This window comes from Mustela erminea, chromosome 15, assembly GCF_009829155.1.
Source record: "Mustela erminea isolate mMusErm1 chromosome 15, mMusErm1.Pri, whole genome shotgun sequence".
Lineage (NCBI taxonomy): Eukaryota > Metazoa > Chordata > Mammalia > Carnivora > Mustelidae > Mustela > Mustela erminea.
This window is the reverse complement of record NC_045628.1, coordinates 34,144,910-34,433,267: the sequence shown is the minus strand read 5'-3', so window position 1 is coordinate 34,433,267 and position 288,358 is coordinate 34,144,910. Positions and strand designations below refer to the sequence as shown.

Genomic DNA, 288,358 nt, shown 5'->3' with positions numbered 1-288,358 from the left:
CCAAAAATGCTAAATACTTATCAAGAGGTATAAATAGCTGTTTCTGTCCTCTAAGAAAAAATAATCAAGCAAGAAGTAATAAAAATGTTCATAAATACATTACTCAGCAGGTTGGATTTCCTGCCAAAGTTGTGTTAGACATATCACTAGAAGCTGGGTTAGTTAGAAAAGGCTTTCCAAAGGAAGGAAGATCTTTGTCAAGAACTGTGAAAAGGCTAAAACTGCACCCTATTTGCAAGCTGAAAGTTAGTCTATTACATTTTCTTAGATACTTAAAGAAGACCCAAAATCCTAGGTCAGAGACAATAGACTTTCTTCCTCAGAGTATAGCAGGCCACGGGAACTTTGTGTTCACCCTGATGAATGGGTCCTCCCAATCCCATAGGGCTGACACAGAGGAGCCCAGAGGAGCACTGCACACTCTGCAGGTTTGTATCACACTTGAGGAAACCTGAGTTAAGGAAACCTCAGTCTTCCAAAGGCGCTGTTGGCAAACCTGTCCAATATTTGCACTGGAAGGAGATATTATCCTTATTAACCTGGTCAGAAAACAAATCTGTCCTCTCCCAGAGGGAGATACAATCTCTCTGTTGAAGGCTGCATGCTCCACAAACATCCTTTGTAGTCCAGACCAAAGGTTGTCAATGCCTTTACTCAGAAGATGGACAGAAACACAAGACACCCATAGAGAATGTACTTCCAACAGTCTTAATTTGGTCCTCGAAGGTTGTGTGTGATTTGATTAAGCAATAGAAAGAGAAGAGATATTCTAGGAGAGGGAAGAATTTCATGGGCACATATTCATTTCCTGACAGATCCCTTTGTGCCTCAGTTTTTTATTTGTAAAATTGGAATACCTCTTTCAAAAGATTGCTATAAAAATTGCATGAAGTCATCTATATATGGCATCCAGCTGGGTGACTGACACACAGCAGGTACCAAACTGTTAGTTCTTTTCTATTTCCCCCAGAATGTATAGGATGTGACTCTGTAGCCTGCTCTGACTTTAAGAAAAGGGTAAATAGAAGAATTTAATCATTCCATTTGTAAACTTTTTAGTAAGCATCTATTTTGTTCCAGGTGCCAGGCTAGAGACCATGCCTGCTCTCTTGAACCTTACAGTCTGCTTTGAGGGGGAAATAGACAGAAGAGAGTAGAATTATTTTGCTTCCACCAAACAGGCTTGTATAAAATATACCTCCAAAGTTTTATGGTAATTCCATCTGACAATGAAGCCAGGGAATTAATTATTGAGACATAGAAGGAGCATAAACCTAAAATAAAAGCAATGAAAAGTCAAAGTTCAGTGATGCCACACACCATTCAACAGCAGGCTGTTTCAGGATCTTTTGGGAAAAAAGAATACTAATAGCTGTAGCAGGAAGATTTCATGTGGACATTATTGTCACCGAGGCACAATAGTTCATTCATTTGGTAATATGTACTGAGCATTCACCAAATGCTATAGTGATAGGTGCTAGAATTCAAGGATCAAGAACAGGAACTTTCTTGAGAGTGAGTTGGCCCCCAAGGGACAAGGGATTGATTTTTCATAAGTCGGCGTCAACATTTATCTATATATAGATGGAGAAAAGCATGATAATCTGAGAAATAGTATGAATACAGTATTCAACTTAACGATGATAGGATTATCAATTCATTGGACAATCCTAAATTAGACCTTGATTAGGAGAGAAGAAAGTTGTTAAAATGTCTTTCTGTGGAGAGCATACACAATTTTTGTTATAGACGACATGCATCAAATATTTAATGGTAATAAAATAATTTTTCTAAAGATAAAAGTTATAACAACCGTCCCTACTTTGGGGGTTGGGTCTGATAATTCAACCACTACACGAAGTCTGTTGGATGCATTAGAATAGTATGTGAAAGGACATCTCTGGTTGGTTTTGGTACTAGTGGTAATAGTACTTCTTTTCTACCTTGTTTCCAGGCTGCTTTCCACTTATTTGTTTAGAAGCTACCCACTACACTGGAGTATGAAAAATGCTCACGCTATCTGGGCGCTGAGTGTTGGGGGCTAACCGGGAGGAGAAGTAAATTACATTTGAGACGAGAAGACGAGGACAGGGTGTGAAAGGAAAGCCAAAGAGAGCCGTGCTCCATCTTCAGTCTTAATTACTCACGGGTCACGAGGCAAGCTTTAGCCAATGCTAAGAGTTGGCCTTATAGCCAATGCTGAGGGGAATGTTGGGTCCAGCAGTCAAATGAGTCAAAGGACCTTCAGAACTCTTCAGCTGCCTTCAGAACTCCTCTGCTGCCCTGTGCTGTCTAGCTGGCTACATTCCTTCAGATTAAATCATACTTCTAGGACCTGCTTTTCCCCAGAGAGGAGGGGACGCGTTATTAGCAACATCTCAGTATGGATTCCTTTGTCGTGACCTGAGTGTGTGAGAGAAACAAGAAAGACGGCCCCAAATCCTGCAAGTGAGAGAAGAAAAGACTGGAGAAACCCCAGGGGAGAAACATCTCTCCGCCACACGTTGTTTTCCTTCGGGGCTCCCTTGTTAACCAGATTTACAGCTAAATCCCAACATAGGTTCTCAAACCTTTCTGAACTGATGAAAGTGACAGTGTGGGAGTCGTAACAATCCATCACAACAGCCCTCTTCCTATCGGAGTCATGCTAGTGGCTGCTGCCTCGAAAGGTCAGGCCCACACCAGTCTTTCCTGAGCCTGCAGGGCCCCCGAGGTCCTTGTGCAGTAGCCTTTCAGCCTAAGAACAGGGAGGTAGGGAGAGTGAAATTAAATTTTTGCGAAATTAAAGCACTTTTGTCTTTGTTCCACTCAAAATGCTTTTCTGTAGGTGCCTGGGTGGCTCAGTTGTTAAGTGTCTGCCTTCCATTCAGGTCATGATCTCAGGATCCTGGGATCGAACCCCGCATCTGGCTCCCTGCTCAGCAGGAAGCCTGCTTCTCCCTCTCCCACTCCCCTTGCTTGTGTTCCCTCTGTCACTGTCTCTCTCTGTGTCAAATAAATAAATAAAATCATTTTTTTTTAAATGCGCTTTTTTGGTCTTTTTCTCTCCGATCTTGGCCCTCATTGATAAAGTCCCTTCCGCATCTATTAGGTGACACCAGACGAGGGCAGGCTGGAATTAAACCTTAGCAAGCTCTCGCTCCCTGGCTGCCCGTCCTCCCGCACAATGCCCTGTGAGCACACTTCAGGAAGGTTTCCTTTAGCCAGCTGTTTGCGCCGATTTCTCAGGAGGGTTCTCAGTGTTCGGCAGGAACAAACATCACTGATATTCCCATTAGGCTTATCAGAAGCAAGTGGGAACAATGAGCTCTTTTCATGTTGAAAATAGAGATTTTTTTTTTTTAAATATTTTATTTATTTGTCAGAGAGAGAGGGAGAGAGAGCGAGCACAGGCGGACAGAATGGCAGACAGAGGCAGAAGGAGAAGCAGGCTCCCTGCCAAGCAAGGAGCCCGATGTGGGACTCGATCCCAGGATGCTGGGATCATGACCTGAGATTTTTAGAATTATTCATAATCCTGCTTCTTCTCCCAACACATCCGCATCCCTGGTGGGTTCCGTTCACTAATTACCTATGCTAGTCTTTACACTAAAATTTAGCTACATATGAATCTTGTCTTTTTTTGGGAAGATGTCTTGATTTTCCTCTCTGTATAAATGTGAAAATAAAGAAAGAAAACATCATTTAAGGGGCGGCTACCTGGCTCACTCGGTAGAGTATGCGGCTCTTGATTGCGGGCTTGTGAGTTCGAGCCCCAAATTGTGTGTAGAGATTACTTAAAAATAAAGTCTTGGGGCGCCTGGGTGGCTCAGTGGGTTAAGCTGCTGCCTTCGGCTCAGGTCATGATGTCTGTGTCCTGGGATGGAGCACCGCATTGGGCTCCCTGCTCATCGGGGAGCCTGCTTCCCCCTCTCTCTCCCTGTTGTTCTGCCTACTTGTGATCTCTCTGTGTGTCAAATAAATAAATAAAATCTTAAAAAAAAAATAAAGTCTTAAAAAGAGAGAGAGGACATAATTTAAAATGGAGTCTGGAAATCCAAAAGGGGGAGATTTCTCACATTACCACTTGCCATAGGAAGCATACCTTGCATTCCCAAACGGGGACCTTACTTTATATACCCCAGGAGGAAGGAAGAATTTCTCCTTGCCCACAACAGAACAATGTAGTCTGGGAGAAACTGCCAACTTCAAGGAGAAGCCGCAAGTTTCCCTCCCAACTTCCTTTTTTTCCCCTACAAGCAAATAAATGCAAACTCCTCTCTCCTGTTCTCCAGACTTGCCTTGCCTATGGTTCACCATAGTTTGCTCATCCTGAATTCCAATTCCTGTTATTGCCGAAAACTCATTTTGCTAATAAACTGGCTCTTTTGTTCTTCTAGGGTCAACATGAACACAGTATAAGCTTCTATTTAAATACATTTTGTCAATGTTTCAAAAAAGAGTATATAAAAATAAGAATTTATGAATGTATAAGGTCTAATTCCATTGGTGAGAAAAAGTGCATTTTGAATTGAAGTCTTTTCAAAATCTTTGGACCATTCCTGAAAATAAGAGGTTGGATAAGTCCAATAATACAAAATATGAAGAGAAGATTAACATTTACGGAGCTCCTACTAGATACCAGGTGGTATGCTATGGATTTTACATATGTCCCCTTAATCTTGCTCCTACTAGATGCCAGGTGGTATGCTATGGATTTTACATATGTCCCCTTAATCTTCATATCACTGTGAGCTCTATCTTATATCTTACAGATAAGAAAACTGAGATTTGGAGAAGGCACACAAATTAAGCCTGCCTGATCCTAAAGCCTGAGCTTTCTATTAAACTATATGGATAGTAGAGCAGAAAGGAATCTTGGAAATGTTCTAGGATAGTGGTTTTCCAAAGTGTAAGATGGGTACCAGAGGGGGTGTGGTACATAGGACATTACCTTCAAAATGCAATAAATGCCATATTAAGGAAGTTCAGTTTCTTTTAGAAGCTTTTGTAATTCTTCTGGTAATTCAGTTCTATGTTGTAAAAACTTGCTCATCTATCAAGGCAAGAGCAGGTCTCAGAATCACAGATTTTATCTATTTTTTTAAGATTTTATTTATTTATTTGACAGAGATCACAAGTAGGCAGAGAGGCAGGCAGAGAGAGAGGAGAAAGCAGGCTTCCTGCTGAGCAGAGAGCCCGATGCGGGCTTAATCCCAGGACCCTGAGATCATGACCTGAGCCGAAGGCAGAGGCTTTAACCCACTGAGCCACCCAGGAGCCCCAGAATCATAGATTTTATTTTTATTTATTTATTTTTTAATTTTATTTATTTATTTGACAGACAAGAGATCACAAGTAGGCAGAGAGAGGAAGGGAAGCAGGCTCCCAGCCAAGCAGAGAGCCCGATGCAGGGCTCGATCCCAGGACCCCGGGATTATGACCTGAGCCGAAAGCAGAGGCTTTAACCCACTAAGCCACCCAGGCGCCCCAGAATCATAGATTTTAAAGACAATATTTAGCAAAGTGTAAGCCTATCTTTATTTTTCATTGTAATTATTTTTATAGATACCTTCTAGCTATGGCAAATGATGCTGTTTCCATGCTAGTAGCCATGTAGATTTTTATTTTGAAAATAAGTGTATTTGGATTTTAAGTAAGCCTATTTAAAGAAAGGGGTTTATAAATAATAGCTTGGTGGCATATACATGTGGTAAAAATCATGAAGATGTTATAGGAAATGCAAACTTCGGGGACACAGACCTGGAGATTCTAGACTGAAACTCACGTGACACAATTGAAGAAATGAACACCTAGAGAGACGTAGTTTAAGTGTCCTTGACCTACAAGTTTCCTGAATTGCTGAAACATGATCGTCTACCTCTTAAAACATGCCATGATCTTCCCACCAGCAGGTCAATTTCCATTGTTGTTCTCCTTGTTTTTCCTGATAGAGCATCAGGTATCTTCTGACTAGTAAATGCAAATTAGAATTAAAAAAAAAATAGAAATTCTGTTTTCTTCCAGAGCAGTTGTTTTTATGACTTAACATTAGTTTATTTATTTAGATATTTCCACACATAGCAGTCAGCAAATTCAAGTATAAAGTGTAGCTCTTAACAATAAAAAGGCCATGTGTTGGTGGCAGAGCAGATAAACTCTAAAAAATTTAACAAGTGAAACAAGTTTTCCAATATTTCTTGAAAGCATAATTATCAGAACAATCTTTTTTTAAAATTTGTGGTTCATCACTTACATACATATTAATACCCAGTGTTCACCCCCATGCCCTCCTTTACAGCCGTCACCCATTTAACTGATCCCCGCTCACCTCCCTCCATCAACCCTCAGCTTATCAGAACAATCTTTTTAAAGGCTTTTGATGTAACTCACCAAGTGTGTATCTGACAATTTATTGCTTTTAGGAACTAGAACTGATAATGAGACTGTTTCTGATAGAATTTGCCTGTATTTCCATTCAGCTATGGGAGACCCATAGACCCATAAGATACCCCAGGATTCTGCTCTACTGTAATGGACACGGTGTTATTTGTTAACGGATATACTTCTCGACTGCTAGTTAAGGCTGTCAGATGTACCAGCTTCTGGTATATAGAGCCCAACACTGAAATTCAAGTACAGTATTTCTGGAAAATGAATGGCTTTAATCTGTTTACTTTGTCTTAAATTATTATGTATATCTGCAGAGATGCCACAAAAATTCACCACCCACCACCATCAGCGGTAGCATGGTTAAGAAAAGAATGGGACAATCCTGGGCAAGGTAAGCAACTATCATTAGTCTTTTATTATACTTCCACAGTCTAGTTCCAGGGTGTCAACTACTACCTGTGGGCATCGGATTCCCAAGCTCTTTTGGTCCCTTCTCCCAGTTTGCCCCTTCACCCCATGAGATGGAGATATACAGTGAGAGACACTTTGGTACATGGGCTCTACAACCAGTTTATCTAGGGTTGAATCCTGACTCTACCACTCTCCTGATGATCTATTTCTTTAGCACTCTGTGCCTTAGTTTCCTGATCTGCAACGGGAGAATGCTATCTAATCCCCCATGGTAGCTGTAAGCAACCTGATATGTGTAGAACACCAAACACAGTGTCTTGCTTTGGTGCTTTACACATAGGACGTTTTCTTTCTTTTTTTTTTTTCACGCTTAAATATGTGCAGTTTATTGCATATCAATTACACCTCATAAACTGGTTAAATGTACATAAAAATAGCAAATAATGATTGGTGGAGGAAATAGCCTGAAGTGCTAAAATAAATCTTCCTGCCTATTTGTCCTATTCACCTTCAATCTAGGTTTTTCCCAAACTCTGCAAACTGGACTTTCTTTTGGGAAATATTGCTGGATTTACTACACAAGGAATTTATGCTTCCCCCAATGCAATTTTGGTGTACATGGGAAAAGGAATTCTTAACAGTCTCCATCTTTGCACTGCCTCTTCCCTATGAACCTGTCCTTTAAATAAAATTGCATTCACTGCTGACATAATATGCAAGGTACTTCTTTTTTTTTTTTTTTTAAAGATTTTATTTATTTATTTGACAGAGAGAGATGACAAGCAGGCAGAGAGGCAGGCACAGAGAGAGGAGGAAGCAGGCTCCCTGCTGAGCAGAGAGCCCGATGCGGGGCTCGATCCCAGGACCCTGAGATCATGACCTGAGCTGAAGGCAGCGGCTTAACCCACTGAGCCACCCAGGCGCCCCTATGCAAGGTACTTCTTTTTTTTTTTTCTTTTTTTTTTTACAAAGGACGTTTTCAATCTTGTTATTTTTCAGCCACACGGTAGATGTTGTCTTGGATGTCAACTCTGCCCTTGCATTCATCTAATGTATATTTATTGAGCCCTTATTATGTGCCAGAAACTGTTCAAGATCCTTGAGACACATTAATGAACAAAACCAAAAAATATCCCTGCCTTGTGCAGATTTTTCAGGCAGAGGGAGATAGACAATAGTCAATAAGTAGAAATAAATTGCATTAGAGTGTAACTGTTGTGAGGAAAAAAAAAATGAAGTTGGTAAGGGAATTAGAAGGGTAGGCAAGGGTGAAATTTAATATATATGCTCAATATAGTATGTCTAAAATAAAACTCACTTTTAGTCAAACTATGGAAAGAGCCTAGACGTCCATGAACAGAAGAATGGATAAAGAAGATGTGGTACACACACACACACACACACACAGTAATACTATGCAGCCATCAAAAATGAAATCTTGCCATTTGCGATGATGTGGATGGAACTAGAGGGTATTATGTTAAGTGAAATATGTCAGAGAAAGACAATTAACATACGATCTCACTGATATGGGGAATTTGAGAAACAAGAGAGAGGATCATAGGGGAAGGGAGGGAAAAATGAAACAAGATGAAACCAGAGAGGGAGACAAACCATAAGTGACTCTTAATCTCAGGATACTAAGGGTTGCTGGAGGGGAAGGGAGTGGGTGATGGACACTGGGGCGGGTATGCGCTATGTTGAGTGCTGTGACCTAAAACTGATGAATCACAGACCTGTACTCATGAAACAAATAATACATTACATGTTAATAAAAAAAAAATTCACTTTTCCAGTAAAACCAGATTTTTTTTTAAAGTCGGCTCCACACCCAGCCCAATGTGGGGATGGAATTCAGGACCTTGGGATCCAGACCTGAGCTGAATCAAGAGTTGGACACTTAACCGAGCTATTCAGATGACCCTAGATTCCCTTTTTGATTTCCATTTACTGATACTTAATCTTTGGTATCGAGGTTAAGAATTCAATCACCCAGGGTGCCTGGGTAGCTCAGTGGATTAAAGCCTCTGCCTTCAGCTCAGGTCATGATCCCAGGGTCCTGGGATGGAGCCGTGCATCGGATTCTGCTTGGCGGGGAGCCTGCTTGCCCCTCTCTCTCTGCCTGCCTCTTGTGATCTGTCAAATAAATAAATAAAATCTTTAAAAAAAAAAAAAAGGATTCAGTCACCCGATTTCTTCTCTATTTTCCCCATAAAAGTTACCATTATATCCCATGTGTTTTTCTTTTGTAATGTCTCTCGAATCTACCTGACTTGAGCACTTGGGTTTGGGTTACTGTGGTGGCCTCCTAGTCTGCTTTTAGTTTCTCCCTGCTACAATCCATCCTGCATTTATTAATTCGCTTGCAAAGCAAGGCCCAGACCAGAGCTTAATCATGTCTCTTCCTTTCTTTGCTATCTACAGAATAAAAAGACTTGTTCAGCGATGTTCATAATGTGGCCTCAGCCTGCCTTTCCAAGCCCTCTCCTACTCTTCCTTAAATAAAACTTTCCATTTCAGCCAGAATAAGCCACTGTGACTTCCTTCCTACACACCTACACAACGCACTGGCTTCTTTTCTAACACTGTATTGTCATGTTTCTCCTTCTCTTTGTAAAAGTGCTCAAAATTTCATTAAAATTCCCTGGAGAATTTATAAAATCCCATATAATGAGATATCCTCATGAGGGAAACCATGCAGACCTGATTTCAACAAAGTGGAGGTGCCGATGCAAGGACTCACTGCTTCCTGGAGAATCCACAAACCATGAAAATGGGTTTATTTGCTACTACCAAGCCTACTCAAAGACAGAATACCAACTAATTAGTTCACTGCCAAAAACGTGCAAACAAGATTTACTTTTTCTAGACTGCCTGCCTTCAGTCCTCACTTGCAAATCCTTTCTGTCCTTTGTTCCTTAATTCTGTCGAGGATTCCCTCTTGTGACAATAATTTATGTAAAAATAATTGAAGGCCCAGTTTTTAAAATAGGCACAGAGACAATTTTGTTTACATTTACAAATGTTTTATTGATTCATAATGCAAGTCCTTGGAAAAATAAATCCATTTTCTTCTTATATTAAAGAATCCAACTGTTCATTTTATGGAATTAATGTATAAGTACTCTTGCCATTGGTGAGTATCAGAGCACTTTTATATTAATCCATTTCCTTCTATGAGGTCCTAAGCCACAGTAGGCTATCATTTTGATTTCTCAGTGATACAATTCACTTCTGACTCTTCAACTCACTTGCATATAAATGACTCAACCAATTTCTACCACTTTATATGGGTTTCAATGCTAGTGAGACACACATTTCTGCCACATAAGATGGAGATTTTCCCAAAGGTTTCTACTAATTTAAATGGTAAACTTCAATGAGTCAGTCTCTAGAACCACAGGTCCATGTACCTCAAAAATAAGAAATACATTATTTCAGAAGGATCGCCAACCAAAATCATTATTTTTTTCAGATTTCTGGCTTCCCAAGTATCTGCCTGATCACCGGGTTATTTTCAGCTCAGTTCTGAGTAGGACTGAACACAGAACCTCTTTACTAATGACGAGTTAATGCAGCCCATCAAGTTCTTTAGAAACAAACAAAAACCTCTAGTTTATTTCATCCTCCCAAATTATTTAGTCTATAGGCATTATTAAGCCAAGTGCTAACTATATAATGTTATGTCTATAAGTACTTTATATCTATGTTTATATATTAGTTAGCTACAACTGCTATAACAAAATACCACAGACTGGTAGGCTTAATCAACAAATTTATTTTCTCACAGTCTGGAGGTCAGAAGTCCAAGATCGAGGTTTTTGGAGGTGTTTCCTTCTGAGGCCTCTCTCTTGGGCTTGCAGATGGCTGCGCTCTGCTCCTTCTTCAATCTCTCCTCCAAGCATATGCATCCCTCAGACCTCTGCGCATCTTAATTTCCTCTTATACAGTATAGCAGTCAGTTTGGATTAGGACTTACCCTAAAGGACTCATTTAATCACCTCTTTAAAGGCTCTCCAAAAGTAGACATATTCCAAAGTACTGGAGTTAGGGCTTCAACAAATGGATTTAGGGAAAAGAAAATCAGCTCTTTAACAGTTTCCTAACAAAGAGAGCCAAACTGGGTGCCTGAGTGGCTCAGTCGGTTAAGCGTTTGCCTTTGGCTCAGGTCATGACCCTGGGGTCCTGAGATGGAGCCCCACATTGGGCTCCCTGCTCAATGGGGAGTCTGTTTCTCCCTCTACCCCTCCCCACCATTTGTGCTCTCTCTCTGCTCTCATTCTCTTAAATAAATAAAATCTTAAGAAAAAAAAAAAAGACAGCCAAACTTGTCATTTATGATGTCTTAAAAGATTTTGGCTCTATCTTTGGAAAAGGTGTTCAAGTAGCTTTGTCAATAAGTGAGGCTCCTATAGATCAAATGAGGAAAAAGCATCCAAGTGCAAAGTTTGCCTAGAAATCAGACATTTGTTCATGAGCACCTAGTTTGCTTGACTATCCTAGTTTTATGCCTAATTCTTAAATAGCCCTTCACTCTTGGCCCAATGGAAGGTGTGGGCAAAAATAAGCATTTAATGTTTCAGGTCCTGGGTAAAGTATTTTCCATACATAGTCTGTGAAGCAGGGATGATTCCCCATCTTCCAGAGAAGGACAATGAATCTCAGTAGTAACTTGCCCCAAATCGTTGAGGCAGAACCAGAGCCTGGCTACTTAGCAGTGTGGTCTCCTGGCTCCTGTGCTTTTCTCAGGTGCAACCGTGAGAACCACAATTCCACTTCTGGGTACATACCAAAAGGCAGTAAAAGCAGGCACTTGAACAGGTATTTATACATCAATATTAAAAGCAGCATTATTCACAATAGCCAAAAGACAGAAACAACCCAAATATTCACTGGGTGAATGGATCAACAAAACGTGGAAAATACATGTTATGGAATATTATTCAGCTCTAAAAAGGAATAAAATTCTGATACATGTTATAATATGGACGAATCCTGAAGACATGTTAAGTGAAAAAAGAGGCACTAAAGCACAAGTACTGTATGATTCTACTTATATTAAGTACCTAGAACAGTAAAATTCTTAGAATAAGTACCTAGAACAGTAAAATTCTTAGAAACAGAAAGCAGAAAAACATTTACCTAGAAAAATGGGCTAAAGGAAGAGAGAGTGGGGAATCACTGCATAATGGCTAGTTTGTTTGGAGGATGTAAAGTTCTAGATAGTAGTGATGGTAGTTTAACAGTGTGAATGTTCTGTTACTCATCTGCACAACTTAAAAATGGTTAAGACGGCAAATTTTCTGTTGTATATATTTTACAATAAAAAAATGTGGCTAGTGTGAAGAACTGAATTTTTAAGTTTAATTAAAGTATGTTTAAAATCCAATATTTGGGGCGCCTGGGTGGCTCAGTGGGTTAAAGCCTCTGCCTTCGGCTCAGGTCATGATCCCAAGGTCCTGGGATCGAGCCCCACATTGGGCTCTCTGCTCTACAGGGAGCCTGCTTCCTCCTCTCTCTCTCTGCCTGCCCCTCGGCCTACTTGTGATCTCTGTCAAATAAATAAATAAAATATTAAAAAAAAAATTAAAAAAAAAATAAAAGCTAATACTTGATTCAGTTATTAGAAAACGTTTAAGTGGGGCGCCTGGGTGGCTCAGTGGGTTGGGGCCTCTGCCTTTGGCTCAGGTCATGATCCCAGGGTCCTGGGATCGAGCCCCATATCGGGCTCTCTGCTCCCTGGGGAGCCTGCTTCCTCCTCTCTCTCTCTGCCTGCCGCTCTGCCTACTTGTGATCTCTGCTGTCAAATAAATAAATAAAATCTTAAAAAAAAAACAAAAACACTAAAGTATGCTTGACACATGTATGAAATTTTGTAGTCTCCCACTATGTAAAGAATCTGTTACTTGAAGTAAAGAAAAATATAATCTCACATATATTTGAAATGCCAACTGTTTCCAAGACTGGGGCAATGTTAATATAGCGTTCTCCTTTCACTACCAGGAGAAAAGTATATTTTACACCTCAAGCCTAATTTTACATTGTAAATTATAGAGCCTTTAAATAATCCTAAGTATTTACCTAAATACAGAATACCTACAGAAACGAGTTGTGTTCATAAAGTATATATTAAATCAAAAGTACATGTCAATACTACCAAAATGGTTTTATTTTTGTCACTGACAACATGCATAATGGTATCATCAACTGCCAATTGTATCATCACAATTTGTTTTGATTTTTTTAAATAGTACTGAAGTATGCATTAAAAATATATGTTTACATTTAACACTTAAAGAAGCTCTCTGTAAACATAATGCCTTCTCAATATATTTTCCTGCTTTGTATCATACATAAATAACCTACAAAATAATAAATAAAACTATTAACTCTTGTGGCCTAAGAGTATATACCAATTCTGGAGCTTGACAAAAATGTTCTCTTTATGATTTTCTGGGTAACAACATACAGAACTTACAGTGTTTACTACCAAATAAATGACTTACCACAAGTCATTATTGTCTCCCAACTGAGTCTGCCAATAATACACCTTCCAGGGTCCTTCGTAAAGATGCTAGGTGCTTACAAAGTCTAAATAATCATGACTAGATTTTACAACAGAAGGCTGTCACTTAATTACTAATATTAAGCCTTACTTTGTCTGAAGTACAAAAATGCTGCTAAAGAGTAAAAACTTGTACTATCATTTAAATGGAAGCTAACAAAATCTAAAATAAAACCAGATTAAAATCCTATCACTCTTGGATAAAATATTCTACCGAGATTTTGCTACAGAACAGAATTAACACTATCCTTCATTTTCCAAATTTTGAACCATCGCTTTGATTATCTAAAACTTTCAGGGAAAAAATAATGACACAAAAAGTGACCTTGGAAAGGAATACTTATAATTCCTAATACACAACACTTGATTATATAGTTTTTGTTTAATGAACAGACTCTATTCCTTCAGAAAATATTATTTGTTGACAGATTCTTCCTATTTAGTGATTAGATAACCACTCAAGATATATTAGGTAACTACTCAAACTATTTTTATGTAATAAAATTAAAGAATTATGCATATTGGAAATATTTCATTATGCATTATTTTTAGGCCATCATTTACAGAGTACAGAACTTAGAAAGAAAAATATTACCAATTAATATTTTCATTAAATTTAAATGGTTCAAATGACAATAATGAGCACTATCATTACTTTTAAAATCTAAGTTTCTAAGTTTTATTTTTCAGTCAATACAAAAAATGATCTGGTTCTTATTGTTAAGGGCCAGGAAAACTTTCATGTTTAAAAAACTAAATATTCTTTAAGGAGAACAGGTTAAAACAAATGATTTCTGTGCTCTTATAAAAAAGATTCTGATATACGCTGTAAATCTAAATCAAATTTCACAAATGGTGGCTGAAATTCTGTCAACTTTTAGCCCAATACAACACAAATCCACAGTTATTTTGCATAAACAATTCAAAATTAAATTTTATAATGGAAATGTCAACAAGTCATAACTACTACATTACTTCTGATGGGTTCCACTATACTTTAACCAGGCACAGCAGATGTGCACATCTGATAGACAGACTGCTTAGAAAATTAAAGCTATCAGAGCTATAAATAAGGAATACATAAATATGAATACAGCGATGCCAACGCATTAGAGCTGTTAAAAAAAAGTAGGATGTGATATAAACACATCTGATAGTTCTCTCTGTAAGCCATTTTCCACTGATTTATAAAGCTATGGTTTTATAATTCTTTTAAAAAGGAAAATGTTTCTACAATGCTGCATGCAGTAATTTCATTGTACATTCCTGACTACAATGCAATCTTCAAATTCTCTTGAAGAGCTTGACGTATCTCATCAGGATTTCTCCAGAAAGTCAGCTTGTCATATTTTCAGCAGCCTAGAACAAGAAAGTAAGTTTCGTTATAATAAAACCACGAAAAAAGAGAAACCATGGAGATATATTTGTCAATACTGCATTGTCATTAACAAACGATGCCTCCTCCACATATCCACTTTTAGGAGGATAATGCAGTGAGGTTTTCACTTTTTGCAGTACATCAGAACTACCTCTTGAACTGACTGCTAGGCTAACAGTGGAAAACTGTTGCATCGTATTAAATAATAAAATTAATATAAAAATACACTGCTATCTGAAAAACTGACCCAAGCAGACCTTCTCCACACACTGTATCCACCTTATCCAGTCTTTATTGGCTTGTCTGTTTCCGCATGTTTCATTATAGCGTGAAAAGGGGATTAAGAATGAAAAAAACCTGTTAGAAAGTAGGGGAAAAAAGGGGAAAAGGGAATAATGGGCACAGGGCTAACCCTGGTTTACCTATACCATGAACTATTATACTTTCTCTGATTATTCTGCAGAAATTTTCAGACACCATGTAAGTCATCGGTAAATGATTTGAGACATTTCTTTTCCCTCTTAAAAGATTTATTTATTGATTTTAGAGAGACAAGAGTGACTGCACACACATGTGCTCAGGGAGGGACAGAGGGAGAGAAGCAGACTCCCTGCTGGCTTCGTTAGTCTGGTAAGGAGCCCAGTGGAGGCTTGATCTCACAACACTGAGATCATGAGCTGAGCTGAAATCAAGAGTCAGATGCTCAACTGACTAAGCCTACCCAGGCACCCCTTGATACATATTTCTAAAAGATAAGGATTTAAACAAGTAATTTCCTAATGCCAAATATGAATATGATGGTTTTAGCTAAGTTTAGAGATACACAGTAAACTTTTAATTCATTTACATTTCAACTTTTTTTTTTTTAAGATTTTATTTATTTATTTGACAGAGAGATTACAAGGAGGCAGAGAGGCAGGCAGAGAGGAGAAAGCAGGCTTCCTGCTGAGCAGGGAGCCCAATGCGGGGGCTCGATCCCAGGATACTGGGATCATGACCTGAGCCGAAGGCAGAGGCTTTAAGCCACTGAGCCACCCAGGCGCCCTACATTTCAACTTCTTAATTAAAACTTTTAAGTTTACTTTTAAGTTTAGCCTAAGTTCAGAGCCCTTTCATGAAAATCCCTTAACATGCTGGGAAAATTGTAGTTAACTCAATCTGAAACATTCTCTTTGCAATCAGCAGAACCTACCTTGTTTGCCCATAGAGTTGGCTATTCTAATTAGCCTTTTGCTTCTTTGGGTTTATTATTTACAAGGATTAGAAACTAGTTTGGAGAAAAATCTCCCTCTTTCCAAAGGCTTCTTATTTCTTTCTACCCTTAAAGGTTCTTACATTAGCTTTAGCTGCAAACCTTTAGTCTCCTTCCTAACCCCATTCTCAGTATTACTTACTTCAAAGAAGACTTGAAATAATATAAACAATTTTAGAATTTTTTAAAAATTAAAATACCTTAATTCTAATGCAATTTAATTTGTCTGGTCCCATTCCATTTTCATACTAATTTTAGAGATTCTCCTCCAAGAAACAGACAATGAAACAAGTATTTTCACCTAAACTAAGAAAGCCATCAACCTTGTACAGCATTCCTCTTATAGGAATATAGCACTCCTCTGTTTGAAAGGACAGCAATGGCTTCCTAAAGAGCTCCAGTTACCATTAGAGACTCCAAAATTTCATAAGCATTGGCCCTGGGAAAAACCAACTTTAGCAGTCTTCCCACACTTTGCTTTCCTGTGTAAGTTTATTCCCTCCTATGGGAGGATGGGTAGGGACACAAGACTTATTAAATCCCTTATTTCTCTCCCAACTCCCAAATTCCACAGCTCCAGTGTCCTCACACCATTCAAACCTTCCTACAGCGAGGAGATGCATCACTGCCCCTAGGAACAGTGATCATACAGGACAGCTCCAAGAGAAAGGGCAAGGCTTATTAGTGTAAAGTGCATCAATAATAGTCCATTTCAAGTAGAAGATACATGAAGAAGGTTTTGCCCAAAATTTCTGAAGCCACAATATGTAAATGATTGCCTATACATAAATATTAGCCTTGAGAAGGCAATACTAAAGTTCAGTGTTTGATAGAATCATTCATAAAAATAAAGCCTATTTTACCTGTAAATGCATTCATTAAAAGACACGGAAACCGAAAAAAAGATAGTCTATTTTTAAAAACTGTACCTCAATTAACAGTCCTACTTATGCTGTGGGAGATACATACAATGTGACACATCTACTGATGCAAAGAAACTGACGCCTGTGACACACAATCAGCTTCTTTTAGTATAAATGATTTAACAATATCAATATACAAACTGTGAGGAACAATTAATGAAAAACTGTTGCAATTTTCTACATAGTTAACAAAGGAAAAACTGGATATTTTAGACCAATAGCTCCTTGCAATATTTCAGGATGTCCTTGAATTATTCTATTTATTTGACAGACAGAGATCACAAGTAGGCAGAGAGGCAGGCAGAGAGAGGAGGAAGCAGACTCCCTGCTGAGCAGAGAGCCCGATGCGGGGCTCAATCCCAGGACTCTGGGATCATGACCTGAGCCGAAGGCAGAGGCTTTAACCCACTGAGCCACCCGGATGCCCCTATTTTACACCTTCTAAAAGAGAGGTTAAGTACCATGTAAGGAAATTCTAATCACTAGGATTTCTAGGCAAAGGCAGTAGAACACAACAGGGACAGTTTTTCCTTACTCTATTATTAGTTCTGAAAGAACCAGACAAAAAATAAAGTGAGAAATTAATTAGCAGCATACCCAAAAAGGAGAAAACCACCATCTGCTTTAAAAGTCTAAAGGGTGGCCAAGGAAAGCTAGGTATGGTTCACAGTGCAGCTCAGAGCTAACCAGCTCCCAATCCCAACCTACCAGCAGCAAGTAAGAGAAAATAAGCACATGTGAAAGGTTATTCCTTAATCCATGAAGTGTATTATTTTTTATTTTTAAAGTAGCATGACAGAATGGTGTTCACCAAATGTTGCTGATTATCTCTTGGGTGGTTCTGAATTATTTCCTTCTTTATATTTTGGTATTTAAATACTTTAAAATTATGAGCACTTTTAAATAAAAATTATAAACAGATTTCAAAAATTCCTTTAAAGAAAAAAGTTCTAATTAACAGATTTTTCTTCTTTGCTAGGCACTTTTCAGAATTCTCCTCCCCATCTAGTTTTAATGAGAAACTGGCATACTGGCTGTTGTTTATGGAGAAATAAGTTTGTGTGTGTCTGTGAGACTAATCTTCCATTCAACGGGTAATGCGTTCTGATTTTGTTTATCTTAATTATTGATTTTGCCTCCTGTATCTCACTACAGTCCACTATTCTCACTATGGTCCACTATTCTCACTATGGAGTAACTAGCATGTTCAAAGCTAAAAAAGCTATGTCAAGTAAGTAAATTCTGAATCTCCTATCCTAAAACCTTGAGTTTATTTTGAGGAAGGAAGTGCTATGCCAAAGCACTTGTCAGTTTCTCTTTTATCCCATCAGCTAGGTTATTTATCCCTGGTTCCTGTATGGCACTGAAAATGCATTATAATATGAAAACTTCATGCTCTTTTGCCTCCCTCTGCTCTGACAAATTCCAACATAAACAACAAAAATTCAAGCAGTTGTGTGAGATGTTTATTAAATAAATTATTTTCCAATAGCATTTCAGAAATTTACTGATCAAACACTATGATGTTGCATTTTATTTTGAATAGCAGGATTATGAGAGAATACTAAACCAGGGAGTGTTCCCATATATCAGTCCATTATTCTAATCACATTTTACCCTTTCTCAAAAAGCAGGCTTAGATATTTTTTTTAGAACTTATTGTAGGTAAAAACTTAGTAGTTAACAGCTCTGAAGTCAGAGTCCAAGTTCAAATCTCAGCTCAACTCCTTCTCAGTAAGTCCTTGGGAGAAGCTGGCCACCACAAGCTTCAGCTTCCTCAGCAGTAAACTACTAACAGCAGTAGCAGTACACTATCATTGCTGTGACTCAAAGTACCCAGAAACATTATTTATTCTTATAGTATTCAGCTATTTTTCTTTCTGTCATATGAAAGCACAGTTGAGTTTAAAAAGAAACAAAGTTTGAATAGTTCCTATAAAGATTTAAAAATATGACTAAAAGAAATCAGCAACCTATATGCACATTTAACAAAGGGTTCACATTCAGAATATTTAAGACTACCAATACAAAAGAAAAAACAGACAACTCAGAAAAAAATGGAAAAACTACTTGAAAAGTATCTCGTAAGAGAAAATGGCCAAAAAAACATGTAAAAAAACACATTCAACCTCATTGGTACTAGGAGAAATACAAACAAAACCACCTAAGAAACCCATACACACCCACCAAAATGACTAAAATTAAAAACACAATAAGTATTGGTGAGATTTGGGGCACGAAAGGGAAACTCACATGCTGCTCATGGAAACAGAAACACAACTACTTTAGAAAAGTTTGGCTTTATCTATTCAAGTTGAAGATAAAGATTACCTAAAACCCAAGCAACCTGCTTTGTAGATACACACCACTGAGCAGAAACGCACGCCCAGATGCATCAGAGACACGCACAACTAGGCTCATAGCTCATAGTCCTAACAGCCCCACACTGGAAGCAATCAAATATCCACTCACAGAAGAAAGGATAACTGAATAGTAGTATATTTGTACAACGAAGCACTATTTCAGTGAAAAGGACTGTATCACAGCCACACACAACATAAACGAATCTCCGGAGCGCCTGGGATCCGCACACAGAATCTGCTTGACATTCTCTCTCGTCCTCCTTTCTCTGTCCCTCCCCTGCTCCTGTGTGCACTTGCAGGCACTCTTACGCTCTCTCACATAAAGTCTTAAAAAAAAAAAAAAGAACCTTACATGACTCTACTCGGAAGTGGAATCTTAAAAAAAAAAAGGAATAAACAAAAAGCAGAATCAGACCTATAAAAACAGAAAAAACTGATGGCCCACAAAGGGGAGGAGAGAGGGGGATGGACAAAATGGGTGAAGGGGGGAGGAAGAGAGAGGGTTCCAGTTACAGAATAAGTCACAGGGATCGAAGTCACAGCATAAGGAACAGTCAGTAATATTTTAATAGTGAAGTTACAGGGCAGCCGGCAGCAAACCTGCTGGGGCAGCTGGTAGCTCAGTCAGTTAAGTTTATCTGCCTTCAGCTCAAGTCATGATCTCAGGGCCCTGGCATCCAGCCCTGTGTCAGGCTCCCTGCTCTGCCCCTCCTCTCCCTGGCTCTCTCTCTCTAATAAATAAATAAATAAATAATCTTTAAAAAAAATATATATAGGGTGCCTGGGTGGCTCAGTTGTTAAGCAGCTGCCTTCGGCTCAGGTCATGATCCCAGGGCCCTGGGATCAAGGCCCACATCAGACTTCCTGCTTGGTGGGAAGCCTTCTTCTCTCTCTCCCACCCCCCCTGCTTGTGTTCCCTCTCTCTCTCTCAGTCAAATAAATAAGTAAAATCTTTAAAAAATAAAAATAAAAAAAATATATAAACCTGTCAAGTCACTAAGTTGTACATTTAAAACTAATGTAAAACTCATGTGTCAACTATTCTCAAAAAAACGAGGAACAAAAAAATACCCTCTCAAACATAATGTTAAATGAAGAACCCAGTCAAGACTGGGCTGTAAGATTCTGGTTTATAACGGAGGACATTAGGAGAAGGAAAAATGAACTAGGGGAAATCAGAGGGGGAGACGAACCATGAGAGACTATGGACTCTGAGAAACAAACTGTGGGTTTTGCCGGGGGGGGGGGGGGGGGGGGTTGGGGGTTGGGTGAGCCTGGTGGTAGGTATTAAGGACAGCATATATTGCATGGAGCACTGGGTGTGGTGCATAAGCAATGAATCTTGGAACACTAAAAAAATAAAATTTTTTTAAAAAAATAGATTCTGGTTTATACCACATTCTAAAATTTTACAAATAAACCGCATCATTTAAAAACCCATGTTTAGTCAGTAAAACTGTTAAAAATACGAAAGCTTCTACCATGAAAATCAGGGTAGTAATTACTGGAAGGGGGAGCAGGAGAGGTTAGTGATACAGTGATAGGGGAGCTCAAGGGAACTTGTAGGGCTCTAGCAATGAAAATTGTACAGATATTCTCTTTATGATAGTTATGCTCTGTAAATGTCTTCTGTTTACCTTTCTGTGTTTCAAGTTTTAAAAATCTTGAGGCACCTGGGTGGCTCAGTTGTTAAGCATCTGCCTTCAGCTCAGGTCATGATCCCAGGGTCCTGGGTTTGAGCCCCACATTGGGCTCCCTGCTCTGTGGGAAGCCTGCTTTTCCCTCTCCCACTCCCCCTGCTTGTGTTCTCTCTCTTGTGTCTCTGTCAAATAAAAATCTTTAAAAAAAATAAAGTTTAAAAATTCTTCAAAACAATCCAAATCACTGGAATTTACTAGAGATTGACTAAATTTGAGATGGGTAAACTACATGTATTATAGTTTTGTTTTCTCAAAGGAAAAAAAAAAAAGCTGGAGAAAAGTCACTTTGTCCTTGGACAAGTTTTCAGAGGGACTAACTTGAATCAGTATCTGTAGTGAGTTACTGTTATATAAACATGAAAATAAAATCACCCAAGATTTTAAGTCATGTAAGCAGAGTAAGAGAGAGAATATACTTTTCCTGTTTCCAATGTGAGCAACTAAAAAGTGGTGAGTTTGTATTTGGAAAAAGGTGGTCCTCCGGGCCCACAGTGGCTGTGCAGCCAATTGGCCTCAGCAGTCCCTTCTTCTCAGAGCTACTATGTGTCATTCTTCCCTTTTCTTTTTCTTTTTTTTTTTTTTTTTAAAGATTTTATTTATTTGACAGACAGATCACAAGTAGGCAGAGAGGCAGGTGGAGAGAGGGGAGGAAGCAGGCTCCCTGCTGAGCAGAGAGCCCCATGTGGGGCTCGATCCCAGGACCCTGAGACCATGACCTGAGCCGAAGGTAGAGGCTTAACCCACTGAGCCAATCAGGCACCCCAATTCTTCCCTTTTCTTGAAGGAGAAACACATGATCACAGACATGTAGGCCTACTGGCCAGTTTCCTTCCTGCAGAATCCAGGTACAGAATCCCAGCTTTCCTTTATTTTGTCTGGGTTCCTTTCAGTCAAGTCCAAGACGGCTGACTACATTTATAAATCACACATCCAATCTCCGCACCAGAGCCACACCTCTGGGCTTTCTCTCTAGAGCATGCTCTCTAGGCAAGGCTGAGAATTTTCCAAATCAAGTGCTGGTTCCTTTTCGCTTACCAGTTCCTTCCTTGATTTCTCATTCATCTTCTATCTTAATTTAAGTAGTAGGGAGAAATTTTGCTCTTACACTTTCCGCACTTTGCTAGGAAATTTCCTCAGCTAAATGTCTAAGTTCATCATTTACAAGTTTTATTTTTCTTCCACTTGTAAAACATAATTCAGCCAGGTGCTGTCATTTTATAATAAGGACAACCTTCCTACCACTGTTGAATAATATGTTCCTTACGAGATCGCACCTGAAGCCCCTTTAATGTCCATTATTTCCAGCAACATTCTGCTCATCATGATATATGTACAAGACAATAAGACAATTAAAGCCTTCCCTACTGCTCTTCTCTCCTTTCTGAGCCCCTACCAGAATTGCCTTTAATGTCCAGAGTTCTACCAACACTTTCTTCAATGAAATCTGGGTCCTTTCTATTAAGTATGTAAAATTTTCCAACTTCTACCCAACACTTAACTCCAAAGCCACTTCCTGACTTGTAGATATCTGTTACAACAGCACCCCACTTGCTAATAGTGAAACCTGTACTAGCTTTCTAGGGCTGCCATTACCAACTGCCATAAACTGGGTGACTTAAAACAACAGAAATTTATTTTCTCGCAGTTCTAAAGGCCAGAAGTTCCAAATTACGGAGTCAGAAGGCTCTAGCAGAAGATCCTTGCCTCTTCGTAGCTTTTGATGGCTGTCAACAATCCTAGGCCACTACTGCAATCTCTGCCTCCACTGTCACGAGGCTGTGTCTGTGTCTGGGTCTCCACATGGTGCTCTCTTGGGTATATCTGTCCGAATTTCCCTTGTCGTATAAGGACATCCGTTATCCATTACGATCTTATCTTAACTTGATTATACTTGCTGATTAACAATTTCCAAATAAGGTCACATTCACAGGTACTGGCCTTGTACAAATCGTTTTGGGCACAGACACAATTTTACTCACAAGGAAAATTCTAAACATACCTGGAGACTTCTGTGAAGAGAAAATGTGGTCCATGATAGTAGCAATTTTTGTAACTGAACATCTGCTACTAAGTTCTGTTTTCAGAATTTCTGATGGTGACAAAAGCTAGTTTAATAGTATTTGAGTAGGATCTTTCACATAAACTCATTAACCATCTTCTAAACAAAAGAATCTTTCTTTAGAATGAACTAACACACAGACTCTAACCTTTAGTGCTTCAGTGGCCTTGCGAAGTTCCTTAATAACCGACGATAAAGCTTCTGGATTAATTCCTTGTTCACAAAGCCGTACACAAATAGACAGAGTTTCCATATCTAAGCCAGTATTCAAAATTCTTGAAATTTCCAGCAGAACTGAAAAAGACACAGAAGAAACTTCAAAAAAATTACAGTAAAAAAATGTATACAACAATACATTGGTTTTAGTTCATATAATACTGCACAGTACCAAAGAACTAGCACAACATCACTAGATTTTGAAATTGTCATGTAATACAGAAATACACTTATACCCTACCTCCACATAATTGCTCTTTTACACTTTGATTTATAGTCTACCATTTACTACTTAAATATATGCATCATAATCAGGATTATTCTGAACATTTCTCCATTTTTAGTACGCTTTTACAATGTAATTTAGTTTCATAACATCCCATTTTATGAAAACACATACATTACTTAACTATCCTATTTTAAGAGTTAAGTGGGTCTCATTTTTCCCCACTGAAATAATCCTATGATAAGCATCTGTACATGCTAACTTCATTTTATTTCATTAGGATAAATTCCTAAAAGTGGAACTGCTCAGTAATATACATATTTAAGCCTTTAAAAGTACTTAGAATCTTCTACAATTTGACAAAGTAATCATGTCCATTAAAATCTAATAGTAAAAAATGAAAGCTTATTTTTTAACTTCATTTTTTATAATACTTCATTTTACTATAGTTTATAAAAATAATTGACATAAGAAACACTAGCAAAGAGAAGCACAGAATATAAATACATCGGCTTCATTAAATTTTGTTTTATGGTGGTTGGTCCCCAGAGCATGTTTAGAATTTGTTAAAGTCAATGGTCAACATGTTATCTATGGCTTCCTGTAATATTTTCCCTTGGCATTATACTTAGAAAGTTATTCTCCATGCAAAGATTATATAATTATCCACCAGTATTCCCTTCCATCACTTCAAAGTTTATTTCCTGCCTGCCTATGAACATTTAACTCCCTGGAGTTTGGGTAGAAGATAGGATCTAACCTCACCTCCCAAAAATAAGCCCATTTCCTCAACATTATTTACTGAGTGATCTCTCCTTCTACTACTTGGTTAAGATGTCACTTTTATTACATAGTAAATTCCCATTTATCCATAGATCTGTTGCATCTCTATCCTATGTCAGAACCATGATTGTAATTACAAACATTTATCAACATACAGAAGGTTAAACATTCTTTGTTATCTTTCCTTTCACAAGCTTCTTTATTCTTTCAGCGAACTTAAAAGATCTTGATCAAGGGGCACCTGGGTGGCTCAGGTGGTTATGCATCAGACTCTTGATTTCAGTTTACGTTATGATCTCAGTGTTGTGAGATCCAGCCCGGCATTTCGGCATTTCCTCCCTGGGCGCGGAGCCTTCTTAAGATTCTCTTTCTCTCTCTCGCTCTCTGCCCCCCCCCCCCCCCGGCCTCTTTCCCTCTCTAAAAATCTTAATCAATTCCAAGCACGAAGTCCATTAGGATTCTGACTTGAATTGCATAAAAACTATGTTATTTTGGGGTGAATGGGAAAGTTAACAATTTTGAAGGATATATGAAGTCCAACTCCTTCAAAAAACTAACATCCAAGAAAAACAAAAAACATCCCATGATGTTTATGGGATGGGTCCTTCTCAGCTCTTCATATCAGACATTCATTTTCATCTCCAGAATCTCAAGGTTTTTTTTTTCCTTAAATGTCTTCTGTGCCTATACTTAACTTTTTGAATACATGGGAATACAGTTTTAATGCCCTTGTCCATCTAATTCTAATATCTGTGTCAGTTTCATGTCTGTTTCAACTGACTGGATTTTTCTATCATGGCTTGTATTTTCCAGCTTTGCATACTTAATAATTTTTAATTAGATGCTTGACATTGTAAATTTTACCTTGCTGGTTGCTACTTTTATATTTCTATATTCTTTTTTAGAATATTTTCAAACATATTCTTGAGCTTTGTAATGAGATGCAGTTATCTCATTATTTCATGACGTTTGATACTTTTGAGTCTCTTAAGATTTATATAGTCAGGATCAGAGCTCTGTTTAGCGTACTGCTAATTGTTTCTCATCACTGAGGCAACACCCTCCTGAGTGCTCTACTAAATGCCTCATGAATTACGAAGTCTTCCATTCTGGCTGGTAGATACAAGCAGTTTTCAGCCTTTGGTGAGCACTGTGTACTGTTCCCTCTAATTCTTCCAGATGCCTTTCCTAGCTTTGTAGGTACTTTCCTCACACACATGTGCTAATCAAATGCTCTGCTCAGTATTTGAGGGGGACCCTCCGACTGGTCTCCAGAATTCTCTCTCTGTAAGCTCTTTCCTCTCAGGTATTCTGTCCTACAAACTCTACCTGCTTTGGTCTTCCTGGATTCTGAACTCCTTCTGCTAACCTTGGGGGTCCACACCACTCCCCAACTGCGCTAAGGCCTGGAAACTTTCTGAAGGTACCAAGAGCAGGCAACGATTGGGCTCTCTTCATTTACTGTCTCTGGGATCACTGCCCTTTACCATCTGATGTCCAGTGCCCTGAAAATCATTATTCTGTCTGGGTTTTTGTTTTTTCCAGGTAGAAGTGTAAATCCAGTTTTGTTACTCCATCTTGGCTGGAAGCTGACAGTCCTTTCTGTTTCATTTCTTCAGTTTTGACATGCCGACATATCAATACTGCCCTTCAGCTATATGCAGGCGGTCGTTCATGTTATCTGCTGAATTTATTTCAATAACTCTATTTTAAGATTTCTAATCCTCCCCCATTAATTTCTTGTCCTTATTTCAGTTAAATGCTTTTTTATAACCACTTATTTTGTGGCTATTGTTTCTGCCTTTACTTACTGAAGCTATATTCTTATCTTTGGCCATTTCTGAGATCTGTGTTTTCTGTTTCTTCAAGTTTAAGCAGGCACCAAAAGAGTGGTAAGGGTCTGCTCTCTACAGCACCTGACTTCAAATTTCACCTTCATTACTTGGTAGGCAAGGCTACCTTTCTTTTATTTATTTTTTTAAAGCTTTATATAGGAAGAAAGAAAAAGAGCAGCCAGCAGAGGGAGAAGCAGACTCCTGGCTAAGCAAGGAGCCCGATTTGAGATTCAATCCCAGGACCCTGGGATCATGACCCGAACTGAAGGCAGACAGTTAGCCAACTGAGCCACCTGGGTGTCTCAAAAGGTAACCTTTCTGTGCCTTTACTTTATCACACTGTGAAATAGGGCTAATAGTACTTCTTTTACAGGATCATTGTGAGGATTATAAGACATACTCAGAATGCTGTGTCCACTGGCATCTAGTGCACAAAGAAAGAGCTATTATTACTACCTTCTCTTTTTTCAGTTCTCATGCAAGTTGTTTTTCAAGTACCTTAGGTACTTAGTGATTTCTGCCTGGAAGCTCATCTTCAACAGGAGATTTTTCTTGCTGTTCTGAACAGGTGAAGCATCCTTGGATGGGCAGTCTCACACTGGTCTCAGGCCTCCGGCACAGACCTAGCGGAAGCACACTGGCTCCAGAGCCACAGACATGCGGACGGTACTTCCCAATTCCTGGCCATGGCAGATGGTACATTTCTGGCCCCAGCTTCACTCAGGCAGGGCAATGTGGTTTGTCAGGTTCCATTCCCAGTCTCCTGCTGTGGTTCCCATCTGCTCCTCTTTGGGGGAAAACCTCTCCCCTTCTAACTAGGAGATTTCTCTTTCTTGTTTTTGAACATGGCTGTGACAATAACTGCATTTTTGTATTATTTCCTGTCATTTTTATATGCTTCGAGCAGAAGGTTTTAGCCAAGTACTCCATCATCATCAATTTTGGTAGTGAACCACCAATTTCTTTAATTTTGAGTTCTGTCTTCACAAATGCATTCTACCTTGCTTTGGTATATTCTAGGTGATTAGTGTAAATGTTCTAGAATATGACTTATTTTTATTTTGTAACTAGCCACCTTAACAAATTCTACTGAAGTTTTTCAGTTAATTCTCGTTTTCTAATTAGATAATCATTTTACCTATAAGTAATAGTTTCATACCCTTCCTAACAGTCTTTTCCTTTTCTTATCCTGCATTATTTGCTTAAACTTTCATATCAGTGGTTAGAAAAAAAAAATTCAGTGAAAGTAAGTATTTCTAATTTTATTTGGAATGCTTTCAACACTAACATTAAGGATGATGGTAATTTCATACAGCTATCCTCTGGCGTGTTAACAATGTACTATTGTCTTTTGCTAAGACTTTAAAATCAGAGAAAAAGTACCGAGTCTTATGAATACCTTTTCATCAAACACTGAAATAACCAGGTAGCTTTTTCCGTTTGACAGGAATGAAAGAACACATTACACTGACAGACTGTATTCACAGCTGAAGAATAGTGAGCCTGGGAAATCCCTACTTTTAAAGTCAGCAGTTAGCAAACTTGCTCTTTATATGGAAGTAGCTGTTACCTTATCCCTCAAGTTGTTCACTGTAAATAGACTGCTGAGAAAGAACAGGAAGAAAGAGAAGCCAGGGCCTTGCCTTTTTGGCCTGCTGAGCAAGAACGTACGGGTATGATCAGGGCTCAAGCTGCATCTCCCAATAGTGACATTGCAGGACTTCTGACACTTAAAGAGGTGATAGAGCTTCCCTTGAGGCACTCTCCCTTGCAACCCAGCCACCAAGTGGGAGGAAACCCACATGTACCAGACAACAGCCCCTGCTGCAGGCATGTCAACTAGAAGACTGTGAGGGAGGAAGCTTCAGCACTAACTGCAATGCATTAGAGGCCCTCTATGAGAATTACCCTGATAAGCCTAGTCAACCCAGAAACATGAGAGACAAGTAATTGTTGTTTTATGCAAGTCTGGGATGGTTTGTTATGCAGCAGCAAACGAAAACATGTACTCTCTGACCCTACTCCAGGTCTCCAACATTATCACCATCATCAGCATCACCATTATCTGTTGCTAAAATTCTCCTTTCCAGTTTTCTCTTCATGGTAGACCCCATCTATCAATGCTCTGCTTATTCCTGACTTCATGCCTTAGTTCATGCTTTTCTCCTGTGTCTTTTCTCTTTTCTCCATGTAACTCCATGCTCTCTTTCAGGTCCATCTCAGGACTAGTATTTCCTTCTTTAAGCTTTTTTGTAAAATGTATGTAGATCTTTGCCTCCTAACTTCATAAGCCATCTATAATAAGTACTTCTGCAGTGCCTACTGTATAATTGGCCCTTAGGTGTATTCTGTGTCTACTACACTACTGCTGGGAATATAGTTGTGGAAAAGACAGATACAGTCCCAATCAATCCTCATGGAATTACATTCTACGAAAGAGAGATACTAAATAATAACTGACCCTATTTAAATGGGAAAGAGGGATAAGAAAAGCACACCTCCAAAACAAATTAGAAGGGTGTCTTACATAGTTGTGAAAGATAGTGTTTAGGCAAGACTTGTGTGAAGAAGTGACAAGTAAGTTTACACTTCAAGAGTGACAAGAAATCAACCTACCTAATGCAGAGGTAGGAAGAAGTGCTAGAAGAGTGAGAGGGAAAAAAACAGTTTGTGCAAAAGTTCCCTAACTAAAAAGAACTTGGTAAAGAACCTTTCATAGATCCAAAAGGTTCTTCATGTAAAGGCAATGTAATTATAGGAGCAGCCTAAGTGTAAAATATGAGAAAAGACAGACACAAACACCCACTAAGGCTCTACTAAAGATTTTAGAACTTCAGGAAGCTATTAATGAACATAAAAATGGGAGTATGACTATCAGATTTTCATTTTTAAAAGACTCTGGTTGCATAATAGGGTATGGATCTTGAAAAGAGACAGAAAACCCACGGAGAGGGAGTCCAGTTAAGTTACTGCCATCTTGGGGACAGATAAGTAGATAGCATGGACAGGAGAGATTAGGACAAGTGGTCAGATCTGAGATGAAGCAAGAACTGAAAGGGCTTAGTGAGAAACAGAAGGTAGGGGAGGTAAAAGAAAGCAATAAAGATTCCTAGCTTTCCTTCCCCCATGAGTAACTAGACTGACAGCCTAGGGACCATACATTTGTTTCACCGACACCACCTAATACGCTGTGAACTCTCTTAACTCCTTCTTCTAGTTTACCACCTGATATATAATAAAGTAGCACTACACTGAAACCCTCTGGTAAGGAAGAGGTTCATTTTTATTACAATTATAAAGAACATAATTACTAGTAGTAATTGGAGGCATAAGGAAAATTTTAAAATATACGAAAATAACAAAGTATGAAACTATCAAGATAGTATCTAAAATTTCAAAACCTTGAAAAACAAAAGAGGCAAGTGAGTACACTGGAGAACAGAGAGAGAGGGAGTAGAAAAGACCAACATTTTAAAGAAGGAATCTGGAAGAGAATGTTGAGGGCTAAAAAATGAAAGCAGGGAATTGATACAAGAGCTTATACTAAATCAGGGCCAGGATGAGTCAGGTTCCTTTCAGACTGAGCCACACAGATATATTAAAAAGTCTACCTATTTTTGAAATATCATTATCAAAATGCTTTCATTTCACAACAAAAATATAAGTGTTTATAGCTGAGTTTTACAACCCTGAAATCATTCAGATCCATTAAAAGATTAAATTACTGGGGCACCTGGGTGGCTCAGTCAGTTAAGCATCTGCCTTCGGCTTTGGTCATGAATGGGATGGAGCCCTGCATCGAGTTCCCAGCTCAGCGGGCTGTCTGCTTCTCCCTCTGCCATTCACCCCACTTACGCTTGTGTTCACCCACTCTTTCTCTTCCTCTGAAATAAATAAAAATCTTTTAAAACCAAAAAGATTAAATTACTGTTAGCCGACTCTAGTACTGATGGGAGAGAAGTAGTGAGGAAGATGAGAATATACTAGATCTTGAAAGTGGATAGTCAGACTCAAACTTCTGACTCTCATGGCTAGATTTAAATAGAGTGAAACCCCGCACTGACAAAATTTCAAATAATAATGTTATTTGGGTAGTTCTGTCTAGCCCCTTGGCTGCGCTAAAGTTTTATTTCTGGGAATGAATGTGGAGGAACTTGGGACTATAAAATGATAACATGGGGACACCTGGGTGGCTCAGTCGGGTAAGCATCTGACTTAGGCTCAGGTCATGATCTCAGGATTCTGGGGTTCCCCAGAGAAGGGAATCCATTCCCAACAGAGAGTCTGCCTCTCCCTCTGAGCACCACTCCACTAGTGCATGGCTGTGCATGTGCTAATAAATAAATAAAATCTTCAAAAATAAAATAAAATGACAACATGTAGAATTTTTCCAGTTCAGTGTATGGTCAATTATTTACAGTGTGCTTCTGTGTTTACCTTTGGGCTTCAATTATTATAGACAACATGGAACATCCATTAACTTTGGCGTAATTCAACTTCTCATTTTATATGACTCTTCTGGACTTCAATTATGGCATGACAGCAGGGATTTTCTAGAAGTTCAGAATTCTAATGGACATGATAGTCCCTAGCTGCCACATTTAACAAATGATGATTCACTGCCAACTGGGGCCTTCCCATCTTGAGGTTTGTAGGTGAACTGTGTGTTACAGGAGGAGTGTTCTCTAAGAAACACAGCCTCTCATTGAATTTTGTTTTAAATCTGTTATTTCTTCACTTTGTCATGTTCTTACACTCAATAATCTTCATTTTACATATACTTCTCTCAGTAAAAATCCTGATCCAACCAATACAATCAGTCCTCATTTGTACATCAATAGTTCCACCAGAGATTAAAATGGGAGTTTCCATCCAAATGGGATCCTATGGCCGTATAATAAGGAAGCTGAGCATAGCTAACAAAACCTGACAGAAGTGAGGCCTCATACTCTCCATTCGTTTAAAACAAACACTGACTTCCAAGCAAAGGTGTAAATCAATACAACCATCACCCACTTTTTGAAAGTTTGTCTTACTCCACTCTGCTTGTACAGAAGATTTATATTAGTAGATATTTTTGCTCCAAAAGCAATCCGAGTTTTCACTTTTATGAAAAAAGGCAAAAATGAAAATAGTGTTCAGTGTTTATTTGTGGTAAGCCATCACAGGGCATGACCGTAGCACTTAGAGTGTCACTGCCAAGCTCCTTCCCCAGGAACTACATTGAACATCTCACCATCAAGCTGCCAGAGCTCTGAACTGTGTCTGGGAGCATCTGTGCTTTATCTGTACTTATTTTGTGCATCTGTTAACAAGATATGTCCTAAGATATCAGAAAAACCTAAGAAAGGTTATTTTTTTAGTCTGAGAACACTCAAAAATTTTTTTTCCATATGAATCAATACTAACTGCTTCACTCTACACCATTTTGGCTTTAGGAAAGATTTCATGGAAATGCTCTGCTTTCAGATACTGGGGAAACGTATAATGTGGTACATCAAGAAGGAAGAGAAACAGGATTAATATGGTGTTAAGAATAAAATCTGGGGCGCCTTGGTGGTTCAGTCAGTTGAGCGTCCAACTCCTGATTTCAGCTCAGGTCGTATCTCAGGGAGGTGGGATGAAGCTCCGCCCCCCAAGCGCGGAGTCCACTTGTACCTCTCCCTCTGTTCCTCACCCCTTCTAAAACTAATGAATAAAATAAACAATTAAATTCTACTTTTGGAGAAACAGCAAAATAGATATTTGGTATGTAAAAAATGAGATGCAAATGTTCCAATAATATAAGTAGGTCTGGAAAAAGAAAGCACCAACCCTTGCAGAAAAAGCCTAAAGTCTTACTGGAAGCCCCATAAGGAGTGGCTGAATCAGTAAGTGGAGCCTACAGTGAAACAGACCGGGAGACAGAGCGGGGAGGCCGACACTACCGAGTGAGAATTGCAGTTACGTTTCAATAGAGATGGAGACTAATGTCAATATCCCCTGGAAAATGAAAAAAAAAAAAAAAAGGCAGTATTTAACACCCATCAAAACCATCTAAGTGGATGTGAATAATATGGAGACAAAGGAGTCTGCAAGTGGGACGTACATATAATATAACACAAAGGTAATAATAACTATCTTTTGATTCATTATCTTCGATATGCCTTTACCTGGTCTGTGGGTATTTAATATCCACAAGAACCTTAGGAGGAAGTGACCTCATTTTATAGAAAAGAAAGACCCAGGCTCACTGGAGTAGTCGTAGTAGCTTGTCCAAACTCACCCCCAGGAGTAGAAAGTGGCGGAACCAGCATCAGAGAGTAGAGAGAAGGTAACTCCAAGACACTCCATCTTCTAGCACGTGTGCGCAGGCTTGACACCCGCGACCCTTGGGGCGCGACCACAAGTAAATACACCTACAGCCTCGGACACCGGCGTCGCGGGCTCCGAGACGAAACGGAGCAATTCCGCAGATGGGGCGACCTGCTCACTCGCTCCTTATTTAAGAAGAGCCTAGTTTAGGGCCAGAGACAAAGGACACAGCGGCGACGAAACACACGAGGCTACGGTCCGCACGAGGCTTACAGTCTTGAAGAGGGTTCCGGCTCGGGATAGAGAGAGACAAGGGCGCTCTTCGCACCCCGCGCCGCGCCGCACCTGAAGCCGAGCCGCCAGGAAAGCACGCCCGGCCTCCGCCGCGGCCGAGGGGCGTGGCGCGCGGGGAGCGGGAGACGCGCGAGTTCCGCGCGGGAGGCACGAGGCGCGCGCCCGGCTGACGTGAGGGCTGGAACGTCGTGCGCGCGACAAACTACGCAAGAGCGAAGAGACATCTCTCAAAGGATGGCATCATCCGCACTACGGTCCTGGCGGGTCCCTTGGGAGGACCCCCAAGGATGCCCCTTGGGGCAGGAAGTGTACCCCAAGTCATTCTTGGCTTACCGCCGCCTGGGCGCCCCGGCTGCGGGACACGGAGACAAGGTAAAGGGGGAGAAACAGGCACTCACCGTCCATGGTCTCCCTCACCGCGTTCAGATTCGCCGCCGCTGCCGCCGCCGCCCCGGCACAGCTGCTACTCGCCATGGCGGAGGCCGAGGGAGGCGGGAGAAGGGCCTGACCCGGAACTGGAGCGCCTTCCTTTCTCCTGGGCAATCACACCACGCGTCCCCCGCTCACGCCGGGCAGGCTCCGCCCCTCGCGCTCATCGCCGGCGTGAGGCTGCGTTGATTTAAATTTGGAGCCTCGTTACTCTGCGCGGAATGCGAAGCGAGGAGTTGCCATTCGAACTTACTACGCGGCCTCGATGCCATTGGTTGGTTTGCGGACAGCGGCTCGACGCGATTGGCCAGTTCCCCTCAGGGCCCGTGCCCTGGTTGGCCTAAGACAGCGCGGAAGCGGGGAGTTAAAGAGTCTATGCCTGTCGTGGGAGCTGGACTGGCCCCTCGGGAGCGCCCAGGAGTCGCCTGTTTGGGGGGCTTCCTTTTTATACACAACACTAGGTACGTTCTTTGTCGTCCCTGGCCTTTCCTCCTGTTTTGAACCGGAGAGCTCACTTTTCCTTTCTCCCGACCCACCTGCCCGCTGTCCCCGGGGTGAATGGGAGCAGCGAGGGAATAGGTGCGGAAGGGGATGGGGTGGGGGGCGCCAAGCAGTGATCGTGTGGGCTTGGGAGTGACACTGGCGTGAGTGTCCACCTCTTCTCTTCTCCCAAGGAAGCCAGCTGCTTCAGCCTTCCAAGAAGTAGATTCTTTCTCCCTAGTCTTGTCCCCCTTTGACTGAAAGTAAGTGCAGTCTCGCATGCTACCCTGCGTTTTTAGCGGAAAAGAGGATGTTTGAGGAGAGGCAACCAAAGGAGGCGGTTAATTTCCCTGCTCTAATCAGTCACACTTCTTGGAGCGGGGCTCAAGTGGAAGTGGAAGACACACACGCGTGCACAAGCTTCCTCGTCACATATTTGCTTGCTACCAGTCATTGTTGTTTAGCAACTGTAGTTTAATAGGTAATTGTTGGGATATCCGAAGGATGTTCAGTCTTTAGAGACTTGCAGTAATGAATAAAGAAACTATAGGTAGAAGTCTTTTCGTTGAAGAGTTTTGTGTCTGCTCCTTGAGTTGCCTCGAAAGCAGACCTGAGCTTATTCATATGTGGTTGACTGCTACCTGTGTGCCCCTTAACTTTCTGAGCCTAAGTCTTCTGCAAAATGATATCACAAATAGCGTACGTCTCTAGCTTTTAAGATTATTTCAAGGGTCACTTTAGAAAATGTATGTGATGCCTCTTTGTGAACTGTAAAAATAATAATAATAATAATAATAATACCCCCAAAGCGTTAGATTTTGAGGATTTTTTTTTTTTTGCGAAGTATGTTTCTTGAATACATTTTAGTTGTCAAAAATCAATGTGGAACTTTGTGGTTTTATTGTTCATAATTATTTCTTTTTAGTTTTCTCTCTCTGCTATGGGAGATGTCAAAGAATCAAGGATGCAGATAACACCAGAAACTCCAGGAAGGATCCCAGTTTTGAATCCTTTTGAAAGCCCTGGTGATTATTCTAATCTCCATGAACAAACTCTCTCCAGCCCTTCTGTTTTTAAATCAAGGAAATTACCAGTAAGTTATTCTTGACTAGTGTATACGAATTATTTTAAATGTAAACATCTTTCTTCAGAAGTTAAGGGAGAAACTTCCCCTGGAGCACATATGTTTGAAATGTGCTCTTTTAGCTGTAATGTTCACTATAGTGTGTGATTGGGCTAAATATAAGTTAGGTAGATTTTTTTTTTTTTTTGAGTTAGAATTTTTCTTTTTTTTTCTTTCAGTGGATAACGTGTTGACTTCCTGAAACTGGGTGTAGCTAGATACTATGGTTGGTGATATGTTTATTAATACTATATTTGAGAAGAAGCTGTGTCATCTAATTATCTATTCTCATTTATTCAGCAAATCTATTTGAATGCTGTTGTGTTAGATAAAGTACTAGGCATAGAGAAGTAGTGAGGGTCATTAGACACAAACTTTCAAGGAGCTTGTATTCTAATGCAGGAATCAGCAAGCTTCTTCTGTTAAGCGCCACAAAGTAAATATTTCAGGCTTCGCAGGTCATCTTGTTGCTGTTACAACTAGTCACCTCTGCCTTGTATCACAAAAGCAGCCATAGGCAATAGGAAAAGCATGAAACATGGCTGTGTTTCAATAAAGCTTTCTTTATGGACATTTGAATTTCATGTAATTTTCACATGTCATAAAATAATAATTTTTTAATTTTTCTTTTTTTTAAACTTTATTTTATTTTTTTTCAGTGTTCCAAAATTCATTGTTTATGCACCACACCCAGTGCTCCATGCAATATGTACCCTCCGTTATACCCACTACCAGGCTCACCCAACCCCCCACCCCCCTCTCCTCCAAAACCCTCAGTCCGTTTCTTAGAGTCCACAGTCTGTCATGGTTTGTCTCCCCCTCTGATTTCCCCCAACTCTAGCTTGCAGTTGTATAAAAAGAAGCCAACATATACTCTAAAGGAAAAGACATAACTAATCTAGCAACTTCAAAACAATGTATGTGGTATTAGTGGTTAGGGCGATCAAGGGTGATATGGAAAGGAAAGTGCTCTTTTGGAGATTAGGGAAGACTTTGTAGCTTTAGCTTATTTTTATTGTTATTTCCTACACTGGAGTTCTTTTGAAGCATGATCTTTTAACCTAGTAAATTACCTGGAAAAACTGCCAAGTGCATTGCTGTTTATGCTATGCTTTCATATCTGTTAAACTAAGAGCAAGTAAAGTTTTACAGTTACGGATTTTATATTGTCATAAATCTGACCTCATGATTTTTGATTGAACTGTATTAAATTTTAGTTATCTGGTAATCTAGAATAAATAGATTAGCTGCAACATAATCCTCAAAGCCAGAATGTGTGGAATGTTGGATTTTTAAGCCTGATTTTATTAAAAATGCATTAGGAATTACAGATTAGGATTTGAGTAAATTTTTGGTTCAGTTGGATAGTTGAATGCAGAAAAGCAGCTGTGATTACCATTTTCATAATTATTTTAAGTATCAACTGTTTTATGAGCTTTTGCAGGCACTTCTGTACTTAGGACTTCATTCAGTTCATTCTTAGTGAGAGTAAAGAACTTTGATACCTCTATAAGAGATTTTTACTTTTACTTTGGTATGTTGCGTCACTGATGAGCAATTTCTCATTAACTGATGAGGAATTTCTATACCTTTATACTCTCCTGTGATTTTTTTTTCCCCATTATTACATGATTTTAAAAATCACCCAATTGGGGAGTGCCTGGGTGGCTCAGTGGGTTAAGCCGCTGCCTTCGGCTCAGGTCATGATCCCAGGGTCCTTGGATCGAGCCCCGCATCGGGCTCTCTGCTCAGCAGGGAGCCTGCTTCCTCCTCTCTCTCTGCCTGCCTCTCTGCCTGCTTGTCATCTCTCTCTGTCAAAAAAAAAAAAAAAAAATCACCCAGTTGGGACACCTGGGTGGCTCAGTTGGTTAAACATCTGTCTTTGACTCAGATCAAGTCCCACACTGGGCTCCTTGCTCAGCAGGGAGCCTCCTTCTCCCTTTGCCTGCCACTCCCTGCTTGTGCACATGCGCTTGTGCGCGCACGCTCTCTGTCTCTCTGACAAATAAATCTTAAAAAAAATAGTTTAAAAAAAAAACAAAAATCACCCAGATGGAAGATTTGGATATTTTAAAATACAGTCCTGTAAGTTGATTTAGTGTGATTTGATTACCATTTACCATTTAATTTAGTGGTAAAGACAAATTTTAAAATACAAGGTTTGAAATACTTTTGCATTATAACCAGTCACATTATTTCCAAAGCTGACATCTGTTAGCATTTTGATGAACTATTTTAGTTTGCTTTTACTCATAAGTTCACTTTCTTTTGTTAAGACTCCAGGGAAATTTAGATGGTCTATTGATCAACTAGCTGTAATAAATCCTGTAGAAATAGACCCAGAAGACATTCATCGTCAAGCTTTATACTTAAGTCATTCTCGGTAAGTTTTCCTTTTTTGTATCTAAGTATAATAAGATATTCTTAAGTGAAGAGAGATGGGAAATTCCAAAGGTTGGATATATTTATATGTAAAGATATCAGGGAGGAAAAATTCTGAGATAGATTTATTGTATCTAAATGAAGAGTGAGTTCAAAGAGCACTATCCAGAAAGAGATTTCCTTGCAAACAGTTCTAAACCTTAGTAGGAATTTTTTTTTTTTTAAGAGATAACTTTCCTCTGCTACTTATGGGATTATGGGATAGCTGTGCTTTCCAGTACTTGGTAGAGTGAAGAATATTTTGAAATTTGTACCTTTCTACATGATTGTGGCTTCTCCCACTGAATTTTTTTATTTTTCTTTATGGTGGTATTGGGTAAAGCAAAATCCTCTTTCATTGCCATCTATGTTTGGGGAAGCCTAAAATCTCAAAAGCACATTGAATGAAAGGGTATTCATTAGCAACAGAGAGAGCTTTTCTAGATATCACCCAACTTTGATATAACACCCTTAGGAAATCTAAACTACATTGTATTGAAGTCAATCTATTAATCAGAGCAGCCTTAACTTTTTGATGTGTTACGTAGATTTCCAAGCACTGGTGTGCCTCAGACTGGTGGCAGTCTGCTTGATGATGTCCAGTGTAGGGAGAACTTGCACTTCTTCAGTGGAACAGACCTAGCTTTTGATTACATATTACTGTAATCTATAATTATAAGTAACAGTGTTTGTTAATGGTTTGGGGAATTCTTGTTGATGTCATTTGTATAGTCTGATGTTTTAAATATTTGAAATAATTGAACACTGGTGTGACCAGCTTTTAATTTTTATCCCAAGGTACATGTTGTCAGTCCAAAATAATGGGTGATTGGTGTATTTCAGTAGGTAGATTTGTAATACAAAAGAGGAGAAAAGAGTGAGAAAGATCCTACTTTTAATTAACTAATGTAATTCAGTAAATGATTACGGCTTCCCCAGTGGATAGTGAGTACATTCTCAACAAAGCATTCCGATTCATTCTTAGAAACAAGCAGTGACTTCTAGTGTCTCTTCCTATCTAATCCGAGTTTCCAATTTCAGTGCTTCCCACTCTTTATTACTGCTCCACATAAAAAAATGATAACTGTAAGGCAGATGGGTGTAAACAAATGAGTCCATCCATACGGAAGGTGAGCGATCCTGAAAAGGCCCTCCCCTACTCAGGATCCATTCAGGGTATTCCTGTAATGGGTATGCGTGATGCTGGTGTTCTTTGATGTAATGGTCAGGGTACTCTGTCCTCCTTGACTTCTGAGAACCCTCCATGATCAGGTTCTATAATATTTGTCTAAACTAATTTTCAGTGCTGCTAGCAATTGCCTGAATATTTCAGGTTCTTAAAGTCCCTCTGATGAAGCAGAAAATGTTTCTGAATGAGGTGATACTAAATCAGAGCTTAGTAAATATTATAGGCTATTATTATTATGCACTGTTATTTTGACCTGGCTTATGTACATGAGATACAACTGAGTTATTTGTCCCCAAAATGGCTGTTGTTCAAGCTGAGATATATGGATTATCATTGCAACGTATTTTCTCATCATTCCTTTACTTGAAAAATTCATTTGATTTTAATTTGTGAAACATACATTCTTAGATAAGGTTTGTTAAAGCCACAAATACATATGTGAAACATTTTGAGTGACAGTCATTTGAATTGTGAGAAGAAGTATTTTACCAATTTATTAACAGAAAGCAAATAATCTTCCTTGGGATAGATTGAAGTGGTTCTCCAAGGCTAGCTGCTTAGTCCTTGGCAAATCTATGCCTTGTGCTTGAGACCCAACATTTTATGTTAAATCTTGTAGCTGATAAGTTTGTGTTGTTATAATTGCAAATTGTATCAAAGTGGGAAAAAAATCATTTGGACAGAATTCTATATTGTCATTATTTCATAATTAATATTTTTACATCTTTATTCAGAACTGTAAGGGTGATAGTTTCTTTTCTTCTATTTCAGAGTAAGAGTTGATTCTAAAATTATAGCTATGATAAGCTTGCTATAACTGAAGAAAGAGAATCCGGACAATTTTTAGATTTCTGTGGAATGAAATACTTCTTAATTTACGATGGTTAAAGGACAAAGTTCATTCAAATTACTTTATGTTGTTAATAGTAATTTAAAAATTTTATCAATGTAAGCCTTTAACAGAAAATACTATTCCATTCAAACTGAATGGGAAAGAGGGAGGTAAGCCTAACAGCACAATGTCAAATACCTAAATACTGTCATTTACTGAATGTGATAAGATACCAATTTTGCTCTTAAAATAAGACTAACATTTGCCAGTTTTCAACAGAATGAAATTATTTCTTTGAAAGCTTATTATTTTAAATGTTCAATCAGCTGAAGTAATGGCATGGTTATGTTTCTTCTTTATCTCTGTATAGAATAGATAAAGATGTGGAAGACAAAAGACAAAAAGCCATTGAAGAGGTAACTTAAAACTGTTACTGATCATAAAGCCAGTTAAGCATCAATTCTGCGTGCACATCACCTCTTTTAGGAAGACTTCCTTCAAATCCTTTACTCTTCCGGATCGCCATCAGCCTGGCCTGTCCCCAGCTGTGTCTGGTGCCCTTCTGTGCTCCCATAAAACCGATGTTCAGCTCTGCCAGCGCCTGTCATAGTGCTCTTGTGATACTGTAATGATTTGGTTTAGTGCTTCTTTCCCCTAGGCTACATTCTTTTTTTTGGCCAGTGTTACGCTTTATTTATCTTTTCATTTTCAGGGTTTAGCCAGTTTGTCTCTTCCTTGTGCCTTCAGCATACAGATGAGCACAAACTTCTGTTTCATCTTGGAGTTTATATGTAGAGAAAGTTGAATCTTTTCAGACCTTGAAAATCGAGATTGGCTTTGGCAGCAATGTTGTTGTTAATGCTTTGAATTTTTAAGGCATAGAATATATTTCATGAAATAAAATACCTTACTAAAACATAGTAAAAAGTTTATTTCAAATGTAGGGGTTTTTTTAAAATAAAAATAATAAATTAAGTTTTTCACTTTTTGCTCCTTTGATAATCTCCTCTTAGAGTGCAAGCTAGGCTTATTTATCTAATTATTGCCCAGAAAATCTTTATGTCTTGGCAACATCTGTTTTTCCTTTTTCCCTTGCTAGCCCCCTCTACCCATCTCTATTCCTTAGCTATATTTGGCTCTTCTACATGCCAGAAGACTTCCACTATGGACTATGTAGAGATTAAATGATGCTCTGGCCCCTCCTGCACTTATTTTTCTAGTGTTGGCTTGGGTTGCAGATACAGCATATTTCTTCAAAAACCACTGCATGTGCTTTACTCCTCTCAAACATTGTACTTCTTTATATAGTAACTTCAGAATTTTCATTCTGATCTAATCACTTGTTTCCACCACAGTTGAATATTCTCAGACTGGATCGCATTTCCCAACATTTTAGAAAATATGCTTTCCCTTTAGAATCCTCAACTTTAAAGGGAAATTCAGCAGAAAATTTAAGAAAATGAAGTCAGAGGGAAAATTAGGGTCAGTCTCAGTGTATCAGAAACAAGTTAATGATCAGAAACAAATATTTTCAAATATATAAATTTTTGAAAGAATAATTATGTGCATAGTCAAAAGAAAACAAAATTTAGACTTCAAAGAAAAATTACAAAATGAAAATGAAGAACTTCTTGTTTCCCCTTACTTCCTAAAAGTAACTATGTGACTTTTATACTTTCAGATTAATTTTATGTGTATAACAATAAATGATCTTTAACAAATAGGATTATCATTCTCATATTGTTTTGCATCTCGCTTTTTTGCTTAATAACATTTCATAGGGTTTTTTTTATTATTATTAACACATACTGATTTTTAGTAACAGCATAGTATTCCTTTGAATGACTGTGTTATAACCTAACTCAGCCCCTACTGATAGATACATAGGTTGTGTTTGGTGTTTTGCTATCACAAATAATGCTTCAGTGAACACACTTGTGCTTATATCTTTGTGTAATGGCAACATACTTGCTAAGTCAGGAGGTTTGTGTTCTCAGTTTTGGTGAATTTTGCCATACCGCCCTCCCAAAAGGTTATAGCAGTTTTTACTCCTGGCTGTGTTCTGATACATGCTGTTTTTTCTTGCCTGCAATAATGGTTATTATTCAGCTTCTTAATTTATATTCTTATCACTTTAAAATTTTCATCTTGTTAATTTGGATTTATATGTTTTTCATTTTGAATGAACTAAACATATTGCTTTGTTAGTTGGTGGGTCCTTTATATTTTTTTCTGGAAATTGTACTTATCGTAATCTCTGCCGCTCCCCCCTTTTTCTTTTACATCTTTCCTTGTGTCAAGGAAATTGTTCTTTACCATATGTATAGCGAAATATAAAGAAAATGTTTTGGAGATGCCTGGCTGGTTCAGTCCTTAGAACAGATGACTCTTGATCTTGGAATTGTGTGTTCAAGCCCCACATTTCCAAAAAAAGGAAGGAAAGGGAAGAAAAATTGTTTTGAGTTCCTTCCAAAACAGAGAGAGGAAAGGGAAAAATACTGTGTTAGACTTTATTTTATACTGGAATGCAAAAAGGAAAGACCTGTATCCAAATGCTCTTATCTCCATTTGAGTATACTGGTGTACTGGTTTAACAGCTAGCCCTCTGCAGGAGGAGTATGATTTCTAGCGATTGCTGCTATCTCTAATGTAAATACCCAGCCATGGCCAGTTTCAAATGAGTGCTGGGACGTTACCCAATGGTAAAGGAAGTGCCACAGCCCACAGTATATGTGGGAGTCCCACCATGCTGTTGCAAAAGCCACTATGAATCTCAAGAGCATGGATACTGGGAAGTGTTCAGTAATTAGTGAATAATGAGTTAGGGCGTTTGTTACCTTTTTGTTTTATATATTTTAAGTTTACAAGTTTTTAGCATTGACTTTAACAAGTGATGCACAAAATTCCTGAAAATTTAATAATTAGATCTTGAGAGCCAGGATAAGCCTTTTCCAGCACACCATTCATACCTGCTTGTATACATCTATTTTCATTTATTGCTGCTTTCTTCATCCTCCCTTTTGTTATCTTCACCACCCTCCCCAAATTGGGAGGGATTAAAAATATTTCTCTATGATCAATGCCCTTAGATTAATTTGCAAGTTTTAAGTTCCAGTGGTTGAAGTATTAACAATTCTCTTTATCTATACTTTACATTTCTTCTATTTTACTTTTGGTCATTTGTGCTTTTAAGTATTAAAATTTTTAAATGTTACTATAAAGTCTATGTAACATGTTTAATGATTTTTTTGAAAATAACATGGGTACTTGTTTGTATTTGGGGGGAAATTATGCCTAATTGTATGACTTTAATTTTTCTAGTTTTTCACAAAAGATGTCATTGTACCCTCTCCTTGGACTGATCATGAAGGGAAACAGCTTTCAGAGTATCATTCCAGTAAATGTGAGTGTACTAAAAATCATATGAATAAAAATTGTAAAAATCATATAGTCGTAAAACTTAGTGAATGTAAAGCAATATATAGTGAAGTGTCAGCTTCTCTGCTTTGATAAGGATACATGCTAGATTTCTGGATACCAGAAGATTTAACCTTTTAAGGGTCTGGTTTTCAAGTATGAACAAGTCATGAGTATAAAAGGCACAGCATAGAGAATATAGTCAGTGATATTGTAATAGTGCTGTATGGTGACAGAGGGTAGCTACACTTGTAAGCAGAGCATAACATACAGAGTGGTATAGAGTCGTCAAATTACTATTTTGTACACATAAAATTAATATAACATTGTGCATCAACAACAAAAAACTGCTTAGAGGTTACAACTGAAAATGTGAATAAAATGTACAGAATTCTTACTTTTGGCTGTTTTATTCTGAATTTAATTTTTTCTTCATGACCTTTGTGAATATCAGTTATGATGGTGATAGAGGATCCACTGATGCAGAAATAGTTGGTACTGAATCAAGAACTGAGTTGTTGGTGATTTCTGCCTAATTTTCAAGGTTAATATTTAAAATGAAGTTCTTAAATTGCTTTTTGCTAATTTGCTGATTTCTTATAAAGGCAGAGGAAATGTGGACACTTGACCTCTAGGGCAGTATAATATAGCTGATTATATACAAAATTAATAAGGAAATTGAAGGACAAACCAGTAATCTTTATTTTTTTGACTTCAGGAAATAGTTATCTTTTATTTGCTCTCATTGTCCCTTGAGTTGTGAGCAGTGTTCAAGTATCACTTGTGTATTTCACTTGTACATTTCAGTGAAATTGCCCACTTTCCTATATAGTATACATTAATTATGCTCTCAGCATAAGAAGGACTGTTCCATTCTTATCAAAAATACAATTAATTGGTAAAATGGATTGAGCCCTTGCCATATGCCAGACTGTGCTAAGTGCTTTCAGTAATTCCTTATAATAGCTCACCTGAGGGAGGTACTCTTATGGGCCTCACCTGATGAGAAAATCTAGTTTTAGAAAGGTTGAAGCACTTGTTCAGGATGACGAAGAATAAAAGTGGTAGAACCTGGATTCACAGCTAGACGTTCTCAGCTGGAGTCTGTTCTCAGCCACAACAAACTGAAGGTAGCATGCAGTAGTGGATGGAGACCAGAACTGGAGACCTCCTGCTCCTCCCAATCTATCTCTCCCTCTCTCTCTCTATCTCTCTCTCTATATATATATGCTTTATATGTATACTTTATATATATCACCTATAGGGGTGATCTTGATCAAATTATTCAGTCTCTTTAGACCTCAGCTTGTAAAATAAAGGAGGTGAACTATGTAGTTGTCTCTCCTAGATCTAAAATTTCTATCCAGGGTGACATTTTCATTGACACTGGTTTTTTTTCCCCCAACTCCTTTCACGTTGATTTTTGAACAGGTGAATCTACCTTCTGATGTGGTCTTTTTACTGGTAGGCAAAGGCAGAAATGCTTTGGTTTATTCACAGTGGCTTATGCTGTTAACTTTTACTATTATTAATACTTGTGCAGCAAGGTGCTTCAGTGAATATCCTCACGTGTTTCTATTTATGGACATGAATGAGAATTGCTTTGGCATATACACATAGACTGAGAATTCCTAGCACACAGACTGTGTGTTTACCTGTTTTGACTATGCAGTGGCCCCCTTCTCCAGAATGACTGCACAGTCTACGTGACCACCAGCAGTGCCTAGGATTCCTACATCCCCACATCCCTGCCAGCACTTGGCATTATCCAGCTTTCAAATGCTTGCCTTTCCTTTTTTAAAATTAATTTTACTTACATTCAATTAATTAACATACAGTGTATTATTTAGTATCAGAAGTAGAGTTCAGTGATTCACCTGTTGTATATAACACCCAGTGCTCATTACGTCATGTGCCCTCTTTAATGCCCAACATCCAGTTACCTCATCCCCCTACCTACCTCCCCTCCAGTGACCCTCAATTTGTTTCTCAAGATTAAGAGTCTTTTTTAGTTTGTCTCCGCTGATATTGTCTTGTTTTATTTTTCTCTCCCTTCCTCTATGCTTCTATGTTTTGTTTCTTCAATTCCAAATATGAGTGATATCATATGATAATTGTCTTTCTCCGATTGACTTATTTCACTTAGCATAATACCCTCTAGTTCTATCCACATCGTTGCAAATGGCAAGATTTCATTTTTTGGTGACTGAGTAATATTCCATTGTGCATATATACCACATCTTCCTTATCCATTCATCTGTCATTGAACATTGGACCCTTTGCATAGTTTGGCTATTGTGGACGTTGCTGCTATGAACATTGTATGCTGGAATCACTGCATTTGTATCTTCAGGGTCAATACCTAGTAGTGCAATTGCTGGGTCATAGGGTAGCTCTGTTTTTAACTTTTTGAGGAATCCCCATGCTGTTTTCCAGAGTGGCTGCACCAGCTTGCATTCCCACCAGCAATGTAAGAGGGTTCCCCTTTCTCCACATCCTTACCAGCATCTGTTGTTTCCTGACTTGTTAATTTTAGCCATTCTGACTGGTGTGAGGTGGTATCTCATTGTGGTTTTGATGTTGAGCATTTTTGCATGTGTCTGTTGTACATTTGTATATCTTCTTTGGAGAAATGTCTGTTCATGTCTTCTGCCCATTTCTTGACTGGATTTACTGCTTTTTTAAGATCTTTAAGATTTTGGATACTAGCCCTTTATCTGATAAATTCCTGATGGGTTGTTTAACAATCTAAATGATTGTTGAAGTTTTCATTTCTTTATATACTAATGGTCTTTGAAATTTCCTTTCTTGTAAAATAGCTATTTATAATTTATCGGTTATATTTTTATTGGAGTTGCTGTCTTTTTTTTTTCTTGGTAATTTCTAAGATACCTTGTTTAACAAAGTTATATTGGTTCTAAACATTTCATATACCATCTCCCATTCTGTCATAGGTATGCCATTTTTGTTCTTGATGCTGTTGATTGCAAAGAAATTTTTATTTTGATGTAGTCAAGTGCATAAATTTTTTTTTCTTATTTGATTGTGTTTTAAGCTTATTTAAGTCCTTCCAGGAGGAAACAACCAAGGAAACACTTGCAATAGAGTTAAAAAGCATAGTAATGTTGCAGTTGGTGTCTTTCTGATCTAAGGAGGTGAGGGAAGGCATGCTGGTAGAAGATAATTTCAGCTGAGACCTAATTAACCAGACTAAGCAAATAAGGGAGAAAAGTCAAAATAGTATGAGAAATAGCTAAATGTGAGAGAGAACCTGGTTTCTTTATGCTGCTCAAATAAATAGTGTTTAGTTGGAGAACAACTGTACTAGAGACAGACAAGGTTTTGAAGGGCTTTCTGCGATGCTGAGGTGTTTGGACTCTAGCCTGAAGATCAAGGACATTGTAGGGTTTACTGCAGCAGAGTGCTTGGTTACATTTGCTTTATAGGTCACACTGCTTACAGCAAAGAAAGCATTCAAATGTAGGATTTTTATTTATTTATTTTTTTACTCATTCTGACATTATTTACTAGGATACTCTAATTTATTTACCCACCACCCACTTACTCATTCACCCATTTACTTATTTAAGTTTATTAGGTTACTAGACTTTATTCTATAATGTTCTTTAAGCCTTCTGGCATTTTTTTTTGTTTTTTGTCTCCTTGCCTTTTCCTTCCTTTAATTTTGTTTATATTAGTCATTTTAGTCATTGTGGTTTTTTTTAATCTCATGATTTTCAAGTTATAAAACTTAGTAGTCATTAATTTTCAATTAAAAAAAATATTTGCAGGGGCGCCTGGGTGGCTCAGTCATTAAGCTTCTGCCTTCAGCTCAGGTCATGATCCTAGGGTCCTTGGATCGAGCCCCGCATCAGCCCTCCCTGCTCTGTGGGAAGCCTCTCCCACTCCCCCTGCTTGTGTTCCCTCTCTCACTGTCTCTCTCTGTCAAATAAATAAAATCTTCAAAAAAATTATTAAAAAAAAATTTGCAGCCCAACCTTTGATTCCTGCTATGAAAATAAACTGAACATAGTTTTATCAAACTTTAGGTTTTGTTGAAATGATCTGGCATATTAATTCAGACAATTTATATAACCCATTTTGCAAAAGCATTAAGCAACAGAGATCTGTCTGAGGACTTTGAGGTTTGACTAACGTGCATCCTCAGTCTTTTAAGATTGACATAAATACAGAGTAACCATACTTTCCTTAAAAAGAGTTATTTGTTTCTCTTTATTTGCTGTGGTAGTTCTTCAAGTTTTATCTTTGTGCTTCTTCAAAATTTAAAAAACTAATAGAAGCATGCCAAATTATTATATGTTCAGATACTTATTTTAAAACTGTTATAAAATGAAAGTTTTCACCTTTTTTTTTGTTTTTTTACTCTGGAAAAGGTCACCCTTAAAGTATATGGAGAATATGAAATGTAAGATTTGACACTTAAAATGTTTTATAGGTATTAATATAACTAGTGAATCTCCAGTTGGACGAAAACTGACCATCCATTCTGAGAAAAACAATGGTGAGTGTGAATATAATCTGAAATGAAGAATGTTCCACATTAAGCTACATTTGATTTTAAATTCAGTTTTTGTGATAACACTTTACTCTGAAATCAAAATTATTTAATTATGAATGAGCTATAGGAGAGCTAATTTTTTTTTTAAAAATTAGAATACATATGTTCCTCCATGTTTTAGAAATAGCAGTAGTGTGTGTGTGTGTTGTTACTGTTATTTGAAGCATGTGAGTCGATTTCTGGTGTTGGAAAGCATTTTTCTGAATATTTGTGAATAATTAGGATATCTGTACCCAATACACTTGATCCTTGAACAACATGGGGGGCAAGGGTACCAGCCCCTATGCACTCAAAAATCCATATATAACTTTTTTACTCCCACAGAATTTAACTGCTAGTAGCCTACTGTTGACTGAAAGCCTTACTAATAACATAGTCAATTAACAGGTATTTTGTACGTCATGTATTATGTAGTGTATTCTTACAATAAAGTAAGTTAGAAGAAACCGTTAAGAAAATCGTCAGGAAGAGAAACTACATTTATATAGTACTGTATTTATTGAAAAACATGGACATTTCAGTAAACCCATGCAGTTTAAATCCATGTTCTTCGGGGGTCAGCTATGGAGATGGGCTTCTTTTCAGAGCCAGCAGTACAACCAGAAATTAACTCTTACCACTAACACGTTTATGTCAGAGCTTGAAGGGGTGGCAAACTGCTTATAGAAGGGTGGCATGTTTTTAATAGAATGCATAAATGAAATAATTCAATTTGGCTGGAACATCATGGGGAGATGGTTGATTGGGAAGCACATGGTAAATTGCATGTAATATGCTTGCATTGATTTATCCATGTTTGTATTTATTTATCTGCTTACTTCCAGCTGCTTGTCAGACATTGCTGTCTCTTCCTGTGGATTTTAATTTAGAAAATGTATTAGGTAAGTATTGTATTTGTTTAAACCTTTAATAACTTAGACAGAAGGTTTTGTTTTGATGGCTTTTTGTAAATGGAAGTAGGTGGCAGTGTCTCTTTCTAAAGAAGTGGGGATATAGTCCTAAACTTTCTTTTTCTTTAACTTGGCCTGATTAGCCTTTTTGTCATAATGAATTTTGCTGTAGACATAAACTATTCATTAGCACATCTTATTGGTTTACTTACACTAATAATGAAGTATTCAAAAAAGAAGGAGTAATTTCATATTTCAAATGTCACATATGCAATTAAACTTTGCCCTCTTTTTTGAACAAAATTCAAATAAATAGTACATGCTGGGTTTTTTGTTTTGTTTTCAAAGATTTTATTTATTTATTTGACAGAGATCCTAAGTAGGCAGAGAGGCAGGCAGAGACAGAGAGAGGGGAAGCAGGCCCCCCACCAAGCAGAGAACCCGATGTGGGGCTCAATCCCAGGACCCCGGGACCACGCCTGAGCCAAAGACGGAGACCCCAACCCACTGAACCACCCAGGCGCCCCTACATGTTGTTTTTTTAAAAAATCACGTAACTGAAGAATAATTGCTCTTTAAAATGACTACTTTTGTCTTTACTTCTGCTATTATTAAATATAGGTGACTATTTTAGAGCTGATGAATTTTCAGATCAGTCTCCTGGAAACCTCAGTTCTTCATCCCTCAGAAGAAAGCTGTTTTTAGATGGCAACGGAAGTATTTCTGACTCCTTAACTCCAGCTTCTCCCAGAAGTCCTTGTGGTGCTCAAGCCTCACTGGAGGTTTTTTATTCGATAGATTTATCTCCTGTACGGTGTAGGAGCCCTGTGCAGACACCAAGTTCGGTAAGACGTTGTGCTTGAAGTGTGCTGTGTAGTTGGCTATAGATGGACCTGGACACTCATTTTGTGCTCAGGGACCGAATGGTTGCCTTTGGACTTTATATCTCCTGAGGGTTAGCCTAGTTCACATTTTGTCATTAGTCAGGAATGTTTTGGTGAGACTCCATTTTTATATTTAGGTGTATACAGGATCAGATTAGTCATGAGTCTCAAGGAATTTCAGTGTAAGTTGTTTTCTGAACTAGGTAAGGTTTTCAGTACACCACAACTGGATTGACATTAATTGAGTAATCTAATTTAAAGGTGCTCATAAATAGCTGCTCCTATGAAATAGAATGGTTTGTTTAAAACATGGCATTTATATTTTATTTTAACCAACATACTCTATTTCAAAATGTTTCTAACAGTCTTCTTAATTGTTCTCATTATAAGATGCTTTGCCTTTTGGTGAATGACCAAAGTTTTTAATGACCTACTTTGTAAACGTGTTTTGAAGATGAAAGTAAATAGCATATGGTATAACAAATTGAGAAAGAGAATAGTATAATTTTATTTTTATCACAGGGGCAGTTTTCTTCCAGCCCTATTCAGGACAGTGCAAAAAAATACAGCTTGGGAAGTATAACCAGCCCTTCACCTCTTACTTCACCCACTTTCTCACCAATTGCATTTCAAATAGGAAAGACTCCACTCTCAGGTATGTCTCATAAGAAAATCCCTAATTTCAATTTTTACGTTTACCAACATTTGTTATTAAAGACACTCTTCTTTAACTTGTTCTAACTGTAGAGCTTCTAAATGATTACTAATCTTCAAAAATTTAAAAACTGGTGTTTGTTTGTTTTTTTGTTTTTTACAAAAGGAACAGTTTACCTTCAAAACCTGGATTCTCAACAAAGTTCTACTCTAGTATTAAACTAGAGTAGTTTAATACGGCCATCTGATTAGCAGTATTTATATCAAGTGTTCTTGTAAAGGGGATCAAAGAAAGATGGCAAATTTAGAGTTAAGTTGGTTTCTGTGTGCCTTCTGACCTGTACTTTCAGAATTTGGTAATCAGGTATTCATATTTTGTAATTTGTTTGAGTCAGACTTTTAAGGTAAATATAGTGTGTGGAAATTTACGTGTTTCTCTTTGCAATGTGTTAGTTTCTCAGAAAAAAAAATTGTAACTCCTTTTGAAAAAATTAAAAGAGTTATTCATAATAAAATTGGAAACCTGAAAACTACTTTTGTTAGTGTATGTATATATATATTTTTTTGCATAAATACATGTGTACCTTTATGAGGAGATAGACACACACACCATAGTTCTATGGTTTGTTTTTTATTTTGTTTTGTTTTTGTTTTGTTTTTAATTTATTTATTTGACAGAGATCACAAGTAGGCAGAGAGGCAGGCAGAGAGAGAGATGGGGGAAGCAGGCTCCCCATCAAGCGTAGAGCCCGATGCGGGGCCCGATCCCAGAATCCCAGGATCATGACCCGAGCGGAAGGCAGAGTCTTTAACCCCGTGAACCACCCAGGTGCCCCAAGTGGTCTGTTTTTTTCACAAAGAATTGTACTGTGAACATTTTCATAGGTCTTTCAAATCATTTATTATTGTATGAAACAGTGATTTTTAATCATTGATCATGGATATATCATTTGTTTTCAACCACTGATGAACCTTACTTCTAATTTTTTATTAAAATAATTATTTTTGTTTATACACTGTATTTAAATTCTCAGTAGAATTATTTGGTTAAAGGAGGTGAATGTTTTTAAGGATCTTGATGAATTTTGTCAAATTTTCTTCATAAAAGGTTGCATCAATTGAAATTTTTATCAATAGTATGTAAGAAAGCCAGTTTCTCCCATTTAGAAGTACTGGTATTACCATTCTTTGTGATGTTTCTTAATTTGTTGTATTACAAAAGAGTTTCTTACTGCTTTAATTTTTGTGCCTTTGATTATGATGCTTTTGAACTCTTTCCAAATACTTTCCTTTATTTGAGGGGAGGGATTCTTAGTTCATACTTCACAGTTCATTTGTTTTGTTAAACAAATGCTTTCTTATTGCTTTAACTTCTGTATTTTTTTATTGTTTGTGTGGCTGACCACTTCATGTTTATTTGCCATTGGGAGGATTGTTTCTGGGCCCTTGCCCTTTTTTTTAAACTTCTGTTTTTGTTAAGCCAGTGAAGTTATAAGAAGCATTATATTTTAAAGCACCTTTACCATTTTGATTATCATTGTTAAGCTCTTTCTTATTGCAAATATTATTTTATAATTCTTTGCATGCCTTTTAACATTGCTTATACTGTTTTTGCAAGGTATTTACCTGCTTCATTTACCAGGTATAGCTATTAACTTGTAGTTCTCTGCTGATTTGTCCAGTATCTTCTTTGTATATGAGCACTGTTACTATAGGAGCAATGTGTTTATGAGGAAATAATTCTCAGAGAATAAATTATTTTTTTTAATTAAATGGAAGTGCCAGAGGAATTCTTTTTGAAGAGTCTTATCCTACTTATTGAGACACAATCATTTGTGCTGTTCTTTTTTAACCCCAAAACTTCACTTCAGTAAACAGTACACTCTTCTAGAAATCCAGTTTTTCGGGCATTAAAACCTTAGTAATGTCTTTTCCATTTGCATGTTCTTATGATGGAATTTTTCCCTTTCAATCTTTTAGAACAAAGAAAGTTTACTTTTCATTCCCCTGATAATTCGTCTGGAACAACACATTCTAATGGAATTACTAATCCATGCATCAGAAGTCCTTATATAGATGGCTGCTCACCAATTAAGAATTGGTCTCCCATGAGACTTGAGATGTGCACAGGTGGTACACAGTGTCGGACGTCCCTGATTCGGATACCTTTTGCTCTTGAAGCTCATGGGGAAGACGAAGAAGATCAGCTGAATCTTCCTTGTGCAGATGCCTCGTCACCAGCCATGGACACAGGTGGAGTACCCCTGCGGCAGGTGAAGAGTGACACTGCTGCCCATGGCGCACATTTGGTAGTGACCGCCATGTCTATTACACAGAATCAGTCCAGCACTTCTGAGAAAGAATTAGCACTGTTGCAGGATATTGAAAGTGAGAAAGAGAACAACACTGTGGATATGGTTGATCCCATAGAAATAGCAGATGAGAACACTTGGATTAAGGAGCCAGTTGATAATGGGAGTATGCCCATCACTGATTTTGTGAATGGGATTGCCTTCAGTATTGAAAACTCTCATATATGCATGTCACCTCTTGCGGAGAGCAGTGTCATTCCTTGTGAAAACAGTAACATTCAGGTAAGAAATTTTAATACTCTGGAGTCCTTTACTTTCTCCCTTATTCTTTTTTTTCTGAGGTTATACTAAGAAAATGGGTTAAATGTAAGGACTAGAGTATTATACAACTTTTTAGAAGTATCAATACACGATGATACTAAGAGGGTTAGTTTCTTTTAATTGGGACTGATGGTGTATATTTAATAATCACATTCACTGGTATTTTTGTTGTTGTTCTTAAATATTTTATTTATTTGACAGAGAGATCATAAGTAGGCAGAGAGGCAGGCAGGTGGGGGGGAAAGCAGACTCCCTACTGAGCAGAGTGCACAATGTGGGGCTCGATCCCAGGACCCTGAGATCATGACCTGAACTGAAGGCAGAGGCTTAACCCACTGAGCCACCCAGGCGCCTCACATTCACTGTACTTTACATGTGTTAATTTATTGAATCTTCACAAGGCTCTTGTGAAATAGGTGGACAGTTATCCCCATTTTACAGATGAGGAAACTGAGGGTCAGAAAGATTAAGTAAATTACCTTCATTGGTAGCAAGTAGTGGTGCCAAGATTTGAATCCTGCAGTATGTATGGCTTTAGAGCTCAAGTTCCTGAATCTGAGTTTGTACTGACTCATGGTAATAGCTGACATGAACGTGGTGTTCAGTGTGTCAGGTGCTTTTCCGACCACATTATATGTAGTCAGTCATTTAATTTTCCCATCATAATTCTCCCACCTTTTCAGAATGCTAAAATTTGAAACTCACAGGAGGATTCTAAATGATCCAAAATTAAATATAATCATCTGCTCATGTTTTTATGTCTATATTGTCTCTCCTGACTTCCAAGATCGTTGCTCAGAAAAATACACTAGAATTGCTTTTATATCTGTTAGCTTCTAAATTTCGTTCCTAAGTGAAAGAGCACTTACATCAAACTTAGCCTTCAAGGTATTAACTTTTCCTCACTACCTTTTTTTTTTTTTTTTCAGAACATTTATAAAAGAATCCAAATGCTTTCATTGAAATACACTTTAATCATCTAACTCAACTACCCATCAGAAGCCTATATCACTACTGAATTGTCATCCTCTCTATGCTTGAGTGCCTGCAGGGGAATATAATCCATTTTTGGGCTTCTCTTATCATTTACAGGCTTCTGCCTTATATTGAGCTAAAATATGCTGTCTGGGATATCTACCAGTCAGTTTCAGTTTGACGCTTTGGGCCATATTGTAATAATATTTACCATTGGTAGAGCATTTGATAGTTTAGAAACTTCAGACATTCTTATTTTCCTACCACAAAGGCTACTTCTAACCACTTGAAGATAGCCATATTTTCTCAGGGCCTTTTGACTTGCTTTATTGTGGGCTGGTTAGCTTCCAACGCGGTACAAGCTGTCATCCCAGAATGTCCCTTCACAATGGGAATTCTCTTCACCTTTCCTATGTTCTGTCTTCTGTCTTCTGCATTCCATTCTTCTCTTTCCTGGTTTACCTCTTACTTTACTGGAACACATTTTCTGGAAGCTGTGTGAAAAGGAGTACATATTTTAGATATTGCATGTCTGATCATGTATTCTTCATTCTCTCACATGAGAGTTTGGAAATAATTGTCCTTCAGACTTTGAAGGCATTGTTTCATTGATTCTATTTCATTATTGCTGGTGAGGGATCTGAAACCATTTTAATACTTAATCTTTTGTATCTGGTCTCTTTTTACCCACCCCTGGACATGTATAAGATCTTCTCTTTGTCTACAGTGTTCAGAAATTTCAGCGATTCTTTGGTGTGGGTATCTTTTTGTCCATAGTACTGGGCATTTAGCAGAACCTAATGATCTGTAAACTCATGCCCTTCACCTCTTCGAACCTTTTTTTTTTTTTTAAATAATAGATTTCTCCTCTCTCACTTTCACTTTTCTTTCTGGAATTTCCTCGTACTTCTCCAATTTTTAAAAATCCTTCCGCTATATTTTTTATCTCATTTTTGTTTGTGCATCATTAACTTCTAAGGCCTTTTGTGGGTGGAGGGGGTTGTTTTGTTTTTGCTTTTGGTATTAATTTAAAAATTTGTAGCATGGCTGGCAAAGCATCCAATAGTCTGACCTTTACCTTACTCGTCAGCTTCATTTTGTTTCCTTTTATTCTCTTCGTTCAGTCACATTAGCTTTCCAGAGTTTTAAACAAAGAGCCTTTCCCCCCCCACAGCTTAGAATTCCTGTCTCTCCCACTTTACCTAGTTAACTCCTATTAGTTTTTTAGTTCACAACTTAATAATCACTTCCTCAAAGGAGCCCTCCGTGATCACACTAGCCAAGCTAGATCCCATTATATGCTTTCATAATTCCATGTACACTTTGCCTTCTTTCCATTCAGACCATTTATCGAGCAGTCATATATGTTTTTGTTTATCCCAGAACTTATGTGTAATAGCTATTTGTTAAATGTTTGGAATGAAAACAGAATAAATGTATAGGTAAGTTCAACCAGAAGGACGGTATAAAGTGAGAACACAAGCCATTTGATGTTTGGAACCCTGAGGAGACGTCAGGGGTTTGTTAAAGGAAGCAGAGCCCCCAAAGGAAACTGAGAGGGACCAGCCAGAGAGAGGGACATGAGGAAAGCCTAGTGTTAATATAACATCTTAACCAAAGAATGGTTATTGCTGTGAAAGTAAGAGCAAGGGATATGGGGCTTAAAAAGTGGCTGTTGAGTTAATAACGGAAGTAATTTGGTGAGTGGACGACGCCAGCGTAGAGTGATGAAAAGTGAGTGGAAGGAAGGAGGGTAAAGGAGGTGAAGTAGTGAAGAATTATGTGTAGAAAACTGAAGAAACTGTGTTGTGAGGGGAAGGGGTATCATAGTCAGAAAAGAACGTTCAAGTCCAAGATCTTTTTGTAGTTTTTAAACTTTGTTTTTACTTTAGATGGGAGAAACTAGCATATTTAAGTTGAGAGGGAGAAGAGTAAAAAGAACAAAGAAAACTAGAAATTGGGCAGGATAATTAATAATAATAGGTATCAACTATGTCTCCTTTTCATGTACCAGAGATCAGGGCAAGTATTTTAGTTAGAATCTTTTTTTTTTTAATTAACACATAATGTATTATTAGCCCCAGGGGTACAGGTCTGTGAATCGTCAGGCTTACACACTTCACAGCACCCATCATAGCACATAGCCTCCCCAGTGTCCATAACCCCACCACCCTCTCCCTACCCTCCTACCCCCGGCAACCCTCAGGTTTGTTTTGTGAGATTAAGAGTCTTTTATGGTTTTACAGTTAGAATCTAATCCTCATGATGCCTTACAGCAGATGGAATAAATATAATATATAAAATAGTAATGAATTTTATACATAGGGAACTGAGGTCTGTGAGATGGGATAGAATCTAGAGCTCTGGTAAGAGGTAAGAGGATTAACACAAGTAACCCTTCCACTTTTATAGGGGACCAAGAGGTGACAGATGGACATGGGTGTATATATTTGTAGCTGGGGTCTAGCGTGGTTTAGGGAGCTTGGGCTTGGGAAAGTGAAGTGGCAGATTTCCATTTATTTCCTAGCTCAGTTAGTTTTATCAGTTTCGGGAAGTGAGAGCTTCTTTGAGTTTTATTGTAATCTTCACTTTTATCTAACGGTTGTGACAATAACAGGAAAGCAAGTTCATAGTGGCTCGTTCACAGATTACAAAGGACACTACAAGATGTATTTTATCAAAAGGAGTAGTTTAATACAGTGACAACCTTGAAGAACAACCAGTTCTGTATAGAATTACCTTTTATAGTTCTATATTTTAAATTTCATTATAATCAATATTAAATAGTATTATTAAATATGACCAATATTAAATAGTACATTGTCTTGTTTACTTGCAAATGGTAGTATTCACTTAAATATTCACTTAAATATTTTATATATTTTTATCTATATTTTTATATATATAACTCTACTTATTTTATATATATAACTGTTAACTGGTATTTTATGTGAGTATATAATTTTAGAAATACATTTTATATAAATATTTTTAATTTTACTTAGACATAAGAGTTCCTCTAATTTTGTGGCTGAGTTAGTTTGCAGTGTTATCCTTAGTGTTTTTTCCTCTTCCCTGGCAGATGGATAGTGGCTATAACACACAGAATTGTGGGAGCAATATTATGGATACGGTTGGAGCAGATAGTGATGCACAAAGCTTGGAAGTTGAGAGTAAATCTCAAGTTTTTAATAAGGTATGGAAAAGACAGAGAAAGCTTGATATGGTTGTGTAAGTATTTATTATATATTACTTTTTTCAGGGGCACCAGTTGGTGGAGCATGTGACTTGATCTCAGAGTTGTGAGTTCGAGCTCCACCTTGGGTGTAAAGATTACTTAAAAATAAAATCTTTAAAATAAAAAATTATTTTCAGTGTATTTTCCACCCATTTTGCTTAAAACTTTGTTAATCATCATCTGTTTACGCCTCATCCTAGTTTGGTTCATTTAACAGGGTATGGTGTTTTGTTTTTTTTTTTAAAGATTTTATTTATTTATTTGACAGAGATCACAAGTAGGCAGAGAGGCAGGCAGAGGGAGAGAGGGGGAAGCAGGCTCCCCACCGAGCAGAGAGCCCGACGCAGGGCCCAATCCCATGACCCCCAGACCATGACCCGAGCCGAAGGCAGAGGCTTAACCCACTCAGCCACCCAGGTGCCCCAGTATGGTGGTTTTTAAATCAAAACAGTTCATTTTCCAAAATAACTCTTTGGCTATGGGAGAGGTTAAGAGGTTGGAGAGGGAGAGCTAGTCCTACTTTGGAGCAGGCACCTGAATTCCTTTTCTTAAAACTAAAGAGGAATGGGAATAAGGGGTGCCAAGACAGTTTTTTTGGCCTCTAACATTATTTCAAAGTTAAACATAAAGAATTTCCATCATTAAGAAAATGACACAACTGAGAGACCACACATCAAAATAAGAACTCTCAAAAGTAAGGGCTCTTTTCTTTAAAATCCAAAAGCCTTTCAAGACTATAAATAACATACCTTACCTACTAAGTATTTGTACAAAGGTATGCTTTTGATTAGGACATTTACTGTACCTTCTTGATACGATGGTTCTAACTATATTTGCATATTTGAGGAAAAGCCATCATAATTATAGGCACTGATCAGGAGAATCTTTCATTTTTATGTCAACTTGTTCATAAACACAATAAACACCAGCAACTTGCAACTGAACATAATTCTCTCCCAATGAATATTAAGATATAATATGGAGGCTATCTTAATTTCCTTTTCCTCCATTTTCTTGAGGTGTTTGGTTGTAGTTGTTCATTTAGAAGCAAGCAGGTAGGGTACAGGAAAAGGACTTTTTGATGCAGAACATTGATTTATAGAAATCCCTATCTTCACTGTGCTTTTAGAATTCATAAGGAAATCTGCATTTAGGTTTTAAAACATGGTAGTTGCGCCCTGCACCCTTGAATGGTCCTATTCAAGCAGCAAATAAGGTATTTTCTGCTTTTTCCCCACCCCACAGGAAGACCGTGTAACACAGAGGTGTTGAATGAACACAGAAACTTCCCATCAAGGCAGCAGTCCATAGAATACCTCTCAAAGCCGAGGTCCATCACTCAGTGGCTCCTCACATAATTTTTATGCAGAGGATCAATAATGGGATCGTGACTGGGAAAAAGGTGCTTCAACTAACATGCTTAGCTTTTTTTCTTTCCCCCCTTAATGTGAAAAATCAAGGGCTTAGTGACATGGGAACAGAAAAGCTCCTGGAACTTTCAACTCATCGAAGTACAACTGTATTTTTTTTAATAAATATTTTTGTACTTACCTTGATTGATGTGTTTAACAGTAAAAAAAAATTTGAGAACAAGGACTTTGCTCCTATCCCACAGGGTTAGTGAACTGCCTAATAGTAAACCTTACCAACAGGACAGAATTTAGCAGTAGTTTTAAGAACATGTAGAATTGTGAGGGTACGGTTTTATTTTACATAAAAATGTGACTATACAGATGAATTTACATTTATAACCTTTGTGAAAGAAATAAATCTTAGAGATAAAACAAACTTGAAGAGTACGAAGGAGATTAAGCATTTTCCCAGAATTTTTTAATTCTTGATTCGTTCATTTGTGTACAAATTCTGTTCTAGTTACTACTTCTTTTTTTTTTTTTTTAAAGATTTTTATTTATTTATTTGGCAGAGAGAGGGAGAGAGATCACAAGTAGGCAGAACAGCAGGCGGAGAGAGAGAGGGGAAGCAGGCTCCCTGCTGAGCAGAGAGCCTGATGCGGGGACCTCAGGGTCTCAGGACCCTGAGAGTAAGACCCAAACCAAAGGCAGTGGCTTAACCCACTGAACAACCCAGGCACCCCCCAACAGGGCTTTTTGAATGTAATATTCCATGTGCTGCTTAGCATAAAAACTGGCATTAGAAGCCTTTTAAATTACTGAAGACAAGGCTTTGGATGAAAATAATGATTCTGGTCATCTTGACCTATCCAATAAGAACTAATGCCTGATTAGGCTTTCCTCCTAAATGAAACCAAGAAAACAAACATGGAAAGACCAAAGATTAGCCATTGCCTTGTTTAACCAAGAAGCCTCCCTTTCCTTCTGTTGCAAGTAAACTATGGGCTGTCAGCAAAGGATTTTTAAATGGTGGAGAGGTGGAAGTCAAATGGGTTTTGTGACACATTCAAGTTAGGAAATGTAAATTTTTGTGGGAACATAGCTGCGCTTGCTTACATCCTGTCTGCGGCTGCTTTCACGCTGTTCGAGGAGAGTTGAGTGCGACGGTTGTAACCGAGAATGCATGGCTCGCGGAGTCTAACATGGCTGTCCTTCACAGAAAAGGTGTGCGGACACTCTTGCGCGTGAGCCCGCTACTTGGTACCGAGACCAAAGTCATCTTCGTTCAACTGAAACAAGTTCTGGCTCAACATGGGGGAAACTGGAACAGTCACTCAGCAATCACTGGGGGCCTAAATGACTGTACACTGGGTCATTATTCCCATTTAGTAGACTTGTTGATTCACTTGCTGGTCCTTCTCACTGGACTGCAAGCTCCTTCAAGGCAGAGACAGTTCACTTGACTCTGCGGAGCCTGGTATGTTTTAAGTACTTTAGAAATTGAATAAGCAAAGTAAAGAGTTTAAAGATAACTATCTCAAAACATTCTTAAAAAAACAAAATAATTACTAATCTTTGTGATGAACAAGGCACACCAAGTTGTAATATTTACTTAAGACTGTTCCCTTTAATATGTTCTTACACAATCCCCCCTTTTCCTATAGAACCTGATACATACACAGTTTAAAAGCCATTCATGACCTGTGTTTTATAAGTAACATGATGCAGATGTTCAAAGTGCCATCTCTATTTGCTCTTTGAGCCCTAATGCCTTATTTTGGGTGAGATGTGAGCTAACGGTTAAGGATGATGATCACCATACTTATTATCTGGTATTAAAAAAAAACTTATTCTAGGCAGCTCCAAATATCCTTCTTGCCTTCCTACAACATTCATCCCAAACACAGCTGTTCAGGACCACTAATAAAAATGCAGGAAGCTTTTACCAGTAAGGGAACACTTCATATAAATTAGGTACATTAAAGATGGCAAAGGACTGAATTCCTTGACAAATCTTGATGTCATTGTCTTGAAATCTAAAAACTACTATATCAAACATGGACATCTTTCAAGACTTAGAAAGAACAGATTGTTCCTGACTTCTGAAAATGTTCTATTTTCCTCCACAGGAAAATGATAGGTTTTTTTTCTCTATCAATATTAATCAAATTACTTATATAAAATTAATCTGTTCTTTAGTGAGCAGACGAATGCTCCATTTAAATGATCTTTACAGATCCCTGAGGTTGCTATCTTGTCACTATTTAAGTGATGGATATTCAATTGAATTTTTATGCATAAATAGTTCAGTTCAATCTAGAAATGAAGTAGCAAGCATGATGGGCCAGACACAGTCAACAAACAGTTCAATAAAAATGCAAATTTTTAAAACCATTACAATGTATTTAAAAGTAACAAACTTATCACACACTTCCAAGGTTTAAAAGTGTTCTCTCAAGGTTTTTTTTTTTTTTTTTTTTTTAAGAAAACCAGTCTTTGAAGTTTTTTTGTTGAGGGTAGCTATTTCTCACGTTTCTTCTTCTTTCTCTCTGGTTCATCAATGTCCACGTTTGGAGTATCAGCCGAAATGCTTATTCCTGGTATCTAAAGTAATGCAAAGAGAAAAAATAAGGTGAGAAAAAGCATAAAATAAGGAATAAATCTCATTCTCATCATCTCCTTCCCCACTGACACTTCAAGTTTAAAAGGATGTCTGAGAGAGGGCGAAAGGAGGTTAGTAGAGGTCTTCCACACCAGGTATACATATTTCACACACAAATAGTGGCTCAAAAATGTGAATGACAGACACCATCTCAATGGGGGGAGAACATGTTATGTGGAGAGTGGCTTAAAGAGAACACATCCAGTCTATCCTGGCTGAGCCACAATGGCAGGCAGTATCAGAGGCCTCTGGTGATACTGAACAAGGTTAAGAAGTAGTATCTCAGAGTGATACATACTTTATCCTCATCTTTAAAAGTGCAGATTTTAAAACTCATACAAATGAAAAGGGACCAGGCAGGCGATCTCAAACAGCTCTCTGCCTTTGGCACTGAGGACATTTTGGATCCCATAGCGTAAGGAAATCAGTGAGAAAACAGAATTTGCTACGTTAAGTATCTGGCTCCCACACTGCTTGTAAGATTTCTCTATTCTTGAACAGAAATAACTTAAAATTGTATCATTCTCTTTCACACAATATGTACCTTTTATACCATCACAACATAGACATTGAGGTTCGGTCTTACCTGCGGTTCTACTAGGGACATTCGGATTTTCTGATGCTGAAGATTGGATGAGTCTAGCATGATTTTCACTTTAACTTTATCAAATATATGGAACACTGTATCCTCTATTTTAAGGGAAGGTATCTAAACAAAACACATTTTATAATTTTAAATTGCTATCTTATACTTAACGTTTGTTTTAGTTTTTTACTATTCCCATTAATTTAAAAGTCTACATTTAAAAAATTATTTCCATATTTAATATACATCTAAGTGTGTATTAATATAACAATGCAATATAACAATATAACAATATAACAATATAACATATGACCTATTTATGGGTATACTTCCCCCTTTCAGTAAGATGGTCTGATATATGTGTTAATTAATCTCAGGATTCTCACCCCATTAATTAGCAAATTGTTGGTCTACCAGAGGAGAAGGAACTGTGGGCAAAGTTTGCTGTTTTGTAGTTCTATTAAAGTTAGGGAAGTAGACAGTTTATCAGAAAAGAGACACTGGAAATAAGTCTAAAAAATTCTGAGCTAAAAGCAGCCATGTATTCCTTTACTTTAATGCACCTGTCCAACTGTGCAAAGCATAATTTAAGTTTTCCTTAGGGGGGAAACTACATGGTATAAAACAAATCAAGGACAACATCTGTATGTGGGAAGATATACTGAAATGACAAATTACAAATAGAATAAGCTTATTAGATATATCTGCACATCTACAGGATACAAAAATAATTTTATCCTTTCTAGGTACCATTGAAGAAAAAGAACCCCCTCCAAAAGCCCAAAATTAAAACATTAGAAATACTATACCTCATCATCATAAATAAGCCTTGGCTTTGGTTTGTCCTTTTCTTCAAAAAAGACGGTACCTTCTAAACCATACTTTGGAATTAACACCACAATAGCATTCTTTCTTACAAACAGAATATAGGCTTCTTCACTTACTATTCCTTTGCTTTTGAAAAACAACTGTAAAATAACATACAGCCTTATTAAGGATTATCTTAAAATATTTTTGAAATTAACAAAAAGTATTCTGAAATTAAATTGAAAGTGAACAAAACTTCATCTCCCCTAATATTACTGACAGAAGGCAAATACCTGGGTATGAAAAGCCACTGATGCACGCTGGGCATACTGAGCCATTTTGTGCCGGAAATTGAGATTCTTACATAAATCTGCAAGTTTGTGTTTGTCTGTCAACTCTGGATAAGTACAGTCAGCCCCAATAGCCACAGCCAACAATCGATGGACGATGATGTCTGCATACCTAGAAACATGAAAGAGAAATAACAATCATAGTATGTTAACATTAAAATATCTTTACAATTCAAAATTAACTATTTTCTATCCCCTATAATTTTACAAGGAAAAAATACCTTCTGATGGGTGAAGTAAAATGTGTGTATATCGGCGATGCTAAGCCATAGTGATGAAAATCGTTATCCATTCCAGAGCAGAAGTACACAGCCTGCATCATACAGCGAGTGGCTAAGATCCTTAAGAGAGTGTTGAGATACGGAAAAGTCGGAGAATCCGCCCGGTCCAAAGAGTCAGCCAAAGACTTGGCTGTATCAGTTTTAATTTCCAAATTCTGAGAGTAAAGAAGAGGGGAAGTGCACCCTATTAAACGTTTTAAAATCAGTACCATCATGTCTTCAAAATACAAGTCAAACAGAACATTTATGATGTTTTTGACCAGATAATAAGTATTTATATCTTTTGTCCTTAATCTAGGAGAACCAAAAAGAGCTTGTAAAAAGTCATGATTGTTTTATGCAACATCAAAGCTTAAAAAATTTATGAATACATTTAAAGGTACTGAAGTATCAACATTCTGAAGAAGTTTCAAAGGGGAAAGGGACTGCGGTAGCAATAGCACCGATTCTCAGGGGGCGCCTGGGTGGCTCAGTGGGTTAAGCCTCTGCCTTCAGCCCAGGTCATGACCTTAGGGTCCTGGGATCAAGCTCGGCATTGGGCTCTCTGCTCAGCGGGGAGCCTGCTTCCTCCTCTCTCTCTGCCTGCCTCTCTGCCTACTTGTGATCTCTGTCAAACAAATAAATAAAATCTTTAAAAAAAAAAGCACTATTCTCAAAGCCCAATTTGTGCTTGCCTATTCTTTGGTGGGGTAGGAAAAAAAAACAAATCAAAGCAGATCTGGATTCTTTCTAGTATGCCTGGATTTCTTCTGTAGGTATTCTTTCCCTTCCATTCAAGACAGAAGTAAAGGCCAGAGGCAAATTAACACTGTACTAGTCACTACAGTTCAATATGCTGACACGTCAAAACTAACTGCGGTCTTCTGTCTTGGGAGAGGAGGCAAAAATACTTAGATCCTCCTTCCTTTATCCAGGTCTTAGAAAGAAATAAGATAGTAGGAAAAAATTGCCCAATTTACAGTGTAAGCTTAGAGAAGAAGTTGATTCTGTTCTGATGGATAGGGATAGTAGGCCCACCATAAAGATCTGAAAAATCAAAACCAACATCATTCTGTTAGAAAAATACCCTGAGATCCAACACTACTTCCAGCTGTCTTCTGGACAGGAGAGAAGGGAACCGAACAAGTGATCCAAAGAAACCAATGTAAGCCATAGTCACAGGGTAAAGACAATTTTGCCTAAATGAAGTCGAGGATATGGACCCCCTTCCTATGTTTTTCCTTTTCCTCTGTGTATGCAGTAAATGGATTTCTCTCTTAGGGACATGATACAAAGGGGGCCTAACTGAGTTGAAGATAAGAGAAGAGGGAAAACAATTATTTCTAAGTCTCTGAAGTTAGGCATCTCAGAGGAGGCATGAAATAATATAGGCATAAAGAACACGTATAAAGGCAAAGAGATATGGAAGAGCTTCATATGTTCGGGATATTGCAAATAACTTAGTCTGGAACTTCTGGCTATAGCACACAGTGCTCTTTAAAGACATTAAAGGATTTTATTCAGCAAATGATTTCAGTGTGAGAAAAGATGACTGTATCCAAGTTAGATGGTTTTTTTCCTTAATCAAAAGTACTACTAGACTATTTTTGCATCAAAAAACAACGCAACTTTCATGCAAATGCAAATACAGATTATTTAGTACAATGGACAGATCACAACTCAAATACTGATGATTTTGCAAACTATGTGACCTCACCTTGGATTTAGCTGCCTTAACAAGAATTTCATAATTTGATGGAGGAGGAGCTGGGTGTTTTCGAAGCAAGGCATGTTCTGAAAATTCTTCATGAATTTTTTTTGCAACAGAGATATTGGCCAGTAACATAAATTCTTCCACCATGGAATTTGTTTCCCTGCCAATGGAGAAATCATTAAACAATGAAAAAAGAATCTGAGGCTTTTATATATCACATTTATTCCCAGGCTACCTTTTCCACCACTGAGACAATAGAAGTATTTCCTACGTAAATATCTGTATGCCTGTGTGCACATGCGTATTTTTTATAACCTAACTCTTTCATTTCTCAGGTGCTACCCTGACAGTCTCTTACTCTGCATCTACTGCATGAGTAAATCTCACGCAAGAGACTTTTAAACTGCATTTAAATAACAGAAGCTTTACTCTTATATAAAATCTATACCATAAGCATTTTCTTCACCTTCTTTTACTAAGTCTAAAGAGATTTTTATTTAACTACAAATCCATAAAAATAAAGTTTACTAATATGAATTAAAAGCTATTTAGGTCATATAAATTTGGGCTAAAAATTAAAATTTTCACCAATAAATCACCAAGATGAAGAAATTATATTTGTAATAGCTCTTCTGGGTACTTATTATTGACTGGCATTGCACTATGTTGTTAAATATTGATCTATCTGTATCCATAGATAGAGAGAGATAGGTTAGTCTTGTTTTGCAGATGAGAAAACTAACGATCTGTAATATTCTCTTGCTAAGAGTCGAAGTTAGTAGTATCAAGACCCAAACTCATATAACTGAATTCAAACTCTTAACCAATTTGATATTGCTCTTCATTCTCTATAGTCTGTGTCTATTTAAAACTTAGGTTAGTAAATGATCTGTATTCTGTGTACGTTGTACTATTTTCTTACCCCCAAGTCACTGAATTGGTATCATATTAATCTTTTATTCATGTTTCCATTTTTAACATCTTATAAACTTCTTGACTAGATTCCTAAAGCATATTAATTTTTTAAATATTAGGAAGATCCCCAGTCATACCTTTAAGACAAAAGACAACGTCTTAGAAATGTGTTGTCTTCTTGGTAAGAAGGGGTAATGTTCTACTTTGGCAGAGTTAGATTTGATATTTTCCTCAAAAAACCTCTTCATATTAGGCTCATTGTTCACATTAGCATTAGTTTTAGTTGTACAAAGTTTTCCCAAAAGTATTTTTTAAATTTTATCTCTAATAGTATAAAGCACACACTTCCTAACAAAGAAATGAGTATATTTTCATTTTTAATCTTTGGTCATCTACTAGAAAAGTATAAATGCACATTCATTTCAGAATTACCTTATAGAAGGCATGGAAAAGAGGCCTGATTTAACCAAAAATAATCTTGCTTTCTAAATCTCAACCAAATCAATTACAATGGTACCAACAATAACATCTGAGCACTCTTCATAAAACCCAGTGAGGTAGGTACCATTATCAGCCCTGCTTCATCAACAAACAAAGGCATAAAAAGGTCAGATCACTTGTCTGGAGTTACTGGAAAGGGGATCCAAACCGAGGCAGTCTGGCTTTAAAGCACAAGGTCTAGTACATATTTGTACACCATGCTCTTCTTAATTAAATACTTAAGAAATTAACTAGGGCAATCTCTTACCACAACTATTACTAGTCACATTCCCACACACCACATATCAAAACCAATTTGAATTGGAAATTCTTCTATTATAATACTTACCTTAGTTTTATATAAGAAAAAAAAAAGCAAAATCACATTTACTTCTATCTATCTTAAGTCAAAAAGATCTAGAGAAATCATTATCCTACCAGAAATAGGTATTTGGGGTACAAATAAGTTTTGTTTATTAATACAGATACTAGATATTACATTTAAAATAAAAATCCTCTCTATTGCCCAGGAAAAATTTACATACCTAAGTTCCTTGGTCTGCAGATCTATAGGATCATGAGTTTCACTGTCCATGTGGAATCGAACTTCCGGAGAAGAAAGAGTCAAAGCCCTAAATAAAAATTACAGATGTAAATTTAGTAAAGTGAGCCAATAACATAAAATTCTGGAAGTGATGCTTTTAAATTAGAAAATGATCACAGCAAGTGAGTAATAGTTTTTCTTCTGAAGGCTTTAAGACCATCTGCTAAGCTTTATGCTCTATTTTCATTGACAGCTTCGCCTCTTACGGATCTAAAATGCATTTAAAAAGAGAGGACAACAGAGGCACCTGGGTGTCTCAGCTGGTTAAGCCTCTGTCTTGGGCTCAAGTCACAATCTCTGGCTCCTGAAATTGAGACCTACACCAAGTTCTCTGTTCAGTGCGGGGAGGCTGCTTGTCCCTCTCCTTCTGCCTCTTCCCTCCACTCGTGCTCTCTCTCACAAATAAATTTTAAAATCTTTAAAAAGGAGAGAGAGAGGACAACAGTAACACAACAAAATATGAGTCCTTGTGCTTCTGCAAATCTGCACCCAAACTGAGTCTTCACTAAGCTACATGGGTTTATAATTACTTTTATTTTTTATTTTTTTAAGATTTTGTTCATTCATTTGACAGACAGAGATCACAAGTAGGCAGAGAACCAGGCAGAGAGAGGAGGAAGCAGCCTCCCTGCTGAGCAGAGAGCCCGATGTGGGGCTCAATCCCAGGACTCTGGGATCATGACATGAGCCACTGAACCACCCAGGTACCCCATGTAATTACTTTTATAAATAAAGAAGGTAACTGGCAGTATTTTATTTATTACAGAAAACAATGTATTGGGGTGAGGGACGATGAAAAGGCAAAAGGGAAGCTGCCACACATAGATTAAGTACCATCAGAAGATCCACAGTTCAAAAGTATGCCCACATTCGCTGAGCCAATGTAGAGACTGATAAACTCCTACCCTGATATGTACACACACTGACAGCTGCTGATATGGAGGGCTGCGTACCAGCTAACACACTAGACCAAGGCTTTTACGGAACGGTTCACTTCATGAGGTGGAAAGTTCCCCTGTGAAAAGCAAATTCCAACAAGGCGAGTCTTATGTTTCCTCACACCCTTTTTTTTTTTTTTTAAAGATTTTATCCATTTATTTGACAGATGGCGATCACAAGTGGGCAGAGAAGCAGGCAGAGAGAGAGGAGGAAGCAGGCTCCCCGCTGAGCAGAGAGCCCGATGTGGGGCTTGATCCCAGGACCCTGGGATAATGACCTGAGCCGAAGGCAGAGGTTTTAACCCATTGAGCCACCCAGGCACCCTGTTTCCTCACACCTTGGTGCTATTTTCATCAGTTTAGCTTCAAACCAACTTAAAGAATTTCAGTGAAGTTGGGTAACCCTAAACAATCATGGAGGAGGCAGGAAAGTGGAAGAAAAATGATGAGACAGTACAAGCTAATTCTTCATCTTTTCCCTCAACTCTTCAGCTTTGTTAGAACTACCAAAGGAATACTAGACAGAGAATCTTGACAAATATTCTTTCTTGCCATGCAGTCTTTACAAGACTCTACACTAGACTTAGTCTGTTTATCAATACATCTGACCTAAAAAACAAGGTATAGTAATCACATTTTGATCATTTTTTTCTTCATAAAACACCTGAAATGTTATGTCTACCATGACTTAACACTTATCCTTTAAAAAAGACATAAAATAGGGGCGCCTGGGTGGCTCAGTGGGTTAAACCTCTGCCTTCAGCTCAGGTGACGATCCCAGGATCCTGGGATCAAGCCTCATGTCGGGCTCTCTGCTCAGCATGGAGCCTGCTTCCCCCTCTCTCTGCCTGCCTTTCTGCCTACTTGTGATCTCTCTCTGTCAAATAAATAAAATCTTAAAAGAAAAAAAACATAAAATATAAAACAGAACACAGTCTTTAGGAAGGTAAAAAATACCAAATTTTTACTGATTGTTTTCTCAATTTTCACCTAAGACTAAGAAGACTCAATGACCTGTTTTTACCAGTAGATGACTGTCTGGTTACAAAATTAAAGGTACAGTTTTTGAAGTTAAAAATCATCCTTCCTATACTAAATAGGAGAAGCTAGTTACTAATTCAATTTTCTCTTACTGTAAAACTACCAAAATGAATTTGGGTATTTTATTCATTTATTTTTGCATTTTATTCATTTATTTTTAAAACAAACTTTCTAGGGAAGCATGAGTGGCTCAGTTGGTTCAGCATCTGTTTTTGGCTCAGGTCATGATCTCAGGCTCCCGGGACTGAGTCCCACATGAGGCCTCCTGCTCAGCAGGGAACCTGCTTCTCCCTCTGCCTCTGCTGCTCCCCCTGCTTGTGCTCACTCTTTCTCTACCTCTCTAATAAATAAAATCTTAAAAAAAAAAAAATACAAATAAAACAAACTTTCTAAAAATTATCTTCAAACTTTCTTCTGATGTCTTGCATACTGTAAACCTTTGATGAACATGTGTTGTTTTGTGTCCTTTTAAGTTTCTTTGGGTTTAACATACCCAAATTATCCTTACATAGTTGCAAGTTTTACATTTAGGATCGCATTAAATATTCCAGAAAATTGACCCATGAGTAGAGATAAAGATGGCTCAGTGTAACTACATGGAAGGGCGCTGTCCAGTGGAACTTTCTGCAGCAATGGAAATGTTCTCTGTCTACACTGTCCAATATGGCAGTCACTAGCCTTAAGTGGCTACTAAACACTCGAAATGTGGCTGGTGTGACTCAGGAACTGAATTCTTAATTTTCTTTAATTTAAATAGGCATATCTTATGAAACAGCACAGATCTAGAGTTCATACTCCGCAACAAAAGCACTTTTAGTGACCATCTGTGACCCCTCCCTGGATGGGCGTGGGAACCCAAGCCCAACATCGGAAAGGTTCATGCACTTGCTTTACTCAGACAGTTGATTATGTCTTTTATAAAACAAATTTCTTTTAACTACTTTACTTCAACAAGTCTGGGGACTTGGGATACTCCTTTTTATCTTACACTATTGCAGTTAGGCAAATCCCATGATATAATAGCTGAAAGAGACACATCTGCTACTAGCTATCACATCTTTGGGAAGACTGCTTCTGTGTAACTTCGAATCATTTAAGAAATGAAGGTGTTGGATTAAACAATCTCTAAAATTGCTTCAAACTCTCAAGTGCAAGAAGTTCATCTATTTATTTAAATATGTGAAAACCAATGTTCAGTATGGAAACTCATTTCTAACTGCAATTAGAAACAACTGATAGAAAAGTCTTAAGGAGCTCTTCTTGCCTCTCTCGAAATTATCTCTAAGATCTTCGACTCTTTGGCATAATATATTACAAAGACAGAGCTAAAAGAAAAAGAATGTCTCTACCTGACTTTCTATTCAGCTCATTAAATAATGTCAATTGTCCACGATAAAACACTTTGAAGAGTTCACAGGTTATCTTATTACCAAGATAAATAAATTAAGACACTTCTTAATAAATATTTTTGAAATGTACCCTTTTTCAATTCTTCTTTTTTTCAAAATTTTAGCTAGTTTGTTTAGTCCACGGAGACTAGTGGTAATCTCATCATTCATGGCTGCAGAATCAATTCTCATCTGAGCTTCAGCATATGTAAGGGAAGCCTAAAAGGAAAACCATATGTTAATATAATTCTTATAAAAACTGGTTTCTAGGGCACCTGGGGGGCTCAGTTGGTTAAGTGACCCACTCTTAATTTCGGCTCAGGTCATTATCTTAGGATTGTGAGCTCAAGCCCCACATGGGGCTCCATGCCAGGTGTAGAGCCTGCCTAAGACTCTTTTTCCTTCTCTCTTTGTCCCTCCCTGCCCCCCAACTCTTGCACTCTCTAAAAAAAATTAAAAATCAAAAAATCTTTTTAAAATGTAAAAACAAAACAAACAACCAAAAAAATGGTTTACTATATTTGCATAGTTGTACTACATAAAATTTATTATTTTGGAAAATCTAAAATCAGTAACAAAAGAGATTCCTAGCTATAATATTTATACTGCAGACCTATGGTTTTTGGTTCATTAATTTGTATCTGATAAGTTACATAACATCAAAAAGCTTATGTTAAAACAAAACAAAATGGGGTGCCTGGGCGGCCGAGTCTGTTGAGCATCTAATTCTCGGTGGGCTCAGAGCATGATCTCAGGGTCATGGGATCCAGCTGTGCACTCAGCAGGAAGTCTACTTGGGATTCTCTTTCCATCTCCCTCTGTTTCTCCCCCACACTCACGCTCTCCCTCTAAAAATAAATCATTTAAAACAAAACAAAATGGCAATATTTATTGGTAAATTTGCTTAAACTTTACTTTCATAGTTAACAAAGAAATAGTTCAGTAACACTAAAACAAAGTAAAAAGGAAAGTTATTTTCCAACAATGACCGTAAAGTAAAATCCTCGCCAGATGATCATTACTTCCTTACTCAATGACAAATAAGAATACTATAATAGCCTAAACATCATGTCTTACAGAAAAACCTATGAAATATCCCAAATTAAGTATCTAAAAAAGAGACCAATCACAGTAAAAAAGATCTCAAGTAATTTCCAATTATAATCCAAACATACAAATAATGCTTCTGTTCCTATTTTGCACCTCATGGAAAACTACTATTTTTTTAGCTTATCAAATAAAAAAAAAAGAGAGGCGCCTAGGTGGTGCAGTTGGTTAAGCATCAGGAGTCAGCTCAGGTCATGATCTCTGGGTCATGGGATCAAGCTTCATGTCCAGCTCTAGGCTCAGCACTGACTCTGCTTGAGACTCACTCCCCCTCTCTCTGCCCTCCTCCTTGCTCTCTCTCTCAAATAAATAAATAAATAAATAAATAGCTTAACTAGTTAAAATCAGGAATAGCATAAGAGGCTTAGATGATGCAGGAGGCCAGGTCAGATTCTTAGGAGAGCTAAGTTATCCACTAGGGACTGAGAGTTCCCCTTCCAAAAATGTTTTCTGTTTTATGTTCACTGAATTCTTCTTCATATGACTTGGTTACACTGAACAAATGTGGGAGAAAAATAAACTCATCCTTGTTAAAAATACAAATGAAAGAAGGCTTAAGTCATTCATATATCGCTATACACCACGGTCGGTCCAACACTGCTGTCTTTTCCAAACACTAGTTCATCCGAAATTGCTGAAAGCCAACTAGATGATGCCAAACCTCAGAGAAAGACCAAGGGCAAAGTGAGAACATAAGGGGACCCAGGGAGCTTTCCAAAAGAGAGAAGGATGAGAAGTTAGCCTGGCTCCATGCTGTCTGATGTGAAACCTCAGGCTAGTTCTGCTGAAATCCAACGATAATTTATGACATCATTTCTCTGAAAACTCGTGAATATTACAAGATGGTATACATGCCAACTTTGAAAATACTGACCACCTTATATACTGGAATAATTTCAAATAGTAGTGTTTCTGTATTAGGGCAATAAGTCATCTATTGAGTCTTCTCAAGTATTCAGGCTTTGTGAGTTTCTGAATACAAGGCAACTACATCAAAAATTAAGCAGATAATGGAAAAAACTAGATCCTGCTACGACACTGGGGAAAAATTTAATTTAGTAAACCTGACTTTTTCAAAACCGTCTAGTAACACTGTTAAAACAGTACCAAAGATTTTAAGCATTTTATATTAACCATGAAACCAACCTTTGAATTAATGGCACTTTTGGTAAACCTCACTTTCAAGATTTCAGCATTGTGATTCATTTCCCAAATACACGAAAATGCCAACCTATGGGGGAAAACAGATAGTGTTTGTTAATGGGAATCTGTTAAAATAATAAATACTATGTCCTTATGACAAAACATGCATCAATACCTGTCAACGTTACATCTTAAGGAACATAAATTAGAGCTAAGCAACTCTGGAACCATGTCAATCCTCTGGAACAGAAAAAAAGAGAGTGACAGATTACTTAACTATATCCATACATTTATTTGACATTTCATTCTCAATAGCATTAATTTAATAAGGGAGGAAAGGTGTCTGTGAACAGAACTGGGAAAAGAAGAAACAAATCTATTTCTAGAAAAGTATTTCCACACAACCAACAACACCCAAGAGGAAACCAGACTTCATGTCAGTGGATCTAAGACTAAGTCCCCTCCACAGCCCCCGAGCTGTCCTCCAAGTCTGCAATCTCTGCTCAAGCCTCAACGGCTCTATGACTGGATCTTTCCCCAATGCCTAACACAAACTACATGGTGTTTTAGACATACTGAAAAAGACAGCCACGGTATTTTTACAGAAAAAAGCTACATGGAAGAACTCTGACAATGAATTCATAATAGACTAAGTTTAACTTTCTCTTCTACTGTCACAACTTTTCTCTTTAAGTTTATGGGAGATTCTAAAAGAAGAAATGGTACATCATGACAAAATGGACTCATGACTAAACTTTTGAAGCAACAGAAAATACAGTAGTTATCCAGAGCTAGTAAGTTAAATGCTACACAACAATTTATATCAACCAAATCTACTTGTTAATTGGGCCACTCAATAACCAAACACTCTGCATTATTTTCACTGATTTATTGCCACCTTCTTCTACCTATGTCTTTTGGCTAATTCATGTGCTATTCCAGACTGTGCAAGAATTCAAAAGTTCTCACGGTTTTTACAAACTAACAATGCACACTCACATGATACTTATTCCTCATATTTCACTAAATACTGAGGCTGAAAACACCTTTCTCAGAAAACACCTCAGATGATTTTATTATTAAAAATAAAACAGATGATGAAAAAGTTACAAGCACGTGTCAAAATTCCATTTTAAATATAACCCATTTACCTTTTCACAAAGATAAACAGTTGTTCCCCTTCTGGCTGACTCTTGATCCAAAGCATTTCCTGGCCTAATAAAATGGCTAACATCTGCAATATGAACACCAACCTGAAAAAGATAAAAATGAAAGGATGTCAACATGCTCAATTGGGTAAATGTCCTAACAGAGATCCGAGAAGAAACTGAGCAAAACTGAAAAAGGATGGCCACACTTCCCATTTCAATTTCTGTCACAATGTCCATTAGTCTCTGTACCTGCAACTGACTAGGCATGAATAATTCATGAATTCTAAAATGGGTCAAAAGAAAATAAACTCAAAAACAGAACTACATATTTGAATAAGAATGTCACTACACCAAGAATACCTCCAAATTTCCATTTTCCAGTTCTCTACAATGTAGAGCATCATCTATGTCAGTACATCCTGGAGGGTCCACACTACAAACACACAGATGTCGCAGGTCTTCTCGGTTTTTCATGTCCTAGAAAATGCCACATTGTTAAGAAATAAAAAACTATTTCGGTAGTTTAAATAAAATACAGCTCTTATGAAAATCAACAATTTCTCTCTATATATCTTAAAATAAACTTTGTTTTATTTGTTCATAGTAACCGCACGTTATGATTTGTAAATTGTGGTTTTTTTCACCTTTGAATAATTTGACATAAGCTAGTGTTGGTTCCCCAGAAAAAGTATCTTTCAGTAAAACAAAGGATTTTTGTAAGACCTAACAGTTCTGTAACAAACTTAAATGCAGAGGACAAAAGTGGGGACTATGGTTTCTACTTATTTAATTAATTATTTGTAGACTCCATGCCCAATGTGGAGCCCAGTGAGGAGTCCATGAACTCACATGAACTCACATGAAGGAGGGCATGAACTCCCAAACGGAGATCAAGACCTGAGCTACAGATCCAAGAGTCAGATGCTTAACTGACGGAGCCACCCAGGCGCCCCAGGTTCTACATATTTAAAAACACATACAGAAACCAAGTTAGCTCAGATACAGGAATTTCTACATTGTTTTCAAATTACCTTTTCAGTAATGCTCCAGGGCATCTTTGGAAGAAAGCTAAGAACAGCCTGTGAAAAAGGCTGATGGGGAACGTCGTGCTCAAGCAACAAAACTTCTGTTTCAGTCTCTTTATCTCCAACGTCACCTAAGTTTTTTACAAAATGTCCCTAAAACCGAAAGGTTTTATTAGAAAGGTGAATTCTATAGGTTTTTGTTTGGTGTATGTTATTATGACACTATATTCTTGAACATTTATATATCGCTTCAGTATTTGTAAATGCTTCCAATGCTGCTTCTTAAAAATAAGTCCATAAATCTTAAGTGATTTATGATGGAGACTTCCTGAGGGCTCAGTTCCTACACAGCAAAGTGTTGTCTATTTCCTATGATCTCTCAAATTTAAAATGTTACTTCAAACACAGTAGCTTCAGAACTTATTACAATCTATTTAGGTTTCAAACACTATTTTTGTTAACCACTATCGAAACTTATGTCTTAGGAAACGAGTAAAAATAAACAATTTGCACCGGAATTTCATAAGATTAATTTTCAAATAAGATATACTACTTATTAGGTAATTGTGAAACAGTCCTATATTTCAATATAAATTTTATTTCAAAAACAGATTCTGTTTTTACCAAAAGAAGAAATTTTATACTCAATTCTTAATTTAATATTCTAAAACAAAATAAATCATTCAAGCTTACATTTGGATATCTGGAATTTCTGGGCCAACCATCAATGGCAACAATAATCCTCCTTCCTTCCAATGCAGAAGCCTGTCTGGTTTCTATTCGAATTCTAGGGATTCTCCTATCAGCAGGGGTAAAGAGATGTCTTCTTGACTAAAGAAAATTAGGACAGAAGATTTTATACACAGACAACAAATCTGAGGTTGGGGTATGGGGAGGGCTCTAAGTTCTATTTAACGGCTATCATTTTTTAATTACATAGCAACATGTGCTTTACTTACCTCTTTAATATCAGACTTGGAAAGCATGCCACAGTATGGTCTCCAATTTCTTTTTATTATTCCTACAACTCTACCTGTGGGCTTTAACATTTTTTCATTTGCAGCAGTCTTAAGCTGAGATTTAAAAAGAAAAAGTCTTCAGTTATTCTTCCTTTAAGTATAATGAGACAATTTCTCTTTAAAATCAGAATATGAATATGGATACTAATATTTCCACATAGTTAATTATGACACAGTTACAGAATCTTGATGCTTTCAAAATTCTAGGTCAGAATATGCCAAAGCAAGCCATGGAAATAGTTCCATAGTAATACACTACAGAAACTTATAATCAAAAAACAGAAAAAATATAACTGAATAAATACGTCAGAATTCAACTGTTTAGTTTTAAGATGAGGATTTACACTCACACACACAGACACACGTGTGTGTCTGGGAATTAGTAGACTAGGATTTTAGCAGTAGCTTGCACTTAAATAGCCATGTGGCATTTATTAATTCACTAAAAAGACTTGTATCTTAGAAGTTATTCCTTATCCAAAATAAAAACCCTTATCCAAAATAAAAACCCATATAAAAAGAGTATTTATTAGAAATAGCTGAAAGACTTCATGCTATTTCACGTCAACACTCTCCTATGGCCTAGCCTCTGTAAGGATGATATGATAGTAAGACTCCAGAGCACTGAACAGAATTCTTATAAAAAGGAGAACTACTAATGTCTGAATTCCAACTATTTGTGTTATTCTCATAATCCTAAAATACAGAAATAAATGGGTCATATCAGACAGACTTTAGATTATAAGAAATAACTGAAAGGATAATAAATATGGTGGAAGAGAAGGAATTAAACAGACTTTTATGTAAGGGCCTCAAAGTATATCTATTATGCTGATGGGATTTTAGCATTACATAAAAACAATGCAGAAAATTTCCAATTTGTATTTACTTAAACCTCACTAATTCAGACAGACCTAATTCAGACAGATCATGTACCTGAACATCAGAATTCGAGTTTCATACTCAAGTTCCAGTCTTTTTATATTTAAACCTGTTTATTGAGCAAAATAAGATAATTCAAAAGAAAACTATTTAGATATTTAAGAGGGAAAATAATCAACTATGTATGAAATATATTAAACCCACAACTATAGTCTTATTCAGTAAACCTGAAAGCAGTGAAATTTGTTTAATTTTCTCTGAAGCCAAAACATTAATGAATTCTACAAAGCTACACAGACAAAAGATAAACCTGCTTGGTTTCATACAATGCGTTCTCTTTCCTCTTCTTTTTCCACATCATCTTCATTTTGACCTTCATCGTGTAAAACCACAGAAGATGGGGCCACCCACTGATTCTTGGGAAGAAGTTCTACAGCAACAATATCTTCATGAACAGCTCGATTTAAATTCTTAAGTCCCTGTAAGATTATCTGGGTACAACAGCAAACAGCAGGTGCTCAGATATTTTTAATGGTAATATAATAATGGGAAGGCTCCTAACAGAAGGAAAGCTATACTGAGAGTTTCTATGTATCTCTAGTTATCTTTTATATTTTTTCTTCTTCTCTAGTGTCCCGCCCTTTAATTTCTCAATAGCAAGTAGAGAAAACAAATTAGAAAATACGGGTTGTATACATGGCTCCACCACAACTCTTACATTAGCATCAAAAGACCTTGGGAAAACTTCTCTCTAAATCTCAGGATCCTGGGGCGCCTGGGTGGCTCAGTGAGTTAAGCCTCTGCCTTCGTCTCAGGCCATCTCAGGGTCCTGGGATCGAGCCCCGCCTCAGGCTCTCTGCTCAGCAGGGAGCCTGCTCCCTACCATCTCTGTCTGCCTCTCTGCCCACTTGTGATCTCTCTCTCTGTCAAATAAATAAATAAAATCTTTTAAAAAAAGTGGGAAAAGCTTTAAAAAAAAATAAAATAAAAAATAAATCTCAGGGTCCTGATTGGGTAGAATGAAAAAAAGAGTACCCGCTTTCACAGGCTGAAGATTAAATGAAATGCAGCATTCAAAGCAGTCAGAAGAGTATCTGGCAAACAGTGAGCACCCAAAAATGATTCCTATTTGCTAAAGTGTGTGAAGCCCTCTGGAGCATTTGTATGTTATGTAAACAGCATTTTTCATAACTAGGCATAATACAGAAAATAGAAGCATCCTATTATTTTTTTAATTGTTTGAGATTTTTATTCTCTTAAAAGTGGGGTAAATAAAAAGTTCTCTTCTTCCATCAGCAACTCTCAAAGAAAGTGAGTCATTCTATTATCTATGACCTCTCACATAACTGCCTTTAAGCTGGGGTAGAGTAAGTTCAAATTCTCCTACAAAATTTTAAATACTCGTGAAAGAAAATTATGAAAAGAAAATCCAGAAGAGAAAGTGTTTTACTGTACATGGAATTTATGTACACAAAACTTACCTCTTTATCGTCTTCTGTGTCTCCATGAACCCATACTGTAGCTTCTAAGTAATTTTCCCTGCTTGCTCTAAATGTTCCTTGAAGGTATGTCCCAGATTTTATGCCTTGCTGTAGCTTACTTAAAGGAAGATGCTCTGAAAATATTATTCTTCCACTTTCTATTTCATTCTGTGAAATGAGCAAACCACAAAATGTCATTAGTATGTAAATCTTCCATACACTCAATAAACAACTGTGATTATCTCTATCAGGTATTAAAAAAAACAAAAACAAAAAACAAAAAACAAAAAAAATCCATGGGACATCTGGAGTAACTGTTCAACTCTTGATTTCGGCCATGATCTTGGAGTCGTGGGATGGAGCTCCACATTGGGCTTTACACTCAGTGGGGAATCTGCTTGAGATTCTCTCTCCCTCTCCCTCTGTCCCTTCCCACCCCTGCGCACAAACATGCTCTCTCTCAAAAAAACAAAACAAGGGTGCCTGGGTGGCTCAGTGAGTTAAAGCCTCTGCCTTTGGCTCAGGTCATGATCCCAGAGTTCTGGGATCGAGTCCCACATCAGGCTCTCTGCTCAGCAGGGAGTCTGCTTCTCTGTCTCTCTCTGCCTGCCTCTCTGCCTACTTGTGATCTCTGTCTGTCAAATAAATAAAGGAAATCTTTAAAAAACAAAAGAAAACAAAACAAAACAAAAAACCCAAAAGACAAATACCGTATGATTATACTCATATGGAATTTAAGAAACAAAACAGATGAATATGGGGAAGGAAAGGAAAAATAAAGAAACTCTTCACTACAGGAAACACTGAAGGGGAGATGGGTCAGGGCATGCAGTAATTGGGTGATGGGCATTAAGGAGGGCACTTGAAGTAATGAGCACTGGGGGTTATACGCAACTGACGAAACACTAAATTCTACCTCTGAAACTAACAATATAGTATATGCTAATGAAATTGAATTTGAATTTAAAAAATTTTTAAAGACCATCCAAGTTATGATATATACAACTCTATGAGTTTGAGAATATGGCACAGTAAGAAAAAGCACTTTCTATTCTTAGGGCAACTTACACAAATATTTCAATTTCATTACATTTCAGCATTTAGCCATAGATATGTCCCTAATAAACTCTGCACACCCCCCTCTTCCCACCCTGGGCCTTTCATAATGAAGGTGTGTAGTTAAGGAGGTCAGGTGAGCAGGTGGGTAGGTAAGTGAAGGGTATTTTGGAATTTCAATTCCATGGAAAGAGTGTAGCTACTAAAGTACAAGAAAATCTATTTTCATTTTGGATATATTACACACTTCAGAGTATGAGATAGAAGTAGGAAAGGAATTGTTTTAGGTCTACCACAGGTCTTAGAGACCTCAACATCCAAAATCCTTACTGCTTGGCTCCTTTAATTGCCTTTTTCATTTCCCACAACCTTCCACAGAGATTAGTCCTTTTTTTCCTTAACTCTCCCATTTCCCTGTCCCTGCCTCCCTCTCAGATGAGTGACCGCAGTCTCCATACTGAGATGCAAAAGCAGTCACTGGAGACCTGCTTCATCTTCCTGACCCTGAATCTGCCCTCCTCCCCGCATCTGTATCAAAACCTCAGCCTGGGGCACCTAGATGGCTCATTGGGTTAAGCCTCTGCCTTTGGCTCAGGTCATGATCTCAGGATGCTGGGATCAAGCCCCACATCGGGCTCTCTGCTCAGCAGGGAGCCTGCCTCCCCCATCTCTGCCTGCCTCTCTGCCTATTTGTGATCTCTGTCTGTCAAATAAATAAATAAAATCTTAAAAAAAAATAAATAAAAAAACAAAAACACCTCAGCCTTCTGCTGAGCTCTCATGCAACAACGAAGACAATGTTTCTGCTCTTTCCAGTGGGCACTACCTACCATCTCTTCTCCTCCAATCAAGAACTTGTCCTATAATGATCTCCTCTCTCCAGATACAAACTTCCTACTTCCCCTTACTACAACATTCACACCATCATATAAATTTGCAATAACATGACCTATTAAAAGAAATAAATACAGTTAATTAACTTTGGGTCTCCTGGCTGATCCTCTGTTCTGCTTCACACCAACAGGCCACAAAAATAATATCTGTAATTGCTATGTGTCTACACACAGCACTACGCACTCTCTCAGGAATAGCTGTAAGCAAGTTTCATTGTCAGTCACCAAAGCCACTGTCGATGAAGTCGCTAATATTATCTCCGCTATTTCAGTGCTCCATTCTCTGTCTTATCAGGATTTTTTTTAATGACCTTTCCTTCCCTGAGACACTTTTGCATCCAAATCATCATCCCGTGGGTTTCTGTCCTACTTCACCGCAGCCCCTCCTTATGTTCCTCTGCCCATATTCCTTTTCCCGATCTCTAACTACTGGAGTATCCCAAGAGTGGTTATAGGCCCTTTTCTTTACCTACCACGGTTTCTTTACCTTACGACGTTTACTCGTGTCATTTTCTCCCACTTAAAACAACAAAACCTCTTGATCCATTCTTGCTTTCTGACAAACACCTCATTTCTCTCCTTTCCCACCACAGCCTCGGGAAATGTTACCATACTATACTTTTTCTCTTCCTATTTTTCACCCATTCTATTCAGATTTCTGCCTCCCTACCATCAAAACTACTCTGGATAGTACCCACCCCCTGCAAATGTCATAATGCTAAATCCAACGATCAGTTCTCATTACTCTGACTTAGCAACATTTGACCCGGATGATCGGCCCTTCCTCCCTGAAACATTTTCTGTACTTGGCTTCCAAGAACTTTACACCTGCTTTTCCTTTTACATTTCATTTGCCGGTTCCCCTCATGTTTCTGACATCTACTGGAGTATCCATGGGCTGAGCCCTTGGACCTTTACTCTTTTCTATCTATATTCAATTCCCTAAATCAGGGCTAGGCAAACTAAAGTCCATGCACCAAGTTCAACATGCTGCCTGTATTTGGAAAATTAAGTTTTATGTTCCATGCTCTTTCATTTATCTATTGTTGATGGTTGTTTTCATGCTACAACAGCAGAGGCGAGTACTTGTGTTAAGACTATAAAGCCTGCAGGGCCGCCTGGGTGGCTCAGTGGGTTATAGCCTCTGCCTTCGGCTCAGGTCATGATCCCAGGGTCCTAGGATCGGGCCTCCGCATCGGGCTCTCCGCTCAGCAGGGAGCCTGCTTCCTCCTCTCTCTCTGCCTGTCTCTCTGCCTACTTGTGATCTCTCTCTGTCAAATAAATAAATAAAATCTTAAAAAAAAAAAAAAAGACCATAAAGCCTGCACAACTTAAAAAAAAAAAAAATTACACTCTGATTCGTCACAAAGTTTGTTTAGGAGAAAATATTTGCAAATCATTTATCTGATAAGGAACTTGAATCCAGAATATAAAAAGAACTCTCATAACTCAATAATAAAAAGACAACCCAACTAGAAACCAGTCAAAGGATCTGAAAAGACATATGCACACATACGCACGTTACAATATACAGGTATATATTACATATAATATACACGTGGCCAATAAGCTCATGAAAAAAAGCTCAACACCATTAGCCGTTAGGGAAATGCAAATCACATCAAAACCACACTGAGGTATCACCTGACACTCATTAAAATGGTTACAATGAAAAAGACAGACAGCATGTACTAGTGAGAAACTGGGACCCTCATACATTGCTGGAAGGAATGTAAACTCCTGCACACACTTCGGGAAATAGTCTGGCAGTTCCTTAAAAAGTTAAATATAAAATTACCATATGATGGAGCAAGTCCTCTCACACATGACTAAGCATGTACCAAAGAAAAATGAAAGCAGTCAAAAAGACCACATATTACATGATCACATTTATATGAAACATGCAGAATAGGCAAGTTTACGAAGACAGAAAGATCAGTAGTTGCTTAGGGCTAAAGCAAGAGCATTGCAGGGACAGACTGGGATTGAGTGGTAATGGATATGGGTTTATTTTGAAAGGGAAGAAAATGTTCTAAAATTAGATTTGGTGATGACTGCATAATCCTGTGACTATACAAAAAACTGTATATTTTAAATGGCTCGGTTGTATGATATGTAAATTATACCTCAATAAAACTTAAAAAAAAAAAAGTCTATCAATCCCTGCCTCACATATTCTCATTTGGTCTTACGGCTTTACATACCACCTATATGTTAATGAGATCCAAATTCTTATCTCTAGTATACCTACATCTCTAGTCCTAAGCTCCCTCAGGAGCTACAGATTTGCATATCCAACTAACTGCTCATACCACAAAGCCACTGAGAGCTTTAACAGTTATCTCAAACTTAAATGTCTAAAATCATACTTGTGATTTCCACTCAGTCCTGCTCCCTGTCTTCATCCCGTGTAAATGAAGGGATACCACTCACATGGTCACTCAGGCAAGACATCGAAGGTCATCCATACTCCTCACAGCCCCTTCCAATCTATCACCATGCCTTAAAACATTGACACCCCCATGTCTGATTACTTCCGACTACCTTAACTGGTCCTACCATGGTCTGGTCCATTTTTCTGTCTTGTCTCCCATGGAGTTCTAAAATATCTTCCTAACTGGAGGACCCTGCTTCTAATCTATTCTCTTAGAGCAGCCAGATGGATATTATTGTCTTCCCACTCAACATCAACATTTCATTTGATCCTCATAACAATGCTATGAAGTCAATATTGTTAAATACATTTCACATGTAGGGAACAAATGCCCAAGGTTTATAGACTCACTTAGCAAGCCCTCTCTTCTCTACTACTGCATGGATCCCTTTACTCCTCCTTCTGCCTCTATCTCTGCCCTTGATAAAATGCATCAACTCACAAACTGACATAAAAGTGGTCTTTCAAATAAACATTTCTCATCATGCTCCCTCATTCCTCCCAGGCCCACTCTCATCCACCCTTTATTTCTTGTAGCGTGCCATTATAAGGTATGGAGCCCAGAATCCTACCTGCTACCTTCTCTTCATAGCATGCCTTTGGAATAAGATTAAAAATTACTGACCAACAGAGTAAATTCTAGATCTTCGTTAGCTGGCCCCTACCCTTCCTGCTCTACCTTTTATGACTCCCTCCTTTCTTCCTTCAGGATTAATGCTACAGCTTTATGCTATCTCCAATGCCCACCAAGACTTTTTTTGTCAAATACTTACACCTTATTCACAAACCAGCCACAGATTCCTTTATTCAGTCATCAAACAAATGGTGCCACCATGTGGCAGGCCCAACTCAGGCTGCTGAGGGTCTCTGAGTGAACACTTATTTTAGTCAAGTCTTTTAGGAATGGCATTTTGATAAGCCTATTACAGCCACTCTTGTTGCTTATAACCCAAGTCCTATTCAATTCCAGCTTACCTACCAATATTCCAATTTTTAAATTGTATTAACTATAAATAAGATCCCAATGCAGCAAGTTAATATTTTCAAGTTTCAAAAACAAAATAAAACAATTCAAACATACCCCTTCTTCAGACAAACAAGCAAGACGATCTATGAGCTCCGGGTTAGCAGTCAGGCTCTTTACATACTCTTCACCTGAAAAATAAGTTTTGTTCTTGATAAAGTTAAGTGTTTTCTTTTCTTTTTTCTTTTTTTTAAACCTGCATTTGTTGATATGGTCATATCAATGCAGAAGTATTGAAATTTAAAAATATTTTAAAAAAAAAGCAGAAGTATTGGATCAAGCATATCTATGAGTTGTTTTTTTTTAAAGATTTATTTGTTTAAGAGAGAGAGAGAGAGCACGCGAGCATGAGAATAAGCAGGGGAAGCAAGCAGGCAGAAGGAGAAGCAGACTCCCCACTCAGCAAGGAGCCCAATATAGGACTCAATCCCAGGACCTAGGATCATGACCTGACCTGAAGGCAGACACTTAACTGTCTGAGCCACCCAGGCTTCCCTCTATGAGTTTTTATTCCTCAGCCGATTTCAAAGGGTGATGAGGAAATTAAGAGCCATTGGGCACCACTTGGCTGAGAAATGCTAACATCAGATGGAATTACATAGGAATATGAAACTGTTAAATGTTCAAGTAAACATCTGATCAAGGACCTGATGGTAGTTCCTATTTGGAAATGCTTATAAAAATTAACAGCTTCTACATTTAGACTTACAGGTGAAAGCTGGTATTCCTTCTTCTATGGCTTTTTCTTTGTTTTTCTTGTCATTTGTTATAAAGATAACTTGTAGATGATTTTCTGCTGATATTTTCTTCAAATGTTCATTGTACCATTTTGCTGCTACTCGAATGGCTCTATCATTCCTGTCATTAGCATTTTCTCCCTGTTCTTGTTCTACATAAGTTTCTCTAAATATTGAAAAGAAAGTAATATGTAAAAAATCAATAGAAATAAGAATATATAAAAAGTCTTAGAACATAAATGCTTAATAACCACTGAACTATAATAAAGCTTCACAGATCTGATAAATTTTATTTGAACCGTAGATTAAGGTTAATTCCCAAAAGCTACAAATAGGATGATGCTTAATGATATGATTCTATAGTCATTAAATACACAATACATGTAAATCATGAGTGGTAAATGCTCAATAAATGGCAGAACTTATTTCGAGACTGAAAGACCAAAAACAAATAATGACTGCATATTCCTTCATAGTCTATCCACACTAAAGTCCTGAATATGTCAGCATACTTTACTTTCTTAAATCTATTTTTCCATAGCCAAATTTAAGTAAAATAACAGAATTCAGTACAAAAACTCTCAACACTTAAGAGATTCAACTTTAGAATCCTAAACTTATTAGAAGATTTTGAACAGCTTCATTCCTCGCCATGAAATGCCCCTGCTAAAGCTTTAAGCTTATCAGTCAGACACTTATCATTAAATTGTGAGTTAGTTGTGGCGTGACTTGAGTAATACAATCTGGGAGGAGATGTGCCCAAGTGTCCTTCAATACCAGTATTGATAAGCTCTATTCACTGCACTTAAGCAGAAAAATTGCTAACCTCTCATTAAGAATCTGATGGTAAGGCTCCACAAAAACTTGCGTCTTCCTGCACTGAAAAACAACTTTCTACTTCTGAATTTCATGAAGGTAAAGAAAAGATGACATGACCAATGATTTTTCTAAGAATAATATTTAAATTGGGGCTACAGAAATAATGAGAAAATCGAAAAATTAAATATTTTTAAATACGCATATTTCAATGAAATTTCATTACCAGAATTCTACTGTCTAATCCACTGATGGTGATTTGCTGCCCAGGTACATTTGACAATGACTGGAGACATTTTGGGTTGTTACAACTCTGTGGAAAGGGGAAGATGGGGTTGCTACGGGCATGTAGTGAGTAGAGAACCACAAGATGCTGCTAAACATCCTATGACATATAAGACAGTACATCATATGACGTATTTGTTGCCCACAACAAACAACTATTCAATCCAAAATGTCAACAGTACCAAAGTTGAGAAACCGTAATTTAATAAAAGTATATAGAACTCGTCACAGATCATTTACGTAACATAAGAAATAGCACTATATTTTCTAAGAACACACGTTATGTTCAAAGGGCACCAATCTGAAACACAACAAAGAAGTGTTTCTTAACCCTATCTTCTTCAACGTGATCAGTTAAAAAGTATTAGTTTAACTTTTGAAAGCCCATTAATAATAAATCTGCTTTACAGTTTTAAACCTCTCTTTTGTAAACTCTTACATTTTATCAATTTGTCGGTTATCAAATAATACGGTATTCCAGGAACCTAGGGAAATCTCACCTACCAAGCTTTTACTGCTTAACTCATGCTGAAACCAATTCAAAATGAAAACTTTTTTTTTTTTTTTTTTTCAAAATGAAAACATTTTGACATCTTCTGACAATGTCACAATTACTGCCAGGAACCCTTCCCCCAATTTAGCTAATTCTATGGTTTCTTGGTAATTAACATAATCTTCCCCCTACCTATGGTGCTCATTAGTGAACGTATAGAAATGCTTCTCCTGGTTATTAGTCACATCTCTGATTCGCTTATATACCGGAGCACTCCGATTTCGCACTTCCTGCAGAACTGTTTGTAGTACAATCACATTCCTGATGGCAGGGTCCTCAAGAACATCGATCTTAAAAAATAATAATAAAATAAAATAAGGAAAGAAAACTTAAGTTTTCCCATATTCACTGATAAACTGTCTCTGCCAAACATAAAACCCTGCCCATTTTTTTTTTTTTTAAATCAAAGCAGCACGTATACATTAAACTAAGGCGCTCTTATGCTACAGAACACGTTTCAGGTCTATTAGAGAATATTACATATAAACAGACTAGTTACATAACTTCGTAGAATTAAGCCCACTTATAATGAAGTATGTTGGCCCACAAAGTTTTCATTCGTAGGCACTTACAAGCTGCCTGGGAGTCGCAGGCTGGAGGCCACAGAAGCCCAGGTCCCCGGCCTCCAGACACTTAAAATCTAAGGCAGAAGAGACACCAGGAGTTAGAAAATTAATCTAAATTTCTTATGACTCCAATAACTCAAAAAAAAAAAATTTTTTTTTTTCCAAAGAAAATAAATTCGGCCTGGGAGACAGGAGGCAAGGGTCCCGAGATGGGGTCTGCCTCTCCCTAAGTACGTCCAAGACTCTCCTCCTTGGGCCTCAGTTTTCCTAGTCTGTCACACCTCCCCTTCTCCTGGTAACGCCGAGACCACCACAGACAGCCCGTCGGCCGACTCACCTGGTGCAGTAGCACGTTGGTGTCCGGAAGCAAGTAGTGTGGTCGGGGGCACAGGCTGCTCGCCGGATCCAGGGGCTGCGGCTCGAGGACTGGCCCCTCATGAGCACCGTCGCACGCCGCGCACCCGGGCGCGCCGCAGCCAATGTCGTCCCGCAGGTAATGCTCGCGCACGATCTTCATCACGCCGCCCGCCCGCGTCTTTTTTAAGAAAGTCTTGGACTTGAGCATCTTGCTTGTAGCTCGGAATCCTGACCCCGACGGCGCTCTTCCGGTGAAAAGTGCCAAGTAGAAGCCCTGCGGTACAACTATACTTTAACCCGAAGTTCAGCCCTTCCCGCTCCAGGGTATTAATAAATAGCTCTCGCGGGAAAACGTCGAGGCTGACGTTTGTTGGCTCTCTGAGGTCTCCGAGAATTGGGCGAAAAGGAGGAGGATGGGCGGAGCCCGGAGCTATTTCCAACAGGACCAGGGCGGGGCTGGCCTCTGGACTACAACTTCCAGCATGCACTGCTTCCCGCGTTGGGGTGGATCCAGGCTGAGTTCCGGCGGCGAGGGCGCTTGCGCGCAGCCTCTTCCTCTGTCCTCCTACGGGCGCGGGAGTGGTTGTCTTGGTTACGGGTCTTAACGGTCCCCAATCTGAAATTCCTTCTGGAGGAGCTGCAACCTGAGTGTCTGTGTGGGGGACACTTTCAGCTCCTTGAAGAGGCGGCGGTAGTGGCTGGTCCAGCCTTGGACGTGGAGTAGTTGAATCTTTCCAGGTAGCTCGCGCCTATCCCTTCCTTTCAACGCGGGGCAGGGAATCATCCTACACTGCCAAGTTTGGCTTTTCTTCTTCGCTCCGCACATATGGGCTTGCCCCAGCCCCCGATCCTTTATAACCAAGATGTTGCCTCTCTCAGATTTCACCTTTCTTTACCCTTTTTCCCTTTAGGAGGAATGCCGTTTGCCCTCCACACGCTTTTCTAATCATTTAGTTTAGAAAAGCTGATGTCTGCAATACCGTATCTAATTTATTATGTCACGTAGTGTTGAAACGAGAATTGCTAAAATTCTTGTCAAAGGGTAAGAAGTTCGATTTAGAATACTTGAGTTTATCTTTTCTACGTTCCTGTTTTCATTTTATCTGGAAGTCTATTAGAATGTTTTTGTCTCACAGTTTCCCTTTTTAAAACATCTTAAGTGACGCCTCATTGCCTGCAGAATAAATTGCGAACACATTTTGACATTCAAAGCTCTCGCGGTCTTGATTATTAAAGTTATATGGGTGTTTGGGTATGGGGGATAGGGCGAGCCCTACTCAGTATCACAAAGGCTTGGCCCTAGCAAGACTATCATTATCTTCTGCTATTGTGCATTTTCGCCACTTCTGTACCAACATTACTTCTTGCATGCTTTTCTCTTGTTGCTGCTCTAAATCCTTCAAGATTCTAAGTAGACATAACATTCTCCTGATCAACTCAGTAGTGATTTCCCTAACCGTGAACACATGCTGCTTTTATTAGTAGCTTTCCTGGATACTACTGACTGGAGCTTTTATCCTTAATCTCAAACATTTCTTTGTTTCTTACAAGTAAGATTCCTGTCCCCAGGAACCGAGCTTTTTATTCATCAAGAGCAAATTCGGGACGCCTGGGTGGCTCAGTTGGTTGGACGACTGCCTTCGGCTCGGGTCATGATCCTGGAGTCCGGGGATCGAGTCCCGCATCGGACTCCCAGCTCCATGGGGAGTCTGATTCTCTCTCTGACCTTCTCCTCGCTCATGTTCTCTCTCACTGTCTCTCTCTCAAGTAAATAAATAAAATCTTAAAAAAAAAAAAGAGCAAATTCATAGTAGGATTTAATGAGCTTGGCTTAATATGTTTGATTTGAGCAGTAATTTACTAATCTGTCCTAGATGAGGGGTCCTCCAGATTGTCTAATAACTACTGAGGCATTCATTAGTATCTCTTTAATATACTTAAGCTTTCCATAGAGAATGTTTGAATACATTTAATATTTTTAACCTGCAGAAAATTGAAATTGAATTGGAGAAGAAAACTGAGCCATAAAAAAAAAATATGTCTCGAAAAATTGCCAGGGCATCAAAAAAAGTGAACATCTCTAGCTCTCTGGAATCTGAAGATATTAGTTTAGAAACGACAGTTCCTACAGATGATATTTCATCATCAGAAGAGCGAGATGGTAAAATCAAAATCACCCAGCAACTAATCGAACGCAAGGAATTACTTCATAATATTCAGTTACTGAAAATAGAGCTGTCCCAGAAAAATATGATGATAGACAACTTGAAAGTGGATTATCTTACGAAGGTAAGATTAAGTGTAATTTTTGTTACCTTTATGCGTTATTGTCTACAAACTGAAGATAAATAATTAAAATTTTATGTATGTAATCTGAACTCGAAATGATACATTTATCATTTCAAAAAGAAAATTGTATTTTCTTGGATAGTTAAAAAAAAACTTTTTAGAAGGAGAGGGAGAGTGAATTATACTTCTGGGTATTAAATAAAATGTCTTGAAAGGGGATGATTTGAAGTTGAGACAGGGATGAATTGCTTCTGTAGGCCCAATTTTTAAAATATAGCATGGGTGAGGTATATCTTTTTAGGTGTCTTTTTCTAGCCAAGATGTTTTCTTCTTCATTGGGAATTACTCTTGTTATGACTAGTTTGATAGGGAGAATCAAGATCATAATTATATTATTGAGTTAGTGTAGGCCTCTGCCCTGGAGATTCAGTGTCTTTGGTATCTCTGCCAAAAAGGAAGGAATGTCCTGGTCCTTGGTTTTTTGTTTTGTTTTGTTTTGTTTGTTTTTGCCTTGTGTGGTTATACTTAAGAGTATTTTATATAAGATCTGGTAGAGTCACTAACTCTGAGAAATTTATAGTGATTTCAGAAAGACAGGAGACAAGGGGTGCTTGGGTGGCCGAGTCAGTTGAGTGGTTAAGTGTCTGCCTTAGGCTCAGGTCATGATCCCAGCATCCTTCCCTGCTCGGTGGGGAGCCTGCCTCTTCTCTGTCTGCCTGCCGCTCCTCCTGCTTGGGCACAACTCTCTCTGTCTGTGAAATAAACAAATAAAATCTTAAAAAAAAAGAGAGAGAGAGAACAGGAGACACTTCTTAACTCTTACTACTTCTGTCTCTGAGAAATTTTTTTCTTTCCAATAGTAGATTCTCCACTTTTGCTCTTGATCCCATCTCTTCCAACCCCTGCCTTTTGTTGTTTCAGTTATACTTTCTCTCTTAAGTCAGTCTCCTATTTTAGCTTTTGCCAGTCGTAGAAATATACTTTACTATTTTGCCACTAGAAGAAAATCATTGACCATGTCTCTCTAGGAAAATGAAGTGTCCTAAGTCCTAAGTGTTCAAGGTCTTAATGAAGTAAACAAATAATTTGGATAAAGTTATTAGAAATATTAATGGCTAACATTTATTGAATGCTTACGGCTAGACACTGTTCCATGAGCTTTTCATGTGTTCTCGCATTAAACTTCACAACAACTCTGTGAAGTATAAGTGCTTTTAGTGGGATTTTCTCTACCCTTTAACATTGAATGAATCAATAGAAGTAAGAGTAGTTCCTGACATTTAGTAAGCACACAATATGAATTATCGCTGCTGTTGTCTACTAAAATATTATCCTTATTTTTCATTCCTTTTATTCTTTGTGCCTTATATACGTGTTCATAGGACTACCTGACTTTGTTGTGGTATTTGTCTCTCTCAGCAGAGTGTGAGGTTCATGAGGGTTTCTTTGTGGTTATACTTCTTGTATCTCCAGCACTCAGGACAGTTCCTGGCACATTGTAAGTGCTCAAATACCTTAAATAAGGGACTGAACCGTATTTTGCTCTTGATGAAACAAAATCACAAATGGTTAATAGCATATACCAAGGCCATTTAGATGGGAGTGATGGAGCCAGGTAGGATTCAGACTGAGAGATCTAAAGCCCATACTCTACGCAAGTGAAATTGAAACGTTTGTGTAAGTTGCCCTAAGAATAGGAAGTGTTTTTTCTTACTGTGCCATATTCTCAAACTCTTAGAGGTATATATATCATAACGTAGATGGTTTTTTAAAAATTTTTATTTAAATTCAATTTAATTAACAAATATTATTAGTTTCAGAGGTAGAATTTAGTGATTCATCAGTTGCATACAACAGCCAGTGCTCATTACTTCAGTGCCCTCCTTAATGTCCATCACCCACTTACTCCATCCCCTACCTACCTTGCCTTAAGCAATGCTTAGTTTCCTATAGTTAGAGTCTCTTATGGTTTGCCTTCCTCTCTGTTTTTGTCTTATTTTATTTTTCTCTCCCTTCCCTTATGATCCTCTGTTTTGTTTCTTAAATTCCACATATGAGTGAAATCATTTGATAATTTTCTTCTCTGATGGACTTGTTTCACTTAGTATAATAATTACCCTGTAGTTCTATCCACATCATTGCAAATGACAAGATTTCATTTTTTGATGGCCCAGTAATATTCCATGGTATATATGTGCTACATCTGACATTATTAAAAATAAATTTCCCTCACTAGACTATAGATAATAAAAGTCACAGGAAGAGTAGATTTCTGCTGACTATAAACCTGTTCTTGCAATTAACATTTAAATGGCCTGATTTAAGTTAATGAGCTTCCTATCATTGAAAGCATTAAAGTCGTCCTGATTGATCAAGTGTCATGATTTAGGTATTTTTGCTGTGGAAAGTGGCTGAACCAGCTGTGCAGTGTTCTGGACATGAAGTTCAGCTGCTACGGCCAGAGGCTTAGAAGGTGGTGGCTGCTTGTGTAACACAGGAGAAGGATTTTGTTTCTCTGGTTTAATGGAAATCTGAAAGTAGGTAATTTAGATTTGGGGTGGTTACTCCTTGATATTGTTAGAAACCCAGGCTCCTTTTAACCTTCTGCACACAGCTGTTTTAAGCATGTGCTTTTCACCTCAAAGTCACAGATGGCTGATCTCCCTCCGGTATTGTATCCATGTTACAGGCAAAGATAAGGAGAACGGTAATGGGAAAATGGAGCACATGCCAAAGTATTCATTCTCTTTTATTTTTTTCTTAAAGACTTTATTTATTTATTTGTTTTAAGATATTACTTGTTTATTTATTTGAAGGAGAGAGTAAGCCTGCGCTACCAGGTGGAGGGCCAGAGGGGGAAGGAGCGCAAGACAGACAGAATCTGAAGCAGACTACCGGCTAAGCACACAGCTCCATACAGGGCTAGATCTCCCTATCACGAGATCCAGACCTGGGCCAAAACCAAGAGTCAGGCTCTTAACCAGAGGAGCCACCCAGAAGCCCCATGACTCATTCCCTTTTAAAAAGCTTTCCCAGAAGTTCAAGCCAGTGACCTCGATAAACTACAACTATATAGCATGAGCACTCTAGCTGCAAGGATTGGGAAGGGAAGCTGAGAAATGTATATATTTAACTGGATACATTATTGTCACTAATAAATATCAGAGTTACATTAGAAAGAAGAGAAGAGTTGGGTGTTGGCAGACAAGTAGCAGGTTTTTTTCCTATTCATCACGGTCTTTTTAAGTTAGGAAGTCTGTGAACCTATGAAATCTAAGGTCTTTTCCACAACAGCATGGTGGCAATACAATTTTCACATTTGTTAAAGTTTATTAGTAATGTTAGAGTTTTTTACTATGAATGTCTTGATCCATGTTGATTTGATTTCTCCATATTTAAAAATAAGAACACATTTCTCCAAGGGAACTCAAAAGCGTTGAGTCCCACTTCCCTCTTGCTCACTGAGAGAATTTAACAGGTTAACAGCGTAGGCCAAGCATCCTGATTGTAGAGAATTGTTAGCTTTCCATTTTTACCCCTGCCCATCGATGCCTAAATCTCCTTCCTTGCTTTACTTCTTCATTCCTTTCCTCTTCAGTCTTCATGCCTGTTAATTTTTAAATGCCAGAAAGTCTTTTTATCTTTCACTTGAGATCTATTGGTTCCTTATTACTTGGGAAGTAAATGGAGGGGTGCATCTTCCCAGCTTGATTATCTCTGAGTTAAGGAGCCTAAGTTAGAAGCCAGTTAAAATTGTGAAAGTTGTAACCCTGGAAAGAGTAGAAGTTTCTGTCCTTTTGGTAAGAGCATTCTTGAGATGCAAAATAATAATTATGAGGAATGTGGTTGTCTTTTGTTGATTTAAGACATTTATTGAAGCATGTTGCTGGGAATATAACTGGATATGGCAGGGTCCCTTTTTTATGTAGACGAACTTCAACTGATATTTATGATCCCAAAACAAATGGGAGATCTTCAAGGTCATGTGATACAGCATCACTTAGCAATGGGAGTTTTCTACTTTAGATAAGGAGTCAGCAATTTTTTTCTTTAAAGACCCAGACAGTAAAGATTTTATGCTTTGCAGGAAATATGTGGTCTATCACATATTCTTTGTTTTTTTAACCCTTTACAAACACAAAATCTATTCGCTTATTGCCTGTAGAGAAACAGGATGTAGGCTTGATTTGGCCCATTGCCATTGTTTATTATTCCTTGCTTTAGACTGTGTAATCAGAGAAGCCACTGGCAGATTTTAGGCAATTAGAGTTACATGTTCTAGTATTTGTATTCAAAATGGCACTGAAGTAATAGACCAAGGACAGATAAGGTAGAAGTAGAAGACAGTTAATTAGGTTATTGTCTTATGTAAGACTTAAGTTTTTGGCTTCACCTACTAGAGCCATTTATTGAGAAATGGAAGGCTGAGAGAAGACTGATCTGGGAGGTAAGATGTAAGTTCTGCTTTGAACATGTCAAATTTTAGATTCCTATTAGACTCCTAAATGGAATTGTCAGAGTTTAGGGGTGAGTCTATGACTCTGTGTGTGTGAGTGTGTCTGTGTGGTGTGGTGCATATAGATGGCACTAAAAGCAGTAAGATTAGATGACATTATCTAGTGAGAGCAGAAGGCCCCAAACCACATGAAGTGGAGTCCAACATTTATAAATAGTATAGAGGAAGAGCCTGAGAAGCCTACAAGTGGCCAGTGGGTTAGGAGGAAAACCGAAGAAAAATAACATGGAATCCAAAATAGGATAGAGTCGTCTACTGTGTCAAATCATGCTGTCAAGTTAGATAAATATGCTGAAATTACGAGTGGACTGAGTATTAAAAGAGGTGATGCAGAATACTTTTACTGGAATATTACGGGAAAAAATATTGAAGTTTTGCTCTGATGGTGAACAGAGAAATGGTACATTAGCAAAGGGAGTGGTGTGATCAAGGGAGTATTGTTTGTTATTCTTTTCAGTGGTTGATAGAAGTAGTTTGCTTAATGATAGGAATGATCCAGTAGAGACGGGGAATTTATTGATGTAAGAGGAATCCACTTGAATGTATTAAAGATTGGCTGTTAAATTAATCAATTTTTAAAAGATGAGTAAGAATTACCTGGGTTGAAAGGAAAAGAAAAGAATTTTTTAATTAGACTAAGAATAAAACCCAAGTCCATGGGGGCTTAAGAGAGACCACAGCAGGGGCACCTGGGTGGCTCAGTGGGTTAAGCCTCTGCCTTCGGCTCAGGTCATGATCCCAGGGTCCTGGGATCGAGCCCCACATCGGGCTCTCTGCTCTGCAGGGAGCCTGCTTCCTCCTCTCTCTCTGCCTGCCTCTCTGCCTACTTGTGATCTCTGTCAGATAAATAAAGAAAAAATCTTTAAAAAAAAAAGAGAGACCACAACATATTTGAAGAATAGCAAACACTTATTTTTCCTGGAACAGAGTATCCTTTTAAGCTAGCGACCAGAGAAGGAAGGAGCTGGCAAGGGCCAGATCAAGAAGTACTGGTACATTATGCCATGAAGTTCAAATTTATTTTGAAAACAGTGAAGATCCTCTGAAGGATTTAAAACTGGGGAAATAAATTTTTGATAACATTTTTTTAAAAGGAAATTAAGGAAGATAAATTTGGAGGTTGACAAAACTGTGCACAAGGAAACAACTCTGGTGAGAGATGGTAGGGGTCTAACTGAAGACTTATCAGTGGATCGCAAAGAGGATGGAGCCATTTATGAAGTGGACTTGACAACAAAACCACAACAAAATGGTCTCTGATCAGAATAAGCTCTGAGGGAGAAGCAGACATCAACCATGACTTAGGTATTTTTTGCGTCAGAAACTAGGGAGGTGCAAGGAGCATACAATTAGGTGAGGCTGAGGACTAGTTTTTCTTGGACATTTGTGACATCACTCATGGAGTAGTCATTTGGAGATGTACGGATCAAGAGGACAAACGCAGGGTCTAACAAGGAAGTAATTACCTGGGCAAGGCACCAAAATAAAATCCCAGTTGTTACTGGGCTTCTCAGTGAGTGGGTTAGGGGGAAAAAGTGGTCTTAATGACAGCCTGGCAAAAAACCCTTGTATGTGGCAGCAGTTTAAACCATTTGTATAAACAGACTGTAATTTGTTAATACAACCATTGCAGAGGAACCTATATCCATTTTTAGCCCGTTGTTTTTAAGCGCTTTTTTTTATTTAACGTTTAGTATTTTTCAGACATCTTGTAGTGATAAATTTGAAAGTTGACCATATAATTGACCTCATTCTCTTTATTAAGATTGAAGAATTAGAAGAGAAACTTAATGATGCACTTCACCAGAAGCAGCTACTAACATTGAGATTAGACAATCAATTGACTTTTCAACAAAAGGATGCCAGGTAAGAAAGTTTTATAAAAACAGCAATACCTATTTAGCCATTAAAAGTAATTTTGTTACCTATTTATGCATACAATTGTAAACTAAAATAGAGCAATTTTAAGTCAGCAATGGTAATAATTTTTATATCCAAACCAACAAAAAAGGTTATTTGATACAATATACAAAATATAAAAATTTGGGGCACCTGGTGGCTTAAAGGTGGGTTAAAGCCTCTGCCTTTGGCTCAGTTCATGATCCCAGGGTCCTGGGATCAAGCCCCATGTCGGGCTCTCTGCTCAGCAGGGAGCCTGCTTTCTACTCTCTCTGCCTGCCTCTCTGCCTACTTGTGATCTCTCTCTCTCTCTCAAATAAATAAATAAAATCCTTAAAATAAATAAATATATATATATATTATACATAATATATATATATATAAAGTCAAAATTCACATTCATTCAGGAAACATTGCTGATGTAAGTGATCCATAAATGACAATGGAAATTCTCTAAATTCACCACCACTTAACCTGTTGTCTGGATTTACCTTTTTTCATTTCCTTTGTAAAGCACACTAAATCTCATGGCCCGTTTTAACTCTGCATGTTTAAATTATCTTCTATTTTGCTTGCATTCTTTCTCCCAGCTCAGCTGATTATTTACAGAGACTTCATTTTGTTTACTGTCAAATGTGCCTATGATAGTCATCCTTACTGAACTATGTAAACAAAGAAATATGAGTGAAAAAAAAGATGTGCTCCTTCTATGAAATCTATAAGGAATTCTTTGAAACAGTGTAATAAAAGTGAGTGACTAAAAAAAAAAAACAAAAACCCATCAAATTAAGTTAAAGCAAGACAGATTTGAAAGTTGAGAACAAAAAAACAAACAAATCCATAGAAAAGCATCCTCTCAGATTTCTTTCCAAGTGTCTTTTAAGGTAAAGAAATTGAACTTGGCAGCCATGAACAATGATTTACACAAAAACAAAGCATACCTTTGTATTTAAAAAATCTGAACCCTGTGTAGAAAATCTGACAAGTGATTGCTTCTTTCTGTGTGCTAATTAGAAGTAAATGTGTGAAGTGCTTATCTTTTCTCTTTGTAAGATTTCACTATTTAACTGATACTTAAAAAAATTATCTAACCAGTGACCAGGAACTATAACATTAGACCGTCAGTTCTGAAACTTTAGTATGTATCAGAACCACGTGGAGGGCTTGTTAAAAAGGATTGTTGGGTCCCACCCTCTGATATTCTGATTTGGGGTGATCCCTAAGAATCTGTGTTTCTACCAGTTCTCAGGTGATGCTGATGCCAGTGGTCTGGGGACAATACTTTGGGAACCAGTGCATTCAGTGGTAGGGCTTCTACTGTAATTCTTAAGGCAGTTTTCAGATTAAATGATGCTGAGAAGGCAGTTGAGATGATATTGCAATAATACCCTTGATATCGATGTTAGTAAAAAGTGGTTGTTGGATTTTTAATATAATTTGAAGGTTGTGCTGATGTCTTATATGTGGGGTTCAAGAGGGAAAAAGGAGGGGTGCCTGGGTGGCTCAGTGGGTTAAAGCCTCTGCCTTCGGCTCAGGTCATGATCTCAGGGTCCTGGGATCGAGCCCTGCATCGGGCTCTCTGCTCGGCGGGGAGCCTGCTTCCCCCTCTCTCTCTGCCTGCCTCTCTGCCTATTTGTGATGTCTCTCTCTGTCAAATAAATAAATAAAATCTTTAAAAAAGAGAGAGAGAGAAAGGAATCAAGGATTGTGGCAACATTTTTGGTTCAAATAAATGGAAGGGTGGAATTGCTGTCAACTAAGATAAGGAAACCACAGAGGGAGAGGTGTGTGAGTGAAGAGCAAGAGTTCAGTTTCGGACACGTTCAGTTCAAGTTGTCATATTAGATATCTGCATGTAGGTGTTGGAAGAGTTTGGTCTAGAGATACAAGTCTGGGAGGCATTATATACAGGCATTATATAGGCATTATATACAGAGAGTATATATTTAAGTCATATGACTGGATGACTTGGCCAAGGTAGTAAATACAGAGAGAAAAGAGGGCCAAGTACTAATATTAAGACAAATCAGAAAAGGAGACTGAGAAAACACCACTGGAAAAATGGGAGAAGAATGACAAGAGTATAATGACTTGGAAGTCAGGTGAAGAAAGTGTGTAAAGGGAGAGATCAGTTGTGTTAAATAATCATAAGGTCAAGGATGAAAAGAACTGAGAATTGATCATTAGCAATCTGGATGTCATTGGCCATCTTGAGATTTCAGTAGAAATATAAAAACCTAATTGGCATGGGTTTAAGAGGAAGGGCATCAGATGGTAAGTCTAGACAACTTTTGAGAAGTTTTGCTGCGTGGAGGAGCAAGCAGAGGGGGCAGTGAAATAGGGTCAATTTTTTTTTTTTTTTAAGGTAGAAAAAGTAACATGTTCATATGTTGATGGATGTGATACAGTAGGAAGGGGAGAGAATCAGTTGTCCCTTCCTGCTCAAAATCTTCAAATAGGCAACTAATGATAGCAATGTCTGCTACATGTATTCATTAAGAATGATTATGTACAGATTACTCCTTTCATCACCTCATTGGTTGAATGAATACTTTTTACAGTGGTTCAGTGTTGCCGTCTTCAATCAGTATACCTTAAAGTATCTGGATAGAAAGAAATGAAAGTTATTTTGATGAGTAGGGTCCAAGATAGATGTATAAAATTTAAATCTTAAGAGGGGAAATGTATGATTTTATAATTTGATTGTTGGAAAAATTATTCTTTAAGAATATCAATTTTCTATTTAACAATTTATGTAGTTGCACATTTAGTAATGAGTATAGAATCATTTTGTGTTTAACTGCTTACATAAATAAGCATTTACCTGGAGCCAAAAACACTAGAGAGTTGCTTATTTCATGTTTTTATGTTAATATAAAAGGTAACTTTGAGAAAATAAATCTTAAAGATGTTTTTAAGCTTGCCATAAATTCTTTCCTAATGTAGAAAATATCAAGAACTAATGAAACAAGAAATGGAAACTATTTTATTGAGACAGAAGCAGCTAGAAGAGACAAATACTCAGCTAAGAGAGAAGGCGGGAGATATTCGCCGAAACTTGCGTGACCTTGAATTGACAGAAGAGCAATATGTGAAACTAAAAGATTTTCCTGAAGACCAGCTTTCTATTCCTGAATATGTATCTGTAAGTGTGTTGCATCATTTAAAAAACTGTGTGTATTTTCAAATTAGATTTGTTAATTATGTAATAGCCATAATCTTCAAAGTACCCAGTTAATAAATTATTTTGTTATTTTCTGGCCCTGATCTGGAAATGGTGAATGGTATTCAGATCACCAAATTTTAAAGGGTCTCAACCTTTGATCTCCAAAGTCAAGCAACAAATAGGGCTATGAAGTTAATGGCTACATAGTCCATAGAAATGAATCATTTTATCATAAGCTGATAGTTTACATTGTTTTCAAAATTAAATTATAGAGATAACAGGTAAGTGGTTGCCAAGGGGTGGGGATAGTAGAGGAGAGAGGAGTTGGTGTGATGGAAAAGGAGTTAATGAAGGAGATCTTTGTGGTCTACTTCAGGATCTGTCACGTGTTGGTTATACAGCTACACATAGGAGTTATCTATGGCCTTAGTCTCAAATTTTTTGATGTCAGCATCCCTTTACATTCACAAAATTACTGAGGACCCCAAGGAGCTTCTAAACAGAAGAAAAGTATATTTGGGCTATATCTATTAGTATTTACCGTATTAGAAATTAATACTGAGGGGCGCCTAGGTGGCTCAGTGGGTTAAAGCCTCTGCCTTCAGCTCAGGTCATGATCCCAGGGTCCTGGGATCAAGCCCCGCATTGGGCTCTTTGCTCAGCAGGGAGCCTGCTTCTCCCTCTCTCTCTCTGCCTGCCTCTCTGTCTACTTGTGATCTCTGTCAAATAAATAAATTAAAAATCTTAAAAAAAAAATTAGCACCGAGACATTTTTAAAACACACGAATATATAAGCACTCATTCCATTAGCCTTAAAGGCGATGATCTCATCACACATCAGATAGCCACTGGCAAACACCACTGAACAGGCATAAGAGAAGGAGAGCAAGACAGGCAAAAAAAAAATTCTTAGTTATTAGGAAAATAGTTTTAATCTTATGAATTCCCTCAGAGGGTCTCACATGAAAACTGCTGATTTGTGATATATAGATGTCATTTCCCCTTAAAGGCTTGAACTTTTTCATATGTAAAAGGATTGATAATAATAATAGTACCTCAAATAGCTCAAATATATTTTTTTCTGTCTAAAGTGCATTGTTCAAGACAAATCAGATGTCTCACATGCTGTCGTTGTGACTTTATCCATAGTAGGTACCAGGTAGCCTACAAATTACAGTTACACAGTTCTCTGGTTTGTTAAGGTTCTTTGTGACCTTTTGTTTTTACAGACGGTATTATCCTAACTAGTCAGTCATCTACAAATTCATTGTATTGAGGACTACCTCTTACCAGATGTGGTACTCTTGCTGCTCAGCAATGTATTAAGGAATTGCAGACTGCATACCTTTATAATAAATAGACATAATTACCCTCTCCTAATTTTGTTCATGGCTTCTTAATTTTATAGGAATTTGTCAGATGGAACACTTTACTAGATTAGGACAGACAGATTCCTCTGAGAGAATTATGAGTGAGAAGGAGAGATCTGAACTGAATGGAAGTAGTGAAATGAAAGATCCCTCCTGATTATCCCTTATACAGCAATGGTAGCCACAGGGCTTCAGCAGGAGCCCAGGATATAGGCTTATCATATGTTTCAGCAAAAGAGATAGAGCAGGGTACAAACCAGGCAAAAATTCTGGCCTTCGTGAGCTTACATTCAAGTGGAGCAAGACAGACAATAAATTAAAAGTAAATGCAGAATGTCATAAATCCTGTGGAGAAAATCCTATGGGAGTGAAACTGGGAACTGCCTTCAGGTGGGGGTGCTATTTCTAATCAGAGGAATTAGGCCTTTACTGATAGGGTGACATTTGATCAGAGACCTAAAGGGAGTGAAAACATGAGGCATTCATTTGTATTTGGGAAGAATTCTTCTGTCAGAGGAAATACAAGCAAAACTCAAGCACTTAATGTGTTCAGGAAGTAACAAGAAGCTAGGATGGAATGGGCAGTGGTGGAAGATGGGAAGTAAGTAGTAAATGGAGTATAGATGGGAAGAAAGAGACTGTGTCAAGGGTGAAGTATAGATAATCTGGGCTTTGAGCAAACTTAATTGAACATTAAGCCTTAATAAAGTATTAGTAGTCAGGGTCAGTTAATTACAAACCAAACTGATTATACAGGCATATAATGTAAAACTTAATGCTTTCCTTTTATTTCCTTAATATTTTTATTACTTATAATTGAAGGTACTGTAAATTAGTAAACTTGAATTGCAACTTGGGATTCTAAAACTGCTTATTAATTTGATTTTTGTTTTTAAAGATTAGGTTCTATGAACTAGTGAATCCATTAAGAAAGGAAATCTCTGAACTGCAAGTGAAAAAGCATGAACTATCAGAGGAATTAAGTGAAAACAAAGGCCACTTGAAACAACTAACAGAGGTTTGTATGATTTTGATTACTGGTGGGAAGAAGCTCCATGTTTTATTCTAGGGAGTTCCTCAAGATTTGTGAGCAGGAATATAAAAGTCATTGATAACAAAATGGGACTGGGGGATGCTGACTACACTATTATTCAGGCAGTGTGAAGGTTAAATTGGAAATAGTCATCTTAAAGATTGACACGGTAGGTCTGTGATATTGTCCTCTAACCCATGGTTGAGCATTTTGTTGTAACTCCTTCATTCTTGGTTCTTCATTACAGATTAGCCTTGTTTGTGATATGAACGGGGAGCTATTGTCCATTTGTCATTTTGCCTCTTCATTAAGTACATTAGTTTTCCTAATGTTTGTTTGAAGCATGAGTACTGATGTAAGTAAGCATCAGCCTCAGTGATGTGCATGGTGCCGTGCCCTGTGCTGGCAGCAGTGAGGGAGGGAGAGGGGGAGGGAGCGTCTGCCCTTCTAGAGTTCAAACTCCCATAGATTAGGCTCAGAACCTTAGATGATGTCTTGACACTCATTTTTCTGTGTGACATTGAACAAGTCATTTAATGTTTCCTGCTCTGTCAAATAGAGGAACTAATTATGCTTGTCTATTCATTTTATTGAATTGCTCATGTTTCTGTTTCAAAGTAAAAATGTCATTTGTAGCAAAGTTGCATGTAAATACTGTTATGTCATATTGCAAGGGCAGCTTTTACCGAAGATCTAATTTCCAAAAATAAATAATTATAATTTAATTACATTTCGATGCCCTAATTTGCTACCCTGTTAGTTGCTGGACAAAATCTATTTAGGTCATTAATGTAGAGCCAATATTAAAAGCAAATGAAGGCTCATCTTCCTTCCTCTCCTCATAGGAGTGATGAAATCACCAGGAGTGATGCCAAAGAGGCAGATGTGCCGATATGAACCCTTCTACAAAGTTCTGTTGTGGGTTTTTATTTCTTCTGCTAACCTGCCACATTGTGCAGGTAAAGTGTTTTGCATATTTTAGAAAGATAACTTTTAATTTTTATAAAATTTGCAAAAAAATGTAAGGGACAAACTTAGAAGGCCTCAGTGTAACTAGTAGCTAATTTTATAGCCTTGGCCAAATCATTTACTCTCTGATTCTGCAAAGTGCCCAGGATGGTGGTGGTCGTGGTGACGTGTTCATTGGGTTTATTGAGGACAAGGCAATTAAATGAGTTTTCAGACGTGGTTCTGTAGCATCTCATGGTACCTTAGCTTCCCTCAAGGATTTCTTATTTTTTAGGAGGAGGGCTGGAAAAGTTTCCTAACCTTGTTTATATCAAACTACCTCTTTTTTAATGACTTTAATAATTGGGAATTCTAAGACTCGTTTCTCTTAAACAAAGGATTCCTGGGGCCAAAGAGAAAAAAACTTTTGTAATTCTAGAATTACCATTAGTATGTGATATAGTTTTACTGTGCAGTAGAGCAAATCTCTCAACTCTGAAGGGTCAGTAATGACATTGAATCCCAGATTTTTGTTTGTTTCAGCCTTGCTCATAACATTTTTAGTATTTTATTGATAAGAAAACATAGATAGGTAACACTGGTTTGACTCACTGGGTTCCTGAGTATTTTTAGTGACTAATAACTTTTTTTTTTTTTTAACTAATTACTCTTGAACAAAGAAGCAGCTTTGTTTGTAAACTTGTACTAGGATTCTTCAGAGAAACAGAACCAATAGGATATCTGGAGAGAGAGAGAGATCTGTTTTAAGGAGTTGGCTCACAAGATTGTGGAGACTTGTTGAGTCCAAAATCTGATGGGATAGGCTGGAAGGCTGGAGATTCAGGGGAGAGTTGTAGTTGAAGTACAAAGACAGTCTGCTGACAGAATTCTTGCTCGGAGGAGGTCAGTCTTTGGTTTAGTATGGCTTTCAGCTGATTAGATGTGACCCTCACAATATGGAGGGTAATTGACTTTACTCAAAGTCTATTGATTTAAATGTTATTTGTTTTTTTGTTTGTTTCGAGTTTTTATTTCTAGTTAACATAACAGTGCAATATTGGTTTCAGGAGTAGAATTTAGTGACTCATTACCTCACGTGTAAGGCTTATACCCTGTGCTCATCACATATGCTCTCCTTAATGCCCCTTCTCCACCCATCACCCCTCCACTTTAGTTTCTGTCATTAATAATTTTCTGTCTCTTAAGGTTTGCCTCCCCCCTGACTTTTTTTAATTTAGTGTTAATCTCTGAATTAACTGGATGGCTCAGTTGGTTAAGAATCTGCCTTCTGCTCAGGTCATGATCCCAGGGTCCTGGGATTGAGTCCCACAGTGGGCTCCCTGCCCAGTAGGGCGTCTGCTTCTCCCTCTCCCCACTGCTTGTGTGCTCTCTCTCTCTCAAATAAATAAAATCTTCTTTAAAAGGTGTTAATCTCATCTAAAAAATACCTTTGCAGAAAGATCTAAATAGTTCTCAACCAAAATAAAAATAAAGTAAAATAGTATTTGACCAATATAGCCAGTTGACATATGAAGTTAACCAGCACAGGGGCACCTGGGTTTCTCAATTTTGGGTAAGCGTCTGACTCTTGATTTTGCCTCAGGTCATGATCTCAGGGTCATGAGATTGATCTCTGCCTTGGGCTCCGTGCTCTGCAGAGATTCTGCTTCTCTCCCTCCCCTCTCTACCTGCCCCTCCCGCAGCTCACCTGCATGTGCTCTGTCTCTCTCAAATAAATAAATCTTTTTTTTTTTTTTTAAAGATTGTATTTATTTATTTGACAGAGGGGGATCACAGGTAGGCAGAGCAGCAAGCAAGAGAGATCGGGGGAAGCAGGCTGCACGCCAAGCAGAGAGCCCGACGCAGGGCTCCATCCCAGGACCCTGAGATCATGACCAGAGCCAAAGGTAGAGGCTTAACTCACTGAGCTACCTGGGTACTCCTAAATAAATAAATATTTAAAAACAAAACTAAATTAACCATCACTGAACCCTTCCCATGTGCAAGTTTGTTTCTTAAAGGTTTATCACCTCTCAGCTGAAAATACAATTCTCTGTCTTAAACCTTTCCATAATTTATTAATAAACAGAGAATTGAACCACGATCAGGAAAAAAGAAATTAAGAAATTAAGCAGTGTGTTATCTACTTAATAATAGGTCTTAGAAATTCAGAGAATATGATATAGACAGAATAGAATTACTTTTATATTGAAGTCTCCCATAAAGTTTGATTCCTCTGGTCTGTCAAGGGCTAATTCAGGTCAGCTTGCCCAACACTGAGGAATATTTTTAAATTAAAAGACTTCCTTATAAGGATATAGTGAACAATAAGTATAATATTTAATAGTAAAAGAAATTTTGCTTAACTGTGTACTATGAGGATTTTTGTCGCGGGGATTTTTTTTTTTTAAAGATTTTATTTATTTATTTGACAGAGAGAAATCACAAGTAGTCAAAGAGGCAGGCAGAGAGAGAGGGAAGCAGGCTCCCCACTGAGCAGAGAGCCCGATGCGGGACTCGATCCCAGGACCCTGAGATCATGACCTGAGCCGAAGGCAGCGGCTTAACCCACTGAGCCACCCAGGCGCCCCGGGATTTTTTTTTTAAATGGTTTATTATTACTGCTCTGATATTTGGAAAATTCACCTATCATCAAGTTTTATCTGTGCATTTGACAGTGGCATGATGATATTGGATGGAAAACTTATTCTTTACCCACTCTGCCCCTAGTCTTCCCTACTTTCTCTGCCCCAACTCCTCCATCTACAAAATAGGATGAGAATATATAACACCCTCCTGATACGGTCATTATTAGAATGAAATTCATGGAGTAAATATTTGTTGTACATCTGTTATGTGGCAGGCATTGTTCTAGGTAACTTGGGATACTACAGCAAACAAAACAATGATCCCTGACCTCTTGGAGATTCTGTTTTTGAAAAGAGTACAGGGAGGGGCACCTGGGTAGCTCAGTTTTAAGTGTCCAATTCAGGATTTCAGCTTAGGCCGTGATCTCAGGATCTCATGGGCTCCACACTCGGGGGGAGTCTGCTTGAAAATTGTCTCTCCCTCTGCCTCTTCCCTACACTCGTGGACAAGCACTCTTTCTCTCTCTCTAGAATAAATAAATCTTTTTTAAAAAGAGTACAGGGAAACAAATAGTAAGCATTATAGATAAGTGTATCATAGAGAAAGAAGTTGATAACCGCAAAGGATAAAAGAGAAAATATCAGTGCTGCATGGAGAGCAGGGAAGAAATCATATTCAGAATTGTATAGGGTCAGCCAGTAGGCCTCACTGAGGAGGTTAGAATTTTAGAAAGACTTGGAGCTGAGGGAGACAATGAAGTTTTCAAGGAAGAACTTCCGGGCAGAGGAACGGTCAGTGCAAAGGTTAAGCGGGTTCCCTCTTTGTGGAGTGATGTTTGGGAGCGACGAGGAAGCCAAAATGACTGGAACGACTGAAGCGAGAGAATAGTTAGGTAAGATCAGAGAGGTAAAGTGTTTTTGAAGTCACTGTAAGGACTTTGATTTTTAACCCTAAGTGAAAGGAAGTATTGCAGGATTTAGGGAAGTGATGTGACATGATCTGACATACTGTAGAAGGATTATTCTGGCTGGTACATAGTAGACCCTTAAAGAGTATTAAAGAACTTTGTTAATGTCCCAGAACATGTTTTTTTCTTTTTTTTTTTTTTTTTTTGCTGAGAATAGGCTATAGAGCTATAAAGATGGAAGCAGAGGGACTTGTTACGCGTCTTGTAGTAATCTAGGTGAGAGCTGATAGTGCTTTGTATCAGGGTGATAGCAGTGTATGGGCTATGAACTAACTGGTTGGATCCTGGATTTATTTTAAAAGTAGAACCATTGGGGGCAACCTTCTAGGGTCCCCTCCCTCCTCGGGAGCTTTGTATTATCACTTAGCTCAAAAAACCTTGCTCTCCTTCCTACCAGTCTGTCTGGCCTACCTCTTTATTCTTTGAGGCACATGACCGAGAACCATGGGCACTAATGGAGAAAAAAATCCTGTAAGACCAGGGGATGGGCGTGAGAGGACAAGACTGATGTTGTTTAAGGGTACAACTTACAATGAGTAGTAAGTAAGTCATAGAGATCTAACTCACAGTATAATAAATATAAACAATACTGTACTACATTATCAGGCTTACTAAGAGACAAAAATGTAGTTATCCCAAAGACTTAAAGGAATGGGTAATTATGTAATGTGGTATAGGTGCTAAATATAGCTGCAAAAGCAATCATATTATAATACAAATATGTCAAGTTAGCACATTGTATATCTTAAATATACACAATGTTATATGTCAAATATATACAATTTTTAAAAATCAGGGCTTTTGATGATACCCTGTCTGTGCTCATCCTAAATTCATATGCTCTTCCTGATGCCAAACTTTGCCTTCATAAGAATGACAGAAAGGGGGCGCCTGGGTGGCTCAGTGGGTTAAGCCTCTGCCTTCGGCTCAGGTCATGATCCCAGGGTTCTGGGATTGAGCCCCACATCGGGCTCTCTGCTCTGCTGAGAGCCTGCTTCCTCCTCTCTCACTGTCTGCCTCTCTGCCTACTTGTGATCTCTGTCTGTCAAATAAATAAATAAGTTTAAAAAAAAAAAAAGAATGACAGGAGGGGTGCCTGGGTGGTTCAGTTGTTAAGCATCTACCTTCAGCTCAGGTCATGATCCCAGGGTCCTGTGATCCACTAAGATCAAACCTGCTCAGTGGAGAGCCTGCTTCTTCCTCTTCCTCTGCTTGTGTTCCCTCTCTGGTGCTCATGCGCGCGCTCTCTCTCTCTCTCTGTCAAGTAAATAAATGAAAATCTTTAAATAAATAAATAAATAAAATCATTGGATGGATGGATGGATGGATGAATATTGGGATTCCTGAACTGGATGGAGAACATGAAAGAAAGATAAGAGTCAAATTAACTCCAAGGTTTTGGGACTGAATAACTAGAAGGATGGATTTGCATTCAGTTGAAATGGGTAGGTTGTGGATGAGGCAGATTTAGGGTTAAAAGAGAGTTCAAATTTTAGTTAGCCACACTGAGTTTTAGAAATCTGTTGGATTTACATTTGGAAATACTTGGATATACAAGTCTGAACTTTAGAAGCTATATATTTGGAAGTTGTTAACATAAAGATAGTATTTAAAACCAGGATAAGATCACCAGAAGAGAGTGAATACAGAGAAGAGGGCCAAAGCCTGAGCTCCGGAGCACTTCAGTATTAAACCAGTGGGATGGGGGAGGGGGATTTATCACCGAGATGAGAAAACCAAGAGAATTTCATGTCCCAGAAGCCAAAAGAGAAAACTGTCAAGAAAGAGAGTCCAAAGTCATTTCAAATGCTATCCACAGGTATAGTAAGATGAAGTCTGAGAAATCACATATTTAACAGTCATTGATAACCTTGTCAGGAGTAGTTTTGTTGGAGTTGGTAAGATCAAAAGCTTGATTACAAGAGTGTGTTTAAGAGTAAATGGAAGAAAAGGATTTGGAAACAATTCTAGGCAGCTCTTTCTCTGGGATTTTGATTGAATAGGGAAACGAAGGGCTAGGGCTGAAGATGACAGGGAAAGCAGGGTGAAGGGAAGAGTTTTAGTTTTGTTTTAAAGATTTATTTATTTATTTGAGAGGAAGAGAAAGAGGGAGTGTGCACACAAAGGGAGAGGGAGAAGCAGACTTCCCACTGAGAGGGAGCCTGACGTGATGGGGGCTCCATCCCAGGACCCTGGGATCATGACCTGAGCCCAAGGCAGCCGCTTAACCCACTGAGCCACCCAAGCTGCCCCAGGGTTTGTTTTGTTTTTAAGGTGAGAGAAATCACAACTAATATACATAAAATTACATTGTAAACCACAGAAAGTTTTTCATTGTCAAGAACATTAGAAAGACATCTAATTGCTAACCAGCAGCATAAGCAGTGCTATTGGACACCAGATGTACTTGTGTTTTAAGGCTTACCGCTTCAGTGTGCTCCATATGATAAAAAGAGCCATCTGTGTTTGGGGCATAGCCCGTAATCTAGGCTTCTGTAATTATATATTTGAGAATAAGTATTAGAACACAGAGGTGTTTGTTGGTTTAATTACTCCTGGTGAGTTTTAAAGAACTTTATCTTCATATCGCACAAAATGGCTTTTAAAATAATAATTATTTTATCTGTAAGTGCGATCATTTATCTCTCAATGGTTTGAGTGGTTTATATGATCTTTTTACCAAAAGGCAGAACTCAGTTTAAAAAACAACTGAAGAACATGATTATAAACATGTATAAGGAAGAGAGAGAAAATTATGATTGTTAAAGGAAGGTTTATAAAAAAGAAGTTGATCAAAAATTTATTGCATTAGAAGGTGGGTTGTTGGTGGCCAGAGGCAGGCAATGAGAAACTCAAAAATGCCCATCACATACAAATGGAGTGGCGATTTTTTTTTTTTAACTTTTCTAATGGTGTCCTTAATTTAGATCAGTCCAAAAATATAAATATTCTTTTGGACTATTGTGAGAGAAAACTTGGATTCCTTCCTAAGGGAAATAAATATTTTGGTTTTTAGTGGATAGGTTGAAAACGCATCCAATGAAAGATGCCCATTGGTTCTAAGCTGTCCTAAATTTGACAAAGAAAGGCACTGTTACTTCATTCAATAAGCGTACGATACAGTGCCACAGTAAGCCTTGGGACAAGGTCATGGTATTAATGGCTGCAATCACTATGAAGTTACTGATATTCAATAAGTCATAATTCAGAATTTTTGTACTATTTGAATGATCTCTTCATATAGTAATTCAGCAAACATCTTAGTCTTTATATATTTAAGGTTGGATTTTTATGGGAGGTAACATGGGTCTTATATACAGTGCTATGTAATTTTGAAGAGGAATAAAATGTGAAAAAAAAAGAAAAAAACCTTACTAGGCAGTATTCACCCAAGAATTTTAAAAGACCTCAAGGATGCATTTCACAGTGCAGCAAATGTATACTCTTGTTATCCAAATAGAGCAGTTAGAGTAGATTTAATTGCTTGAGAGATGGTAACTTGTCTACCTGTCCTTAGAAACTAAGGACCTTGATAACTACAAACTGATCAACCACACTTCTCTTCTTACTGAGCTTGTAGAATGCATGAAGATTAGGATACTGAATATTTATGCAAGTGTAAACCTATAGGAGACGGTCAAAACAACAATTTTATAAATGAATATAAATGAACAAATTGTGTATTATAATATTTCACTTGGGTGATAACTGCAAATGTGTATAGGAGGAAATAGGAAATGGAATATGTAGACTTCTAAAAAGCCATTCGCAGACTTCCAAGTTTTAGTTTAAAAAAATTTTTTTAAGATTTTTTAAATTTATTTGACAGAGATCACAAGTAGGCAGAAAGGCAGGCAGAGAGAGAGGGGGAAGCAGGCTCCCTGTCGAGCCTCCCATGTGGGGCTCGATCCCAGGACCCTGAGATCATGACCTGAGCCAAAGGCAGAGGCTTAACCCACTCAGCCACCTAGATGCCCCAGTTTTAAAAATTTTGACAGACTTCTTAAGAATTATTATCATGAGCTCTTGGGGAATTGCTTTCTCTTCAGTGTTTGAAAGATGAAAGCCAGAAAGTAGGAATAAAAGAAACTTTCTGAAAAATGAAAATAGAAGTATTGTCCAGAGATAACTATTGAGTCCAATCTTATTCAGTACTTAAGATTTTAAGATTTTATTTGTTTATTTTAGAGAGAAAGAAAGCATGCATACAAGGGAGGGTTGGGCTGAGAGAGAGGGAGACGGAAGGGAAAAGAATCCCAAGCAGACTCCCTCACTGAGCACAGAGTCTGGCATGGGGTTTGATCTCACGACACTGGGATCATGACTGAGCCAAAACCAAGAGTTGAAGAACGGTTAACCAACTCTGCCACCCAGGTGCCCCTCAGTACTTAACCTTTTAAAACATATTAGAGGAGCACCTGAGTGGTTCAGTCTGTTGGGTGTCAGACTGTTGATTTCAGTTCAGGCCATAATCTCAGGGTTGTGGGGTCAGGCCCCATGTTGGACTCTGTGCTCAGCATGGAGTCTGCTTGATTCTCTCTCTCTAAAATAAATAAATAAAATCTTTAAAAAAACAACAACAACAATAAAAACTTACTCCTTAAACAAAACAAAACAAAAAAAACACGTTATATTAAAAAGGAAGCCTAGAGGAGAACCTTGAGCTTGGAGATAGTGAAGTTTTTCTTAGTAGTAGAATACAAAACTAAAAAAAAAAAGAAAAAGGAAAAAAGGAATACAAAACTAATAAGGCAAATCGGAGGATGATCTCAAAAAATAAGAAGACTAATTATAACCTATGTGTTTTCTATAACCTCCTAGCTTATATTTCCCAAATTAGCACATTCAGAATTGGTCACCAGCCCTAAAGAGTGTATTTCTAGTTCATTATAAAAATTTTCAAGCAAAGATAACGTCAAAGAATTTTACAATGAGCACCAGTATATCAATGACCTAATTTTACCATTAACATTTTATTATACTTGTTTTAATCACATATCTATCCATCCAGTCACCAGTCATACTTAAGTTTTACGAGAAATTGCCAGACCATTTTTTTCCATGTATCAATGGTTTGTTTCTTTTTATTGCTGAATAATATTCTGTTGTATGGATAAATTCATCAACCAGTTGGTGGGCATTTGAGTTATTTCCACCTTGCAAACATTATAAATAAAGCTGCTGCAAAAATTTAACATGGGTTTTTGTGTGGGCTTGTTTTCTTTCTCTTTGGTAAATGCTTAAAAGTGAAATTTTTCAGGGTGCCTGGGTGGCTCAGTCATTTAAGTGTCAGACTCGTGATTTCGGCTCAGGTCATAATCTCAGGGTCGTGGGATTGAGCCCCGAGTTGGGCGGGGGTGGAAAGTCTGCTTGGGATTCTCACTTCTTCTCCCTCTGCCCCTCCCCCCAACTTGTGTGTGTACATGTGCTCTTTTTCTCAAATAAATAAATAAATTTTAAAAAATGAAAGTGGAATTTTTCACTTCTAGATTTCCCTTCAGTTTATTATAGTTTTTATTTCTCTGCTATTTGTGTATTCAGTGTGAGGATATTTTCCTTTACACCATTGAGAATAGTTAAATTGCTGCTTCATTTGAAGCGTTGTTGCTAATTCCAAAATCTGGGTCATCTCAAAGTTGATCTCTGTTAGTTGCCTTTTATTTATTTTTTAATTTTTTTGAAGATTTTATTTATTTATTTGTCAGAGATAGAACAGAAACAAGGAGAGCAGCAGGCAGAGGGAGAAGCAGACTCCCCAACATGGGACTCAGTCCCAGGACCCTGGGATGGTGACCTGAGCTGAAGGCAGATGCTTAATTGATTGAGCCACCCAGGTGTCCCTCTGTTAGTTGTCTTTTAAAAATGGGTCACATTTTCCTGCTTCTTAAGATGTCAAGTAATTTTAAATTGTTTATTTAAAACATAGAGTAAACTTAGATTCTAACATTATGATTTTATGTTGTAGAGACTAGCTTTATGTTCCCCTAGACAGTTCCATTGTTTTTGCTTTAGCAGGAAATTAACTTGGTTGTACTCAAAGTGCATACTCTTTCTCTTGGGCAGCATTGCAAATTTCAGTTCAGTATTTTTGGCATTAGTATATGGCTTCTTGGGTCTCTCCTAACATGTGTGTTGTTTAGAGGTCAGCCAGAGATTGGCAGAGATTATCCATGGAAGTCAAGGTTACCTTCTCTACTTGTCTGGAATTCTCTTCTTACATTAGGTTGGCCCAATCTGTGTCTTCTGGCTCTTCAAGCTAAAAAGGCGAAGGATTTTCTGTTACATGTTTATACATCCAACTTGGCATAGAGTAGGCCTACCCTCAAGCTAAAAGCCATAAAAACAAAACAAACAAAAAGAAGTAAGATCAGGAGACTAATCCAGTGCTATTCCCTCCTTCCTTGTGCAAACGGGCTCCCACTCTAGAATCTGACTGACTTGGGTCACTCTCCTGTACTACTTGAGGAAGTAGTTGTTATAAATTTTGTCCAGAACTTATGGTTGTTCTATGTACTTAACAGAGCCATTACCAGAAGCGGAACCACCTTAATTTTTGTTTTAAGCATAAGTGAGGAAAGAGAAAATCTAGTTTGTGCATGTAAAATATTTGACTTCGAGATCCCCTTACTCTTTAAAAAAAGAAGTAGCTCCATGGGAGACTCTTTTTTTCACCATATTTGTCTGCGTACTGACATGGATGATGATGTGTCAGGCACTATTAAAATATTAAGAAAAATATTAAAAGCAGAATAAAACATATTGCTGGACCTTTAACAAAATGTGCAGTTTTGAACACTGTTACTTTGGTTGTTTGTACTTTTTATTTATTAGTAATTATTGAATTCCTGATAAAGTCACCAACAGTTAGGAAAAAATGTGACTGAAATTTATAAAATGACAATACAGATGAGGATTGAGTTGCAAGAATATAAACTTGAGACAAATGCAAGAAAGTATTATGTCATAGAACAAGTAGTAAATTAATGGAAACTTAAAAAAGAAAACAGCAGCCAACAAATATAGCTTCAAAAATTACTGCAATAATGACAGCTCCACTGTGGTTTTCTTTTAAGAGAAACTAAGATACTTGTTATGTCTCTGAATTGAGACTGATAGCTGAGAAGACGTTTTGTACTTAACTAAGAGTTTTCCTGGATTGGGTTAGTTTTTTCCAAAATGATCTTAATTTTTTTCACCACACGGTGGCAGCATATATCCATCTATGTCTTTAACCAGTTTTCCTCTGCTCAAAGTCTTGCCATTTTTGACCTGAAGGCCAAAGTGTTACATTGTTACCTTATTTTCATTTATATTCCTTACTTCATATACACTGCCTAAAACCAATCAAATACTATTTTAACTAATAAAATTCATATTTGTAACTGAAAGAAAGAATTTAAAAAACAAACCTTCCTGGCATAACCTGTATTCTTCAGATCAAATGTATCTCAATTATTACACTGATTTCATAATTATACCTAACAAAAATATTCAGAGATGTTAAAGCCCCATAAGTATGCAGTTAACTGTTTTTATTTATATAATCTATGCAGGCAGATATGATGTGAAAACTACTTTAGAAATTTAGTAGAAAGAGATTTTCTATCTTTAAAAAAGAAGTCACTCTTCCTGATATGCCAGGAAGTAGATTTCTGAGACCTTTTTTCATAATTTTTTTTCACATCTGCAATTAAATTTAGAAACAATATTGAGATACTAACATTAGAAAATAGGCCTTATCTTCTCCAAGTTTAGAGTTTGTTTATAAGTATAAATAATTAGTCTAATTTTAGCATATTTTCAGCTGTATTATATGTATAAACTTGTGTACAGTACTTAGTGTTTTCATATGTACTGTACTTTTACATTCTACTTATGAAATCTCTTCATAGCAGGTCAGAATTTTGGTCTAATGTATATAGCTAAACTGTGTGAGCTGTTTTGCTATTATAGAATTATTTCAATATGTTTCTTTAATTTCAAAAGAAAAAAAAATGTTAACAGTACTATGAGGTCATTAATGAGTTTGCCCTTAATGAAGCTATAAAGTTTCATGAGCAAATGGTGAAATATTTTTTTCTTATGAGAACTTTGGTAACTAGGAAGCAAGAAGAGTGTTTTGTTTAAGATAACTTCCTTGTTTAGAAACTTAGTTACTTTTGTTGAGAAAAATTCTGCAAGATTACCTTGAGGCTCATTTTAGGTATTCATGTGTGAGTAATTCGGTTGATTTTAGCTGTACGAAAATGAGGTATGACACATATTTGTTACTCAGGTTTTTACTCAGGGATGTTAATTATTTTCTGAAATTTCTTTTTTATCCTACTTAACTGGTGAGTTTTAAGTTCCTCTTAAAAGTACATGTTTATGATGATATTTATCAGTTATAATTATCCTAGAATATCTCACAAATTCATTAGTAAACAATAATTTTGTCTCTTTATATTAAATTTAAAGTATATAAGCACTTCTTAAAATTTAGATTTATGGATACTTCCATAGGTTATTTTGGTCCAAGACAGAACTAAGAAACTCAGTTTTAATAAACATCCTAAGATTCTAGTATTTGAGCTTCATGTATTTGAAATACAATTTTGAACCCAGTGGCCAAGATGGTGTATCATCATATCACGCATGAGAGACCTTACCTTAGCTTATTTCCAGATACAGTCACCAACTTTTGCACATCAAACAATGGTAGTTGTAAAGAAAAAAATTTTAGAAAAACAAGAAGAACTTAATGAATTTATAATGATCCTGGGGAAGTTTATAATCTAATTCCTTCAGAACTGGATGGATTTAATAGATAAAGAAAGTAAAGACTGGAAGAATTAACTCAGTAAATAATTTTGATTTAGTTTCCATATACAAAGTTTAACGTTCTTTAACCAGAGAATATTTTTATATGTCAATGGGAAGTTTCCAAAACAATCATGTATAAACTTGACCACTTAGTAAAATAGTAATTTATTTTATTTATTTATTTACTTATTTATTTTTGTGGGTGGCATGCAAGTTACGTAGGATGGGTAGAGGGAGAGAGAGAGAGAGACTCTTAAGTAGGCTCCATACTCCGCGCAAAGCCTGATGTGGGCTTGATCTCATGACGCTGAGATCATGACTTGAGCAGAAATCAAGACTCTGATTACTTCACCAACTGAGCCAACCAGATGCTCCATAATAAATTTTTAAGTACAGATTTTATAGTTACTTTTTTGTTATAATTTAGTAAATCTAGAGATAATTTAAAGTTAAGGGAAATAAACTTACTGAGAAATTAAGAAATACATCTTTTAGATCAAAGAGAGACAAAAATAAACAAGAAAGCAATGAACATAAGAGGATTTTATACCAAAATCCTTGAGACATTTAAAGCTGTGCCAGAGGAAAATCTATGGTCTTAAAAATGGCTTTACTAAAAAATCAAGACATGTAGTAATTATTTTAAGAAAGCAGGAAAAGAAACAATAAAAATGAGTATGGAATAATTAGATCTTAAGGAAATAGAGCTCTGTGGTAACAAGCTTGAAAACTGAAAGAAAAATGAAATGTCCTGACAAAGTGTAGATGAGTAAAATTGAGAGAAGTGGAGAACCTGAATAGAGTAATAACCATAGGGGTATTATAAAGTGAATAAAGATGTACTACTGATGAAGTTATTAGGTTCACAGACGGATTACCCAGATGAGTTCATAGCTGATTTCCACAAGGAGAGCTGATTACAGTTAATTAAACTGCACCAAACTATTGAAAAAGATGGAAAGCTGTGAAAAAGATAGCGCAAAACCAAAACAAAAGAAATTCTATGGGTCAGTTTTACTTATTACTACATATGCAAAAATTCTAACCAAAATGTTCAAAAATGAATTGTAGCATTGTAGCAAAAGAATACATTATGATTAAAGCATATTCTAGAATAGAGAAAATAATCTGTTATATCAGCAAGTTAAAGGAGAGAAACTTTATGTTTGTATCAGTAGATGATAAAAGATGATAAAATAATATTTGGCAACTCTTCCTATTAAAGACATTTAAATATTTACAAGTATAATATTAACCAAAATTATCCTAAATGGGAAAAAAATAAAACCTTTTTCTGTTAAAATAAGTAACCAGACACGGACTGGGTCACTCATTATTACCCAGCATGGTCTTGGAGGGTCTTAGCAGATACACTGAGAAAAAAACTGTCCATATAAAAATTTGAAAGATTTTTAAATTTTTTCTATGCAATTTTGAAAAGCAGCTAAAATTAATGCAATAATTTGATATTGTGCCTGAATACAAGATAAATACATAATGAGTAGCATTTCTCTAGGCTGAGAGAAATAACTGCTCACTATCTGCTGTAGATGGACTTTGGGATAAAAATATTTCATTCATAAGGAAGGTAATGGACTTCTGTGAAGAAAACTCTAAAATCTTAGTGTTGAACTTGGAAACACCATATTTTAGGAGGGAGACAAGAAAGAAAACTAGTGATTTTCTCTATATTAATATATTAATCAAATACAGTTATTTTATATCCCCATACTTTTCTTTTTTGTTTTTTGTTTTTTGGTGAAGAGGAGAAGTTGTATACAAGGATTGGGATTGGATAAATAAAGTTGAAAAAATAAATATCTCAGAATTGCCAAGAAAAATGTGGGGATAAAGAAAAGATATGAGGTGGGGAAAGTTGAGGTACTGGTCCAACCAAGATCCCATTGTATACTTCAAAATTAATAAATCAACTAATGTGATACTGGCATAGAAACAAACATCAATGGAACAGAATGTAAAACCAGATCTAATTATGTACCACAATAGTGGTAGTTCAGTTCAGGTGAAAAAGAATAGTTATTTACTGTAAGGGTCCTAGCACAATTGGATATTCCTCTGTTTAAAAAAAAAAAAAAAAATGTTTGTCCTCACATTTTATACCATACACAAATACTAATTCCATTGGATTAAAATTTTTAGAGGAAAATCTAGGCCATTATTTGAACAATAACACAGATTCTTAGGGTCAAGATATCTTTAGGTGGTATGGGAAAAAAATTACTTTCACTTCTAAATAATATTTAACACTTTCTTCAATAACAGATGTAAGGAAACACCACAGTAGGACTGCCACTACCTATGACTGCCTTGTCAACATTAGAATTGTGCCCATCACTACTTCCAAGGTCACTGTAGTTACTGGCCCCTTGCTGAGTTTATCTTTAGTGCATTCATAAAGAAGGACATGTATCGCTCTTTAAAATATTTTGATAGTTTTATTTCAGTATAATTTGTTTTTTTCATAATTCTGTATATTAAATTTTTGCTTTTAGAAATATTAGTTTCAGAAATGATTCATAGGCATCACTAGATTGCCAGTGGAGTCCATGGCACAAAAAAATTTACTAATTTAAATGATTATTAACAGTCTTTCTCAAACTTTAATGTGAATACAAATCACATGGGGACCTTGTTAAATTGAAATGACACAGTAGTTTGGTATAAGGCCTAAGACTGTTCACAGCACATTCCCAGGTGTCACTAGTGCTCTTTGGCCTGTGCCAGTTTATAGACTGAACTGGGAGTAGCTAAACTCCGGAAGTGACTTGTCCAGTTTAGTAGTCACAGTCACATGTGGCTATTTCAGTTTAAGTTAATTAAAATTTAGTTCCTCACTCTTAATAGTTATAGGTGTTAGTGACTACCATATTGGACAGTAGAGATATAGAAAATTTTCATCATTGCAGAGGAGTTCTATTGAATAGGACAGTGCTGGGTAATCTCAGCCAAGACAGGGAAAGAAAAAGACAAAAAAAAAAAAAAAAATCACAGGCAAAGTTTAAAAAGGGAAAAAATTGGAGTACAGATGATCAGAAGTTAATACTAGCACTGTTTGAATCTCTTATAAATTAACAGGAAAAAAGACAACCTCAAGGAAACATGGGCAAAGACTATATAAATAGGCATTTCACAAAAAATATAAATCCAAATAGCCAGATGCTCTAACTAACTAGCATTTGGGAAATACAGAGCAACAGTGAGAACTCAGGTTGACAAAAATAGAAAAGATCTAATAATGAATGATTTTCTAAAGAAAAAGATACTCATTGCTGATGGAAAAATGAACTGTGGCCTTTTGGAAAGAAATCTAGTGCAGCACCTGGGTGGCTCAGTCAGTTAAGCGTCTCACTTGGTTGGGCTCAGATCATGATCTCAGGGTCCTGGGATTGGGCCAAATCAAGGTCTGCACTCTGCAGGGAGTCTGCTTGCCTGTCCCCCTCTCCCTCTACTCCTCCCCTCTCATGCTCTCTCTCTCTCTCTCAAAAATAAACAAAATCTTTAGAAAGAAAGAAATCTGGCAACATCATTTAAAATGGAATGTATGCATCCTTCAATACAGCAACTTCACTACTGAGACTCTAAGCCAGTAGAGTAAAATCCTAGCACATCTGGTTATTTGTACAAGGTTTACAGCAGCAGTTTCTGGCAACAGGCTCTGAAAGGGGAAAGGGTGGACTGGAAACAAAGTAAATGCCCATCGGTACAAAGGCAGGGAAATGGTTGCATAAACCATGGTACAAGCTACACCATGGAATATTTTGGAGGCATTTATAAGGATGAATTGGATAATATCAGTTAATTTAGGATTTCCACAAGATAAATTGCTAAGTGAGTAAAACAATACAAGAAAGAATATTTAATATGACTTTTTTTTTTTGAGAGAGAGAGTGTGTGTGTGTGCATGTGTGTGCTTGCATGCCCATGCATGTGGTGGAGGAGGGGCCAGTGGGGGAGAGGTAGAGAATCTAAGCCGACTCTGAGCTGAGTGCAGGTTCTGACATGGGGCTTAGTCTCATCCCTGAAATCACAATCTGAGCAGAAACCAAAAGTCAGTTGCTTAATCAATTGAGCCACCCAGGTACCCTGAGTCATTTGAACAGGACTATAAATTGGGTGAATCTACTTTAATCTTTTATCCTTCTTATCCACATTTGTTCATACTTTTAAAGCATATCTATATCACCTGAAGGGCATGGGAAGCCATATTTTCTTACATTGATAAACTTAAATTCTTTGAATAGTAAGTGAGATTTTAAAGATAATTTAGCAACCTGGTCTCATTGAAAATGTTAGGATTTAAACTTGTTTATGTTCAGTTGTATTTGGGTCAATACCTATAGAAAGACCAATATTTCAAATTTATTTCAGTAGTTTTCTAAATAAAATGTAAGCTACAAAAATTGCTTCCCACCACAACATATTATTCAGCGGTAGAGGGTTCTGCTAGATCCATGAACTAGTTATCAATAATAGTAATATAAGGTATACTACAGTAGTAGGCACATAAAAATAAATGAGCCATTGAATGAGTTAGTGTACTCACTTTGCAGAGGCAACAGTTAAGATTCAGAGAAGCTGAATTGCTTTAAAAGTTCAGAGCAGAGACAGATTTGAACCAATATGTCTTTATCCCAGTCTGATGTCTTCCATACTTTTTTTTTAGATTTTATTTAAATTCAAGTTAGTTAACATATGGTACATTATTAGTTTCAGGGGCAGAATTCAGTTATTCATCAACTGCTTATAACAGCCAGGGCTCACTACATCAGGTGCCCAGCTTTAATGCCCATCACCCAGTTACCCCATACCCCCAATCATCTCCCCTCCAGCCATTCTCAGTTTGTTTCCTATAGTTAAGAGTTTCTTATGGTACGCCTTTCTCTCTCTCTCTCTCTGTTTTTATCTTATTTCATTTTTCCTTCCTTTTCTCTCTGTGTTCATGTTTTATTTCTTAGGTTCCACACATGAGTGAAATCGTATGTTATTTGTGTTTCTCTGACTTATTTCGCTTAGCATAATACACTCTAGTTCCATTCATATCATTGCAAATGGCCAGATTTCATTCTTTTTGTTGGCTGAGCAACCTATTGTATGCATATACCACATCTTCTTTATCCATCTGTCAGTGAACATCTGGGCTCTTTCTGTATTTTGACTATCATAGATATTGCTCCTATAAACATTGGTGTGCATGTGCCCCTTCAAATCACTCTTTTGTATCTTTTGGATAAGTATCTAGTAGTGCCATTGCTGGGTCATAGGGTGGTTCTATTTTTAACTTCTTGTGGAAACTTCATCATGTTTTCCAGAGTGGCTGCACCAGCTTGCAACTCCCACCAGCAATGTAAGAGGTTCTGCATTCTCTACATCCTCACCAACATCTGTTGATTCCTAACTTGTTAATTTTAGCCATCCTGACTGGTATGAGATGGTATCTTACTGTGGTTTTGATTTGTATTTTCCTGATAATAAGTGATGTTGAGCATTTTTTCATGTGTCTGTTGGCCCTTTGTATGTCTTCTTTGGGGAAGTGTCTGTTCACGTCTTCTGCCCATTTCTTGACTAGATTTATTCTTTTTTGGATATTGAGTTTGATAAGTTCTTTATAGATTTTGGATACTAGCCCTTTATCTGATGTCATTTGCAGATATCTTCTGCCATTCCTTTGGGTGCTTTTTAGTTTTGTTGATTGTTTCCTTTGCTGTGCAGAAGGTTTTTATCTTGATGAAGTCCCAATAGTTTGTTTTTGCTTTTGTGTTCTTTGCCTCTGGAGATGTGTCTAGTAAGAAATTGCTTTGGCCAAGGACAAAGAGGTTGCTGCCTGTGTTCTCTTCTAGGATTTTGTTGGATTCCTGTCTCACATTTAAGTCTTTGATCCATTTTGAATATATATTTTATGTATGGTATTAGAAAGTGGTCCAGTTTCATTCTTCTGCATGTGGCTCTCCACTTTTCCCAACACCATTTGTTGAAGAGACTCTTTTCCTTTGGATATTCTTCCCGGCTTTGTCAAAGATTAGTTGACCATATAGTTGAGGGCCCATTTCTGGGTTCTCCAATGTCGACCAAACTTAATGAAAAGTTCTTCATTACTCTAAATTTTTTTTTCATTCCTCTAAATTTTTTACTTTTTCCTTTTAGAAAAGGTTAAATTTTTATGTTTGAATTCACATTAACTAACTAGAATAGGTATTTTTGAAAATTATCATGTAATGCAAAAAATATAAATTTCCTTGTTTCTTTTTAACTAAGTAGACTTATAATACTTCAGTTTTATTAAGTCTTTAAAAGAAATTTTTATTAAAAATTTAATATTTCTTTTTTTTAAAGATTTTGTATTTATTTGAGAGCGAGAGCAGAACTAGTAAGAGAGAACATGAGGTAGGGAGGGGCAGAGGGAGAGGGAGAAGCAGACCCCCTACTGAGCAAGGAGCCTGATGGGGAGCTCTATCCCAGGACCCTGAGATCGTGACCTGAGCTGAAGGCAGACGCTCAACTGACTGAGCCACCCAGGCGCCCCTTAAATAATATTTCTTAAGGATCTTAACGATGAAGACTGGCCTTTGGCAGCAAAACAGACTCTCTTATTACTTAAAGGTCAGTCTGTAGCAATTAAAGGTTCATTAGGTTTCTTATTCTTTTCTGGATTTAGTTGCTTGCACTAGATTATAGATAAGGTGAAACTTGTGAGAATTCTGAGGAGTGGATTCTCACTTTCCCAGAATAGCTAACCATGCCATTTCTTATCATTCACTGAACTGCTATCCAATATAAACGGCTTCTGATTTGAACCATTGACCTTAGGTAAATGTCACTCTATCACCTTTCCAATTTCCTTAGCTGCTCTATCTCCCCACAGGCAGGAGATCGCCTCATTTATTAAAGATTTATTTTGACACATAGGTTACCACTCTCTTCTCAGTTTACATGGTGTGAGAGACGAAAGATTTAAATGATGCTTAGAAATTCATTATACCTAAAGTAATTGCCTTTTGGTTTACACAGCTGCTGACTGTTTAAAATGTGCCTATTTAATTGCATCTTTGAATACTTTTTAACTTTTTGTAGGAAACACTTAGATTTGATGTTATTTTCTCAAATTGTTTTTCTTATAATGTATTTAAGGAATAACTTTAGTAATTGTTTTAAAGGAAAGGAGTCCAAAATTAACTGTGATTTATGCTTGTGGCATATTTAAACCCATAAAATTTGTAATTAATATGCTTTTAACACGCTGGATTTGAGCAGTAAATAATATTACTAACTTCCAACAATGGTTTTATAATTTCCACAGAATTGATTCTTCAAAAAGGAGGAACTTGAAATTAAGAAAAGCAGGCACTATGTATGAATTCGAGAACCTAGATTCTGGTTCTATCTCTGCTAGCCCTGGAATCCTGGACACATCACTGAAACCCTCTAGGCTTTAAGGTTCTTATCTTAAAATAAGAAGATCATAGTCAATTATCTCCAGGATATCTTTCGTCTCTGAAATTCTATAAATCTAAAACATTTAGCTGCTATGTTTGGAAACAAGGAGCTTAGAGGAAAAAGGACAACTATAAATGTGAAAGTTCTAATAGTTGATAACTTTGCCAAAACAGTGTGTAATATGAAATTTCCAGTTTCTTATGTCAAACAGTCAAACTGTAGAGAAATATAGAGTAAAAAAGTGTCTCTTCACTACCCACTTTCATCCTGCTGTCCTTCCATTTTGATGTGATTATCACATCTCCCACTTTCTGTTCCTATTATAAGCATCCCTGCAGAACTTCTGCCCAGTTAGCATTTTCCTGGTTGAAACCTCTTGTTTCATTTTTTATAAGTGTGTAACATACATAAAGATGTCTTAACTGAATTTTCACGAAGTGAACACACCCATCACCCAAAACAAGAAGAATAAACAGCTTTCATGCTGTCTTTCTCAAAATCTTTGAGAAAATTATGTATGTATGTTACCCAAATATCACTGTTTCAGATTATATGTTTTATTTACAGATTTATGATAGTAATCTTTAATTTCAGTTGGAAAACTGATAATGTATAAAATACTTAATTTTTAAAGTCACTTTTTCTATACCTGGAGCTAGTTATAGTTTAAATGCTAGTGCTGCATGGTCGATTTATATTTCAACAGTAGTTCCTTTTGCAGACATTTCCAGTGCAACCACTGGATAAGGGTTACTGGGTATACAGAGATAAATCAAATCTTCAAGGAGTTCCAGGCCTCAAGTGGGTATGGGGAAAGATGAGGGTTATAGGCAAGACAAGAAAACATGAAATTACAATAACAGATTTACTTTTTTCAGACTGGAGATAGCCTTCTGTTATTCCCTGATGTGAATAATTTAGGAGATGGAAAAGATACCAGTAACACTGGCAGTCAGTCAAACTGGCGAATAGTTGAAATCTTCTCAATGACTTGTTTTCCCTATGTAATTTTTTTCTTTATTATAAAAGAATATTGAGACTTGCTGTGGACCTGTTTACTGTTAATGTAGAAATTTTCTGTTAGGGCTGGTGACTGGAAATTTTGTGTGTGTCCCTGTCTTTATGTTTGAAAAGATTATGTTTACTACTTTTGTTTTAGTCCATTTAATATCCTGTTTTGCTCCTCCTTTTCCACAGGCATTAACTGCAAACCTTCATATAATAGGCAGGGTACTAGCTAGGTCCTAGGGTTATAGAAAACCTTCTTAAGTTTTTTTCTTGTGGTGTAGGAGGCAAGTAATGGTTGCTCAAAGCACATGTATGATATGTTTTCTGACAGAAAGAACCAGGTGCTATGGCAAATTATAAGACAAATACCAAATTCAGATTTTGACCTTGAGTCTTCCCAGATAAGTTGATTTTGAGTTCAAAACAAAAGGATGTATAGGGATAATACAAATATAGGGATAATCTTTTCTATTCTCTTCAGCCTTAACCCAGTAGTTCTACACAGTCATGAGGTTTCAGTCATTTTGAAGGAAGATGCTACTTTTCCTGTTTTCCAGTACTATACCTCAACCTATTTTAGTTGTTAATCGTAAGGGAAGTATATTGTTTCAAAATATAAAGTATTAATTTTGGTTAAGGGGAAATTTTTCAATTGAAAAGTCCTAAGGAAAATGTTGGTAGAATATATACATTCCTATCCTGAACTTCTGCTTATTCTTGGTCATATGGTATTTATATTTAAACAAAGTTTTTTATTGCACCCATGGAATTGCTCTCTGGACCAGGAGTCTTTGCTCCGTATATATTTCAGGGCCAGTTGCTGATGTTCTCTAGAGCTTCAGATTTTAGATCTTAGCATTTCCACTCTCACAAAAACCCTTGCTTCTTTGGCCACCATGTTATCTGAGCACCACACCTCGTAACTTTCCTCATTTGCAAACCATTAAGGAGATTCTTCCTTTTTAGTGAAAACCTTGCTCCTGCCTGGGTTACTTCTGTGATTTATCCATAACCTTGGCCTTGACATTTTATTAATTTTCTCATCTTTAGTGATTAACTCTTTTCCACTTTAGCACTCACTCTCATAGCCCACATTCTGTTCCTTGTCACCCAGAACTCATTACTTCTGCAGTTATCAGTTCGGGTTGATCACTGAACATACTACTTCCTCTATTTCATGTTTCTTAATCCTCTGCTTCGGATTCATATAATTTATCAATCCCTTCCTAAATTTATTTTTTTGCCTCAACAGAATTTCCAATTCATATAATTTCTTTATCAATCCCTTCCTAAATTTATATTTTTGCATCTTCATCATGGTATCAGTCTTAAACATTTCTCTTGCCAAGATTCTCTTAATTCTTCCCAACTGTCTTTTTATCAAACCCACAGGACAAAATCTTAACTCGGCATTTTCTAAGCACTACTGGATATAAAAAAAAAAAAAAAAATCACATAGGCAGTAACAACTGTACAAGTTTATTGTTAACCAACCTCAAATGGACCCACACAGTTATGCTGTAATTCTATTTTTTCTGGTCCTCTCATTTTTTACACAGTTGTTTTAGACATTCTCCACTCCATGTCTCTAGCCTTCTACTCTTAGGAAATGAGTTGGTATTTCATTTCACAGAGATATTGGAAACCTCAAATGAGAACCCCACAATTCCTGCCACGAAACATACAAACTTATTTACATCTGCACTCACTCTGTTTTGTTTATTTGTTCTTACTGTTCATAGCAGGAGGAGTCTTGCTTTCAAGGAATGGAAAAAACACATTCCTTTAGAAATCAAGTGGATAATATATAAACATATGAAGCAGTAGGGTAAGGAGTAATTCTGTGGCTTGTAACAAATTCATCAGAGCTATCTAAGGACATCAAATTTAAGTTTTTAGTATAACTCTATCAGCTGGAGAAAAGCCTGCCACAATGAACGTGTCTGGTGACCCAAGACTAATCTCCACATTCGAGCTCTGGATCCTGTTCCCTGTGGCCTTTATAGGGCTTTCCCTGCCAGAATATGCCTGTTTTCTCTGGTGTCCATCCCTCTTTTGCTAGTCTTTCTTCCCCACCAACATTTGAACATTTTCAAGCTTGTCCTGTATTTTAAAACCTTCATTTATCCCTATTTTCTTTTCTAGCTACTATCCTTTCTCACTCTTACATTTGCCTGCAGGTTTGATGTTTGACAAAAGTTTGATCAGAGTCCTTACGCTAATGTTGATGAGCTTTGAAACTTCTGCCATCTGTCTCTAAGCCTCAGTTTCCTCCTCTGTAAAAATGTGGGTAACATTTATACCCAGTCATAAGAGTAAGTATTAAGGGAGAGAATGCATAAAAAACAGCACAAAACAAGAACATGCTTAGACGAGTATTCAGATATATTTGTTTCGGTCTGTGGCAGTCTTTTCTGTCCCTATCCCTGAATACTTAATGCATTTGTTTACTAGGTTTTTTTCTCAATGGTACTCAATACCACGGACTACTTAGTCTGCCCAGCGCACTCTCTTCAGCAGTTGTTTCTGACACACCCACTGCTTACCCTTGTTTCTGTGAGTGCTCCCTCCGGTGCCTTATGCACTTTGTCCTGTGGCCACGCTTTAAATATTTATATTCCTCAGGATTCTGTCTTGGTCTTTATGCAGTTATTAAAGTTGATCTATCAATTTGCCTCTAATCTCTCAAGAAGCCAAAGTAAAGAAGAAGTATTATGACACTAATTTACAGTTAATGATTATTTACAATGTCTTAGGCATTTTTTATATGCACTTTACAGATATTACTTGATACAGTCAACACTGTGAGGTAGATGAGTACTGAATACTGAGAGGTAAACCTGCCCAAAGTCTTACTGCAGACAATTTAATTCTAGACCATTGAATTCTGGAGCTTGCCTTCCTAACTATAACACTGTACACTGTTCCAAATCTGCTCTTGATTAGTAGTATTTAGAAGGGTAAAGCATTTTTTAGGGGAGGTCTTCTGGGACTTAGGCCTGAAATGATATATATGATGATCCTTTAGGGAGATGCTAGAGTATCCTGTTATGATCCTATAATAAATACCATAGTAACATTGCATTCTTAGGAGGAACTTCTCAGTAGGAGAGCATAACATTATACCAAAACAAGACACACTGTATCTGCGTATGTGTGTGTGTGTGTGTGTGTAATATGTATAGTTTTTCCATAATTGCATTTCTCAAACAACCCTTGGATAGAAATTTGGGAGCTAACATTTCAAAGTTATGTTTAATAGTTTAAAAAGGACAAAATCAGGATGCCTGGGTGGCTCAGTTGAGCAGCTGCCTTCGGTCAGGTCATGATCCCAGTGTCCTGGGATGGAGTCCCGCATCAGGCTCCTTGCTCGGCAGGGAGCCTGTTTCCCCCTCTGCCTCTGCTGCCACTCTGCCTGCCTGTGCTTGCTCTCTCTCTCTCTCTCTAACAAATAAATAAGTAAAATATTTTTTAAAATAAATAAATAAATAATAAAAAATAAAAAGGACAAAATCAGTATCTTACTCATGTTTGTATCTATAGTTTCTAATCCAGGGCCAGTCACTTAGAAATAATTCAGTCAGTATCTGTGGAATGAGTGTGGCCACACTTACCTGGTCTGTTACTAAAGAATGAACGACTTGGAACAAGATGTATTTAACATGACAGGTTCTGAGGGTGAAGTTGACAGTTGCTTGCAAAATCTGATGAGTTCAAAAGGCAAAAATAAGAGGAACTCTGTCCCTGTGTCCTGTTTTTCCTATTTCCATATTTACTTACTCCTTAATTTATGCAAAAGCATTTATTTGACTCTTCCTATGTATACCAAGTACTCCGCAAAGTGATAGAGATCCAATGGTGAATAAGACAAAGTCCCTGTCCTTAATATGTTTAGACTCTCGTGAGGTATATAGAAAACTAATCTGATGGTAAGCAAATATTCCGATAATACACAGCTATTCAGGCAGTGAGAACAAGATAGAGGAAGTATGTATGGTATGTTCAAGAACTTTAGATCTTGTTTAGGGTTGCAGGGTGTATGTGAATATGAGAAATGGTGAGAAATGAGGTTTGTGGTAAGCCAAGCTAGGTTGTGGTTTTTGACAGTTTTCCCTTCTACACCACCCCCCCGCCCATTATCTCTGTAATTCCTTTCTATTGGTCTGGTGAGTAGAAAGAAGATCAGTGGAGAAATATGTTCCAAGTGCCACAAAATTCCTTTATTTATTTATTCATTTATTTATGCTGAATACCATAACTGAAACTGCATGATTAATCTCTTCAGTAACTATTTTGTCACTGTGGATATTTGATATTCAGATGGCCCTTCATCTCTAAGTTGTGAATTCCTCAAGAACAGGGGCTGTGTTTTGTTCATCTCTGTGTCTTTAGCATCTAATAGTTTCTCAAACAAAAAAGCTGTTTAACATTGATAGTCATTTTATGTGTCATTCTAGTAACCAAAGCATAGTTGCCCTATTTTTTCTATGAAAAACAGAGCTCAAGTTTTAAACAAATAAACTTACAAACTACTGTCAGTTTAAGATCATCTGTCTTGGAGTAGGGAAAATTACTACCCAAAAGAGTTGAAGTTTTGTTTTGTTTGTTTTTTAATTACAAGGATATTCACAGCATAACAGAAGAACACAATAAAAAATTTGTTCAACTTTGTTTAGCTTGAAATGTTTATTATTGTTTTGATTTTAGACTTATGAGGAAGATCGAAGAAATTACTCCAACCTTCAAATTAGATGTCAACGTTTGGCTTTAGAATTAGCAGACACAAAACAGTTAGTTCAGCAAGGGGATTACCGTCAAGAAAACTATGATAGAGTCAAAAGGTAAGCTGTGAAGATGGCTGCTGTAGTTCTCCTTGTTCACATGCATCAAAGTCCTCTGATGACATCATTCATTTCACTTTGTGTCTTATTCTTTTCTGTGTCTGTAGTTTTAACTTTTCCAGAATGTCATATAGTTGGAATCACACAGTATGGGACCTTTTTAAGATTGGTGTCTTTGACTTAGCGATGTACATTTAAGCTTTCTTTATGTCTTTTCATGGCTTGATAGCTCATTTCTTTCTGTTGCTGAATACTATTTCATTGTCTTGGTGTACCACCATTCATGTATCCATTCACCTGATGAAGGACATCTTGGTTGCTTTCAAGTTTTGGTAATTCTGTGTAAGGCTGCTGAAAACATCCATGTGCAGATTTTTGTTGGACATAAGTTTTTAACTCCTTCGGGTAAATACTAAGGAGCACGATTGTTTATGATAAGAGTATTTTTAGTTTTGTAGGAAGCCACCAAACTTTCTGTCCCAAAGTAGCTATACCATTTTGTATTTCCACCGACAATGATTGAGAATTCCTTTTGTTCCATGTCTTTGCCAGTATTTGGCACTCTGGATTTTGGCCATTCTGATAGGTGTGTGGGGATATCTCATTCTTTTTTTTAATTTGCATTTTTCTGATGACATGATGTGGAACATCTTTTATGTGTTTATTTTCAGTTTGTATATCTTCTTTGGTCAGGGTCTGTTAAGTCTTTGGTCCATTTTTAATTGGGTTATTTGTTTTCTTATTGTTGAGTTATAAGATTCTTTGTATATTTTGGATAACAGTCCTTATCAGATATGTCTTTAGCAAATACTTTCTCCCAGTGTATGGCTTGTCTTTTCATTCTCTTGACATATACCTTAAACTGCATTGCACAAAAAGCATGTGGCTTTGGCAGTTTGTTGTGTTTAGATTGTATTTTTATATCGGCTTTTATTTTATTTGGAAGTTGCTGCTGTCTTTTAAAATGTAATATCTTAGAAGATAGAAACCCAATAAAGTCCCATGAGTGTAAATATTTTTTACATCACACTTGGTGATTATTTTTGTTTTATGGAATCAATTTAAATACTTATTTTATCTCAAGTATTTTTTAGCTATTCCTTTCTGACAAAGAGTGTACACACAGGGGCTCCTGGGTGGCTCAGTGGGTTAAAGCCTCTGCCTTTGGCTCAGGTCATGATCCCAGGGTGTTGGGATCAATCCCCACATCGGGCTCTCTGCTCAGCAGGGAACCTGCTTCCTCTTCTCTCTCTGCCTGCCTCTCTGCCTACTTGTGATCTCTGTCTGTCAAATAAATAAATAAAATCTTAAAAAAAAAAAAAAAAGAAAAAAAAAAATTTCTGAGAAGGTTTCCCATGGCTACTAAGTAGCTATTGCAAAGAATTTTCCTTTTACTGGAATATACTTTTCTCTTGTTTGTACATTACTTTTCTCTTGTTTGTCAAGGCACTGCTTGACTCTACAGCTCTTACTATCCTGAGCCAAAATTTTGTCAGCCATGAGAGGGCGCTGATACCAATAAATGTTCTATAAAAACAAACAAAAAAAAATCAAATAAAGGAATGTTTATGAAAGTATTTATAGATAGGACATTGTCCTAATTGTTCACTGCTGTCTCTACCTGCACCTGAAATAATTCTTGAAATATAGTAGTCACTTAATGAATATATATTAAATGAATGGGCATTTTCAAAATTACATAACAACATAAGTAAATTTCAAGAAGCAGATTGGTTCTTCTACTGCAGCATGACTGACATGCAGTGTATGTTATTTTGCATGTATTAATGTCAAACTATGGTAATTATTGGAGCTTGAAATCCGTGGCTCTTAAATAAAGCTAGATTTCAAAAGAATCATTTCAAAAGTAGACTGGGATAGTAAGATAATGTTTTGAATTGGTGTTTTGATGTCCTCTCTACCACTATAAATCTGTAGCAATAATAGCTAAAACTTGAAAAGAGAAAACTAAAAAGCCTAATCATCAGAATAACCAGCATGGCCATGAATGAAGGATAAATGAACCAAGATGAGTCATGAGTTGGTAGTTATTAAAGCTGGGTGATGAGAACAAAGGGTTCAGTATATCATCTCTATTTATATATATGTTTTATTTTCTATAATAAAAACCTTGGAAGGAAAAACATAGCCCTAATCAAAAACATGATAAACAACTTTATGTGCTAGATACAGAACAGAAAAACAAATAAGCAAGAGGGCTCAGACCCAACCTTTGGCTCACTCAATAGAATAGTTTTAAGAAATGTTCTGGTTACTAACATATAAGATAAATGGTTGGGGGGGGAATCACTTTTACATCCCTAATAAAGTCTTATAAATGTGCAAAAAGGAAACAGGTATGTGGACGTTAATCATACCATTATTAGAAAGATTTCAGATGCTTTTCAACAGCGGAATGGGAAATCAGTTAGAATTTATTTCTACAGAGTAATTCAATGTGGCAGTTAAAATCATTAAATTAGATCTGAATTGTATCTATATGAATAAGTCAGACATGTTATACTTTAAAAAAAAAGTGTGTCCAACTTTAAAATTTTTTTTTATTTTAGAAAGATGTGTCCATCTTTTTTTAAGCAGTTCATTAATTTCTGCTTACATAATTTTCTCAGGTTTATTTTCTATTTTCATTGCTTAGCCCCTTCTCTAGTGAGTCCTGCTCCCTTTTAGTGGGGAATACTATTTAGAAATTAATATTTGGATGCTGGTAATTGATACATTGGTCATCGTTTCTAGGCCCTTTCAGTAAAGAGAGATAATGGAGAGAGAATAGGAATGATGGCTTAACACACTATGGGTAAGATCATACTGTTACCTCTAATTCTAATTCAGTGCCATAGTAGCTGGTTGAAGGGGATTCCAACTGTCCAAATATGGTACAATTTGATTATCAAAATGAATATTAATAATAACGAGTTATAATCTGTTGACTAGAATGAGAACTCTGAATGCATGCTAATAATAAAGAGGATTTTTACTGAAGAATGCCAACCAATAAATATATATGCATAATACAGTTACCCTTTTATAACCTTTTAATATTATTTGATTCATAATTATTGATGGAAGCTAAAACCATTGGATAAAAGGATATTAGGGAACAACATACTTATATAGTCTCAAAGTATGTTTCCCATAGATTACTTTCTAATTGTGAAGGGCAAAAAGGTACTTTTGTATTTGAATTTTTGGAGATATCAGCTTAACCAGGTGACCAGGGTTATTTTCACCAGTCATGGGAGACAGTGACATTATGTGCCTTTTTGTGTACTGAGACTTTATATACTACTTTATGGGACGTACTAAGGACACATTATCACTTGATATCTCTGCCCCGAATGCTTAACCTCAATCCAATTACAAGAAGACATCAGACAAATGAAAATTGAGTGACATTCCATAAAAGAGTTGGCCAGTACTCTACAAAGAGACTCCCCCTCCCCCCGCCGCCCCACAAATAGCCTTTCTATATCTTTTACAGCGTGGACTAAGGAAGCGCTCTGAGTTAAAGAAGGCTAAAGATACATGATATCGAAATGCAATGCATGATAATACATTGGATCCTAAACCGGGTGGGAAAAATGACAACTGGAACAATTGACAAAATTGGAAAATGAATTATATGTTAGATACTGTATTAGGGCTAATAGTACTGTGATTATGTAAGAGAATACCTTTAATCTTAGAAAATTCACACCGAACTATTTAGGGATAAAGGGACTTAATGTCTGTATATATCTCTTAAATAATTAAGGAGAAAAACTGCACGTGTGTGTGTATGTGTGTGTGTATATATTCATTCATCTATATGAACAACAGAGAGGGAAGGAACAAATATGACACTGTCTTATTTACTAAATATTAAAGTAAATATGACAAAATGTTAAGACTTGGTGAATAAAATATTTTAAAAAGCAATATGGAAACACTAAATTCATCGTTATACCTAGAGGATGATACAGGAACAGTAAGGAAAATATTGGCAACTTTAAGTTTACCTGTAGTGTCTTATCTTTTTAAAAAGCAAAATAAAACTTTAATGTAAATATAGACCAGTGTTAACTCTTGTCAACTGTGGATAACAAGATCATGAATGTTTTGCTATATCGTGCTTTATATGGATTTCTTTTTACATAAGAAAAATCATAGCAAAAGTTGCATGATTATTACCATTTGAGAATACAAACATTTACATATAAACACACAAAACACTTAAAGTAATATGTACCAAAATATTGTTACTGTCAGTCATCTTTAGTTAGAGGGTTTATGGGTGATTGTTATTTTATAATTTGTGCTTTGCTCACATTTCTTCAATAAACATAACTTTGTTAACCAGAAGAAAAACATTTTTCTAAACCAGTTACTGAAAATCTAACTAAAAGATAAACAATTCTTAACAGCCATCAGCATGGAAACATCAGGCAGGTAGATGACATAAAGTACCAAGAAAAAGAAACTGATTCTGACTGGACAGGATAAATTTAGTTAGTACGTCTATTTCTCTGATCACTTTTTAAGATACCTGTTGTAGGTTTGTTCCAATTCTTGGTTTCACTGTTTTGGGTTTAAGAGCTTATCTGCAAATGGAAACTAGAATCTCTGGGTAATCATAAACAATTTGTGAATGAAATAGTCACAAGAATGCCTCCTTGTGTATCTGCTGTGCAATCTGAGTGATGAGTTAAGGGCTTTTTGACGCTAACTGAAAGCCTAGAGCCATATATAAATTCTTTAAAAGTTTTGGCTTCAAGATAAGATTGATGATGATTAGTGAAAAGATACCAGAGTGTACCTTGGAAGGTTTTATTAAGTATTTTACTGGCCAATGTAGTTTACATACTTATTTTTTAAAGATAATAAATTTATATTTATGTAGCTGAACAATCTTGAACAGAGAGTCTCCTAAATTTGAAAAGCAGATGCTTTATTGTTCGTAGAATGACACTAAAGCCCCACTGCTGGTTATCTCTGTTAAGTTTCCTGAAACATAGTCAGTGCATTTTAAATGTTCATTGTAAAATTGGATATAAAAAAATAAAATGGGATATAAAATATATATGTATTTGAATTTTATTTTAGTAAAAATAAACAAGTATATTTGAATTTTATAGTGAGCGTGATGCACTTGAACAGGAAGTAATTGAGTTACGGAGAAAACATGAAATACTTGAAGCCTCTCACATAACTCAAGCTAAAGAAAGAAGTGAATTATCAAAAGAGGTAAGCTTATGGAGTCACATGTATTTTATCTACAATGATTGTGGACATAGTCCAGGGCAGAATTGTGGGAGGAACAGTTTTCCTTTTTGATGTAGTTAACAAAAAAAGGGACTTGAGTAGGGGTTTGGATGGAAAATTGCAAAATAAGAATGAGCCCGTTTTATGTGCTAAGTAAGAGCCCAAGTGAAAGAAAATAATACAGTAAACCTTGAAGAGTCAGAGGAAGTTGCCTTGGACACTGTCTATCTCTGTACCTACGTAGGTAACCACCTTACAGCAGACTGTTACTTTGCTGCAAAAAGATAAAGACTATCTCAATCGCCAAAACATGGAGCTTAGTGTTCGCTGTGCCCATGAAGAAGGTCGCCTTGAAAGACTTCAGGTTCAACTTGAAGAAGCCAAAAAGGCTAGAGAAGAGATGTATGAAAAATATGTAACATCCAGGCAAGATTTATGTTATTTTTCACATAAAGATATAAGATATAAATTAGGTATAAATTAACACCAGCTTCTTTGAGGGAAAAACAGGTTTTTTTAAAGGTAAATAGGACTGTATTTTTTTTTAATAGGACTATAATATTAAGGTAATAGTTCATTTTGTTTCCTTGTAGTATATTCTTATCCTAGTTGATTTTTTTCTTAAGACAAAGTGGGTTTTTTTCCCAATAATGAAAAGCCTATTCCTTTTAGGTCAGCATATAAATGCTATAACTACTGTGTTTTCTTATGACGTAATCTTTTTAATTCCCTACAACTAAGGTCTCTATACAAATATATTTTGAAAGAAAGCACATAAGTATCTCTATAGAAGTATCTTTTTGAAAAAACCTGATTGTGCGGAGCCTAGCTAAGCTGACCTTTTCCTGACTGTGTAAAACATTAAGAGAAGAATGAGGAGACGGCGCTGCATACAAGCTCTGAAATGAGACTCCTGCATTTCAGTCCTGTCTTCTCTCTTCGACTAGGTGCTTAAGCTATTAGAGTTCTTTTATACCAATACCCCTTATAATCCTTGAGATACTCATTTTTATCAGCACGTCAGAAACTAAAATTTAAAATGTTATCCTTTAACCCTTCACACATTCGTAACTTTTTCCCTAGGCTATGGCATTTTTCATCAGTTTGTGCTCCTGCTAATATTTTGTGACTTTGCTAAGAGATTGCAGTGGTTATGGTCATTGTGCTTAGAAGGAAAGATTTTATAAGGAGTCTATTAGAGTCATTTTGCTTTTGTTTTTAATTTTATTTGTATCTCAACATATAACACACCACATTATTTTTAAATGGTGGGCATTCCATATGCATCAGTTTTCAAGTCTCTGGTCATATGCATTAAAGACTAGTAAAATATTTTTGAAAATTCATGGTTATTCAACATTAATTAACATTTTATATAGTAATTAAGCCTTAATTAAGCCTTTTGGGCAATATATTTAACAGCTATGTTTTTCAAATAACATTGAATATATTGAATATTCAACATAAGATAATAAATCTTACATGAAGGGCAAACAAAAGCAAAATTCATGGATATTACTTTTGACTCCTTGCAGAGATCATTATAAAACAGAATATGAAAATAAGCTACATAATGAATTGGAACAAATCAGGTTGAAAACTAATCAAGAAATTGATCAACTTCGAAGTGCCTCTCGGGAAATGTATGAACGGGAAAACAGGTATTTAAAAAAAAGGAAACTTGTAGGTAAAAGTAGGAAATTTATTTCTCTTTGTTTGAAAGTGTATTTTATTGAAATTAAAGTACTTCTATGACACTCTCTTCTTTAATTCATTAAAGAAAATTTGTCAAATCTAAATCAAAATATAATGAAACATTAAAGTTCTAAGATCTTTGGTAACTAGCTCAGAACAAGGTTCATCAGACCTTAAGTTAAGCCTTTTCACTCTGGTATTCCCATGATCTCTTTATTACCCTGGTAACTTTTCTTTTTGCCTTTATGGCAGTTCAGATTGAAAACAGAGATGAGGGGCGCCTGGGTGGCTCAGTGGGTTAAAGCCTCTGCGGCTCAGGTCATGATCCCAGGGTCCTGGGATCGAGCCCTGCATCGGGTTCAGCAGGGAGCCTGCTTCCTCCTCTCTCTCTCTCTGCCTGCCTGCCTCTCTGCCTACTTGTGATCTCTGTCTGTCAAATAAATAAATAAAATCTTTATTAAAAAAAGAAAAAAAAGGAAGTAAGATATATCAGTAGTTCTTCCCAAAACATATAAATGATTTCTCCAAGAAATTTTTTTAAAACTAGAATAATAATATTGAAGTATTACATATACCTCATTTATCTGCTGTCCCTGACAGGTGTTATATTAGATAATCATGAAAATGATCAATTTTATTCATTTTAATCACTTTTAGATTAGTACATATTGGGGTGCCTGGGTGGCTCAGTGGATTAAGCCTCTGCCTTCGGTTCAGGTCATGGTCTCAGGGTCCTGGGATCTAGCCCAGCATCAGGCTCTCTGCTCAGCAGGGCGCCTGCTTCCCCTTCTCTCTCTGCCTGCTTCTCTGCCTACTTGTGATCTCTCTCTCTGTGTCAAATAAATAAATAAAATCTATTTAAAAAAAAAAAAAAGATTAGTATATATTAGGTTTCCTTAGTTGGTGACCAGTAGTATTAGGGGCAAATAAATACTACTTATTTCGATAGCATCTATTTTTATATACTATCATGCTTCATATGACTTTTGAAAATTTATATTTTAGGGGGAAAATTATTTTGAAATTTATTATTTTGAAATTATAGTTTGTCAGCACAGATTTGAGTATATAAAATTTTGAAGTTTGTCATCAAGCAAGACTTTAAATCAGACTTAATTCTATAATTATCACTGTAACATGTTATTCTATTAGAAGTACAATAGCAAAAAGTCTGAGAGTTCTGCCCCTCAGTTTTAGGGGTGGGGAATCTCTACTAATGTAGTTGGTCTCTACTGAGGAAAATATGTAATAACTACATGTGCAGAATTATCCTTTGGGTAGAAAACCAACAAAGATCACTTTTTTTTAATTACTGTTAGGGGCGCCTGGGTGGCTCAGTGGGTTAAGTTGCTGCCTTCGGCTCGGATCATGATCTCAGGGTCCTGGGATCGAGCTCCGCATCAGGCTCTCTGCTCAGTGCGGAGCGTGCTTCCCCCCCCGCCCCCTGCCTGCCTCTCTGCCTACTTCTGATCTCTCTCTCTGTGTCAAATAAATAAATAAATAAAATCTTTTTTTAAAAAATCACTGTTAAATTGTTATTTTAATAAAACAGATTGAGAGATTTTTATGATAATGATGAAATAACTTTTGAGAAGTTAAATAACTGGACAACCACATGGAAAAAAATGAAATTAGACCACTTACACTGTACCTAAAAATTAACTCAAAATAAAGACTTGAATGTAAGATCTAAAACCATAAAACTTCTAGAAGAAAACATCAGCAGTAAGGTCCTCAACATCAGTCTTGGCAATCATTTTTTTAATCTGACACCAAAAGCATAGGCAACAAAAGCAAAAATGCCTGTCCAGTTTTCTCAACACCATTTACTGAAAAGATTCCTTTATTTCTGGGCTTTCCATTCTGTTCCATTTATCTGTGTTTATTTTTATGCCAGTGCCGATACTGTTCTAATTACTTTAGCTTTGTAATATAATTTGAAATCAGGCCTTTAGCCCTGTTCCTCTTTCTCAAGATTTCTTTGGTTATTCAGGGACTTTTGTGGCTCCATACAAATTTAGGATTTTTTGTTCTAGTTCTGTGAAAAATGCTGTTGGAATTTTTATAGGGATTGCATTGACTCTCTGGATTGCTTTGGGTAGTATGGATACATCACCAGTCTTTCTAATCCATGATCATGGAATATCTTTCCATTCATTTGTATATTTATTTTCTCCTGTCAATTAAGGAAGAGAGAAAAGTATATATTTAATTGTATATTTATAAATGATTACAAATTAAATACCGGTTTAACCACCATCCAAATTAAGAAGTCAGTGTCAGCACCACAGAAATGTCCTTGAGAGCTTCCTGCTTAACTTCTTCCTTTCATAAAGAGAACTACTATTCTGATTTTTATGCTAATAACTTTCTTGCTTTTCCTTATACTTTTATTATCTAAATTACCAGTAAATATATAACTCTGAGAAATGTAGTTTAGTTTTTCATATTACACGTGTCACATAAATGGGATCATGCTGCATATATTCTTTTGTGGCTTTATGTGATTCTTCCTATAGCCTTATGATTTTAAGATTCATATGCTATTACATTTTGCACTTCACTGTCATAACTGAAGTACACCATTTTTATGAATTCATGCTTAGGACAGCAGGGACATTAGGAGATTAGAGAGATGTGCATAAAGAGAGATTAAAGAATGACAAATTCTTCCATCTTTCAAAATTTTGGTTAGCTCCAACCTGTATTAGGTAAGAATTTAGGACCCTGTACTCATTTCGAAACTTGCTCTTAAGGTTCAAAATGCAGACCAAAAGAAGAGGAATAAGCCTACTATATATACTAAGGTTGATGTTTGAAAAGTTTACATTTGAGCTCTCCAAGCCGCAAATCCACTTATTTTTTTTAATGATTTTTTTTTTTTTTTGTATTATTTGACAGACAGAGATCACAAATAGGCAGAGAGGCAGGCAGGGGTGGGGAAAGCAGGCTCCCTGTTGAGCAAAGAGCCCGATGTGGGGCTCGATCCCAGGACTCTGGGATAATGACCTGAGCTGAAGGCAGAGGCATAACCCACTGAGCCACCCAGGCGCCCCAGCATATCCACTTACTGAGTAAAGATTTATTGTGATCCACCATATGCCAGATACATGCCATAGATATAGCAGTGACCTCTGTCTTCACAAAGTTGATTGTCTAATAGACGTAGTAAAGACAATAAAGAAACAGTAATTATAAGTATGATGATAATGGAGAAGATGACAGGAAACACAAATGAGACCATATAGAACCAGGGAAGAGTTCTTGACAGAAGAAATACCCATGCTGAGACCTGCGTGATGACTAAGAGTAAGACTGAGTTAGGGGAGGGAAGGGAATTAGGGGAATGAATGTCCAGCATGGATAAAAGCTGGAGATTAATCTGACAATATGAAACTTTTTGAACAAACTGAAAATAATACAGTATGGCTAGAGTGTAGACTGAGAGGCAGAGAGTTCTACAGATTAAAAAGGGAAACAGAGGCACAGATCATACATTCGGACCATTGTCTAGGTAAGACCAGTGGGAAACAACTGAAAGATTTTAAGAATATGTGTTATATGATTTGATTTTATATAAAAAAGAGACTGCTAGGGGTGCCTGGGTGGCTCAGTTAATTAAACATCTGACTCTTGATCTTGGCTTAGGTCATGATCGAGCTCTGCATCAGACTCCATGCTTGGTGTGGCACCTGCTTGAGATTCTCTCTCTACTGTTCCTCTGCCCCTGCCCTACACACACAATCATGCCTTGCATGCTCTCTCCTTTTTTTAGAGAGAGAGTGACTGCAGTGTGGAGAGATTAGAGAAGTGGAGCATATGGCTAGAGACATAGAGACTATTCTTTGAGGTTGTTTCTGTTATCAGAATGAGAAGTGATGATAAATTGGGTTAGTAGCAATAGAGATGGAGAGTAATGGGCCAGATTGGAAACCAGTGTAGGAGGTGGAACCAGCAGGAGAATTCAGTGACTAGACTGGGTTGGGAATGAGAAGATATTGTCCTCAGGTTTTTGGATTGGGTAGCTAATGTGGATGGTGATGCCATTTTTAAAACATTAGAGAAAAACAAGGCTTTAATAAGAAACCATGATAAAATTAGCTTTATTTGAAGTTTCTGTGTAATAGGCAAGCAGAAAAATTGTATAAGGTTCTAAATCTGAAGAGAAAGTTTTGGACATAAGATAGACCTGTGGCATAAGGGTTATTATTTCTATTTTACAAGTAAGTACTTTTAGTCCTGTGACCCAATTCTGTTAGGGCTTTTATAGGCTTTTATTGACTGACTTAATAATCTTAAAATTCATGGGATTATTTCTATGATAACATGCATAATTACTTCCAAACAATCCACATAGCCACATAAACTTTGATATTATAATCAACTTGAGAATTTCCTGATTTTTTAGCTTTTGTTCTTTAAAAAAAAAAAAAATCCTTTAAAATGCATAGTAATACAGATTTAGACAAATTAGCCCTTTTTCTGTAGGATGCTTGATGCAGGTCAATTGAGAAACAGCAGACAGAATCATTACTGGAAGCAGGGAAACTGAAAGCAGATTTCCTTCTCTCCCGTATTGTTCTGACTCCATATGTACATCAAAATGGATACCACCTAACCAGGAAATTTCTGGAACTGGGGCTGCTGTCCTGGAAGCCTCAGCCAGGCCCTGGATGCAGAATGACCCCATGGATATTGACACTAAGGTGGGCAGTTGCCACCAGGTGGTGCCAAACTGCAGCCCAGATCCAGAGGGATTTGCGTTGCTCAGAGACCCCAAGCCCGCTAGTTGCATAGGCTCACCTTTGCCATTTATTAACCTCACAGTAATCCAACCCTGTATTTTTTATGGCTGAAACTCTTTGAATCACATTTTCTTCATTATGGCAAGAGGTAACTGTTCTTAGAGCTTGTATCTCACTGGTCTTTGATAAAATATAAATTATAGATTATTTTAAAATTTCACAGTATGAGCTAATAAAACAGATGAAGTATTTACACTTGCGTATTTGTACTCAGTCTCCTTACCCCTCCCCCAATTAACATTTTTAGAAGAAAATTAAATGAGATTAGAAAAACATGTTATACCTTTGGTTGGCTTTCTATACACTGGAGGGGAGGATATTAAGAGAGTACTTTTTATTTTCTCTTCTTAGATGTGGAAAAGAAAGATGGAACTCGTGCCTTCTGATCTTGGCATTTGCCCTTGTAATCATACCAGCAGTTTGTGAAGTTAGGAGGTTGAGAGGAAGGGGAAGAGAGTGGAAGAGATAAAAGACGTTAGAAAAGGCAGAGATCAGCAAAGGAAGAACTTGGGTATTTGGGTATATAACAGATACTCTAGTTGGGGTTATAACATGTATGTATGTTTTTTTTTTTTTTTTTTTAGATTTATTTATTTATTTGACAGACAGAGATCACAAGTAGAGCGGCAGGCAGAGAGAAGGGGGAGGGGGAGGCAGGCTTCCCGATGAACAGAGAGCCTGATGCGGGGCTCGATCCCAGGACCCTGGGATCATGACCTGAGCCAAAGGCTCAGGCTTTAACCCACTGAGCCACCCAGGCGCCCCATATTTATGCTTTTGCTCAATTTATGAGTTAACGTTTCTTCTCTTCTTCTGTACTTTATATTTGCTTTAAAATCCAGTTTGGAGCTGTGGGAAAGAATGAGTGAAATTCACTCTGTTGGTGAGATTTGTTATATAAATAACTTCTTGCTTAGTAGGTATTTTGTGACTGAAACTTACAGACTCTCTTACACATTTGGAAGAAGAGCATTATTCCCTGAACAGGGAGTATATTATGAAAGAGATTAAAAGACTAAATTTAAATTCTGCCTCTGCCACTGAATTAGCTGAGTGAATATCTCACTTAATATCCCTGAAGTTTGATTTCCTCTTCTAGAAAATGAGCTAATACTATTGCACGAGGTGGTCTGTAAGGTCTAAATGAGATCATGTATGTGAAAAATAGATTATATATTATTAAGCTATATATAAATGGTAGTCATTTGATACCTTTTACCTTTATGCAGTATTTTAAAAATTACAATATAAACATCGAGGATCAGAATGTCATTTGTGTCAGTCTAAATTTCTACATAAAATGCTGACTTACTTGTTTCTGGTATCTTTCCTGACCACCCTATTTAAAATGGTGAAATTGCCATGCTTGCTGCCCACTAGCCCCTTCTTTGCTTTATTCTTCTCCAGAGCACTTAGTACCTGCTAACATACTTTGGGTTCTTTTGTATTGGAATGTAATCTCCATGAAGTAGAAATTTCATCTGTTTTTCAGTGCTGGATTCCCAAGTACCAGTACCTGGTACATAGTAAGTGCTCAGTAAATATTTGTTGAATGAGAGAATTAGTTGGAACTGCTTTTGAGAAATCAGGTAACTGTTGGTTTAGGTGAAAACCTATGAGATGGATTTATGAGATGGATTTAATGAAGTAGTCACTTAGTTAACCATCCACCAGATTCACCCAGTTTCAAACTGAAGGTTGCTGGAGGAGAGGTGGATAGAGGCATAGAATAACTGGGTGATGGACATTAAGGAGGGCATGTGATATAATGAGCAGTGCATATTATATAAGACTGATGAAGAACAGACCTGTACCTCTTAAACCAATAATACATTAAATGTTAATTAATTGAATTAAAATAAAAAAGTTAAAAAAAGGATTTACCCTATTACATTCTAATATATTACATTGTGTTTTATCAGCTACCTGAATGATTTTAAATAAGTTTTTGCATTTTAATGCTTAAACTTTTCGTAACTTGTTTTAAACCATGGTTTGGTTAGATACCTACTCTGGGATAAAGTTTTCACATCTATAAAATGAAAAAATATCTGCCTGACCACCAACTAAAATAAAATGATAGGAAAATATAGTATGTTCAGGCAACAGTAATCTCAAAAAGTTTTTCCTCTGAAAATGCATAGCTTCTCCCAAGAAATTGTGTTACATAAAATTTCCACTTTGCCTTTTTTGCTACGTCATATTCATTCATTTTCAACAACTATGCTAATTAAAGGAACAATTACTGGTCATTTAATTATAAGCAGTAGATAATCCACTTGTAGCCCTTCTTGTCTATGCCATTTTAAGAACGAAGGCATCAGGTGTGGAAATGAGCAGTTTTATGTGTTGTCCAGGAAAATAATGTAGAGGTAGATGATTAATTCAAGCATTTTCCCTATAAATAAGCTTGTCATATAAACAGCCTGTTTCAGTCTCTTTTTGTTCCAACTGGAAAGGATGTATTCACTTTTATTAACCAAAAATATTTTTATATAGAGGAAGAAGGAATATGGGTTGGTTAGTTTTATGCCTGTTGAGCTCTTTTGACAACCACTTTTTATTCCTGGTAAATTTCAAGTTCTGAGTTGTTAGTGATGTTTATTCCAGCTAAGCATGCCATTGGCGTTCGCAAACTCTGATTTGTTCCTGTTAGAATTTCAGAGGTTCTCAAGGTTTTCTCATTCTTCCAACATTTTTCTTGCCACTTTTCAGGTATAAATTTAGATTTGGCATACTGGTGCCATGAAATTTATCTTCTAGTTGTAGGAAGATACATTCCATGTACAGAAATCTGTTGTTAGGTTTGTACTGAGGCTTCAGGTTTTGGTTGTAAGATACTTCTGGCTAAACTTTATATACATGAAATCATCTCTGCACAGATAGATATACTAGTTTGCATGTGAAATATATCTATTTTATTATAATATTAAAATCCTTTTACCTAGAGAAATAAAACTTTTTAAATTTCTTGTTTGAATGTTATAATTTAAATTACATTGTCTCCCAGTTGTTTGTCCCCTGAAGTCCTGGTTTATGCCTGTTTCTCTAGCATGATTATTAATAACACCCTCTTTCACTCAAAAATGCCTCAAGTTGAAAAATACGTTATTTGGATACGAGTTATAATATATACTAGGTCACTTTACTTTTGCACTTTCCATAGGATTGATCAGATTTCTTTTTCCTTTTCTGCCATCTTTCCTCTCTCCCTCCCATGCACAAATACAGGACGGATAGGAGAGAGAAGTATGTGTATGTGGGGGACGAAGTTTGTAGGAAGCAACATGAAAGAATCATGAAAAATCGTTTTGAAATCAAATGCTAGCTTTTTAAAGATCTATTTGAGAGAGAGAAAGAGAGTGAAAGAGTATGAGCAGGGTGAGGAGCAGAGGGTGAGGGACAAGCAGACTCAGTGCAGAGCCCAGCACAGGGCTCGACCTCATGACCCTGAGATCATGACCTGAACCAAAAATCAGGAGTCGGGCGCTTAATTGACTGAGCCACCCAGGCACCCCTCAAATGTTAAGCCTTTTTAAAAGCATTTTAAAGGATGAAATATTTTAATTTTGTATTTAAAACATTTGTTATAATGCTGACCAGTTGGCCAACTCTCAGCATCTCTATTATTGTAATTACATTTGATTATACAGTCAATTTGGACTTTTAAAACATTAGATTCATTAGCTTCTACATGCTGTGGATAGTCTATCAATTTTTTGAGTTTGTTCTTTTGAAGAACATTAGAATTCCTGCTCTTCCATAATTGCATGTTGTTACATTTTCTAATGCATTTAACATTTTAAAATGGATAATTTATTAGTTATATGGCAGTTAGGGTTTTATCTGTGGCCAGAGTATAATCCATCTGGTATTCTAGCAAACCATTCTAATTGGATCTGAAGGAGCATGGACTATAAAAACAATTGTATATATAATATAATCACAGTTCTTTCAAGACTTATTTTTGATTTAACATTTGTGCTATGAAATTGATGAAGGATAATTGGAAGGCACACAGGCAGGGATGAGGGGCTGACGCCCTAAGAGGAAACAACCCTTAAAAGGATTTTATACGGCCCTGGAAGGAGCCTTCCACCCTCTCCCATAATAGGATGACAGGTGTGGGAAGGGTTAATCAGATTAAAGCAGCCCACCAACAAGCCCCTAGACTTAGAAAACTCCAGTGGCAACGCCTTCGGGTCCCCTTCCTCCTGGGCAGCTTTGTACTACCACTTTGCTATCACTCAATAAACCTTGCTTTGCTGCCCACCATTCTACCTCTTCATTCTTCAAAGCGGCATGACCTAGAACCACGGGCACCAAGGGAGGAAAAAAGTCCTGCAAGGGAGACAAAAAGTCCTCGATTTCAAGGAGAAACGGTGCCCTTAAGAAAAGCAGCATAATTTGACAAGGAGCCTGGACTCCAGAACCAGACAATTTGGACACCATAGCTTATTTACTTCTGACCTTAGATAAATACTTAACTTCTCTGTGTTTCAGTCTTCTCCTTTGTAAAAAGGAAATAATGATGCAACCTATTTTGTGGGGTTGTTGTGAAGATTAAATGAATTATTATATGCAAAATGCCTAAAATAGTTCCTAGCACATGGCAAGCACTTTATATGTTTGTTACTACTATTATTGTCAGTGAAATAGATTCAGTTCATATCCGATTTAATTTGAAACCTTAAAGGTCAATTGATAATATTAAAGAAAGTATCTATATCTTTCTGTTAAAAGGAATTGTATGGCTTCTTGTATGCAGGTTGTAGTGGAGATGTGAAAGATGGTAACTGATAAGGAAATTAGGTTCACACAGAAATCCTACCAGCAGACATCTGTGGGAGGACCTGTTGATAGAAACCTCAACTTCTAGCACTTTCTCGGATTCATTTTAATTTTCTTTTTTTGAATTACCTTTACTTATTTGCCCTTCAAGATCCAACTTACATATCTTCCCTTCATTCACTCCTCTTTCTTCCTCCAGTTAAAAAATAATCAACTCCTCCTTTGTGGCCTTGAAATTTTGTTATGCCTTAATATAGCACTAATTATAGTTAACTGGATGATATAGATTGTGGCATCTTGAATCCATTATAACCTTCTAATCATACCTCCACTCAAGCCCTATTATTAGTTTATTCTGGGCTTCATTTTATTCTCTATGACTTACTTTTATTTCTAATGCCCATTTTTGCCAGAAACGAAATATTGTTAGGGACTGAACTTCTCTACCTACTAAAGAAGCATTGATTAATAGTACTATAATTGCAGTCTACTTGGAATTTTACTATTGAAATAACTCAGAGAATAATGAAGCTATCTTTGAGAAATGAAAATTACAACCATTTTGTGATGATTTACTGACTAAAATTTATAGATCATCTAGGAATGAAAAATATATAAATATTTAATATGCTTAAAGAATTTAATTCTATGTATAAAACTAAATTTTCATGTTTCAGTTTGATAGAATAGTTTTGGAAGGTCATTACAATCAGGATAATGTCAGAAAATAATGACATGACATTTTGTGATATCTATTTTAAAATGCACTTCCATTTGGATAATAGTATACAAAAGCTGTTTTCTTTTTAATGTTATCTGTACTACAGTTTTTTTAAAACTATTTTATTTCTGCCTCATAAACCATTTGACTGATGAATCTCCATTGGTTGATGTGTTTCCAATTTTAATTTTGTTGTTAGCATCACAGTGTAAAAGATGACATTTCATAGTGGCACAGCAAGTAAGCATTCCTATCCAATAGTTATTATATAGATTTATTCAAATGATGTGGGTTTTCATGGCTTTCTACTGACATTCTCCATGAATAATAAACACAAAATCCTAATACCCAATCCAGTTCTTAATGGGGGATATGGTGATATGATGTAAAAAACCATTTGCTTTGCAGTAGAGACATCATTGGGCTCAAATTACGGCTTTAACATGGGATTTGACTTTGAAGTAGGTACTTGAGCTCTTGAACTCCAGTTTACTCCACTAGGAAACAGGTTAGAAAATAAAACATAAGGAATTTGTAGAAATTGGGTGTGCACAATCATTTATGTTACACTCTACATTTATTTACAACTATGTTAGGGAAGAGGATTTTTTAAAAATTAAGTGGCTCTCTGAAAGAAGCTTCCTGTTGATCTTTTTCTTGATCCAGACTTCCGCTTTGATTAAAAAAACAAAGGAGATTTGATCTTTAAAGGCTCATATCTTGCTGTGGCACTCTTTTTTTACCTTCTGCCTTTTGGACATTATCCTTAACTGTCACTAAATTTATCTTTCTCTCAATTTCAGTTCCTGCTGTCATCAGTATTGTAAGTGAAGAACTTAACCTAATGCTCTGGCTTCATGCTTTCTTGACCCCTACCTGAATATTGACCTTTATCTCATCTCTCCTTCACTTAGCTTCTTTACTGGTCACACCCTGGATCTTGGGATCAACTAAAATGATGTCACTGAAAGTACTGTTCTGCCTCCACATCACCATCCTTTAACAGCAATCTCTAATCTTCCATCTTGCTTGTACACTATTTACATTTATCTGTTTGTCATCTTAACAGGACTCCATGTCCTTTGCCCCTTATACTTTGTCCTAACCTATCAGCTCTCTTGAGTTCTTGAGTTCTCTTCTTTTCCATTCCTCTGTAAGTGAGATCCCAAGGTCCATCACTTCAATTTACTCATATTCCAAACTTTGTTCCCATTTTGACACTTGCGATCTCTATATTATACTTTTCATTTAAAATGTTTTAGAGAACATTTATTAACTTCTCAAGAGCTCGGTTTCTTCCGGATATTTTATAATCATACCTACTTCACTAAATTATGGTAAGGTTTAAACAAGTTACTGTATATATAAATTGTTGAGCCTACCTTCACCCCATGTGGAGATAAGTTATGGAGAAAGATAATGTGACATATAGAGATAGTCCATGTTTGCACCTGCATTACTGTCCTGCTACAGAAAAACACCAAGGCAGGCAAATTCATATAATATGCACCTTGGGTCACCACCCTCCAGTGGGTCCTTAAAAGTGTCAGATAATTCTAAGCAAACACATTTATGAAACTTTAAAAGATAGATATTTTGTTTTTGGAACAAATGAGTATATGTTTAAATTTTAGAAATCTCCGAGAAGCGAGGGACAATGCTGTGGTGGAAAAGGACCGAGCAGTGATGGCTGAAAAGGATGCTTTAGAAAAACACGATCAGCTCTTAGACAGGTAAGCATTCTAAAAATCTGGAAATGTTAAAAACTCTTTTTTTATTTTCGTTGCTTTAACTTTTTCTTCTAAGGAAAAATATTTTTAATAGAAGTATAATATTTAATTCCATTGAACTATAGTTACATGCATTGTTTTTGTAATATGTAATTATTGCATATACTAAAACAAGATATAGCACATTATAGTCACCCTACAGAGTTTCCTTGTATGCCTTTTATCCATCTCAACCACTATTCCTCAAAAGGTAAACACTGTCTCATTTCTGTCACCATGGCTTAGTTTTGCTCATATTGGATTGAAAATGAATGGAATTGTATAGTATATACTTTTTTGTTTCTAGCTTCTTTCATTCAACATTATATTTTCATCCATTTTGTTGTTATATCAGTAGCTCATTCCTTAGTGTTGCTGGGTATGAATATACCACAGTTTGTTTTATTTACTCACCTATTAGTGGACATTTATGTTGTTTCCATTAGGTTGTTGCCATTTTGTAGCTATCATGAATGAAGCTACTATGAACTTTTTTATAAAGTCTTGTTTGGGTATATGTTTTTTTATTTATCTTTGGTAAATTTTCGCTAGGAGTTGAATTGCTAATCATAAAGTGGAAGGAGTTTTACTTTAAAAGAACCTACTGAACTTGAGTCCAAAGTGTTAATACCATTATATGTCCCCAGATCATTTCTTAAAAATCTGTATGCTCTGGCTCATATGTGTTGGAGAAAGGGAAAGAAAGAAAATGATTTGTCTTTAACTTATCAATAGAAAAGTGTATTTATTTTTAGTAATCTAGCTAATAGGAAAATCACTGATGAGTATTAAGGTAAATACTGTTGAACACTCTAGATTATCAGTGGTTTGACTACATACAGAGTAAACAGAATCATTACCCTTTTATTTCAACTTTTATTTTGAAAATAATTTCAGAGAGAAAAGTTGCTAAACTAGTTTGTCAAGTTTCCATATACCTTTCACATACTGATAAACTTTGAAAATAACTCAGTGAAGCTTTTAATTATTAAATGAAGACTTACAGATTCATTTGTGATTTAAGCAATATCTGACACTAAAAATTGAGGTAAGTCTTCATATAATTAAACTATTACTGAGATCTTCTAGAAGTGGCTCAAATTGTTATACTTCTGAATTCACATCAACTTTATAAACTTGGCACATTAATAAAAATAATATTAGAGGAGTCTCTTCTGTAATGTGAACGTATATCTAAATCCAAACATTTTAATATAAAATACATTTATAAATCAACTGTTTTTATTGGATTGCTGTTATAACCTACCATAAGATCTTTTATTATGTATAACCCTTGCATTTATGAAACTATATGGTATACACGAAAGATTTGGTTTTTTGTTGATGTTGTTTTTTAATGTGACGTTTTTAGGAATGGTCTAGAATAACACTGATGGACAAACTAACAAACTTCAAAAGAAAGTGCAAGTTTTTAGCCAGTAAAACAGAACTGTTATATTCGGAATTTTATAACTTACTAGCATTTCATTTTTGTGAATTTGGAGAAAAGAGAATAGTAAATATGACCTTAACATTGGCTTTTTTATATTTTTCTCACCTCTCTTTTGTTCTAAACTCTGGTTCTCTAAAATCCTTCTTACCTTCCTTGTCCATATACTAGCAACTGGTATTTATCCTAAAGGCCGTGGGACGCTTTAGTTCTTAAACGGATCTTTTGAATTATTGAGAACTCAATCATTTAAAGTTTGTAAAGCATGTAGAACAGTGTCTTGCACATAACTAGTAATATAGGAATGTTTGTTTTTATTATTATAAAACAATTGTTCAATTAGTTCTGAACTCTTGCTATTTAAAAGTTGATCTTTTAAAATAATTTTCCACTAGAATTTTGAATAAACTGGAACAGCTCATTTTTCCCATTAAGGTTTAATTGATACACAGTATTATATTTTATTTCAGGTGTATAACATAGTGACTCAGTATTTATACACATTACAAAAGGATCACTACAACAAGTTACCATCTGTCACCATGTAAAGTTTTTAAAATGTTATTGACTGTATTCCTTATGTTGTACATTACATCCCCATATATTATTTATTTTATAACTAGAAGGCTGTACCTCTTAATCCCCTTCAACTATTTCTTCCATCCCTCTATCTGCTCTCTCCTCTGGCAACCATCAGTGTATTTGAGTCTGTTTCTGCTTTTGTTTGTTTGTTTGTTTTGCTTCTTAGATTCCACATGTAAATGAAATCATAAGGTATTTGTCTTTCTCTGATTTATTTCACTTACCATAATATGCTCGAAGTCTACCCATGTTGCTGTAAATAACAAGATTCCATTCTTTATTAGAATTAATATTCTTGGGGGGGTGTACACACATACCTACATACATTTACACACATACACACACAACACATCTTCTTTTTTTTTTTTTTAAAGATTTTATTTATTTATTTGACAGAGAGAGATCACAAGTAGGCAGAGAGGCAGGCAGAGAGAGAGAGGAGGAAGCAGGCTCCCTGCTGAGCAGAGAGCCCGATGCGGGACTCGATCCCAGCACCCTGAGATCATGACCTGAGCCGAAGGCAGCGGCTTAACCCACTGAGCCACCCAGGCGCCCCACACAACACATCTTCTTTATCCATTCATCTGTCTGTGGGCACTTGGGTTGCTTTGATACTTTGGCTGTTGTAAATGATGCTGTGATTAGCATAGGAGTGCTTGTATCTTTTCAAATTAGCGTTTTTGTTTTCTATGGATAACAGAATTATAGTTATCTATAGCTGTAGAATTGCTGGATCATATGGTCATTCTATTTTTAACTTTTTAAAGGAACCTCCAAATTATTTTCCATAGTTGCTATGTCAATTTTCATTTGCACCAAAAGTGCACAAGAGTTCCTTTTCTCAAGTGCTCCACATCACTTGTCATCAGGGAAATACAAATCAAAACCACAGTGAGATACCACCTCACGCCAGTCAGAATGGCTAAAACAAGTCAGGAAACGACAGATACTGGCAAGAATGTGGAGAAAAGGGAACCCTCCTTCACTGTTGGTGGAAATGCAAGCTGGTGCAGCCACTCTGGAAAACAGCATGGAGGTTCCTCAAAAAGTTGAAAATGGAGCTACCCTACAACCCAGCATTTGCAGTACTGGGTATTTACGCTAAAGATAAGAATGTAGTGATCCAAAGGGGCACGTGCATCCAAATGTTTATAGCAGCAATGTCCACAAGAGCCAAACTATGGAAAGAACCTAGATGTTCATCAACAGATGAATGGATAAAGAAGAGGTGGTATATCTATACCATGGAATACTGTGCAGCCATCAAAAGAAATGAAATCTTGCCATTTGTAACAATGAGGATGGAACTAGAGGGTATTATGCTGAGCGAAATAAGTCAATCAGAGAAAGACAATTATTGTATGATCTCCCTGATAGAGGAATTGGAGAGGTAAAATGGGGAGTTTGATGAGTAGGGAAGCAAAAAATGAAATAAGATGGGATTGGGAGGGAGACAAACTGTAAGAGACTCTTTTTTTTTTTTTTAAGTAATTTTTTAAATTTTTATTTATTTATTTGACAGATAGAGATCAAAAGTAGGCAGACAGGCAGGCAGAGAGGAGGAAGTAGGCTCCCTGCTTCGCAGAGAGCCCGATGCGGGGCTCGATCCCAGGACCCTGAGATCATGACCCGAGCTGAAGGCAGAGGCTTTAACCCACTGAGCCACCCAGGCGCCCCGAGACTCTTAATCTCACAAAACAAACAGGGTTGCTGCGGGGAGGGGGGTATGGAGAGGTTTGGTTGGGTTATATGGACATTGGGGAGGGTATGTGCTATGGTGAGTGTTGTGAAGTATGTAAGCCTGACGATTCACAGACCTGTAACCCTAGGGCAAATAACACATTATATGTTAATTTTAAAAATAATAATACTTTGGAAATTTTTTTTTTAAAAAGAGTTCTCTTTTCTCTACATCCTCACCAACATTTGATATTTCTTGTCTTTTCAGTAATAGCCATCCTGACAGCTGTTAGGTGATACCTCTTTGTGGTTTTGATTTGTGTTTTCCTGATAATTAGTGATATTGAACATTTTTTCATGTGCCTTTTGGCAATCTGTATGTCTTTGGAAAAATGTCTATTCCGGTCCTCTGCCCATTCTGTAATCAGATTGTTTTTTAACCTTAACCTGTGTGAGTTCTTTTTCTAAATAGATACTAATCTCTATTTATATATATCATCTGCAAATATCTGCTCCTATTCCGTATGTTGTGTTTTTGTTTTGTTGATAATTTTCTTTGCTGTAAAAAAACTTTTTAGTTTGATGGAGTCCCATTTGTTTATTTTTGCTGCTGTTGTCTTTGTCTGAGGGGACAGATCCAAAATAATAGTGCTAAGATCAATGTCAAAGAATTACTGCCTATTTTTTTTTCAAGGAGTTATGGTTTCAGGTCTTATGTTTAGGTCTTTAATCTGTTTTTGAGTTTATTTTTGTTTATGGTGTAAGAAGGTAGTCCAGTTTGGGTGGCTTTCCAGTTTTCCCCAATACCATTTACTAAGAGATTCTTTTTTTTCCAGTATATATCCTTGCTTCCTTTGTCATAGATTAATTGACCATTTAAGTATGGGTGTATTTCTGTGCTCTCTAGTCTGTTCATTGATCTGTGTCAGCTTTTGTGCCAGTACCATACTGTTTGATTACTTTAGATTTATGGTATAGTTTGAAAAACGGTTGTGATAATTGAGCTTTACTCTTCTTTCTCAAGATTGCTTTGGGTATTCAGGGCCTTTCATGGTTCCATACAAATTCTAGTATTATTTGTTCTAGTTCTATGAAACTGCCCTTGATATTTTGATAGGGATTGCATTAAATTTGTAGATTGCCTTAAGTTAGATATTTTACCAACATTAGTTCTTCCAATTCTTCAACGTTGTATATCTTTCCACTTAGTTGTTCTTAGTTTCTTTCATCAATGTGTTACAATTTTCAGAGTACAGGTCTTTAACCCCTTGGTTAAATTTATTCCTAGATATCTTACTCTTTTTGATGGAATTTTAGATAGAATAGTCTTCTTAATTTCTCCTTCTGAGAGTTTGTTATTAGTGTACAGAAATGCAACAAATTCATGTATATTAATTTTGTATCCTCCAGGTTTACTGAATTTATTTGTTAGTTCTTTTAGTTTGGTGGAGTCTTTAGGGTTTTCTATATATAGTATCCCATCATCTGCAGATAATGACAGTTTTATTTCTTCCTTTCCAGTATGGATGCCATTTTTTTTTTTTCAGTCGAACTGCTGTAGCTAAGGACTTCTAGTAGATGTTGAATAAAAGTGGTGAGAGTGGGCATCCTTATCTTGTTCTTGATCTTAGAGAAAATGCTTTTAGCTTTTCACCATTGAGTATATTAGGTGTGGCTTTGTCATCCATGGTCTTTATTATATTGAAGTACGTTACCTCTATACTCATTCTGTTGAGGGTTTTTATCATAAATGGATGTTGAATTTTGTTGAATGGTTTTTCTCTATCAAGATGATCGTATGATTTTTATTCTTCATTATGTTGATATGGTATATCATGTTGAATGATTTGTGGGTGTTGAACCATCTTTGTATTCTTAAAATAAATCCTTATTCATGGTGTATGATCCTTTTAATGCCTTGCTGAATTTGGTTTGCTAATATTTTTTGAGGATTTTTGCATCTGTGTTCATCAGGGATATTGACCCGTAATTTTCTTCTGTGGTGTCTTTGTCTGGTTTTGGTATCAGGTTAATACTGACCTCATAAAATGAGTTTGGGAACATCCTTCCTCTTCAATTTCCTGGAATAATTTGAGAAAGATAAGTATTAACTGTTCTAAATGTTTGGTAGAATTTACCTAAGGAGCCATTTGGCCCTGGTCTTCTGTTAGGAGTTTCTTTTATTTCTCATTTAGTTTCATTTCTAGTAAACCAGTCAATTTAGTTTTCTATTTCTTCATGATTTAATCTTGGAAATGTGTGTGTTTTTATGAATTTATCCATTTCTTCTAGGTTGGCCAATTTGTTAGTGTATGCTTGTTCATAGTTGTCTCCTGTGATCCTTTGTATTTCTGTGTTGTTGGTTGTAATTTTTTTTTATTTTATTTATTTGGACCCTCTCTCTGTTTCTGGATGAGTCTGTCTAAAGGTTTATCTGTTTTGTTTATCTTTTAAGAAACTGCTTTTAATTTCATTGATCTTTTTCTTTTTTGTGGTGGGGGGAGGTCTCTGTTTCATTTATTTTCACTCTGATCTTTATTACTTACTTCCTTCTTAAACTTTGGGCTTTGTTCTTAATTTTCTAGTTCATTTAAATCCTGGTTTGCTGCTGCTGTTGTTGTTTGTTTTTGTTTTGTTTTGTTTTATTTCCTTTTGCCACCCTGTGTCTTTTGATTGGAGAAGTAGGTCTATTTACATTTAAAGTAGTTGTTAGTAGGTTTTGTTCATTGTTTTCTGCTTGGTTTTGTAGTTCATCTCCATTTCTTTCTTCTTTTCTTGCTCTTTTTCCTTTATGGTGTGATGCCTTCATTTGGTGTCATGTTTATAATTCCTTTCACTATTTTTCTTGTATCTATTATAAGGTTTTGGTTTGTGGTTACCATCTCTCTCTCTACATATATTTATAACAATCTATTTTAAGTCAATGGCTGCCTAAGTTCAAATGCATTCTAAAAGCACATTTTTACTCTGCCCCTTACCATGTTTTATATTTTGATGTCATATTTTACATCTTTTTATTTTGTATATTCTTCAACTAATCATTATAGTTATACTTGATTTTACTTCTTCTTAATCTTCATACTAGCTTTATAACTCATTAATTTACTATCTTTATAATTACCTTTAATAGTGAGAATTTTTTCTTTCATATATTTCCCTATTTCTAGTTACAGCCTTTCCTACTTAAAGACGTCTGAATCTTCAACATTTCTTATAAGGCTGGTCAAGTGGTGAGAAACTCCTTTAGTTTTGCTTGTCTAGAAAACTATCTCTCCTTCAATTCTGAATGATAACCTTACTGGGTGGAGTGTTCTTCATTCTGAGTTTTTTCCTTCCAACACTTTGAATATATCATGCCCCTCTCTTCTGACCTGTGAAGTTTCTGCTGAAAAATCAGCTGATAGTCTTACAGAGGTTCCCTTGTATGTGACTAGCTGTTTTTCTCTTGCTGCTTTTAAGATTATCTCCTTATCTAATATTTGGCATTTTAATTATAATGTGTCTTGGTGTAGATCTCTTTGGGTTCATCTTGTTTTGGACTGTCTGTGCTTGGACTTTAGTATTTGTTTCCTTCCTTAGGTTGGAAAAATATTCAGATATTATTTCTTCAAATAAGCTTTGTGCATCTTTCTCTCTTTTCTCTTTCTGGGATTCCTGTAATGCAAATGTTAGTACATTTGATTTTGTCCCAGAGGTCCCTTTAACAATTCCCATTTTTAAGAATTTTTTTTTTCTTTTCTGATGGGGTGATTTGTACCACTAGTCTATTTTTCTGTATCATCTAATCTCCCTTTGATTCCCTCTTGTATTTTTCATTGGAAAACTAGGTCCATTTACATTTAAAACAGTTGTTAGTAGGTAGGTATTTATTGCCATTTTGTCCATTGTTTTCTGGTTGTTTTTATATAAACCAGCTCTGGTTGCTATATTCTTGTGTTTTTTATTTGTTAAAGCTCATCCATTCTTCTCCCAGGTTTGGTGATCATCTCTATGACCATCCCTATCTATCAGATAGATTATTTATCTCTCTTTCATTAAGGTCTTTTTCTGGGTTTTTGTCTTTTTTTTCATTTGGAATTATGTTTTTCTGTCTTCTCATTTTGCCTGATTTTTGTGTTTGTTTCTGTGTATTAGGCAAATTGGCTACCTCTCCTTGTCTTCAGGAGTGACTTTTTATAGATGTCCCCTGGGATCCAGAACTGTAGTCCTGCCTGCTCACCAAGCCAGGTGCTCATGGGTTTCCCATATGTAAGCTGTGTTCACCCAGCCGTTGTGGCACAGTAGCAGCTAGAAAAAAATCCCCCTGCAAAGGGATATAATGTTGCTGAATAAAGTCAGAAAAGTAGGATTTTTGATGTCCCTGCAATTTAATTCTTACTTAATTAATCTGTAAATTGAGTATAATTCATGGCAAAAATTTCCAAAAAAAAATTATTAAGGAAACTTGACAAAATGACTAAGATTCTTCTTCAGAGTTGTTGTGGTTATTCTTGTACCTGCCTATCCTTGTACTTTCATTTTTTCCATGTGAATTTTTATAGTTATATTTTTCACATTATACCTTTTATGATCCCAAGTTCATTTTGGGTATGGTGTAGATAGAAAACTAATTTATTTTTCATGAAAATGTCAGTTTCTTTAAGTTAAACTATACATTTAATGGGATCCAAGTAGAAATATCAGCAAGTTTGTTTGTGTTTTGTTTTTAAGTCTAACTTCCTCTTGTGTTGGTTGGTGTTAGAAAGCACAGGCTTTTGGGATCTTAATAAGGGGAAGTGAGTTAGGGATGCATTTAGATTAAGTGCTTTACAGTAATTTCTGTTTATAGTAAAATTATTGCCAGCCGTTTCTTACTAGCAGTGACTTCAGGACTATTCTTTTTTTTTTTTTTTTAAGATTTTATTTATTTATTTGACAGAGATTGCAAGTAGACAGAGGCAGGCAGAGTGAGAGGAGGAAGCAGGCTCCCTGCTGAGCAGAGAGCCTGACGTGGGGCTTGATTCCAGGACCCTGGGATCATGACCCAAGCCAAAGGCAGAGGCTTTAACCCACTGAGCCACCCAGGTGCCCCACTTCAGGATTATCCTTTCCATCTATCCAACCCCCGTAAGTGTTGAGAACCAGGAATATGTCTTAGGTAACCATTACTGGAATGAGGCCTTCTTTCTTTATGGAGGATATGCAAGATGCAATAATATCTTATTTTGGAGGAGATGCCCTGGAGTTTGTCAGACATTAGGTTACTGATGTGATGTGTTCCTGAATCTTTGTAACTTTTTTTCTTTCTAGCTTTATTGAAGTATAATTGGCAAATAAAACTATAAGATATTGAAAGTATGTAAACTGATGGTTTGTTATAGGTATACATTTTGGAAAGATCAAGTTAACACATTTCTTACCTCACATGTTACCTTTTTTTTTCTCTCGGTGAGAACATTTAAATTTTACTCTCTTAGCAAATTTCAATTAACGATATTCTACATTAGATCCTCAGACTTTTTTCATCTTATAGCAAAAATTTTTTAACCAGACATATTAAATCTATGATTTATATGGAAATATTAAATAAATGAGTTTCTGAATCAGAAACTTAACAAATTTTAAGATTAAGGTTAAGAGTCTCTTGTGGTTTGTCTCCCTCTCTGGTTTCATCTTGTTTTATTTTTCCCTTTCTTCCTATATGAGCCTCTTTTTTTTTTTTTTTCCTTAAATTCCGGATATGAATAAGATCATATGATAATTGTCTTTCTCTGATTGACTTACTTCACTTAACAATATACCCTCTAGTTCCATCCACATCGTGGCAAATGGCAAGATTCCAATTTTTTGATGCCTGAGTAGTATTCCATTGGCTGTATCCATTCATGTGTCACTGGACATCTGGGCTCTTTCCATAGTTTGTCTATTATGGACATTGCTGCTATAAACATCGGAGTGCATTATATTTGTATCCTTTGCATAAATACCTAGTAATACAATTGCTGGGTCATAGGGTAGCTCTGTTTTCAATCTTAAGGAACTGCCATCCTGTTGTATAGAGTGGTTGTACCAGCTTGCATTCCCACCAACAGTGTAACAGGGTTACTCTTTCTCTGCATCCTCACCAACATCTGTTGTTTCCTGACATTCAGAGTAACTACTAAAAGATTTGAATTTAGTGCTATTGTATTTCCTATAAAGTCACTGTTTCTGCATATTGTCTCTGTTCCTTTCTGGTATGTGTTACTTTTAAGCTCTCTTTTTCCTTAGAGGACCCTTTAATATTTTTTGTAGGGCTGGTTTAGTGATCACAAATTCTTTTAGTTTCTGTTTGTCCTGGCAGCTTTTTATCTCTCCTGTTTTGAATGACATCCTTGCTGGTTAAAGCATTCTTGGCTGCATATTTTTCTCATTTAGCACCCTGAATATATCATGCCTCTTTGTTCTGACCTGCCAGGTCTCTGTGGCTATGTCTTCTGCCAGTTTAATGTTTCTACCCTTGTAGGTTAAGGACATCTTGTCCCCAGACTGCTTTCAAGATTTTCTGTTTGTCTCAGATTTACAAGTTTCACTGTAACATATCAAGGTGTTGACCTATTTTTGTGGATTTTGAGGTGCGTTCTTTGTGCCTCTTGGACTTGAATGCCTGAGTTCTCCACTATAATTTGCTCTGATAAACCTTCTGCCTCTCTCAATCTCTCTCTCCTCTTCTTCTGGGATCCCAATTATTCTAATATTGTTTTGCTTTGTGGTATCACTTGTATCTTGAATTTTACCCTCCTGATCCAATAGTTATTTATCTCTCTTTTTGTCAGCTTCTTTAATCTCCATCATTTTGTCTTTTGCCTCATTTATCCTAGCAGTTAGAACCTCCTTTTTTGATTGCTTCTCATTAAAGCCTTTTTTATTCCAACCTGATTAGATTTTAGTTCTTTATTTCTCTAGAAAGGGATTCTCTATGTCTTCTATGCTTTTTTCAAGCCTAGCTAGTATCTTTATAATCTTACTTATTATTCATTTTGACATCTTACTTATGTCCATACTGATTAGATTCATGGCAGTCAGTACTGCCTATTGTTCTCTTTCATGAGGTGAGTTTTTCCTGTCTTGTCATTCTGTCCAAAGAAGGATAGGTGAACAAAAGAACAAAATACTAAAATGGCAACAATGACCCCTGAGAAATATACCCTAAACAAATCAGAAGAGACCCAAAACCAGAAAAAAAAAAAAAAAAGAATATTATCAGACAGGTGAACAGAATAGAGCAATGTGTGTGTATTTTGGTCTATTTGTTAGAAAACTAGATCCCAGCCATAAAAAAAGGAAAACTTACTTATGTACAAAAATAAAATTAAGTACAATGAGAGGATAGAATATAACTGCAAAAATGAAAATTAAAAGGAAAAAAAAAAAAGAAAAGCAAAGAAGGAATATAAACAGACAGGTGAGCAGATCAGAGCAATACACTGTGTCCTGGTCTGTTTCCTAGAAGAAACTGCAACCCAAAATTGTAAAGAAAGAAAAATATATATATACAAAATAAAATTAAATACATTAAAAGGATAGATGCAACTGTAAAGATGAAAATTTAAGAAGACTTTAGAAAAAAAAGAAAAAAGAGAATATGATCAGAAAGGTGAAGAGAATAGAGCAATACAATATATCGTGGGTTGTATTTTGTTCTGTTTATTACAGATTTGCATCCAAAATTGTAAAGAAAGCAAAACTTAGGTATATATAAAAATAAATACAATGAAAGATAGAATGTAATTGTAAAAATGACAATTTAAAAAGACTTTTAAAAAAGAGTTGATAAAATAAGAAATTGGTTGAAAAAGGAAAGAGAAAAACATTAAAATTGAAATATTAAAGAAACATGTAAAAAAAAAAAAAAAAAAAGCATGAATTTTGTATACTATTTTCCCCTGGCACTGGAGTTTTGCAGTTCAGTGTGGTCAGTTTATAAACTTGGTCTTATCTCGATCTTGTTGCTGATCTTCTTGGGGAGGGGAATGTTGTGCTGATTCTTAGGTGTCTTCTCCCCAGGTAGAATTGCACTGCCCTTACTAGGGGTCCAGGCTAAGTAATCTGCTCTGGATTGCTCTATGTGACTTTCAGCCCCTGAAGGCTTTCCACACCACTCTGGAGGATGAGAATGAAAATGGCTGCTTCCCAATCTCCAGCCCCAGAGCTGAAAGCTCACACCTCCCAACTCCTCACTACACTCTCAGGGAAAGTCAATCAGTCACTCTTGTCTCTCTGGTCCACCCTCTGTGCTCAAGCATTTGAGCATCTGTGATCAAGCATTTCTGTCTCTTCCATGGAATTCAGTTTCAAGTTTCCAAACCCTGACGACTCCTGCAACATGCACCCGTGTTATTCCTCCCAGGGTTGGGATAGGGGTCTTGCCATGGCTCTGCCATTTGCTGGGCCCTAGCTCAGAGAGTGGTCACCTCATCATGCCATGGTTCATGGTTTATGGCAACACCAAACTGGCTCACTGATTGCAACTGGCTTCCCCATTCCAACTCCTGAGAGCTCTGCCATACTCAGGCACCCTGGGCCTTCATGAAACCAGAGATTAGAGACCACACTGTCCCACCTAGGATTCTGTCCCACTTTGCCACCGAGCGACTTTCAGGCTGAGAAGTCCCTCACCAGAGCAGACTTCTAAAAGTTCTGATTTTTGCTCTGCTGCTATTTCACTTTCCTGTAGCCAGCTGATGGAGGTTCCCTCCCCGCAAGGTTTATCTCCCCATATATTGCCTCAGATTTACTCCACACGACCTACCTTGCAGAAAAGTAGTCACTTTTCTACTTACAGAGTTTCAGCTATTCTTTTCTTAGATTTCTGGTTGAGTTTGGAGGTGTTTAGAATGATACGATACCTGTCTCACTGAGTTCCTAGGACCAGATAAAACTAAGGTCTCCTACTCTGCCATCTTGGACTCCTCCAACTTACTCTTTATAGCAGACGTAACAATTACAAAAGCTGAAAACACCCCACATGTCTCTGGCCATTTAGGCAGTGGTGAAATAAGTTGTAGTATGTAGAATACCATATGTAGCTATATAAAGGAATGAAGTACTATATATCCTGATGAGGAAAAATCTTCAAGATATGTTCTTAGGGGGAAGAAGGCAAAGTGCAGCACCATGTATATAGATGACAGCACCAACATATATATATACACCCAGTTTTTTCACCCAGGCTATTTATCATAAATATATATATATATATATACACACACACACACACATACATATATATATATGCCCATATATATATATGCACACACACATATATACATCTACACACATTGATCTATAAATAAAAGGTAATCATTTGTATTTAAATTAAGAACAAAACAGTACAATTCATGTTTACATGAAATAGTACAATTCATGTATACATATTTGCCTATGTATAAACACTTGTGGAACAGGAAGTCAGTTGTCTGGTGGACAGATATTAGATAATAAATTTTTTACAGTGTATTCTTTTGTACTTCTAAATACTCAAGTTTGTGAATATGTTCCTTAATTTTTAATGTTTTCAATGAAATAAAAACAAAGAATGATTTTTGTTACTAACTTGGGTAAAAATAAAAATATCTTATAAAACAAATTTGGTATATAAAACAGAAGAATTACAAGTAAATTGTATTACAGAATGAGGGTCCCAGTAAATCTTTTCAGGCAGAATTAATGAGCTGAATGAAAATTAATGAATAAATATAAGATCATGTACAAGAAAACATGTGCTTTTAATATGGACTTCCAATTGAAACATGCAAATAACTTGAAAGATTTCAATATGGAGATACTATCCTACACTAATAGAAGTTATACACACATGCCTCCTTTTATTGTATTTTACTTTATTGCACTTCACAAATACTGTGTTTTTTTCCCAAACTGGAGGTTTGTGGCAGCCCGACATCAAGCATTTCTATCAGCACCATCTTTTCAACAGCATTTCTTCACTTGTGTCTCTGTGTCACAATTTGGTAACTCTTGCAGTATTTCAAACTTTTTCATTATTATTGTATTTGTCGTGGTATCTGTGATCAGTGGTCTTTGATGTTACTATTGTAATTATTTGGGGGCACCATGAACAGCACCCATATAGGACAGCAAAGATAACTGATAAATGTCACTAGTGTTCTGACTCCTCTAACCAGCCATTCCCTTGTCTCTTGCCCTTGGGCTTCCCTATTCCCTAAGATACAACAATACTAGAATTAGGCTAGCTGATAACCTGTAATGGCCTCCAAGTGTTCAAGTGAAAGAAGAGAGTCTTCTGGTTTCTCAGTTTAAATCAAAAGCTAGAAATGAGTAAGCTTGGTGAGGAAGAAATATCTAAGGCTGAGATAGGTTGAATTTTTACACTGAACAGCCAAATTGTGAAAGCTAAGGAAAAGTTCTTGAAAGAAGTAAAAATGCTACTCCAGTGAACATGCAAATGGTAAGAAAGCAAATAGTCTTATTGCTTTTATGGGGCGAGTTTGAGTGGTCTATATAGAAGATCAAACCAGCCATAACATTTTCTTAAGCTGAAGCCTGATCCACAACAGGGCCCTAACTCTCGTCAATTCTCCAAAGGCTGGAAGAGGTGAGGAACCTGCAAAAAAAAAGGTTTGAAGCTCGTAGAGGTTGGTTTATGAGGTATAAAGAAAGAAGCTGTCTTTATGACATGAAAGTGCAATATGAAGCAGTAAGTGCTGATGTAGAAGCTACAGCAAGTTCTCCGGAAGATCTGGCTAAGATCATTAATGAAGATGGTTCCACTAAGCAACAGATTTTTTATGTAGATGATAGCCTCTATTGGAAGAAGGTGCCATCTGGGACTTTAATAGCTAGAGAAGAGAAGTCAATGTCTGCCTTCAGAGTTTCAAAGGATAGGCTCTTGTTAGGAGCTCATGCAGCTGTGATTTTAAATTGAAGCCAGTGCTCATTTACCATCCCAAAAATCCTAACACTCTAAAGAATTAAGCTAAATCTACTCTGTGCTCTATAAATGGAACAACACAGCTGGATTATAGCACATCTATTTACAACATAGTTTACTGGTATTTTAACCCCACTCTACAAACCTACTGCTCAGAAAAAAATGATTGCTTTCAAAATATTATTGTTCACTGACAGTGCCCCTGGCACTTCACAAATGTCCCTGGCGTATACACACACACCTCCTTTGATGGAGCCGCACAATGAGATTGATGCTGTTTTCATGCCTGCTAACACAAGATCCATTCTGCAGCCCATGGATCAAGGAGTCATTTTGACTTGCGAATCTTCTGATTTAAGAAATACATTTTGTAAAGCTTATAGCTGCTATAAGTAGTGGTTCGTCTGATGGGTCTGGGTAAAGTAAATTGAAAACCTGGAAAGAATTCAGCATCCTAGATGCCATTAGGGACACTCGTCATTCATGGGAAGAGGTCAAAATATCAACATTCACAGGAGTTTGGAAAAAGTTGAGTATCTCTCGTGGAAGACGTAGAGGTGTTCAAGGAAGTCATTTCAGTGGTAAAATACCAAGAGAACAAGAAATAAAACCAGAGCCGGAAGATGTGACTGAATTGCTGCCATCTCATGGTAAAATTTTCCAGATGAGAAGTTTTTGTGGCCATCAAAGAAGTGGCTTCTTCAGAAGGACTCTACTCCTGCTGAAGATACTGTGAAGATTGTAAACAAAAAGATTTTAGAATTTTTCATCAACTTGATAAAGCAGTGGTGGGGTTTGAGAGGATTGACTCCAATTTTGAAAAGTCCTACTATGGGTGAAATGATATCAAACAGTATCACATACTACAGAGAATCATTCATGAAAGACAGTCAATCAATGCAGCCGACTTGTCTTATTGTAACAGATTGCCGTAGTCACCCCAGGTTTTAGCAACCACCAGCCTGCTCAGTCAGCAGCCATCAACTTTGAGGAAAGACCTTCCACCAGCAAAAAATTACCACTCAGTGAAAGTGCAGATGATGGTTAGCATTTTTTTAGCAATAAATTATTTTCTAATTAAGGTACGCACATTGTGGTTTTTTAGTCATAATGCTATTGAACCCTTTGTAGGTTACAGTATAGTATAAACTTTGATGTGCACTGGGAAATCAAAAATTTCACTTGGCTTGCTTTATTCTGATACATTATTGCTGCAGTCTGGAACTGAACCCACAATGTCTCCAAGGTATGCCTGTATCTAGAATGTGGTCTGTGATTACCTTATCTATAAAATCATGCTGGGCACTGGGCACCCAAGCTTTAAACCCAAGGGCTTAAGAAGAAAATGACCAGAATGGTGGAAAATTTTTAAAATTCCTTTTAGTGCTATAATTGTTTACAAGTATTTGAACGTTTCTCATATGAATGATCTGATTTTCTTACTTGGGAAGACCTAATGTAGTAGAATGGGACATCTGGATAAATGTTACAAAAAGGAGTAAAATTAAACTTTCTAATAGGACTCTTCAGAATACCTTAGCATCTAATAATGTTCTCCATTAGAAGTAGTTAAGCATTAAAAAAAAGTGTTTAGGTGTCAGCTGGCCAAGTATTCAGCAGTAATATGCCCATAAGTATTGAAACGTCAAATGGGTAGCTTGATGAGTTTGAAGTCTGTTTGGGTTCTGAAATTATCTGTGACAGCCCCTCAGAAGAGTTAATACATTGGTTTTGTTACCTGACAAAAGGAATGGTGAACCCAAGGTATTTTTGAGAGTTATATTAATATCTCTGCCGTTCCTGTTTTTTTCAAAATAAAAACCTAGTGTTTAGGATACTGTTTGAAAAAGGACTATATATATCTTATATCCACTAAAATTCTTTTGAGTGCAAATTGCCTAGGAATATTTGAACTCATATATTATGAGGGTATCATATTTCTTTTTTGTATGTAATGAAACCCAAGGAAAAATTCCTTTATTTTTCAGAGGTTAAGTTTTTAATACTCAAATACATGATTCTGACTTCCTTTGTATCAAAAATTAGAATAAATGTGTTTCAGTCCTTACATGGATTGTGATTTCCCTGAGTCATGCTTAATCAGCTAAAGCTTCAGACATGCCTATACACAGTTTTCTAGTCAGGCGTAATTATATCAACTTCATTTATGTTAAAAGTTTTTCTTTGTGAAATTCCTTCTTTAATGGTTAAATGTCCTATGTTATTATAAAGAAAATGTATGGAAGTAGTATGCCACTTTCAAACATGAATGAAAAAAAGGGTTTTTACTCAAGGACTTTAATTTTTCTACAAAAAAAATTACTTTTCTCAGGCATATATAAGACCTCTGTGTCTAGCAATTCAAGTTCACCAGTTTAGTAATAAATAACAAATGTCCATCTTTCAAATACATAAACAGTTATTATCTCGTGTTCTATTGCTTCTGAATCTGCACGCACTTTGGGGATTCTTTCTACCAAAATGTGGAAATTTTAAAACTCAATGGGAACAGAAGAACAAGTTGAATATACTGTTGATTTTGGGAGCCTACATGAGAGGTCTATATATGAATCTAAATAGAAAACTTGCAACCCCGAATTAATGTTAATAGTATTTTTTAAATTATGGTCATTTTAACTGTTTTAAAATATGTATTCCATGTTTTGAAATATATTTGGAATCATTTTCAGTCCATAAACATTTTTAAATGAGTATTACTTGAAATTATTTTCAGCCCCTACAATTTCTCTGGTAGTAGCAGGATTTTGTCCTCACTCTTTTACACATAGAAGGTAAGAGAGAGAATAGGGGATCTGGTGAGTAGAGCTTGTGATTTTTGTGTCATACTGGGCTAGTTCAAAGCTTCATGTGTAGCAGCTGTCCAGAATATCCATTCAGTGCTTTATTTCCAAGAGTAGAACAGTTTTTGACATGTCTCCCTTATTCTACCTTTTTTCATATTCATATATTGTTTTATCTTTGTTTATCTGCCTTTTATCTCCTGTTGGCTTCTTCAGCAGGCAAGTAAATGAGTCATTTGCAAAACAAACTTAATGAAGTAAAGATACTAAGTTTGAAATAAAAGCTATGGTATTGCAATTAAACTCTTTTTCTTATAAATTACAATAACTTTATTCATAATATTCTTAGTTTTCATGGTTACACAAAGTAATCTGCATCATTCATACATACATCAAATTTGAGTGGAAATATTCTATCTCAGTCCTAAAATAAGTTAGCTCTTTTGTCTTACTTCTTTATGGAAGAAAGAATAATACAGTTAAGTTTCTTTCTTTTTTTTTTTTTTTTTTTTAATGTTAGGCTCCATGCCCTGCATTGGGCTCTGTGCTCTGTTTGGAGTCTCCTTGAAGTTCTCTTTCTCCCTTTCCCTCTGCCCATACACACACACACACACACACACACACACACACACACACACACACACTCCCTCCCTGATATAAATCAATAAAATCTTAAAAAAAGAGAAAGAGTCGGAGGCTTGAGCCACCTAGGCACCCCAGGTTTCTACTTTGTAAGTGAAATTTTTTAGTATCTGATTTTTTTTTGTTTGATAATTTACAGAATACTCTCATTAATGGACCTCTCTAATAACTTCCAAAATTTAAAAAATTATCTTTTCTTTGTTACCTAATTTCTTTTATTCTTTGCAGAATTCTTTTTGCCCATAGGTTCGCTTTGTTTATATTGAAATAGTCTAGCCTTATGTTGTTCTAAAATCTTCTCTTTGCCTCTGAGCTGCTATTCCATCTGACATATATCCATCCATTTGCATAGGATTATATCTCAAGCGGGACTCTTAGCTTGAGATATTACATCTTAGCTCTGTTTTGTTTTGTTTTGTTTTGTTTTTTTTCCAGTAAAGGCTTTGGAATTAGTGGTAATATAGTGTTCATGAAAGCTTTAAGGAATTTATTGTGGAGATGTAAAATATCTATTCCTTTTTAGTCTAGACTAAAGTCTCTGAAAGGAACTGATAAGAAACTCTCATATTGACATCACAGTGTATGAATTTTATTTTATGCCACCTTTCCTCAGTCTTCCTTTTTCTTTATCAGGTATTAGTCTGATCTGACATTCCTTCTCCCACTAGGAACAGTGCCCAGGGAATCCTTGAGCCATTCATGGATAATTCATTGCTTGTAATTGAATTCTAAAAGGTACTGGTTCTAAAATGATATGCCAGTTCTTCACCTCAAAAGAACATATCTTGAATATTTTTGTGCGGCTCGTCAAAACATAGACACACACACACACACACACACACACACACACACACACTGAGCAATTTGATACTGTTTTCTGTCAGTCTTTTTTCCTAAAGAACCAAGCACTTCTGTGGTTAAAAAAAGGATATGCAAGTCTATATCAAGAGAATTAATGATGAATGCCAATGTTGTTATCTGAAATTTTGTGGGACAAAACATCTTTATATAATAATGAACTAGAATTGTCAGCATATTTTGTTGGTAAATGGAAGAATTGCTATAGAGAAGTGCTCTTTCCATACCTGCCAACATAAACCTCTTCTCAATCCTGAATAATTGAATGATTGTCACTTTCAGAGCATCAATTCCCTTTGTATCTTATAAAATCAGCAGTGTTCTCATATTCTGTCTTGGTTCATATTCTTTTTTAGCTTCTTCCAGATTTCATACATGCACAGAATCTACAAGAATGGTACAAAGAAATTCTATACAGTTGGCCCTTGAACAACAAGGGTTTGAGCTGCAGGAGCCAATTTATATGCTATTTTCTGGTAAATACAGTTACAGTACTGTAAATGTATTTACCTTATGAAGTTTTTAATAACATGTTCTTTAGCTTACTTTATTATAGGAATACAGTACATAATACATAAAACACGCAAAATAATGTGTTACTCAACTGTTTGTTATCAGTAAGGCTTCCTTCCAGTAATAGTAGCCTATTAGTAGTTAAGTTTTTGGGGAGTCAAAACATACATGCAGATTTTCAACTGCACAGCAGAACAACCTCTGTGTTGTTCAAAGGTCAGCTGCATTTCCTTTATCTAGATTCACCCTTTTTTAATATTTTGCTACATTTATTTATCTTTCTTATCCTTTCTCTTCTCCCACCCAAGCACATACACACACACACACACACACACAGACATGTAAATTTTTTTTCTGAATGGTTTAAGAAATTGAATGGATGATAGACTTTCACTTCAGAGTTTATTTCCTAGGAATAAGAATATTCTCATATATAACCACAGTACACTTACCAAATGCAGCACAACATTGATAGCAATACTTTCATCCATTTTTTGTCAGTTTTCCTGGTAATATCTCTTTATAACAGTTTTTTTCTGGCACAGGATCTGATTCAGATTCATGTATTATGTTTAATTATGTCTTTTCAGTCTTCTTTAATCTGAAATAGCCTTTAGAGGTTTTTTTTTTTTTTTCTATTTCATTTTGATGACATTTGGTTCTCTTAATTTTATATACACACCCCCCATACACACAGATGACCCTAAAACAACATGAGTTTGAACTACACAGGTCCACTTACATGCAGATTTTTTTCAATAAATATAGTATAGTTCTTTAAGTGTATTTTCTCTTCTTTATGGTTTTCTTAATAACATTTGCTTTTCGCTGGCTTTATTAGTAAGAATGCACTGTATAATACATATAACATACAGAATATGTCTTAATTAGTTGTGCCTGTTATCAGTAAACTTTCCAGTCAACAGTAGGCTATTTGTAGTTATGGGTTTGGGGAGTCAGAAGTTACACACGGGTTTTCAATACAGGGGATGAGCAGCCCAGACCTCCACGTTGTTCAGGGATCTACCATATATCGCTTCCTTTTGAGATCTCATCTTCTGCTCAACTCAGACTATAACTTTAGGAAATGACCACCCGTGTTTCTCAGCTCGAACCATACCTTTTTTGTGTCTCAGATTTCTAGCTACCTGTTGACAATTTTATCTAAATGTCTTTCTGGAACTTTAAACTCAGTGTTTTTGAAACAGACTCAACTCCCTCCCACATTCATTCCTCCCAAAACAAAAATTTGCTTCAGCTGTCTTCACATCTGTGATTGCACCACCATTTTAAAGCCCTTTCTGTTTGAGCCTTCAAAATAATCCTTTCCCCTTGCTCCTATGGGTAATCGTTTGTCATCCTACCCCTACTACATTCTGTTCCCCATTGTATCTCTAAAATCCTCTTCACTCTTGTTGCCACCATCCTGAATCAGCTTCTTATTACTTCTTGACTGGTGTCATGTTGAAATTGCGTACAGTAAACTCCTAATTGGTTGCTCCATCCCTCCCCACTCAGTTAATCCTCTTGCCCAGACCTGTTCCTCCTCCCATAATTTTGCATTCTGACTAACATCATCATTTGCCCAGGCACTTGAACAAGAAAGCTGGTGATTCACAACTACTTTTTCCCCTCATCTCACCCCACTTCCCATATATTCAACTAATAAACATTTTTTTTATAACTAGCATATATGGTTATGCTGGTATATGTGGTAGATGCTGGTATACATTAGTAAATAGAGATCGCCCTTGCTGACAGTCAACTGAGAAAGACAGAAAGTAAACAAGTGATTAGATATTAATTATTAAAATTATGTTTTCATGATTTTTAGGAACTAGGTATTGTGAGGAAATATAATGGCCTAGGCAGGGTGTACTATGGTCCAAGAATCAAGAAAGGACTCTCTGACACTTAATATACGCAAATGTAGTATCATTTTCCATTTCTTTTTTTCTTTTAAGATTTATTTATTTATTTTTTAGAGAGAGCGCACAGTGAGGGGGGTAGAGGGAAAAGAAGAGAGTCTTAAGCAGACTCCACACTAAGCATGGACCCCAACATGAGGCTCGATCCCACAATCCTGAGAGAACAACCTTAGCCAAGACAAAAAGTCCAATGTGCAATCAACTGTGCCACCGAGGCATCCCTATTATTTTCCATTTCTAAATATATCTAATCATTTCCCTCCTTTTAATCCCAGGTGCCGCTGCTTTAGTCCAGTCTGTATTTTCTCTGCCTGAACTCTTTCTGATAGTCTCAGAACTATCTCTCTGCTTTCGGTTTAGTTCTCTTTGTTTTATCACTCTCTTTTCCAGAGTAATTATTGTAGAACTGAGAACTCTGACCCAGTCATTCAACAGTGTGCCATCCAGACTGCACAGCTTAACATTTAAAGTTATTCACAGACATGCTGCCTATCTTCCCAGACTCAGATCTTTTTCTTATTCTCCTCCATACTTAAGACAAATCGATCTCTTGTAGTTTTGTAAGTATATGGTGCTTTCTCTCTTACTCCTTTTTATGTGTCCTTTGCTAGGAATGGCCTTTCCTCTTCCCTTGTTCATGTGTCTTACCATTCATCTACTAGGTAGATACCCGTTCATTTGGTAGGACTGAACTCAGTGATTGTGTCTTCTGAGCAACTTTCAGAAATATTGAAGTTTCTTCTCTCTGCTTTCCACCCACTGTATTACAATTTTGTGTTTTTACAAATCTCTACCTGTGAAGTACTGGGTTTTTTTGAGGCCGGAGATTTTTTTTTCTTCCCCATCCTTGCTTCTCTTGAAAAGCCTCTACTCAGTGTCTTTGATAAACAGTTCTCAATAAAGATCTATCAGCTAGAATTGATTAGAGTTTTCTAATCATTTTGAGTCATTTTGACAAAATGACAAAATGACAAGAGTCATTTTGACTTAAAATTTTCCAATGTAAAAGCAGTTTGAATGCTAAAAAGAGTGCCCAGTGTGTTTCTTCATTTTACTACATCTGTGGTTCCCCAATATAGATGAATTTCAGTCACCTACAGAATTTGTTTTTTTTCCTTCCCTCTGCTCTTCCTTTTTTTTTTCCTTCCCTCTGCTCTTAGTAAATAAATATCTCTGTAGGGGCGCCTAGGTGGTGTGGTTGGTTAAGTGTCTGGCTCTTGGTTTTGGCTCAGATCGTGATCTCAGGATCCTGAGATTGAGCCCCTCATCAGGCTCTCTGCTGGGCACGGAGTTTGCTTCAGATTCTCTCCCACTGCCTCTCCCATACCCCACTTGCCCTCATGCACTTTCTCTTTCTCAAATAAATAAAAATAAACTTCTCTGGAAGTTTAAATTCCCTTCGTGGAAATTTATACATCCCATGAAGTTCACTAAATGATCCTGATGTATCCTTTCTTCAAACACATGTTTGGGGAACACCACGCTGTAGTAGCCTCTGAAAACACTTTGTAAACTGTAAATAGTTATGAACATTGATCATTGTGCCCTTCTCTGTGCCTTAACCACAAATCTCAAAAGAATGTGTTAACTTTTTCTCAAAGACTAATGCTTTAGTACCCTTGGGTTTGAAAGAACTTGAGGAAGTGTTGGTTGTCTTGTGCAAATACTGTTATCAGACTGAGTTCCAGAAGTCTGAAAACAAGCAAATGTCTTTATTCTCTGAATGGCTGAGGAGGAAAAATTTCAGAAACTATACACCAATAAACATGAATACAATTTAACATTAACATTCTAAAATAATTGAAAAGATCGCATTTAGGAAAGGAGATGGTGAAAATCAGAAGCCACCATTAGTTAACTGTTAAAGTCTTGACAAACTACTTTTATTTCTTTCTTGAGGTATTTACTAGAACCTCTAGAGGAGAATGTCAGTGATAGAAGGTATTGTATTCCAATTTCAGCAAAACATTTTATCAAGATTAAAAATATCTCTGTAGACACATGGAAAAAAGTGAAAATAATAACACTGTAAATAAATGAGGATTGAAAGTAGTTTGAATATCCGTTTCAAAGAATATTGATTGTAGATCAGCCTAGGGGGACATTACAGATTAAATGCTTTCAGGCTTTTTATTTATTTTTTAACTAGTTATTGGTTAAGTCATATTGGTTAAACCTGGATTTCACATTGAGCCCAGTGGGTAATTCTTTACAATTTTGACACTTTAAACACACCTTCATTTAGTTAATAAATGTAAGAAATTGAGTATCTTATACCTGTCACATACCCTGTTTTGATGTGGTATGTGGTATGTATTTCCTCCTCCTATTCCCAGTGATTAACAGGGGAATGCTAAGTTAGCTAGTTTTGTATAAAATCGTAGTCTAAGAAACTCTGACCTATGATCTAAAGAGTGATTTGCCTTTAAAAGAATTCAAAAGGGTTCTGCAATGTTAAATTAATGGAGGACTTCTAAAACTGAAGAGTTTGTAAAAGCATTTTTGTGACATTCTGCAAGACAAGGGGTCTCCATTTCAATAGAAAGTACATTCCTCTGGCAACAAGAAAGCACAGACTTTTTTTTTTTTTTAAGATTTAATTTATTTGACAGAAAGAGACACCGCGCGAGAGGGAACATAAGCAGGGGGAGTGGGATGAGAGAGGGAGAAGCAGGCTTCCCACCAAGCAGGGAGCCCAGTGCAGGGCTTGAACCCAGGAGCCTGGGATTATTACCTGAGCCGAAGCTTAACAACTGAGCCACCCAGGCACCCCAAGAAAGCACAGACCTTATAACAAAAGATAGTTGACAAAGCAAACAGAGGAGAAAAAAAAAAAAAAGTAAGATAGCAGAAGATTGAAATATATGTTTTCTAACAATAATTATAAATGTAATAAACACTGTTGTATAAGAAAAATACATTTTGGGTCAAAATCACATCAGTAAGTGATTAAGGATCTTTAAAGATGAAAAAGATAAAAAAAGAAAAATAACACAGAATCTTAAAACTATTCTACAATAGATTTATTGAATTTTTTTAAAATAAGAATTCATCTTGAGAATAAATCTTTAATGACAATGTGTACACAATGAAGATATGCTCAAGAGCCTTTATGTATCGAATTTCCCAAAGGGAAAGTGCTGTTTCCCAATTTGGGTTACATGTTCATGCCCAGACTGCTCTATTGTTGCCAGAGGTGATGGTCACCTTTTAAAACCATGGTGTGTAGGGTAGTTTCTAGATAAAATTCCTAAATAAAAGGGTGCTGAACAGATAACTACAATAAATTATTTTCTATAGTAATCAATAAATAATTGCTGAAATAAGGAAACAGAGCTTGGAAAATTTAAACAAACTGCTATTCATAAGCACTTCTTCATTAAATCCATCTTAAGGGCACATTAAAGTTAATGATCAAAGATATATTTACATATGTATCTCATTAACTAGCTTAAAGAGTATGTTGGTAGTAAGACCAAGATTTCAGGTTTATTCATCTTACAGACCTTTGGTAAGGTGGCAGGGGTGGATGGACTGGTGAACTCCATGGCCTTTTTTTTAGTCTAACCAGCTGCCTCTTACACATGTGAAAAGTGGAAAGAGTAGATAGAATCAGTATAAATATGTAAGTACTACTACAAAGAAACTCAAGCACATGCCCTCCTGGCGACTTATCAATAACATCATGTTTATGAATGAAGGAAAGCACATTAATACATGTTTACACAATTTTTAGGATGCTTTCTTAGAAGTCTAGAGTCATAGTTGGTCATTATGCACGTCAATTAGACCAGAGGACCAGAGAGAGGGAGTGAGAGAGAGAGTGTGTGTGTGTGTCTGTCTGTGTGTGTGTGTGTGTGTGTGTGTGTGTTTATACAGCTTTTTTTTTTTTTCTTTTAATAGGCTGCTGCTCTGTTGCTTTGGGGGAAATTTTCATAGATTTACATTTGGTAAATATATCCATGTCCAAAAAAAGATATGTATAAAAATTGGAATGCCAGCTAACTAAATCAACTCATAAAAACTTCAGTTAAAAGTAAGATATTTTCCACGATTATTTTAAAATATGATGTTTACTGGAAGGAAAGTCCAGAGAATTACCACAGATGAAGTGTGAGTGTATTTCTCCCACTTGTAAATGAGCTCTTATTTCCTACAGTGTATATTCTGGTCCACAATGAGTCATTTTCAACATGTTTCAATTTAACTCCTAATACATTTTTAAACTTGGCAGGCATATTTAGATGAACATTACTTCCAGTTTTAGAGACTGCTTCTAAATTATACTTCAGTATTGCAGTCATCATGAAAAGTTCTTTCAGTAAAAAGGAAACAGGATTGATTGGAAGTATGTGTTTTAGAGGAGCAAAAAATGGTTACCACTGAATAAAAGTCAGATAGTTAAGCTTTTAAAAATTTTGTTACTACATAAACTCTTTTAACATTACCTTAAAAAGTTGTAGTTATAAGAACCTTTTTATGGATAGAAGATACTTAAAAGAAGAAAAAATAACTTTTATCGCAGACAGTAAAATGAGTATTTACCAGATCTCTTAGTATGCCTAGCAATATTTAAGTATTTTACATGTATTAACTTTTTTAATGCCCAGATAATAAGTATTGTTTACTTTCTATAAACCTTTCAGGTTTTGTTTCTATTATAATACATGGAGCTTAGCACATTTCTGGACTTAAAACTAGAGCTACATGACTATTTCTAAAAGCTAATGACTTCATGGAGAATTTTACATGTTGCCAACTCTTGATAAGTATTTAACAATACTTATCAATACCATTTATAAATTTGTACAGACCTGTGAATCTGGCAGATTTCAGTTAACCAACCTGTCCATTGTTACTATTTTAATATTCTTTATTTCTGTTGTGATTTTTATACTGTGCCTTATTACTTTTAACACTTTGAAAGTTCCCAAAAGTTTAAAGTTGGGAAAAACTTTGTGATCATTGAAAATATTCAACTCATTTTGCAAAATACAAAGAGGTTATATAAAATATCCTCAGGTAGGCATCTGCATAGTCTTATACCCTCTAGAAGCTCTAGGAGCAATCTGTTCCTTACTTCTTCCATCTTCTGGGGGGACCAGGAGTTCCATGGCTTCATTGGCTTCCTTGGCTTGTGGCCACACCACTCCCATCTCTGCCTCTGTCTTCACATTACCTTTTCTGAGGGTCTCATGTGTATGCATATGATTACATGTAGGGCCCATCCAGGTAATCCACAGTCTTCCACTCAAGATGCTTAACTTAATCACATCTGCAAAACTCCTTCTTCCAAATAACTTAATATTCACAGGTTCTAGAGACTACTAACTACATGGACATGTATCTTGAGGAGGGGCTACCATTCTACCCACTACATTTTTTTAAAAAATGCTTTTAAGTCACTTAATTTAGTATTTATTCAGGTTTCTTAATGGGAGTAACATTTCATTTTTTACATTTTCCAACCAGAATTTTATAAGGTGTCAGCTAATTTTAGAAGTTGTTAAAATTCTATAAAGTTGGATTACTATTTTAACTTTCTAATGTGACATTAAGCAAATTACCAGCTCTTGAACAAATAGTTCCTTAGAGATTCTAGACTCTGTACCATATGATATATGACATATATTATAAATAAAAAGTCATTCGACATGATTTTTAGTAAGATTTTTTAGGAACATCATGGCAGTGACACTGAGAGTTGAAGAAACAGAGTTGGACATTTTTAAGGCACTGTGTAAAAATACAGCTCTAAGGTAAACTGTATTAACTTCATTTAGACTATTGTTCTTTATATAGCAATTAAATTTTGCTTTATTGTCTTTGAGATTTATTAAATAAGACCACGAGTGCTTCAATAAGGACTATTTCATATTTTATCTTTGTTCCACTTACTTTTTTCATTCAGCAAACTTTTAGCCCTTTCTGGTTTTAATAAATGTTTATGTGTAACCTGTGTATTTCTATGGTATGTGCCAGATATGTCATCATTTAGTTTCTCCTGTAGAAGTCATTATTATTAGATATACAGGTAGTCTCCAGTCCTTTTAGCCATCAAAGTGTGTTTCTGTAAAAGTAGGACCATAACCAATATATAATCCCTTGCTTTATAGAATAAACTGAAATCTCATATACAATTTTAAGTTCTCAATAAATGTTAACTATTATTTATTGTCATCATCCAGTTAGTTGATTTTTAAGTTGATATATTGATTTTTAAGTTGATATATCTGTGTTCTCTTTCAGCATGGTAAAGATAAAGGGTTAGGAGCAGGCTCTGACCAGACTTGATAAAACAAATTTCATGCAAATAGATAATCTTCACTGTTAAAAAGCTCTCTAAAGAAAGAGGACCCTTTCTTCAACTTACTGTTTAATTATTAGTAATTTATACTATTAATATTTCCTTTGCATTTTTTTTAAGTTTAAAGAATATATATACATGCATTTTTAAATGGATGTGGTGGGTTTTTTTTTTTTTAACTTAAAGGCAGTGTTTTTTCCCTTTTTTAAAGTTTATTTATTTGAAAGAGAGAGAGAGTATGCTCCATGCTAGTGCAAGGGGATGGACAGAGGAGGAGGGGGAGGGAGAGACGCTTAGCAGATTCCGTGGGGAGTGGGAGCCTGAGCTCCAGGGCTTAGTCTCACCACCCTGAGATTGTGACCCTAGCGAAAACCGAGGATGGGATGCTTAACTGACGGAGACACCCATGCACCCTTGTTTTTTCCTTTTTAAAATGAAAAGTCTATATATTTGTAAAAGGTAAGAAATGAATTAATGCATCTTTAAACAGAGAAACTTAACTGACATTCATGTATCTATTACTAGAACTCGAATGTTTTCTTTTAATTCACTGGGCCCCGAAATGCGAATTTCTATGGCTAGATTATTCATAGGTACTCCAAATGTAATGATGGCTGTCATTTCTAAAATTCTTTTTGTCCAGTTATGGAAAATGACCAAAAGAATACAACTCCCTGCCTCCAGGCAAGAGTACACCCAGATCATTCTAGTCAGATAGGCTGTTCATATGTAAACCTGTAAAAGAGCTCATGTACCTGTAAATGACAATGAAATGTTAGCTTTCAAATAATTTTTTAAAGTAGTTTACAGGAAAATCAAGGTATGGTTTATGAGAATGGAATGTTCTGTATGCTTGTGCCACAAACACGTCTATTCCTACTCATTTGTCATCTTTTGCCATTGGTTACACTGTGCATTTGATCCAGAAATAAGTCAACAGATGTTTAAATGAGAAATATGTGTTGTGAAATTCAATCATTCATATATAGTAAACACAGATTTTGTTAGTCCAAAGTTATAACATTCGCAAAATAAATTAGATTCTTTAACTAAAGCACGAATGTCTAACTTTTTAAAATGAAAAGTATTAACAGGATGCTTCTAAAGGAAAATAATTTGTTAGCCAGTTTTCCATATCTCTTGCTGCTCTATTCTTCCACTTGGGATTCAGTATAGCCAATAATGCCTCTCTTCATTATAGAAACCCCCCCTTCCCATCACTATCAGTAGACCCCCTGGGCAATTTGTAAGCTCTGATTGCCTTTCTGCAGGCTTCTGTATTTATCTTACAAATTTTAGATAATACTGCATTTACAAACTATAATTTATAGCAAAGTATAGCTAAAGTTTATGGCTTCTTAAGCCATACATATTTTTTTAATGGTGGTGCTAGAGCAGTGTTAAATGGCCCAAACTTCTCATGATTTTTCAATAAAAAGAATAACAGTAGTACTTCTTGGGGCTCATTTGGGTAGGACTATGAAAAAGATACCTAACTTTTTTTCTTCTTATGATTTTTATTTATTTATTTTTGGTTTTTAAGTAATCTTTACACCCAGTGTGGCTGGGGCTCAAACTCACAATCGTGAGGTCAGGGGTCACAGTCTCCACTGACTGAGCCAGCCAGGAATCCTTTATGAATTTTATTTTTAAAAATTATAATTTAATTTTATAAACACTTAGGAATTTTTAACTGCAGATACCATCTGAATATAGATTTGTAACTATATAATTGTACTTAAAGTAAAATTCCATATAGATAAGCTCATTTTCCTTTATCGTTTTATAACTGAACCTAACAGAAATCAATTGCTATGACTGACTTCCCTGTCAGAATTGACTCTATAGCTCAATTCTATGACCCATTCCCTGCTTTCCCTAATTCATTAATGTGTGGTCGAACCTAAGGTTTCCTCCCTGTGAGTTCCAAATGTTTAACATTGCTTGCCTTATTTCCTTTTATTATAAATGAGAACTCGGCACTTTACAAAATACATCAAAAGGCAACAGAGAAACCTATCTCTCCCCACAGTTTCAGAGGGTATAGAGAAAAATATGTGTTGTGTTCATATTTCTCCTTGATGGAGGGTGGACTGTATTAAGAGTAACAGGAACTAAAATCTCTCTCTAAATTTTCCCTATCATGAGCTAGAAGTTATTCAGCTCAATATGCATTGAACCTTTGTGCATGACATGACTTTTAGAAGAATAAAAAAATAAATAAAGCATGATTTCTATTTCCAAAGAGCTGAAAGAATAAACATGTATACATATTTGTATTTTAAAGCAAAATATTATATATCTTGCATTGTCCATACTGGTCTATAAATGTCTCTATGTTGAGAGTATCAGGAAGGACCTTTTAGAGCAGGTGGTATATGATACAAGCATTTGAGGTATGAATTTTATTAAGTTGTATGATTAACATACAGTGTTATATTTCAGGTATACAGCAGAATGATTCAACAATTCTATATATTACTCAGTGCTCATCACGATAAGTGAACTCTTTAATTCCCTTTATCTGTTTCACCCATTTGATACACAGATCTGAGAGAAGGGCTTTCCAAAAACTTCGTAAACCTAAATATAGGGGGCAAAAGTTAAAGGATTGTCAGGAAACAGCAGATAATTCAGTTAGCTCATTTGGAATGTACAAGTAGGGAGGTGTTTTCATATTTTGGTACACCTGGCATATCGGGAAAAAAGAACTTATATTTATTCCAGTGAGAACTAAGAGGTGACATGATAAAAATCATGTCAAAAATCACAGAGGGCTATCTTGGTAGTAATATATGATGTAGATTGAGAGTAATATAAGATACCCTGAATAGGAGTTCCTAACGTCCGGATGAGAGTTAAGTAAGAATAGCCTCAATTGGTGTGATGTCATAGGGAATAGATGGGAGATTTGGTTTCAGAAATACAACTATGGGTTGATGAATGATGTGGATCTTGCCCTCTCTCTATTTACCCACCCCCTCCCACAGGAAAAAAAAAAATGTTTGATATATTTGGGCCATATTCCAAGACATAGTTTGGGCCACGTTTCTAGTTGGGTAGTCTCTAACTGAATGGTGACAGTTATGAGTATACCTTCCTGTACTCATGAAGGTTGGAGCTCACTTGTACCTCTTTCCAGTTTTCTGCAATATCTATACTCTAATGTACTCTCCAGGAGTCAGCTGGGGTTAAAATGGGATTGGGGCTTAACAGGCCCTTTTAGACTTATCACATTCTCTGTCGCTCTCTACCAGACTTGGGGTTTTCACTATAAGCCCAGCTATTACCATAATCATATTTCCTGTTTACTCCTGACCCCTTTCTACCTGTCTTTTCAGGAACATCTTGGTGAGATCTCTTATTTTAATGAAGCATTAGACATTTCGTGGATTTCCCTAAATATCACTTAATAGCACACAATCCCACTATCATCACAAACAAGGGGAATCTGCAGTCTGCATGCATTAGAGGCAATATAGTTTAAGATTACTTTTCCTGTGGGTGCCTGGGTGGCTCAGTCGGTTGACCATCTGCCTTCGGCTCAGATCATGATCCTAGGGTCCTAGGATCAAGCCCCACATTGGGCTCCTCGCTCAGCAGGGAACCTGCGTCTCCCTCTTTCTCTGCCTGCTACTCCACCTGCTTGTGCTCGTGCCCTCTCTCTCTGTCTCTTGGTCAACTAAATAAATAAATCTTAAAAAAAAAAAAAAGATTACTCTTCCTGGCAGTAGATTGCCTAGGTTATGATACCGGCTCTTTTGTTACCAAGTGCTTGACTTTGGGAAGGTTTTTTAGCTGCTATGTGCCTCAGTTTCATCATGTATAAAATAAAGGATAATAATAGTAACTAATATAATTGTTGTGAAGACCAAATGAGTGTTTGGCATAGTGCTTGTCCCATAAGCATTAAATATTAGCTATTGTGGTTATTGCAAGATACTAGATTTGAGTGTATGTTTGGAGAGTTATTAGTGATTCCTACAGAATTTACTAAGTAGTTGAGATGACAACTCAGAAGAAGAATCATTCCTCCAGAAAGCAGAAGTGATTCATGGGTGAAAGAAGGTTATGATTTTGATTTAGGACTTGAATTTTAAAGCACCACTCACATATAAAAATATAGTTGATAAATGCAAATAAGGATCTCAAGTCTGGTAGAAGATCAGGCCTGAAGAAAAAGATTTGGGAAGGAATAATGAGTACTGAATATTTGCTGTGGGTCAGATTCTGTGCTAATGTTTTGAGGGGTTTTTTTTTTTCCCTTCTTTGAGTAATTTTATTCTATTCTCCAACTTTATTTTTCACAAGGTACTTTTTTTTTTTAATGAGGAAATTAAGGCTAGAGGGGTTGTTTTCTTAAAATACCTTTGCTGGAACCTATAAACATACTACTAAAACTGATAAATGACTTCAGAAAGGTTGCAGGATATAGGGTCATTATGAAAGAAGCCAGTTGTATTTCTGTATACTAGCAATAAGCAGTTGAGAATTATAAAGTAAAAGTTCTTAAAAATATCATTCGTAATAGTATCAAAAATATTAAATACTTGAAGACAAAATTAACAAATAAGAAGCAAGCACAGGTTACACACTGAACATTGCTGAGAAAAAGTAAAGCCAACCTAAATAAGTAGAGAGAGAAATCATGTTTATAGATTGGAACGCTCAGTATTGGTAAAGTATCAGTTGTGCCCAAACTGATTAACAGATTTAGTGCAATCCTGTTGAAAAACTCCACAAGTTTTTTTTGTTTGTTTTGTTTTGTTGTTGTTGTTTTGCAGAATTGATAAACTAACCTAAAATATGCATGGGAATTCACAGGACCCAGAATATCCAAAACAATCTTTAAGAATGAAAGTGCCAAGATAATGCAACAGGAATTGTTGATTCTAACATGCTGGAGTACTTTTATATCCATATGCAAGAAATTGAACCTCAACCTTTCCCTCACACAAAATATAAAAATTAATTTGTAATCATTTATAGATCTAAATATATGAAATAACACTAGAAAACTAGAAAAGGCATACAAGAAAATCTTTGTAACCTTCGGTCAATTAAAGATTACGTAAATAGGACACAAAGCGTATGAACCATAAAGAAAAAACTAGTTACACTGGACTTCATCAAAATAAGAAAATTTTGTTCTTCTGATCAGAAAGGCAAGGCAAGGCACAGACTTGAAAATATCTGTCAAACACAAATAATAACTATCCAGAACTCTTACAACATAAGTCAAACTGCCTGCTTTAAAAAAAAAAAAAAAAAAAAAAAAAAAAAAAATTTACTGGTCAAGGGTTTGAATAGATACTTTACAAAAGAAAAAATGCCCAACATCACTATTAATCAACAGGAAAGTGAAACTAAAATCACAATTAGATACCACTACAACCACTAGAATGGCTAGATTTTAGAAGACTGATATACCAGATGTTGGCAAGATTGTGGGTCAACTGGGTCATCATCCATTGCTGGTGTAGATGTGTAATTTATACAGTCACTTCAGAAAGCAGTTTGGTAATTTTTTATAAACATACACTTACTGTATGACCCAGCAATTCTGCTTCAAGTTATTTACCCAAGAGAAAAACATGTCCATAAAGCAACTGTATAAAACTGCATTAGCAGCTTTATTCGTAATGGCTCAAAACTGAAAACAACCCAATGTATATCAGCTAGTGAATGAATGAAAAATCTTGGCACATACACATCACCATGGACTACTATTCAGCAATAAAGAATGAACTACTCTACTCCTATGTGCAACAACATGGATAGGTCTTTTCCAAAGCACTTTGTTAAATGAATGCAGGCAGACACAAAAGACTACATACTATTTGATTCCATTTATGTGACATTCTAGGAAAGGCAAAAACTAATGACAAAGCAGATCAGAGGTTGTCAGGAGCAAGAGGTAGGATGACAGAATTGACTTAAGAGGAGCACAGAAAATTAGGGGGCATGGTGGAAATGCTGTGTTTCATGCTGATGGCTATCGTTACATGACTGTAGATATTTGGCAAAATTCATAGACCTGCACCCCTAAAAATAGTGAATTTTGCATGTGTACCTCATGTCCCAATAAAGCTTCTAAGTGGGGGGTGGGAGGTGATAGTGGATGGTTGTACCAATATTCAAGTCTACTTCTCTACTTTTATGGCAGTGGTTGGAGGGCCAGACCAAAAAGTCATTGAAAATTTAAGATTTCTATTTTCAGATGATGTTTGGAAGTGGAAACTAGCTTCTAAGAGGTTGAGTTGTGAAGGTACAGAAGCAGCAGCTATAAACAAATGGGAAAGGGGGAGGAACTATTAGCTTAAGGGGATAACAGAGTTAGGTAAAAGTTGAGGTTTTTTCCTTTCTTTGGGTCACAAGGGCACTAAGCATGTTTGTGAGCAGAAGAGAGGCACTTTGAAAGGAAAGGTTTGAAAATGCAATCAAGAAATGATCACTGAGGAAGTTAAAGTCTTTTAGCATCAAGAGGTTAAATGGAGAACTGCGATCCTTGAACCAGAGAAGGAACATTAACAGATAGGAGTGTTGGAAAAGAAAGAAAATTAGGGTAAGATGAACTTTTGAGGTAGAGATGAGGGAACCAGGGTAGATACTGATCTTAATAAAGAGAAAGTCATCAAATGAGACTGAAGGTGGCCCGAAGAGCCTTAACAATACACAACTTTTGGAACAATCACTACAGAGAATATAATGGTCTGATAGATTTGAACAAGTTTATTTTAAACAGCAGTAAGAGCCAGGTCATGGCCTTGGTCCGCAGGCTATCACTGATGTTCTACAGCTTCTCTTAATTCAAAACATAAGTTCACAATTCAAACGAGAGGCAGACCAAATTCAGCCTGCCATCTGTTTTTCTGCAACCTACAAGCTAAGAATGGTTTTTATATTTTTTTTAATTATTAGGGAAAAAATCAAAAGAAGAATAATAATGTCATAGCACATGAAAATTACATTAAAATCAAATGTTAGTGTCCATAAATAAAGTTTTATTGGAACACAACTATACCCATTGGTTTATATATATACATGGCTGCTTTTGTGCTAACACCTGCTCAGGTGGGTTGTTGCAGCTGAAACCATATGGCCTGCAAAGCCTAAAATTTTTACTCTCTGACCCTTTACGGAAAAAGCTTGCTGACCCATTTATGTAAAACCAGCTTTCTTTATCTATACCAGCTTTTCAGCAGCTTAAATTAAGTAGCAGTGGTCCCTAACCAGTTACCTATCTCTTTCTCTATAGCCATTCAAAAACCTGAGGAGGTAGGTCACCATTTATAGATTCCTTCCTGGATATCAGCAGTGATTTTCTCATTCTCCTTAGCTGAGCAAATGGGAAATTATTTGACTTTGAAGACATAGTTCTATTTCTCTGTAAGGTTTTAAGTTGTTAACATTCCATTGACTGGAAGAAAAACAAAACTCTGTGCTTCCAAAATGTTCATATTTTAAACAATTAGAGCATGTCACTGTTCATAGGAAAAATAAGAAATATGATGAGACCTCTTGTAGGGTGAAAATGGAACAGCTCAGTTAGGAGGGCATGTAAGATCACCTATCATTTTGTCCACAAAAAGCTTTTTTTTTTTTTTCTTTAAAGATTTGGCAGTCTTGAATATTTAATTGTATTTAGCAACCACTAATGTAGTACATAGTATACCAGCAGTTTTAAGCATTTTACTAACATTAATTCATTTAATCTTTGTATGATGAGATTGTTATTATTCTTATATTATAGATAAGGAAACTGAGGCAGACAGGTAGTAGGGGGCAGGTATAGAATTTAAACCCACACATCTGGCTTCAGAATCCTTGCTTAATATAGTCATATGTAAACATCTAAAATTACATTATGTAAACAAATACTCTTCAGTCTCATCACATGAGCCTTCAAGATCACCAGAGGCACTTTCTGAATTATCCTACATACAGTTTTCCAGAACACATCACTTTTACTGCTTTTTTAATTTTTTCGCTGTTTGAATCCCTTAATAATACGGTCACTGGATTTTTATCTTTAGCCACAAGTATCCATTCAAATAATTGGGGGAAAAAAATTTTTTGTCTTTCTTTTAGCATGTTTGTGATTTTCAAAAAGTGATTGATTTAGATGTCTTTTTAAAATAATCTCTAAGCCTCTTTTCAGTGTAGTTGTGAAGCTGATTCCTAGAAATATTTATTAAATCTGTGTTAAATGTTTTGTTTTCGTGCTGATAGATCCCTTCAAATGAACAATATCAGCATTCAAAATCTGCACTGATGGTGGTTTTGGCAAGCCAATTTGTCTTCCCCAAATAGTATTTTATACTTCAAGATAAAGTAGTTGAAAGAATGCTCAGTGAAAGAGATTCTATAAGAACTCAAAAAAGTGACACCCTTTTTGTCTTCAGGATAATTTTGAAGGAAAGGCCTTATCTTCTGCTCACTCCCAACTCTACATATCAGTAAGATACAGAGTCAAAGCAAAGGGAAGTAACGTCTCTCAACTTCCTTCTGTGAGAACCATAACAGCCTTAATGACCTTCAACCCTCCTTAAGCCTCTGCTGACATAAAACACAGCTTTCCTCTGCCCATGAAGAGCCTTTGTGTGTTTTATTCTTTTTGTGGACCTGTGGAGCCTGGACCAGTTCTCCTCTTCTTTGTTCACCTTCCATTCTTGTTCTTTGTCTCTAGTCTTTTTCTCTTTTCAGTTGTCTCTGTCCACATTTACCTACCACATTTACCTTCAGTGTGTTGCTGAACATTGTATGTGTGTTTTTGGCTCACATATTTTATTCTGACTTTTTAAAAATGTTTTTAACTTTTTATTTTAACTTTTTTATTTTAACTTTTAACTTTTTAAGAAGTTTTATTTAACTTTTCAACTTTTTTTTTTTTAAGATTTTTATTTATTTATTTATCAGAGAGAGAGGGGGAGAGAGCGAGCACAGGCAGACAGAATGGCAGGCAGAGGCAGAGGGAGAAGCAGGCTCCCTGCTGAGCAAGGAGCCCGATGTGGGACTCGATCCCAGGACGCTGGGATCATGACCTGAGCCGAAGGCAGCTGCTTAACCAACTGAGCCACCCAGGCGTCCCTAACTTTTCAAACTTTTATTTTAACTTTATTTTATTTAACTTTTTAAAAATGCTTTATTTTAACTTATAAAATTTTTTCTCTCTTGGATACAGTATGTTGAAGTGTAAGAGCCCAGAAATTTGAGTCAGTCTTGGATGTAGATTCCATCACTTTTACTTACTTGGGCACGTCATTAACTTTTTTGAGTCTCTGTTTATCTCTAAAAATTTCGCATAATGCAAAATTCTGTGTTAGAGTTTTGGTGATGGTTAAATGAAAAAAGTAAACATAGATGGAAAGCAGATATAAACCGAAGGTTCCAAAATATTAGGCTCTGTTCCTTTGTGTTGGTCTCTATGCATGCTGACAAGTCATGCCAATTCACGTTTCTCTTAGTAAATGGCTCTAGGGTTCATCTCTGATGTTTGATCACAAGCCTCTCACAACTACTTCTTTGGGTCTTGGTTACAAAAGCCAAGTGAGAGAAAAGGAAGAGGAGGCAGGGCAATAATAAAAGCACCAAATTTCCACCAGCCTGAAGAGGAGGAGTAATGCCTTCTGGGATGGGAAAACATAGGGATAATATAGGGAGAAGAGTGAAGGCTAAGAAAATATTTAAGAAGAAAAGGCATTTCTTCAAAATAATAGTCGGAAGTTCTTAAAATGTTTATTTTTTTCATTCAATTAGTATTTATTGGGTGTCTTTGATTATATTGAGTACTTTGTTATTTCATTTTTATTCTGAATAAAATTAAAAGCAATAAACAGATTGTTAAATAGGTACCTAGGGATATAGACATTTTCTGGAATTTTATAAGCTTTCTCAATTGATAAATAGCTGTAGAAAATGAAAATCTGTTTATAACATGATATGTTAGCTATAAACTGGCATAGTATTACATTTTATATATGCTTGTTTGAAAACCCCAAGGTAGTGATTTACAGAAAACTAGCAAGTAGATATTTAACAATTTAAAGATGAGGAAGTACACCTAACAAAGTGATTTTGTTCTTCTCATTATTATCTTATGTTTCTCTTCTTCATTTCTGTTTTATTTACATGCCCTCATACTAGACTTCATTACATTCTTGTGGGCAGGCTAGTGAACTGCACTTACATTCCTAAAATTATGTGTACATTTTGCAACTACTTTAACTCATTACAGAGCTTAAGTATTGCACATCATATCATACTAACTTTGCTTCTTCTTTGGCATTTCTGTATTCAAAATGTTTTTAGATGTTGTCATGTCTCCTTCTACACCTTAGTCATTAACCAAACTGTACCTTTTTAGAAACTTAATCTTTTTTGTAGCTCAGCCATACCTATCCTATAATCATTTTGGTTTCTTTTTCCTTCACTCCCTATAATTTGTTTTCATCTTATGCTGACACCTAATCATGGAAGTAATCATGTTAATTCACTAGTTTTGTCATAGAACAGAAAAGACTGCTCCTTGTTAAATTAATTTATGATACTTTAGTGTTTTTACTCTGGTTTGAACCTATTAGGTAACTTAAATTTTATAACATCTAAAAATGGCTAATAGGAATCTATTTTTTTATTTTTTAGGAATCTATTCTTTAATTCAGTAAATATTCATTAAAAGCTTATGATAGGGACTCCTGGGTGACCTAGTCAGTTAAGCGTCAGCCCTCAGCTCAGGTCATGATCCCAGCGTTCCAGGATCGAGTCCCACATCAGGCTCCTTGCTCTTCAGGGAGCCTGCTTCTCTGCCCTCTGCTCCCCTGCTTGTGCTCACTCATGCTCTCTCTCTCTGACAAATAAATAGGTTTTATTTGTTTATTTGATAGAGTGACAGGGAGAGAGGGAATACAAGCAGGGGGAGTGGGAGAGGGAGAAACAGGCTTCCTGCTGAGCAGGGAGCCCCATGAGGAGCTCTATCCTAGAACCCTGGGATCATGACCTGAGCCAGAGTCAGATGCTTAATGATTGCGCCACCCAGGTGCCCCAATAAATAAAATCTTAAAAAAAAAAAAAAAGTTTATGCTATACCAGGTGATATATAGATCCTAAGAAACCAAAGACGTGTTAAACAACATTCTAGCACCCAAGCAACTTCTGTTTTTTCTTAACTGTACAAGGCACTGTGTAAGCATTTTACATACATGAGCCCATTTAATCACTCAGAACTCAACATCCCCAGGTATGTCCTCGGGAATTTTGATTGAGCAGGTCTAAAGTGGAGCCATCACATCTAGAGATCTTAGAAGTATCACAAGGGGTTCTGATGGTTTTCCTGGTTGGGCTAGATAAATTACGCTTGGGGGTCCTACTGACCCTTAGAAAAGAAAAAAATCTTGCTAATGGTCCAGTTCTATTACCAACTATCTGGGTTTGAAGACCTAGGACTCTGGTGTCTAGATCCCTATTCAGTAGAGTTTATCCTAGAGTCCTTGTGGAATTCTATAGCCCATTCTCAGAATAGTTCTTTGTTAAGATTTATCACATTTGCCTGCTAATAGGAAGTTGGTCTAAATAAATATCTTTTACATCCCTTTTTGTCTTATTCAGTACTTTGTGTGTGAACCATAGTAAATTGATTTCCTTTCTCTGAGCTATATATTGTGGAAAAATAAGACAAAACTATGATTAGCCTCCTTCCCACTACTGTTCACACTTGACATTACTCCATAAAAACAGCCTCTAAAAGTGCTTTTTTCTTACAACTTTTTTTTCTAAGAGCAGTTTTTAGGTTCACAGCAAAATCGAGAGGAAAATACAGAGATCTTATAACTATTTTAGATTCAGTTTTATATATTTTGATTTTTTAAATGTATCCTAACACTCCGCAGTACATATATTAAGGGCAGCAGGAAATAGTTTGAGTGCTGTAAAGCACTGATATAATAAATACTCTTGGATCAGAGGATGATTCAAGCTGAATTTTAAGTGTTTGTTGTCACGTTGCCACATAAGGGAAAATAGCTATCCATTCAAGCACTATTATAAAATATTTCACTCTAATTTTATCTCATGCATGCTTTGATTTATTTTAAGGCAACATTCTTCTCATTTATTCCACTTAAGTACTTTTATCCCCACATACCTGCAGCACCTATTTTTGCCTTTATAAGATGGCCAAATATTACTACATATTATTTATTAATGACATTACATATTTTATTTGATCATAATATGATAGATGCATTGAATTACTCTAAATGGATGCTTGAAATTCTTATAAATCCATGGTGCAGTTGTTAAACATACTCAGCGTTTTTAACCCAGCAAAAAAAGATTTCTCACATTCATTTAAGAATTAGCCTGTAAGCCAAAAATGACAGATGTAGTCTTACAGCTGAGAAGTGAACTTGTTGAAGAAATTGAAATGGCAGAAATATTTGGAAAAATAACCCTAGTACCTTTTAAATTCCTTTCTCTTGTCCTGTAGTAACCACTGTTGCAACATTGATGGTTGTTTTTATAAGTCTTCTCTATCTGGTTTCTCTTCGATTTAGAAAATTTCACAACTGAAAGGAAAGGATCAAAATCCTGATTCTCTGTAATTTTATATTCATATTTTTGAACTTAAGTAATTGCTTTCCTAATTTTCATTATAGTTTTCATTCAATATCAAGCTGTATATTTTAAAATACAGTAATATCAAGATTATAAAAACAGAGAAAACATTTGGCAGAACAACATGTAACAACGCAAAAAAATAAATTCTCTAAAATAACTTTTTTTATTTTAATGGCAGTGAAAAGAAATTTCAGATATATACTCTAATATATATTAATTGTTCTAGGGTTTGTTTTCTCTTTGGGGTCTTTTTGTTTTGTTTTTTTTGTCTGCTTCAGAAGTTTAGGGGAGGTTGGTTTTTTGGCTTTTGTTTTGTTTTTGCTTTTTGAAGTACCGATTAGAAATTGTAGGTTGGGTATGGTAGAACCCCAGTGCTTATTCTTGGAATCAGAGATCTTTCAAACATTTTCAGAATATTAAGAAACTAACCAACCAAGATTTGCTCTACTAGACATTGACAATATGTACTTCGTCCCTTATTTGGCTAATAACACTTTATTGTGTGAAGTAAAATATGTTTGAGTCAGAATTATTTATATTGAAAGTAATGTTTCCTTTTTTAATTTGCCTATTTCAAAGACTTTGAGTTGCCTTTAGGAAGATTACTTTTTTTTTTTTAAGATTTTATTTATTTATTTGACAGACAGAGATCACAAGTAGGCAGAGAGGTAGGCAGAGAGAGGGGAGAGGAAGCAGGCTCCCCACAGAGCAGAGAGCCCGATGCGGGGCTCAATCCCAGGACCCTGGGACCATGACCTGAGCCAAAGGCAGAGGCTTTAACCCACTGAGCCACCCAGGTGCCCAGGAAGATTACTTTTAAGTCAAATCATATAACATGAAAACAGCTAACTTTTTTCTCCAGCTTCTCTCTTCCCAGATAGATTACCTGTAGTGATACCATTTTTTTAGGATTTACACATTTTCTTTTCTTTTTTCTTTTTATATTAATGTAAATATCTTTATATGATTTTAGATATATCCATAATCATGTCTATATATGTACATCAGTAATGAGTCAAGTTTATACTTGTATTTTTTTATTTTTTACATGTTTTTAAAGAAACATCTTTTTTATATTTTTTTGTTTATATTTTTTTAAAGAAACATCAGAATATATGGATCTGACTAAGGATACCCTTCACTGAAACAGGCGCATTTGGGGCTCACAGACTTCTCCCTACCATCTCAGCAGTGCTTAGCAGGATTGCGTCATAGCAGTCCTTGGGGCAGCCGTCAATTGTAAAGGCCTTATGCCCTCAAAGATATATTTGGTTTGGAAATTCAGACTTTATTCAGAGTAAAACCCATTGCATTGTGTGGGTGAATAAACTGGCTGCTGCTATTTGGTGTGAAAATGAGGTTAAGAAATTGGGGAGAGGCAAAATGTCTAACAATAGAGAAATACTTAATGGAAAATTACAGGGCCAATAATAATACTTATGAAAGGGATTTAACAGTGTAAGAGCTTTTTAAGTTAAATTAGCAAAAACAAGGATAGCAAATTCTATATGAAGTATGATTTACGTACATAATGTTCATAGTAAGCATTTCATATATAATATCAAAGATTGGTAAGGAGTAGAGAAACCATATTTCATATACTTCTGGTAGGTAATATTTTAAATTTATATTGCTATTTAGGAGGAATATGCACAGAATCTACCAAAATTTAAAGTCTTTTGACCCAACAGTTCCATTTCATATCTCTCTGAGAAACATTCAGTTGTACATGGGAGGCATTATTTGGGGTGGTCTTGAAAACACCATATGTAATAAAAAATTGGAAATAATCTGAATATTCTTCAGCTTTGAATTAAATAAATGGACTGAAATTAATTAAATAATTCTGTTTGCATTGTGATCTCCTGGGTAGCAAATGAAAGATACGAGGTACAGACAGGGATATATCCCAAAATATACTCGTAAGTGGGGAAAAAAAAGAATTTAGAGTATTTGAGACATGGTGCTTTTTTTTTTTTTTTTTTTTTTTAAATAAAGAAAAAGAACAGGCGCCTGGGTGGCTCAGTGGGTTAAAACCTCTGCCTTAGGCTCTGGTCATGGTCCCAGGGTCCTGGGATCGAGCCCTGCATCAGGCTCTCTGCTTGGTGGGGAGCCTGCTTTTTCCTCTCTTTCTCTCTCTGCCTGCTTCTCTGCCTACTTGTGATCTCTGTCAAATAAATAAATCTTCAAAAAAATAAATAAATAAAAAGAAAGAAACAAGAAAAAAGGAGAATAATATATCCTTCTGTATACAATATGTACACATTGTTTAAAAAATAATCTAGAAACATACACAGAAAATTAATAAGTGTTTTTCTCTAAAAGGAGAAATGAAGTTGAGAGTGGTGATGAAGAGATTTTCAATCTTGATTGGTAATATTTGAAATTTTTACCCTAAGAATGGAATTGATAAATTTCTTACAGAATTGAAAGCAAATATGAAAATGTTTAATTGTGTAGAGAAGACAAGAAGGAAATATATAAAGATATAAACAGCAGCTGTCACTATGAGCTTATGAATGATATTTTTCTTCTTTTATTATATAATCAGTACAAACATTCAAAGGACTTTTTAAAAAAGACATCAATTTTAAATGGTGAAAAGAGAATTCTTATGTGACTTATTGTTTACGTCAGTATAAAAATGAATCAAAATTATTTTATTTTTTTTTTTTTTAAGATTTGTTTATTTGAGCATGAGAGAGTGGGTACAAGTGGGAGGAGGAGGGGAGGGAGAGAAACTTCAAGCAGACTCCCCACTGAGCACAGAGTCTGACATGTCACAAGGATCTATCTCAGGACCCATGAGATTATGACCTGAGCTGAAACCAAGAGTCAGACACTTAACCAGCTGAGCCATCCAGGCGCCCCCTTTAAATTATTTTTTAAATAATAACAGAATTATTTGTTCAAATAAGTATCTATTTCCCAGTCTGTAAAATAGTTGCACTTATCCTGATACCACTAGTGCATTTACTAAAAATTCAGTCCTCTTTGTCCTAGTTGCAATTTAGATTAGACTCTCTAGTAAATCCATTAGTATAGTTTTGGCACATAATTTTAAATACTGGTTTAAGGTACCAAGTCTCAAGTAAGTGTGAAGGACTTCTTTTGCCTTTCTAGGCAAAAGATACTGTATCTCTTTAAACAGAAAATGTCTATATTATATAAATCTTAAATATGATACATGGCCCACAAGTGTTTTCTTACTAATCAGTTAGTTAAGTTCTAAAATACAAGTTTTAGTAAACGCTCATATACTTGTCTTTGCTCAAATACCACCTTAAAAGAAATGCCTTCCCTGCCCAATGTCTTTAAAATAGCACCACCGTCTCTCTCATTCTCTATTCCCTTACTCTGTGTGATTATTATTAGAATTTATTAGTATTATCACCTTACATTTGTTTATCTCCCACATCAGAATGTGAGTTCCTTGAAGAGTAGTGATGCTATTTGTGCTTGACCAGTATCTGATAAGTAATACCTAACACAGGTATGCAGTAAGTATTTTTAAATGAATTAGATGTTGATGAATGAAATATTTTGGTTAATGGAAAGTTAGCTCTATAGAAAAATAGCAATTTTAAAAGAAGAAAGAATATAACTTTTGTAAAAAGTATTTTGTCTTCTAGTGCCTCACTCTCAGTATGCTTTAAATATGTAGTTGGGGGTGCCTGGGTGGCTCAGTGGGTTAAGCCTCTGCCTTTGGCTCGGGTCATGATCTCAGGGTCCTGGGATCGAGTCGCACATTGGGCTCTCTCCTCACCGGGGAAGCTACTTCCTCCCCTCTCTCTGCCTGCCTCTCTGCCTACTTGTGATCTCTGTCTGTCAAACAAATAAATAAAATCTTTTTAAAATAAATAAATATGTCATTGGTAGAATACTAGTTAATGTACTGTTAGATATTAATCTACAGATAAAAATATACAGATAAATATATACTATTGAGAACCAGAAAAAAAGCTTTAGACATAATTAAAAACTCAGTGGTTTTGTTTCTTTAACCTAAGAGACAGCTTTTTCTCAGCCACAGAAACAGAAAATCCAAACAAACAAATTTTTTTTTCTCATTTCTTTGTTGTAATAAGTGAATCTTAGGCTTTGGTTAATTATTCAGTAATCTATCCAGAGGCATTCTGATCATGTGATGCAAGTTTAAAAATACATACATAGGTCTAGAAACACAACCAGAATTCTCTGTACACAGAATGAAACTAAGTCTTATCCCCTGGGAATTAGAAATAGCAGGCACAAAGATTAGTTAAGCTATAGATCATTTATTAGCTCAACCAAAATGAATAATGTGGAAAGGAACATCAACTCAGTGAGGCCTTATTAAAAGAATAGTGAAGAAGGGGCCCCTGGGCAGCACAGTCAGTTGAGCAACTGACTCTTGGTTTCGGCTCAGGTGGTGATCTCGGGGTCACAGGATTGGCACCCCTCTTCTCCCACCCCCTCCCCACTCCCTCCCCTATTCCCCAGTCCCCTGCCCTATGTTGGGCTTCAAGTTCAGTGTGAGTCTGCTGGGGTCTCTCTCTTTCATGAATAGATAAATCTTAAAAAAAAAAAAAAAAGGAGGGAGAGGAGTCAGAGATAGCAAAGTAAAATGGGATTGATAGCCGATCTATGTAAGATTGATGCTCAGTTGATAAGAAATGTCAGCCCTTGTCAACTCCAATTTCCCACAGCAAAATCCACCAAAGGCTTCCTATCTGGAGACCCAGATGCATCTCTGTCTCAAAGCACGCCTTTTATATGTGGCAGGTTTATCAGCCGCCTCTGCCCCATTGATTTTGAAATTTAGAATTAGATTATCCTCCTCACACAAAGGATGTAGTGGTCCAGCCATGACTGTCTGTTCCTTTGTATTTTTCTGAGTCCCACAGTGTTTTCTCTGTATTGACCCAGAATACCTTTCAGTCCTTACTCTCAGTTACTCTGCCTAATGCCTGACTACTAAAATTCCTTCCCTGAATCCTTGCCAGTCACTGCAAATCCTGTTACTCTGCTTAGCTTCTTTTGCCAGTCTTCCTTGTGCAGATTTTACTTCCTGTGCTCTCTCTACACGTAGCTCTCCTCTGGCGCACGAACGCCCAACCTCCACTGCTGTGGTCCTGCCTTCCAGAGTGGACCAGCTCTTAAAGTTTATTAGTGGAGGGACCACTTCCTGGTCCTGGTGATTACAGGAACTTCACTACTGAGTATAATCTGTTCTGGGTATTTTACCTTAGAATGGCTTTCTACCAAATGAGATTAGATACAATATCCAATTTTAATATTGGGATAACCATGAACATTTTGTGGACAAAATTCAAAGATCAGTTGCTGTTTCTTATTGCAATAAAAAAAAAAACTGAGATTAAATAAAAGACTAATAAGTATATAGGTCCTTCACCTTTTTACCCAATGATAACCTTGTTGATAGAGTTAGGAATAAGCCGTACACATTTCTTGGCTTAATAATCAGAGTGTCTTGAGGAAAACTTTCACCATAGTGTATATATTGTGACTGCTCATATAAATTTTGTTAAAAAACCTGTTGTCTTTGAGGCACAGTCGGTTAAGCATCCGACTTTTGGTTCCCATTCAGGTCATTGATTCCAGGATCATGAGATCGAGCCCAGCTTCCAGCTCCATGCTCGGTGCAGAGTCTGCTTGAGAGTCTCTCCCTCTCCCTCTACTCCTCCACTCATGCTCTGGCTCTCTAAAATAAATATATCTTATTTATTAAAAAAACTAAACATCTGTTGTTATTTAGTGTTTTATGCAGTGCTTTCATTCAAATGAGTTCTACCATTTCTGAGAATTGAATGCCGCGTTGATCTTTCCCCTGCAGTTATTTCTTAGCATTGCAGAACGTGCGATGCTACTTGGAGTTAATTCGCCATAGCCTGAGAGCATTTCTTATGGTCAGCATGTCTGTAGCTCCCTATTTAATAGGTGGTTTTCACCTTTTAACCTGTCTCCTTATATCTCCAGCTTAAAAAATTTGTTGTAATGTATTCCTTACAAGGAAACAATTAATTCTAGAATTTTGTATTACTGTTTTTAAAGCACTATGTGATATATGGGTGAATCTTAAGAAAACTAAAAACCCAGTTACAAATGTAGCGTAATCTAGCTAAATTGGGACCTGGGATGAGATCACTGTAAGGATAGTTGGAGATTCTGATTATCCTTCTAACTTTATAGGAAGTTTTACCTCTTAGTGTTACTATGCTGAATTAGAATGTGAAACATAAAGTTGTTAACAGATGGCTAATAATACTTCGTTCAAATAAGATGTTCACATGATGAGAATAAGACAAGAAGTCAGAATCAACAAAGTAAAATGTGACAGGTTCTATTAGCAAAACAAGCAAGCAGGAATTACTTGAGTCTGTGGCACTCGCTCTTGTCATCTTCTGGTCATCATGGCAGTACTGCTTTTGCAGCTCTAACGCTCTTCAGCATTGTCACAGCTCACTGTAATAAATTCAGAATTATCACACAGGCTTCATGGCTGGAGGCAGATTCTTTCATTGTATCAACAATGCAGGAATAAATTAGTCCTTTAGAATTATCATTTGACTTCTAGAAGTGTCAGTTTATTAAACTTAGTGTTCTCAAATTTCTAGGAGATAACTTGTTATTTAACTTTTCAATATAGGGGAATACTATATTGCTAAAAGTAACTTTCAAGTGCTGTATAATGCAAAAGAACAGGTGGTGCTAAAAGCTGAGCCTGTAATTTCCTATTTGGAGTTGGCATTGATTACCCACAATGTCTTGAATCCATAGGAAGGCAAACTTCGCCGTTTAATCTTTTCAAAGCAATTTTAAAGATCAATATCACATTCTGAATGATTTACTAGAATTTATTTGGCTAATGCAGTCTAGAGTGTTCCCTGGGTTTAGCATACAAAATAGATATTGATCTCACACATGTTTTATACATTTATATTTATAAAACAACCTAACTCAGGGACACTTTCAGGTCAGTAAAACGTTGAATTAATAAATGTTTGAGTAAAAGAATTTTTTTTGCCACTTCACACCCATGGGAATGGCTACAATAAAAGAAAAACAGTGATGATAAGGATGTAGAGAAATCAGCACCCTCATAACTGCTGGTGGGAAAGTAAAGTAATCCAGCCACACTGGAAAGCAGTTTGGCGGTTTCTCGGAAAGTTAAAAAATAGAGTGCCCATTTGACCTAGCAATTCTTTTCCTAGGTATAAAACCAAGAAAAACAAAAACATGTTTACATAAAAACTTCTACATAAATGTTCATAGTAGCATTATTCATAATAGCCAAAAAGGTGGGAATGACCCATACGTCTAAGAGCTAATGAACGGATAAATAAATTATGGTATATCCATGCAATGGAATATTATTCAGCTGTAAAAAAGAATGGAGTACTCATACGTGGTACAACATGGATGAACCTTGAAAACATCAAAAAGCCCCATATTATATGATTCCATTTATATGAAATGTCCAGAGTAAGCAAATCCATACAGTAAAAAAGTAGAATAGTGGTTGCAGGGGCCTGGCAGGAGAGGGGAATGGGGAGTAATTGCTAAATGAAGGTGACTTTCTTATTTGGGGTGATAGAAACATTTTGTAATTAGATAGTGGTGATGCACAATTTTGTGATTATACCAAAAACTATAAAAAGTGAATTATACACTTTTAAGGGTTAATTTTACAGTGTATATATTATGTCTCAATAAAAAATATTTTCAGTGTTTCTTTTTCTGTATAAAAAGATGTTTTTTTAATAAAATTGTAAAAGATTTTACAGATACATATGTCGTGTCCTACTGGCAGGACTTTACAGAAAGTTAAACACACAAGCTGGCATTTACCTGAAAGCCTTGCTTTATCTTAAATCATGTGTACCAGTATCCACTGAACTTCCACCAATCTGAACGTGGAATGTTTTTATCAAAGACAAAAAAAGTGTCAAGAGTGAAGGAGCCAAGAACTAATACCTAATGCATATCTTCTTTGATTATACTTTGAATGTTACTGTTACTGTCACATAGTGAAATGACCTTTAAAAAGCTTATCTGAGGGGCACCTGGGTGGCTCAGTGGGTAAAGCCTCTGACTTAGGCTCAGGTCATGATCTCGGGGTTCTGGGATCGAGCCCCACATCAGGCTCTCTGCTTAGCGGGAGCCTGCTTCCCCCAGACTCTCTGCCTGCCTCTCTGCCTACTTGTGATCTCTCTCTCTCTCTCTCTGTCACATAAATAAATAAAATCTTAAAAAAAAAAATGCTTATCTGACCTCAGAAATGTCAGTTAAGAATATCATAATAGTCATGGAAACATCATTTGCTATAGAGTCAAATATAGCTGGATTTGAGACCCAACCCGAAATTTACTAGCAGATTCTTCCTGTTAAGGAAATTCTCTGACATCTCTGAGCCTTTGGGTCTTCATCTGCAAAATCCCTCATAGAGTTGTCATAAGGATTCCATGAGATACCCTGAATGAAATAAGACTGTTCTCTCTGCTTTACTGCTGTACACATATTCTCGTTTCTTCTCTCTACAGCACTTCCCAACCCAATGCCCACCGCACACATATCCATACAAACCAAATTATGTCTCCTTCCTCTGTGTTCCCATGGTACCTAGGGATTATCCTACTGAAGCACTTGCCATACTCTGTTGAATTTTCATGTTTATTTGCCTATCTTTTCCAGGAAACTAACTTGTTTAAGAGGAGGGAAACCATTTTGTCTACCGTTATATATACATTTATCTAGCATAGTGACTAGCTGAATAAATATTTGAATAAATGAATTTTAATAACATAATCTAGCATTATACTGGGTTCATAATAGCTCCCTCAAACAGTATAATGTTCCTATGTTTTCCTCTCTAGAACATAATCATCCTGAAGCATTTTCAAATTTATAATAGGTGGTGATGTATATATGGAAAGGGTTTTATTACAGGTTAGCCATATGGAATGAAGAAAATGTTCCTTATCTGTGTTATAATATACTACTTGTTACTTATTTATCTTGGTAATTTGTGCATGATGTTTTCTTATAATATCCATCTATACATATTTACTAACTTAAAATTTTATTTTACAAAATTCCTAAGAATGTGCAGTCCAATGTGCATATTTCCTGCCATCTTCCATCTGACGTTACTTAAACTCAGAAAGAAACAGCAGGCTTGGAATCAATTTTGCTGTAGATTTAAGTCAGCCTTTGAAATGTATAGAAATTAAATCATTTTAAGCAATAAAACTGAAACTTGCTCTTACTATTTTTTATTTTAAATGTCTTACAAAATAATAATGGGCAATAATTATTTGGGGACAAAAGAAATTCATTGCTAAGGGAGCAATAGAGGTAGTTTAGTTAGTATGTTTTGTTCTCCAGACTTTATGTATTTCCATACATATGCCTATCTAAATTATTTACAAAAGCTTTGCTATATAAATATAACTTATTAACTACATAATAATATGGGGGTGTGGAAAAAGTACAAGTAATGTTTGTGTTAATAGAAATCATTGAGATTTTTGTAGAGTCTCATAACCATTCTGCTTCTTTCAGGTACAGAGAACTGCAACTTAGTACAGAAAGCAAAGTAACAGAATATCTCTATCAGAGTAAATTAAAATCTTTTGAAAGTGAGCGTGTTCAACTTATCCAAGAGGAAACTGCAAGAAATCTCACACAGTGTCAGTTGGAATGTGAAAAATATCAGAAAAAAATAGAGGTACATATACAGACTTTTCTTTTAAAATTAGCATAACACGGGTGCCTGGGTTGCTCCATAGGCTAAGCGTCCAGCTCTTGGTTTCGGCTCAGGTCCTGATCTCAGGATGGTGAGATTGAGCTCCATGTGGGACTTAAAGCTCAGCACAGAGTCGGCTTGAGATTCTTTTCCCCACCCTCTCCACCCCTTTTGTTACCCACACCCACTCACACTTTCCTTCCCTCCCTCTCTCTGTCTGTCTCTCATAAAAAAAAAACAAAATCTTAAAAAAAAATAAAATTAGCATAACATGGGACTCCTGGCTGGCTCAGTCAGTAGAACATGCAACTCTTGATCTCAGGGTCAGGAGTTAGAGCCCCACTTTGGGCATAGAATTTAATTTTTTAAAAATAATTTAAAAATAGAATAAAATTAGCATAGCATATAATTTTAATAAGTAGAAAGTCCATATTATATTGAGCTTTATTTTTATTTTACCTGTAGGACCTAGCACTGCCCTGCATGTGTACATGTGCACACACACACAAGATATGTATATTTCAGAAAGATATGTTAATAAAAAGGACTGGAATTGTCAGGGGAAAAAAAGAAAAAAACAAAAAGATCTCATTCACAATAGCAACTAAAATATATATAATTACTTGCAATATTTTTAATAGGAATAGTACAGAGCCTGTATCAAGAAAAGCATACAACTTGATAATATATAAGCAACACCATCTTTCTGGTAATATGCAGCATTACAAATTTTTCTGTTTTTATCAAGTGATATTACATATTTTTAATCAAATGTTAGCATGCTCTAAGTAATTAGAACATTAGAACAAAGTAATTCTGTAGTATAACTAGAAGAAAAAAACAAGGAATAAGCAATTTTTAAAATTTATTTATTATAGAGAGAGAGAGTACTTGTGTGAATGGTTGGGGGGGCAAAGGGTGAGGATCTTCAAGCAGACTCCCCGCTGAGCCTGGGGCTCAATCTTTAAACACTGAGATCGTGATCTGAGCTGAAACCAAGAGTTGGACATTCAACTGACTGAGTCACCCAGGTGCCCCAAGAATAATAAATATTTGAAGAAGATTGTTAAAAAGAAATAAGGGGGTGCCTGGGTGGCTCAGTGAGTTAAAGCCTCTGCCTTCGGCTCAGGTCATGATCTCAGGGTCCTGGGATTGAGCCCCACATATGGCTCTCTGCTCAGCAGGGAGCCTGCTTCCTCCTCTCTCTCTCTGTCTGCCTCTCTGCCTACTTGTGATCTGTCTGTCAAATAAATAAAATCTTTAAAAAAAAAAAAAAGGAAAAAAAAGAAATAATAAGGAGAAATATGTATCACATTTTAAAATTCATTCTGAGGTAAGAACATTAAAACCCACCCAAAAAAAATCCATAAGTGGTATCAAGTATGAACTCAAGACCCCAATAATTACATAAATTTAAGAATGTATTCATTGTAAAGGTTATACTACAAATCAGGTGAGAAGGGTGAATTGGACAACAAATAGTGCTGTGAAAATCATTTGAGTATTCAGAGAAGATACTTACATACTTCACACTCTATACCAAAGTAAAACTGAAATGGATCCTAGCTAAATGCAAATACAGAACTATAAAATCATTAAAACTACATACAGATGAAGTTTTGTGTTATGTAAATTTGGGGATTAATTCTGTTGATCTGTTGATTAAAAGCAGGGAAAGAAATCATATAAGAAAAATAAAATAAAACCTTTAATTCTTCCATGTTTTAAAAAAATTCTGAATAATATTAAAGGGCAAAATAAAGACTGAAAAATAATATGTTATATAAGAGAAAAGGCTTGTCTCCTTCCTTTTAAAAGATCTCTTATCAAAAGGACCTACGTTCCTCTTCTAGAGAATAGGTGGAAAGAAGGAATGAACTGTTTCCCAAGAAAAGACATGCAAATTGCCAAGAAATAAACAAAAACATGTATTTTCCCTAATAATTACAGAAATGTAAATTTAAACTCTTTTCTACTTTTACTTAGGTCTTTTTGTTGTTTTGAAACTGCTGGCAGGAGTACCCTTAAAATGGAAATCTCATGCAGTTAGAAAATAGAACATCTTTTCTGGAGGATAATATGGTGACCTGTATTAAAGTCCTTAAAAAACTGATCCAATGGGGTGCCTGGAAGGCTCAGTCCATTAAGCATCTGCCCCACTTGTACACTCTATCTTAAATACATAAATAAAATCTTTTAAAAAAGTGATCCAGTAATTTTAAAGGAATTTTACCTGAGGAAATAATAAGAAATGCTCATAAAGGTTTATCTTAATGGAATGTATCACAGCATTATTTATTATATTAAAAATTGGAGTTTATTTAAATAGTTGATAATTAAACAATTTTCAGTTAGTATATTATAAACTGTATTTTTTGCTACATTCATGGTTTCTGTGGTTCCATGTAGTCATGTTCCTGAATATCTTAGATTTTTGGGAAGTGCTCATTTGAAAAATTGAAAAATGTAGCAATGTCATTAACATGGTTAATTAGCTAATGATGTAAGTTTTCATTATAGTACTTTCTCAGAGATTACATTTCTGAAAAGTACTCTGATAGGTAAAACTAAGATTAACAAGGTAAAGGTTCTCACAGAAAATAAAGGCTTAGGAAAAATATAAAAACGATATTAAATACATATAAGAAATAGAAGTGAAAATTATAGATAGTGTATATTTCTAAACCAGTATTTGGCATTTAAAAACTTTTTAAAATACCTTCTTCAGGAGCCTAGTGCAGTTATAATCTGCAACGGCAGATTTTACTACGCATGTTCAATTAGATCGTATTTGATCAGCTCTAATTTGGAATTCATCTTTTGCAAGTTATATTTTCCATGGTTTAAATTTCATAATTCCTAGCAAAATGCCTTTTTTTTTTTCTCCCCTTCGCTTTGGTTGACTGTGCTTAAGGATGTGTCTTGCGGCAGGTGGAAGGGGGATGGGAGGTATATACAGGAAGACCCGGAAGCACTTCCCTCTCTGTACTTCTGAAACCAACATTTCACTCCATAATAGTTTACAACACATGCATGCTGATGTTTCCTGAACCATTCTATTTTATTATTTTTAGCTGGTTGCAGTCCATATGCAGTATATATATATATACTGCATATGCATATGCAGTCATGACCTCTTAGGTAACAACTTGCAGTGTGAAAACCACTCACCCATAGACCTACTCACTTGGTCAGTGAATGCAGTTGACTAGCAATTATCGTGTTATTTTGTGTAAAGGTTGTGGAAAAACCTTTATAAAACATATTATGATTCTGAAAACTGGTTGATGAAACTGAGGCTTTAGGGGAATTTCTTTACATTTTTTCCTCCATTAAACTGGGAGCCTTGGCGAGGGACAGGGACTATTCATTTACCTAACACAGTGCTTTGCTCATGGTGGCTGCTCAATAAATAACGAGTGCATGAATGGTTTGATGAACATTACTACAGTACTATTGTTCAAATCCATTTTTCTGAAATACTGGAAGGTATTTCTAAGATAATTCTTATTTATAATCAATTTGGAGAGAAATAAATTTGCGAAGGATAAAGATTGTCATATGTACATACTTTTCTTTGGCTTTTACCTAATATTTTCCTCGACTTAGAGCTTGGAGACAACTTGTTGTACTTTTAATTATCAATTGGCAAAGGCTCCCAAACACTGGCTTTATATTTTTATCTCTTTTTAAAGCTATTATTGACCTACAGTTTTGTATTTTCATCCACTTTATATGTAATTGCATATATATAATTTTATATAACTTCGTGTTATCATTTTGTTATTTAAAGGAAGGAAACAGCTACTGTGAAAGTTTAATATCTAATGGATTTCTGAAAACAGCTGATTTTATGCATTCATGTTCAAACTCAAATGTTCATATATTGGTTTTTCCTAAAAAATCTTTAATATAATAGCCTTCCGTAGGTCCTGTAATCAAGATCTTCTTCGGCTTTTCAGAAACAGTAATGAATGTATTTATAGCAACCACTGAGATAAATCTATAGTAAAAAGGAATTCTCTACCGGTAGAGTACAGAGTTGTTACGGGTTTCTGGCCATCTTTTCTCTGTGTTATGAAGAGAGAATTTTAAATTGTATCTCTCAATTTAATACCACTTTTTAAATCTCTTATTAAAATAATACTTTACAAAATATCCCATCTTCTACATTTTGATTGTTTATCTCTTTAGATATCCACTTCTACAGTCTTTCATTCTGGTTCACTGTGTTCATTGTGTGGTGTTTTTATTGAGGGATGTAGAGTACAGATGAAAAGTATCAGCTGTGCTGTGAGAATAGTCATTTAGCACTATACTTACTGATCCCTTTTTTTGACTGTGGAATTAGTAAGTGTCATCAGCCACCAAAGTCTTAATGAATTATATGTCAATATAATAAATTCTATGAAAGCTCTACATCACTTCACTGACTAGCAGTTGAGTTATGATGAATAAATAAGTCTCTGGAAAACATATTCCCAGCTGGCAAGAGTAAAGAAGAAATAATACTGAAAGATGAATTTCTTTTTTCTGATCCAATCAGGGACACTAAAACCATCCCATCATTATCACCATCATTATAATAGTCATCGTCATAATCATCGATATTCCCGTGTTATTCTTTCTTTATCCTCCAATAGAATAAATTTGGAAGGTGAGGGAATAATGTTTATTTTGGGGAGAAGTTTTGATGGAAATAATTGAAGGAAAATAAGATAAAATATGTTAAGGAAAATGTAATTTCTGTTTGTAAAAACTGGAAATAGATCTGCATCTTTTCCTTTTTCCACATCACAGAAAGCGTACAATCACATACATTTGTTAAGGTGAACTTTATGTTATGAGAGAAAATAGTTGTGTTAAAAATTATTTATCATTATAGAAAATTCAGAGTAATTAAGGAAGGATCTCTATTTCTACAAGCCATTTAATAAAATATTCTCATAATTCTTATAGTAGTAATAGTATTTTTCAGACACATTCCAACTTGTATTCTAGGCACCGTGCTAAGCACTGTGAGCATATCATCTTCTGTAATCCTTCCAACAATGTCTTGACGTAGGCCTAGAAAGAGTAATTGCCTACCATCTACAACTAATGAGTTTCAAAGCCAGCATTGAAATCCAAATCTTTCTGGCTACAAACCCATATTCTTAGCCATAATATTCTGTTGCTTCTAAGGAAATAGTAATTTGCTTATGCTGTACTGGGAAGCACGTGTAATACCACTGCATAATTTAGCCTGTTCTAGTTAGTAGACTTTCTAGATAATTGGAATGTAATTTAAGTATTAAAAACATTTCTTTTGCCACTAGAAATGTCTCCTTTTTTTAGTGAATTCATCATCTTAGTGATTCCCTCAACGTGTCACCACTGGAGAATGTAGGATTTTTTATGCTTACACAAAATAACTCAAATTTCCATATCTGTTTTTTATAATTTTTTTAAATCCTTCCTTTCTATATAAAGGCATTTTCTGTTACTGCCCCAAGTGGGACTTCATATTTATCATTTTGATTTGTTGCTTTGAATTTATGATTGTTCAAGAAACCAGAAATCTCATTAAAACCATGGTCAGCATGGATGAAATAAGCTCTGTTGGAAAGCTGGAGGATGGGTATATCATTTTTACACAGAGCTTTATAAGCCTGTGAGCCTTTCTCCAATAGCTACAGTTGCCAAATAAATGACCTTCTGGTAAGTATGGCACTCTTGCATTTTCTTAGTTCCAATAAATAAATGCTAATCTTACTCCGATAACTATTTCCAAGTTTTAATTTTGTTGTTTATTCACTTCTTACAGTAATGTGCTTTGTAATTTTCAGTTACAGACAAATGAATTATTTACTTTAGAGATAATCTGTCTTACCTGCTCAGTCATCTCAATCGAGCTACTTTCTCCTCATATTAAAATCATTAGAAAGAGGGGGGAAAAAAGAGTATTTTTGTGTCACATACTTGTCTTAACTGTTAACCTTGTTTAATTCTGCCTTTGCAATTTTTTTTTCTTCTACTATTAGGTTTTAACTAAAGAATTTTATAGTCTCCAAGCCTCTTCTGAAAAACGCATTACTGAACTTCAATCACAGAACTCTGAGCATCAGGCAAGGCTAGACATTTATGAGAAATTGGAAAAAGAGCTCGATGAAATAATAATGCAAACTGCAGAAAGTAAGTCGCCCACTACCTCACATACACAGCTCTTTTTTCTGGCAGCACAGGAAACCTGATATCATTTCTAAAACTGCATTTGTCTGTTTCTTTAAAATCCAGTTGGTGACTTTCAAAAAATATATATCTTATATTTTAAAAGTTAGTTAATCCTTTTTTTTTTTTTAAGATTTTATTTATTTATTTGACAGAGAGATAGAGAGCACCAGTAAGCAGAGCGGCATGGAGAGGGAGAGCAGGCCCTCCGCAGAGCAGGGATCCCGATGCGGGACCTAGTCCCAGGTCCCCGGGATCATGACCCTAGTTGCAGGCAGCCACTTAGACGACTGAGCCATCCAGGCGCCCAAAAAATTAGTTAATCTTAATTTCAGTAGTTGGCACTTAAAAAATAGGTTAACCAAGATAGATTTTATCTTTTCATGTATTCAGTTCCTCATGGAGCGGTTAAATGTTTCCAGTGCCAGGATCCGGGGCTGGGGAGTTCCTGTGATAATGCTTGCTGATTAGACTTCCTCACCTACACCGCTGGAAGAAGCAAACATATTAAAGATAATTAAAGTAGTGAGATACGTGCTAGTAGCAAGAAATAGGCATTTCTCAGTGGAAATACACAAGTGATGATAAGTTATTTCCACCTTGGAGGTGAGGAATACAATACCTAGGAGAGGAGGTGACACTTTGAATGAGTCTTAAAAAACAAAAATTCCTTGGCTCTACCTGGTAATAATGCTGGACCTTCAATTTCTACCTCTTCTGTTTCCTCTCAATATGCTCTCTTTTCTGTGTTATCCTAGGTGTTACGGGAATATTTTAAATTAACTTTCACCATTCGTTATTTTTGTTTGAAAGTCAGAAATATCAGAAAGGGACATTCTTATAAAGTGGGTTTAAACTTCAGTTGAAGCTGAAATTGAATTTGAATTTGTTTTATGCACGTTTTCTTATAAAGACTCTGTTATATTTGTAGGCCCATTTAAGGAAAACTTTCATTTAATTCCTATAGTTATCTTCTTCCGTATCTAGTGTCAGTATCCAATAACTGCAAGTTTCCAAATTTGCCAGTGTCTTGACTGGAGTCAGAGGAATCTTTATAAAATACAGATTTGATTGTACCATACACCTGCTTTAATGCCTGTCATCTTAAGACAGCATACAGTCACATTCCTTAGCGTGACTTTTTTCATTAGACTCTCCTTTGTCTTTCATGCCTTGCCATTCCCTGTCATATCATCTTATTTTACTCCTTCTTATCTTCAGAATTTTGTGCATGTCCCTCTGTCTAAATAAATCAGGAGTAGAACAGAACTTCCTCAATCTGATAAAGGATATCTACAAAGAACCTACAGCTAATATGATACCTAATGATGAAGTTGTAAATGCTTTTTCTTTAAGAGAGAGTGAGTACAAGGCAAGGATTTCTATTTTTATAACATATGTAACATTTTAATGCAGTTTAAAATACTTTTCATATTCCATTTATATGGAAATGCAAAGACCTATTAAAAGGCCCACATTCAGTAATACTAGTACACACCTACGAAAATGGCTGAAATTAGGAAGACTGGTTATAGCAATGTTAGTGAGAATACAGAACAACCGCAATTTGTTATAAAACCAAACAACCTATCTGATAATACAGCAATTCTATTCCTATGTATTTTGCCCAAGAGAAAAGAAAGCATATGCACACAAAAAGAGTTCTACCTGATATTCTTAGGAGCTGCATTCATGATAGTCAAAAACTGGCAACAACCCAGGTGACTATCACAGGAAAATGGCTAATCAAACCATAATACATTTAATATTCTAGAATACTACCCCATAGTAAAAAGAAACAGTTACAAACTACTGATTCTTCAGCAACATGGGTGAATCTGAAAAATTTTACGCTTAGTCTAAGAAGCCTTAAATGTAAAAATGTAAAAGTCTAGGGGTGCCTAGGTGGCTCAGTGGGTTACAGCCTCTGCCTTTGGCTCCAATCATGATCCCAGGGTCCTGGTATCCAGCCCCACATCGGGCTCTCTGCTCGGTGGGGAGCCTGCTTCCTCCTCTCTCTCTGCCTGCCCTCTGCCTACTTGTGATCTCTGTCTGTCAAGTAAATAAATGAAATCTTTAAAAAAAAAAAAAAAAAAAGTAAAAATCTAGAAGAGGAAAAATTAATCTATAGTGAAAAAATGCACTACAGTGTTTGCCTCTAAGGATGGTTGTCTCCAAAAATTAACTGGGAAAAGAGGTATTAGGGAACTTTCCAGGGTGTTGTAATTCTGTATCTTAATAGGGTTTGTGTTACACATATGTGTATATTCTCAGAACTCACCGAATGGTAGATTTAAGATTTGTACCCCTTACCATATGTAAATTTAATTTTTTTAAGAAGAACTAAAATAAATATTGAACTATAGTTGATAATTTACATGTTGAACTGTTAAAAGGTGAAGGACAGATGTCTACAACTTACTTGAAAATAACATCAGAAATGTAAGATATATCCATAAACATATGAAGTGATAGATGTATAATAAATTATGTACAATGCAATGTTTAACTTAGAATCCAGATGTTGAGCTATATGGGTGTACACTATAAACATCCTTCAGCTTTTCCGTATGTGTAAATATTTTCTGAATAAAATCTTTTTTTTTTTTTTTTAAGAGAGAGCAAGCAGACATGCAACCCAAGAGAAATGGGAGTGGGGTGCTGGCAGAGGGAGAGGGATAGAGAGAATCCTAAGCAGGCTCTATGCCCAGCACAGAGCTAGATGCAGGGCTCAGTCTCACCACCCTGAGATCATGACCTGAGCCAAAATCAAGAGTCAGACTCTTAACTCACAGAGCCACTCAGGCATCCCTCTTAATAAAATCTTTAGGAAAAATGCAGAAATAAATATTTGCTTTGCTTTTGTGTAAATCATATTAAAATCATCTTAGAATAAAATATATTTATACTTGGAAGATCAAGAAACTAGGGTCATCTCTATCCATTCACAATGGAAATTAGAATATTCTTATCTTTAAAAAAAAAAGAATATTTATATCTTTAAAGATTACTTAGTAACAAAAATTTCAAAGATGTAGTACCAAACATTCTTTTTTAGGGGGCTCCTGGGTGGCTCAGTGGGTTAAAACCTCTGCCTCTGGCTCCGGTCATGATCCCCAGGTCCTGTGATGGAGCTCCGCATTGGGCTCTCTCCTCAGCGGGGAGCCTGCTTCCTCCTCTCTCTCTGCCTGCCTCTCCACCTACTTGTGATCTCTCTCTCTGTCAAATAAATAAATAAAATCTTTAAAAAATAAAAAAACATTCTTTTTTAGTACTACATTGTGTACAATTTTCAAAGGATCACCATCTAATACAGGAAATTTCAGCTGAGATGAAGATGGTTAGACTTCATTTATTAGGTGCAGTAGATAGCAAAGTTGTGTTTGAAAGACTTTGACCTTTTAAAGAAGATTATAGAATTGAAGTTTATCTGTGGCTCTTAAATCCTTAAGTTTGGACACTTAACTGACCTTCTATTTTAACATGTGTCTAATTTATTTGATGTTCCATTTTCCATAAAATTCAGTTGATTTAAAAGTTCATTTCTTATACTGTGCACCAAAATAAAAATTTGAACAATAAAAAAAAACCCTCAAATTTAAGATGTCCATTAATATCTAACTGATGGGTTTTTGAGATTTTAACTACATTTACCTTCTTCCTTCTGAATTTAGAGACAAGAGTCAGATAGGTATCAAAATGTCAACTCAAGGGGGTGCCTGGGTGGTTCAGTGGGTTAAAGGCTCTGCCTTCTGCTCAGATCGTGATCCTAGGATCCTGGGATCAAGACCCGCATCCGGCTCTCTGCTCAGCGGGGAGCCTGCTTCCTTCTCTCTCTCTCTCTCTCTCTCTCTGCCTGCCTCTCTGCCTGCTTGTGATCTCTGTCTGTCAAATAAATAAATAGAATCTTTTAAATAAATAAATAAAGTAAATACCAGCTCTAGGAGAGCCATTCTGCCATTCTGATAGAGCCAAATTGAAGAACTCATCTTGGATCTGGAGCCATGACAGCTGATACTAGTATTGGCAATGGCATATGTCATCTCTTGCTTCCACATTTACCTGAAAACTAATAAATCTACCTCTGAAGATGGACTCTGGTTCACCATGAAAAATAGGAATAAAGTTAAAGGAAAACAGGGAAAATTTATTTAAAATTCTTATTATACCATAAAAAGATCAGTCAACAAATATATGCATATTACAGTAATGGACCTGCAAATAGCTTCATTTACTAATGTGAACTCTGTGGCTTTGTTTTAAATCTGGAACACTTCTGAAAGGTCTTTGGGGGCGCCTGGATGGCTCAGTCGGTTAAGTGTCTGCCGTCAGCTCAGGTCATAACCCCAGGGCCTTGGGACTGAGATCAGAATCTGGCTCCTTGCTCAGCAGGGAGCTTGCTTCTCCCTCTGCGTACTCTGCCTGCCACTCCCTGCTTGTGCTCTCTCTCTCTCTCTTTCCTTTCTGACAAATAAATAAATAAAATCTTCTAAAAAAGAAAGAGAAAGGTTTCTCTTTTTAATGTTAAAATAATGGTTGTTGTTGAATAATGTTATAAAAATTGTTATATATCACTGACTGCCTTAATTTGAGCTAGTAAACCTTTAGTTTGGGGGACTTTATATTTTAATCCCAACCTACAGTAAAGTTGTCATTGCCTTCAAACTTTTTAACAATGAAATGTTAACCTGTCAGTTAAAATTCCTCCTGAAAAAGAGTGGTGTGACAGTGGCGGGATTTAGAAGTAAACAGTTAAACTGAATTTTTTTCTACTTAAAAAAAAAGGCCATCAATACATTGTTCATAGTGTGCATTTTTTATCACAGAGTAACCTACTTAAATGTACAATATCATGATTGCAAGTTAAGATAAAGTTGTTCTGATAAAATAATGGACATCTTTCCTAATTAAAAATAATCATTCGTTTTATCAAGAAGAGAAGTAATGAAATTGATGTTATCATTACTTATTTATAATTACATAACACACATTCCACATAAAAAGCCTTAGAATAATTCAGAATAACACAGCATCTATATTATTATGCTTTATAAGAAGAAACTTTAACATATGATGCAAGCCCTTACACCTTTTAAAAATAAATGGAACAAATTTAAGCAACCCTATACTTGAAGAAATACGCTTCTACTTACAAATGGACTGTTTGAGATTATGCATTAGCCCTTTTTAATGCTCTTATGCTCCCTGATTCATTAGTATGACCTCTTTTATTTTCACTTCTGCCATGCTTTTTAAGGAAAAAAAAAAACCTTATTTTACATCATACACTTTAATATTTTCCAGTTGAAAATGAAGATGAGGCGGAAAGGGTTCTTTTTTCCTATGGCTATGGTGCTAATGTTCCCACAACAGCCAAAAGACGACTAAAGCAAAGGTAAAATCAATATATATTTGTTTTACTTATCTACTCAAGCTAAATGTAATTACATTATGCTTTTTTGATAATGTGCAAAGTAAAGTTACTTTATTCTTAGTATGCATAAATATTAAATTGCTCACAGAATAAAGCACAGTAAGTTATAATCATGCATTTCATGTATTTTTAAGTGAGCTTAATGGTCAATAAAAAGAAGTGTATGTTAGAACTTTCCTAGAATTAGATTTAGTGATAATGACACCATTTTAGTTTTATTTTCATGTTAATTTCAAGTGAGTTACAAATGCTTTTGTACCAACAGTTTTCAGGTTAAAATTAATTGATTATGCTTCCTTTTTTTCCTCTTGTTTTTAATTCAGCTGTGTATATTCCTTGACATATATTTGAGAAAAAGAAAAAGAGAGGCAGGGAGAGAAAGAGATGAGACTGAACGTGTATTATAATTTAAAGTATAGAAGACTGTGAAGCCCAGAAAACTTGGGGGGAGATCCATTCGTGATTTCATGAGATACTTCTTAAAGTACACTAAGAGAAAAATTGTATCTATTTTAATCAGTTTTCTAATTGACCTAGCTGATTTTTTTTTTTCTTACCTAATTCCTTTCTCCACTTTAGTTCATCCTTCTGTGCAAAAACATCTCACTGCCCTGTTTGCTACTCTATCAAACCTAAATATTTCTGCCAGACCTCCAGGCCTCTCCACGTGGTCCCACCTCTCCAGCCTCCTTTGCTTCTCTACCCAAAATGAGGGCGGTATATCTTTATGCCTATAAACACCTATTTTCTCCATACTACACAATAGAGCATCTCTCTTATCTCATTAACTCTTGTTTCCCATGTCATTTCCCCAGCCAGATGGAAGGTTTCTCAAGGTCAGCAACTGTATCTTACTCTTGTTTATTCTCTTTCTCTTTGTAGCATGATGTGAGATACCTAGTAGAATTGTCTCTTCTCTGAGTGAGGATTCAGAGCTTCCTATCTTTTATCTTTGTATGAGTTGATTGAAACATTTAGAGACATTATACATTAAGTAAGAAATACAATTTATCTGAACTCTAATACTTTCATAGAAACTTTGAGGTGGTGGCTCAGAGAATAAAATGCCTTTAAGGCCATGATGTAAGATATAGACCATTTTATAACAAAACAAATGGATGCTTTATTTCCCTTACTGGTTAAAGAAAATATTTGGAAAAATTTTAGATCAAGGATGAATGACTGTCAAGTGTCATTTTTTAGCTGGAATGGTTAATTCTGTCTGGTGAAGATGCACGTATTTCTAAATTAAGTATTATTTGAAAAATCAGTTATAGCCCCGTCCCATTCCCATTCTCTGCCCACTCTCTTCACAGGTCACTAAGGGTGACCTCGGCTATTTTGTAATTATCATCATATCACTGTTTTGGAGCATTCTATTGCTTAGGGAGGAATAGAAAGTACTTTTGTGGGTAAAACTTCTTTGTCAATGGTAAATGATTGGTAAATACTAAAAATTGAAATTTGAAGGGAAAGGTCTATTCTCTTCTTTTTTTAGCAATATGAATCCTTCAAAAGAATCTTTGTCACAAGGGGGAAAAAGAATTTTGCTGTTGCAAGCTTTTTTCTTTAGCCCTAAATGCTGAGTTCCTCTAAAATTGAAAGTAATTATTGCTGTTACCTTACTTTTTTTTAAGAATTTCCCAAAACAGATGTTGATTTCTTAATAATTTTAGAGTGAAGATTTAAGGAACCACAACTGATTCATATTCTGAATAATCTTAACTATCCAAATATTTCTAAAGATTTTATCACTGAGCTATCTATGTGCCTTGAACAAGTGCCTAATGGGCATACTATTAATATCTCCTACCAGCTGGTGCCAGGCATTCGTCTCATGGTGAACCAGAGGGTTATTTTGAGGAAGTGCTTCTCAGGTCATCTAAACTAAGTGAAGGGAAAGTAAGTCTACATATCCAAAGAGGACATTTATGCATTCCTTCATCCATTCATTCAACATCTTTTATTGAGTGCCTGCTGTATGCATGAAATTGAGCAGTAGCAAAGAGGGTCCCTCTTTCAGGGTCTGAGACATTTCCAAAGTTTACAAAGTCTGTATTTCATTTTTTAGTAGATATTTGCAAAGAAGTCAATGGCTTCATGCTCTGTTTAAGTTTAACTTATTTAAGATGAAAGCAGTGTAGCTTTTAAGAGAATCTGTATTGAATTCTTCACATTTAAAATTAAAGCAATGGAAACTGAAGGTACATTATAAAACAACTCAATCAACCGCACATGAAATGTTTGCATAATAAAGTTTTCATTATGCGTTAGTCTATACCAAACTATATTAAAATTTCAAAGGAACTTTTTTTCAACTGCTACACTATACATTCCATTCATACTGTGTTTGATATAAAATCTTATACATTCAACAATCAGATTTAGGTACATTAGAGTAATGCTTAATTGGAGTAAATTTCTGATTATAAAAATAATATGTTTACTTTAGAAAATTGCTGGTAATCCTACCATCCAAAGATAACTATTCAGAATTTATATAGATACATGTATTTTCTTGCATAGTTAGGGTATTACTATATGTAACATGGAAGCTTAATTTTTTATCTTACAATTCCATCTTGAACATTTTCTTATGTCATGGAATAGTCTTTAAAAAGATTTTTTTTTTTAAAGATTCTATTTATTTATTTATTTGACAGAGAAAGACACGGGGAGAGAGGGAGCACAAGTAGGGTCAAGTGGGAGAGGGAGAGCAGCCTCCCCGCTGAGCAGAGAGCCCAATGTCGGACTCGAATCCAGGACCCTGGGATCATGACCTGAGCCGAATGCAGATGCTCAACAACTGAGCCACCCAGACGCCCCATAATTTTTAATGGTTATCCAAAAATTTAATTTTTAGACCTTTGGTTTTTGAGTTTCATGTTAATAAATTCGATAGTCACTGAAAATTTTCACAGGTTGCCTGTTGCTACTCAAGGTATGTTATGAAATGAAAGTGAGAACATGAATGCAGAGCTCATCACACAGCACCTGGCATGTAGCGGGTCATTCAGTAAAGGCTCGTTTGTTAGACTGATTAATATTTCTTAGAGTACATTACATAGTTGATTTGAAAGGAAAAGCTAGTGTTCCAAAAACTTTAGTCCCAGTTTAAGTTTTCACTTAAAACAATTTTGTTTGAGAATTTTAATGAGACTTCTTAATTAGTCAAGACACTCCCCTGGACATGAAACCGGTTTTGAGATGCACTTTCTTTGCTACTAGTATTAAGACATATTGTAATGCCAATTTCCTATAAAAAAGTAGCAAAGTTAATTTTTGTGCTTTGAAAAGTAACTCCTCAAAATGTCTCTTAAACACATTATAATTCTCAAATCAGCTTATTTGTATTTCAGAGTTTCAGTGGAGATAATCAACAATAAGGAAATATCACATCAAACTCTTTCTGGGACAAAGTTGCAGTAGGTGAAAAGGGCTTACATAATGAAAGTAAATTAAAATGAAATGGGCTCTTCTTGACTTGATGAAACTTGAAAATCTGAAGTAATGTTTTTGTTTCGGTCATGACTGTTTTGAAAATAGCAAACAAGATTTTCTGGTTACATATTTTGGTTATGCTCTTTAACCTGCAACTTAAATGGGTAACACCCAGGCAGTAACATGGTCTCAGTGTGTGCTTCTCTGTTTGCTTTGGCAGGTCTGAATGGGTAGCCTTTTCTGAAGGTTCTTAAACCTTTCGAACTGCAAGATTTACTGCATACTATAGACCTTTTGTTTTAGTTTCCGTCTGGTTTTATAAAGAGTTGAAAGTTGAAAGTCTCACAGTAGACGGAGCTTTATAATAAAGGAAAAAATTAAAGCAGAGGAAACTTGTTTTTCCTCTAGTAAACTTTGGGGCATAATGAAAATTTGCTTTTCTCTTGTTATTCTCATGGAGATGAGGTATCATTTTTGTCCTTGGGGAAAGTTGTACTGATTTCATTTGGGTTGGTTTTAGGAATAGCCCTTTAAAAAGTTACTGATGTTCTATTCGTGGTCAACTCGAAAGTTGAAACCTATAGAAGAAACTAGGGCAAGTTTCATATGACTATAGGTCATCAGCATGAGACCATTGTTTGGTTCTCAAGAATTACCAACAGAACAGGCAGTACAGGCATCACCAACCTGAAGAGCTCTGAAGCCAGAATCATTCTGGCACTAGTGCCCTTTTTTTGAACAATTTATTTTTTTATGCCATACTAGTAGAGACAGACCTCTGAACTGCTAAAATTGATAAAGATCGAAAAGCCAAATGTCATTTCAAACAGGTAACTAATTAGCAAGTCACTAAGTAAATATTTACTTATAAGAAGTTTTGATAGTACTTAGAAAATCATACCCAAGATTGAAGGAATTGGGACAGAACATCACTTCTCCATTCGGCTTTGACATCTCCAATAGAGATGGAAATCTCTCATGTCCACATTGGTGGGGCTATACTATTATGAAGTTATATGTAAGAATCAGCAGTGCTACTTCCATCAACAGATCTAAGAGAATAACTTTTATCTGGAGTCGAGAAGTTGTTGAGGGAACTAAGAGAAAACTCAGATGGGAAAATTTTACCAGCTAACAGGTGAAATTTTTATTTAATATTTAGATACAAAACTGCACTCCTGTAGTAGTAGTTTCTAGTTGATGTTGAACTTAATCTTGGTGCAGGTAAAAATCACATGGCAATAAATATAATTACAAAGAAATATTGTTGTACCTACCTTAATGTCCAGCAGATAGCCAGTAAAAGCAGTGCTTTCTTGAGTTCAGTACATTCTGTACAAAAAATAATAATAATAACCTTTAGCAGGAGTCATTTTTCCTGACTATAGTCATAGTTGCTCTTTATAGAGAACTTGGGAAGGACTTGTTTTCATTCTATGTGCATTGTGCTTAAAGAGACAGAAACTCAGTAGCATCGATGAGAAATTCTTCATTCGTCTTGCTTTGGATTTCAGTTAAAGTGAATTTCTTTCTTCCCACTTTTAACACCCCAGATTTCTACACAGAATCCACTTATGACACCCACTCATGCACCACAATATGCCACATTTAAAGATACAGAAGGGGAGATGAATGGGTATCTGTAATATTTGCCTTCCTTTACTAACTTCATGCACGTTTTTATTACAAGTTCAGTGCTTAGATTCTGAGCATTGTCACGCTTTAATATTGAAACTCTGCGAACTAAGAATATGGTTTCTACCAGTGTGTTTATAGGAACAAAATTCACTTAAAACAAAATCAAGAAGGATTTATTAAGTGTCTACTCTGTTTAGCATACACCACAGGGGGTAATATCGGGTCTCCATGTAAGTTCCATCTCTTGTTAAAGAAACGATTAACACATGTGAAAGAATATCAAAAGAGATCAAAAAGTATGTAATTTAGTGCCATATTGTATGCCAGACTGTATCAGTCAGAGGAATAGAGATCAGTGAAGACTGGAATGGTCAGAAATGGAAGAAGCGGATCTTGAAGAGAGACTTTGAGAAAAAGTTGGGTCTGGGTTGCCTGAGCGGCTCAGTTAGGCATCTGGTTCTTGATCTCAGCTCAGGTCTTCGGTCTTGAGTTTGAGTCCCACATTGGTGGAGCCTACTTCAAAAAAAAAAAAAAGAAGAAGAAGAAGAAGAAGAAGTTGAATCTGTCGAGCAAGGAAGTAACCTGTCTTCTTCAGACTGGGGGACCAACAGAGGTATAGTGGAAGGAATATACAAAGCATCTTCACTGGACATTAAGTAGAGTAGACTGGTGGAAAATAAGGTTGGTTCAGTTGAGATTACAGAAGACCTTGATATTTTTAAATAATTTAGACAGAGTAGAATTACCCATGTAGTTATGATTTGAAGTAGATAAGAAAAGAAAATAAACATCACTGCATTAAATAAGAAATACAAATGTGGGGCACCTGGTTGGCTCAGTGGGTTAAGCCTCTGACTTCAGCTCAGGTCATGATCTCAGGGTCCTGGGATCGAGCCCCGCATGGGGCTGTCTGCTCAGTGGGGAGCCTGCTTCCCCCTTTCCCTCTGCCTGCCTCTCTGCCTGCTTGTGATCTCTGTCAAATAAATAAATAAAATCTTTAAAAAAAATACAAATGTCTGACAGACATATGAAAATATGTTTAACCTCACAAATGAAAAAATTTAAAGTAAGATTCTATTGTTTAAAAAAGGTAATATTAGCAAAACTTTTAAAGATTGATTATGCCCATGGTGAGCTAGGGTATGAAGAAACAGGAGGTCTTTTCTTTTTTTTTTTTTAAGATTTTATTTATTTGACAGAGAGAGAGAGATCACAAGTAGGCAGAGAGGCAGGCATAGAGGCAGGCAGAGAGAGATGAGGAAGCAGGCTCCCTGCTGAGCACAGAGCCTGATGCGGGGCTTGATTCCAAGACCCTGAGATCATGACCTGAGCCAAAGGCAGAGGCTTAACCCACTGAGGCACCCAAGTGCCCCAAAACAGGAGGTCTTATATAAAGTTCAGTCTTTCAGTGGTTTATTACTGAGCACCTCCTTTGTACCGGGTATTACTCAATGTACTTTGACTACATTCAAGAAGAAAATAAATAAAAATCCTAGTCTTTGGAGGACTTTCATTCTAGTTCATGAGAATTAAAATTTGTACCAACCTTTCAAGAGGAATATCTGAAAATCTGGATATATATGTGTCTGACCCTATCATTATGCTTCCAGAGGACGTGGAAGTACAAGGAGTACAAAGATACATTTATGTAATCACTTAGAATTTTCTGTACCATAAGGCACTGTTGAAAATGCTGTAATTGGATTGTCTTTTTATAACTGAGTTGTAAGAGTTCTTAAGGGGTACCTGGAGTGGCTCAGTTGGTTAAGCTTGTGCCTTCAGCTCAGATCACTATCCCAGTGTCCTGGGATCAAGTCTGGCATCAGGCTCCCTATTCAGTAAGGAGCCTCTTCTCCCTCTACTTCTGCCGCTCCCCCTCAATCTCACTTGTGCTCTCTCACTCTCGCTGTCTCTGAAATAAATAAAACCTTTTTTTTTTTTTAAAGAATACTTTATATTTTCTAAATACAAGTCCGTTATCAGATAAATATTTTGGTAAGTTCTCTTCTGTTTCATGTGTTGTCTTTTCACTTTCCTGATGATGTCTTTTGAGGCACAAAACTGTTTAATTTTGATGCAGTGCAGTTTATCTAATTTTTCTTCTGTTGCTTGTGCTTTTCACGCCATATCTAAGAATCCTTTGCCAAATTCCAAGGTCAGGAAGATTTACTCCTGTGTTTTCTTCTAAGAGTTTATATTTTAGTTTTTACATTTAGGTCATTTAGGTCTTTTATCCATTTTGAGTTAATTTTTGATATCATGTGAGGTAAGTGTTTTGTAATATTTTTAATGTGGCCCCTAAAATTTTTAAATTACATGTGTGGCTTGCATTATGTTTCTATTGGAAAAAACTGGCCTAGACCAATGGTCTCCAGACTTTTTAATGACTCCCTATTGGGAAAAAAACATGAGCATTCACCTACCAATCCATGTACATGTATTTATTTATCAATTACATATATGTACTATCATATGAATAACATATTATGTACATTGAAATAGAAAACCTACATAGAAAATTAACATTTTAAAGACACTTGCAACTCTTGGGTGGCTCAGTCGACTAGTTTAGTGTTTGCGTTGTTTGGCTCAGGTCATAATCCCAGGGGTCCTGGGATCAAGCCCTATGTTAGGCTTCCTGCTTGGTGGAGAGCCTGCTTCTGCCACTTCTGCCCTGCTTGTGCTCTCTTTCTATTTCTACCCCCCGTCTCTGTCAAATGAATAAAATCTTAAAACAATAATAAAATTTTAAAGACATTTAATATTAAAATAAATGTCAGTAAAATTTCTCATACTTCAATGGATTATTTTGCCCATAATTGCTTTTTGAGACCACCACTGTAGACTGTGATCTTAACTTTATAATTGGCTCAAGTCTTCTTCCTTCTCCACAGTGTTGACAGAGAACTCTCCCAAGTGCAAATCTGATCATGTCATGCCTAACCAATTTACGGGTAAAATCCAAACTCAGCTTAACCTTTAAGGCTTTTCATCATATATCCCTGCCTTTGTCTCTAGCTTCAGCTCTCACCACGCGCCATGTGCTTTATCAGACCATATCACACCCCCACACATCATGCTGTTCCCTCTACCCAGAATGCTCTTTCTCTGCTTCCTCATCAGGTTCATCAGTTTCAGTTTTCATCCTTCGGTGTGCTCCTTAGCATTCAGCACACTGCATGGTAATTTACTTGCTCATCTTCTTCCGCGGACTATTAGATCCTCCAGGTAGAAACTGTGTGTTCCCAGTGCCTATATAGATTATGGGCTTTTTATAAATTCTGTTAAAAGAAAATGTTCTTGGATGTCTTGTTGAATGAATTAATAAATAATGTTTCTTCTAATTCATCCTGCTTTTCGAGTAGTCACTGATATTTATGATGAAGAAAAAAATGCTAATATTATAATCATTTTCGTTTAATTACAGTATGATAATGATGAAAAATTATATGTCCTGTTTTTCCTGTATGTTCTAGATTTCACAATATTTTTAATTTTTCTTTCTTTTTCCCCTTTTTCTCTGTAACATCTATAATCCATGGGCTGAATGGGTCATTTAGGGCAACCCGAGGATCTTAATACTATTTCTGAAATGTCTATGAAGAGATGTGTTTTGCTGTCTGTACAGTGACTTTAGGAATAAAAGTGCATCAATTGAAGACCGATTGTACGGCAGTGTCTTCTACATTATAAGCATTATGTATCATAAATGAGATCAACATTCATAGTAAAAGTCAGTCATTTTTGTCAGCGTCAGTTCCTAGACAGTTCTTCTCAGTAAAATGCTCCGAAATACTAGTAATTAGAACACCATAAAACATATTATGAGCATTTCAAGGCATCGTAAGATAACTTCCTTCTATGTAGAGTTGATCTTCCTTTCTTAGAATCCTCAACTAAAATCAGGGCAATTCTTAGAAGGAGGTAACCCTGGTATTAGGGCATAAGCACCAACATACCAAGAATTTCTTGAATTCACTAGTTTATGTCCTGTGATATTTGGCATTGATAAGTGGTAGCACACCATATCTGCCTAAGAGCGTTATGCAATTGCCAAACAAAACAAAAGCACCCAAATCAGATGAGCTACTTACTTTCATTAAACATGCTGTCTTCAAGCCATTATCTTCCTCAAAATGTTGGTAATGGGTGACCTTTGCATCTGATTATTTTCTTGCATCCCCTTTTCTTCCATATTGTATCATTTGGAACTGTTTTCAGTGTAATAGCATTTGACTGTGTTCATTGTTCCATACTGAGCATTACACAGACATGGTCTGTACCTTCAACATACACTTACTGAGAAATTACTGTGTACACAGAAGACCCTTGTGCTGAGTTCTGTGAGAGAAAGATGAAAAGACTTACTCCTAACATATATGAAGGATGAGAAAGAAAATGAAAATATGAGTGAAGATAACTCAAAGGATTTTATATTAACTTCATAAAAAAAGAGTTCATGAAATAAAATATTACTGTTTACAAATATACAATAAATCCAGCGGGTTAAAACTGTAAACATAACATAAAATTAGTATTAAGACTTATTTGTAGTGATCTTATTTTAGGGTCAAATTTGAGAGAACTTAGCATTAATCTTAGATTGGGAGACAGAAAATGGGGTAGCCATAACTGTAAATATCTTAAAAATCTATAGAAGAAAGTAGATCAGTGATTCCCAACAGCTGGGCAGAAAGATGAGGAACAATGCTAATGGAGAAAGATTTTTTGGAATGAAAATATTCTAAAATTAGAGTATTCGTTGTATAATTCTAAACATACTAAAAATCACTTAATTGGACACTTCAAATGGGTGGACTTTGTGCTATATAAATGACATAGCAATAAAATTCTGTGCCATTAAAGCTGTTTTTTACAAAAAATGATTGTCAAAAAATAAAGTATCTTTTCCATCTCTTATTTCAGCTGATTATTAAGGTAAAATCTTATGCCAGTAGAAATGTAGATATGAGCATATCTACACCAGCTGAGCAATTCACTACATAAACTTTTACCAGAACTCCTCTTTTTCATTTGGGATAACAAGTTCTTAGAAATGGATGTGTAGGGGGCACCTGGGTGGCTCAGTGGGTTAAGCCTCTGCCTTTAGCTCAGGTCATGATCTCAGGGTCCTGGGATCGAGTTCCGCATTGGGCTCTCTGCTCTGCAGGGAGCCCGCTTCCTCCTCTCTCTCTTTCTGCTTGCCTCTCTGCCTACTTGTGATCTCTCTCTGTCAAATAAATAAAATTTAAAAAGAAAGAAAGAAAGAAAGAAAGAAAGAAAGAAAGAAAGAAAGAAAGAAAGAAATGGATGTGTAGGATGATATTTAACATTACTTCCTGAGTTTTATCTGCATTCCTTTATCCACTGTTAGGAAATATTAAAAATATAATGGAATTGTTCCTGCTCCATAAACAAATAAAGTAATTTTATTTAAAGTGAAAATATTTTACTCCATGTCATTATATAACATCTTGTCTCCCCCGATTCCACAGATTTTGCAACTCAGTAATAGATTAACTCCTTCAAACATGAAGATATTATAAATAGGGAAGTTTTAGTTTTTTGGAATCACAAAGAAGGTCTTTGGAACATCATGTCTTCCCAACATTATTAGCAGTGCTTTAAAGAATTATACCATGTTTCTTTCCCTAGTAGATAGGAGGAATGATTTTTATAGCTGAGTCTTTTTTTTTTTTTTATTGTGTCTTTAAAGTGGAATTGGGGTATTTCACATTTAATGTGATGTTAAATACTGGAGGTTACACTCAATACAAGTCGTGATCATCATTAGATGGTCCAAGTGTGATTGTTTAGTACAGAAGCTGACTTTACTATAGACTTTCCCACTCTTCATGCATCTTTTCCAGCACGACTTTCAACAGAAAATGTATTCAGTTGTTTTTTGCCTTATAAAATGCATTTTGTTGTCTGAGGCAAACATTGAAGCTTTTCTAAGTGCAGGCTTATTATTATTCCAACTAATTGCCTGATTTGTTTGTAAATGGGAAATTTCTATAAAAATGGAGAAAAACTGTAAATTGCTATCTTGTGGTCTTTTCAAGCAAGTAATAATGTAACTCTCTACTTTTATAGCAATGGCTAGAAATCATTACTGTAGTAATCAATATATCACGGTTATATTATTGAGGAGATTTTAATGTTACTTTCAAAATTCTGAGCTGTTGGGATATTGGTCTTCCACGTTGACACCTGAAAATATTTGACTCCATATTTTTTCTGTAAATATTGCATGCAGTATTACTAGGAAACGGTAAGTCAGTTTTAAGGCATACAAACACATTAATATTTTAGAAAGCATTCCTCTTTTTTAAGCATTCATTTTCTTATTTCACTTACCTAGTGTCCACTTGGCAAGAAGAGTACTTCAGTTAGAGAAACAAAACTCGTTGGTTTTAAAAGACCTGGAACATCAAAAGGAGCAAGTAACACAGCTTTCACAAGAGGTAAATAACTTAAACAAAAGAAACTCAAATAAAGAATCACAGTGTTCATTTTAGTTCTTTGTCACTCCTTTGTATATTTTCTGAGCAGTTCTAAAATAAGCTGTTTGCTAGTACAAAATGATTTTACAACTTACGAAACTAACTTAATGTTAAAGCCTTATAAAACAGCTCTTAGTGTATGGCAAAACTAAGATCAAAAAAAGAGATTAAATACCCAGACTAAATATAAATGCAGACTAGACAGGCAAAGCTTTGATTTCTGAGAATATCAACTGGCAAAACAAGTTTGGCAATTTCAGGTGGCATTTTGAGTTTTTAAATAAAACCTCATTTTTTATTTTTTTTTAATTCCAGCATTGTTGACATACAGTATTATGTTAGTTTCAGGTGTACAATATAGTAATTCAAAAATTCCTTATGTTACTCAGCGTTCATCATGGTAGGTGTACTCTTAATGCCCATCACCTGTTTCACCCATCCTCCTGCCCATCTACCCTCTGGTAACCATGAGTTTAAAACCTCGGGTTTGTTTTGTTTTGTTTTGTTTTGTTTTAAAGATTTTATTTACTTATTTGACAGAGATCACAAGTAGGCAGAAAGGCAGGCAGAGAGAGAGGAGGAAGCAGGCTCCCTGCCGAGCAGAGAACCCAATGCGGGGCTCGATCCCAGGACCCTGGGATCATGACCTGAGCCGAAGGCAGAGGCTTTAACCCACTGAGCCACCCAGGCACCCCTAAAACCTCAGGGTTTTTTTGTTTTTTGTTTTGTTTTTTTATTAAATTTATTTATTTTTATAATAAACATATAATGTATTTTTATCCCCAGGGGTACAGGTCTGTGAATCGCCAGGTTTACACATTTCACAGCACTCATGATAGCACATACCCTTCCCAAAGTCCATATCCCCACCCCCCTCTCCCGCCCCCTCTCCCCCCAACAACCCTCAAGTCTGTTTTTTGAGATTGAGTCTTTTATGGTTTGTCTCCCTCCCTATCCCACCTTCTTTCATTTTTTCTTTTCCTACTCCCCAACCCCCCCACATTGCATCTCCATTTCTTCATACCAGGGAGATCATATGATAGTTGTCTTTCTCCGGTTGACTTATTTCGCTAAGCATAGTACCCTCTAGTTCCATCCACATCATTGCAAATGGCAAGATTTCATTTCTTTTGATGGCTGCATAGTATCCCATTGTGTATATATACCACATCTTCTTGATCCATTCATCTGTTGATGGACATCTAGGTTCTTTCCATAATTTGGCTATTGTGGACATTGCTGCTATAAACATTCGGGTGCACGTGCCCCTTCAGAGCACCATGTAAAACCTCAGTTTTAAATAGGTTTGCTTTTTGACTTTTTTGTTAAAAAATTACTTTTCTATTAAACATACTTAGGTTGCTGTTCTCAAGCTCTCACATTATATGCTACAGGATAGTTCCCAAATTATCTTCTAAAATTCAGATTCATATTTCTTACTTCCCTCAGTCTTATATTACATCATTTAAAAAACAAATACATTTTTACATTGTGGTTTTAATCCTTTTATTTAACCTGATTACATTTTTTTGTACTTCTGAAATTCAAGTAACAAAACAATTCAAACCAAAGATGCCAACTCATTAGGATTCCTTTTATTTCCTGAGTTTCAGAATAACAGCTTTTTTATGTTAATATTTTAAAACTTGGATCTTATAAATAAAGGGATTTTTAAAGACGTATATTAAAAACTATTAATATATATCATGTATTCTTTGTGTTCTGAAGAACCTGTTCATATTTATCATATTAAAGCACTTTTAATAGTGTGACATTAGGAGGATTTTTATGCTTAAATTCCCAAAGACCCAGAATATTACCTGTCACTCCAGTGCCTGACACGTAGTTACACTCAGGATGGAAGCAGTGTGGCGCTGGCGGATGTTAACCACCAGCTCTCCAGGCGGGAGCGTGAGAGACAGCCCTGATTGGCTGCATTGGCTTGTGTCAGTGGGATAACTATGGCCCCTGTGACTAACTCTGAGCTGCCAGCATATGGTACTGAACACAGAGTAAAGATGCTCAGTAACACACCATTACATAAAGTTTCCACTGCACAAGTATGACAGATGTGGATAAACTCAAGAGCATAGCTAATAGTAAAATAACTAAAAATCAGTGAGTTTGAGTACTTGTTCCCTTTTTTAAATAAAATTGATTTTATTGTGCATTTAAATAATTTTTCATAATGGTTGTGTTTAACATCCAGCTCACGAAATTCCTAAAAATTGGCCGGTTAGCCATCACTAACTGTGGTAAGCCAGCTCCAGCACACTATGGAAGGATAAATAGTTAGAGAAACAAATGAGAGGTTAAAGAAATATCTGTTGCTAATATTTTATACATCCCTCATATTTCTTTTAACTTCAGAATGACATATCAAAAATATTTCTTAAAAAACCTTACTATATATAGACCTGTGTTGGATGTGTGTGTCTGTGTATCATAATATTATTTTAAAAAAATAAAACCACCTTCCTGAGCACATCAGCTAATTGAAATAGGAATTTCTTTTCCTTTGAAACAGGAGTTTCTAAATGGCACACAATCCCATAAAAATTGTGCAGGTAAATGTAAGAAATTAAATTAAGTGTTCTTATAATGAAATATAATTTAACTTTTTGACTTTTTATGAAACAATTTTAAAATAAGCTGTTGGCTTATATTGAAAAAAAAGATTTAAAAACTGAAATATGGAGGTGCCTGGGTGGCTCAGTGGTTAAGGGTCCGCCTTCAGCTCAGGTCATGATCCTAGAGTTCCGGGATGAGCCCCACACTGGACTCCATGCTCAGCAGAGAGCTTGCTTCTCTCTCTGCCCCTCTCCCTGCTCACGCGCTCTCTCTCTCTCTCTCTCTCTCACACTCTCTGTCTCTCAAATAGATAAATAAAATCTTTTTTAAAAAATAAATAAATACTGAAATATGTGTGATATGAAATGATGCAATGCCTAGAATTTGCTTTTAAATATTCCATAAAAAGTGGGGGGATAGGGCTCATAGATAAAAGAAGAATTTCAAAGTATTGATCATGTTTGAAGCTGGGTAAAGGTTAAGTATAGGTTTGTTATTCAGTTCTGTACTTTTGTGTATGTTTGAAAATCTTTCATAAGACATTGGGAGAAAAAAAATCAGTAACCGTGTATTGAAATTTTTATTGCTATAATAGTATATAACTTTTCCCTTAAGATTGAAAATAAAGTATTATCATTTGAAATAGTCCATGGATTTAAAAATCTGTTTTCTGCCCATGAAAGTTATGTTGCTTAAATTGAAAATAATTATATAAACTAATTAGCTGAAAGATCATAGTATTAGAATGCTTCTATAACAACTAACTATTCATGATACATGGTAAAAAAAAAAAAAAAGAGAGAAAGAGAAGGAAATTTCCTTAAGATCTATAGTCTTTAAGTAGTTTATTTAACGTAGCTTGGAGTTTTGAGGGGCAGCTCAATCAGTTAAGAGTCATCCAACTCTTGATTTCAGCTTAGGTCATGATCTCAGGGTGGTGAAATCAAGCCCTATATGCTCAGTGCAGAGTCTGCTTGAGGTTCTCTCTCCTCCTCCCTCTGCACCTCCCCCCACTCATGCTCTCTAAATGAATTAATTAGTTAAAATCTTTAGAAAATTAAAAATAAACTAGCTTGGAGTTTTAAGAATATAATACACAGATGAAACAAATTACTAAAGTTATAACCATTGAGTTATATATGTTATTGAGAATATATCTAAAAGTAAACATAAATGAAGTGCCAAAATGAGAATGATAAAAAATACTCAAAATATTTCTTTTATACTAGCTTTATTGAAATATAATTGACATACAGGAACCTGCACATACTTAAAGTGTCTAATATGATAATTTTTGACACATATGTATACCAATGAAACCATTACCAAATATATATACACATACATACATATACATATATGTGTATATATATATGTACTCTCTTTTTCATCTGACTTCTTTTACTCTGCATAATTATTTCAAGATTCATCCATAGTTCTTTCCTTCCCATTGCTGAGGAACATTCCATTTATGGAAATACCACTGTTGTTCATTCATTCACCTGTTGATGGACATTTGGGTAGCTTTCCGTTTTTGCCTATTATAAGTAAAGGTGATCTGACTATCCGTGTACAGTCCTTTTATGAACAGGTGCTTTTTGTTTCTTTGGGGTAAATACCTGGGAGTGGACCAGGTGGGTCATATCCATATGGTTAGGTGTCTACTTAACATTTTGGAAACTGCCAAACTGTTTTCTGAACGTTTGTGCCATTTTACATTTCTATTAGCAGCATATGAAAGTTCTAGTTCTTCTACCACCTTGCAAAAGACTTGATATAGGGGCCCCTGGGTGGCTCAGTGGGTTGAGCCTCTGCCTTTGGCTCAGGTCAGGATCTCAGGGTCCTGGGATCGAGCCCTGCATCAGGCTGTCTCCTCAGTGGGGAGCCTGCTCCCCCTCCTCTCTCTGACTGCCTCTCTGCCTACTTCTGATCTCTCTCTCTCTGTAAAATAAATAAATAAAATTAAAAAAAAAAAAGGACTTGACATAGTGTTTTTAATTTTAACCAGTCTACTGGGTGTGTATAGTGATCTCTCGTTATGGTTTTAATTTGCATTTCCCTAGTGACTAGTGATATTTAGCATCTTTTCCTGTGCTCCTTTGCCCTCCGCTCTTCTTATTGCTGGGACGTCTTCAAATTTTTTCCCATTTCATCACATTGTTTTCCTGTTACTGAGTTTTGAGTATTATTTATATACTCTAGATACAAGTCCCTTACCAGATATGATTTGCAAATACTTTCTCCCAGTCTTTGGCTTGTTTTCCCATCTCTTCGCAGTGTTTGGAGAGCAGTTTTTATCAAATCCAGTGTTACCAGTTCATTCTTTTATGGTTTTCATTGATAGTATTGAATCTAAAATATCTTTGCCTGACCCAGAGTCACAGGGTTTTTGTCTTGATGTTTCATAGTTTCAAGTCTATAATCTGTTTTTAGTTAATTTGTATATTGTGTGCAAGGTATAGATTGAAATTCATTTATTTGCATATTAAAATCAAATAATTTGTGCATCATTTATTGAAAAGACCCTGTTGAAAATCAGTCATAAATGTGTGAATCTGTTTCTGGATTCTGTTTGCAGTTATCTAACTTGTTTATCTTTATGCCAATACTATACTCTCTTGATTACTGAAACTACAATGTCTTGAAATTAGATACTAGTGGTCCTCCAACCCTATTTATTTTCAAATTTGGCTATTTTGTGTCCTTTGCACTTCTGTATGAATTCTGTAATTATTTCTACAAAAAATTTTAAAAAGCTGCTGTGATTTTGATTTGGATTGCATTGAATCTATAGATCAAGATGGAAAATTGGGAATATTTTATTTTTAAAGAAATCTTTTAAAAAAGGATCTTAAGCAAGCTCCCTGCTGAGCATGGACACCCTCCAGGGGCTCAGTCTCACGACCCTGAGATCATGACTTGACCTGTATTTGAGAGTCGGATGCTTAACAGACTGAGCCACCCAGGCACCCCAGCAATAGACAGTTTTTTAAATAAAAAAATATGAAGAAAAGATACTATATTTAACTAGTTACCGTGCCTGGTGTTCTTAACTCCTTTGTGTAGGTCTGAATCTCCATCTGCTATCTTACAGTTTCTGGTTAATGCACTTCTTTTAACTGTGCCTACAGAACAGGTCTGCAGGTGATGATGTCTTTTTGCTTCTATATGTTGCAAAAAGTTATTTCATCTCTTTTTGGGTTTTTTTTTTTTTAACATTTTACATTTATTTTTTACATTTTACATTTTTTACATTTCTTATAATTCTTAGCTGAATTTAAGATATGTTTTAAATTTAAGAATTTGAAATATATTTCTGACAGGCCAAAGAAACTGGAAGTATACACTTAAGGGTTCACTCTTCTATGACAGTAAAATTTACATAACATAAAACACACAATTGTACAATTCAGTGGTTTTTGGTGTGTTTAAAATATTGTACTACTATCACCACTATCTAGTTACAGAACATTTTCATTACCCAGAAGGAAACTCTGCCCATTAAGCTGTCATTCCCCATTCTCCCCACACCCAATCCCTGGCAATCACTCTGTGCTTTCTGTCTCTGTGAATTTGCCTTTTCAGCACACTTCATAAAAAATGGAATCATGCAGTATGTGACCTTTTATATCTGGCTGCTTTCACTTAGCATAATGTTTTCAAGATTTTCCTGTTATACCACCTGTCAGTATTTAATTCCTTTTTATGACTAAATAATATTCCGTAGTACAGATGCATCATGTGTTGTTCATGCGTTCATCCATTGATGGGTGTTTGGATTCTTTCCACGTTTTGTGAATAGTACTGCTGTGAATATTCAAGTACAAGCGTTAGGTTTAACTACCTCTTTCAGTTCTGTGGAGTGAACACCTAAGAGTGGAATTGCTGAGTTCACATTTGTTTTACAAAGAGAATTTTCCCAGGGCAGAAAAGTAAAGGCTGACTCTTTTCTTCCTCTCTCTCTTTTTCAGTACTTGAAAGATGTTGCTCCACTCTCTTCTAGTTTGCATTGTTTCTGTCAAGAAATATGCTGTTGTATTTATCTTTGTGTTTCTCTAGGTAATGTGTCTTATTTCTCTAGGAGCTTTTAAGATTTTTTTTTTTTTTACTAGTTTTAAGCAATTTATAATGTGGCTTGTTATGGTTTTCTTCATGTTTCCTGTTAGGTTTTGTCAAGCCTCTTACATATATGTAATATCATCAGATCTGGAAATTTTTCAGCCTTTATGTCTTTATAGGTGTTTCTGTCCTACTTCTCTTTCCTTTGGAGACTCCATTAGACATGTATTTTACTGTTTGAAGTTGCCCTACCACAGAACAAACGTTCTTTCTCTTCATTGTTTTCAGTCTTTTTCTGCTGAGGCTTTTGAATAATTTCTCTTACTAAGTCTTCAAGCCTACTAATCTTTTCTTCTCCAGTGTATTATCTGCCTGTAATCCAGTCTAGTATGGTTTACATCTCAGATATTGTAGTTATCATTTCTAGTTCCGTTCGGGTCTCTTTTCTATCTTCCAGGTCTACCTAACCTTTTCAAACTTTATTTTCCTGAGCATATGAAATACAATTTCAATAGCTATTTTAACATTCTTGACTACTAATTTTATTATTGTTTTACATTCTGATTGGTTTCAGTTAAATTGATCGATCTCCTTTTGTATCATATTGTCCTATGTTTCTGCATGCTTACTAATTTTTTACTAGATGCCAGATATGAATTTTATCTTACTGCTAAATTTTTTTTTAAAGATTTTATTTATTTGACAGAGAACACAAGTAGGCAGAGAGGCAGGCAGAGAGAGCGGGGCTCCATCCCAGGACCCCGGGATCATGACCTGAGCCAAAGGCAGAGGCTTTAACCCACTGAGCCACCCAAGTACCCCCTAAATATTTTTGAATTACTTTTAGTTTTTGTTAGCTTTCTTCTCAGACATGGTTAAGTTTCTGGGAAAAGTTTTCGTTCTTTCAAGTCTTGCTTTTAGCTTTTATAAGTAAAGAAGGGTTCATCCTAATGTCACTTTTCCCCTCCCCTACCAGAACCAATGCCTTTTTAATAATCTACCCCCTGTCCTATGAATTACTAAGTTTTCTACTTTGGCTTGTGGCAATAGGTAAATTCCTGGTCCATGTGATCTTCAGAGATTGTTCTTTCTAATCTTTTCAGTGGTTCTATCTCTGTCTTGGTAATTTCTTTACATACATGCGCTGTTCAGTGCCCTGGTGCATACTAAAGGGGGAATTCTGAGAGTTTTGTCTGTGTACAACTCTTTTCTTCAGTACTCTGCCATAACAACTATAGTTTCTATTTGGTTTCTACTTCTACAGATCCTTAACTCAGGGAGCTTGGCAGACTGGGCCACAATTCCCCCTTCCTGAACTAGTGCCTGAAAACTTTTTCCATACAGTCAACTAGGGCACTTATAGGGTTGGGCTCACTTTGTTTGTTTCCTGGGCCTCAGGGTTAACTGTTCTTTCTTGTTTGATGTACAGTGTCTTCAGACTGTAGTTTCTTTAGTTGGTTCAATATAAAAGAGTAAAATTACTGACTTTCTTTTTTGTATGTGTGTACCACCTAATTCTCAAGAAACCACCAATGGGTTAAGAATGGAGTATTCAAACATAGGCAGTAAGCTCCTTGATACCAGTCTTGGTGATGTTTTTTTGGATCTGACTCCAAAAGCATAAAAAAACAAGTGGGACTACAAACTAAAAGCTTCTGCACAGCAAAGGAAACCATCAACAAAATAGAAGTTCAACCTACTGAAGAAGGAAGAGTATTTGGAAATCATATATCCAATAAGAGGTGATATCCAAAATGTATAGAGAATTCCTATAGTTCCAATACCAAAAAAAAAAAAAAAAATTTTTTTTTAATGGGCAGAGGATCTGAATAGATATTTTTCCAAAGAAGACTTACAGCTAGCCTAGAGGCACATGAAAAGATGCTCAACATCACTAATCATCAGGGAAATGCAAATCAAAACCACAATGAGATATCACTTCACACCTGTCAGAATGGCTAGAATCAAAAGACAAGAAATAACAAGTATTGGCAAGGTGTGGAAAAAACGAAACCCTCGTTCACTGTTGGTAATTGGTACAGCCACTATGGAAAACAGTATGGAGTTTATTCAGAGTATTAAAAATAGAACTACCGGGGTGCCTGGGTGGCTCAGTGGGTTAAGCCTCTGCCTTCGGCTCAGGTCATGATCCCAGGGTCCTGGGATCAAGCCCCGCATCAGGCTCTCTGCTCAGCAGGGAGCCTGCTTCCCCCATCTCTTTCTCTGCCTGCCTCTCTGCCTACATGTGATCTCTGTCTGTCAAATAAATAAATAAAATCTTTAAAAAAAAAAAAATAGAACTACCATGTGATTCAACAGTTCTTCAGGATATTTAGTCAAAGAAAATGAAAACACTAATTCAAAAAGGGTTGCAATATTCCTTGTAGCATTATTTATAATAGCCAAGATATAGAAACAACCTAAGTGTTGATCAATGGATGAATGGTTAAAGAAGATATGATATGTATACAATGGAATATGACTCCACCATAAGAAAGAATGAAATCTTGCCATTTGCAACAACACGGTTGGAGCTAGAGGGTATTGTGCTACTTGAAATAAATCAGGCAGAGAAAGACAAATACCATATGATCTCACTAACATGTGGAATCTAAAAAAAAAAACAAAACAAATGAACAAACAAAACAAAAACACATCGTATGGGAAAGAGTGTTAGTTGGCAGCAGAAGGGAGGTTGGGGGTGGGTGAAATGGGTGAAGGAGGTCAGGGGGTACAGACTTCTAGTTACAAAATGAATAGGCCATGGGGATGTGGTGTGCAACATGGTGACTATAGTCTGTGATATTGCTGTGCCTATCTGAAGGTTGCCAGAATAATGAATCTTGAAAATTCTCATCACAAAAGAAAACAATTTTTAACCTTTTGGGCTAAAGGATTAGCCCAGTGGTGGCTCAGTGGATTAAGCCTCCGCCTTCGACTCAGGTCATGATCCCAGGGTCCTAGGATCAAGCCCCACACCAGGCTCTCTGCTCAGCTGGGTGCCTGCTTCCCCCTCTCACTCTGCCTGCTTCTCTGCCTACTCTCTCTCTGATCTCTCTCTCTCTCTTTCTGTCAAATAAATAAATAAAATCTTTTAAAAAAAATTTTTTTTAACCTTTTATGGTAACAGATGGATAACTAGACTTACTGTGATGATTATTTCAAAGTCTATACCCGTTTCAAAGCATCACATTGTACACCTAAAGCTAATATAATATTGTATGTCAATTATATCTCAATTTTTAAAAAGAAAAAGAGGGGAAGGAGTGTTGATTTGGGGTAAAAAATCCAAGCTACATCATGAAGCATACCATGTTACCATGCTATGTCTTAGCTATCTTGAATCTTGGTGTTTGCTCTTTCTCTTTATAGCCATTCAGTAAATATTTATCAGACTTATACTGTCTTTAACTACTGATGAACAAAGAGGCATGCTTTTGCCCTTTTAACATGGACACCTTGTTCACAAAGGCCTTGTCTTCTAGTATAAGCATTTAGAGATTTATCTGTTAAAACTTAATTTTAGAAAACTTATCTAGAAAATGGGGTATGCACAATCTCAAGTGACCATGTGGCAAGGTTTTAGTTACATGAAATTCTCTAGCTAGGAGGCATTTAGCAGAGTCCAGGTAATTTGTTACAAAACTTTAGATTGCCAGATTTGATAGAGACTATAAGATGCATGGGTAGAATAAAGTAGAATTCTGTGTACTAACCTTAAAAGACATCCATACGATGTTGATAGATTTTTTTCTAAAAAGGAAAATTGCAGGATAATTTGTATTGTATTTCTCAATTTTGGCTTTGAGAGAGAGAGAAAGATAGAAAATGTGTGTGTCTGTGTGTGTGTGTCTGTGTGTCTGTCTGTCTGTCTTTCTGGAGTTGGGATTGTGTTTCTAAGCATAGAGAAAAAAGTTTACATAATGTGCAACTGTCATGGCAAGGGCACACAAATACCACTAGTATTTGTCACATGAGTATAAACACATTTGACTGGAGTAAACTTACAGACAAAGAATTATCAGAGTATATACCAACCCCAAATTCTTTTTCCTCAGAAAGGTGTGCTTAGGCCTGGCATAGGCACTCTGGATGTGCCAAGGAAAGGGATCTGATAGAGGGAGGGACATTGTATGCATTGAAAGAGAAGGTTTAGGAACATCTGGTTGCCTAAGTCGTAATGGGAACAGGAGCCTTTGGAGGTTTTAATCTCTATGAGCTTGTTCTAGAAAATAGGAAATGAGCCCCCAGGACCATCCATATTTATCTAACAGCAAACTGCTTACCTCTGAGATTGGGAGTAGAGAAGAACAGAATGACTAATTTTTGCCTTAATGCATTTTTTAGTTGCTTAAGTTTATTCCAACTCACATGAGATTTCTTTTTAAAGGCATAGATTTGGTGATCAACACAGTATCTGACTCATAGTATGTATAAAGTAAATGTTGATTCATTAGATAAATCATTGACCTAGCCACTCCACCAAACTTAGGTAGATTTTTAAAGATGGAAATAAGTGGCAAAATGGTACTTTTTAAAATATATCTATAAACAGAGATTACATTCCAGCAATATTTATTGTACCCAAAATTTTATTGCCAAGGAAATATAGACATATATATGGATACCCATGCATAGATCTATATGTATGCTTCGATGTATGCATAGAGATGACTGGAATAATAAAAGACAAGAAATCATCACTGTTGATGATTATCATTGTGGAGGGGACACTGAAGTTCTAGATGGAAGAAAGAGATCCTTTCAGCGTATGTTCCCTCTCTGTAGTTTAGATTACTTAGTATGTGATGTGCTATTCCCTTCGCCCCTCCCTTTCTTCTTCATTGCCTTCCTTCCATTTCATTATCAGGAGCGGGTATTTAAAAGAATATGGAAGTGTTCCAGAATGTCAGAGAAAGGATTTGCTATGGGAAAAATTCAGAAGCCTCTGAAAACATAACATGCGTTTGAAAGTTTTAAGACTGAGAAAGCAAACAGGAGGCAATATGCACAGGCAAGGAGAAAAGATGGGGCAGGACTTTCTGCTTGATGGAGTCTTTGAAATACTTGCCAGTATGTTCTACTGTATACAGTGATATTGGGATACATGGTTTCTGCAATCATAGTAGAAGTATCTAGATGAGTAAAACGTGTGCCTTTGTCCTTTGACTTACCTGACCTGAACAAGTGTATCCAGTCTCTGGGAAGGAGTCTATAGCCCACAATACCTACAACTCCATCTCAGTATTTTATTTTATTTTATTTTATTTTTCATCTCGGTATTTTAAATAGAGACTCACTTGCCAGCCACAAACCCTAAAAGAACTAAATCTTTTTCAACTTCAAAGCCAGTCTTCCTTTCCATATTTCTAAGCCTTCATTGATGTGGAAAAAAAATCCACTATTGGTGTGCCACCAAGGAGTAGAAGAATAGGAATGCTTCCAATTAAACTTTGCTATGGTGCTTTATTATCACTTTAATTTTTTTAGTTTTAAGCACACATTCCTTTAGACCTTAGGCAATGATTTTTATCATTTATTACTTAACTCCATTTCTATCCTTCTAACACAAACTGTGCTGAATGTGCCAAATCCCATTGGAGTCTTTTGGAGACATTTTAAATGGCAGTTAAACTTAACTTATGACAGATTAGCCATACTCAGAACCCAATTGAAATCAGAATAGAAACAGCTAAGATCAGATTTACATGTGCAAACTTGATCAACAGCAATTGTAAGATGCATCCATTTTCATGGAAAAGATGAAAAATGGTATGATTTACGGGGTCCCTTTGCCTTCCAAAGTATTTTCCTAAAAGTTTGTTGATGCTTAAATTCTTTTAATAAAGAACAGTGCTTTTATTTCACCATTAAAAATACAAGGCTTAAAACATAAACACATAGGGTACTATGCTGCCTGATATTTTTGAAATTTGGCAAGTGAAGTTTATCAGTCCATCACAATTCTTTCTTCTAGCGCAAACTGTCCTCCATAATGTGGATCATGATTTCATTTTAAAAGATCTGCTGCCTACCAGACAATGCCCATATTCTTTGGCATGGCAGAGAAGGCCAGTTTGATCCTAACCCACTTCTCGTCCTCGTCTTCCACCTCCCCTCTCCCCAGGTCCTCACTTGCAACCCCTCCTACACCAAGTAGTGTGTCTTTTGCTCCTGCTCCACCACTTTGTTATCCCCCCCTATTCTCAGTCTCCATTGTTGACTTGTTGATTGTTCCATCAGTGTGGACATGCCCATCTATCTTGGCACTGTTCTCTTCTTACTGTGTCTTACTTCATCTTGTCCCATAGCTTCAACTACCAGCTACAGTAGCTTCTCATGGTAGCCTTTCTTGAGTAAGTCCGAGATTTACGTGGTAAGCAGTAAGCATGTCTATCATCAGAATTCAAAGAGGGCAAAAGGAGTGTTCAGCAAGTACCAGGTGCTCCCTGCTGTCTTCATACCACCTTCTGAGCATCTCTCCTCAGTCTCCTGCCTTAGTAGTACTGACTTGGTACAGCCTCTTATCTATCATGTGAAATAAATTAGGAACCAGCTGATTGACATCATCTCTATTTAATCCTCCTTGTTGCCCAAATAACCTTTCCAAATACAAATCTGTTTTTGTTTCTCCCACAGTTAGCCTTATCTCTTTTTGCTAAGAATAATAATATGTAAGACCTTCTATTACCATACTACTGCCTGCATATCCAGTTCCGTCTTACATTATGCGCCGTGCTCGCGCGCACACACATACACACGGCCATGTATACAACTACTTGTGCTTCTCTCTCACATACATAACTTCTTGTGCATTACTTGAATTCTCCAAGCACTCTGTGCTATTTCATGCCTCTGTGCTTCTGCACACTCCAATATTTTTGCCCAGTGTGCCCATGTTTGCATCAGAGGTACTTGTCTTTTTAATATCAAGTGTCATTTACTCTATTAAGGCTTTTATGAACCCCAGGCAAAAAAATGACTTCTTTATCCCCATGATACCATATATACCAAGATATATTTAGATAGAGATGTTTGTTGGCATAGCTATTTAGATGCTTCTTAGGAACAAGAATTCTTTTTTATTGGTCTTTTTTATCTTTACTGCTTAGCACAGTGCCTGTTTCTAGTACACAGTAAATAGATGTTAGTTGAAGGAATAACTTCTGTTTGTGATAGGTCAAAGTATATGAGAAGTGGGGGATACTAGAATGAACCTGAAGCAAATTGAAAGTCACAACTAAGAGGAGCTGAGGATGAGGAGGAAATCAAACCCGCTAATTAGAAAGAAAGCTTTAGTTTCTTTCTAAGTGTCAGAGACTCAATCATATGCTTTAGGTCACATGTGGAACCAGCTCAGGGAACGTGTTAGCGCCACTTGCCACCACCATGAAAAAAAAAATTCTAGTTACATGGAATCAGTAGGATCCATCAGCCTTCCCCAGAAATACTTGAGTTATTTCTTTTATTTGATTTTATTTTAGTGTAAAGGAAAACCCTAAGAACAAAGTTGAGTAGTAAAAGGAGATAATAAAGGTAAGAATACATGTGTGTAGCACTTAATCATATGTTATTATAGTCATTAACCACTGGGATCTGAAACTGGATTTTCAAGTTAGGCAGACTGGCTCATATGACTTTTTAGGCAAGTTCTTTACCCTTTGTAGGCCTCAATTTTTCAACCTGTGAAGTGGGAGTAATAGTATTATATACATGTTTGCCTCAGGAATTAGAGATGACTTAATCTAAGAAAAGCACTTACTGTACTAACTGGCAGAAACTAATCACTCAATAAATGCAGATAGATTTTTTGGTCCTACATTTCATTTATTTTTCTGCTAATGGCAATAGTATCATAAGTATTTTTTATAAACAAACTCGGCATGTTAAAGAAAGTAGTTTCAGAATTGGAATAAATGATGCTTATTTTGCTTATGTGGAAATATTCAGAATGAACTACCCAAATGAATTTTAGCACAATATAGTAAGATTTTATAATAACAATTTAAGTGATTTTTCCAAAAAGGAACTCCATAGTCAAACTGCAGTTCTGGAGAGTATCACCTGCTGTTTTCAAATGTAAAAGTATGTTTAATTGCATACAAACTAAGCATTTTATGAAAAGTGTGGAAACCTGGATATCTTAAGATGAATAAAAACTTCAAATTAACCAGAATTATTATATTTAAATTAGAGAACATGAATTACTGATAAAATTCAACTAATTTGTTGAATCTGTATTGAAAAGCAAAAGGTAAGCAATAATAATATACAATAAGATAACAAAGATAAACATTATTTAACATCAATGATAACATAGTCTCAAATTTTTGAGTAAATATTTCATTAAAATCAAAATTATGTGGATAAATGACATTAATAATAGCTAGCAGTTTTGAGTGCTTACTTAATTACCGGTCATACAACTTTATTAAACTATAGGAATGTTGCTAGGGCTAACTGGACTCTTAAAAGTGTGAGTTCCCCGAGTTTACCAGCTGCCCAGGCTTCCTGAGGCCTATTTTGTTTGAGTGGGCTTCCATTAGATTGGCATGTTTATCAGGGAAGAATCAAAGGGAAAAAAAATGACTCAGATGCAAATTCTGCTCAGTCTGCTCTTAAGTTTTTGATGGATGTACTATTGGCATAGTTAATATATTGAAAACTATAATAAAGGATACCCCCACCCTTCAGATCTGAAATTTTCAGCAGGTGATAAACCCCACAGAAAAATTGCCACAGAATTGACCTGAGACTGATTTGAATACGGACTGCTTTGAATGTAAATTTTGTCCCTTATAATTAAAAATGTTAACTTCACCTGGACAAATAGCTTTTATGTTTGTTTGTTTGTTTGTTTACCACTACCTACAATAAGAAGTACACCTTACGTAGTAACTGAGTATATACATGTGTGTATATTTGTGTGTGTGTAGATCTATGGGGGGGGTGTGTTTGAAGTAATTTTCACAGGAATGAATACTCTTATGACATATAGCATATTCTCTTAGTTATGACACGTGGCATATTTTTTTTTTAATACTGCTTGCAACCCACAGTGTGGAAACACTCAGCTGGACAAATAGGTAACATGTTTTCTTCTCCTTTCGGAAGCCTTCTTGAGAAATCAGCATAGAGATTGAAAAGAGAAAAGTCATACCAGTCCTCTGGTATGACTATCATGGGAAAACCTATAATGCTTCCCAGTTGTGTCTACCATATATAGGAGCAATGTTAATCCTACCTCTTTATCATTCTGAATTAACACAGTGTGCTGCTGAAGCAAATGTTATTATTTTCCCATATTTTTTGTCGTGCTTCTTTTCTGTTCCACTGAACAATTCTGAACAAATTTACTGTGGTTTCTCCCATTGTTTGGAATTAGTACCATTACAGATCTGCATAATTTTAGTCTGTAACTCTGATCCTGCAAATTATTTATAATATGTATCTATATATGAGTAAGAGTCTGAGAACACTACTATTTTCTTCTTCATCTATAGAAAGCGTTTAGGCCTCATCTTCACAAAAATCCCTCTAGTTCTATAGTGATTCCTTTTTGTTTTAGTTCTCATTTATTTACTTATTTGAGAGAGTGTGCACAAGGTGCAGGAGGGGCAACGGGAGAGGGAATGAGAGAATCTCAAGCAGATTCCAGGCCGAGCATGGAACCCAATGTTGAGCTCATTCTCACGACCCTGCGGTCATGACGTGAGCTAAAATTAAGAGGCAGTCACTTAACTGACTGAACCACCCAGGTGCCCCTGTAGTGATTCCTTTTTTTAAGGAAATCTTGTTTTCAACTGTATTGAGTTTCTTTGAAATCTCTGGGTTAATATTTTTATCACTTCATTACATGGACATATTTTTTTTAAGATTTTATTTATTTATTTGACAGACAGAGATCACAAGTAGGCAGAGAAGCAGGCAGAGAGAGAGGAGGAAGCAGGCTACCCACTGAGCAGAGAGCCCAATGCGGGGCTCCATCCCAGGACCCTGGGATCATGACCTGAGCAGAAGGCAGAGGCTTTAACCCACTGAGCCACCCAGGCGCCCCGACGAGGACATATTCTTGAGGAACTCCAGTAAATAGCAAGATTTCCCATTGTAGAAACGATGTCACTTTTCCCAAATAAATTTTATTTCCTTATTGGCTCTTCATACAGAAAGAACTTGGGTAAGAACAGTTTATAAAATTTTAGTTCTAGTCCATGCTGTATCATTTAACTCAGCATAAGGAATAAAGTATACTAAGAAAATAAATTTTCTGAAGTGTTAGGTAGTACTGATATGAAATTCAGTGTTTGAGTCGATATTTATTCAGGACCAGTGTGGCAGGTGTTGTTCTAGGTTTTTGGGATAATCATTAAATAACACAGCCATAAATTCCTACCTACCCTTTGGAGCTTATATTCTAATTAGAGGGAAAAAAAGGTGTTTTTTTTTTCCCCAAGTAAAATATATACTCAATTAGAACTTGATAAGTTTTAAGAAAGAAGTAAAGCAGGGCAGAGGATAACAACCAATTATCACTGCCTGTAATTCCCAGCCAAATGACCCCACAGAAGGTGCAGAGTGAGCACCATTGTTCTTACATCTCCTCTGAAAGTAACCAAAGCAGCAAGGGAAGGGCTGTAGAACCTGTAAGTCCCACAGGAACACAGCACCTCAGTAGGTACAGTTAGATAGCTTTAATACAGAAGAAGAGCCATGAGGCATTTTTCTGTGTAGATAAGTGGTCCCGTTTCTTTAGTGTTTGTGTGTTGTCATGTACACCCATGCCTTTAGTGCACATTGATTATTGTGAGGGGAGAGGAATTCTTAGCTCTTCACATTTTGTGCTACTCTTACATATTGTTGCTTTCTTTCCTGTTACTGAGAGGCGGTAATGAATATTGGCTATTAAGCACGTGATTCTGGAGCCAGACTCACTGGGCTAACATGCCATTTCTGGTAATTACTTGCTGTGTAAACTTGGATAAGTTGTTTAACCTCTCTGTGCCTCAGTGTTCTCAGTTGTAAATTATTTAAGTTCCAAATAAAATAATTGCATCGAAATATTTTCCAACCAAATGAGCAGATTACTTTTAGTTTTTAAAACAGAGTATGTTCGGGGTGCCTGGGTGGCGAGGTCAGTTAAGCATTTGGCTCGGGTCATGATCTCAGGGTTATGAGATCAATCCCTGGGAGTCAGACTCTGCCCTCAGTAGGGCAGAGTTCTCTCTTTCCCTCTGCCCCTCCCGCTTGTGTGTACACACAAAATAAATAAATTCATTCATTCATTCATTCATTCATTCATTCATTTTAAAAACAATATGTTTTATATTTGGTAGAAAAAACAGAAAAGCAAAGCAGAAGGTGAAAAAATAGCTTTTAAAAACAGGCAATGACAATCTGAAAAGGTTACATATTGTATGACTCTAGCTATATGATATTCTGGAAAAGGCAAAACTGTGGAGACGGTAGGAAGATCAGCAGTTGCAGGGGCTAGGAGGGAGGAACAGATGAATAGATAGAGCAAAGGGACTTTTAGGGTCGACTTTTGCTTGTGATATTGTAACTGTGGACACGTGTCCTTATCCATTTGTCCAAACGCAGAGAATGTACAGCACTAAGAGTGGACCGTCATGTAAACACTGGACTCTGGGTGACAACAGGGTGTCAGTGTAGGCTCATCAATTGTCACAAACGCTGACGCTGGGGGAGATTGTGGGATGGGGAAGCTGGAAGTATATGCGATCTCCCTGTGTTTCCAGTCAGTTTTGCTGCAAACCTAAAATTGCTGTAACAGAGTCTTAAAAACCAAGATGAGAAAGGGAATGAAATCTGAATACCACGGAAAAGAAATAGATGAAAAGGAAAAGGAGGGAGACGATGTCAGTGGCTCCTTTTCTCTGCAGATAACTCGGGCCACCTTTTGCCACTGGTACAGTTTGGCAGTCCATGCAGCTGGTTTTGTTGGGAGCAGGAAAATACCCCCCAGAAAGTAACTTGGTCTAGTGAGAAGTTAACTTTTTGAAATAGGTAACAACTTGCTTTTTTGTAATGTTGAAAAATTTAGCGTAGACTTCATTTTCTCTGTGCTACTGTGTATTTCATGTGGCGCTTCACCCCTTGGGAAGTTAGTAGAAGTTCTCATGTATTTTGTGGAGGCTCGAGATATCCTGTAACTGGATGTGAGGGAAAATTAAATTGAAAGTTCGTGAAGAAGACCTACTGTGAAGAGGCTAATTATTGCCATTCTGTCTCTTAGTTTTCGAGGTTCTGGTGTGGAATCCTATAAGGTTTAAACTTTTTATTTTAGTGAAGAGCATATATTTATCTACCATATGAATGACCAAAATGTTTTATGGACAAAACACTCACTTTCATTTTTCTAACAGCTCTGTGTCTAACCTTGCCAAGTGCTTCAGCCAAGTCTTTGTATGGTTCATTCTGGAAAAAACTCAATTACATGGATTCAAGACAATATACTAGAATTTGTTCTGTAAGCCTGCATTTTATAGGTTCACATACCAGTTCATGTGAGAGAGAGAGAGAGAGAGAGAGAGTGTGTGTGTGTGTGTGTGTGTGTGTGTGTGTACAGGTACCAAATGCTGGCCACCACCAAAGTAAAGGAAAACAGTGATTTATCTATAAATTGTATCCTATTTACACATCAAACAAATTGTTTAAACTTTTTACCTTACTGGTTTGCCTTGATAACTCATGAATGACTACACTTTTTTTTAAGAGCTATTACAACTCACACAGCAACACCCTCCCCAGTGCTGTCAGGACTGTTATACAATTGAACCACATTAAAATGAATTTCTCAGGGGCAAGAAATTTAAAACACTTGAACTTGAAAATTCCATTCTCTGACTCTAATCTCCTGTCGGTCCAGCTCTCCCAGTCCTTTCATTCCCACTAACTCTGCACTTTATTTGCACTCATTGTGTGTTCCACGTTCATAAACACTTCGTATTTTCCACTCAAACCCCTTTTGGCTTCACTTTTCTTCCTCCCCAGCCTTATCAACCATCGAATCACAACATTCACCAGTACCCCAGATTGGTTGGTCACTAAATTCATCCATCAGGCTTTTCTTGACGTTCCCTACCTTTCCCGTATTACCTTACAATCTGATAGTTACCCTATAAATGCTTAATGGAAAGAAGGAGAGAGGGAGAGAAAATTCTTTGGTTTTGTGGTCATGTGCTGAAAATTTCTTGTGGAAACCTATTACTTTTGTTGCTTGAAAGCATTACAAATTCATGTTGTTGAACATCAACCAGGCCTTCATTCCTATGGCCCAGTGTTTTTATTTCTCTGTATTTGTCCTATTTCTCATTATCCCTGCTGCAGGTCACTTTCACTCCTTAAAACCATCAGGTCCATCATCTGCTATCATCTTCATAGCTTCATTGTTACAACTAGGTCATCTAAATTTCTTTCCTTTAATCTCATTCACCCAGGGATTCTTTAGTATCTTCACTTACTCTTCCTGCCCCCTGCCCACCCTTTTTGGTCCCTCTTCAAAAAAAAATGAGAGAGACTATGGACTATGTGTGGGTGTTGTCTTTGGATGGGTGGACATCAGTAACTTTCTAAAGTAAACCCCTCTCTTTGTACCTAATTCCTTCTGCTATCCTCCCTTATCATCTGTTCCGTGATCACTAATGTCATCTATCCTCAGTGATCACCATTGACTTCCTAATTGTCAGTATTCTCTTTTTGGTCTCCTGATCTGTGGCATGACATTATAGATTTTATAGATAATCTAGAAATTCTGTTTTCTCTTTGAATGACGACACCATTCTCCCTCAGATGTCTTCATCTTACAACCCTGGTTTATAGGTGTTCCTCGTGTATCTGCCGCTTTGCACTGTTCATACACATCACTAGGGATTCTCAAACGGTAGTGACTATAAGAATCACCAAAGATTCTTGTTTTATATGTAGGTTTCTAGATCCTGCCCTCAGAGATTGTGATGAAGTAGGTCTGGAATGAAACTCATGAACCCGCATTTTTAACTAGCTCTTCTTGTGACTCTAATAAAAGTGATGCATGGCCACACTTTGAAAAAAATAATACACTACAGTCTTGTGTACTCTGTGACTTATGAGTAAATAGTCTGTCACAGCCATGCTGATTACTCTGAAATATTTAACATTCTACTCAAGAATTTCCTCTTATTATCTATTATTTCTCGTTTTATCTTGTTAATATCACCTTATTACCATACTTTGATAGTCTCGGGATCAGAGCAGGGCTGGTGATCAGTTAGCATGCCCTTGCTGTTGGTTATTAAAACAAGAAAATATTTGGGGGTGCCTGGGTGGCTTAGTTGGTTGAGCGTCCAGCTCTTAGTTTCAGGTCATGATCTTGGGGTCCTGGGATCGAACCCTGCATCAGGTTCCACACTCATTGCACAGTCTGCTTGTCTCTTTCCCAACCTATCTGCTCCCCAGCCACTTGCCCAAGCACGTGCTTGCTCTCTCTCTCTCTCAAATAAATAAATAAAACCTAAAAAAAATAAAATAAAATATTTGCAAGAACACCGTACACGGCTATTGCCCTAAGCCCCTGCATATCATTCCTGTCTGTCCTTGTGCCTCTCCTGAAAGCCCCTGGATCTCCTCACCATCCACCAACAAAGAGATACCTTGGACCACAGTTTCTCCAGGAACCTGCTCCAGTACAAACCTGGCATCTTAATTGGTTGATTTGTGTCACTTAAATATCACTCCTCTTAAAGATGATGATGTTATTCACCATGTGAGACACGGGATAAGAAAGTGGTTTTAACGGGAAGGATGGTAAATTCAGGAGATGAGATGATTTATGTGTAGTGTTAAGTCTGCTAAAATAGTTGGATGGAGTGTCCTGCAGCATGTCCAAGATTACAACAGCTGTCCTTTCCAAATTTGACCGATTACCAGAATCTAAGACTAGCCCTGAGACATTTTGATTCATTGGGACTGGGGTGGGGCCCAGAAATCACTGGTTTTTAACATTTTCCCCAGTGATCTGATGATTTAACTAGGTGTGAGAACTACTCCTAGATTGAGAACACAGAAAATTAGTACCAAAGTGTTGCTCCATATTGGACCTCAAATAGGCATTTTACATTCCGTGGCACAATCAAAAAGATTAGATAATGATATGTGGAATTTTCTTCACAAAAACCACCAGCAGCGGTGCCTGTGTGCTCAGTCGTTAAGCATCTGCCTTTCACTCAGGTCATGGACCCAGGGTCCTGGGATCAAGTCCCACCTGGGGCTCCCTGCTCAGCGGGGAGCCTGCTTCTCCCTCTCCCTCTGCTTGCTGCTCCCCTTGCTTGTATACTTGCTTGTATACTCTCTTGCTTACTCTCTATCGGATAAACAAATGAAATCTTTAAAAAAAAGAAAAAACTCAGGACCAGTACTAGAAAATATCACTTGTATATATTTTATCCACAGAAACTAACTCAATGTTAAATTCTATACAACAAAATGCATTTTTGTCTCTAGCAAGAAAGAGCTCCTTTTCTAGGAGTTTCTTTAAAAATAATCTCCACTAGAAAAAAAAAAAATCCCACATTTAGGAAAATTACAACGAAATATGGTCACCTGTATATATATTTTTTAATTTTAAGAGAAAATACATCATTTTAGATTATCATCCAAGAGTAAGTTAAAATTTGAATCAAAATATGTAATTATGTTTTAGTCAGGTGTTGTGTTTCTCTGAATCATATGTACAATTTATTGAAACAAAGGATAACAATTCTGTAAAATGTAGTGTCATGGGTTTACTCCTGAGTCATTTATTACGTATATGATTCTTGAGTCACTAATTACTAAGGCTTTCCTATAAGGAAAAGATTACTAACAATAGGCAAAGGGAGTGATTGTGTAACCTTTTGAATACTAAGTATTATAGTTACAGAAAGACTTTTTAAAACCATACGTGGGAATTAAATTATGTCAAATTACAGTTATTTCAAAAATCGGTATTAGCATTACTTTTCATTGACAGACATGTATTTTCCCTAAAAAATAAAAATAAATTTTGGGATTTAAAATCTTGCAGGTTTATAGAGAAATAGGTTCATAAGACTGGCATTACTATAGTAAGCCCTTATTATCCAGAGAGGGAGGAGTTTGTAGGTTGTGTATTAGAGGTACCTTTTGAAAGTAAGGCTGTGGGGGCCCCTAATTTTGTTTATAATACTAAAACCTAACATATGTAATTGCTGTGAGGATAAAAATGGAACCAAAATAATTAATACTAATGACTGCTGTTACGCTTTTTATGCAGTTGAATTTAGATCTGATAAGTTTCAAGCATAGCTCATTCTAGACTACAGCTAACTACAATTTGTAAATGCCTTTAGTGCTTCCCTGAAGTTGTACCCCAAGCAACACCAGCCCACCAAGGCTCTCCCCACCCTACCCCCACTATTCTGCACTTTGAAACACAAAGCAACTTGTCAGTTCAGTTTATTCAGTTAAGGTCAGTTCCGTGAAAACAAAGTCAAGGCAATTATTTGATTTAATTGACTAGTGAAACTGGTTATACAGGTAAGTAGAACTTAGTTTTATTTTTATCCAGCTGCATATTTGAATGTTCATAAAGTAACTTAGTAGAGTAAGTAATAAGATTCCGGTGACATTGTAATAGATTTAAAAGAATGATTACCAAAGCAAGGAAAAAAGACACTAAAACCCAAACTATAGAAAATATTTGTGGTATTTTTTTTCTTTATGGCTTTGCTTTTGCTGTAATGAATCATGTCCAAAAAATGAAGTCGTCTTTTCTTTCACTGTTCATTTCCTTTTCTTTGAGGAATTTTTTTCTTGGGCTAATGTAACCAAAAGGAAGTGTTCTAATATAATTTAGTTGAATCATTTGAGTAACTTAAAGTGTAGTCCTCAATCAGCAAGCAGATATTCTTTAACAGCTAGCTGGTCAATCACCTTTTGGATTCTCTTTTTTCCTTGCCCACCTAGATCTCATGGCCGATGATTTTAACAAGGATTCTTTCTGCCTTTGATTCTTCCTGCCTTCCACTGTACCTTCCACTGTACCTTCCACTGTACCTTCCACTGTACCTTCCACTGTACCCTTCCTGCTGTTCACCTTCAGCTTCTAGGTTGCTAATCGTTCATTTCTTCTATGTGAGTAGAACACCAAAAAATTGCAGTAACAAAATAAGTTCTATGTATAGATCTTAATAATATCTATATATATAGGTATCATATAGATATTATTATCTATATATATAGATATTGTTAAGAGCTATATAATATAGATATATATAATATCTATCTATCTATATATATATATCATAAATATAATTCACTTGAAAAAAGAAATAGAAATCATTTCTTGTCCCAGAAAAAAAGAGCAAATCTTTAGCCTCCACTGAACTTGTTAGTGACTATGAAGGAAAGAAGAAAAAAATATTTAAACATATAAAAGGCTAGAATTTTATTGTCAAAGACCATGTTAAGGTCATAAAGTAGGAATTTTGTAGTATTTTTGTTCTGTGTTAAAATACTCCCTTCTCTACCCCCCCCCCCCAGTTTTAAAATAGGTATCCACCACTTTTATAGAGATTATTCAGTTTTCACATATCAAACTTCAGAATACTTTTACTGAGAACAGATTAGGTACCAAAGTATGGGCTTACGGATACTGACAGTGCTGTGTTTAGTCCTATCCTGACCTACATTTTATATTTGCTTAGGAAAAGAGCAAACACAATAAAAAAAAATTTAAAGAACTAAGGTTGGTTGGGTATAGAAGTTAATAAAATCCTTAAGGGGGGGTACCTTGGTGGCTCAGTCAGTTAAGTGTCTGCCTAAGGCTCAGGTCATGATCCCAGGGCCCTGGGGTCAAGCCCCACATCAGGCTTCCTGCTCATCAGGGAGCCTGCTTCTCCCTCTCCCTCTCTGCCCTTCTCCCCTGCTAATGTGCTCTCTCTCTCTCTCTTTCTCTCTGTTAAACAAATAAATAAAATCTTTAAAAAATAAATAAAATCCTTAGGGAAAGAATTTTGGTCTTACATATTGAGAGCATTACATAGTCCTTAACCTTAGTGCAACTTATGTCTGAAAAAACTTGACAAGGAAAACTTAAATAAAAAAATTAATTTTGAAGTCTGTTACAATATTAAACTAGTCAAAAATGGATAACATCCTAAATGTTTATTACTATAAGCAATATAATTATGGGACCTTGGCTTCCTAGACAGTTTTGTCACCACGAAAATCATATATTAAGGTACTCTCAGAGCTTAGGAGAATAATTATATAAGGTAAAGTGAAAAGACATAATATAAAGTTATACATAATACACTAGCAATAAGCAATCCAAAAAGAAATTAAGAAGACAGTTCCATTTGTAATAGCATCCAAAAGAGAAAAATGCTTAGGAATAAATTTAATCAAACAGGAGAAATATTTGTACGCTGAAAACTACAAAACATTCCTGAAGAAATTTAAATATAAAAAGACCCAATAAAAGGGGGGCCCCTGGGTGGCTCAGTGGGTTAAGCCTCTGCCTTCGCTTAGGTCATTATATCAGGGTCCTGGGATAGAGTGCCACATCGGGCTCTCTGCTCAGCAGGAAGCCTGCTTCCCCCCCACCCCTCTCTCTGTGCCTGCGTCTCTGCCTACTTGTGATCTCTCTCTCTGTCAAATAAATAAATAAAATCTTTAAAAAAAAAAAAAAAGACCTAATAAATGGAAGACATCCCACATTCACAGATTAGAAGACCTCAGTGACAATACCACCCGAAACAATTTACAGATCCCATGCAATCCCTAACAACATCCTAACAACATCTTTTGCAAAAATAGAAAAACCCATCCAAAAATTCATATACAACTTCAAGGGACAATGAATGGCTAAAACAATCTTGAAAAGGAAAAATGAAGTTGGAGGACTCACACTTTCAGATTCTAAAATTTACTACAAAACTTCAGTAGTCAAAACAGTGTGGTACTAGCATAAGAATAGATAGATACAACTAATGGAATAGAATAGAGCCTAGAAATAAACCTTCATGTATATGGTCAATGGTTTTTCAACAAGATTGCCAAGACCGTTTAATGAGAAAAAAGACAGTCTTTTCAAGAAATGATAAAACTGGGTATCTACATGTAAGACATTGAAATTGAACCCATACCTTACACTATATACAAAAATTAATTCCAAGTGGATCAAAGACCTAAATTTCAGAGCTGAGAATATAAAACTCAAAGAAGAAAACACAGGAGGAAATCATGATCTTGAGTTTCGTAATTGTTTCTTTAAAACTGACATCAAAAGGGGCACCTGGGTGGATCAGTCAGTTGAGCTTCTGCCTCCCGCTCAGGTATCAAGTCTCACCTCAGGCTCCCTGCTTCCCTCTCCCTCTGCCCTTCTCCACTGCTCATGTTCTCTCTTCTCTCAAATTAATGAGTAAGATCTTTAAAAAAAAAAAAAAAAAAAAAAGACACCAAAATTACAGGCAACAAAAGAAAAACTAGGAAAGTTGGACTTCATGAAAATTAAAGAGTTTTGTGATCAAAAGACCCACAGAATGGGAAAAGATATTTGCAAATCATATGTCAAATAAGGAATATCCAGAACATAAAAGAGCTACTACAACCCAACAACAAAAAAGCAGACAACCTAATTAAAATATAGGTGAAATACTTGAATAGATATTTCTCCAAATAAGCTATACAACAGCCAATAGGCACATGAAATAACAGTGTTGGTGAGGATGTGAAGTAGAACCAAGTGCATTGTTAATAGGAATGTAAAATGAGGCAGCCTCTGTGGAAAACAGTTGCCAGTTCCTCAGAAAGTAAAATATAGAAAAAAATATATAATTACCATAGAACCTGGCAGTTTCATTGCATTCCTGAGTAGAACACCAAAGGAATTAAAGTGGGAACTCAAAATATTTATACAACACTATTTGTAGCAACGTTAGTTACAATACCCAAAAAGTGAAAACAACCCAAATATTCATCAACAGGTGAAAAAACACACAATGGAATATTATTTAACCATAGAAAGGAATGAAATTCTGACACATGGTACAGAATGGATGAATCTTGAAAACATTACATTAATGAAATAAGCAGACAAAATGACAAATATTATATGATCCCCCTTATATATCTAGAATAAGCAAACTCATAGAGACAGATAGTAGAATGGGGGGGCATGTTTTTACTTAATGGATACTTTTGTTGCAACTGATAAAAATATTCCAGAAATAGATACTGGTGATGGTTACACAACATTGTGAATGTACTTAATGCCACTGAAGGTGTACACTAAAATGGTTAAAATGCTAAATTTTATATTATTTATATTTTAACTATAATTTCTTAGAAACTTCATTATACATAATGATTTAGCTACAGTTCTTCAATTTTATAAATAAAGATGGAAGGAAATATGAAGACATGAGAAAAATGCTAAATTATAATGTCATGTTATTTTTAATAAAGAAAGCTCAAATAAAAGATTTTTATTTTAGCTAAAGAATATTTATTAAAAGAGAGAAATATTATGTTACATATCTTCTCACACCAAAAAAATGGCAAAACATTGAGGTGACCCACTCCTAAAATTGGTAACAATTCATATTTTATTTAAAATTTTTCTTTCCTGGGGCGCCTGGGTGGCTCAGTGGGTTAAAGCCTCTGCCTTCGGCTTGGGTCATAATCCCAGGGTCCTGGGATCAAGCCCTGCATCGGGCTCTCTGCTCAGCAGGGAGCCTGCTTCCTCCTCTCTCTCTCTCTGCCTGCCTCTCTGCCTACTTGTGACCTCTGTCTGTCAAATAAATAAAATCTTTTAAAAAATTAAAATAAAATAAAATTTTTCTTTCCTATTAATTTATTACTTGTTATTATCATAAAGAATAGTTATATTGATTAATAAGTTTTAAAACCTTCAAAGTTACATAGGAAACACTTTTCTGAGTAATTCATGTAAGGGAGTTTTGGAGTACTGTGTCCATGCTAAAGCATTTTGGATAACCTTAGTTTCTTGTAAAATTTTTTAGATTTTCATGAAATCTGTTTTTCTTTAGCTTAACAGGGCCAATTCTCTGTTAAACCAGACTCAACAGCCTTACAGATACCTCATTGAATCAGTGCGTCAGAGAGATTCTAAGATTGATTCCCTGAAGGAGTGTATTACACAACTTGAGAAGGATGTCAGGTAAATCGTTTATAAATCTTTTATTCGAATTATAAAGGCAATGTCAGCATAATACTGCTATCCATGAATTAAGTTTGTAAATTATGAAGAAAAAATGTAAACAGTGAACATGGCCTTAAATGTAATTTATCTTCGAGAAACTGGGTCACGTTAGTTACTCACATTCCACCTTGTGATCAGAAGGCTTAGCCTGGAAATAATAATGCGCTTATTAACAAAGCACTCCACCAGCCCTCAGATACAAGCAGCTATTCTGTCCTCGTTTCTCTAGAATTCTTGACCAAAGGAAGAAGAGGAATGTATTCAGATACCATTTGTGGAGTCAAAATGACTTTTTTCTTTTTTCAGTGGGGTCCATGCCCAGTGTGGAGCCCATCACAGGGCTCAAACTCATGACCCTGAAATCAAGATCTGAGCTGAGTTTACAAGTCAGAAACTTAATTGACTGAGCCATCCAGGCATCCCAAAAATGACCTTTTTTTTTTTTTTTAAGATTTGTATAGTTGAGAGAGAGAGAGCGCGCACACTGGGTGGGGGAGATGCAGAGGGAAGATACATCAGGATCATTTAGGGAACTTTATAGGAAGTAAAAATGCCTGAGTCTTCTCTACAGAGACATTGATTTTTATTTTTTAAGATTTATTTATTTATTTTAGAGAGAGAGAGAAAGCAGGAGGAAAGAGCAGAGAAAGAGGGGGAAAGAGAGAGTCTCAAGCAAACTCCGCATTGAACAGGGACCCCGAGATCATGACCTTAGCCAGACCAAGAGTTGGACACTTAACCAACTAGGCCTCCCAGGCAACCCCCCAAAAAATGACTTTTTTTTTTTAAGGTTTTATTTATTTATTTGACAGAGAGAAAGATCACAAGTAGGCAGAGAGGCCGGCAGAGAGAGAGGAGGAAGCAGGCTCCCAGCTGAGCAGAGATCCCGATGCGGGACTCGATCCCAGCACCTGGGATCATGACCTGAGCCGAAGACAGAGGCTTTAACCCACTGAGCCACCCAGGCGCCCCCAAAAATGACTTTTTAAACACACAAAATATACACATTTGCTTAGATTCTGTTGACTTTGCCAAGCAATTTTTTAGGCTTTTCTTCCCCTGACTCTACATGAGGTAGCCCATGAATTACCTAAATGTAAATAAATCCCTTTCACTTCCTTCGACTGAAATTGTTTTCTTACATGACCCCTTACCCAAAAGACTTGTTCCATTTAATAGTCATTCAGATTCCTTACCTGTTCGCCTATATAACCATTTTAGTCTTTTTAAGTTGAATTGAAAGAATGATGTTATACGGAAAGATGTTTTAACTCATGGGTGGTTGATTAGTTGGCTCAGTTATTGGATTTTAAGATTGTTAGAATAACTTAGATAAATTATTAACCAATTCATAAATGTAGAAGCAGAGAAATAGGGAATAGAAACTGTTAAATTAAGGAACTAAAAAATAATTAGGAGACTATAGTTATTAAATTCAGATTTCCTAAGGTATATAACCATGTATGAGTGGGTGTTCTCTCTGAAGAATCAGAATAATTACCTTCTCTTGTTTCAGCCCCACCAAAATAATTGATTCAAAACTTTACTCCTAATTTTTAATTTCAGGATGATATGATAAAATAATTTTAAATCACATTTCTGCAAATGTCAATATAAATAATAATTTACTCCTGGATTAATTTTAAAGTTAAAAATTAGATTTAGAATATATATAACCTACATTAATTAAATTTATTAAATAATAAATAAGCCAAATTAAGAAATTAATTAAAATAATTCAGTGAATCACTTAAGCAGTTCTTCTGTAAGTAGCTACTGGGGGCAATAGAATTATGTTTTATCACTCACTAGACACTTGATTATCTTAAGGAAACTGAGGGAAGAACCCTAAATAGAAATTTTGCTTCCTATATTATGTATTTCTTCCTATAATATATTTGAAGTTTTGGATAGAATCTCCTTTTACTTTTTTAATCTTGGAGCAGGAACATTAAAGTCCTGTGATAAATTACCTTTTCACAGTTACCTTCAAATAAATTTGAGTATTTATTTTACTAAGACTTAAGAGTTGAAAAGATTTAATATAGAGAAAAATAATACCTATAGGAGGAAACAATTAAGATGAATAAGTGCAGCCCTAAAGAAATTAAGCAACTTGTTATCTAAGAATGTACGTACAGCTTTGTGGTAGGGTCAAAATTTGAATCCAGGTCTGTCTGCTTCCTAATTCTATACTCCTAACCATTATGTTATACTGCCTCCCTATGTTCTATTCTGAATAAGGGAGAATTTTTCATTAACTCATATGATTAAGGAAGAGAAGTAAAAAAAAAAAAAAATAGTGTAGAAGAGTGCCTTAAGTGGAGCTTTAATGAATTGATAATTGCTAAAGCTAGGTGGTAGATAATTGTGGGTTTGTTATATTTTCCTTCTTCTTTCGAAATATTCCAAATAAAGTTGTTTTTAAAAAACAGATTTTAAAAGGGAGTACAGGCTCTATAGATAGGTTACATGGGTTTAAATCTAGCTCAATACTTAGTTTTGAGTTAAAGCCAGTCCATTAAACTCTCTAAACCTCCATTGTCCAATAGAACTTTCTGTAATGGTAAAAATACTCCATGTCTTCTGCACTGTCCAGTATGGCCACTACCCATATGAGTAACTAAATTTTTTATTTTAATTAAGTTAATTTTAATTGCCACCTGTGGCCAGTTAATGGCTCTGTTATCTGTGAAATGCGAGTGATACTCTAGTACTAGCAGCACTAATATCATATAGTTATTCTGAGGATTAAACAATGTAATCTTTGTAATATGTATAGCACTGTGCCTACACATTGTGAATGCTGTGTAAATGTTTGCTATTATTAGTATTTATCTTACATGAAACAAATTTTTATGTTGAAAGTTATCTTAAAAATGAGAAATTACATTTCTCAAAATATTTTGAATTTTGACAAAAATTAAGACTCCCTTAATAACAGCAACATCATCATGAAAACTATGTCAGTTACGAAAGTAACTATAAAAAATATTTTTGTGCTAAAATCTGGATCCTTTAAAGCTACGTTTCATGAACTCGCTATATAAATATTTTAATCGATTCTGAACTAGTATGTCACAGGATATGAAATCTTGCTCTTAATTGAATCAACTACCTTCTAATGTGAAAAATTAAGGTGCTTTTAGTAGTTTAATTATGGCCCTAGAGATGCTGTTAAACGTACCCACATGACATGAATGAAATAGCCCAGTCCACAAGTCAGTCTACCTGACAGTCCACAGTCTGTCTACCATCTCTCTTACTTGGAGCCAATGACATTTCAAATGTAGAGGAATTATCCTGGACTTTGAATACACATCAGCCAGTTTCTATTCTCATGGTAGATGTGCCTGTAAATTACAGCTACTGGTATGAACATCAAGGGTTAGATGTGAAATTTAAATGAAATAACATATGCAAAGCTTCTGGTGCATGGGAGAAACTCAGTAAATATTACTTCCCTTCCTTTTGCCCTTCATTAATTTGAAATTTAAACATCAGATGTCCCATTCAAAACAATTACCAAGTAATCATGTCTTAAAAAGGCCTATCCTTCTTGCTAGGTGTTGATTTTAATTGTAAGGAATATTTACATGAATTGATTACCTTTTAAATTGAAGTATAGTTGACATGCCATATTATATTAATTTCAGGTGTGCAACACAGGGATTAAACATTTATATATGTTATGAAATGCTCACCCCAGTGTGGTTACCATCTGTCACCATACAAACTTATTACAGTATTATTGACTGTATTCCCTCCCCATGCTGTACTTTTCATCCCCATGACTTATTTATTTTATAGCTGGAAGTTTGCACCACTTTATCCCCTTCACCTGTTTTGTCCAAACCACCCACCCTTCCCTCTGGCACCCACCAGTTCTCTGTATTTATGAGTCTTTCTGTTTTGTTTTGTTTGTTCATTTGTTTTGTTTTGGAGATTCCATGTGAAAGTGAAATCCTGAGGTATTTGTCCTTCTCTATCTTACTAAATTTATTTAGTATAATACCTCTAGGTCCACCCATCTTCTTGCAAATGGCAAGATTTCATTCTTTTTTATAGCAGACTAATATTCCCGTGTGTGTGTGTGTGTGTGTGTGTGTGTACACACTACATCTTTATCCATTCATCTATCTATAGGTTGCCTTTTTGTTTTGTTGAAGGTTTCATTCGCTATTTCAAAGCTTTTTAGTTTGATATAGTTCCAGTTATTTATGTCTGTTTTTGCTGCCCTTATATGAGGAGACAGATCCAAAAAAAATAACCAATGTCCCAGAGTTTATTGCCTATGTTTTTTCTTAGGAGTTTTATGGTTTCAGTTAAATGATTACTCTTTAAAATATGTCTCTAGCTTATACAATAGAAGCTCTTTAAGGAAATGAATAATTTTATCATTGTCTTAGAAAATAAAACAATGCCACTATACCAAACCCCAACTTGCAAATTTACCTATTTATAGTCAGTGTCTAGAAAGGTTAGAGTAAATAGGTACCAAAATGAAATCATTATGAACACATTAAAAGCTAGCATTTGAGTTATCACTATGAAGTACTTTAAATTTCCCTATCATTAAAGTAATAATCCATTCTAAAGGTAGTACTGTTAAACTCTCCTCTACCGAGCCACCGGAGACCGTCTGAGTTATGTAGTTTGATCTATGGCCCAGAACTGAAGGAAGCACAGAAAGAGAATACTTAGCATAAATTTCCTTTTCCCATTGTCAGTTCTCAGTTTATTCTTAACTAGTAGTTTAAGAAGAAAAGACTACTTAGCCTTGTGAGGCTAAGCCAGGGTATATTGATCCAGGAAGTTAAAGTACATTATATCAGGAATATGTTTTCATATAGCAGGTGACACAGAGCCATAAAGATGAATTTCTGAGTAATAATTAACAGTGAATTGAACAGTTATGGGTGTAATATACCATTCACGGTAGATGTGCTTATAAGGAGATTTGTTTTGTAGTTGCTTTATGAGTCACGCATGGAAGCTTTGTATTTTTAAAGGTAAATTTCCACTGTTATGAAATACGTCTTATGGAGACTAAACTTCAATTGAGTAATTACATACACACTGGAAGAACACAGAGTATAATAATCATCATATGCAGTTTTAGAGACCCACGTGCTGAAGATGGTCTCCCTTGTGGTTTAAGAGTGTATTATAGAGAAGGCTGAGACTTTGAAAATATATACCCAAGTATTGTCTGAGGCGTCTGTACTGTTTGCAATAAACCCACGTCTTACAGATAGAACAGAGTTGCTCTGTGAACCAGTTTATCCACCCACCTTTTATTCTATATTGTACAGATATTTTTGCTATTTAAATATGGAATACTTCCTTTATCCTGGAAAAAATTAAGCACTACATATGAAGCATTTCTAACAGATTACCTAGTCAGATCCTTTATTTCATCAACATTCCGTTCCTATTGCACACATTTTCTTTTTTTTTTTTTCCTCAGATTTTATTTATTTATTTGACAGAGACATAGTGAGAGAGGGAACACAAGTAGGGGAAGTGGGAGAGGGAGAAGCAGGCTTGCCACTGAGCAGAGAGCCCAATGTGGGGCTCGATCCCAGGACCTGGGGATCACCAGCTGAAGGCAGACACTTAATGACTGAGCCACCCAGGAGCCCCTGCACACATTTTCTTTAAGGTCCTGTTGGTATTTGAGAGAGAGAGAGAGAGTGTGTGTGTGTGTACTGCCTGTGAGTGTATGTTTACGTAGTATATGTATGTAACATGTATATGAGCATTAACATGTATACATGCATATTGTTAATACATTTCTGTTCCTCAAAAATCCTATTCCTCTGTTCTGGATGTTTAATTTAATTTTAAAAAATATTTGAAGGCTACAGTTCAGAAACATCTGATCTTTACCATACTTTGCAGTGCTCTGGCAGAATCTGATACTCAGTTACCTTTATGTCATTTAGTTCTTTTCAAGTCCAAGGCTCAGTAGGCTCTCTGATGCCTAATTCTGAAAGTCAGTCTGTTTTTCTGCTGAGCTGCTAACGTATGTGGCATTTAATTACTGTTTTTCTCCAATACCTGTATTTCATCTAAATTAGTAATACCATATGGCATTTATGTTGTGTTTTATATGTTTGATTCTTTATTTACTCATTCATTACGTAATTCATATATCCCTTTGACATACATGAGTATTGTTTTCCACTTTTACAGATGTGAAAACTGAGGCTTAGTAGGGTGGTTGTGTGCTGTGCTTTATAGCACACACTTGAGTCAATGTCACAGTTGGAAGCAGAAGTCAGAACTGCATCTTTTTTTTCTCTCAGAGGACAAATTATGGTGCTTCCTTGGGGAAGTTCAGTTACTAGGAAAAAGGAGAATGTGAGTTTTTTCCTCTTAAGTCCATAGAATTACCAGTTCTTTCAGAATACTTAATACTGTTCTTGAATATTTAAAAAAAAACTGCCTGATATTTTAAAAATTGGTGGCTTTCCATTTTCTTAAGGAATAATTTAAAACATCTTACCTATTCAACAAAACAATCCTCACTAATTTTACCTTCACAGATTTTGTTTTGATATTTATGGAATTATGTTGTTTTGATTCATTGTTGCTTTTCTTAAGTCTTGATGTCGTGCTGAGGAGATTCATTCCAGTGACTTTCAAAGAGTATTTCATTTAATGGTTCTAATTAATTTTTATATGTTGAATAATAAAACTCCAGACAGTACAAGACAGGCCTCAAATATTTCTCTCTTAAAATCCTAATATGTTCTTCTGTTTAGGCTTCTTACCCTTTCCTATCAGAAAATCGGTCCTGTCAAAGGCAAACTCTTGACACAGACTTAGAAATTAAAGATAGAACTAAGAATTTGGAGGCAAAAATTGTTAATCACAGACTGAATATCTGATTCATTTGTCTAACTTAATTATATGCCTTGTAATTTAGTGCATGGTCAATTATAAAATGCTACTTTTTGTTTTAAGGATAAATGTTTTAATTTGACTTCCAGTGTCTTGAGTTTTAATATTTTCCCCAAACATACTTTTTAGCTTTTGTATAAATCCCACTTCATCATTTTTACATTTCAGGAGTAAATAATCATCTTTAAAACACCAATTTTTATGCCCTTACCAGGCAGGAAAGGATTCTCAGAACACATCTCATTTGCACTGTCAAATGATTATTAAAAGAAAAAATCTTCTTAGAAAATAATTAGCTGTTGATGAAATCAAACATTATGGTGGCTTTATGGACTATAAATTTAATTTCTCTTTAATTCAAACAGATTTGTTAGATTTGTCTTTAGCCTTTTGCTATTTACTATTTACTAATGAAATTTACACCAATATGATGACTTCTTAAAAACTTGGTGTTTTTTTTTTCAGCAATTTAAATAAAGAAAAGTCAGCTCTACTACAGATGAAGAACCAAATGGCATTAGATTTAGAACAACTTCTAAATCATCGTGAGGTACTTTTTTCATTTTGTCATAATTTTTACTTTCAGCTTTTTCAGAGTCCATATTGCATTGAGGTTACGAGATCCCAGTTGTCCGTGTGCATTAATGACTTCTCATGTTTGCATCTCACTGTCATCTGGTCCTTTATATTGAATATGTGATATGCTTCATTATTCTTTATGAATTAATTTATACTTTATTCTTTGGGTTAATTCTTACTCCTGGAATGCCCCTTCTTGTTGCCCCCTTATTGCCTTGTTCAATTTCTGTCACTGAATTTCCATATTACTTAATAATGATTTGTTTTACCTCCTTATCTCACTAGACAGTAAATTTCTTTAGTGTATCTCTGTCTTATTCATCATTGTATTGCCCATATGTTCTATGTATGCTTAGAGTCCATGAAGCATTTTTTTATTTCTCCTAGAAATCTTTTTAGAGCTAATATAAAATTCCTCATTTTATAAAAGGTGAAATGTGTTTCAAGTGGCTTGAGTAAGGCCAGTTAGTTAGTAAATAGGAGATAACCCCAGTTTTCTTATTTTTTGAAGCGGACTTACTGAAATTTGATACACATACAGTAAAATTCATAGCCTGTTTAGCATACATTTCTATGATTTTTTTACCTACACACCCAGTTTGTAACCATCACCACAGTCAATATGTAAAATAGCTATATCACTTCAGAAAATTCCTTCATGCCCATTTTATTTATTTTATTTTAAAGATTTTTTTTTTTAAGATTTTATTTATTTATTTGACAGAGAGAAATCACAAGTAAGCAGAGAGGCAGGCAGAGAGAGGAGGAAGCAGGCTCCCCGCAGAGCAGAGAGCCCGATGCGGGGCTCAATCCCAGGACCCTGGGATCATGACCTGAGCCAAAGGCAGAGGCTTTAACCCACTGAGCCACCCAGGTGCCCCTAAAGATTTTCTTTATTTGACAGAGAGATAGCAAGAGGGAACACAAGCAGGGGGAGTGGGAAAGGGAGAAGCAGGCTTCCAGCTGAGCAGGGAGCCTGATGTGGGCCTCAATCCCAGGACCCTGAGATCATGACCTGAGCCAAAGGCAGACGCTTAACGATTGAGCCACCCAGGTGCCTCTCATGCCCCTTTAATATTGACTCTTTTCCCCAACTCCAGTCCTAGAAACCACTGATCTGTTTTCTATCCCTTTAGTTTTGCCTTTTCCAACAAACCATATTACATTTTCCCAGAGTGTTGTATAAATGAAATTACCAATCTTTTCAGACTCAAATTTTTTCACTTACCATAAAAAAGATTCACCCATATTGTTGCAAATATTAGTCATTTATTCCTTTTTGTTGCTGAGTAATATTCTATTGTATGGATATACCAGAGTTCTTTAATCCATTCACCAGTTGATGGATATTTGAGTTGTTTCCATTTGGAGACCTCTATAAATAATAAAGCTGTATAAATGATTGCGTACGTGTTTTGGTGTAAATATAAGTTTCCTGGGGCGCCTGGGTGGCTTAGTCATTGGGCATCTCCCGTTGGCTCAGGTCATGATCCTAGGGTCCTGGGATGGAGGCCCACATGGGGCTCCCTGCTCAGCAGGAGGCCTGCTTCTCCCTCTCCCCCTCCCCCTGCTTGTGTTCCCTCTTACGCTGTCAACTAAATAAAATCTTTAAAGTGTATCTATATCTATATCAATATAGATATCAATATAGATATAGATATAGATGTTTCCTTTTCTCTTGGTAAATACCCCAGAAGCAGGATTTCTGGGTCCTATGGAGAGTGTATATTTAACTTTATAAGAAGCTGCTGAACTGTTCTCCAAAATGACTATACGTTATGCGTTCCCGTCAGCAGTGAATGAGTGTTCCAGCTGTTCAGCATCCTTGCCAGCAGTTGGTATTGTGAAGCCTAGTTTTTTAGTCTCGTGCATTTTTACGCTGAACTATCAGTGCCTTGTCTTGGCAATGTTTTTACCATTTTGTTATCCTAACAGAGAAAGAAATGCTCAAAACAGATCATTTGTTTATGAGTATCCTGAAGACACTGTTTCCTAGCCTGGGAAAGATATATCAGGAATTTGGGAAGAAATTATTGGAAGGATATTATTGAGAGAAACGAACTGGGGAATATTACTAGAAGCAGTTCAAAGGTGCATATCCTAGGAATGGTGTCAAGGGAATTGTAGGGTTGTCTCTGTCTTAGAAATTGCCTTTGAAGTAGGTTCTCTTAAAGGTGTATTTTATATGACAGGCAAAAGGGATAAGAAGGTGTCCCTGGACTAGATTTGAGAGATGACTTTTGCATAGATAACCAGATCTAACAACAGGTGATATAGACTAGGAAGAGCTTCTCTGAAGATACTTATTCTTTTTCTCTGACTTTCAGGCCTTATCTGCTACCACTTGGACCCTAAGATTCTGCCCTCAAATAATTGTTTCTTCACTGGGGAAGCCTGATTCATTCACTATGTGGATTTTCACAAATGCTTTAAAAATTGAGTATTTAAGAAACAGTAATCACAGGAGCGTCTAGGTGGCTCAGTCAATTAAGTGTCTGACTCTTGATTTCAGCTCAGGTCATGATCTCAGAGTCAAGAGAGCTAGCCCCATGTTGGACTCCACCCTGAGTGTGGAGCATGCTTAAGATTCTGTCTTTTGGGGCACCTGGGTGGCTCAGGGGGTTAAAGCCGCTGCCTTCAGCTTGGGCCATGGTTCCAGGGTCCTGGGATTGAGCCCCACATCGGGCTCTCTGCTCAGCAGGGAGCCTGTTTCCTCCTCTTTCTCTGCCTGCCTCTCTGCCTACCTGTGATCTCTGTCAGTCAAATAAATAAATAAAATCTTTTTAATAAATAAATAAATAAAATCTTAAAAGAATAAAAGATTCTCTTTCTCCCTCTGCCTCTCCCCCATCCCCGCTACTTGCACGCACACTCACACACACTCTCAGAGAAGAAAGATACAGAGAGAGAAAGCAAGAGAGAGAGTGAGAGAAAGAGATAGATAGATAGATAGATAGATAGGAAGAAAGAAACTGCTGATGTCCATTCAGGCATACCAACTTTTTTCTAAAGCTGCATAACAAGTATTTTTTTTGGAGTGGCAATTCTCATTTGTTTTTAGAAGATTGTGCTAGACTCTGAAAAATATATGAGCAACTTTCTATATTTTGTGCATCATGCTTGGAATCACATTATTCATGAGTCCAAATAAAAACTAAAAGTTCTATTTAGTAGGCTGAGAATTACATGAGTTTAGAAGGAAGTATGTTTAAACATGGAAATTAAGTACTAGCAAGATAAATCTACTGAATGACATCAATGAAATTTGCAAGGATGCATATCTAATTATCAGTTAACTTTCGTATATTTGATAGTATCTTCATTTTGACAATTATATTTTAATAATCCAACATTGTGATTTTTCTTAATGCCATACATCTAAAGAAAAGGAGCTTTTTTATTTTCAAAGCAAAATAAAAATTAAAGTCTAATAAAACAAACTTAATACAAATTTTTTATCTTTTTCCAAGAAACAGTTTAAAGCCAACTTAAATAGAACATGTAGCTACAAAAGCAAGTGTAAACTGCTTTTATGGAAAAAGAATGGTAGATGACCCAGGACAATGCTTGACTATTCACTTAAATACTGACCTGAAACGGAGAGTCTGGGTGCCTGAGTGGCTCAGTTGGTTAACCATCTGACTTTGGCTCAGGTCATGAGGAGGAGAAGGAGGAGTCTGCAAAATTAATTTATTCATTTTATGGCTCTGAAAGTCAAATGCTTAAAATAGCCAATAACAGTTGAATAAGAATACCTCTGATAAATATAATTTTTTTAAAAGTGAAAATCAGGGCTGAGACTAAGCTGAGGCAAGCAAACACCTAGGGCACAAAATGTAGGAGAGGCCCATTCTCAGAGTCATGCACAATGCACGTGAGAGCTTGCCCCACACTAGGCAGGTCCCTGGGAAAATTGTCTAATATGAGTCACTGCTTTAATCAGCTAAATTTTTCTGAGTTTAAATCCACACGTGATCAGATGCAAAATTTTGAATTTTTTATTGTCTTCTTTGCACTGGACATCACTGTCTCTCCCTTTTTAAGCAGTGTCATCTAGTTCTGATAAGACTTTAGGTGGTCATGTAATAGGAAATGAGATCATCCACTCATTTACATAGTTATCAAGTATGTGTTAAATAAAAAAAAAATGAGATAATTCTAAGTTGACAGTTCTAGGACATTGGGGCATGGCCTTAAAGGGTTTTATTTTCTATATTAGTGCTTAATTACTCACTTTAAAAGTAGCAAAGTTAAATATCACAAAATTAAATCTTATTGTCCCCATTCTTACAGATGAAACTGAAGCTGATAAGAGTTAAGGAGCTCAACCATGATTACATACTTACTGTCAAAACTAAAAGCAAATGCTTTTTTTTTTTTCTGAAGCAAAAGTTTATGATCTTTTTCCTTAGTCCCATTTAGCAAGAATTTCATGATGAATTATTGCTTGCATTAGTTCCAGGAAAGTTTTTGCCTCTATAGATGAAGGTTATATGCTTTCTTTTTGTCAGAAAGTGAAAACTATGTAATTTAATGTGTTTCCTTTTTATCTTAATTGCCAAAAAACCTCAGAGCTGAATATCTTATCCAGGTGTTATAATCTATTTTTTTCTTTCATTTTTTGATGCCTCCAAATAACTTTTTCAGTTTCCTTTAAGCAGGTTGTGATCTTTTTTACCCTTACATATTTTCACTTATGCTAAGACCCCTTAGGTATAAAAATATAAAATAATATAAATCTTAAATAATAAGGTAAAAAGGAGGTAAAGCCAAAGAGCAACTGATAGGATCTTGCTCTTGGAGAACAGCAGCAGAGCTTCAAGTTCAGCATTCAGTTTTGAATATAAGAAATGTAATTCCTTAAAATGTCTTCTTTCTTGTTGAGTGTACCTCTCAAGAATCTTCTTAAGTGGCTATCATTTTTCATCCATTTTTATCCACTCATCTTTGCTTTTTTGAAGTAAGATTTGCTGATTTGGAAATTCTCTTTCTGCTTTTCTGTGTATATATTTCATCATGTGCCTTCAGAATATAAGTTTTCAAGAGTAGGAAAAGGATCTTTAATCAGCCAAATGTCTACTAGAATACTGTGCTTAATTTTAAGAAGCTGATGTAAAAGCCCTTTTGTGATTTCTTTTGAAACTGTATTAAGGGTAATTGTTAGAGCCCCGATTAGGAAGCCGTTCCAGTATTTCAGTGAGTTATGATGGTGTCTTGAACCAGACTGGTGATGATGGTGCCCACCAAGAATGGACTAATTTGAAAGCTGTTTAGAAAACAGAATCAGGGACGCCTGGGTGGCTCAGTCAGTTAAGCATCTGCCTTCGGCTCAGGTCATGACCCCAGGGTCCTCGGATCAAGCCCACATCAGGCTCTCTGCTTAGTGGGGAGTCTGCCTCTCCCTCTGCCTCTGTGAGCTCTTGCTCTCTCTCACTCTCTCTCAAATAAATAAATCAAAAAAAAAAAAAAAAAAAAGAAAGAAAGAAGGAAAGAGAGGAGAATCATGGGGCTTGGTGACTGGACCTAGGGAATGCTGAAGAGAGTAGTAGGTATGAGGATTGATGCCCAAGGTTTCGGCTTTCATCCTGGGTTTCTGGTGGTGCCACAAAGCATGTGGGAGAAATAGAGTTGGAGAAGAAAAGCTCAAAAAAATATCTAAGTGGATATATCCAGTAAAGATAGTGCTTTATGTGGAAGGAATTAAATGAACTGGTAAATGAACTACATAGAATGAGAGCAGAAAAAGGTCTAGGCCAGAATCTTGATGAACACCAACATTTAAGGGATGGGCAGAGGAAAAATTTTACACAGATTAGAAGGTGCCATAACCAGAGAAGTGGCAAGAACATCAGAATGAGAGTAGAATCTGACCAGTGACAATGGTCTGTCAAGGGGCCAAATCAAACAAAGATGAAAAAGGAAGTGTCAACTGAACTTAACGAGATGGTACATCAGTTTTCCTGGAGCCAAAAAGCAGACTGCAGTGAATTAATGAATGAATAGAAGTTGAAAAGTGGTCATAGGAAAGATAGATAAACCTTAAGTTATTTAAATCAGAGACTATAGGATGATGGGGGGAGGGGCATGAGGTCAAGAGCTTTAACCTCTCACCCTTAGGGAGTATCCAATTTAAACGGTGATGGGAAGGAGCCAGGTGGAGAGAGACATTGTAGGGACAAGCAAGAGAAAGATACCAATTGAGCAAAGTGTTGGGGGAGGAGGAGATCCAGAGTGCAAGTGATGGGATTTAATTTTAGACAGGAGGGCACCTTTTCCATTTTGAAGATAGAAATAAAGATTATGTAAAGATAAAAATGAGTTTCTAGGTTTGGTGGTAAGAATTTAGGCAGTTCCCATCCAATGGCTGTGCTCTAATGACAGATTTGCTAGCATCAGAATTTTGAAGAAAATAGAATTTTGAAACAGCTTCACAGTGGGACGCCTGGGTGGCTCAGTGGGCTAAAGCCTCTGCCTTTGGCTCAAGTCATGATCCCAGGGTTCTGGGATCCAGCCCGCATCAGGTTCTCTGCTCAGCAGGGAGCCTGCTTCCCTTCCTCTCTCTCTGCCTGCTTGTGAACTCTGCCTGTCAAATAAATAAATAAATAAAATCTTTTAAAAAAAAAACAGCTTCACAGTAAATGAGTGATATGTATTATGGAAATATCCAATAACAGCCAAGTTGAAACACCATGTGTTTATAGTCATACCATTTTGAGCAATTTTTCTCCAGTAGCATTCAGTGTGCTAGGTATAAACATGGAGAAGATGGACAATGGGATTGGTCCAGAATTACATTCTACCTTCTAGTATATATGTGTATGTATGTGTTCAGGGCACTTGTTAAATTGTAAGGTTGGAATAATTTTTATATTCTTTATGTCACCTCCATATTAAATACTGTGAGAAAAGCCAAAGTCAGACAAGAAGACTATCACAGCTGTCCTATCACAGCTCTACTACTTCGTAGCTATGGATTCTTGTGACAATAATTTACCCCCTCTAAACCCCATTTCCTTGTGTGTAAAGGTAATGTCTACTCTGCAGGACTATATGAGAATTAAATACTATAGTAACATTCCTGGTGTGTAACAACACATAACTTAATGGTCGTGGTTCCTTTTTCTCTTTTCCTTCTGTGTCAAGAGTCAATTCAAATGTTATGTATTCTTTGAAGTTCTCTCAAAATTCGACAAAGAAAAATTCATCCCTTTTTTCTACTTCTTTCCAATAATTTTTAAAATATTTGTTAATGTTCACATCACTATATAATTATGCATATGACTTAGCCAGTAAAGTGCCTCATTTTTCCTATTAGCCGTTAGCCCAGTATTTAGCACGTAGTAAGTACTCAGTTGAATGATTGTTATGGTCCTTTACCATCTTCAATTATAACTGCACCTGAAACTGTCAAATAGAATAGTCAAATAGAAAACTTGAGGAACTAACCTTTAGTATAGCCTCATCCCCTTCCCTCAGATAGTAAAGTACCCTCTGACAACTGATATCATTTTAACTAAAGACACTCTTTATACCCAAGAACAGTTTCATTTTATCTAAAACTAACCACTAGGAAGTCAAGTTTGTCTAAAACAAAGCTTCTTCCAAAACCCTGGACATGGTACCTGTACCCACAAGCAACCTCTATGGGTAGCGAGCCTCTCAAAAATAATACACATTTGTGAGAGATATCTATTTCTAAGACCTGAGATTCTTCTACCCTTTTATTTAGTGCTTCTACTGATAATATCTTTCAGGGTCTACAGGCATTTCAGTTAGTATGTAACCAGAATTAACTAACTGCTCCTTACTAAGGTTTCTAGACTATGCAAAGCCCCATTTTTTGCCTGAATGTTGGGCTCCCATTAGCCCAGAATACTTGCCTTGTACTGCACTGTGTATCACAAACATGTGGTTAGCCAGGTTTCCTAAAAGTGAAGTCACAGTATAATTATCATTCTTTTATGGTATGTTTATGTTCCCAGATCCTAACTCGTATGTTCTTTGTGATTTCTCGGAAAGTTTCAGGACGTTTCAGCACCACAAGTGCCCCTTAGGCAATCCACTTCATAAAGAGTTCAAACAAATTACATATTTCTATATGTGTGTCATTCCTTTTGGTTCATACTTAACTGTTTTGACATTTTCTTAAGGATATCTTTTACATGTTTTTCTTATATACCTATGTAGTTAAATTTTACATCAGCATGACTAAAAAAAAAATAGTGAGGGCCTAAGTTAATTTTTCTTTAGATGAAGATGTAATTGTTTCTTAGATTTATACATTTCTCACCTTAGTGATGCTCTTCCAGTTAAAATTTGTTTTGATTTAGTGAGTTTAGGTGAATTTTTTAAAAAGATTTATTTACTTATTTGAGAGTCCCCGCTCGTGTGGGTTGTCGGGGGGTGGTGGCAGAGGGAGAGAGAGAAGACCAAGGAGACTCTGCACTGAGCATGAGCCCAACACAAGGCTCGATCTCATGACTCTGAGATCAGGGCCCTAAGATCAAAACCCTAAAATCATAACCTGAGCCAAAACCAAGATTTGGATGCTTAACTGACTGTGCCACCCAGGCGCCCCTTAAGACAATTATTAGATGGGATTGGGATGGAAACAAACCATAAGAGACTCTTAATCTTATGAAACAAACTGAGGGTTGCTGTGGGGAGTCGGGGGATAAGGAGAGGGTGGTTGGGTTATGGACATTAGGGAGGGTATGTGCTATGGTGAGTGCGATGAAATGTGTAAGCCTGATAATTTACAGACCTGTACCCCTGGGGCAAATAATATATTATTATGTCAATAAAATAATTTTTAAAAAGTCATTCTCAAGTAAAAAAGAAGAAAGAAAAAAAAAGACAGTTATTGTAATGAAAACCTAAAATGCACATACAAGAGAAGTCATATTTTCTCTATAAAGTTTTAGAATGCTTATTTTTGCCATATAAAGGTAAGTGAATTCAAGTCCAAGGAAATTCAGGGAGTAAAATATTGCAAAAAATAACTCATTGCTAATGTCGAATTTACATATACTTTTAAAAGTATGCCAGAACCAGGGGTGCTTGGGTGGCTCAGTGGGTTAAGCGTCTCCCTTCAGCTCAGGTCATGATCCCAGGGTCTTGGCATAGAGCCCCTTGTTGGGCTCCCTACTCAGCAGGGACTCTGCCTCTCCCTTTCCTTTTGCCTCTCCCCTACCACCCCAACTTGTGCTCTCTCTCAATGACTCTCTCTCTCTCAAATAAATAAAATCTTTCTAAGAAAACTTTTTAATAAGAAAGTGTGCCAAAACCAAGCCAATTATATATCAGTAATAATAGTATCTTGAGTTTTTATAGCTTCTTTCTTCCCTAATATTTAAAAATTTTCAGATCAATTATGTTATACTAACATACTTACAAATCAGTTATAGATTGCTTTCAACCAAGTATATTTAGGAACTAAGAAATCAAAGAAAGGAAAAGCTTTAAATTATTCCTCCATGCTTGGGCCATCTAGAGTTTTCAGTTAATAATAAGAATGTTTAATATTAAATCTTTAAAAAAAAAAAAAAGAATGTTTAATATTTATGTATGACTTTGGAATTTTTTTAATTTTACTTCTTTATTTTGACAGAGAGAGATCACAAGTAAGCAGAGAGGCAGGCAGAGAGAGAAGGGGAAGCAGGCTCCCTGCTGAGCAGAGAGCACCCCGACTTTGGAATTTTTTAATACTCATTTCTTTAGGGCTCCTGGTTGGCTCAGTGGGTTAAGCCTCTGCCTTCTGCTCAGGTCATGATCCCAGGGTCCTGGGATCGAGCCTGGCAAAAGGCTCTCTGTTCAGCGGGGAGCCCGTTTTCTCCTCTCTCTCTCTTTGCCTCTCTGCCTACTTGTGATCTCTGTCAAATAAATAAATAGAATCTTTAATTTAAAAAAATACTGATTTCTTTAAGCCTCACAGGAACTGGTGATGATCTTATACCCATTTCACAGAAGGAGCAGCTAAATCTCAGTTGTCCATCTTGTGGAATGTTAACTCTCCTCGATTTTGAGTTGCATAAAAGCCACATGAATTTCTTTTAGATTGTACTCTGTGGACCTCTATGTTTATGTGGACTTGTATAGCACTTAGTACAACTAGGTTAAATTATTTTGATTTTCATAAGTGTTTTGGCTTGGTTCGTCTTTTTCATCATCTTTAAAATTACAAATATCTTTGTGGTACCTGGTAAATAAAACTCTTATTTGAAGCAATAAAATATCTCATCATAATATTTTAGATGTGTATGTATGTCCTTTTAACTTTTTTTACATCTCTTAGGTATCATATAGGCCTATTATTATCTAATTTCTTGAATTTGTATTTTAGAATGAAATATGTATTTTTCCCACTATATTTTAGAAGTCTGGCATATTTTCTTTTAAATAGTAAGTACAGTTCTCTGACCTTTTTTTTTTTTTTTTTTACCAATAAGCAACAAGTAAAGACCTCTTGCTATCATATCTATCCCTCTGTTTTTATGATTCTCTTGGAATCATAGAGGTTTATAACAAACCAAACATTTCTAGAACATGAGGAGACACACAAAACTGCAAAGCTATAAAATAAGTCTCTGGAAATGTGTGGTGGCCAGGAGAAATTGTTAGATATGAGGTAATTATATCATAATCCTGTCAGGTACTGTACTGGCAGTATTTTGATATAAACTAAAGTCACTGATTATGCATCAGGGAGCTACCACTGCGGGAAGACTGGGAATACAACCTGGCAAGAAAGTACAGACAGTGGAGTGAGCCGCTCTCTGGAAACCAGTCCTCAAAGTAGATAGAGCACGGTGTTTCGAGTCTGATGGCTATCATGGAAATCAGCTAGAATATGCATCAAAACCTATCGGGTTATACTGAGATAGTAAAGGCCAGAATCTAGACAGCAGCTAGACAAATACTGCTACAGAAGGGGAGCTGGGCACCAAGAGAGAATGCCTACGGGAAGGCAGAGCAGTCAGAATTCCAAGATACACTATCCAGCAATCAGACTACGTAAAGGGTGTGTACAAGCCAATCAGAAAAGAATCAAAGGGCCCACACTTCTGTTTTGTCAACCACGGCAGTGATTTCAACTCAGGGGCCTACTTTATTGTGTTAATACTAGCCTCTTTCTGTACTTAGATCACTGTTGAGCATGACCTTAAGATTATATCCAAGTTCAGGAAAGAATGTACCAGGTGACTAGTTATGTCCCTTAGGCTATGACAGCACAGTTGTCTCTCTTTCATGTATATACTAGAGCTCTCACTAAGCTTTCAGTTGTGGATAAGGTATGGTTCCAAAAACGTGAATGTCATCTTCCGTGCATTAGAATAAGGAGTAGCTAGTCTTACTCTGCTCTGCTCTGGCCAAGACTTCTCTGTTCTGTTCTAGGTTCCAAACTTTCCAATACTAGAAGGTAATGTGAGAAAAACCATCAGGATGGTGAAAGAACTCAAGAATTCTTTTCAGTCATAAAAGGAATGAATGAACTGGGGATGTTTACAGAAGAAATGATTTAGAGAGATGTAAGAAATTCAAAGCAAGCATGGGAAGGAGGCAGTAATAGACTTGTTATACATGTCTCCAAAGGCTAGAATTAAAGCCTAAGAGTAGAAATAGAAATTATAAGGAGACACGTTTTATTTTGTTTTGCTCTGGTTTTTTGTTGTTGTTATTGTTGTTTTGTTTTGTTTTGTTTTGTTTTGTTTTGTTTTGTTTTGTATAGAGGCCTAGTTAAATATCTTGAAGATCCCTTCCAAACCTGAAATTGTGTGTGTGTATCAGAACCTTTGACAGAAGATAGATGAACTATTTTATAAATAATGACAGCTTTGAACCCAGAACGATCTACATTTAAAAACTGGTTTCACTTTTTAGTAACTAATGGACTTGGCTAAATTTCTTATAACCTTCTAAGCTTATTTTTCATCTTCGAAATTAAAGTAATATTTACCTTTTGGTATTTAGAAGAGGATTAAATTACTATTTTTTTAAAGGTTTATTTGAGAGAGAGCATGCAGGGGACGAGAGGGGCAGAGAGAGAGAGGGCTTTAAGCAGCCGACAGCAACATGAGGCTTTATCTCATGACCCTGAAACTAAGAGTCAGACACCCAACTAGCTGCACCACCCAGGCACCCCAGAAGAGGATTAAATTAGCATATAAGATACATAACACAAAGCTTAGCACATAGTAGATACTCAGTGAACGTTAGCTCTTTTCCTCACTCTTTCTCTCTCCAAACCTAAAAACTTTATATTCTCACCTTGAGGCAAAGGAACAACCCCAGGGAAAGGTTAGCCTACAAATGAAACAAGTGTTTAGACAGGAAGACTGAGGGAGGGGCTGGAAAATAGGAGTTGGCAGTTGTAGTTACTGAGGCTATTCTCCAACAATTCCGCCATACATAGGGTGTAGTAGCATTGACATTCAAAGTATATTTTAACTTCCTCAAAAATCATGTATTAAAAATCTCTACTAAAGTGTTTGTAAGTGAAATGATCAGGAGGTCTGAAATCTGCTTTGAAATATTTCAGAAAAACTGGTAAAGAAACAGATAAAACATTGTTGGCAGAACAGTCTGGCAGTGCTGCAAACAACTAAACACAGAGTTACCATATGACCCAGCAATCCACTCCTAGGTATATACCCAAAAGAAATGAAACATGAGCACACACACACACACACACACACACACACACACAAAGCTTGTGCATGAATGTTTATGAAAGCATTATTCACAACAGCCAAGAAGTGGAAACAACCCAGATGTCCATCAGCTGATGAATGAATAAACAAAATATGGTATAACCATACAGTAGAATATTATTTGGCCATAAAAAGAAATGAGATGCTGATATATGTTATAACATGGATAAACCTTGAAAACATTATGCTAAGTTAAAGAAGTCAGTAACAAAAGACTACATACATCATGATTCCGTTCATATGAGATGTCGGGAACAGGGAAGTCTAAGGAGGGAGACAATAGATTAGTGGTTGCTTCAGGCTCGGAAGTCGAGAGGAGGGTGGGATCAAGGAGTAATTTCTAAAGGAATCCCGGTTTCTTTCTGAGGTAATAAAGTTTTAAAATTGACTATGCTAATGTGCACATATCCATGAATATACTAAAAACCATTGAATTATACAGTTTAAATGGATGACCGTGTGGTTGTGAATTATATCTCAGTAAAGCTGTTTTAAAAAACAATATTGGCAAAACGTTCATCATTGTTCCTGTGGGGCTGTAGAACTGAGAGCTTCATCTATTCTTTGTATATTGGAAAGTTTCCATAATAGAATGTTTTTTAAATAGCCCTTCTGAGGAGGTTTAAATATCCAAAATATGTATGCACTTGGTTTAAAACAAGGAGGTTTTTACCTCCTGTTTACCTCAAGTGGGAAAGATGCACAGAATTATCTGACTTGTTAGCCATGGTACGTTGTTATTTCTATGTAAAAACATTACATTTGACCTCCAGTGGAGCACATACTTTGCATTATACTTGTCAGAGCTATTTTCATCAAGAAATGCCATCTGTGTGTCCCCTTGCCAACATCTTTGCCGAGTTTACAACTTTCAGCAACTTATTGGCATCAGCTCTGCTGTACTGTTACGCAGCTGCTCGGCAGTTGAGCTGTTTTAATACACCACCGCGAGTTTATATTAAATGGCCGAGCTATGTGATTGGGAGTCAAGACAGCAGCCTCTCTCTTATAGAGATTATTTATGCAGTAACAGTTGTCCCCATCCTCATCCTCATCCTCCTCATCACCTTCTCCTCATCATCAAGTTTCATAAGAACCTGGCCCTTAATTCTTCCTATTCCGAATAGTAATTCTTTTACAGCAATGTGGTTTCTATTGTTTCGTTTTATTTCAGTTGTATCCTAAGTCTCCATTGTATAGCCAGATGCAGTGCTAGAGCTGTTAATTTTAATGAATGGTTCATTCATTCTTGAAGTTATTGTAATTTTTTTATGTATTTGATATACTGGATTATGACATATATACTATTATTTTTTTGAGAATCAGCATAAAAGTGCCAGAATTAATGACTAATATTATAAATCAGACTCTGTATATAAACAGTATGTAAAGTTCTCAAACTAGTCGCTAAAGGGAAAGAGAATTGGGGCATGTCACTTTTACAGCATGTGAATTTTACAATGAATAAGTATTGCTTGTATAATTTTTAAAAATGGGAATTTTAAAAAATATTTTGAGAAATTAACAGAGCATTTGCCAAGATTAGGCTAACACAGCCAGAATAAAGGGCTCCAGATTAGGGAACTCCACATTCTGTCATTTTGGAGAAGAGAGCCTGCTTGTTGCATGAGCACTACAATGAAGCCTACTAAACAGATTTTCTCATCCACATATGCAGAGGGAAGACTCAGTTGTTTCGTTCACATGAATGAAATGAAAAACAGAAAGAAAACCTTTAATCTGGTTCTTTGTTCGTAATTTGGAACACACACCAAAGACTGTCAGAAACTGCAAGAAAAGGAATAATTAGCACAAAAATCACAACAAAGAAACTGATCCTGTTCTCCAAAGAAAACAAAAACAAAATTCCATAGCAGAAAAGAATTTACAAGATATTATAATTCATTTTTTCAGGAAAATTTGAAAAGTAGTATTTCCATAAAATGAGAAATAGCAAGCAAAAAAAATTGGTGATATTTTATTTTCAGAAATAGCTAAAATACAAATCATGAAATTATTATAAGTAAGTAAAAACGTCAGGAGAACGATGTGAGGAAAGGTCAACAAACTCTCCTAAAACTTAGAAAAAGGTAAAAAGATGGAAACTAATGCAGAAAAGGTAAACGATGTAGATCACAGAAAGAAAAAAAAAATACCTGCAAAGAAATAATCAGCTTGGCACCATAGTTCTCGGAAATTTGACTTAGGAAACAACGAATAATACCATCAAAGTCCTGAAGGAAAGCACAATACTTTCTTTCACAATACCCTCTCAGAAATGATGGAACTTACCAAAATAGATCAGAAATAAAGTAATAAAAAGAAATTAACAATAATGACTGTGCATCAGTCTTAAAAACAGTCTACAAAATTGAACGCAGCTAATACATAGCATGATTAAGAAGCTAATCTTAGGTAATATGGGAAAAGGCATATATTATTTCCATCAATGAGAGAAAAAAAGGCAGAACTCTAAGGAGGAGGGAAATCTCTGTAAGAAAATCAGAGTACAAATAGGAACCCAAGTAAATGGCATGATTTTGAGCAATAGATGCAGTGTAAGAAAAAGAATTCAATTGAACATGATACTGAAACATTCTCCTTCAAACATCAGAGGATCCTTTCTTGTGCATCTAACCACACTCTCTGCTCTGCAGTGAACATTATTTGTAAGTCATTAAATACGAGGACAAATAACTCTACTGACCAATCAGAAAAGGATGGTTTAAGGACATGGAAAAGCAGAATCAAAAGCTAGGGAAATGGGACGCCTGGGTAGCTCAGTCTTAAGGTTAAGCTGCTGCCTTCAGCTCAGGTCATGATCCCCAGCATCCTGGGATCAAGTACCGCATCGGGCTCCTTGTCCAGCAGGGAGCCTGCTTCTCTCTCTGCCTCTGCCTGCCACTCTGCCTGCTTGTGCTCTCTTTCTGACAAATAAATGAATAAAATCTTTAAAAAAAAAAAAAAAAAAAAAAAAAGCAAGGGAAATGAAATGCAAAAGTCAAGTCCAAACAATCAGAGCAGAATCTTAAATAGGAGATGAAGCCAGCAATCAGGAGCCAGACAAGAACATGGTAAAACCCAAACCAGATAGGAACAAACCAGAAGATTTCAAGGTGACTTCATCTGACCAAACGATTCTGTTTTGTAGTGACAAGTAAGTTTTCTAGCTCATACATGTTAATGTTGGTTTATTTATTTTTGTCCGTCTGAGAATTGAAATCTCATAATTACAACCATTTATTTGTACTACTATTACCATTAAGGACATGACAATTTATGCCCAAAATGTCAGTGAAAGATCTATTAAAATATTGTCATGGTTAGAAAGACTCAGTATCATAAAAGTCAGTTCTAAGTTTTTCTTTTAATTTAACCTAAGTCCACCCCTGTCTCTAAGGATAGAATTAAAATGTATGCAAATCATTAAACATAACAGTGTGACAGGGTGCATGAACTGACAGACTATTGGAATTGAGTTGAAAAGTCCAGGAATAAATCATCTACTTATGGAAGTTTAGTGTACGATAAAGATAAGCATCTGAAATAGGTTAGTACATAATGTTATCACAGAATAGTTATGGGGGAAAGATGTCGAATCCACACCCTTCATTATAAGCCAGGATAAACTTCAGACAGATCAGAGGTCTAAACATTTGAAAAGGAAAAGAAAAAGAAAGCATAAATGTAACTGGAGGAAAATGAAGAAGACACAGAGAAGGCTGTAAAATGAGAGATTGAGATCTTCAGCCACATCAGAATCAGAAAGTTCAGCATAGCCAAAAATAATAATAATAATAATAATAAATAAATCATGATCATAGATAAAAGATAAACAGGTAGAAGGGGGCAGGGGAGACTGCCACTCATTTTACAAAGGGTCAGATCTCTAACACAAAGCGCTCCTTGAAATGTGTAAGAAAATGACCATCAGCCAGGAGAAAAATGGGCCAAGAATATCAAATACCCTTAAATATATGAAAAGCTGCTCAACCTCACAATAGAAGAAATGCAAAATAAACATACTCGCTTATCACACTGGCAAATATCCAAAAAGGTAACACAAGCATACATTTTATCAATTAGGAAACTGAAGCTCATTGAACCAGAGTAGATTGCCTAAGTTTACATAGTGAGTAACAGTCAGGAATAGATGTGTCTTTGACTTCTAACCTAATGCTAAAATATTTCCAGTACATGTGCTTGGCTTTCTGTGTGTTTAGTACATGATGGTATTGTGGATACTATCTGATGTTAAAGTGGAATTTTCTTTGCCTAGATTTACCACTGATAAAAAAGGAATGGATCATTTATGTGACCAAACATAATAAAACTGGAAAAAAAATTCCTACATGTTGTTTTGGGATCCATCGTAGCTATATTTTTTTAGTAGGCATTTTATAGAACTGTGTTGTTTGTACAGTATTCCTTACCTGCATTTCAGAAACCGTGCTAACATTGTCTAATGCAGCCAGAAGAACGAGAGCAGACTGTGACCACACCCTAAATTGAGGGGATCCTAGTCTGGATGAAGCAAAGACTTGTGAATTTCTCTTCTGTCTCCTGATCAGCATCAGGAATGAGCTGTTTCCTGTAACTCCTCCTCTACCGGCAGGAGAAGGAAGGCAAAGAGAGACGCAATGCCGGCCTCCTCCCGGGCACTCAGGAGCCAAAGGCCTCTGCCTAATGTCCCTGCACCTCCTGCCGTTCTCCCTCTTCATCCTCATTGCCGCACCTGTCCCCTTCCCCAGCAGAGACGATGCCCTTTACCTTACTGATCTGTAGATAAGCAGTATGTTGTGTTAAAGGTCATTTTTTCCTATTATTTTATCTTCATGCCAAGATACAAAACTTAGGGCAAATAAACATAGGTTCATTAAGATAGACAAATTTTCTGTCAATAGCCTGAGAGACCATCATCTCTCCTTCCCCTTCGATTTAAACAGTTAGTAGAACAGGAGCTGAAGTCTGCCAGAATACCAGCCATGTCTGCCTCAAGTTGGTGATCATGGACTTCACTATGGAGACCGCATAAATGAAATAACACAATCTTGAAAGCCAAAAGATCCCTCAAAAGGCTCAGATGCTATTCTGTCAGATTGGCCGTGTCTGAAGAGGTCCACATTCTCACGTGCAGCGGCCCAGCCAACCCCAGGACTTCAGAAGGGAGAAGACGGATTCCGGCACCATTTCTCCCAGCTCCTCTATTGGCCCTAAGATTTATTAAGGCTTGGTGGCTTGAACTCAACAGCTCTGTTTTAAAATACCCACTCAAGCTAGATGGTTCTAAATAGAACTAATGACAGCCGCGGGGGGAGGGGCGGGGGGAAGGCCTGTAGGAACTTGCTCTGAGCCAGAGCTGATGTCTATAAACAGATTAGTAGAAGGGAGCAGAACATCTATCTGTCCCCGTAGCTTTGGTGTCTTGGCATGAAAATGAAATAAAATAATGGGAAAAAATGACTTGCAACATAGCCCACCACTATTCTACAAATACTAAGGTAAAGGAGATGGTTTAGTCTGTCCTCTCTTCATATGCTTGTATTTGATTGAATGAATTTAGCAATTAATCACAAATATCCACTAATTAGTGTTAGAAGGTTTGACTGTGGGGAGAAATAAAAGACAAAACAGACTTAGAAGAGTAAATGCCTGAAAATTGTGATCGGAGCTCTTTAACAAGTTCAACATAATTAACTCTTAGTTCAAACAGCAACTGCTAAAGCCAAGTCCAGTTTTCATTTGTAAAAGAATAGGGAATGGCATGATTAAAGAAATCCTGAAATTGTATTAAACTTAAGGTTTGAGCTGGTGATTAGTAGGCAAGAAGAAATGTTTTGGACTCTCTTCTTCCCTATCATCTTCTTAATAAGACTTCAAAAGGGAATAAGATCGTTGAAGAAGTAGAAGAGAGAAAATTAAGTGCCTAAATCATCTGTTCAACAAACCCGGTATAGAAAAGCTCGGTGGAAAGTAGCTGTGCCAGTGGTTCTCAGGTTTGTCTGTTAGAATCACTTGGAGAGCTTTAGAAAATGCCAAAGCCAAGGCCACCTCCCTGTCCAATTACTCACAATCTCTGCCGGTGGGACACAGACATCAGCAGTTTTTGAAGTGCCACAGGTGATCCCAATATGCAGAAAAATCAGGGACCCACTAGAGCATGGAATGATATATTTATCACTTACCATCCTAAAAATACTAATGATATGAATCGATAATTACGTGCATCACTGTACATTGACATGTTGTTAGTTTCACAGCTTTCCTCATTCATATAGTGATTGCTTCAAATGTTTCTTCTACTTCAAGAATAAAAATAAATGTTTTTTAACATCCATCATTTTTAGTCTGCTTGCTAAAATCATACTTGCCATTATCTTCTGTTTTCGTCTATCAACAGGAATTGGCAGTAATGAAACAGATTGTCACCAATATGCGTAGTAAGCATTCTGAGGACCAGTTACTTCTTACTAAAACAGATGCAAAAAATATGACAGAGAATCATAAATCAAAGACTTTAAATGTGCCTAGAGGACACGAAGACAATATATTTATACCCAAACCAACACTCTTTGTAAGTACAACCAAAATTAACTTAGAATTTTAATATCTCTGATTTTCATAAATATATTTTACTTAGGTTTCTTACGTCTTATTCATGTTGGTTTTAAACTAATTTTCAGTTTTATTTAAAGGTCTTGAGAGATCTATATTAATCCCTTTCCTAAATGTATGTATTACCTACCTTACAACTGATAGTTGGGTTTTAGTTAACATAATGGACTAGCCCAGAAATGAGTCTTAATCTAGCATTTACTTCCTCTTATCTTCAGGACTACTTGTAGGGGAATCAGAGGGACATTTTGTATAATTTTTCAACTTATCTAAGAATAAAAAGACATGTAAAATATCTCCGTCTCCTTCTTATTGGTAATTAGTATACTTTGTTCTAAGAGGTTCTTCATAAGTATAGAACCAATCATATTAGCATAAAATTAATATTATTAGCATACAATTAATATTTAATATAATATTAAAATTATATTAGCATAAACAAATACATTTTTATTTTATTTTTTTTAAAGATTTTATTTATTTATTTGACAGAGAGATCACAAGTAGACGGAGAGGCGGGCAGAGAGAGAGAGATAGAGGGAAGCAGGCTCCCTGCGGAGTAGAGAGCCCGACGTGGGACTCGATCCCAGGACCCGAGATCATGACCTGAGCCAAAGGCAGTGGCTTAACCCACTGAGCCACCCAGGCGCCCCAAACAAATACATTTTTAGATAGACATGTACATATATAGGAATCACTCAAAAAACTAAATCAGAAAAATTTAGATTAAAAAAGAAAATACTGAAAATGATGTTTTAATTTTGATGCATAATTTTTAATATCATTTTTTATGAATAAAAATTTAAAGGCAACAGAATAAAAATAGTAGCATTATTAAATATTACACTTTAGGGGCACCTGGGTGGCTCAGTGGGTTAAAGCCTCTGCCTTCAGCTCAGGTCATGATCCAAGGGTTCTGGGATCGAGCACCGCATCGGGTTCTCTGCTCAGCAGGGAGCCTGCTTCCACCTCTCTCTCTATCTGCCTGCCTCTCTGCCTACTTGTGATCTCTGTCTGTCAAATAAATAAATAAAATTAAAAATATATATATTACACTTTAACATGGTTTCCCATCCTTGCATTAATTTCCCAGAAGAAACATGATTTTTACAATTTGAACAGAGACTCAAAACCAGACAGATTTTCTTTATGATACTCTGATTTGGTGAGTCCCCAGAATTTTAGGGGTTTTTTTGTTTGTTTGTTTTGGGTTTTTTTTTTAAAGATTTTATTTATTTATTTGACAGAGATCACAGAGAGAGAGAGAGAGGGAGAAGTAGTTCCCCGCTGAGCCAGAGACCCCCAATTCGGGAACTCGATCCCAGGACTCCAGGATCATGACCCGAGCCGAAGGCAGAGGCTTAACCCACTGAGCCACCCAGGCGCCCCCCAAATTTTAGTTTTTTAAAGCTTCCAAAATGATTATAATAATCAGTCAAGTATGGGAGTGTCTGATCTAAGCTACGTCATTATACATTTGGATAATGCCACTGGAAAGCAACGTGATATGAGAGATTGCTTGGTGACTACATGGTTCAACATCCTTTTTTTAAAAAATGACAGTGAGTTACAATTTAGATGGAATAAGGGATAATTATTGTAAGGATCCATGTGGTGGTAATGGAGACTGAGCTGACAGGAGAGAGAAAACAGGAAGCCTAGATTGACCAGCCAGGAAACAAGACAGCTATACGGATTTCCGGGTTTCCACAGCTGTGTCCTGGGATCTTTTCCTCTGGTGGTACACCAGCTTCTCTTTGTTTCTCTCCCAGTTTCTGCTTACTCACAGTTTCCACTTCCTCATTAATTTGCTCCTGGCCCCTTGTCTTGAGACATGCTTCCTTCCCACATCGACTCTCTTTTAACCTAGTTCTCTGTGTATTTTCCAAACACAGGAATCCAATTGGTGCAGCTTATTTTTGTTAGGTGATATGCCTTTGTAGCAAGAGTTGTTAAGGTTATTAGCCAGGTTACTGAATGGCCACTCTTATTAGTGAACAGGAATCACATGGTACCAAATAAGCTGCTTAGAGCTATTTATTCCAAAGGACCATAGCTCAGAAACTGGGCTAAGGTGATGGCAGACAATATGATATGTCTGTTATATTATAATCTATCAGAAGAGAGCAGACTGAATACATAGATGTTGATGGGATAAGTAAGGTCAGATGAAAAATCACAAGACACAGCCAAATACTTAAAGCCTGTACACCCTCTGAGCTGCTTTTCTGACCCTTCTCTGTTCCAAGCAGTGAACTGTTCCTTCTGATTCTAACCTCCTGCATTTCTAACTTTGGCTGGTAACCTGATTCTGATATCCTGACTGCAACCAGTATATAATTAACAGTAAAATTTCTCCAGTACCTCAAAATAAGTCTTTGCAGTGAGAATAAAATTAAGAAGATTCAAAATATAAAGTATTAATTGAGTGGTTTTTATATTCTTTTTACCCATATGTGTTTCATGGGGCTTTTTCTATAATAAACTTAATTTCTTTTATAATAAGGGAAAATTTTTCAAAAGGGGAATGAGCTCAAGAGCACCTACCTGACTCAACCAGTAGAGCATACAACTCTTAATCTCAGGGCCATGAGTTCAAGTCCCATGTCGGGGGTGCAGCCTACTTTAAAAAAAAAAAAAAAAGGTATGAACTCAGCATACACTAATGAAAACTGAGAACTAATACTGGAAACCAGTCAAATCAAGACTATGAGCTAATGCAAAATTATTAATGTGAATTGACTGGGTAACCTGGAGGGAGTCACATAAACACTCTGAGCTGGTTCTAATCTGTAAAATGAGGGGGAAGATAGTATGAAATGAGGTCTAGATATTTTTTATATGAACATGCTATTACTCTTTTCAAGCATTATAATGTTTACAGTTACTATTTTGAATATTTTCAATTTTCCATAGCAACATTTTTCTTAACATCTCGTCTGATCTTGTTAACAAGGAATTTATGATGCAAATATGTAAAAATAAGATCTAATTATTTCATAATCTTACAGTTTTATAACTAAAATGGAAACATTTCTAATTTGCTTCCAGATCCTTTGGCTGAAATTATTTGCTATTGATATTTTTCCCTGATAACAAATTTATGCTGAATAGGTGGATGGATGTGTGTTCATATATGCATTGAAAGGATGAGGAAACAGAACTACTGTCAGTGGGCAGTAGGGTAGAAGGAGAGCTGTGATATAGAAGAGAATGAAGGATAAGAGCTTGAGACATTTGTCTTTATGTGCTTTTATATTCAAAAGAAACTTTTATAGGGCCCACATGATATTTATACATGAAGAGGACTCCAAAGGTGCATTTGATAGACACCTTTCTCAAGTTCTGGCCATTGAAATTACAGATAGGGCAGAGGTTTTTTTTAGGCATTGAACGTACCAACAAAGTCTTGATTGAGTCACGGAATGAAAGTGCTGTAAGGTTAGGAGCTGTGTTTCCATTCCTTGCACAGCTCCTGAACAAAGATGATACTCAATAAATATTTGCTAATTGAGGGCTTTAAAAAAAAAGGTTATTATGTGCCTTCCTGATTTACTTACCTTGTTAGCTGTTAAAACTTTATTGGGTGGGGAACTTGAGTATTACACTAAAGGACAGGGAGAGTGAAAGCAGCGACTCCCCCAGGCTGGGGTTAGTGCCCAAGGCTGGGGTTAGTGCTACTTCTACGACAGCCTGCACCATCTCGTCCCTTTCATTCATAAACACCCAGTACATTCCAGCTCATCCTCTACTTTCTCTCTCAAGGTAGCTTTTAGTTGTCCTAGCCCTTTTCTCTTGCCTGAAGTCGCTCCTTTCTAGAAAAAAAACTGGAGCTGTTCTCATCCTCTTTGGAGCAACTTTCCTTTTTCGTTCCAGGGCACCATAGGACTAACTACCATCCTTTTGCAAACCAGCATTTTTACTCAAGATTCCTATCATTGTCACCATTTTCTCAATAAAGGTGCAGATGTTAGCAGTCCTGCTCTCAGTCTTTTCTCCAAGCAGATTGTAAGCATTGAAACAAAAAGAGGCTCAAACTCCAGGAGGGCAGGGAACATCGTAAGAATAGTGGCACCAGTACATTGTAAATGAAGCTTCCAAATTCGAGTTTATAGTAGGGTTCAGGCCTTAACTTAGATTGGTTATCTCAATGGCTGTCATCTATTGGACAGGTATATTACATTTATGTAATTTTTACATAAATGACTTTATGATGACATGACTCTCTGTAGAAGTGATTTAGAACGCTACATGTGGTCATCTGGAAGACAAAAAATGTTCAAATAAGTACAATTTGGTTCAACAAATTTGTCTTGACTACATGCAGGCACTCTTGCTAAACATGATAGAATATTTGATCATTTTGATATAGATGAAATGGGTTGGACTACTTTAAAGTAAAAATAAAGAAAATGCTAAGCGCCGTAGAAATTTAAAGAAAGAATAGATACTGTGATGTTGATGGGCTCCTGGAGTATTTGAGGCTCGGGCCTTGAAGAAGATTTTAAAGGTGACAATGAGGCTTAGAAAGTGAGAAATTCCAAAGGCAGAAAGAGAACAGTATTCACAGATTATTTTCTAATTTGTGCTTCTTTCCATTATTCAGTAATAGGATGTCTAATATATATTGTTTATATCAAGACTTTATTCCTTTCTTTTAAGCATGGAGGGAGGGCAGTGAAGGTCGAATGATCTGGGACAGTCTCTCATTTAAATTGGTAGGAGAGCCAGGTCAGCTGTTTTAGACTCACTCAGGTTGGGCTCTGCCTGAGAAGACTCTTTAAATACTTATTTCTGTGATTCCCAGCTTCCATCTTTTTTGGAAAACAAAGTTATTATATCTACTAGACAGCGTCTTTCTTTTCTTTAGAAAAGCGGCTCTTTTCTGGTGGTTGAACACAAATAGATTCTTAATTTCTAGCTCTTTTTCTAGATTCCAGGACTAATCCACCAGGTTTATGATATATGTATTATCATCATTCTTTCTTCTTTCAACATACTTTCTCAATGTGTTAGAATCCCCAAGTAATATATTAATGTTTGAGTTGACTGCTTCTCCAGGACACAAAGGTACCTATCTTATCAGTTCTTTATCTCCAGAATCACATTGTAACCTGGTAGATTAGTCCGGGTCAGTTTCCAGTTAATCCTGTCATTGGTTTCTAACACAGCCCTCAGGGCGCTTCCCTAAATCTGGAATACAGTTTACTTGAGGGTTTGTTAACACAACTGATAATCCAGTTTTTCACTACTTTGTACTGTTTCTTTATAAAATCACAAATACAGTTAACCTAAACCAGCACATAAGAATTAAAGCTACATGCCATATATACATATAAAAAGGGTTTCATATAATAGAACCTGTAAGAGATCAAATATCTCAAAAGTCAATTTATACAGTGGAAAAGCAGCTAATCCCTGGAAAGAGGCACAATTGATTGGGGCAAATCCGCTTCATTAACACATCTGATAGAGACTGTGTTTGTGAGGAGGGGAGGAGGGGAGGTCTGCAGTGAACCAAACACAGATAAAAGGAGTCAGGAACAATTGTCGGCCACTGAAATTCTTGTCCTGTTTTGTTTGGGTCATAAAATTCCTTTTTAATATCGGAAGTTTTATTTCTCTTCTTCCCCATGTACACAGAGAAGGAATATTTTTTGTTATCAGTCGATTGAGAAAACACAAGATGTACAGATTCTCTACGCTTAGCTTTAAGCTTGAAGATCTGTAAATTGGTCTGTAGAAGCTGCTTTCAGATTTTTTTGGTCCAGGAGCCACAGTTAAAAAACCAGTTCACACTGTGACCTCGTGACGATCACACACTTTCTCAAAACAGAATTTACCCCAGTCCTAGGGCAGGTACTCTGATGTTTTCTATTCAATTCTAGTCTGTTGATTTTTTTTCTCCCAATTCTGGTCTTTATCCATTAAATTGATTTTGTCACCCACGGGTGGGGACCTACAGGTTCTTTGTTCTTCCATCTTTATTGCAATTTGATTGACGAGACCTACAGTCTCAAAAACACGGGCATATATGTGCTTCTGAGACTGATTGTGTGAACCTTAGACGTTAGCTGGCTCACCTTTTCCGGTCACCCAAAACCTCTCCATCTGTTTATATGAGAACCATGCAATTTTTCAGTTTTACTGTGACTTCTTATGGTCTGTGACTATTTAAAAAAAGAAAAAGAAAAGAAAGTGCGCTGGTAAAACTAGTAGGCATTCCTGGACAAATGACAACTATATGTCTTATTACGAAGTAACATTCTGATCTGTACTTTGGTTTCTTTTGGATTTAGTTAGCCTCTGACACTTTTTTTTTAATATATATATTTATTCATCCATTAGAGAGGGAGAGAGAGTGTGTGCACCCACAGGCACGTGTGCATATCACAAACACGGGGTGAAGGTAGAGGGAGAAGCAGACTCTGCACTGAGTAGGGAGCCTGATGTGGCACTCGATCCCAGGACCTTGGGATTATTACCTGAGCTGAAGGCAAGATACTTAACCAACTGAGCCACCCACGTGCCCCATCTTTTTTTTCCCCCTAAGTAGGCTCCATGCCCAGTATAGGGCTTGAACTCACAACCCTGAGATCGGGCGTTGCATGCTCTACTAACTGAGCCAGCCAAGGCTTCTCTTTTACCTTTAATACAAAGGACTTTGAACTTTCTTTTTTAAGAAGAAAATACTGAGGTGTTTTAATGCAGATTTACATATTAGAAAGACAAGCTTGAAAGAATTGTGGATGATTAATTGAAGAGAGAGCCCGATCAGAATTAGAAAGGTCTTAACAGGAATCAAGCCAGAAAAGATGAAGGCCCAGTGGGGTCAAGATAGGAACAGAATGAGTTACAAAGAGATTTCAATAAAAGCTAAGTTTCAGACTACTTAGAATGAGTGTAGTAAGTAAAAAGAAGAAATCTAGGATGGAGAAGAATCAGATATTTCTGATTTAGATGACTGAATAAAGTATGATGCTATTCACCCAGACAGAGACTATGGAGGATTGGGAGAGTTCATTCGACATACTGAATTTCAGTCACCCATGGAGACCATCCTGTGAAAGTATCTGTAGCTCAAGTTAGAGCCGTAGTGAAAGACGGGAGTGAAGGAGAGGCTACCAGCTTGGTCAGTGGTGATGAAGCTGGCCACAGCATGAATAAGGTCAAGAGGAGCTGATCATTGCTGTCACTTCCAACAGTTTATACATCAACTATTTACTATAAAACAATATATTTAAAAAGATCAAATTAGGGGCGCCTGGGTGGCTCAGTGGGTTAAGCCGCTGCCTTCGGCTCAAGTCATGATCTCAGGGTCCTGGGATCGAGTCCCGCCTCGGGCTCTCTGCTCAGCAGGGAGTCTGCTTCCTCCTCTCTCTCTCTCTCTGCCTGCCTCTCTGCCTACTTGTGATCTCTCTCTGTCAAATAAATAAATAAAATCTTTAAAAAAAAATAAAAATAAAAATAAATTAAAAAGATCAAATTACTTTTTATCTTTAAATATCATACTTACCTATATGCCTACTCGTATGTATATATATTTAGGAATATGGTCCTTCATAGTTTAAACCAGATCTAAGTGGGAAAGAAGTAAACTGCTTATTTAATTTATTGTAACATATTGTATGAAATAGGACGTTTTGATCTGAATCAGTGCCTTACGTAAGGAGTTCTGAGTGCTTTCTTCCGTCCACCTCCCCTGCTTTTTTGTTACTACTCTGTATAGCAAGGCTCTTTTTAGACTGAAATGACTGAGCAGTAAAGCCAAGAAGGACGCCAGCAAATCCTTAGCAATTCAGAAGCTTAAAGTCCAGTGATTTGGATCTAGTAATTCTTCAGTAAATATCCATTGCGTGAATAAATATCCGTATATAGACTGATAAGACAAAAAGATCCAAGTCCTCAATTTTTTTTATAAGTCTCTTTGAAAATAAAGTCAGTTCAAAAATGCCTACCTGTATGCAATATGTTAAATACAGGCTTTGAGCCAGAAAACAAAGATGTATATTTTTTCTGCAGACATACCAGGTGGGAGATTATTTCTAACAAAAGACAGAATCTTTGCCGTAAGTGTCTTTCTGAATTTAGAAAAGCAGTTATTTACTGTAATTTTCATACAAAGCCCCAATACTTAGTACTCTGAACTGCCTCTCTTATTTTCCTTATAAGCATTTTACTTAATTTTTGTGTTGTGTTTTGTTTTGTTTTGTTTTGTTTTTTAACAGACCAAAAAAGAAGCACCAGAGTGGTCTAAGAAAGAAAAGATGAAGACCTAGTGTTTTGGATGGATTTGCTCAATCGTTATTACTCCTGAAGTTCTTTCTCTGATGAACAAAAAGTTTGTCATAATCATGTACTTGGTATTTTTTTAAATGACTAAAGTTTATTTTAACTGAATGTTAAATTAACAGATTTTAGCAGGATAATCAAAATGTATGAAGAGCAAACAATAGTACACTTTGTATTTGGTTTTATCTGTTTTGTTACAAAATAAATATATACTCTTCTGATTTAAATTTTAGGGTTTTCATAATTCTCAATGCATTTTTAAAGTACAAGACTTATAAATATTTGGTTAAATATTGTCATATTGGTGAGTATATTTTCTAACTATATAAATACTACATTTAAATGTCATAACAGAAATACCAAGACACTGTACATTTTTTAAAACCTAGAATCATTTGTGAAATCTACTAAAGTTACTGCAGATGCCCAGTAACAGTAGTCAGATATCATATACATAGGTGGATATGAATTGCTGATTATTTCTTTGGGCTCTGTTTCTCCTTCTATTTCAGATGATCATTAATTAGTAAAATCTAGTAGAAAATCTGTTATTCCATTGGTCAAGTAAAGATTTGGTGGAAAGTCTATGGTTACATTGAGCAAAACAGTGCTGATTCAGATGCAGGAAGGACCAAATTTCTAGTGAGTGAAGTTAAAGAGATTAGCATTTTTCTCTTTTTCTCAAAATATGTTCCATTTCTCAGAAGACCAGAAGAGGGGAAGAAAGGAAATACAAAAAGAAATGAAATGTATTTTTATATATCAGGTTTTCTCAACCACTATTGAACATAGTGGCTGGGTACTTCTTTGCTTGAGGTGGGAGTGGGGGGCAGCCCTTGGCATTGTGGGTTGTTTACCAGCATCTCTGGCCTCTACCACTAGATGACAGTAGCACCCCCCCCCCAGTTGTGATAACCAGAAATGTATCCTGTCCCCTGGGGTAGCAAAATCACCCCCTGCCTCCTAATGAAGAACCAGTGATATCAATGATTATCCTTGTGGATATGAAATAAGAATACCATCTGTTCAGTGTGTTCTTTGAAAATCACAATAGTACAGAACCATTAGTTGAGTGAGAGAAGAGAAAAAGCCTTTGGTAGTAATATATACTTGTAAATCTATCATTGGCCTGAAGAACCTAATCCATTCCCCCTCCTCTATTCATTTAGCTAAACATCTTCTAACATAAGACTTTCTTCAACAAAGGTTTGTGAATATGACCTTTCTTAGGCGTGCATTTAAAATCCAGAAAGCTTATGTATAATTCATTAAAACTAAATTAACTTGTGAACATAAATTGTTTCCTTCTAAAATGATAGAAGAAAATGTCTTATTTTATTTCCAACTCTATTAATCTAAAAGCATTTTATGATTTACTTTAGTCAGTTCATTATTATATGGTATTTTAATATAAAGAAATACGGATTGATTATCCAGGTTAAAGTAATGGTGTGGACAAGGGCGCAGAAGTAAGAAAATTAGGAGCTCGTCTAAGAAATAAAAACTACAATGATGAAGAAAGTCTTCTCCCCCCTCTGAATCCTTAATTTTCTTCCCTCTTTCCTTCGTGTCATTTCTAGATGTAACTACTTTAAAAAAAAAAAATCTACTATCGTTTTTTACCGTAATATCTATTAATAAATCTCAGAGTTAGATTGTTTTTTTTTATTGAATTATATTTGACTTATCATAATGTATTAGTTTCAGATGCACAACATAGTCAGTTGATCTTTTTATAAAACATTATGAAATGACCACCACAATAGGGTCTAGTTACCCTCTGTCACCATGTGAAGTTAATACAGCATTATTGACTGTATTTCCTAGTTGTGCATTATATCCTCAGGAGTTATTTTATAACTGGAAATTTGTACCTCTTAATCTTTGTTGACTGTTTCACCTGTCCCTTAATCTTCTGATAGATTGTGATATGAAAGTTTCTTGGAAGGCCTTTGTGGATCTCTAATTCAGATGCCACTCCTTCCAGAAAGTCTTGTCTGTTCTACCATAATAATCTGTATTAAGTTCTCTGTACTTTATCTCTCTTTAATTCTGTTTACCATATTTTATAATAATTATTTTATACTTGTCCATTTCCTTGAAGGCAAGAATTGTTTCTTGTGCTTTTTTTGGCCCATAGTATCTAGCACGGTGCCTTGAATTTAAGCAGCAAATGTTTATTGGATGAATTTGGGCATAGTTGAGATGCAGTGATTTAAAGTTTTATTTTATTGTCTTAAAAATTAGAGATTTTTTTTAATAGCTCATTTCTTTTTTTTTTTTTTTAAGATTTTATTTATTTGACAGAGAGAGATCACAAGTAGGCAGAGAGGCAAGCAGAGAGAGAGAGAGGGGGAGGAGGAAGCAGGCTCCCTGCCCAGCAGAGAGCCCGATGCAGGACTCGATCCCAGGACCCTGAGATCATGACCTGAGCCGAAGGCAGAGGCTTAACCCACTGAGCCACCCAGGCAGCCCCTAATAGCTCATTTCTTAATGTTACTACAACCTTTGCCTTTTCTCCAGATTTCCAGATCTTTACTTTTTCACTTTTTTTTTCTCCTTACCACTTCCTTTTTTTTTGTTACAGTAAAAAACACAGAACATAAAATTGACTATCTTACCCAGTTTAAAATGTGTGGTTCAGTAGTATTGAGTATGTTCACATAGTTGTGCAGCAAATCTCTATACTTTTTCATCTTTCAAATCTGAAACTACACTCATTAAACAGCTTCACTTTTCCTTTTTTTCCTGGAAAAAAATTTCTATGAATTTGACTACTTTAGATTTCATATAAGTGGAATCATACAGTATTTGTCTTTTGGTGACGGGCTTACTATACTTAGCGTAATGTCCGCAAGGTTCATCCATGTTGTAGCATATGTCAAAATTTCCCTCTTATTTAAGGCTGAATAATATTCCATTGTACGTATATCCTACATTTTGCTTATCCATTCATCCCTTTAGGACATCTGGGTTGCTTCCACGTCTTAGCTACTGTGAATGTCCTTGCTTCCTAACTTTATCATTTCCTTTCCTGGCTTTGGCATTTTCTTATTAAAAAATAAATAAAAACAAAATTAGCATAAAATTCTTTTTTTTTCTTGCTAAATGTTTTATGAAATGTTGTCCAAATGTAAGAGTAATAGCTACCATTATCAAGCTCATTCTATCAGCCAGTTGCTGCGTTACATGCTTTCTACTCCTTCATTTACTTAATCTTCACAGTAACTTTGCCAAGTAAGCATTATCTTCATTTCTAAAATGAAGAAACTGAGACTCAGAGTAACTTAATGGCCCAAGATCAGACACATAATAAATAGTGGAAGTGGATCTGAACCAAGACTAATTCTAATGGCTATGCTCTTTCCAGTATTCTCTACTGCTTCTGTCCCCACCCCAGTGAGATGGAAAGGGAGGAAGGGAATCTTGATTTATCAGCTTTCTTTGGCGGGGGGGGGGGATACACACACACACACACACATATATATTTTTTAATACATATATAGGACTTAGCATAGCTGGATTTTCATACGAGAAAAATTCATGGATCTAAGATTTATTCCTAAAGATAATGTTGCAGTGATAAAGGATTCTAACACGAAAGAATTCCTGTTCTTCTAACAGTTCTTACTAAGTTAATAGTATATAGTCAACTTTTCAGAACCAGCTAAATGCTCTATGTGTTAATTAATCCAAGCATTTATTTAACAAGCATGGAAAACCTAGAATGTGTAAGGCATTTAAACTTGGAATTGTTTGTCCTCATCTTTTTCTCAAAGGCCTTTGAAAAAGGAACTCTATGATGTCTCAAACACCAGAGGACACGTTGTATTCTTATCAACCTTGATATATGAATTTCTAAAAAGAACTATCACAGTGACCAGAGTCCTCCAGATTCGCTATCTTGCACCAGCTATGGTTGGATAATCACCCATCAGAAAGTTTAAAGCAAGATTCCCACACTTACTAATTTTGACCATTCTAACTGGTGTAAGGTGATATCTCAGTGTGGTTTTAATTTGAATCTCCCTGATGGCTAGTGATGATGAATATTTTTTCATGTGTCTGATAGCCATTTGTATGTCTTCACTGGAGAAGTGTCTGTTCATATCTTCTGCCCATTTTTTGATATGATTGTCTGTTTTGTGTGTGTTGAGTTTGAGGAGTTCTTTATAGATCCTGTATACACTGGAGTATTATGCCTGCATCAGAAAGGATGAATACCCGACTTTTGTAGCAACATGGACAGGACTGGAAGAGATTATGCTGAGTGAAATAAGTCAAGCAGAGAGAGTCAATTATCATATGGTTTCACTTATTTGTGGAGCATAACAAATAGCATGGAGGACAAGGGGAGTTAGAGAGGAGAAGGGAGTTGGGGGAAATTGGAAAGGGAGGTGAACCATGAGAGACTATGGACTCTGTAAAACAATATGAGGGGTTTGAAGCAGTGGGGGGTGGGAGGTTGGGGGAACCAGGTGGTGGATATTAGAGAGGGCACGGATTGCATGGAGCACTGGGTGTGGTGCAAAAACAATGAATACTGTTATGCTGAAAATAAATAAATTTAAAAAAAAAAAAAAAGATTCCCGCACTTAAAAGTTGAAGCTGTTAATGTGCCACATGCCCTTTTACTCTAAAATCTTGAGAGGCTAAGAATATGCAAAAGAAAAACAAGGGGGGGGGAATATAGTTTAATCTTACTTATTTAAGAAAGTAATAAGTACTATAAATGTTTCAAAGAAAGATTTCCTGAGGCTTGGAGGTCACCGGACAAAGCCAACTGCTTAGCTAGCAAGACTCCTCCCTAAATACTGTTTTCTTTGGTTGATTTACAAGAGTCCCTAGTCTAGGCCTCAGTTATCCAGACTCGGAAACTTAATTTTTTAGTGTATTGGAGGTGACATCTTTGAAGAGTACGCCCCCACTTACTGGTGTATAAATCATGTATTTTGAGCAAAATGTAAAACTACAGACTGTGACCCTGGGATCAACGCAGATGGAGGATTCTCTCCTTATTCCTCCTTGGCTTCTGCTTTACTGTAGAGTCATCATTTTCCTCTTTCCTCCTCTTCTAGCTGATCATAAAACATGAGAATTTTTCAGAGTTTCTTTTTCCCCTTAAACCTTTTGCCTATTCTGAACTTAATGTCTTGATAATTTCTACTCCCTGGCTTTAGTTACTATATGCCAGTATTCCCAAATTTTTACCTCTTAAAGCCAAACTGTTCCTTTTAATTGAATATCTGCTTACTTGACATCTCTACTTGGTTGTTCCATTGTGACCTCAAACCTGACATGTACAAAACTGAACTCAAGTTTCTTCGTCACTCTCTCAGTTTCAATAAATGGTACCAGCACCTAACTCAGGGACTCCCATCATAAACCCAGGAATCATACTAGACCCTTCTCTTATTAACTCAAGCAGTCAATCACCAAGCCTTATTGATGTGCCTCATAAATATTTCTCCTTTAAAAAATTTTTGATTATGAAAATTTCCAAATATACAAAAGGACAGTGGCAGGTGCAAAGGAAGAGACAGATATATTCACTGACTGTGATAATGGTTTCATGGGTGTTTACATGTGTTAATGCTTATCAAACTGTACATTTTTTAAATATGCAGTTTATTATATGTCAATTGTACCTTAGTAAAGATGTCTAAAAAAGAACAAAGAGGGCGCCTGGGTGGCTCAGCTGGTTAAGCATCTGGTTAAGCATCTAACTCTTGGTTTCTGGTTTCAGCTGAGGTCATGATCTCATCATGGGATCAAGCCACACCAGCTCTGCACTGAGCTAAGCATGGAGCCTGCTTGGAATTCTCCGTCTTCTTGCCCTCTACCCCCTCCCTCCTGACGTGTGAGCTCCCATGTTTACAGGTCTCTCTCTGAAAAAAAAATACATAAATAAAATTTTCTTTTTTAATTTTAGAAAGAAGAAAGAAAAACAATTGGGAAATCATCACTTAGTAACCCCTGATGAAATAAATGATTCAGGCATCAATCACCAGTGAATCCTAAAGCAACAAGATATAAGGATAATAGGGAATTTTGTATCAGACCATAACCACCTAAATTCATTCTTTCTTTGTTTCTTTGTTTCTTTCCTTCTTTCTTTCCTTCTTTCTTTCCTTC

The 288,358-nt window shown here is 36.3% G+C and overlaps 4 protein-coding genes and 1 long non-coding RNA gene across 13 annotated transcripts; 2 read left to right on the top strand and 3 right to left on the bottom strand.

The window, feature by feature from the left end:
* Positions 1–11,046: 11,046 nt before the first annotated feature.
* LOC116574156 lies at positions 11,047–12,120 on the bottom strand. Its single transcript, XR_004279130.1, has 2 exons — positions 11,880–12,120; positions 11,047–11,849 (listed from the first exon to the last, which is right to left on the bottom strand). It is a non-coding gene; the product is annotated as an uncharacterized LOC116574156 (long non-coding RNA).
* Positions 12,121–12,934: 814 nt separating this feature from the next.
* On the bottom strand, positions 12,935–33,267 carry MZT1 (mitotic spindle organizing protein 1). Of its 2 annotated transcripts, none has more exons than XM_032314701.1 (3): positions 33,070–33,267; positions 23,172–23,317; positions 12,935–14,707 (listed from the first exon to the last, which is right to left on the bottom strand). In XM_032314701.1, the coding sequence occupies exons 1-3, from the start codon at positions 33,143–33,145 to the stop codon at positions 14,684–14,686; spliced, it is 246 nt and encodes an 81-aa protein (XP_032170592.1). In that variant the 5' UTR covers positions 33,146–33,267; the 3' UTR covers positions 12,935–14,683. The 2 variants fall into 2 exon arrangements, with proteins under 2 accessions (XP_032170592.1, XP_032170593.1); XM_032314702.1 differs by lacking the exon at positions 12,935–14,707 and adding an exon at positions 22,358–23,053.
* Positions 33,268–33,315: 48 nt separating this feature from the next.
* BORA (BORA aurora kinase A activator) lies at positions 33,316–57,971 on the top strand. The gene is made up of 12 exons (XM_032314699.1): positions 33,316–33,561; positions 34,506–34,673; positions 36,980–37,086; positions 39,516–39,561; positions 42,467–42,548; positions 47,019–47,084; positions 47,966–48,022; positions 48,653–48,876; positions 49,438–49,570; positions 51,550–52,163; positions 56,260–56,373; positions 57,661–57,971. The coding sequence occupies exons 2-12, from the start codon at positions 34,521–34,523 to the stop codon at positions 57,685–57,687; spliced, it is 1,623 nt and encodes a 540-aa protein (XP_032170590.1). The 5' UTR covers positions 33,316–33,561; positions 34,506–34,520; the 3' UTR covers positions 57,688–57,971.
* A 2,256-nt stretch (positions 57,972–60,227) lies between these two features.
* On the bottom strand, positions 60,228–86,556 carry DIS3 (DIS3 homolog, exosome endoribonuclease and 3'-5' exoribonuclease). Of its 2 annotated transcripts, none has more exons than XM_032314443.1 (21): positions 86,022–86,556; positions 85,691–85,758; positions 83,437–83,630; positions 82,785–82,858; positions 77,321–77,488; positions 76,166–76,330; positions 74,898–75,011; positions 74,632–74,769; positions 73,945–74,091; positions 73,274–73,390; positions 72,914–73,015; positions 71,938–72,002; positions 71,766–71,850; positions 69,604–69,731; positions 66,087–66,173; positions 64,150–64,306; positions 62,394–62,608; positions 62,116–62,284; positions 61,825–61,983; positions 61,016–61,138; positions 60,228–60,371 (listed from the first exon to the last, which is right to left on the bottom strand). In XM_032314443.1, the coding sequence occupies exons 1-21, from the start codon at positions 86,247–86,249 to the stop codon at positions 60,288–60,290; spliced, it is 2,787 nt and encodes a 928-aa protein (XP_032170334.1). In that variant the 5' UTR covers positions 86,250–86,556; the 3' UTR covers positions 60,228–60,287. The 2 variants fall into 2 exon arrangements, with proteins under 2 accessions (XP_032170334.1, XP_032170333.1); XM_032314442.1 differs by lacking the exon at positions 85,691–85,758 and adding an exon at positions 85,251–85,408.
* Positions 86,557–86,581: 25 nt separating this feature from the next.
* PIBF1 (progesterone immunomodulatory binding factor 1) lies at positions 86,582–284,449 on the top strand. Of its 7 annotated transcripts, XM_032314445.1 has the most exons (18): positions 86,584–86,779; positions 88,031–88,330; positions 94,612–94,712; positions 97,692–97,890; positions 100,180–100,299; positions 126,788–126,921; positions 132,054–132,162; positions 132,425–132,606; positions 133,716–133,841; positions 145,827–145,925; positions 195,835–196,000; positions 202,042–202,192; positions 207,533–207,623; positions 219,106–219,208; positions 246,946–247,076; positions 254,493–254,577; positions 273,717–273,890; positions 282,160–284,447. In XM_032314445.1, the coding sequence occupies exons 2-18, from the start codon at positions 88,079–88,081 to the stop codon at positions 282,208–282,210; spliced, it is 2,274 nt and encodes a 757-aa protein (XP_032170336.1). In that variant the 5' UTR covers positions 86,584–86,779; positions 88,031–88,078; the 3' UTR covers positions 282,211–284,447. The 7 variants fall into 7 exon arrangements, 6 of the variants coding, with proteins under 6 accessions (XP_032170337.1, XP_032170339.1, XP_032170338.1 ...); XM_032314446.1 differs by lacking the exons at positions 273,717–273,890; positions 282,160–284,447 and adding an exon at positions 256,934–257,137 and having other exon boundaries at positions 86,582–86,779; XR_004279083.1 differs by lacking the exons at positions 273,717–273,890; positions 282,160–284,447 and adding an exon at positions 253,317–253,484 and having other exon boundaries at positions 86,583–86,779; positions 254,493–254,578.
* The last annotated feature ends 3,909 nt before the right edge of the window (positions 284,450–288,358 follow it).

Coding starts and splice junctions, on each gene's coding strand:
- MZT1 (XM_032314701.1), bottom strand. CDS start 33,145: ATGGCGAGTAGCAGCTGTGCCGGGGCGGCGGCGGCAGCGGCGGCGAAT. Junction 23,318..33,069: donor GGTGAGGGAGACCATGGACG/GTGAGTGCCTGT, acceptor TGTCTTTTTCAG/TTCTGCTGGAAATTTCAAGA. Junction 14,708..23,171: donor AGGCCACTGAAGCACTAAAG/GTTAGAGTCTGT, acceptor TTCTTGTTCTAG/GCTGCTGAAAATATGACAAG.
- PIBF1 (XM_032314445.1), top strand. CDS start 88,079: ATGTCTCGAAAAATTGCCAGGGCATCAAAAAAAGTGAACATCTCTAGC. Junction 97,891..100,179: donor CTATTCCTGAATATGTATCT/GTAAGTGTGTTG, acceptor TTGTTTTTAAAG/ATTAGGTTCTATGAACTAGT. Junction 132,607..133,715: donor GAAAAATATGTAACATCCAG/GCAAGATTTATG, acceptor GACTCCTTGCAG/AGATCATTATAAAACAGAAT.
- BORA (XM_032314699.1), top strand. CDS start 34,521: ATGGGAGATGTCAAAGAATCAAGGATGCAGATAACACCAGAAACTCCA. Junction 52,164..56,259: donor GTGAAAACAGTAACATTCAG/GTAAGAAATTTT, acceptor CTTCCCTGGCAG/ATGGATAGTGGCTATAACAC. Junction 56,374..57,660: donor AATCTCAAGTTTTTAATAAG/GTATGGAAAAGA, acceptor CCCACCCCACAG/GAAGACCGTGTAACACAGAG.
- DIS3 (XM_032314442.1), bottom strand. CDS start 86,249: ATGCTCAAGTCCAAGACTTTCTTAAAAAAGACGCGGGCGGGCGGCGTG. Junction 85,409..86,021: donor CCAACGTGCTACTGCACCAG/GTGAGTCGGCCG, acceptor TTATTTTTTAAG/ATCGATGTTCTTGAGGACCC. Junction 73,391..73,944: donor CCTGGAGCATTACTGAAAAG/GTAATTTGAAAA, acceptor GGCATTTTCTAG/GACATGAAAAACCGAGAAGA.